The sequence below is a fragment of the Ovis aries genome, chromosome 4 (assembly GCF_016772045.2).
Source record: "Ovis aries strain OAR_USU_Benz2616 breed Rambouillet chromosome 4, ARS-UI_Ramb_v3.0, whole genome shotgun sequence".
NCBI lineage: Eukaryota > Metazoa > Chordata > Mammalia > Artiodactyla > Bovidae > Ovis > Ovis aries.
In genome coordinates, this window is record NC_056057.1 from 75945092 (window position 1) to 76233449 (window position 288358).

General features: G+C 38.8%; 6 protein-coding genes and 1 pseudogene across 26 annotated transcripts; 6 read left to right on the plus strand and 1 right to left on the minus strand.

The window, feature by feature from the left end:
- Positions 1–20466: 20466 nt before the first annotated feature.
- On the plus strand, positions 20467–33263 carry STEAP1 (STEAP family member 1). 3 transcript variants are annotated; one of them, XM_004007965.5, is made up of 5 exons: positions 20467–20594; positions 26235–26349; positions 28705–29217; positions 30000–30164; positions 32902–33263. In XM_004007965.5, exons 2-5 carry the CDS (start codon positions 26266–26268, stop codon positions 33157–33159), a joined length of 1020 nt encoding a protein of 339 aa, XP_004008014.1. In that variant the 5' UTR covers positions 20467–20594; positions 26235–26265; the 3' UTR covers positions 33160–33263. The 3 variants fall into 3 exon arrangements, with proteins under 3 accessions (XP_004008014.1, XP_027824481.1, XP_012032329.1); XM_027968680.3 differs by having other exon boundaries at positions 26261–26349; XM_012176939.4 differs by lacking the exon at positions 26235–26349.
- A 27486-nt stretch (positions 33264–60749) lies between these two features.
- Positions 60750–69537, plus strand: LOC132659653 (craniofacial development protein 2-like; annotated as a pseudogene).
- Positions 69538–70830: 1293 nt separating this feature from the next.
- Positions 70831–102754, plus strand: STEAP2 (STEAP2 metalloreductase). Of its 3 annotated transcripts, XM_060415055.1 has the most exons (7): positions 70831–71017; positions 86514–86616; positions 86962–87038; positions 89495–90022; positions 93132–93296; positions 95294–95441; positions 102286–102754. In XM_060415055.1, exons 2-7 carry the CDS (start codon positions 86547–86549, stop codon positions 102534–102536), a joined length of 1239 nt encoding a protein of 412 aa, XP_060271038.1. In that variant the 5' UTR covers positions 70831–71017; positions 86514–86546; the 3' UTR covers positions 102537–102754. The 3 variants fall into 3 exon arrangements, with proteins under 3 accessions (XP_060271038.1, XP_060271037.1, XP_004008015.1); XM_060415054.1 differs by having other exon boundaries at positions 86514–87038; XM_004007966.5 differs by lacking the exon at positions 102286–102754 and having other exon boundaries at positions 86514–87038; positions 95294–101936.
- A 5386-nt stretch (positions 102755–108140) lies between these two features.
- CFAP69 (cilia and flagella associated protein 69) lies at positions 108141–199344 on the plus strand. 13 transcript variants are annotated; one of them, XM_027968682.3, is made up of 23 exons: positions 108141–108508; positions 117606–117665; positions 119111–119176; positions 121728–121837; positions 124339–124415; positions 129958–130056; positions 133055–133204; positions 133306–133483; positions 135157–135280; positions 137682–137730; positions 137827–137948; positions 140617–140833; positions 143630–143794; positions 146859–146977; positions 148631–148749; positions 155521–155602; positions 159616–159808; positions 160832–160969; positions 161545–161621; positions 163086–163283; positions 164925–165011; positions 176044–176154; positions 176373–199344. In XM_027968682.3, the coding sequence occupies exons 1-22, from the start codon at positions 108389–108391 to the stop codon at positions 176122–176124; spliced, it is 2631 nt and encodes an 876-aa protein (XP_027824483.2). In that variant the 5' UTR covers positions 108141–108388; the 3' UTR covers positions 176125–176154; positions 176373–199344. The 13 variants fall into 13 exon arrangements, with proteins under 13 accessions (XP_027824483.2, XP_027824482.2, XP_004008017.3 ...); XM_027968681.3 differs by having other exon boundaries at positions 180913–199344; XM_004007968.6 differs by lacking the exons at positions 176044–176154; positions 176373–199344 and adding exons at positions 166485–166589; positions 167085–168031.
- On the minus strand, positions 175303–181261 carry FAM237B (family with sequence similarity 237 member B). Its single transcript, XM_042248687.2, is given in 3 exon segments — positions 175303–179275; positions 179277–179665; positions 180952–181261. Coding segments are annotated over 2 exon segments (480 nt in total). The 5' UTR covers positions 179663–179665; positions 180952–181261; the 3' UTR covers positions 175303–179181.
- A 1315-nt stretch (positions 199345–200659) lies between the features above and the next one.
- GTPBP10 (GTP binding protein 10) lies at positions 200660–232292 on the plus strand. 2 transcript variants are annotated; one of them, XM_042248688.2, is made up of 10 exons: positions 200660–201775; positions 203763–203956; positions 207713–207804; positions 208467–208611; positions 216260–216333; positions 219276–219328; positions 221780–221887; positions 222410–222487; positions 224508–224631; positions 227913–232292. In XM_042248688.2, exons 2-10 carry the CDS (start codon positions 203817–203819, stop codon positions 228173–228175), a joined length of 1077 nt encoding a protein of 358 aa, XP_042104622.1. In that variant the 5' UTR covers positions 200660–201775; positions 203763–203816; the 3' UTR covers positions 228176–232292. The 2 variants fall into 2 exon arrangements, with proteins under 2 accessions (XP_042104622.1, XP_004008018.1); XM_004007969.5 differs by having other exon boundaries at positions 200660–200758.
- Positions 232293–244440: 12148 nt separating this feature from the next.
- Positions 244441–260856, plus strand: HUS1 (HUS1 checkpoint clamp component). Of its 4 annotated transcripts, none has more exons than XM_027968683.3 (9): positions 244441–244641; positions 244951–245083; positions 245218–245345; positions 245452–245628; positions 247296–247403; positions 248406–248480; positions 252440–252539; positions 254311–254430; positions 256490–260856. In XM_027968683.3, exons 3-9 carry the CDS (start codon positions 245229–245231, stop codon positions 256570–256572), a joined length of 780 nt encoding a protein of 259 aa, XP_027824484.1. In that variant the 5' UTR covers positions 244441–244641; positions 244951–245083; positions 245218–245228; the 3' UTR covers positions 256573–260856. The 4 variants fall into 4 exon arrangements, with proteins under 4 accessions (XP_027824484.1, XP_042104623.1, XP_004008020.1 ...); XM_042248689.2 differs by having other exon boundaries at positions 245024–245083; XM_004007971.6 differs by lacking the exon at positions 244951–245083.
- The last annotated feature ends 27502 nt before the right edge of the window (positions 260857–288358 follow it).

Sequence of the window (288358 nt, forward strand, 5' to 3'; positions counted from 1 at the left end):
CTGACAACAACTAAAAATGTATTTTTAGAGTGTTTGTGCAATATCACCCATTGACCTGCAGAGGGAGGGATTCAGCTGATGTGTGGTAGACAATTATCCCCTTTTTTTCCTCATTACTCAAAAACTGCATTCAAGGTTAAAACTTTTATATGTATATATACGTAAAGCTGCTACTGCTTCTAAGTCGCTTCAGTCGTGTTTGACTCTGCAACCTCAGAGACGGCAGCCCACCAGGCTCCGCCGTCCCTGGAATTCTCCAGGCAAGAACACTGGAGTGGGTTGCCATTTCCTTCTCCAGTGCACGAAAGTGAAAAGTGAAAGTGAAGTCGCTCGGTCGTGTCCAACTCCTAGCGACCCCATGGACTGCAGCCTACCAGGCTCCTCCATCCGTGGGATTTTCCAGACAAGAGTACTGGAGTGGGTTGCCAGTGCCTTCTCCGATACATAAAGCTATCCTTCCCTAATTAGAAAGAACTGTTGTTAAATTAAGAATATAAAGGAAGCCATGTTCCACTGTCAGAAGGATGGTATTTTTAAAACAGGGAGAATACTTATTTTCATCAGTATTTTTGGAATCAGTTTCTTTAAAAGGGGCACAAAAGACTTTGTTTTTAAACTAACATAGCACTGTGGTCATAGATTTTTTTAAATTATAATTTAATACAAATTTCTTGAAAGAGAAAAATTAAATAAAAAGGGAATAAGGAAGTGGGGAGGGAAAAAGAAGGAAGGAAGAAACAAAGCATTCGATGTCATTGATTGAAAGGAACTTAGACTATGGTCAGAATTTAAAGCAAACTAAACCAATATTTCCAAAACACCTAAACTGCCCAGCCAAGAACTCATATTGTAAGATTAACTCTGTTTACTAGCATAGTAAAAGCTCTGAAAAGTCCTGCAATAAAGAATATTGTCTATATTGTCTTGAATTGTCTAGGATTTCCAAAACTTCTTTAATCATGAAAACTTATTTTCCTTGAAATATTTCTAAACACTTTGCTGAACTAGCTTTCTAAATAATATAATTTGGAGACTGCGACTCTTAGCTAATCACTGGGTACATCTGAAAACCTAGGGCCAAGTCTTTAAATATCTGAGATCCCAGAGATCTGTCATACTTTGGGCCCCACTGTCCATCTTCATATGTTGAAGCCTAGACAGACTCTATGCCATTGACTAATTATGTTAGATACTTGCACAGTTCTGTTTATGTGGTCCCTGTTCTATTAATCAAAATCCCAGTTATCCTCAAGACTCAGCTAAACTCTTTCTTAATCCACCTGAATAAAATTAATTTCATTGTGGAGGATCCTACAATACTGTGGAGTCTTGACTCTATTACAGATTTTATTTGACTCCTGAAATTTTTTGCATAATTAAATCATACACATACATATTAAACAAAATATAACTCTTATACTGCCTTGTATAATGATATATAATTTGCCTCTAAAACTGGGCTTAAAATCCTCTTGAATCTTTAAATCTTCCATTAAATTCTACAGAATGCTTTACAGAGAACAGAAACTCAAATATATTTCCCACTTGAATTAAATAATGACCCAGAATCAGAATCACAGATAATCTGAAGCTAGTTTAGAAAAGAGGAAATTGAGTTTGTTTCTAATATTCCCTCCATCCTCCATCTAGACCCATGCTTACTAGATTAAACTTCTTAAGACAAGAAGATAAAACAACATATTTTACCCTGACATTAAAATATCATGGAGAAAAATCCATCCATAGTTTAATGATTTCTGAGAACCAGCTCATATGCATTATATTAGCAGCTAATTTGGGCTTTTCAATAGGGGCAAAGATTGTAGTGCAGCTAACAAATGCATTCAAATAAATGTAAAAGTCAGTGTGCATAATTCAAGCCCAAACTCCACTGAGTGGGTCTTACTGGCTCGCATCATCAGGGGAATTTCCTTTCCACTTCGTTTACTTGCACTCGCACAGCTTTAGGGAAATGAATCTGCAGCTAATGCTTTACTTTACATCGAGCCATGGAGGGAATTCTACATTTCTCACTAATTTTCTTTATTGTCTTAGATTCTACTTCATGAAAAATATTTCTCAGTAAACTAAAGTTAAAACTTTGGTGAGATGGGATCTAACCAAAGAATTCTTAATCTCTATAGCCTTCCAACAGACAAAAATTCTGGGAGCTGGCACACTCTCCTAACTTCCTGAAGAACAGTTTTTTCTTATGATATTTATTGCTCTCTTTCTAATTTTACAAGCACTCTTGTACAAGAATGAAAAGTGTACATCGCACCTCACCCAATTGCACGTCACTTCATTGAGACTCGCAGACACTGCAGTTTTTACAAATTGAAGGTTCGTAGAAACCCTGAATTGAGCAAGTCCACCAGTGCCATTTTTTCCAACCACATTTGCTCACTTCATTCTCTGTGCCACATTTTGGTAATTTTCAAAACAATTCAGACTTGTTCACTGTTATTATTACTAACCTGTGATGAATGATCTTTGATGTCACTATTGCAAAAAAAAATGAATCATTGAGGGCTCATATGATAGTTAGCATTTTTTTAGCAATAAAGTATTTTTTAATGAATGTATGTCCATTGGTTTTTCTGACATAATGATATAGCACACTTAGACTACAGTGTGGTATAACTTTTACATGCACTGTGGAATCATAAATTTGTGTGACTTGCTTTATTGTGATACTCATTTTATTTCAGTGGTCTAAAAACTGAACCCACGATATCTCTGAAGTATGCCTATATATCCACACAAGTGTCTTTTTTTTCACAGGCTTATGGAAATTAATTTGAACAATATGTTTATTGTGAGTGACAGTTCATAATACGAATTATAAGTTCTTTATATGAATTAGTTCATTTAACCCTCACAGTACTCTCATGGGCAGGTACTAGTATGATCCCCATTACATAGACGAGAAAAATAAAGTACATAAGGTTGGTTACTGTGGTGTTGGAGAAGACTCTTGAGGGTCCCTTGGACTGCAAGGAGATCCAACCAGTCCATTCTGAAGGAGATCAACCCTGGGATTTCTTTGGAAGGAATGATGCTAAAGCCGAAGCTCCAGTACTTTGGACACCTCATACGAAGAGTTGACTCATTGGAAAAGACTCTGATGCTGGGAGGGATTGGGGGCAGCAGGAGAAGGGGACGACCGAGGATGAGATGGCTGGATGGCATCACTGACTCGATGGACGTGAGTCTGAATGAACTCCGGGAGATGGTGATGGACAGGGAGGCCTGGCGTGCTGCGATTCATGGGGTAGCAAAGAGTCAGACACGACTGAGTGACTGAACTGAACTGAACTGAACTGAGGAGCTTCCCAGGTGGCTCAGGGTCTGTCTTATTGGGCCCACTTTTAGCAAGAATCCTGCTCCATCCACTTAGAAGAGCAAGTCCACACAGTTGATTTCTGATTACTGTAATATCTGATCACATTCCTCAACTGCTCTCTTTAATATTTGATCACTCGGGCCTGCCTTCTGCAAGAATCCTGTCAAGTTGTTTTAGCCAAAATCCCCCCTTAGCGCCAATGTTTCCTCTTAGTAACTTTCCATCCACTAACTGTCCCCCCCACCCCCGCCACTACTCCCCTCTGCTACAAATTCCCACTTGTTCATGTTGTATTCAGAATTGAGCCAGTTTTGTACCAGGGTTTCTTTTCCCCTATCACAACTGTCCTGAATAAAATCCATTTTTATTACTTTAACTACCAACCAGCTCTGGGTTTTCTTTAACATAATACATCGGAAATTGCATGGAAAGGCGTTAACACACTTTTTATTGGATGTATATCTGTGCTATTAACCCATCAAAATGCATTCAACCATTCCCCCTAAAGATAGAAAATTACATCCAAGAAAATTATGAGAAGCAAAGTGCTGATGGGAAAAAACAAAATGGTGGGTGAAACACACGTATTTACTCCTGCTAAAGGCTTACTAAAATGAATTCACAAGAGATTTATTATAAATCACAAGCCCACAATGACAGGAAGACTGGAAGACTGCATAATAACAACAAAATTTGGAAGCTAGAAAGCAAATGGATGTTTTATAAATCATGTTTCAGATCTGATAAAAGAAAATCCTGTCAGTGCTGAAGAAAGCCAAAAACAAACCAGTTTACATTGTGCGTTTGCTTGTACTAAGTCATTTCAGTCGTGTCCAACTCTTTGTGACTCTGTGGACATAGCCTGCCAGGCTCCTCTGTCCATGGGATTCTCCAGGCAAGAATACTGGAGTTGGTTGCAGTGCCCTTCTCCAGGGGATCTTCCTGTCCTAGGGATCGACTCACATCTCTTACATCTCCTGCTTTGGCAGGTGAGTTCTTTACCACTAATGCCACCTGGGAAGCCCAATTTATACAGTACTATCCCCTAAAGAATCAAAATTGGTAAAAACACATATCACTGGAAGCAGAACCTAATGGAGGCTAAAGTCTATTGATTGAAAGTCTATTTAAGAAACAGGGGAGGTGACGTCAAGATGGCAACACAGATCATTTCCAACCTCAGTTCCCCTCACCAAGAAGACCAACAACCGATTATGTGTGGACTAGACACCATCATGAAGATCCAGAACCTGGGGGTGAGGTTGAAGAATCTCCCTGAGTGACAGAAGGGCCACACAAGCAGGGTAAGAGGCACAGCTTTACCTTGACTGCCAACCTCCCCCAGGTTGGCACAGCATCACCCCAAGAAGTCCGCTGGGTCTGTGGCCTCTCCAGTGGCAAGAGAGAGCACAGGTGGGTATCTAGCTGCCCCAGCATTATGGAACACTTCTCAGGAAGCCCACTTGGGTCTCGCCTCACAAGGATCATGGGGACAATCTACAGAGTTAGACCAGTGGGGACCAGATAGAGACAGAGAAGCAAAGGAGGGCTTACAGCAACCAGTGCTCAGATCTCAGAGCATTACATTCCTCCGTCAGCTGTCCCTGGGCAGAGACCCAGCCAGCAACTGTGCCCATTCGCAGAGCCCAACCATTTACCTTATTTGGCCAGGGAGCTAGGTTGGCAATTCTGCTTGACTTGGATCCCCAGCCAAGAGGCTACACCTATCATGAAGCCTGTTCTACAGCCCTGCTCAGGTAGGGAAGCAAATTTCCAGTCTCTCCCCAAGGGCTGAGCCTAGCTTCCAGTCCCAGCTGACCATGAAGCCTGGGTGATGGCCTGCACTGGCCTAGGCCGCCACGAAGCAGCCCATCCTGCAGTCCCACTCAGACAGGAAACCAAGCCAGCAGCTCTACCCAGTCGTTGGGCATAGCGTCTGGCCCCACAGAACCAGGGAGCCTGAACAGTGATACTGGGCAGCCCCAGAGCCCAGCCCACTACATCACCCAGCAGTGGAGCCCAGCCTACAGACTAACACAACTGCTGAGAGAGCCGGAGCTTCACCGGAAGGGAGCACAGCCATGACCCCACCCCAGTCACAGAGCATAACCTGTGGGCCCACTTGACCACAGCTTCCCTGGTGGCTCAGACGGTAAAGAGTCTGCCTGCAATGCAGGAGACCCAGGTTCAATCCCTGGGTTGGGATGGTCTCCTGGAGAAAGGAATGGCAACCTCTCCAGTATTCTTGCCTGGAGAATCTCATGGGCAGAGGAGCCTGGCAGGCTACAGTCCATGAGCTCTCAAAGAGTCGGACATGACTGAGCTACTGAACACACACCACTTGACCAGAAAGTCTAGACAGCAACACAGCCCAGCTGACCAGTCTCCAGCCTCATTCAATTACAGGAAACAGCTTTGGGTGAGCAAGGTGTCAAGTTTTACAGTGTTAAATCGTTATGATTTGAGAATTTTTTATAACTAATTATTCATTATTAGGATAAAGAGTAACTTACCTAGAACCTATTACTCTGAAGTGGAGAGTTTTATGACAAAAAAATAACCAAAGAATCCTAAAATATGTGAGATTGACATGGGGTTCAAGTAAACAAACATGAGAGTTTGGAAGGCTAGAAACACCTGTAATGCCAGGCAAAATACTTGATAAAACTGCTGTCTGTAATAACTTGAAGGACAGGCCACTGCCTATGAGTCTGTAGCTTTACAGAAGTGGCTGGAAAGTGTTCTATATTGTCTCCTATTGCTGGCCTTCAGCAACGTATTACATGGAAAAGATGAGCTCAGGCAAAAATTTGTCTGGTTTCCAAGCAATAACAGAAGGGAATAAACAAATGCAAATGCTTCACGAGGTTAGAAAATCTGTTTCTCTTTTCCCCAAATATGAAGAGAAAGTGAAAGTCACTCAGCCGTGTCTAACTCTTTGTGACCCCATGGACTATACAGTCCATGGAATTCTCCAGGCTAGAATACTGGAGTGGGAAGCCTTTCCCTTTGCCAGGGGATCTTCCCAACCCAGGGATCGAATCCAGGTCTCCTGCATTGCAGGCAGATTCTTTACCAGCTGAGCCACAAGTGAAGCCCAAATACGAAGAGAGAGGTGTTTAGACACCTTAAGCAACAAAATCCAATAAGACTTCTCAGCTAGGCAAAGCAACTCAGCCTTGCAACAGACATCAAAGCAAGGGTGCCACCTTCCCAGCCAAACCCTGACTTATGGCATCCACTCTTCAGTTGAGAGATACAAGAGTGAAGACAGGGAAAGCTTAAGAATTATATATAGGTGAAATCTATCTGCATGGTGACCAGCATATGGAACTTACCGAAAGTGAATAGACTGAAAACTGTCAGAAGTTCGGTGGAACTACCAAAGAAATCAGGAGGATGGTTTAAAGATGCCTCTTTTGGAAAAGTTTTAACACAACCCCTCAGGAAGGAAGGGACAGTGGAAGCTACACACACTCCCAGAAAAGGCATTCTCACCAAAGCCTGTGTCTGATGTGAATATAAAGAGTAATGGATGAGAAAGAACTCCCCAGAAGGAAAGCCAGGGGCTGTGCAGAACAGTGATCAAGGAAATTCCTCTCTGAAAGCAGAATCAGAGCCAAGGAAAGAATTTCTTCCACTCAGGTTAGAAAGCCTTAAGAACGCTTGTTTAACAGAATCTCAGAATCTGTGAACCAGTGAGTGCCAAGTCTCCTGTCCTTTTCTTTTCCCAGTAGAGTTTTCTTTGTGTTTATCCTGTGCCTGCTCCACCATCACTAAGTGGATAGGGAAAGATAACTTTCCTTCCCTGTTCATACGTCTACAGCTTAGAAGCTGTCACATCCAGCCCTCAGAAAGGGACTGCATACCACCCAGAAATCTCAAACTTGGAACTGGATGCAGCAATCAGATAGGCTGTCTGCCTTGGATGATGTGTTCTACACATGGGAGGAATATGAGACCGATCCTAAGTACGAACCAAACAAGCAATCATAAAAGTCTCTTGAATGTTCACAAAACCTTCCCAGGCACAAGCTAGATTACATTTTCCCAACTTGCCTTCCATTTAGGTGTGATGGTCTATAACAGAGTTTGACCAATAAAATATGAATGTAATGATATGTCCCAGCTCTAGGTCTGGCCCATTAAAATCCCCCAAGGTGACCCTCCCTCTCTTTCTCTCTGCATGCCAGATTCAGAGATCCCAATAAGAGGATTCCAAGACCCTCGGGAATAAGATCAGACAAACAACAAAAAGTCTAGGTCCTCACAGAACTATGAAAGGAAAACAAAGAAAACAGCCAGGCGGCGACCATTAGCAAAGAGTGGAGAAAATCTTCAGAACCAAAGGATGCCATTCATTCTGAGTTTATTCTACAACCCCCATGTTTCATTCAATAAATAAGCACTTTGTCATTGGAAGCCACAAGAAACATAATGTTTCAAAATAACATTATCATAGTTCTGATTGTTGTCTTCATCCATATTGATATGCATGTATGAGAATGGGAGGAAAGGGATAATTTTTATCTTTATGAGACAACCGCTTTTAAAATATTGAGAGTCCCTTGGACTGCAAGAAAATCCAACCAGTCCATCCTAAAGGAAATCAGTCCTGAATATTTATTGGAAGGACTGATGCTGAAGCTGAAACTCCAATACTTTGGCCACGTGATGTGAAGAACTGACTCATTTGAAAAGACCCTGATGCTGTGAAAGATTGAAGGCAGGAGGAGAAGGGGACGACAGAAGATGAGATGGTTGGATGACATCACCAACTCAATGCACATGAGTTTGAGAAAACTCCAGGGGTTGGCGATGGACCAGAAGGCCTGGCGTGCTACAGTTCATGGGGTTGAAAAGAGTCAGACACGACTGAGCAACTGAACTGAACTGAACTGAATATTTATTTGAATAGCAAAATGAACAAGCACATTAGCAGCATTAAAAATGAACCAAGAGACTGGTAGACTCTATGTCTGAGACTAAAGACCCCATGAACTGCAGCACGCCAGGCCTCCCTGTTCATCACCAACTCCCAGAGTTCACTCAAACTCACGTCCATCGAGTCAGTGATGCCATCCAGGCATCTCATCCTCTATTGTCCCCTTCTCCTCCTGCCCCCAGAGGAGGCATCAGAGTCTTTTGTCTCTCCAGCATCAGAGTCTTTTCCAATGAGTCCACTCTTCGCATGAGATGGCCAAAGTACTGGAGTTTCAGCTTTAGCATCATTCCTTCCAAAGAACACCCAGGGCTGATCTCCTGCAGAATGGACTGGTTGGATCTCCTTGCAATCCAAGGGACTCTCAAGAGTCTTCTCCAACACCACACTTCAAAAGCATCAATTCTTTGGCTCTCAGCCTTCTTCACAGTCCAACTCTCATATCCATACATGACCACAGGAAAAATCATAGTCTTGACTAGACGGACCTCTGTTGGCAAAGTAATGTCTGCTTCTGAATATGCTATCTAGGTTGGTCATAACTTTCCTTCCAAGGAGTAAGCATCTTTTAATTTCATGGCTGCAGTCACCATCTGCAGTGATTTTGGAGCCACAAAAAATAAAGTCTGACACTGTTTCCACTGATTCCCCATCTATTTCCCATGAAGTCATGGGACCAGATGCCATGATCTTCGTTTTCTGAATGTTGAGCTTTAAGCCAACTTTTCCACTCTCCACTTTCACTTTCATCAAGAGGCTTTTAGTTCCTCTTCACTTTCTGCCGTAAGGGTGGTGTCATCTGCATATCTGAGGTTATTGCTATTTCTCCTGGCAGTCTTGATTCCAGCTTGTGCTTCTTCCAGCCCAGCGTTTCTCATGATGTACTCTGCATATAAGTTAAATAAACAGGGTGACAATATACAGCCTTGATGTACTCCTTTTCCTATTTGGAACCAGTCTGTTGTTCCACATCCAGTTCTAACTGTTGCTTCCTGACCTGCATATAGATTTCTCAAGAGGCAGGTCATGTGGTCTGGTATTCCCATCTCTTTCAGAATTTTCACAGTTTCTTGTGATCCACACAGTCAAAGGCTTTGTCATAGTCAATAAAGCAGAAATAGATGTTTTTCTGGGCCCTCCCTCAATTCCGTATTGAACTTCAGCAACTCAAGGCTCTAAAGTGAGTCCATATAATACAGACAAGAACTATGTCAGTCTCATACTTGCAGATACCCTGATTAGCCTAAAGCAATGTGATTAGTGGCAAAACAACACCAGAATCAAAGTCAGGAGTCCTGGATTCCTGTCCTGGAGCTGCCACTAGCCAACACTGAATAAGTCCTACAGCTCACTTTTCTTTCCTGTAACATGGTTAAATTAGATAATCTCTAAGTCTCATGCCGGAAATTCTATGGCTTTCTGGCTGGTGGAAACCAGAACTGAAGAACTAACAGATTGCTCAGTCTCTGTTTGCAACTAAAAGAGCCCCCTCCTCTACCACTCAGTCCTGCAGCAAATCTTGTCTTCCTTCCTTTTCGTTGTCCTTTCTCTTCTTCTGCCAGGTCCCTGCCTTCATTCAACACTACCATCCATCATTCTCCAACAGTAAGAGTAACGTTCACTGTGCCAAGTACTTGACATTCCTTATCTCATTTAATCTTGACAACCGCCTCATGAGAGAGGTAAAACTATTTTCTCATTTTACAGATCATGAGCCTGAGACTTAGGAAGATGGTCTTTGCTTCCCTCTACCTATGGCTGTAATATTCCAGGGTGTATGATGGAACAATCATTAAACACACTGAATGGAGTCCTTGGCCATGGTGACGAGAGTTAAAGGACCAAATGAAGGATCTCACAATGTCTCGGCTCACAACTGCTGTTCAGGATTAAGCCAATCCCTTACGTAACGCCTGAGGTTAAAGTGGGGCTGTAAAAGTTGCTTTGGGAAGGGAGTGATCACTCAAGCTGCTTTACTCCAGTAACTTTCACAGATGTCAGCTGTGCTTTAGCTGCATCGGGAGTTTGGATGTGATATATCCACCATGAACAAGATCTTCACACTCATACTAATAACAACGGGTCAGGAACCAGAGACAAACATGTTGGTCACAGGGTCTTTCTTCCCCTTATACTTAACTCACTTATTTATCTATGCATATATTTTGCTGACAAAGATGCTGTGAAAGCTAAACTATGAGAAGCGTTAGATTGTGACTGTAAAGAGTGAAAAGGTTTGGGGGTCCTTGAGCAGATTATCCTTCCTAAGCCCCAATTTCCTCATGTGTAAAATTATAAAAGTACCTATGTTCAAGGGTTTTTTTAAGGATTGAATAAGATAACTTATACCACCTCACACTGGGTAGAATGGCTATTATCAAAAAATGAAAAATAAGTGTTGGTGAGGATGTGGAGAAAAGGGAGTCCCAGTAAACTGTTGGTGGAAATATAAATGGGTGGAACTACTATGGGAAAAAGTATGGAGGTTCCTCATAGGACATTTATAATAAAACTACCATATAATCCAGCAATTCCACTCCTAGGTGTTTATCTGAAGAAAATGAAAACACTAATTTGGAAAGATATATGCACCCCCATCTTCACTGTGGCATTGTTTACAACAGCAAAGATACAGAAACAGCCTATGTTGACTGATGGAAGAATGGATAAAGAAAATTTGAAATATGTGTGTGTGTGTGTGTGTGTGTGTGCATGTATATAAATGGAATATTACTCAGCCATTAAAAAGAATGAAACCTTGTCATTTGTGACCTGGATTACATCGAGGGCATTATGCTAAATGAAATCTGTCAGACCGACAAAGACAAACACTAAATGATCTTCTTTACATGTGGAATCTAGGGGGAAAAAAGCCCACAAAACAAAAAAAAACAAGCTAATAGAAACAGAAGTTAGGTTGGTGGTTGCCAGAGGTGGCTAGACAGGAAGTAACTGATATGAGTGAAGGGGGCTAAAAGGAAAAAAAAGAAACTTCCAGTTATGAAATACACAAGCCATGGGAATATAATGTATAACATGGTGACTATAGCTTAAAATATTGTTTTGTATATTTGAGGGCTTCTCTGGTAGCTCAGACCGTAAAGAATCTGCCTGCAATGCAGGAGACTTGGGTTCTATCCCTGGGTTGAGAATATTCCCTGGAGAAGGGAATGGCTACCCATTCTAGTATTCTTGTCTGGGAAATTCTATGGACAGAGGAGCCTGGAGAGCTACAGTCCATGGGGTCACAGAGAGTCAGACACGACTGAGGAACTTACACACTATTGTATTCGAAAGTTGCTAGAGAGTAGATTTTAAAAGTTCTTATCACAAGAAAAAAAAATTTCATAACCATACTTGGTGACAGATGTTAACTAGACTTGTGATCATTTTTCAATATATAAAAATATAAAATAATTATGCTGTATACCTGAAATTAATATAATGTTATATGACAATTATAGCTCAAGAAAGAAAAGACAATTCATGTGAAATGCTTGAAACTGTAAACAGTAAATTTTAGATACAAATGTAAATATAGATTAAAACAAATAGTATTATATAAGGATACAGGGACATATATATACACATAAGTAAATGCATATATGATAGAAGATAGAAAGATGAACACATACAAAAGTGAGTCTGTACATACAAAATCTTTCTTTCCAGTGAGTTTGAGAAAGTCCTTAAAACAGCAGCGCCAGAGGCGTCTGAGCAAGTTCATTTTTACTGCACAGGGCTCTGGTGCCACCTTGTGGCTAGACAGCATAGCAGCCCAACACTGACTCCAGCCTCAGAAGCTACGAAATCTGACCTTTCCAAAGCCTTCCCCCTTAAATACTGAAAAGATAAATAGCTTCCTTGATTGGAAGAACTCTATCCTGTTTCAGATGCAAACAGCGCATTAATCTCACTCTATCATCCACAAACCCACCTGCGTGTTTTTTATTGAATTACCCAAACTAAACTTACTCTTCCTGAGCAGCTCAAGTTACGCCCTGAAGAATTCTGCACCTGTCAATCAATCGAGAGAGAGGCGTGATACACAACTGACTAAAACAGGACCAGAAAAGAGCTGGATGGAGGTGTGTAGACGGAAATGAACGTTTTGGAGGGAAACTAACCAGAATGCAAAAGCAAGACTAAGGGCAGGCTACTCTAAGAGTTGGGTGGGAAAATTCGGTTCAACACATTTTCTTTGAGCTCCAGCTGCTCTAGGTCAGGCTCTCTGCTAAGGCCTAGAGATCTGAAGATGGCTACCACCTTCAGAAGCTCAGCGAGGAGATATCTTGAGGGAGTACTAAGGAAACACGCCCAACACACCATGTTAGAAATTCTCTGTTTAACCCAAACAAGCACTAAGTTGAGGGGAGGAAAACTACTAGCTTTATAAAGCTAATTCCAGGACATCAACATGTTGCTAGACCAAAGCAAAGTTTAATCCATATATGCCACTTCTTATTTTGGAAAGAAAACAAAATCTTTCCCTTTGTTTTCCCCAGAGGAAAATTGTTCCCTCTTCTGAGGCTAAGTTCAAAACATTCCTTCTTCCACTGTATCTCCTCTCACCAACTGAATCCCAAATCATTGGCCCACTGTTTCTATGAATTTTAAGCACCCCAGTCCTAATTTCATTACTCAGGATTTGGTTCTGAGTGACTTTGCATTTTTTTCTCCAGTGAACTAAATCATTTGTAGATCATGTCCCAATTTCTCCTAAATAAATACTGTAATCTTTGAAGGTACGAAACAGGCCCTCAATTTCTGCAGTTTCAAAGTCCCTGCCTCCAGCACTTCAGCTGGTCTTGACCTCCATCAGGCATAAGCTCACTTACTATCCTTCACCTCTGCCCACAAGGCTATGTACATGGAAACGCTCCTTCTTCATCCTCCTTCCAAGCCCTCAGAAGGAGGTGGCCCCGCTTCTTCTCAGAGAATCTTTCTACCGTTTTCATCATCTCCTTTCACTTTTCTCCAGCACCTCGCATCATTCTTTGGTGATAAATCCTTAGGTTACTTCCACATCTTGGCTACTGAACATCAGGGTGCATGTCTTTTCCAATCAGCGTGTTTGCTCTCTTCAGTAATATACACAGAGGTGGGGCTGCTGCATAATACAGTCGTTTCAATTTTTTGAGGCCCCTCCATACTGTTTTATACAGTGGCTGTACCGAATTTACATTTCGACAGTGTACTGGGGTGCCCTTTTCTATACATCCCTGCCAACATTTATCATTTGTTGTCCATGTGACGATAAGCATTCTGACAGGTGTGAGGTGACATCTCACTGTGCTTTTGATTTGCACTTACCTGATGATAAGTGATGTGGAGCATTTTTTCATGCACTCTACAGACTTTTTTATTTCCTATCTCATTTGACTTTTTTTATAACACTTGACACTGTGGACCACCTGCCCCTCCTTAAATTCTCCCCAGATACTCTTCATTCAGTACGTGTTTATCAGTTTTCCACTATATACTATGCTTTTACTTAGTTGAGGAGTCAAATAGAAAGAAGCGATCCCTGCCCTCAGCAGTTTCCAGTTTAGCAGGGAAAGCTGAATACACTGTAAGGAGAGAGCTCAGGGGAAGAAGTAGATGAGTGTCCTGGTCTTCCTACTGAACTTTTCCATGTTCTTCTTTCCCCACAACGAAGGTCTCTGCAGCTATGGATCACATACCCTATTCACATATACATCCCCAACACAGCACATGTATACTTCAGTTTCAGTTCAATTCAGTCACTCAGTCGTATCTAACTCTTTGCGACTCTGTGAACTGCAGCATGCCAGGCCTCCCGGTCCATCGCCAACTCCTGCAGTTTACTCAAACTCATGTCCATTGAGTCAGTGATGCCATCCAGCCATCTTATCCTCCGTCGTCCCCTTCTCCTCCTCAATCCTTCCCAGCATCAGGGTCTTTCCAAATGAGTCAGTTATCACATCAGGTGGACAAAGTATTGGAGTTTCAGCTTCAGCATCAGTCCTTCCAATGAATATTCAGGACTGATTTCTCTTAGGATGGACTTGTTGGATCTCCTTGCAGTCCAAGGGACTCTCAAGAGTCTTCTCCAACACCACACTTCAAAAGCATCAATTCTTCACCACTCAGCTTTCTTTATGGTCCAACTCTCACATCTATACGTGACTACTGGAAAAACCATAGCCTAGACTAAATGGACCTTTGTTGGCAAAGTAATGTCTCTGCTTTTGAATATGCTATCTAGGTTGGTCATAACTTTCCTTCCAAGGAGTAAGTGTCTTAATTTCATGGCTGCAGTCACCATTTGCGGTGATTTTGGAGCCCAGAAAAATAAAGTCTGTAACTATTTCCACTGTTTCTCCATCTATTTGCCATGAAGTGATGGGACCAGATGTCATGATCTTTGTTTTCTGAGTATTGAGCTTTAAGCAAACTTTTTCACTCTCCTCTTTCACTCTCATCAAGAGTTTCTTTAGTTCTTCTTCGCTTTCTTCCATAAGGGTGGTGTCATCTGCATATCTGAGGTTATTGATATTTCTCCCAGCAATCTTGATTCCAGCTCATGCTGCATCCAGCCCAGCGTTTCTCATGATGTACTCTGCATAGAAGTTAAATAAGCAAGGTGACAATATACAGCCTTGACGTACCCCTTTTCCTATTTGGAACCAGTCTGTAGTTCCACGTCCAGTTCTACTGTTGCTTCCTGACCTGCATATAGGTTTCTCAAGAGGCAGGTCAGGTGGTCTGTATTCCCATCTCTTTCAGAATTTTCACAGTTTCTTGTGATCCACACAGTCAAAGGCTTTGGCATAGTCAATAAAGCAGAAATAGATGTTTTTCTGGAACTCTCTTGCTTTTTTGATGATCCAGCGTATGTTGGCAATTTGATCTCTGGTTCCTCTGCCTTTTCGAAGTTCAGTTCAGTTCAGTTCAGTCACTCAGTCGTGTCCGACTCTGCAACACCATGAATCGCAGCACACTAGGCCTCCCTGTCCATCACCAACTCCTGGAGTTCACTCAGACTCGCGTCCATCGAGTCAGTGATGCCATCCAGCCATCTCATCCTCTGTCATCCCCTTCTCCTCCTGCCCCCAATCCCTCCCAGCATCAAAGTCTTTTCCAATGAGTCAACTCTTCGCGTGAGGTGGCCAAAGTATTGGAGTTTCAGCTTTAGCATCATTCCTTCCGAAGAAATCTCAGGGTTGATCTCCTGCAGAATGGACTGGTTGGATCTCCTTGCAGTCCAAGGGACTCTCAAGAGTCTTCTCCAACACCACACTTCAAAAGCATCAATTCTTCGCCACTCAGCTTTCTTTACGGTCCAACTCTCACATCCATACATGACCACTGGAAAAACCATAGCCTTGACTAAACGGACCTTAGTCGGCAAAGTAATGTCTCTGCTTTTGAATATGCTATCTAGGTTGGTCATAACTTTTCTTCCAAGGAGTAAGCGCCTTTTAATTTCATGGCTGCAGTCACCATCTGCAGTGATTTTGGAGCCCAAAAAAATAAAGTCTGACACTATTTCCACTGTTTCCCCATCTATTTCCCATGAAGTCATGGGACCGGATGCCATGATCTTTGTTTTCTGAATGTTGAGCTTTAAGCAAACTTTTTCACTCTCCTCTTTCACTTTCATCAAGAGGCTTTTTAGTTCCTCTTCACTTTCTGCCATAAGGGTGGTGTCATCTGCATATCTCAGGTTATTGATATTTCTCCCGGCAATCTTGATTCCAGCTTGTGTTTCTTCCAATCCAGCGTTTCTCATGCTGTACTCTGCATATAAGTTAAATAAGCAGGGTGACAATACACAGTCTTGACGTACTCCTTTTCCCATTTGGAACCAGTCTGTAGTTCTATGTCCAGTTCTAACTGTTGCTTCCTGACCTGCATATAGGTTTCTCAAGAGGCAGGTCATGTGGTCTGGTATTCCCATCTCTTTCAGAATTTTCCACAGTTTATTGTGATCCACACAGTCAAAGGCTTTGGCATAGTCAGTAGGATACAATAAATAAATAAATAAAGAGAGTAATGTTTTGGTGGGTTGCTTTGTTTTGTTTTTTGGCCACACATCTTGTGGGATTCTAGTTCCCCTATCAAGGATTGAACCCAAGCCCTCAGCAGTGAGCGCAAGGAGTCCTAACCACCAGACTGCCAGGGAAACACCCTCATCCCACAGACTTTTTTTTGTCATGAAACTGTGAGCATCATCAAGCACTATTTGGAGAGAAATGGATCTGTAATCCTTGGAAAAAACCACCTATTCTTAAAATCCCTCTCAAACAAATGTTTGACTGTTAACTGTGCTGGTGAATAAGCAATAAAAGGCTTGAGTTGGGGGTGGGGGGGATACATGGAAGTATTTTTAAAAAGCTCCAGTCCCAGGGGTGGATTCTTTCTGCCCCAAACCACTTTCACATACAAACATTGGAGACTACTGACCGCATACTTTGAGCATTATTCTATCAGTAGATTTTGAACTTGTATAGAGAATTTATCATATGAGACTAGTAGAATCAGAAAATTAGGCCAGTAGAGCTTTACCATGTCTGTGCTAAAACAATCATTCTGACAAAATAGTTCTCCATGAACATTAGGTAATTTTTGCATTGCTGCTAAGTCACTTCTGCTAAGTCGCTTCAGTCGTGTCCAACTCTGTGTGACCCCATAGACAGCAGCCCACCAGGTTCCCCAATCCCTCTAGGCAAGAACACTGGAGTGGGTTGCCATTTCCTTCTCCAATGCATGAAAGTGAAAAGTGAAAGTGAAATAATCGCTCAGTCGTGTCTGACTCTTAGAGACCCCATGAACTGCAGCTTACCAGGCTCCTCCATCCATGGGATTTTCCAGGCAAGAGTACTGGAGTGGGGTGCCACTGCCTTCTCAGTAAGTCACTTCAGTCGTGTCCAACTCTGTGAGACCCCATAGACAGCGGCCCATCAGTTGCCCCGTCCCTGGGATTCTCCAGGCCAAGAATACTGGAGTGGATTGCCGTTTCCTTAAAACAAAGCTGACCATTCTTACAGAGTAAGAGATAGACTTGGAAATACTGGTGATCATTATTTGAATTATTTTGCCCTTAGGAGTTAGTTTAATTTCCAAAGGAAAGAAACTAAATACAGTTCTTATCATCTACTTACAGTTTACCGCCTATTGATCACTGTGATTAACTTTAACAGCATGATCATTTTTATTTTATCTATCGTCACTGCACCCCATTTACTTCTTGAATGGCAGTTCCAAAGTAAAAGTACTTTTGGATTCTAAATTATTATATTCTCCCCCTGACATGTTACTGTGAAATCACTAATTTAATATTTGACCCTATATTCAATTGAAGAGGGCTTCCCTGGCAGCTCAGCTGGTTAAAAAAAAAAAAATCCGCCTGCAATGCAGGAGACACCAGCTGGATTCCTGGGTCGGGAAGTTCCCCTGCAGAAGGGATAGGCTACCCATTCCAGTATTCTTAGGCTTCCCTAGTGGCTCAGACAGTAAAGAATCTGCCTGCAATGAGCGAGAGCTGGATTTGATCCCTGGGTTGGGACAATCCCCTGGAGGATGGCATGGCAACCCACTCCAGTATTCCTACCTGGAGAATCCCCTTATCAAAGAGCCGTTTTGTTAATATGCTTTCTTGCTAGTCTGGAGAAGGAAATGGCAAACCACTCCAGTATTCTTGCCTGGAGAATCCCATGGACGGAGGAGCCTGGTGGGCTACTGCTCATGGGGTCGCAAAGAGTCAGACACAACTGAGTGACTAAGCACCTAAGCACCTTTCTTGCTAGAGTTTAAGCTTATTACAAAATATTCTGAATGATCCAAATTGGTTAGTAACTTACAGTTGAATTCCTATATTAAAATCCTCTAGTTCTTACAAGCCATACCAAAACTAACTGCTTTTCAACATTTGTATAGCATAGCATTGTTTTCCACAAGTCATAGTGATTTTTAAAAGCATGTGCTGACTCAGAGCATCTTCAGGTGCTTTGGCCTTGTATTTTTCAAAGAAAAAAAATCTTTTCCTTCATCTCATACCCAAGTCACAGAACATATGTCTGAAAAAATTGCAGAAACTTTGTCTGTAATATTAACTCCTAATAACTCAAAGTTCTTTAATACTGTTTTTTTTTAATCCAGAATAGTATTGCCTTTATAACTATACAAATCAATTAATAAACAACTTCACATTTTCAATCATTTTACTTTGAAATGTACTACATTTATTCAGTACATTTAAAAACTGAACAAAAGTTTTCCAGAAGTATGGAAATAAAATTTTTGGTATAATTGTAAAGCAAAAGTATTTGGGGCTTGATGGCAAATGTTTTAATTAAAAAGAAAAGGAAGTTTTAAGTGGACCTTGCTATAATTAGCCAATTTATACTAATATATTAACTTCCTTGCCGTCATCACATGCTATGACTATAAACTATGAAAAAGTGAATGCCCTTTTAAGTGAATCTTAAAAAATAAAAGCATATTGCTTTGTTTGACGATTTAAGACCTATCATTGTTTTTAAAATTCAACAATTCTTAGACATTTAGCAATTTGTCTTAATTTTTTGAAATCTGTGCTACAAACACATGTATAGTTTTTTCTAAAACTTTTAAAAACGATTATTTTCTAGTTTCGCTACAAATAAAGTGTAACATTCTATTTCTACCACAAGGCGTCAGTCCTTGGTAACAGTAACCTTCAGAGGGTTTTACCACCACCCAGTGGACAGTTAATGACTCCAGAAAATTACATAGTAAAATATGAACAGTCCTAGGCGCCCTAGGTACGAACGAGTAAAGGACAATCTAGGAAAATGTGGTTGAGGGTTTATTTTCCTTTACTTTTACTAATCAGATTAGTTCTGGGGATGTGGTACACCAAACCCTCAAATGTTGCAATTCAGGTCTGAGACACTCTATCCGGAAGAGGAGTAAATCCCGGGCTCACATTTGCTCTTTCTCCATACCGTCATATTTTAATTACAGCCTTAAACTTTTAAACAGTGACAGTAACTCTGCATTAGGCTCGGAGTGCTTGATTGTGTCAAGGGAAGGGAAGGTGGCTTGAATATCTGGGGTGGGGAAGGGAAGAAGTAAATGTGTGGTTTAAAGGTTTATTTAGCTAGGGGGCAGGGTTTGTGCGGTTTAGGGTACAAGATTTCAACAATTTAGAGGGCAAAAGAGACTCGGATTCAGATATGTCAATTGTATATTACAACCACTTCAAAACTTTGCTGTGAAGTTTAAGATAAGTTACCTAAGCTCTAAAGCAGTCCATCTCACAATGTGATTTGAGAGTGCTTACGCATTACTGGGAACTGGAGAATCTCATGCCCCATCCCACACCGACTAAAGAAGAAAAGAAACAGCTGAGGGGGAGGAAGGAGGAAGGGTGGGCGTGGACACAGATCGGTGTTTCAATAAGCCCTACAGGAGACGCATGACTTCCCAGCTGGCTCAATGGTAAAGAATCTGCCTGCCAATGCAGGAGACTCCAGAGACGTGGGTTTGATCCCTGGATAGGGAAGATCCTTGGAGAAAGAAATGGCACTCCAGCATTCTTACCTGGAAAATTCCACTAATAGAGGAGCCTAGCAGGTCCATGGGGTCGTGAAGTCACACACGACTGAGCGACTTCCCTTTCACTTTTCACTTTCATGCATTGGAGAAGGAAATGGCAACCCACTCCAGTGTTCTTGCCTGGAGAATCCCAGGGACGGGGAAGCCTGGTGGGCTGCCGTCTATGGGGTCACACAGAGTCGGACACGATTGAAGTGACTTAGCAGCAGCAGCAGCAGGCTACAGTCCATGGGGTCACAAAGAGTTGGACACGATTAAGCTACTGAACCTGTACGCGGGCGCGGGCGCATACAGCCGGGGGATTCATGATAGAGTTTGAGAACCACTGCTTTAAAGAACTGTATGAATGCTGAATAGTTAGGAGATTAAAAAAAGCCGAGGGAAGGGAGAGAGGGACGGAGAGAACGAAAGGAAAGGAAAGAAAATCGAGGCTCGAGAGGGCGCGGAGTCGACCTCAGGCAGAGGACCCGGCTCTCTGAAAGAAAATCGGAAGTGGTCGAATGGCTCGGTAGGGGAAAAACCTAAGGGGCTCTGGGACCTCCCAGGACTGTCCAGTCAAGCAGGAGCCTGGCGACGCCGGGCACCGGCAGGTGGCGCTGGACGGGCAATTGACAAGGAGGCGGGGTCTGCCCCGGGAGCATAGGCAAGCTCTCTGGAGGCACGGGCGCCGCGTGGGGCTGACTGGCACCTCCGGGCTGGCTCTGCTGCTGTAACTTACCGTCAGGTCACGCCGAGAAGCGGGTGAGTCCCTTGAATCGTTCTGGTTCGCCTTGCTCCCTGCCTCTGGGTGTCCCTGCGAGGCTGGGCGCCGGCTCCCAGCTTCGGGAGGGGTGTAGCGGGTTGCGTTCTGTCCCAGGACTCGGGCGGCGGCGCTTGCGGGCAAGCACAGCTCAATTTGCCCCTTGTGCGCCGCTTCGGGAGACGCTGCCTTCCAGCGAACTCTCCGCAGAGCACACAGCTCCATTGAGGCCGGTCCAGGGGCTGGCAGACAGGGACTCACAGAAGAACCTTCTCGCTGGGGACTCAAGGGATATGATGGGTTGTTAAGTTTGTGCTAAGGTCAGGCTCCAATGGCAAGTTTTCCAACTTGGCAAAAGCGTCACGAGTTTGTATAGCACTGATGAATGATTGGTACACAGCACTTAAAATCGTGCAACTTGTCTTCAGGGTTCCTGTAACAGAAAGCTTTTATTTTAAGTCCTGGGAACATTAGTCTGACTCTCAGAAACTGCGTTGGGGTTCAAATTCCCTCCAGTCAATCAAGGCTTTATATTTGTCAGAGGTCAAAACCACTGGAAGAAGTTTGTAGACATAAAATTTACCAACACTTCCAAATTGCCGACTCTGTTCTTTCTTTGTTTAAAAATTTTTTCTTCTTCATTTAATAAAAGTTCGCTCATTTAGCACAGAATGTTAAGCACATGCCTAATAACACGGCCCAGTGAAGAAAAATATCTCCTGTTCACATGGTTAAATGTGGTAGTTTGCAGTTGAAAGTATAGATAGAAGGTTTGGAAATGCAACGAAACTCACGATGTATCCCAGTCATTGAGTTTCTTCATATTCTAAATTGTTTGACATTAACATAAGTCAATCGGGCTGTGTCAATATTTAGCAGGAACATCAGGTCCTGGTACAGCCAAATGGAACAGTCACATCAGAAATAGGCTTTGGGTTTTAATGGGTCAAATTCTGGAGTTCCTAACATCTGAATACTGTGCTGTTTCCTGTTGTTTTTGTTGATGAAAAAATTTTATTGTAGAACTTAGATTATATATTTGGTTAATGTGTGAGGGAAACCAACATATTTTATTTGACTGATATTTTATTTTCTTGGCTTCAGGGCACAAAGTGGACTGTGGGCCACACAGTTAACAAGCTCCCTTGCTGCCTGGGGTTTTTCCTTTGCTCTTCCGCATGGTCTTCCTACCACACAGATGAATGGTTGGATACCTCCACAGGGCCACTCCGGCTCTTCACCCAGATTCTATACCCAGTGGCCCTCAATCAGCAAATTCTGCCAGCTTGCTAGATGCCCCAGGGCCAGGGCCAGAGGATGGGCTTCACCCTGCTCATGCCTCCTTCTGTCCATAAAACTCTGTCTTCCTTTCCGATACACTGCACTACCATGTAGTCAGTTCTTGAAATGTCTGCCTTGTCTCCTAAACTTTGAGGTTTTTGAAGGCAGAGTCTCCACCTCATTTAACTTTATATTCCCACTGCCTACCTTGTTCACAGTATGATTAACAACTTAATATTGAATAAGTATAGATTTGTATGTTACAATCTTTACCATCCTGAAACTTACAATTAAAACATCTCCTAAACATAGTGAATTATTTGTCTTTGATTACAATAGATAGAACTTGTATTCCTAGTCACATACAAACTCCCAAATTACCACAATAATAATGTTGGTTAGATCACCAAATGATTTGGAATAATGCTTCTTAAGGAAATAGACTATAAATTGCTCCAGAGCAGACATGAAATCTCTTTTCTCCTTTTCCTCCTTATTGTCGGTCATAGGTTTGCATTCATAGATGCTTGATGATTGGCATATGCTGCACTCGAAACTCTTTCAACTGCCAATGATACACACCCAATTCAAACTAACAAGCAAAATAGGTAATCTATTGGCTTGTGTAACCAAACAATTCAGAATCTGGTTTCAGAGACTCTAAATACTTGAATATGCCAGGACTCTTCTGTGTCTGTCCCCATTTGTTGCCTAGGCTCCTGTGTGTTGGCTTTCTTCTGTCCTGTTGAAGACACCTTCCTCCTTTCAGCATGCAGAAGAAGGCATGGAGGCTTGTATCATCCCAATATAACAAAATGTTAAAGACATCTTGTATTTATCTTCCACTTCTAAATATAAATATATCAGGGAAGGACTCTATTTGGCTCAAATAGAGATGTGTGCCATCCCCCAAATAATCAGTGTGATGAACAGAATAGAAGTGTCATTAGTCAAGACTGAGTCACATGCCCACATCTGTGGCCAAAAGAGGGCATTTCTTTGCATAGGAGATGTGTTTTAGATCATAAAAATAAGTGGGGGAAAAATGTGGGTAGACCAAAACAAATAATTGTAGCAGGAATATTGTGAAATTTTGAAACAAGCAACATGTGGAAAATGTTCTCAGAGCACTTCAACAAAGGCACATGTTGGCATTATGTAAAGATGGCTCCTCTTTATTCTTTGTGAAGCTCAAACCTCTAAAAGTTGGAAAATGGGGACCTCCCCAGTGGCCCAGTGGTTAAGACTCTGTGCTTCCAATGCAAGGGATGCAAGTTTGATCCCTGGTTGGGGAACTAAGGTCCCACATGCTGCCCAGCACAGCTAAAAAATAAAAACAAATATATATATTTTTTAAGTTGGAGAATGTTTTGATGTGTTTTAAACTACTGGAAACAATCTTCCACTTAATAAAGTATGACAAGTGGTCTAAAATCCCATGAACAGATGAGCCTAGAAGGCTGTAGTCCATGGGGTCACAAAAGAGTCAGCCACGACTTAGCAACTAAACAACAAAAACAAAATTCAGAAACACTTGGAATGTTTCTATCAGTCAAATGGTTGTATAGATAATCTGTTTTCTTATTGAATTTCATAGTGGACAAATTGGTGATGTATTCCTATGAAAATAAATTTAGAACTAATAAAACAGTGAATAATATTGTGACATCATATGTTTCCATTTCCTAAAAAATGTTACACCAAGCCCAGGTGAGGATCTGCGAAGTGTTAAAGAAAGTTCAGTTCAGTTCAGACCCCATGGGCTGCAGCACGCCAGGCCTCCCTGTCCATCACCAGCTCCTGGAGTTTACTCAGACTCATGTCCATTGAGTCGATGATACCATTCAACCATCTCATCCTCTGTCCTCCCCTTCTCCTCCTGCCTTCAGTCTTTCCCAGCATCAGGGTCTTTTCCAATGAGTCAACTCTTCACATGAGGTGACCAAAGTATTGGAGTTTCAGCCTCAGCATCAGTCCTTCCAATGAACACCCCTAAAGCATCAATTCCTCGGTGCTCAGCTTTCCTTATAGTCCAACTCTCACATCCATACATGACTACTGGAAAAACCATAGCCTTGGCTAGACAGACCTTTGTTGGCAAAGTAATGTCTCTGCTTTTTAATATGCTGTCTAGGTTGGTCATAATTTTCCTTCCAAGGAGGAAGAGTCTTTTAATTTCATGGCTGCAGTCACCATCTGCAGTGATTTTGGAGCCCCTCAAAATAAAGTCTGCCACTCTTTCCACTGTTTCCCCATCTATTTCCCATGAAGTGATGGGACCGGATGCCATGATCTTCGTTTTCTGAATGTTGAGCTTTAAGCTAACTTTTTCACTCTCCTCTTTCACTTTCATCAAGTTTCTTTAGTTCTTCTCCACTTTCTGCCATAAGGGTGGTGTCATCTTCATATCTGAGGTTACTGATATTTCTCCCAGCAATCTTGATTCCAGTTGGTGCTTCATCCAGCCTGGGCTTTCTCCTGATGTACTCTGCATAGAAGTTAAATAAGCAGGGTGACAATATACAGCCTTGACATACTCCTTTCCCGATTTGGAACCAGTCTGTAGTTCCACGTCCAGTTCTAACTGTTGCTTCCTGACCTGCATGCAGGTTTCTCAAGAGGCAGGTCAGGTGGTCTGGTATTCATTCCCATCTCTTTCAGAATACTCCAGAGTTTGCTGTGGTCCACACAGTCAAAGGCTTTGGCATAGTCAATAAAGCAGAAATAAATGCTTTTCTGGAACTCTCTTGCTTTTTCAATGATTCAGCAGATGTTGACAATTTGATCTCTGGTTCCTCTGCCTTTTTTACAACCAGCTTGAACATCTGGAAGTTCATAGTTCATGTATTGTTGAAGTCTGGCTTGGAGAATTTTGAGCATTACTTTACTAGCATGTGAGATGAGAGCAATTGTGCAGTTAGTTTGAGAGTTCTTTGGCATTGCTTTTGAGATTGGAATAAACACTGAGCTTTTCCAGTCCTGTGGCCACTGCTGAGTTTTCCAAATTTGCTGGCATATTGAGTGCAGCACTTTCACAGCATCATCTTTTATGATTTGAAATAGCCCAACTGGAATTCCATCACCTCCACTAGCTTGTTTATAGTGATGCTTCCTAAGGCCCACTTGACTTCACATTCCAGGATGTCTGGCTCTAGATTAGTGATCACACCATCGTGATTATCTGGGTCATGAAGCTCTTTTTTGTACAGTTCTTCTGTGTATTCTTGCCACTTCTTCTTAATATCTTCTGCTTCTGTTAGATCCATACCATTCCTGTCCTTTATTGAGCCCATCTTTGCATGAAATGTTCCCTTGGTATCTCTAATTTTCTTGAAGAGATCTCTAGTCTTTCCCATTCTATTATTTTCCTCTATTTCTTTGCACTGATCACTGAGGAAGGCTTTCTTATCTTTCCTTGCTATTCTTTGGAATTCTGCATTCAAATGGGTATGTCTTTCCTTTTCTCCTTCGCTTTTTGCTTCTCTTCTTTTCACAGCTGTTTGTAGCCTCCTCAGATAGCTGTTTTGCTGTTTTGCATTTCTTTTTCTTGGAGATGGTCTTGATCCCTGTCTCCTTACAGTGTCACAAACCTCCATCCATAATTCATTAGGTTCTTTTATCTGGTAGGAAGTGTGACAAAATAATTTCCTTGGGGCTAACCAGGAGAGTGGGCATGTCAGTGATTGACTACGTCTCAACAACCCCACTGGAAAAATACTAGAAATGCATGTCTTACCAACAAAACCACGTCTGTAACTCTGATGGGAAAATGGCACTCTGAATATACAACATTTCAGTCCTTCATGGTGCTATTAGGGTTCACCTTACTAGACTGTCTATTCTGTTTGTTTTCTGAAACTAAGAATACATATCCCCATAAAATCACTTCACTATTGTTTCAGATTCATGTCAACCCCAAAAGTCTATTAAAACACAGCTTCCTGAAGTTTAATCTTTTATCATCAAACTCTAACCACCACTGACAATATTGTTACTCTTGAAAAACTGCATTCCCAATTCTACTTATCTTTGAGGGGAGTTGACTTTCCTCCAGATGAACACCTGAAGTTAAAGTCTCCTAAAATAAAAGGCAATATCTGACTCTTTGAATTCCATATAGATACTTGGGTCATTCATTGCACTGATAGATGGACAAAGAAATACACTCACTATTGACCCAAGAGCTCTTGTTCAAATTTTTACAGATTATAATATGAGGTTAAATGAGTCACTCAGTCACTGTATTTTAAACTGTATTTTCTCACATTAGCCCTCAGATGAGTTAATTTTTCATATTTCCCTATCAAACATTAATATCATAAATAGCATAAAGATGAAGACAGTAATTTTTATTTTCATAGGTGGCTGAAGCCATTCTATTTTATAGAATTAATGGAGAGCAGACAAGACATCACAAACCAAGAAGAACTTTGGAAAATGAAGCCTAGGAGAAATCTAGAAGAAGATGATTATTTGGTAAAATAATAATTAAAATCTATAAATAATTCAAATGCTGTTCAGTATCTCCTAATGTTATAAAAAAGTGATTTTTACCCTTTGCTCTGATTCCTGGTACTGATATTGTGATGGGTAAAGGGCACTGTGGGCTATAAGAGAAGATGTACCTTGATGGTCATGAACTAAGCAAATAACCTTGAATAAGTTGCTGAAAATCCTGGGTCTTGGTTTATCTATAAAGTGAGAGAGTTGGACCAGATCATCTCCAAGGTCTTTGCAATTCTTTGTAACATTCTGTGGGTTTAAGGTTTTTGAACAAGTCATCAATGCCCATTAACACTAGTTTCACAAGTGTGCTTTTTCATAGGCACATGGCATCTTACCAAGAGATCATCAAGTTAATTGACGATTCACTATTTAACCAAATAAATTCAATTTTGGAATAAGAATTATCTGTCACACTTTTACCCCACATCAAGATTAAATGCTTTTTACTAACTTATCTGACTTAATGAGTGGTGGAAAATATTGGTTCCAAACTTTTTACCTTTCCAACTGATATCAATTACAGTTTTAACCAAAAGTATTTATTTCATCTTAGTTGTCTTAATAGAAAAAATTAAGTAGTATAAGTAGATCCTGTCTAAAATGTACATAAAATCATTTTCATTTTTCAAGTGAACTGTCTTGCTTGCTGTCCTATAATTCTTCACCCTTAACCAGAAAATTGATCTCAGTGGACTACTTTAACATGCAGAGATGGCAGAATCTATATCACATTCAGCTCCCTTCTAAATGGAGTAATTGGAAAAATTACTGGATGTAGCAGTGATTTATTACTGAAAGTAAAAGTCAAAAGGCAAGAGGTCATTTTTAAACACAAAAAATGATACAGAACTATGTGAATTAAAGTTACTCTGCAGAAAGTGAGGAAATAAGATAATCACTAATGTCATTTTGAGCATTAAAATGTTATAGGTCTGCATATAGAGCTATAAGAAATTAGAAATAACATATTGAGTGAGAAATTTATTCATAAAGTAACACAATATGAAACACTGAATATAAGTTCCTATTTTGTTTTGTTTTTAATTTGCTGTTATATCAGTCAGTTGTGGAAGTGACAAACTACTCAATGCAAATTTTTGAATCGTTGACTACCTCTAAATGCAACTGGGTAAAGAAATAACTTTCTCAGGAAATAGATCATCCTTGCGGGATTTAACTCCTTACATAGTCTTTGTACCATTTAACAATTTATCTGTTAGTATTTATAAAAATGAAATATTTTGTGAATATAAGTCTATGGGATGGGGGAGAGGGATAAATTGGGAGACTGGGCTTGACATATGTATACACTACCAAATATAAAACAGATAGCTAATAAAAACCTACTGTACACCGTAGAGAACTGTACTCAATACGCTGTAATGACCTAGCTGGGGAAAGAATCTAAAAGAGTGGATATATGTATATGTATAACTGTTCACTTTGCTGTACAGCAGAAACTAAACAGCATTGTAAATCAACTAGACTCCAATAATAACTAATTTTTTGAAAAGACTACATGATGCAAATTACATGTTCTTAGCTAATAGTAATGACTGTATTATTCCTGGTCCTTTGTACTTGAATGAATGAAAAATTCATTCTTCAGATCTTCACAGAGAGTTGTCCAAAAAAATTATAAAACAAATATGACTATGACAATTTATGTGTTATTATTTTTACCAAAGATTACTGGAATTTTTTTCTAGTTTTTCAGTTTTTGTTTCCCAGTTGCATTATTTCATTCTTTTATGCTTTCAAGATAGAAACACAGTGGTCTGAGATCTAGCAAACATATCTGAAGCATATATTTCTTCTGACTTAAAGAAAAATGAGTAACAGAAATTATGGAGAACCCCAACAAAGGAAATGGCAACCCACTCCAGTATTCTTGCCTGGAGAATCCTGTGGGTAGAGGAGCCTGGTGGGCTGCTGTCCATTGGGTCGCACAGAGTTGGACACAACTGAAGCAACTTAGCATGCATGCATGCATTGGAGAAGGAAATGGCAACCCACTCCAGTGTTCTTGCCTTGGAGAATCCCAGGGACAGAACAGCCTGGTGGGCTGCCGTCTATGGGGTCACACAGAGTCGGACATGACTGAAGCGACTTAGCAGCAGCAGCCGCAGCCAACAAAGATAGGATATCTAAGTGCACCTTTGATCATTGCCACATAGTGTATGCCATCTTCACTTAATCAGTATCCGAAAGTAGGGTTCTAAATGTCCTTTTTTACTGATAAGCACAATGAACAGTAAGTAATTAGTTTGAGAGACATGCATTGTTTTGTTCAATTTTAAGATGTTTATTTTCTTTCCTTTGTAGAATAAAGACTCAGAAGAGATCAGCATGCTGAAAAGACCTGTGCTTTTGCACTTGCACCAAACAACCCGTTTTGATGAATTTGATTGCCCCCCAGAGCTTCAGCAAAAACAGAAACTCTTTCCAAAGTGGCGCTTGCCAATTAAAATCGCCGCTATTGTATCATCTCTGACTTTTCTCTACACTCTTCTGAGGGAAATAATTCACCCTTTTGTGACTTCCCATCAACAGTATTTTTATAAAATTCCAATCCTGGTCATCAACAAAGTCTTGCCAATGGTTTCCATCACCCTCTTGGCACTGGTTTATTTGCCAGGTGTGATAGCAGCAGTTGTGCAGCTTCATAATGGAACTAAGTATAAGAAATTCCCACACTGGTTGGATAGATGGATGGTAACAAGAAAGCAGTTTGGTCTTCTCAGTTTCTTTTTTGCTGTACTACATGCAATTTACAGTTTATCCTATCCGATGAGGCGATCCTACAGATATAAGTTGCTGAACTGGGCATATCAACAGGTAGGATGACATGGCTGACCATTAAACTAAAAAGTCCAAGTCTCCTAACAAATCAACTCTTTCTTATTTTAATATCAGTACCCCAAACCTCTGTTGAAACCCTGTGTTGAGAAAGTAGTCTGTTCTAAAAAAAAATTTTTTTATAACTCTTTACTAGGCTTAGTCGTATAATTCTACATGAGGAATGTTTTTTAGGCTGAAAATAGTAAGCTAGAAGTTTAACAACATAAATAAGTGTTTTGTTCATGGACAGAGCCATATTTAAATCTTCTGCCACCCTCAGAAGGTTTATTTTTAATGGTAACTCAGAATTTTCTGCTTCTTTACCACACATGACAGTTCTAACCATTAGCTATTATATAAATTAATAAAACAGATTATATAAATGTTGCATTCAAAGAAGGAGGTTAATAGCGCCTATGTCATTTCTCTTAGAGAAATGCAAAAAATACCATCATAAATTGTGGAGGCCCCTAGTTATCAGGGGGCTTCTCTGGTGGCTCTGATGGTAAAGAATCCGCCTGCAATGCAGGAGACGTTGGTTCAGTTCCTGGGTTGGGAAGATCCCCTGAAGGAGGGCATGGCAACCCACTCCAATCCCCAGGGACAGAGGAGCCTGGTGGGCTACAGTCCTTGAGATCGAAAACAGTCGGACATGACTGAGCAACTAAGTGCAGCTGGTTATCAGGTCCTCCACAGTAGAAGGAGCATAGCAGGAGGGTCTTACATTGGAAACAAGTGTCATTTGCATATTTTTCCTTCCTCTTTTCATCCTCTGTTAGGTCCAGCAAAATAACGAAGATGCCTGGATTGAACATGATGTTTGGAGAATGGAAATTTATGTGTCACTGGGAATCGTGGCACTTGCAATACTAGCTCTGTTGGCTGTGACATCTATTCCATCTGTGAGTGATTCTCTGACGTGGAGAGAATTTCACTATATTCAGGTAAATTATATACGAAATAACTCTGACTCCTCAGCAAGGTAAATCTTTTTGTGCTTATAATGTCATCCAGTGTATAGACCTTAGTGTATAGGCTTCCCAGGCGGCACTAGTGGTAAAGAACCCGCCTGCCAATGACAAGGAGACATAAGAGACCGGGTTCAGTCTTGGTCGATCCCTGGGTTGGGAAGATCCCCTGGAGGAGGGCATGGCAATCCACTCCAGTATTCTTGCCTGGAGAATCCCATGGACAGAGGAGCCTAGCAGGCTACAGTCTATAGAGTAGCAAAGAGTCGGACATGACTGAAGTGACTTGGCATGCACGCATATAGACTTTAACCCATAAAAAATAACATGGTTTTCCAATCACGAAGATCTCACACTTGTTCCAATTAAAAAGTGTGCTCTTCTGTCATTTTCCCTCTTGCTTATACATACGGGAAATGTTTTTTAGACACATACAAAAGGCATTACTCAAAGAAAAATATTATTTCTAACATTTGAAACTCATTAGACCATTTGCTATCTGTTTAATAACAACAAATTTGATGTTTTAGAAATTCAATATTGTTTACTTAGTTCTCCAAAAATAGAAGAAAAAAAATTGTCTGTCTCTGACTTTATTCATGCCTTTTAAGTTACATGGCTTTGTGCTGTCCTCCTTGAACTATGGAGTTTTATCTACCAACTATGGGATTTTATCTATTCTAGTATCTTATTTTAAAGGCTTCTTTTTCCAAGTTAATTTTTTTGTAACTTACTCACTTGAAGTTTCTCAATATTCTTGGAATTCAAAATTATCTCAAGTTGACCGAGGTTAACTTGCTAGTGGTAGATTATACCCTAAAAAGAACAATGTGCCAGAATTCACAAGGGGATCCATGTCTGACAATATTCAAAAGGCTGAGCTTAATTCAGTCCTAAGCACTGCCAAGATGCTAAACCACAATGTTCTATCTTTTGTAAGTGGACATCTTTAGAAATCTCAGAAAGTCAGCTAATCCTCACTGTCCTTTCTACACATCCATGCATATACTCCAACAGACTCCTTAATCATCTGATTAAGCTGGAAAGAATGTCTCCCTCTGAATCATTCAAATGTGGTTTAGAGATGGTGCCATGTTTTCCAAGCATAATAATTGCTGATTTTGTGGGTTTAGCTTGATAGCCATTAAATAATAGCCTATAGTCTATTCCTCATTAAATAACTTCCTTCTTACACTGCTCTGCCTGTCACACATATGCTGTGCGTCACTTTACATATTTAATTACAAAGTCAAGCACTATGTCTTGACAACCCATCCCATTCCACTCAAGGTAGAATACCTAGCCCATACTGCTGCTGCTGCTAAGTCGGTTCAGTCGTGTCTGACTCTGTGCGACCCCATAGACAGCAGGCCACCAGGCTCCCCCGTCCCTGGGACTCTCCAGGCAAGAACCCTGGAGTGGGTCACCATTTCCTCCTCCAATGGATGAAAGTGAAAATTGAAAGTGAAGTTGCTCAGTCATGTCCGACTCTTAGGGACACCATGGACTGCAGCCTACCAGGCTCCTCCGTCCATGGGATTTTCCCAGGCAAGAGTACTGGAGTGAGGTGCCATTGCCTTCTCCAACCTAGCCCATAGCATGTACACAATACAAATTTAGTAAATTAATCTTCAACGAACTACATATATTTTTTAATTAATAACCTAGAAACTTTTCATTAGCAATCCAAGAACTGATTACTCTATGATTTACCTTGGACATTTACATCTAAAATCATAAACTTAGCTATTTGATTGTATTCACTGGGGCTTATTCACTGCTGAATAATTGTGAGTTGCATTCATTCTAGCAGTCTAGTGAATATTTCCCATAATGTGAATAGAAGTCAAAAGATATCTAGAAGAACTATTGTCAGAATGCCATAAAACTACATAGGTGAACAATTGTTTTTATAACTTTATCTAGATGGTGCCAAGTATCCCAGTGCAAGCTAAAATTTTTCTTCACGTCTATGTCTACATATCTCTGTTTTATTCAAACACTGAGATAATTGTTAGTGTTTTTCCACTCTATCAAAAATGTTTGATTTTTTAGACAAAGGCCAAGATCATTCACTTTAGTATGAATATACCAAAATCATAGTCCATAACTTTGTTGTTGTTGTTCAGTAGCCAAGTCGTGTCTGACTCTTCATGACCCCATGTACTGCAGCCTGCCAGGCTTCCCTGTCCCTCATCATCTCTTGGGGTTTGCTCAAACTGAATCACTTTAGTTGCCTTCACAACTGGTAAAGATCACTGGTATAAGTTGATTTTGCACTGATCTTCAGTCAACCTACCAATATTTATTGAGAACCTAAAATGTGCAAATCATTGTGTTGATTCTACAGGGATCCTGTGATGATAGGACAGAGTTTCTGAGTTTAGACGTCTCTTGTTAAGCAGAATTAAGGCAAATACACAGGGGATAGAGCATCATAAAATAAATATCATAAGAGAGAAAAACAAGGTATGGAGAAAGAGAGGACAGTGTTACTGATTATCTGAGACCAAAAGGAGAATAGTTGTGAATTTTCTCAAATAGCCTGGAGACAAAGGCATTACCCACATGTAGAAAGAGTGGAAAGAGACGAGTGGACAATAACAGATGAACGGAAGAATTTCTAACCAACATAGCAGCTCTAGATGATATAGGATGAAATAAACTTTTAATGAACCATCCTCACCAAGATAATTCTTTTTCTCTTTTGCAGAGCAAGCTAGGAATTGTTTCGCTTCTGCTGGGTACAATACATGCATTGATTTTTGCCTGGAATAAATGGGTAGATATAAAACAATTTGTATGGCATACACCTCCAACTTTCATGATAGCCGTTTTCCTTCCAATTGTTGTCCTGATATGCAAAGTCATACTACTCCTGCCCTGCTTGAGGAAGAAGATACTGAAGATTAGACATGGTTGGGAAGATGTCACCAAAATTAATAAAACTGAGATGTCTTCTCAGTTGTAGAAGTGCTGTTTATACACATTTTTATCAAATATTGATATATTTTATCATAAACACTTCAAATTTGTATTTGTTTAATAAAATGACCACTTGAGGATCTTAACATATCTCTTTGTTTATGGGTGATGTTTGAAATGTGTGTATTTTCTTTCAGATTTGATTAAGAGTGAGAAATTAATCTTTAGCACATTCCATATGTTCAGTAAAGCTGAGCATAACAAAATAATCACATCTGATTATCAGACTACATAACATTATAAATAATAAAAGGCCTTAAAATATCAGTCCCTGATACTCCTTAAAAGTTATCATAAGCCATGAAAAAAGATACTATCTGATGGCCAATAGGCACATGAAATGATGTTCAACATTGCTAATTATGAGAGATGCAAATCAAAATTACAATGAGGTACCACCTGACACCAGTCAGAATGGCTGTCGTTAAAACCTCTACAAATAACAAAAGCTGGGGAGGGTGTAGAGAAAAGGGAACCCTCCTCCTCTGTTGGTGGGAATGTAAGTTGGTGCAGCCACTGTGACAAATAATATGGAGGGTCCTCAGAAAACTAAAAATAGAATTACCATATTATGCACCAATCCCATTCCTGGACATATATCCAGATAAAACTATAACTCAAAAAGATACATGCACCACAGTATTAATTGCCACACTATTCACAATAGCCAAAACATGGAAACAACCTAAATATCCATTAGATGAATGGATAAGAAGATACAGTACTTACATACAATGGAATACTACTCAGCCATAAAAAAAGAAAAAAAGTGATACCATTTGCAGCAACATGGATACAACTAGAGATTATATATACTAAGTGAGGTAAGTCAGAAAGAGAAAGACAAGTATCATGATATCACTTGTATGTGGAATCTAAATTATGACAGAAATAAACCTATCTATGAAACAGACTCAGACATAGAGAACAGGCTGGTAATTGCCAAGTGGGAACGAGTAGAGGGAGGGATGAAGTGGGTGAGTGGGATTAAAAGATGCAAGTTTTTATATATAGAATGAATAAACAACAAGGTTCTACTCTATAGCACAGAACTATATTCAATATCCTATGATAAACCATAATGGAAAAGAATATTTTTAAAGAAGAATGTATACATTTGTATAACTGAATCATGTTGCTGTATAGCAGTAATTAACATTATAAATCAATATACCTATATATATAACTATATATAATTTTTTTAATTAAAAAAAATTTTTAAGTTATCTAAATCTACCACACAAGTATATCCAGTGTTTATGATTGCTGTTAAAGAGCCTTCTTTTCCTGTAACTGGATGTTATTCATATAACACCCATCTCAAAAAACACATGGATTATGAGTATACAAGTAAAGCAGCAGAATAAGCTCAGATACACACCCAGAAAAAATAAAACTCAGGCTTTCCAGGAAAAAAGGTAAGTTCAATTTTCTACATTTGAGTTAGGTAAAACTCAGTTTAACTTTAATACATTGGCCAAAGTGTTGTCAATTCGACTCCATATTAAAAACTATTTCTTTGAGTTGCTTTTCATTGCTTCTAGTATTACAGTCATACATAATGTCCTGCCAAAGAGGACCCTGCCTCTCTGCCTGACTGTTAAACTAAAGCGCCTTTGTTCAGCTCATAGAGAGATACTCTGACCCTGCCCACCTGTGAATCAGTTCAGTCAGTTCAGTTACTCAGCCATGTCCAACTCTGTGCAGTTCCATGGACTGAAGCACAACAGGCTACCCAGTACTTTACCATCTCCTGGAGCTTGCTCAAATTCATGTCCATCGAGTCAGTGATGCCATCCAACCATGTCATCCTCTGTCTTCCCCTTCTCCTCCTGCCTTCAGTCTTTCCCAGCATCAGTCTTTTCCAATGAGTCAGCTCCTTACATCAGGTGACCAAAGTATTGGAGTTTCAGCTTCAGCATCAGTCCTTCCAACGAGTATTCAGGACTGATTTCCTTTAGGATGGACTGGCTGGATCTCCTTGCAGTCCAAGGGACTCTCAAGAGTCTTCTCCAACACCACAGTTCAAAAGCATCAATTCTTTTGATGCTCAGTTGGTGCTCAGCTTTGTTTATGCTCCAACTCTCACATCTATCCATGACTACTGGAAAAACCATAGCTTTGACTAGATGGACCCTGGTCGGCAAAGTAATGTCTCTGCTTTTTAATATACTGTCTAGGTTAGGTTGATAAAAAAGTTAATAACTTTTCTTCCAAGGAGCAGGCATCTTTTAATTTCATGGCTTCTATCACCATCTGCATTGATTTTGGAGCCCCCAAAAATAAAGCCTCTCACTGTTTCCATTGTTTTCCCATCTATTTGCCATGAAGTGCCACCTGTGAATAGCTACAACAAAAGGAAGAGATTAACAAACCCCTTCCAAAGGCTGGACCTTCCAGGAGATATTTTGCAAGACTGAAGACCTTTTTGCTTTACTTCCCTGCCACATCTCCCTTTCTATTCGCTTTACTTCCCCAATGCCTCTCCCTCTCTATTCTGCCTTTGGACTTTAGTTCCTCATTGCTTCTCTCTCTCTAACTCTATAAAAGATGCTGACATCCAGATCCCAACAAGATGTTTACTTTGGGACCATCTTCTCAGTCAGCCAGCTTTCCAGGTAAAGTCATATTCCTTGCCTCAACACCTCATCTTTCAGATTCACTGGCCTATTGTGCAAGAGACTTCACACTTAGACTCTGTGAAGACCATGAACAACACTATACATCAACTATCACGGCTCACTAACTCAACTGACTATACTTCAGAGGTTTTTCATAACTGGCAAAATTAACTATAAACTTAGTCTTTTATACAAATAAATTATTTATTATGATTAAAGACAACAGAGCTAATGCTAATGGTGGTGGTGTTTAGTCGCTAAGTCATGTTCGACTCTTCTGCAACCCTGTTGTAGCCACGTGTTCTGGGAAACAAACTCACTCAGAAGGACAATGCAGATAGTGGAATGCAGTTCATTACATGGTGGGCCCAAGGCAGAGTCTCCTCATAGCCAAGGACCCAGACCAGTTTTTGTGAAAACATTATACACCCTAAGTGTACTTACTCAAATCCACCTCCCCATATTCCTTGAAACTAGTCTGGACAAGGTAAAAGAGAGATATGATCAAAGTTAACCCATGATTCATGTGCCATAAGCCTAGATAGTTAAACAGGGGACATTTAGCATTAGGCCTGTGGTCATATCCCAGTAAACATAATGGAATTTACGACTTTGTTCTGTTACAGAGATAATTAGCATATTCTTTTAGGTGACTTCCCTGGTGGCTCAGATGGTAAAGCGTCTGTCTACAATGCGAGAGACCCGGGTTCAGTCCCTGGAGAAGGACATGGCAATCCACTCTAGTACTGTTGCCTGGAAAATCCCATGGACAGAGGAGCCTGGTAGGCTACAGTCCATAGGGTCACAAAGAGTCGGACATGACTTCATGACTTCACTTTAACTCTCACTTTTAGGTGACAAAGTCCAAGTGCAAGTCCTGAGGCTCTTTTATCCGAGTGGTCTGGTTTTCCATTAGCATGCCATTTCTATAGACACCAGGCACAAAGTTCAGAGTCCATTGGGAAGGTCACCATGCTTGTAGCCTAATGTTCACAGCCTGGCCTAAGACGGAGTCCAGCTCTGTCTGTTTCCTCCTTCAACCCCATGGACTGTAGCCTGCCACATTCCTCTGTCCATGGGACTTCCCAGGCAAGAACGGAGTGAGAAGCCATTTCCTTCTCCAGGGGGATCCTCTTGACCCAGGGACTGAATACTTGTCTCATGCACTGTAGGTAGATTACCACTGAACCACCTGGGAAACAAATGCTAATGGTACGAATTAGGAAAAACAATCAGTACATTCATTGAGTGGAATTCGGTCTTTTTACCTTTTTGTTCTATTGTTATTGCTGTTCAGTTGCTAAATTGTGTCTGACTCTTTATGACCCCATGGACTGCAGCACGCCAGGCTTCTCTGTCCTTCACCATCTCCTGGAGCTTGCTCAAACTCGTGTCCACTGAGTCAGTGATGCCATCCAACCATCTCATCCTCTATATCCCCATTTTCCTCCTGCCCTCAATCTTTCCGAACATCAGGGTCTTTTCCAATGAGTCAGCTCTTCGCATCAGGCTGCCAAAATATGGGAGCTTCAGCTTCAGCATTAGTCCTTCCAAGGAATATTCAGGGTTGATTTCCTTAAGGACTGACTAGTTTGATCTCCTTGCTGTCCAAGGGACTCTCAAGAGTTCTCTAGCACCACAGTTTGAAAGCATCTATTCTTCAGTGTTCAGCCTTCTTTATGGTCCAACTCTCACATTCATACAGGACCACCTGGAAAACCATAGCTTCAACTGTACGGACGTTTGTCAGTAAAGTTATGTCTCTCCTTTTTAATATGCTGTCTAATTTTGTTCTGTTATAAAAGATGATTATTCATTATTACATGGGTGCTAAGGCACCTTCTGGAGTGTAAATTTGCATTTTAAATGTTATTGGGATTTAGACATAGATACATATTGCAGACAGTGTTGAGGGTGAACAACTGCAAATAGAGTAGACAATAGTGTCTTGAGAAATAATTTACCATAAGAGAAAAAGGAATCCAGGGCTCTAAGATTTCAAATCAGATGCGGCAAAGAGATGTAACTATAAGACCATTTAACTAAGCGTGACATGTTATGCCATAATCAACCAGCTCTGCTATGCAGGAGTCAAGTGCCTGCATTCCCAACTGCATTGCAAGATGGCAGAATGTTAGCATCTCCAGTTCTGAGAGGGAGAAATTGAGTTTCAGCCTTTCTGGCACTAAGATACCATAGAGGCTGCAGCTTGGGACAGGGTTTCAATCTGAAGTAGCATTTCATTGTAGGGACAACAGCTGAGTTCTGGCTTGGTTACTGGAGTCCTCTCTCTGTTAGCCATGGTAATAAGTGACCTCAGACTTATTCTGAAAGACAGAATCCCTGGTGAGAGGAGATAGGACGTCTACAAGGGCCTTCCAAGTAAAACACAAAAACCTCTAGATTCAATTTGTACTCAAGGGCTATTGAAAACTAGACCATTAACTCTACCTTTTCTGAATTTTTAACAACGTTTGTTAATATTGTTATAAGCAGAAGAAAACAATAAAAGTTGTCTTAAAAAGAATAAATAATTATATTCTAGTATAAGCTTAGATTTCCTGTTACTCAATGAAAATGTATAAAACATCTCCCATATACCAGGCCCAGTGCTAGACGGAGGATACGTGAAGATAGAAATGACCTACTTCCTACACACAAATTTTAGTACAGCAATGAATTCTAGATTTACTGGTATCACTAAAGAGGAAATGGCCAGCTCTATTTAAAAGGGCAAGTCAGGAAGTTGTGAGGTTGATCCAAAAATTAACTATTTGATCTGAGTATTAAACTATAAGTAGGAAGGAAATGGCAACCCACTCCAGTGTTCTTGCCTGGAGAATCCCAGGGCCGGGGAGCCTGGTGGGCTGCCGTCTATGGGGTCGCACAGAGTCGGACACGACTGAAGCAACTTAGCAGCAGCAGCAGCAGCAGGAGTCCTTCAGCTAGAATGGGGAGACAGGTAGCATAGTAAGCAGCACAGAGTTGTAAAATGATGCGGAAAAATATATTGGAAGGACTAACACTCAGGAATAGAGCAGGTGAAGGAAATACCAGAGTGGGTAGGGATCTGGACTTTGTCCTCCAAGGATTAGGGAGGTCAATGAAAATTTTTAAATGGGTACTTAACATGATCATAGTTTGTCATTTAGAAAGATTTATCTGTAGACTGTCCAGGAGATAGATTTGCTAAGGGTTGGGGGAGGAGCGGAAGTGGTGGTACAAAGGGTGAAGGCAAGTTAGAAGGCCGGAAAAATATCTAAGGAGACAACAGCAGTAGCCCAAGATAGAGGCCCTAAGTTTCAAACAGGTTGTTACAGAGGGAATGGATAAAAGAGAAGAGCTAATGAAACATGGTAGGAAGATGGAATTTCCAGGAGCTCATGACCAGTGGACCATGAGGAGTGAGGGAGGGGAAGGCATTTAAAATGGGACTTCTAGGATTCTATTTGCCTGGAAGACTTAGAGAATGATGCCATTAAACAGGGTAGGGAATTCTACAGGAGAAGCATATTTTTTTAACCAAACTGAAAACAGAGTAAGATTCTGTGCACTGTATGCTATTTACAAAACACAGTTGTTAACAAATTCCATGTGGTTTTTTTGTTTCATTATACACAAATATAATTATGAAAGACATACAGTTTGTGGCAGTGGGAAGGAAAAGTAAGGTATTTCCCTGCCTTTTGATAAGGTTTCGTTTTGTTTAGTTTTTAACACAGTCACACAGGGTCTCCCTGGAGCACAAAGAACACCTAGAAAACTGCTAGCCAGGAGCCTGGTGCCTTTCTTCCTCAGAGCTTCCTTTCCTGCTCAAAATGAAGGCTTCTGGGGTTTATTTGCTTGAAGTATTTGCTCTATAGGAATCTTATAATCTTCACTTTTTAAAAAAACTACTAAAATGATGCCTTTTTATTATTGTAATAATGAGTTGGATTTAATGATGTTTAAAGACAATAAAAAAGAAATTTATGATCATGATCTGATTTTCAGACTATAGACCACATGTTTAAGGAAGCCTGTAAGAAATTATGACCTATTAAACTTGGGAATGCTAAAATTGAACATTTGAAATAATAACAAAAATATGTAATTTTAATTGGTAACATTAATTCTAGAACCTTATTTTCCAAGAAAAGGAACAAGATGTAATAGCTGCTTTTCCTAAAACTGGTCTTCCAAGTAAAAATGTGTTAGAAATTTTCCAGTTTGGATTTAACATTAGGTTTTACCCAATTAATTAGACATCACCTTTTCTTCATGCCAGTTTCTCCAGATGTCTTCAAGAGGGCCTTTGAAGATGTAATAAATTATTCGATCTCTTATTTGTTGAAAATAATCCTATGCTTGAATAAATTAATAAATTACCGACTTGTGACTATTACACATGACCTGAAGCTAAAGTCCAATACCTTCTTCTCAGCTAATTCCATTACTTCAGCTGGTCAAGGGGTCCTCACATTTAGTGTCAGTGAGTATGTGACATTCCCAGAATTATTAATGGATGCCCATTTGAACTCTGCCCAGAACAAGTTGCCAGTTCGTGCAGCTATAAAATTATTGAACTGGAAGAGACTGATGAGATCACCTGAGCTCACTAATCCCTTGCCTGGAGGCATGACCCCACTGAAATAAGGCTCCCTCAGCAAAATATTTGTATTTCTCAACAACTGAAGAGAGAGAAAGAGGGAAAGAGCATAGGTGCCAAAATGGTAATGATGAGAAAGCTGGTGTTCTTAGAAAAAATGCCCCCTCCTGCCCATCGACTGAACCAGGGAGTGACTGACTAGACAAGCTCTTCTGAGAGTCTGAAAATCAGGAAACTAAGCTTGAGGCTGGTGATGACCTGGCTATAAGGACCAGCATGTACCCTGGCACGTGATATGGGAAATGATTTCAGACCGCCCTTGGAACTTGAAGTTGTACTATCACAAAAGATAAACATTAATGGGTTTACACAGTGGAGTTATACAGTGTAGGAGCAGGCTTAATTTTCATCTTTTAAATAGCAAAATTCCTAACAAAGGCCATGAGTAGAAAAGGGCAACCCACTCCAATATTCTTGCCTGGAAAATCCCATGGACAGAGGAGTATGGTGGGCCAAAGTCCCTGGGGCTGCAAAGAGTTGGATACAACTGAGTGACTAAGCACACACATACTCACACACATACCCACACACAGCCTGCTCATAAGCCCCTGTGACAACTTGGGCTCCATGGTACATAGTTTGAAAACTCTATCTCATTTATACAGATAAGGTAATGGATCTTTTTTTGTCAGGGACTGCTTATTTGCAAGGCACAAAAACCTTCTCAAAGTCTCTTAATTAAGGGGGGAAATACTGACAACAGAAGAGGAAAACTGATATAACTTACATGTCAATGTTAGCAACACTAACTTGTGAACCCCACCTTTATCAACAGTCACACTGCAGGTGATTTCCTTCACTCTATGGCCTTAAATGGGCTTTGTTAGTAGCTCAGCCAGTAAAGAACCCATCTGCAATGCAGGAGATCCCAGTTCAATTCCTGGACAAGGAAGATCCCCTGGAGAAGGGATCAGCTACCCACTCCAGTATTCCTGGGCTTCCCTGGAGACTCAGACAGTAAAGAATCCACCTGAAAAGCAGGAAACCTGGGTTCACTCCCTGGGTTGGGAAGATCCCCTGGAGAAGTGAACAGTTACCACTCCAGTAGTCTTGCCTAGAGAATTCTATGAACAGGGGATCCTGGCAGGCCCTAGCCCATGGGGTTGCAAAGAGTCGGACATGACTGAGTGACTTTCACTTTTAGGATATTACTCACAGGATAGCCTTAAATATAAAACATTAAAAGTTTGTTGATTAGTTCCAAATTAACATCCCTAGCCTTACGCCGTCTATGGGGTCCCACAGAGTCGGACACAACTGAAGTGACTTAGCAGCAGCAGCAGCAGCAGCCTCGACTTTTCAGCTGAGCTCCTTATATCTGTCTTTTTGACCACTTCACTTGAATGTCTAAGAAACATCTCAAACACGAAGTTCTAGCAATGGAATCTTAATTTCCTACCCAGCCCCACCCTGTTGCCCAAGACAGACATTTAGAAGTTATCTTTGATATGGTTCTTTACCTAACACTCCACATCAAATTTATTAGCAAATTCTACTTGTTCCGCCATCAGAATATATTCTCTATCTAAGTGTATCTCGTCACCAAAATCATCTTGGTTTAAGCCACTGTAGTCCTTCTCCTAGAATTCTTGAAACTTCCCAACTGGTCTTTCTGCTTCCGCTGTCATCTTCATCCTCTGCCGCGATCACCACTCCCAGAGGCTTTCCCACATAGCAACCAATGCGATGCTTCGTAATTGTAAATGTTAGCATGTCACCCCTCTGCACAAAAACCTCCAGTGTATTCCCATGAAACAAAGTAAAATGCAAACTCTGTATCATGGGCTACAAATCCCTAAAACAGGTGCACTATGCCCACTTTTCTAAAGTTAACTCCTGCCACTCTTTACCTTACTCAAATCACCCCAGTGACACTGGTTCCCTTGCTGTTTCTCAAACACAAACTCATTACTATCTTAGGGCCTTAATACTTACTATTTTTTTCTTCCGGAAATGCTCTACCTTTCTCGTGATTAGTTCTTTTACATCTTCACTTCTATATTCGGATGGCATCTCCTCCAAGTGATTTTCCCTAACCATCCTATCTAAAAGAGTTCTGTTCCTGTTCTGTTCTCTCCTTCCCCTTGGCTCTATTTAAGTAGTTCTTATTACTATGCAATACTATATCTTTTATAGGTATATTTGTGTTGGTTTGGTTGTCTAGTTTCCCCACTCATGAGAACACAGCCATTGTCTTATTTATGGCAATATTCTCAAAACCTAGAACAGAGCCTGGCACATAAGAGAAACTCAATAAAATACTTATTGAATGAATGAAAAAATGAATAGGGAACATAGTTGTATTATCAATAAATGGTTGAGATGGTGGTGTTTAGGAAACATAAGTTGTTTAGATGAATCTTTCTCAAAGTGTGGTTCACAGACCAGTAGTATCAGCATCACCTGGGAGCTTATTAAAAATGCAAATTCTGGGACAGCCTCGCCCCCACCCCAGACCTATTGAGTCAGAAACTGGAGGTGAGAAGAGCAATCTGTGTTTTATCAAGTCTTTCCAGAGATGTTGACGCATGATAAACTTGAGAACCACTGGTTTCGGGGATATGTCAAACTTGGCCCACAGCCTATTTTTTTGTAAGTCAAATTTCACTGAAACACAGCCACTTTCATTCATTTACATATCGTGTAGGCTGCTTTTGCACTATAACAGCAATGTTGAGTAGTTGCAAGAGTGAACTTATAGCCAAAAAAGCCTATAATATTTTGCTCTCAGGCCCTGTGCAGGAAAAACCTTGTGACCCTCTAGTTTAGATCAACACCATACACCATATATTTATGGCAGAGCAAACAGGTACATCTATCTCCTTCCCATCTAAATACCACTGATATTTTAAAGAAAAGATATGGTTAAAGAAGGATCCAAAACAGAGAGAAAAACAGGAAAGCATGGCATCAGCGGACTAGAAAATGTGAGGAATTTCCAGTACACAAAGAGTGTTTGGAAAAAAAAAAAAAAAGTGTTTGGGGGGAGGGGTATAAAGCAGATTTACAGAGAAATGAGAAACTACAACACAAGATCCAAATAGAAGCTATTGCAAAAGGAAGCAAAAGTTCCTAAGAAAAATCCTGTATGAGTTTTAGGCATTGAACTAATCAAACCAAATCAGTCCTGGAGAAATCATCAGATGAGTCATTAAAGGACCAGTCAGAAGATCTGGCCAGTGACCCTTTGAGGAAAGATCTGTGCAGTTGACTGCAGATTTCATTTATAAACAAAGCTAAAAGGCTTTGGGAAAGGCTCCTGGCTTCGGTGCTGGGGCCTGAGAAGCAGAGACTAGCCAAGACTTCCACAGTGACAGCAGAGGGTGGAAATAAAAGAGCATTCTGATTCTAGCATTTGCCACCAGGTAAACTGTCATGTTGCTGTTGTTTTAGTTGCTAAGTCATGTTCTACCCTTTGCAACCCCGCGGACTGTAGTCCATTAGGCTCTTCTGTCCATAGGATTTCCTAGGAGAGAATACGGGAATGGGTTGCCATTTCTTCTCTAAGGGATCTTCCCAGATCAGGGATTAAACCTGTGCCTCCTGCATTGGCAGGCAGATTCTTTACCACAAGCCACTAGGTCAGGTCTTGAAACTGGGAGTTCTGGAATCAGAGACTCCCAGCAAAGCTTCTGGGAATGGAGAAAGACAATGTACAAGGTAAGGATGGGAAGCCCACTTTTACTCAGTGGACAAGCTATTTACCCACTACTAAAGGTTAAATTGTATCCCTGAAAAACATAAACTGAAATCCTAATCCCTAGTACAGTCAAAACATGACCTTATTTGGAAATAGGTCATTGCAGGTTTAATTAGTTAAGATTAGGTTCTAATGAAGTAACCTGCTCAAGCATGCTGAATCGTATCCATCTCTTTGCAACACCATGGACTGTAGCCCACCAGGCTCCTCTGTGTATGGAATTTTCCAGGCAAGAATACTGGAGCAGGTTGCCATTTCTTCTCCAGGGGATCTTCCCGACCCATGGATCAAATTTGTGTCTCCTGCACCTCCTGCATTGGCAGGCTGATTATTTACCACGGCATCACCTGGGAAGCCCAATGAAATACGGTTGGCCCTTAACCCAGTATGATTTGTATGTTCTTATAAGAAGAGGAAAGAGACAAAGAGGGGAAAACACCACGTGAGGACAAGAGACACACAGACACAGACGGAAGATGACCGTGTGAAGACAAGGCAGAGCATGGATCTATGTTACCACAAGCCAAACAGTGCCTAAGGCTGTCAGAAGCTGGAAAAAGCAAAGAAGGATCTTCTCTTAGGGGCGTGGCATTCGGATCACCTCGCCAACACCTTCATTTTGAACTTTTAGCATCCAGAACTGTGAAAGAATAAATTTCTATTCTTAGTTTGGAGTACTTTGCAGCCTAGAAAAGTAGGCAGCCCTAGAAAACTAATACGCCAGCCCTCTGGGTGCACATCTCACTGTGTTCTTCCTTTATCAGCAAAAGAGAAACAAGCATTAGCAGACAAGTAAACAGGGATTCTCATCTGGTCAAGGAAACAGACAATAAGAACAGATAATCATTACCAAATACTTGAGGAAAATTAACATCACTGGAAAGCATCATTAATTCAAACAACAGAAATAAAACCTATAGAAAGTTAATGGGGACAACAAAATAAGACCTTAAAATAAGTATAACATCTATTTGGAGAGATTTGAGAAGATATTACAGTGATGAGCAAATACATGATTGCTATAAAAGAGAGAGACAATTGGAGTTCCTAGGAATTAAAACTATTACTGCCAAATTTTTTTAAAACTATGCTGCATAGCACAATATTGTATATTTATAACAATAGAAAAGCACGCATAGAAGACAACAAAATATCTTTGGGCATGCAAGAATATATGCAGATTCAAGATCTTATATTAACTATACTAAATGGAAATAGTGGTGGGGAAAATGGAAATGCAAATCAGGGATGAAGTTTAGAAAAATAAATGAGTGAAATAAGATTCTTACATGAACAAATGATAAAACTGTGCTATGAACTAAGGGATTATAATTAAGTCAACTTTTTACACTCAGGATTCAAAAAGGAAAAAAAATAAAGGAACTGAATATCAGAACATATATCATCAAAGACTAACTTTCAGAACTAAAAGACCAAACTGAGGACTCTTCCCAGAATGCAGTACAAAAGAAAAATTGAAAATGTCAAAGAAAATTTAAGATACATGGAAAAGAGATCTAGATGATTTCAAATACCTCTCATGTAAGTCCTCAGAAGCAGGAAATGGACATAGTAAAATGTGAAAATAAATATGAAAGGAAATTTCCTGAAGCTAGAGAAAAACACTAGACTTCAGATCCAAGGGCTTTTTAAGATGAATTAGAGAGTTGGAGAGCTCAGGAATCTATGCCTAATCAGTCTTGGTGAAATTTCAGGCTACCAAAAATAAGAGGAAAATCCCCAAACCTTCCATAAAGAAAAAACAGACTAGTTAGAAAAAAGTATCCAAGTTCCAAGCAATTGAAGAGAGAGTGGGTGGTTACGCACATTCCTAAAATTTGGCTCTAGAAAAAAGCTGGGCAGTAGATGGTGTTGCTAGAAGGGATATCATTAATAATGAGCTAAGGTTACAAAAATTATCACTTTTCTCACAAAACCTCATGTTCTGGCAGGAATGAGGCAATTATTGTGGTCCCTGCTGTCAATGAACTGGTGCCAAAATGTCAGTGCTCCATCAGCCAGCTTTTTATATGAAATCCATCTCTCATAAGAAGCAGAGTCTATAAGAATTCATTCTAATGTCTGCATATTCCTAATCTAAAATAGTTTCTGTAAATTCTAACTATGTAGCGTAATTTCATACCATAAATCCCCATGAGTCTCATTGTATAGCCAACTCTGAGGTCAGAGAGAGGAGACTGTTCGGAGTCACACACTGGCAAGCGGCAGAAGGTCTGAGGCCCAGGGCTCCGGACTTTGTAGCCACTGTGTCATGCCAAGAGTTTAGCACTGATCCTTCTACACTCTTGGGTCTGGTCTTCTTTGTGATGAAAGACGTGCATTTGTGCCACTGCAAGGGTTGGGAAAGAATCCAGAGAGTCAAGACAGAGAAAATATCTCTGTTGTCTGCAGAAACCCTCAGTCCTGGCTTAAGAAGCTCACTGTCCAAAGGCACTAAATCTGAGGTTGCCAAAGGGTATGAAGTGTGTAACAGAGCTGGGAAAACAGCCACTTGAAAACTTATATCCGGATCTCGTTCAATGATTGCTAATACTAAATACTTCCTTCTACTGGGACAGACACTATACAGTCTTATATGCCATTAGTTACCACCATGAATTCTTCGGTTTTCAGATCCCTGGGTTTTATTGCTAATTAAGCAGTATCTCTAGCTGTAATTCCTCTTCAAAAGCAACCCCAGAATAATCATTAAAATCCCATGGACTATTCAAGGTAGTGAGATGTTATTTCAAATTAAGAGACATCGTTTCTTCTGTTTTAAAAAATTATTTTTAATCTACCAAAAAGTAAATCTAATGTAAAATTCATTGAATATTGTTTTTAAAACTTGAAATTCAAATATAGATAGCCTATTAGTGCCTACATTTTAAGCACATTTAAATGCCATACCTACTAAAGTTTCCTAAATCTATATTGCTTAGGCTTTAACATAAAATGTTTTTAGCGATACAAAGCAAGTCAAGTCTTCCTAAATTTTCTTTTAGGTCCATTGTTTTCAAACAGACCAGTATTTTATACTCTTCTCATATCTGTATTAGTCAATCCAAAACCACATTTCCTTCTTCATAGTAATCCTTTGACAAAATCCATCTTTTTGTTATTTTCAAAGAGTAAGATGGAAACTGTGACTAATTCATAAGAAAAGGTTGGTGAAAACCAAAATTATTTTAGGTTTTCATTACATTTGTGCAATATCTCTAGTAGAGGGGTAATGGTTTTCCAGACAACTTTCTGGATGGAAAATATGAGTGGAAAAGACACCAAGCTTGCATATTTAAACAATTTCTCTTTTCCCCATAGCAACTAAATGCTTGATTTTCATAATTCAACATATAATTTTAAACTAGGGCAACCAGATTTGCAACATGAAAACTAAAATTTTATTACTAAATTACACTTGTATACTGTACAAGTCATACCTAAAGAAAGAGCAAAATATTTTAAAAACAATCTTATACAATGAAGGCTCAGGAATCTTCTTGAGGTGACTACAGGAAAAAAAAAAAGAACACTTTGCCTGTTGAGAGCTGAGCTAAATTTGTTCCATTAAAGCTGGTGAGATTTATTTCTCACTTCTAAGGGGATGAAGGAAGAAGAATGAACATTGTCTTTAAGAAAATTCAGAATACTGCCAAAATCCTGCCTCCCACATTGGCATTCTGCCTTTATCCTGAAAGATAATATCTTCTATATTATAATAGCTTATGGTAAGATGAACTGTCAACAAGAGGAGGGAGGCTGCAGGGAGGGACAGAGGGAAAGAACAACATCAAGAAGGGGAAAATTTTGAGGCCAGTTGATCCATGATTTGGGTCTTAATTTGTATTTGCTTATGCAAATAGAATTTAAAAGTCAACTAGTTCCTTTAGCCCAGCAGTGTGCTTAAAAATGGCCGACTGGGAATTTCCCTGCTTTCATGAAGTAAATGATGAGTGAAAATTGCATCAGCTTGGTCTTTCTGATGTTTCTAGATGGCGTAAGAAAACTTAATATGTTAAGTGTCTTTCCAGTGATGAAAAAACTCTTTTGTGTAGTTTTACAAAATCAATCAAATTATCAAATATTTTCTAAGAAAAACCCTATTTCTCATTAAAATATTCAAGGAATATTTCGCAAGGATGCAAGAAAAATAAATAATAAATCTTCAGGGTAGGCATCTACCAAATTGATCAAGCAGGGGAGATTTTCCAGACTTGAAAAAAACGAATGTACTGGATGAATCCAAGGTGAGAGGGTAAAGGGAAGCTGAGAATGAGGCAAGAATCTGATGAACCTGTTTTCTTCCCATTGTCCCACTTCCTTATTTGCTGCTTTTCACAAATCCTATTGAATATCAAGATTTGGCTTCTTATGAATAAGATGCTTAGTAGAAAAGCATATTAGCTTTTTCAAGCCCATAAATCCCTTTTAAATGTGCACAGAATTTTACAATTCGATGAAAATGTATTGAAAAACATAATTTATATAATGTGTCATTAAAAAAATGTTTAACTATTACTAAAGGAGTTCAGTGCTGTTGAATACAAACATTTTGGATTTGCTATTTATGTTTATGAGCTGAAAGGAATTTTAGGAATTGTCTAGTCTAATTTCCTCACTTTACATTTCTGTTTTATTTTCTGCAAGCAAAGTATTTTGTTTACTTTGGGATTACGTTAAAGAAAAGGGAAATTTTTTTCAGAAACAAGGAATAGGTGATAACTCTTTTTAAAAGAAAAGAAAATTAAGGAAAAGGGAGCTTTGACTGTATTGAGCAATATAGGAAAGATAGTTACAGGACATAAAATTATTTCTAATAGAAAGAAGACATATAGGTTTGTCAGTTTGCTAGAGTATCGTTTGGTTTCTTTGGGTTTTTTTTAGTGTTTTCTGAGATGGTCAGTTTTATACAGCATAGAATCAAGTTAAAGTGGAACCAAAATAATTTGCAAAGTAGAGAGATGGTTGTGACCAAAGCCCCCTGATTCTGGTTCTAGTCTGTCTAGTGAACTGGGTATGCTCCAACAGAGATTAAAATTCACCTGATGCAACAAGTGAGAAACAAGGAAAAAAAACTTTGAAGATCTCTAAGGTAGGAGAGATTATGGCTATTGCCTCTCTTTATGTTAAGTTTCCCTCTTTTTGAGTATGTGTTTGTATAACTGGTAGAAATCAAATCATCTACTTGGATGTGATTTTATATGCTATGTTATTATAATTAGCTCAGTCTCCAACATCCTCAACAAGGAATCATACAGTGACGGAGAACTCAGTGTTTTGTGAGACAGTCTATTTCTATCAGTACCAGCCATTGTTTCTAATACTACTGTCCAGAATCTTGACCTGAAAAGATATTCTTTATCTCCTCCTATCCTTCTCCCACAACAACAAATCCCCGTTCCGGACATTGCTACATCTGTAAATGATATAACCATTTGCTAAACTAAAAAACTTGGTGTTCCCTTTTATCTAAAAATCAAGTCTTGATACTAAGTCTAGATTTCACTTTGGAATCTGTAGCTTCTCTCCCTTCACAGTTTCATTATACCATCACTTCTGCTGTATACTCTTTCACCATATGACGTGAAGCGAAAGTCGCTCAGTCGTGTAGGACTCTTTGTGATCCCATGGACTATACAGTCCATGGAATTCTCCAGGCCAGAATACTGGAGTGGGGAGCCGTTCCCTTCTCCAGAGGATCTTCCTGACCCAGGGATCAAACCCAGGCCTCCCTCACTGCAGGTGGATTCTTTACCACATCTGAGCCACAAGGGAAGCCCAAGAATAAGAAGTGGGTAGCATATCCCTTCTCCAGAGGATCTTCCCAACTCAGGAATCGAACCCAGTTCTCCTGCAATTGAATTGCAGGTGGATTCTTTACCAACTAAGCTATCAGAGAAGCCCCATTCATCATTTAGACATAGACCAACTCTGATATAATATGGAAGAAGCTTATACAAGGACATGAGTATCAGAAGGACCATCTCGGTACTGAGGACCATCTTGGAAGCTGGCTACTATACAATATGACAGGAAAGATGCCCACTGACAATGTTAGGATCCTTAAAGAAGAGGGTACTTTTCCTGATAGGTCTAGCAGAAAGAGCTCTAGAGATAAAACTAATTTTCTTACTTTAGGGTGTGTGCCCATTCATGAGCCAATAATTATGACCAGAGGAATGGACTCTTTTAATTGAGCACATCAAGGTCATCTGCTCTTGGCAGAGGATGGAGTCATCTCCACCAGAAACACTGAATCAGAAGAAAGGGGATGCTGAAAAGAAAAATTATGTATGTCCTCTGTTCTACCTCATACTTGCACTGCTTTGTTAGTCTTCTAAATCTCTTCATATTACCTCACCTCTTTGCCTTCCTTTTCAAATGGTACATGGCTAACAATTAATCTCCTAAACCTCAACTTGGATCAAGCTTTCTCGGTTATCAAAATCTTCCCCAAATAGCTCCTCACCACTCATTTACATGGTAAATCTTTATTCCATAACCTGGCATTCACAGTCTTCCACAACCCAACTCCAAACTCCTTTCCTAGTCTAGTCTACAGTTTTGCACCTCTCTGAAAAACTGATCTTCTCTCTTCTCCGAAAATGGCTTTGACTCCGTGGCCTTGTTCACACTGTTCTTATTCTTTATCTCCAAGAATATTTTTACCTCTCTTCATCCATATTCAAAGTCCACCCGTTCTTCAAGTACAACTCTTTCAGTTTACCTTGATATAGCTTGCTGTGCTCATCCCAGCATGGAAGAACACCTCTCTTTCTCTTTCATGATATTTCTGTTGTATCATTCTTTGGCAAGTATGATATACTGCTTTGTTCAATCATGAATTCATATCTCAATAAATAACACATATTATTACCTATATCTATTTATCTAGACTTCAAACTTCTTAAAGGCAAAGATTATGGCTCTTTTCATCCAACGTAAGGCTTAAAGTAAAAAAGTGAAAGCTGCGCAGTTGTGTCTGACTCTTTGCAATCCCATGGACTGTGGCCCACCAGGCTCCTCTGTCCATGGAATTTTCCAGGCAAGAATAATGAAATGGGTGGCCATTCCCTTCTCCAGAGGATCTTCCCAATCCAGGGATCAAATGCATATCTCTTGCAGCTCCTGCATTGGTAGGTGGATTCTTTACCACTGAGCCACCTGGTAGGCTTGGCTTGCAAATTAATAAACATTTGTTTATTTGTTTATTGATCTTGACTCTGTCTTTAACCCAGTTTGAATGTCTTTATCCCAGTTTAGGAATTGAATGTCTTTAACCCAGTTAAATTCAAATTTCTGATCAATGTACACATTAAGGAAAAATGCTAAATTTCCACTGACTCTTTAATCACTGTACCATGACATTCACACTTTAAAAATTCCTTCCACATCCTAGGTTCAACAAATTCTACACCTGAAGAAAGACTGTTCAGTAATTAGAAAGGTACTCCCATTCTAAAAAGGTACGTACTTTCTACCACATATCTGTAAAAAAGATAAATGGTGACTTGGAAAAATTAATTGAATTACTGACAAAAATCTAGATGATTTTAGCCAAAAGTTAAACACTACTATTCCAAGCCATCTATCTGCAATGATTAGATTTACCATGCTTTTAAAGATTTACACTTTTAAAGGAGGCTGTTTGGACCAAAGCACAGTCAATGCAAATTGCTTCTAGGAAACTATTTTTGAAGGAATTTGGCTGTGTATGTCTTTGGCGAGAATTACTTGAAAGTTTTGGCCGGAGGTCTGTATTTTACTTTCCTGGTACAAATGTGTACTCACAGTATTCTGCCTGCAAGAATTCCTCACCAAAAGGAAACCCATACCACTTCATCACAAAAGTTTAAGAACTCTCTCAAGTAAGCTACTGTTGTGCCCTCTTAATGAAGACTCCACCATCATTATATCCTTACCAAGTATCTACTAAGAGATTGTTCTAGGTACTGTGGATAAACACTGTGCTAAGTGTTGGAGATATACAAACTCCAAAGGTTACTCTAGACAGATTCCAAATACAAAACAGTATGCAAGCTCTACATTGGTAGGAGGGTAATGTATTAAACATGGAGAAGAGTGAGTTTTGTGTGGGCTGGGAGAAATTAAGAAAGGTCTCATAAGGAAAAGGGATCTAACCATCGGATCACTTAGTAGAGGTAGGTAAGTTAGTAGACTTCACCAGGAAATAGGACTGAAAATGACATAATCTAGACAAATAGGATGTGAAAAGAGTTTACCCATGGATATAGCAGGTTAAAGCAGGTAGGCAATTTGGAAATACACAAGAGAAGAGTTTGGTAGTCTATGTTTTGTCCTACAGACAATGGAGATTATTGAAAGAGCGCCAAATAGTTTTAATATAAAATGAGAAATAAATCACTAAAATAATTCTTAAAGTAAATAAGACAGACAATTAAAAACAAAATCTTTTTTAACAGAAATCACAGATAGCTTAGAAAGGAATTAATAAAGCTTTATGAGCTTTATGAGAAGGAAAAGGCTACCCACCCCAGTATTCTGGCCTGGAGAATTCCATGAACTGTATAGTCCATGGTGTCGCAAAGAGTCAGACACGGCTCAGCGACTTTCACTCACTATAAATAGGAAGTATAGAATTTAAACATTACAGTGGTTAAATCATACATAACTAAAATAATTCAGCACTTTGATTCATATTTAGTGCTTTTTCCTGTTTACAAAACAATCTATACTCATAGGATTCCTTAGAACAAGATAACTGAAAACTTGGTAAAAAGGAAAATTATAAGTAAAAATTTTAAAGCTATTGTGATATATAAGGGAGATCAAAAATTTTGCTCCAAAATTCAAGTACATAATTTTTGTGAAAACTTTACTTAAAATCTATTCACAGACACGTTTGACATGATTATATCATGCTTTTAATTATTTTTTAGCACTTAAGATGTAACAGCTTAGAAGAGTTTTGCTGATAGGTGTTGGCATATCAACAGCTTCAGAAAGTTAAAGCTCAGCCTTCCCTGGTGGCACAGTGGATAAGAATTTGCCTGCCAATGACAGGGACATGGGTTCAATTCCTGGTCTGGAAAAATCCCACATGCTGCGGAGCAGCTAAGCCCGTGAGCCACAACTGCCGAGTCCACTAGCCAAGCTTACTGAAGCCTGCACTCTAGAGCCTGTGCTCTGCAAAAAGAGAGGCCACGGTAATGAGAAGGCCATGCACTGCAAGGAAGAGTAGCCCCCACTCACCACAACTGGAGAAAACCCATGCAAAAGCAACAGAGACCCAGTGCTGCCAAAAATAAATACATAAAGAAATAATTTTGTTTAAGTTAATGCTCATGTGGAGAGTAGCGACCAAAAAACAATTATTCACACTCACCAGTTAGAATAATTCCTTTAAGTACAGAAACAAACAGCTACTTGTATCAGAAATTAATTGTAATTATAACAAAGTAATTTACATTCCTAATGACCTTCCGTCATGAACAAAACATTAAATTACATAGCATTTAATCTGTTTAAGGTCTTGAGAGATTGCTATCAAGAATAATTTTGCTTCCATAGGGATCAGACTTATGGTTGCCAAGGAGTAGGGGGAGGGAGAGGGATGGACTGGGAGTCTGAGGTGGGTAAATGCAAACTATTACGCTTAGACCAGATAAACAACAAGGTCCTACTAAATAGCACAGGGAACTATATCCAATCTCCTGGAATAAACCGTAATGGAAAAGAACATCAACAAAGAATATACTTATGTGTATTACTGAGTCACTTTGCTGTACAGCAGAGACTGGTAAAACATTGTAAATTAATTATACTTCAATAAAGAAATTTTTAAAAGAATAATTTTCTTTAAAATTTTTGGACTTAATAGGGAGATTTTGAATTATTTAAATCCACACTTATTCAAAAGAAATTATAAACTTTGATATAAATTAGCTTGGGAAAGTTGTCTATTAAAATAGCAGCTTCAAAACTAGAAAAATATGAAAATTAAATAAATAACATAAAATAAAGTTGCAGTTATATTCAAAGTCAACACTATCGTAATTATGACTTGTATATATATTATACATGTACTGGGATACAAGGACACAGGCACAGCAGTCACTATTTTAACAAGCTTTTAGTACTATTTCTCAATCAGAATGCCACCACACTTAAGAAGAGTGCTTATTATTGAACCAAAATATCTTTTGAGCAAAAAGTTAAAGCATGAGTTGGAAGGTTATATGTACAAAATAATTAAGGGATATTATAAAATTATATTATAAAATTATATTATAAAATTCCTCTTAATGTTTCATTTCAGCTAGAAATCCAGGTTAGCAAAAGTCAAATGGAAAAACAAGGATTTGAAAAGTTCAGTTCAAGATGAGAAATGTTAACTGAAATGTTTGTTTTGTGGCTCTGGAAATTTACTGATTTTCCCTGCCTAGATTCTTCCATTCTCACTTGTTCTTCATCCTGGTATTTAACCTTTCCCAGTGTAGTCTATCTGCTGTTAAGGAAGATACCCTCTTCCCCAGCTGTAGGTATGGATTCTGGATCAAACCATATCTGAAGTTCTCCTTTTCCATTTGAAAGCCAATGTATTTCTAATATTGCTTTGTCATTTTGAATTGATTTGTATTACACTATAAGTATGTTTTAAATTATATTTTATTTATACATAATTCATACGAAATACATGTGCATAGTTAAAATAATTTTAAGGAAATGTACACTCCCATAGCAGACATCAGCTTAAGAATAAAATCTTAGTGTATCAGAGGTCCCCTTCCTTATTATAGCTGACTCCCCACCTGAATCCTCAGAGGTAGGCAGTATGCTAAATTTTTGGTCTATCATTGTCTTGCTTTCCTTTATCATTTAGCTCCTATGTATTCCTATTTAAAGCTATTTTCAAAATAGTGTTAAGATAAACTTTTCACTTTCATTCTCTCACAAGGGAATGGTGGTATTTTTCAGTCCCTCCATGGTTCCTTTTGAGTATGATAAATGTTAATATTAGTGTAAACGGATGATTTTTTTACTCTTTTGGCTCACATTCTTATATGTGTCTTATTTAATAAATCTATCCATATTCAAAGGTTACAAAGATATTTCCCATGTTTTCATCTTTAAAGATATTTTCCTATATTTTCCAGTTTTCCTTTCACGGTAAGTCTTTCATTTTTCCTAGATATGATTTTTGTGGAAGGAAGTAGAATTTCATTGTTTTCATAACACAATGTTTTATAAATTAATATAAACAATAGCACTTCTTTCATACTGACATACAAGCTCTGGCACATATCAAATTTTTCCTCTGTGCCTGGGTCAGTTTCAGTGTTCTTTATTCTATTCCCTTAGTCTGTTTGTCTAACCCCGTGTTAAACAATTTTCATGGCTTTATATTAGCCTTGATATCTAGAAGGGTAAATCATCTTATATTGTTTTTCTTCTCTGAGAATTTCATGACTTCTTGACCTTTTGCTATTCCATGATAATTTTAGAACTAATGTGTCTAGTTCCATGAAAAATCCTGATGGTACAACCATTAGAATAATACTGAGGAAATAGATGTATTGGGGGAGAATCACAATTTTACCATACTGAGTTCTTCTACACAAGATTATGAAAGATCTTTATGCTCATTTGAATATTTTTTTAATTCCTTTTCCAATACACCTTAAGTTTTTCTCCAAAAAGAGATTGCTTATCTTTCATTAACTCTAGTAGCAGGCACTTGGTGCTTTGGGTCACTGTAAAAAATGGCATCTTTCCCAATTGCATTAGGAAATGCATTATTGACTGTTTGTTGCAGTGCATAGAAATACAATTGACTTTTATATGTTGATGTTTTTATCTAGCAATCTTGCTAACCTCTGTTTAAATCCTGTACTTTATCTGTAGATTCTCAGGTTTTCTATGTAAAATTATAGTTGGCCCTTGAACTACAGGGATTTGAATGAAGTGCATAGGTACACTTACATGTGGATTTTTTAGAAAGTAAATACATGCTATAACACTGAATGATTCACAGTTAGTTAAACCTATAGATGAGGAACCATGGATACATAAAGCCTACTGTAAATATATACTTGGATGCTCACTGTGGTGAAGTGGAACCCCTGCTGTTAACCCCCTTAACCCCTGCTGTTGTTCAAGGGTCAACTGTATTTCATCCAAGAATAAAGATAATTTGTTTCCTCCTTTTTAATCATTTTGCCTTTTATTTCTTCTTCTTTCCTCATTACACAAGCCAGGGCTACAGGTACAGTATTGAACAGTGATGGTGATAGAGGACATCTTTGTCCTGTTCATCATTTAAGGATATGCTTTCAACACTATGTTAGGAAGTACTGCACATTTTTGGACAGGCTCAATGGCAGATTAAAAAAGTTTCCTTTTAACCCTCCTACCCTATTAGTGGAAATGTAAATTGGTGCAACCACTATGAAAAGCAGTATAGAGCTTCCTTAAAAACACTAAAAATAGAGCTACCATATAATCCAACAATCCCACTCTTGAGTATATACTTGGAAGAGAGAGAATGTTAATCCAAAATGATATGTGCACTCCAGTGTTCACAGCAGAACTGCTGACAATTGCCAAGACATGGAAGTAACATAAGCATCCATTAACAGATTAGTGGATAAAGAAGATGTTGTATGTATGTGTGTGTGTGTGTGTATACATATACATACATGTAATGGAATGTTACTCAGCTATAAAAAATAAAATAGTGCCTTTCAGAAACATGGATGGGTCTGGAGACTGTCGTAATAAGTGAGGTAAGTCAGACAGAGAAATACAAATATGGTATGATATCACTTACCCGTGGAATCTAAAAAATAATACAAATGAATCTGTTTATAAAACAGAAACAGATTCACAGACATAGGAAAGAAACTTATGGTTTCTAAAGGGGAAAGAGGTATATACATTAGGAATATGGGATTAACAGATACACACATTATATATAAAATATAGGAGCAACAAGAAATAACTGTACAACACAAGGAACAATATTCAATATCTTGCAATAACATATAATGGAAAATAATCAGAAAAAAACTATATATATAACTGTCTCACTTTGCTGTACAACTACAACTAACACAATATTGTAAATCAACTACATTTCAGTTTGAAAAGTTTCCTTCTATTCTGTTTGCTAAGAATTTTTTATGAATAGAGAGTTATGCAGAATGCCTTTTCTGCATCTACTGAGATAATCATGATTTTGATGTATTATCTTTTTTAAAAATTTGCTATTAAGCAAATCAGATTGTTCATTTAAAAACATTTTTTATTTAATTAAAAAATAAAATTGTACCATATTTTAGTAACTTTGGTTTCAAGGTTATGCTAACCTCATAAAACAAGCGGGGGGACAGTCTTTCTCAATTTGTTTTCTGGAAGAGTTTGTGCTATATTGGATTGGTCTGTTCTTTAAATGTTTAGATAACTGACCAGGAAAGCTTCCTGTGCCTGATTTTACTTGTTTTTTACTTTTTACTTCATAAAAAGAGTTTAATTAAAGATTCAATTTCTCAAAAATGTATTAAAATCTCTTACTGCGGTGGCAGACTTTAAAAAATTTCCTTGTGATTCTGTCATACTATGTTTCGAGGCTATATTATTAGAGGCATACAAATTTAGAATTATTTTACCTTCTTAGTGAACTGAATATTTTACCATTAAGTAGTAGCTCTCCTTAAAGTCATTTTATCTGATAATAATATATTTAGATCATGTTTCTTTTACTTGACATTTGACGGGTACCCCTTTCGAATCCTTAATTTTTAGTTTTTCTGTGTTCTTGCATTGTACACCTGACTTGAATAAATAGCATAAATGTTCATTTCAATCCAGTCTAAAACTTTTGCCTTTTGATTGGAAAGTTTATTCCATTCATAGTTGTGATTAGTGATATATTTAGACTTATTTCTATCTTATTATGTGCTTTCTATCTGTCCCATTTTGTATGCCTTTCCCTCTTCTCTCAAATTTTCATTTTCCCTCATCCTCACTCACAGCAGACAAATGTTCCCTGTATCACTGAGAAAAGAGAAGCAGAAGAGAACTTCCCCAAGCTCACCCAGAATATCTAGCCACTTCACTGCATCCAGACCCCTCTGTAGTGTCTTTTCTTCCATTGAGGATAAACTATTCATCCTCCCAACAAAGGCCAGCCCCACCATTGTGCACTGAATCCCATCCCCTCTTACCTTCTCAGCTGCTCCAGCAATTCTTCACTCTCTGTTATGCATCATCTATCTTCTGCCCTCCTTGGGATTGTCCCTATAAGAACATACATACAATCTTTTCTATCTTAAACTGTTCCTGGCTCTGGAACCTGTTTTTCCCTCCAGTCATCACTCCAGTTCTCTTCTATATTTTACAGAAAAAGTCTTAGGAAAAGTTGTCTATACTTGGATTGCTCTGTTCTTTGACTTGTCTCCAATTTCTGTTCTCCCCTTCTCTGAACGAACTGCCATGAGGTAAGATATCAATGATCTTCACATTTTACATCTTGTTCTTATTTCTCATCTTACTTGATCACATAAAAGCACCTGACACTCCCTTGAGTACTCCCCTTTCCTTGAAATACTCCTTTCATTCAGCTTCCAGGGCACTCAACAGTTCCACTTTTTCTCTTACCTCCTTAAGAGATGTATCTCTTAATGGTATCTTAATTTCTTTTGTCCTTTACTTTTCATCACTCTCATCACCATATGTTGGAATGTTCTACAACTCAATCCTTGGAATTCTTTTCTTTTTTAACTACCTATACTTCATTGGTGAATTTGTGATTTAAATATTTTAGACTCCAGGGCATGCTTCATGGCAGTGGGGATCTGCTTTGTCTGTGGCTGTGTCTCCAAGCCCCTTCAGTTCAGATCAGTTCAGTCACTCAGTCGTATCCGACTCCTTGCGACCCCATGAATCGCAGCACGCCAGGCCTCCCTGTCCATCACCAACTCCCAGAGTTCACTCAGACTTGTGTCCATCAAGTCAGTGACGCCATCCAGCCATCTCACCCTCTGTCGTCCCCTTCTCCTCCTGCCCACAATCCCTCCCAGCATCAAAGTCTTCTCCAATGAGTCAACTCTTCGCATGAGGTGGCCAGTGTACTGGAGTGTCAGCTTTAGCATCATTCCTTCCAAAGAAATCTCAGGGTTGATCTCCTTCAGAATGGACTGGTTGGATCTCCTTGCAGTCCAAGGGACTCTCAAGAGTCTTCTCCAACACCACACTTCAAAAGCATCAATTCTTCAGCGCTCAGCCTTCTTCACGTCCAACACTCACATCCATACAATGACTACTGGAAAAACCATAACCTTGACTAGACGGACCTTAGTCAGCAAAGTAATGTCTCTGCTTTTGAATATGCTATCTAGGTTGGTCACAACTTTTTTTCCAAGGAGTAAGCGTCTTTTAATTTCATGGCTGCAGTCACCATCTGCAGTGATTTTGGAGCCCCCAAAAAATAAAGTCTGACACTGTTTCCACTGTTTCCCCATCTATTTCCCATGAAGTGATGGGACCGGATGCCATGATCTTTGTTTTCTGAATGTTGAGCTCTAAGCCCACTTTTTCAATCTCCTCTTTCACTTTCATCAAGAAGCTCCTTAGTTTCTCTTCACTTTCTGCCATAAGGGTGGTGTCATCTGCATTTCTGAGGTTATTGATATTTCTCCCAGCAAACTTGATTCCAGCTTGTGTTTCTTCCAGCCCAGTGTTTCTCATGATGTACTCTGCATATAAGTTAAATAAGCAGGGTGACAATACACAGCCTTGATGTACTCCTTTTCCTATCTGGAACCAGTCTGTTGTTCCATGTCCAGTTCTAACTGTTGCTTCCTGACTTGCATACAGATTTCTCAAGAGGCAGGTCAGATGGTATGGTAAGAGAGACACAAAAAGAATATTCAATAAATATTTGTAGAATAAATTAATAGTTTGAAAAACATAAAAATTAAAGTTATTAGTCACTGTTTTAAATTAAATAGAAAGTGGCTCAGTCATCTGACTGAGTCATCTGACTCTTTGCAGCCGACCCCATGGACTACAGCCCACCAGACTCCTCTGTCCATGGGATTCTCTGGGCAAGAATACTGGAGTGTGTTGCCATTTTCTTCCCCAGGGGATCTTTCTGACCCAGGGATAGAACCTGGGTCGCCTGCATTGCAGGCATGTTCTTTACCATCTGAGCCACCAGGGAAGCTCTCAAAAATGAATCTTCTTAATAACGTATTTCTGGAAAAGATGGCTCAAAACATTAAGCTGCTCATAAAATGGGTAAATTGACAGGAGTAAAATAATCTAGGAAATAATAAGGCCCAGTATATATGTATATTGAATATTGGAAAACTGGGGACTCTTTTTCAAACTGTTCATGGGGTTCTAAAGGCAAGAATACTGAAGTTGTTTGCCATTCCCTTCTCCAGTGGACCACATTGTGTCAGTATGACCCCATGAACAGTGTGAAAAGGCAAAATGATAGGATACTGAAAGAGGAACTCCCCAGGTCAGTAGGTGCCCAATATGCTACTGGAGATCAGTGGAGAAATAACTCCAGAAAGAATAAAGGGATGGAGTAAAAGCAAAAACAATATCCAGCTGTGGATGTGACTGGTGATAGAAGCAAGGTCCGATGCTGTAAAGAGCAGTATTGCATAGGAACCTGGAATGTCAGGTCCATGAATCAAGGCAAATTGGAAGTGGTCAAACAGGAGATGGCAAGAGTGAACATCAACATTCTAGGAATCAGCAAACTAAAATGGACTGGAATGGGTGAATTTAACTCAGATGACCATTATATCTACTACTGCGGGCAGGAATCCCTTAGAAGAAATGGAGTAGCCATCATGGTGAACAAAAGAGTCAGAAATGCAGTACTTGGATGCAGTCTCAAAAATGACAGAATGATCTCTGTTCGTTTCCAAGGCAAACCATTCAATATCACAGTAATCCAAGTCTATGCCCCAATCAGTAATGCAGAAGAAGCTGAAGTTGAACGGTTCTATGAAGACCTACAACACCTTTTAGAACTAATACTCCAAAAAGATGTCCTTTTCATTATAGGGGACTGGAATGCAAAAGTAGGAAGTCAAGAAACACCTGAGTAACAGGCAAATTTGGCCTTGGAATACAGAATGAAGCAGGGCAAAGACTAATAGAGTTTTGCCAAGAAAATGCACTGGTCATAGCAAACACCCTCTTCCAACAACACAAGAGAAGACTCTACACATGGACATCACCAAACGGTCAACACCAAAATCAGATTGATTATATTCTTTGCAGCCAAAGATGGAGAAGCTCTATACAGTCAACAAAAACAAGACCAGGAGCTGACTGTGGCTCAGATCATGAACTCCTTATTGCCAAATTCAGACTTAAATTGAAGAAAGTGGGGAAAACCACTAGACCAATCAGGTATGACCTAAATCAAATCCCTTATGATTATACAGTGGAAGTGAGAAATAGATTTAAGGGATTAGATCTGATAGATAGAGTGCCTGAAGAACTATGGACAGAGGTTCGTGACATTGCACAGGAGACAGGGATCAAGACCATATCCCATGGAAAAGAAATACAAAAAAGCAAAATGGCTGTCTGAGGAGGCCTTACAAATAGCTGTGAAAAGAAGAAAAGCAAAAAGCTAAGGAGAAAAGGAAAGATATAAGCATCTGAATGCAGAGTTCCAAAGAATAACAAGAAGAGATAAGAAAGCCTTCCTCAGCAATCAATGCAAAGAAATAGAGGAAAACAACAGAATGGGAAAGACTAGAGATCTCTTCAAGCAAATTAGAGACACCAAGGGAACATTTCATGCAAAAATGGGTTTGATAAAGGACAGAAATGGTATGCACCTAACAGAAGTAGAAGATATTAAGAAGAGGTGACAAGAATACACAGAAGAACTATACAAAAGATCTTCATGACCAAGATAATTACGATGGTGTGATCACTCACGTAGAGCCAGATATCCTGGAATGTGAAGTCAAGTGGGCCTTAGAAAGCATCACTACAAAGAAAGCTAGTGGAGGTGATGGAATTCCAGTTGAGCTATTTCAAATCCTGAAAGATGATGCTGTGAAAGTGCTGCACTCAATATGCCAGCAAATTTGGAAAACTCAGCGGTGGTCAAAGGACTGGAAAAGGTCAGTTTTCATTCCAATCCCAAAGAAGGCAATGCCAAAGAATGCTCAAACTACCGCACAATTGCACTCATCTCACATGCTAGTAAAGTAATGCTCAAAATTCTCCAAGCCAGGCCTCAGCAATACATGAACTGTGAACTTCCAGAAGTTCAAGCTGGTTTTAGAATAGCAGAGGGACCAGAGATCAAATTGCCAACATCCACTGGAACATGGAAAAATCAAGAGAGTTCCAGAAAAACATCTATTTCTGCTTTATTGACTATGCCAAAGCCTTTGACTGTGTGGATCACAAGAAACTGTGGAAAATTCTGAAAGAAATGGGAATACCAGACCACCTGACCTGCCTCTTGAGAAACCTGTACGCAGGTCAGGAAGCAACAGTTAGAACTAGACATGGAACAACAGACTGGTTCCAAATAGGAAAAGAAGTACATCAATGCTGTATATTGTCATCCTGCTTATTTAACTTATATGCAGAGTACATCATGAGAAACGCTGGGCTGGAAGAAACACAAGCTGGAATCAAGTTTGCCGAGAGAAATATCAATCACCTCAGATATGCAGATGACACCACCCTTATGGCAGAAAGTGAAGAGGAACTAAGGAGCTTCTTGATGAAAGTGAGAGGAGAGTGAAAAAGTTGGCCTAAATCTCAACATTCAGAATATGAAGATCATGGCATCTGGTCCCATCACTTCATGGGAGATAGATGGGGAAACAGTGGAAACAGTGTCAGACTTTATTTTGGGGGGCTCCAAAATCACTGCCAGTGGTGATTGCAGCCATGAAATTAAAAGACGCTTACTCCTTGGAAGTAAAGTTATGACTAACCTAGACAGCATATTGAAAAGCAGAGACATTACTTTGCCAACAAAGGTCCATTTAGTCAAGGCTATGATTTTTCCAGTGGTTATGTATGGATGTGAGAGTTGGACTGTGAAGAAAGCTGAGCGCCGAAAAATTGATGCTTTTGAACTATGGTGTTGGAGAAGACTCTTGAGAGTCCCTTGGACTGCAAGGAGATCCAATCAGTCCATTCTGAAGGAGATCAACCCTGGGATTTCTTTGGAGGGAATGATGCTGAAGCTGAAACTCCAGTACTTTGGCCACCTCATGCGATGATTTGACTCATTGGAAAAACCTCTGATGCTGGGAGGGATTGTGGGCAGGAGGAGAAGGGGACGACCGAGGATGAGATGGCTGGATGGCATCACTGACTCGATGGACGCGTGTCTGAGTGAACTCTGGGAGTTGGTGATGGACAGGGAGGCCTGGCATGCCTGAATTCATGGGGTCGCAAGGAGTCGGATACGACTGAGCGACTGAACTGAACTGAACTGACTGGGGACTCCTTTATTAAATAATTGCTTAATAAAAATAAGAGAAATGTTGTCCTGGGCATTTTTAAGCCAATGACCTACTTTTTCCTTTTTGTCTTAACAAAGTATATTACAAATTTTAGAAAGGGCCTTTAAATAGTAATACCTTTGGTGAGCTGCTTAGAGAACAATACTTGATTGTTCAAATTTAATGAAAAGGAAAAGAGAGAGATTATAGAAAGCACATTTATGGTATCTTTCTCAGAGTCTCTGTTTATTAAACAGTTTTATTTCTTCTTTATTAAAATGTCCATCAATTCTTTTGTTCATTTACTGGAGCCTAAACCTCTAATTCTATCCTGAATTTGTGTGAGCTGTTTTAAATAATTTGACAACAATTTTATAAATTTACAGGAAACATTTCCCATCAACTTATATTTTTAAAAAACATAGAACTTCAAATTTTAACACTTTGACCTAAATAGTATTTATTTTGGAGTAATGTATGAAATTAAGTATTATAAAACACTTTGTTATTTGTCAACACTATCAATTCTAAAAAACATTTGTAGTAAAATAAATGGAAACCTCTTTTTTAGGGATAGTTGGATTTAGTTATAAAATTTCAACATCTTAAAGGACATTTCAGTTTTACTTAAATGTGTTTTAAGATAAATAACCTAAATTAAATATAATGTTAAAACAATAAAACAGATTTAAATGGGCTCCTGTTTAACATCTTTCTCACTCCTAATCTTCTCTGATCATTTTATAGTAATAAGGGTCAAACATGTATGTTTATAGAAACAGTAGTTATGTTTTGTTTCTTAAAGCTAGTTTCTTTCATGGGTATTAATAACAGGATTTGCAAAGTTGATGATGAATCAATTATTTCCAGAAAATGATTCTTAAACTGGGCATCAAAAAGATGATGAAATGACATGAAACCATGTCTTTGTGATTATTTTTCTTAATGAATGAAACAAAGAGGAAATTGTCTACTGAAAAAAAATTATATGGCTATACTTTTCTAAAAAGGAGTTCATATGAGAGGGATATAAAGTAGATATAATTGATCAAAAGAGAAATGAGCATTTTTTTGGCCCTTAAACAAGCTTATCTATCATAGCATAACAAATTGCTGCCAAATCGACAGCTTCAAAAAGTTTATTATCTGGCAGTTTTGTAAATTCAGTTATTTTGGCTTGGTGACTCTCATTCTGGTGTCATGCTTCTGCTCAGATAGTAGATGAGGCTGGAGTTATATGAAGACTTGCCCCGGACATCCAAGATGGCTTCTTCATTTCACACTTCAACTGGATAGGCCCTTCAGCCATCTCTCTCTTCCATGGCCTCTCTATGAGGCCAGGTTGGGTTTCCTCACAGCATAGTGGTCTAAAGTAAATTTTAAGTGGGTACTTGTTTCCCCTATAACATGAGCTCTGAGACCAAGGCAGAAGCTACAAGGCTTTTTGTGACTCAGTCTTAGATGTCACCAATCATCACCACTACTGCACTCATTTGTAAAATGCGCCAGCCCAGATTCACTGTGGAGGATACTGCACAAGGGTGGTAATTGCTATAACTTGTTCTTCTGACTAAATGCTCTTCCTCTACTTTGGAGAATTTAACTGTGTATTCAGACTAATAGCAGAGAATGAGAAAAGGGCAGAACAAACACCTGAAAGTGTTAGTTGCTCAGTCATGTCCTGCTCTTTGTGACTCCATGGACTGTACCCTGCAAGGCTACTCTGTCCAAGGGATTCTCCAGGCAAGAATACTAGAGTGGGTTGCCATTTCCTCCTCCAGGGCATCTTCCCAAGCCAGGGATCGAAGCTGGGTCTCCTGAATTGCAAGCGGATTACCCACTAAGCCACCAGAGAATCTCCCAACTGAATGATAACACAGGAAAGTTTGGCCCCTTGAAGGGCACATTTCTTTATTAAGTGCCAGATGTAATAACAACTTATCACACTATAACAGTGGGCATACTGAAAATGTTATAGAATTTTAGACCTTGAAGGGATTTGAAAGTCAATCTTTTTTTTTTCTGTTTCGTTTCTTGGCTACATTGCATGGCTTGCAGGACCTTAATTCTCTAACCAGGGACTGAACCTGTGCCATGGCAGTGAATGCACCAAGTCCTAACCACTGCACAACCAGGGAATTCCCAAAAGCAGATCTCTATTTCAAAGACATTCCAACTAAGGCCAAGAGTGGTTGAACAACTTGCTAAAGGTTTATATAAATCATTGAAGACATTCTAACTCTTAGTTTACAAATTTCCATGCAACATGCCTCCTCCTTTTATCCACGAGTATTTGAACTAAAAGGCTTCCCTGGTGTCTCAGACGATAAAGAATCCACCTGCAATGTGGGAGATCTGGGTTCGATCCCTGGGTTGGGAAGATCCCCTGGAGGAGGGCATGGCAACCCACTCAAGTATTTTTGCCTGGAGAATCCCCATGGACAGAAGAGCCTGGTGGGCTACAATTCATGGGATCGCAAAGAGTTGGACATGACTGAGCGAATAAGCACATTTGACCTAAAACTTTACTAACAAGACAACTGGTCCTAAGTATGATTTTCCTTATTAATTTTTAAGAGCTCAGAGAGTAACACCTGTGATGCATTAAAAAGTATATATAGAGAAAATAAGCCCAAGTTTATTCTAGGCTAATGATTCTCAAATTTGAGTAAAGTATGAACCCCTTTAAAAAAAAAAAGAAGAGAGAAAAACTCTCAATGGCCACATTATTGACTTAAATTTCTTTTTTTAAAAAACTACATGATTACAGTTTTGTATCATACTTCAATTATATATTTGTATTATAGTTCAAATACAAAACTTTGTGTAAAATTCTTAGGATTAGAACATGTACATAACTATGAAACCAAAACAAATGTGCAAGTTTGTTAAATAATATCTAACACATATACTAGTTAGTGGATAATAGCCACTTTATATGTAGCAACTCATTTAATACCCACAATAACTCTATAAGGTTGGAGACTCATTTGATAGATGAGAAATCAAGATACATCTGGTCAGTGGGGACCTGGGTTTCACAATTAATTGAGTATGAAAAATATTGTTGTACAGAAATTAAATTGCTGCTTGTAAATTGAGTGTGGTACTGACTGTACTTCTGTAGACCTTCTGGGTTTAACATACTTAAAATGAGCACTTGAAAAGATACAGGTACCCCAATGTTCATAGCAATATTATTTACAATTGCTAAGACATGGAAGCAACTTAAGTGTTCATCAATAGATGAATGGATAAAGAAGAAATGGCATATATACTGTAGGTACACACGCAGAGAGAGAAATACTACTCAGCCATAAAAAAGAATGAAATTTTGCCATTCACAACAACATGATGGACTTGGAGGGCATTATGCTAAGTAAAATAAGTCAAAGAAAGAAAGACAAATACTGTATGATATCACCTATATGCGGAATTTAAAACATATAAGAAACTAGTGAGTATAACAAAAAAGAAGCAGAGTCATGGATATAGAGAACAGACTAGTGATCACCAGTGGGGAGAGGGGCAACATGGGGGTAGGGCTTAAGAGGTACAAAGTATTAGGTATAAAATAAGCTACAGGGATATATTGTGCAACACAGGGAACATAGCCAATATTTTATAATAACTATAAATGGAATATAACCTTTAAAAATTGTGAATCACTATATTATATACCTATAACTTATGTAAGATAAATTTTTAATTAAAATGTGTTGGAGAGTGACTAATTTCTCCCATCCCTTTTTTCTCTTCTGTCAGCTGTTAACTACACCTTGAAAAAGCACAAATTAATGTTATTTGGTATTCACTTGAAGCAAATGTCTTCTTAGAAACTAAGTCCACAGATACATTAGAATCATTTGTCCATTTTATAAATCATTTGTCCATTTTATAATTGGATCATTTTATAATTGGTATTTGTCTTTTTATTGTTCAGCTCTAAGATCTCTCATTAGACTTTGACAGGGTGATATTGCTAGGCACCAATGCCATGATAAATGCAAAAAAACATGCCTTCAGAAATTGCATACTTGTACTCGGTTACAAAGTGGTCATCTATGAGATCCAGAATCAAATCTACTTTTACTGAAATTTTGTAGATTATAATTAAAAATACACATTTTAAATGTTTAATAAAATACTGATATCAGAAATATTCCTTCCACTTACTATAGCAAAGAGCAAATTTTTCAGAGAGGTTAAAGCAGTGTTAGTTGCAATAGCAAAAGAATAAAAAAATGTATTTTCCTAAAGCTCAGGGTAAAGAAAACAATTCTATACTAATATTATGGACTATAGCAATTAAAAATTATAAGCATCTGGACTATATTGATGTATGCAAAGTCATTCATGAAACAATGTTAGCCACAAAATATGTCTTAAATAGACATACACTCATACATTCTAATAGATTTATAAATGTGTCTACATCATTTTGTCTTCAGACAAAATCTATGAAACATATTTTTATAAATCTACCAAAATTTATTAATGTACTTATAAATGTATATAATTTTGTCTTCAATCTATTTCAAATGTATTATATATAAATTTATTAAAGTACATGAATATTCATTGACAAAAAATGTAAGGTAATGTTAACAGAATTTTTTGTTTATTGGTTTCAGAGAGTAGTGTTTCACAAAAATGGTTCTATTTCATTAATATTCAGTCCTCAAAAAAGTTTGGGAATTTGTTGGGGAGAAGTAAAGGAAATGTCTTTTAGGTAGAAATTCTTGGAGCCTTTAACCCACTAATTTGCATTGTGAATCTCTAAATAAAGACGTTCATCATATTATTTATCTGTTATTATCTGTTATTTTCATCATGATTTACGTTTATTTTACTTGTGTAAACAAATTTGTGTAAATCTCATTTGTACTTGTTCACTAATTTATTGTCCCCAAACTATCAATTCTAACAGGACAGGTAAGTATGTCTGTTCTTCACCATTTCTCAAGTGCCTTAGCCAGGGCACACAGCAGGAGCTCAATAAACACTTTTGTAGTGAATGTATTACTTGGAAGAGCATTTTGAGGGACTAGAGCTTGAAGTTACATACTTTGGAAATGACCACTCTAAAGTTATTCAATTGTATAATAACTTCAAAGAAAATACTGTGTGAACATCTCTAAGCCATTAGAAATCCATTTAATAACTTATTGCTGTACTTCAGTGGAATCTATTACTACTTCATGGAACTAAAGGGATTTCTCACAGAGCATGTCATGACCTGGAAAAATCTTGCGAAATCATTTTTATACTCTGCAACTCCAAATGACAACTGTAGTAAAAATGACAGTAACCATGGAAGAAGTTGAAAGGAATCATGTTTGCATCAACACCAACAATTCTGGGGAACACATCTGGTGGCATGAGATTTTCCATTGAGAACGTCTTATTTTAATAGTTCAAGTAGACATGTCTTCTGGAAATTGCAAATTACTGACTCACTGGTTCTCTTTTAGGGTAAGCGATTTCACATATAACTTGATCTTTTTCAATAGTTCAAATCCATGTTAAGACAGCTATTAAAAATATTTAAAATATATGTCTTACCTACCTGTTTGATAATAATTTATAGTTTAGGATACTTAAAAATCCTTTGTGTTAATAACCCTTGTGGAAGTTATATAATGCTATTGTATATTTTAAGAACATGGGAAAGCTAAACACTTCATCAACTATTGTTTCATGAATTTCGTCTACCTGCCCTATAGACGTGTTAAAAATACTAATTTCATTATTTCAGAGTAGTGTTGAAGCAAAATAATAAAAACTGATATAAAATTTAATTATTTTTTCCCAGTTACCAACGTGGGAAGAATTTTACCAGATGCCAGTGCCACCACATCATGACACATCATTAACGGGTAGCTCATGCCTAAACTTTTGAACTTAATATTTGGTTGTGGGGGAGGGGCACATGTCAAGTCAAACAAAGAATGTATTTCCAAAGCAGCATTTGCAAAGGTTAATCTCGGTATAGACTGCAAAGGGGAAAGTGCAGTGTCCAGTAATCGATCCAAGACCTGCTTCAAGAGTTTTCCCCCCCTGGTTAATAAAACACCGGAAGAGATTATTTTTTAAACTTAAATTTGCTGAAATGGGGATTTACTGATGTATGAAAACGAATTCCCCAAATTTGAGAATCTTCAGTAAATCGATTTGACATTTGAAAATAAAGATCTCTTGCTTCTGCCTGCATCTTCGGCGCAAAAGATGAAGGATACCTGGCTATTTGGCAATCTGCGGGGTTGGCGGGGGCGGGGGGGGGGGTGGGGGTGGGGGTATTTACATAATCCTTAAACCAAATGTGGCCTTACAGCTCAGGAATCCTCTGAACACTCAAGGCCATTGTGGCCTAGGCAGTTAAGTGGCTTTCCCAGGAACCCAGGTATCCTATCTCACCTGCAGTTCCCCGCCCCCCCACTCCCTACCTAACCCTCTTTTTCTCCTACACCAAGCTCAAGCACCACCAGCTAGAGTGAAGGTCAAAGCTAACAAACTGCTATGTGGTCCGCCAGCTCTGAGGGTTCTCTCCTATCCCAGGGAGTTGTTAAATGTTGTTTATGAAAGGGCATTTGTGAACATTTTATTCCAAGGACAGAGGCAAGCCAAAAGATGATTTGGGTGGGTAGAGGTGAGGGAAAGAACACGTACAGGATAAAAAGCGCAGTTTCTTGGAGACTTGTCAGGAACTGAGAGTGGCGAGAGCGGGGGTGTAATTAAAAGCTGAGTCTAGACTGGAAAAGGCGCTGTACAGCACACAAGCAATGGAGGAGAAAAGTGGGTTCAACTGTTCTAAACCGCTTCAAAATGAATCCTGGCGGAGCCCTGCAGGGAGGCTCAGGCCACGGGTGGAGGGATACTCAGCGGCTCCCAGGAGGTGCAGGGGATGCGGGAAGCGCCAAGCTGGCACCGTACAACCAGCACTCTCCGCCGCTTTGCTTGCACTTCTTGATGGTCCACATACTCCCGGGCTGTCCCCATATCTTCCCCTCACCCTCTCCGAGCTCTCCGACTCCTCCCCCACCGCCTCAGCTCTCCCACCTAGCCCGCTAGAGGTCCCCGGTCCCGCTCCGCGCTCTGCCCGCTCCCAGCGCGCAGCCCCTAGTGGCGGGTCTTGCGAGGCCGGCCTCCGCGCGCCTCCCTCCCTCCATCTCCCTCCCTCCTCGCCGTGCTCCCCAGCCCTGCGCGATCCAGCTTGGGGAGGCGGGGAAGCTGCCCGAGCGCGACCGCAGCGGCAGCCACCCTGCAAGCCGCCAGCCGGAGGCACGGTCCCTAGGCCCTGGAGCCCGGGGAGGCCCCCGGGGAATCGGCACTGCTGGAGAGAGCTGCGAGGCCCGCCCCTGCCCGGCGCGGAGGGCGCGGAGGTGAGTCTGTTGGGGAGAGCGCCAGGCGCGGTGGCAGCTGCAGAGTTGGGGGTCAAGATGCGGTCGGTGCCAAGCGCTGCATGCCTCTTTCCCAGGATTCTGCGGCGTCCGCTCTGAGCTTCTGGGGTTCCTGATCGCCTGGTACCTTGAGGCAGGGAGTAGGGAGGGAGTCTGTTCCATGGATTCCGACCCCTACTTCCCCGAGCTCCCAGAAAGTCCTGGGGTTGGTTGGGCCCAGGGGAAGGGAGGCCAGGAGAGACACTGTCCCAGGTAGGATGTGGCCCAAGGGAACGAAGGGAAAGGACGTACAGGTTACCTTAACCTGCCTGATACTCTTCTATCCACTTTAGGTTCAGGCAGCGTATTTCACTGAAGATCCGGCAGCGCTGCTTTGCGAACGTGTATATCTTTCTAGTAGTCATTTTGTTTATCACCCAATGAGGTGACGGTGGTGTGTTTAGGCCATTATGTGTTAGAAAGTAATTGGCCTCTTCTTTGAGTGTCCTAAATTATCTAAGCCCTGTATTCAGCCACAGCCAAAACTTGTTGAAAATTATGGCCTAAAAATCTTGCTCTTAAAATAGAGCAGAGAGATAAAGGGAATTTTTGTCGAGAGATTTCCAATTATTATCTTCCTTACTGCCTTAGAGAAGGATTGGTGTCAGTTTTTGCTCCTCAGGCAGTGTATTTTTTAGATGGAAAAACTTGTTCCAGGTCATGGTTAATTATCACTCATCACCTTGAAAGTGGGAGAAGTAGAATTTCAACTCCTGCCCCACCCCCACCCTCTTGACTCTGATTGGATTCTAGTCCTGCTAACAACCCCCGCGCTGGGAGCCTTTTTAGTTCTCTGCAAACCACATCCCCGCCACACCCACACACTTTTTTCACCTATATTATTTCTTCATCGTGTTGATCTCCATTTATTTTTTCTTTCTCTAAGTCTCTTTATTTTTTAGTCTGCAGCTGTCTCTGTTTCTCTTCAGAAGAAAAATACCCATCCTAGAGATTTTGCAGGATATTTAGAAACATAATTTGAAAGGCTACAGTTTCTTTGTCTTAGCTAGTCAGACTTGGGAGGGGGGCAGTGTGAGGGGGTAGGGGGTGGAGAGGTGTTGAGGGAGTGAGACAATATTAGTAATGATGAATTGAGCAAATTGTGCAGAAAGGAAATGAAAGGCTATATATCCAGGTCACTTTTTATTATCTAGTGACATGGAAAACAGACTTATAGTGAGTGAGCAAAATTATATTTCAATACTGCAGTTTCAGTGAAGAACATATTCAGGGCATCAGGGAGATGCATTTATTCTGTGTTCAGCCAGGAACCATGACATTGACTTAACTATGACATTGATTTATCACCCCTTTTGGGCCTGTGGGCTTGCTGTCTTCATCAGCAAAATGAGGAATCTTTATTATATCTCTTTTGTCCATGACATTTTTGGATGCATTTGACAAAGGAAGAATATTTATCTTATTCTTACGTACTATGTGTCAGAAACTGTGGAGGGAGTGATGGACAAGACAAACATGGTTCTACCCTCAGGGAGCTGATTTTCCAGTCAGGAAAATAGTAATGAGGGAGTTGGTGATGGACAGGGAGGCCTGGCGTGCTGCAATTCATGGGTTCGCAAAGAGTCAGACACGACTGAGCGACTGAACTGAACTGAAAGAATAATTACATAAGAAAGGAAAATTAACAGGGGCTCAAAACAAAACAAACGGAGTGAATCATTTTACTGAAGAGACATGATAGCCTGTTCACAGGATAAGAAAGTGATTGGTCCTTTCTACGTCAAGAAAAGGATTCTGTGACTGGAACATAGGGAGGAACAGTCATACAGGATGATATTGAAGAGTTATACTGGGGCTAGCTAGTCCATTCAGAGCCTTCAGGTCAGGTTCATGTAGGTCAGAAAGGTGTGTGAGTGAGGGCTGAGTTGTGTCCAACTCTTTGTGGCCCCATGGACTATAGCTGGCCAGGCTCCTCTGTCCGTGGAATTTTCCAGGCAAGAATAGTGGAGTGGATTGCCATTTTCTTCCCCCGGGATCTTCCTGACCCAGGCATTGAACCCATGTCTCCTGAATTGGCAGGCAGATTCTTTACCACTACCACCGCCACCTGGGAAACCTGTAGCTCAGAAAGGTGACTGTAGTTCAAAATGAAACACGAGGCCATTGATTTTTAAGGAGGTGAAAGATATCATCTGATCTGCATTTTAAGACAATCTTAGCTGCTACCTGGAGAATGGTTTGGAAAGAAGCGAAGAAAGAAGTAGAGAGACCCACTAGAAAATGTCTGCAGAGTTCAGGTGAAAGATGAGAGAGACTTGGATTAAGCTGGTGTCATTGGAGAGAGATTTTTAAGAAATATTTTGGAAAACAGAAGTTGGTGTTGGGTTTTTACGTTAAGGGTGAGGGAAAGCAAGGACTTGAAGTTCACTTCTAGATTTCTGGCTTGACCAAATGATGGGTATGTGTGCTTAGTTGCTCAGTTTTGTCTGACTCTTTGCAACCCCATGGACTGTAACCTGCCAGGCTCCTCTGTCTATGGGATTTTCCAGGCAAAAATACTAGAGTGGGTAGCCATTCCCTTCTCTAGGGGATTTTCCTGACCCAGGGATCGAACCCACGTATCCTGCTTTGCAGGAGGATTCTTTACCACCTCAGCTACCAGGGAAGCCCAAATGGTGGGTAATGATATCATTTACTGAGAGGAGAAAATTTGGATGAATGTGAATAGATCTGAGTAGAAAAAGCTGTTTCATTTTGAACCTGTTAAGTTAGAGATGTCTCTGAGGAGATCATAACAAAAGCTGCTTGGAAGGAGAAAAGGGATGGTGTCCAGGCCAGAAATGGACAGATGTCCTTTGATAGGTGAGATTGATAATGGTGAATTTAAGGTGAGCTGAGTTTTCAGATTTTTCTGTAGCAGCTTTCACCAACTTGAATACAGATAACAGTGAAAATGGATAGCTGGGTTCTTCCACAACTAGAGATTTTCCAAGTGGATGTGATGGAAAGGAACTATAACAGAATACCACTGCCTGGATAGCTTAAACCACAGACATTTATTTCTCACAGTTCTGGAGGCTGGCGATTCCCAGATCAAGACACTGGAAGATTCAGTCTGGTAGGGGCCCACTTCCTGGTTCATAGACTTCTCTCTGTGACCTCATGGTGGATGGGAAAAGAGAGCTCTCTGGGCTCTATTTTATCCAGTTGATAAGGGTTCCACCCTTGTGACCTAATCCCCTCCCAAAGGCTGTGCATACTAACACCCTCCCATTGGGAGTTAGGATTTCAACATATAGTTTGGTTAGGGTAATAAACATTTAGTGTGTAACAAGAGTCCATCTTTTTAAGTGAGTAATGATAAATACACACTGTGAAATCTAGGATAGATAAAGAAACCAGTAGAGTGAGAATATAGTAAACAGATCAGATTTCTCCTGCTATCTGGAATTATCAGTGTGAGTATTTAACTAAATTATTGGAAAGACCAAGACATAGTGCTTGGAGATATCTGAGGTGAGGTGGAGGCAAAGATTCGTTGCCTTAGATGAAGGAAATGAGGCCCTGAGACTGAATGGTTCATCCATTTGAATGATGAAGTGGTCGGCAAACAACTGCTGGGGCAGAGAGGAAGACTGTGTTAGAATTGGGGGCCAAAGTCACTAGTAATGATGAATAAGCCAGAAATCAGTAGATGATAGCAGTGAGCATAGGAAGAGGATGTTTAACTTTGCCATGAGCTTCAAAGGAGCTTGGGGTTTGCAGGACAGAAGAAGAAAGGTTCAGTAAAGCCTGCAAAGTAAAAAATACACCAACCTCATTGCCTAGCCCCAGAGAATTACTTTTTCTTGGTAACACATCCAAATCAGCAGGCTTTGAAAGTCGTTAAGATCTCTGAGAACAACAGTCCTTTCAGAGTTATTATCATCCAACAATTAATGTTCTAGATGTTTGTGAAACAAATGTGGTTCTGTTTTATAAAATTAATATAGCACAATAGCTGCCATTCAGCCAGAGGAATGTCAAGGAAACGTCACAAAATTGAAAATCTTAGGAGGTGATGTATCTGAGTGTAATAGAATTCTCTTAGCTTGATGATATACTTCAGGTGGAAGCAGTGACAAATTTCTTCTTCTTGGGCTCTAAAATCACTGGATGGTGACTGCAGCCAGAAATTAGAAGACAGTTGCTTCTTGGAAGGAAAGCTATGACAAACCTAGACAGTGTATTGAAAAGCAAAGATATCATCTTGCCAACAAAGGTCTGTATAGTCAAGGATATTGTTTTTCCAGTACTCATGCATTGATGTGAGAGTTGGACCATAAAGAAGGCTGAGCACCGAAGATTTGATGCTCTTTAGCTGTGGTGCTGGAGAAGACTCTTGAGAGTCCCTTGGATAGCAAGGAGATCAAACCAGTCAATCCTAAAGGAAATCAACCCTGAATACTCACTGTAATGACTGATGCTGAAGCTCCAATACTTTGGCTACCTGATGTGAGCAACTGACTCCCTGGAAAAGAGCCTGATGCTGGGAAAGACTGAAGGCAGAAGGAGAAGAGGACGACAGAGGATGAGATGGTTGGATGGCATCACCGATTCAATGGACATGAACTTGAGCAACCTCTAGAAGGTGGTGAGGGGCAGGGAAGCCTGGTGTGCTGCAGTCCATGGGATTGCAAAGAGTTGGACAAGACTTGGCAACTAAACAACAACAACAACATACTTCAGGGATTAAATGCATACATCAAGTCAAAGGTCCACTCAGGAAAACTGTGACCTTGAAATTTCAAGGAACCTGGGTACTACTTAAATCATACTGTTAAATAAAGCTCACAAATTTGAAGTGTCATACTGTTAAATATAAACTAGCAATTCCCATTATTATATAGCTATAAGTCTTAGAAACTAAGAGTTTTGCCAAGAGAATGCACTAGTCATAGCAAACACCCTCTTCCAACAACACAAGAGAAGACTCTACACATGGACATCACCAAATGGTCAACACCAAAATCAGATTGATTATATTCTTTGCATCCAAAGATGAAGAAGCTCTATACAGTTAGCAAAAACAAGACTGGGAGCTGACCGTGGTTCAGATCATGAACTCCTTATTGCCAAATTCAGACTTAAATTGAAGAAAGTGGGGAAAACCACTAGACCATTCAGGGATGACCTAAATCAAATCCCTTATGAGTATACAGTGGAAGTGAGAAATAGATTTAAGGGACTAGATCTAATAGATAGAGTGCCTGATGAACTATGGATGGAGGTTCATGACTTTGTACAGGAGACAGGGATCAAGACCATCCTCAAGGAAAAGAAATACAAAAAAGCAAAATGGCTGTCTGAGGAGGCCTTACAAATAGCTGTGAAAAGAAGAGAAGCAAAAAGCAAAGGAGAAAAGGAAAGATATAAGCATCTGAATGCAGAGTTCCAAAGAATAGCAAGGAGAGATAAGAAAGCCTACCTCAGTGATCAGTGCAAAGAAATAGAGGAAAACAACAGAATAGGAAAGACTAGAAATCTCTTCAAGAAAATTAGAGACACCAAGGGAACATTTCATGCAAAGATGGGCTCGATGAAGGACAGAAATGGTATGGACCTAACAGAAGCAGAAGATATTAAGAAGAGGTGGCAAGAATACACAGAAGAACTGTATAAAAAAGATGTTCACAACCCAGATAATCACGATGGTGTGATCACTCATGTAGTGCCAGACATCCTGGAATGTGAAGGCAAGTGGGCCTTAGAAAGCATCACTGTGAACAAAGCTAGTAGTTCGTGGAGGTGATGGAATTCCAGTTGAGCTATTTCATATCCTGAAAGATGATGCTGTGAAAGTGCTGCACTCAGTATGCCAGCAAATTTGGAAAACTCAGCAGTGGCCACAGGACTGGAAAAGGTCAGTTTTCATTCCAATCCCAAAGAAAGGCAATGCCAAAGAATGCTCAAACTACCGCACAATTGCACTCATCTTGCATGCTAGTAAAGTAATGCTCAAAATTCTCCAAGCCAGGCTTCAGCAATATGTGAACGGTGAACTTCCAGATGTTCAAGCTGATTTTAGAAAAGGCAGAGGAACCAGAGACCAAATTGCCAACATCCGCTGGATCATGGAAAAAGCAAGAGAGTTCCAGAAAAACATCTATTTCTGCTTTATTGACTATGCGAAAGCCTTTGACTGTGTGGATCACAAGAAACTGTGGAAAATTCTGAAAGAGATGGGAATACAGACCACCTGACCTGCCTCTTGAGAAATCTGTATGCAGGTCAGGAAGCAACAGTTAGAACTGGACATGGAACAAGAGACTGGTTCCAAATAGGAAAAGGAGTACGTCAAGGCTGTGTATTGTCACCCTGCTTATTTAATTTATATCCAGAGTACATCATGAGAAATGCTGGGCTGGAAGAAGCACAAGCTGGAATCAAGATTGCTAGGAGAAATATCAATAACCTCAGATATGCAGGTGACACCACCCTTATGGCAGAAAGTGAAGAGGAACTAAAAAGCCTCTTGATGAAAGTGAAAGAGGAGAGTGAAAAAGTTGGCTTAGAGCTCAACATTCAAAAAACGAAGATCATGGCATCTGGTCCCATCATTTCATGGGAAATAGATGGGAAACAGTGGAAAAAGTGTCAGACTTTATTTTTGAGGGCTCCAAAATCACTGCCAATGGTGATTGCAGCCATGAAATTAAAAGACGCTTACTCCTTGGAAGTAAAGTTATGAGTAACCTAGATAGCATATTCAAAAGTAGAGACATGACTTGCCAGCAAAGGTCTGTCTAGTCAAGGCTATGGTTATCCAGTGGTTATGTATGGATGTGAGAGTTGGACTGTGAAGATAGCTGAGCGCCGAAGAATTGATGCATTTGAACTATGGTGTTGGAGAAGACTCTTGAGAGTCCCTTGGACTGCAAGGAGATCCAACCAGTCCATTCTAAAGGAGATCAACCCTGGGTGTTGATCTAAAGCTGAAACTCCAATACTTTGGCCACCTCATGTGAAGAGTTGACTCATTGGAAAAGACTCTGATGTGGGGAGAGATTGGGGGCAGGAGGAGAAGGGGACAACAGAGGATGATATGGCTGGATGGCATCATTGATTCGATGGACGTGAGTTTGAGTGAACTCTGGGAGTTGGTGATGGACAGGGAGGCCTGGTGTGCTGCAATTCATGGGGTCGTAAAGAGTCAGACATGACTAAGTGACTGAACTGAACTGAACTGAGTCTTAGAAACTAAAGAATTTTAGATCGAAAAGGACTGCACAGAGTCAAGTACAACTTTTTTAACAAAGGAAACTGAAATTCATAATAACAAGATGATTTCAGAAGCCTAGGCGTATTCTTTCTCCTTGATACCACATAAACAAAACTTTCTATAAATGCCATAGTTTTCTCATTTATTTAGTCTGTATCACCTGTTAAGATCACAAGAAAAGGTAGAGAAACTCTAGGGCCATTCTAGTCCAAGTCTGGGCCATGAAACTCTAGGGCTATGTGTATCACCTGGGGGCTTGGGAGAAAGGCAGGCTCTCAAGCCTCCTCCAGACCTAGAGAATCAGAATGTGGATTGTAGCAAGATCCTCAAGTGATCCTACCCACATTAAAGCTTGATAGTCGGTCCACCTGGAAACCCTTGTCTGCTCAGGTCAATGGAACCTATGATGCCTGAAGAATTGCGGAGAGAAGCCCCTAGTCAGACAGAAGGGACACTCTTACTGGAACACTCTGAAATTTGAATGTTATGAAATAACAGGAACAAAGTATGCTGTGCGGTGGGATGACACATTTTAAGGAATGGCACTGTCCTTTCCAAAAAATGAAGAGAGGAAATTGCAAAATAGTGAGTGGACCTTCTGAGACAGCTCAGAGCCTGCAAGGGAAAGGGCTGCATTCTCCAGTTTCCAGCATCCAGGGGCTGCTGTTAGTCTCTTGCTAGGATTATTTTTCATTATTACAAAAAAACAATGTGAAAAGAAATGTAACTGAGCATCAAAAAGCCATATCTGTTATCTCCAAATTCCCAAATGAGTATGTGGTTGAATCCTGCCTTTTTTGGTATAGTTGTTGTCAATCTTCGCTGCGAATTAAAGCACCTAAGGATATCATCTAAAATCCTGATGAAAAAAATCTCTTAAAAAATTCAGGCTGAACCTTAGACTAATTAAATAAAAATCTGGGGTTCAGGGGTGGTGGTGACTGGGTATCACTATGTGATAAAGCTCCTCAGGTCACTGGAGGGTGAAGCTGGAGTTGAGAACCACAGCTTTAGAAGGTTTTTCTCCATTGTGGAAAGAGGCAGCTCTGAGACTGAGATTTTGCCTCTCCACTTAAGCCAAGTAATAGATGCCTCTATTATACCCATAGTACCGAGCAGAATCAGCAAAAGACAGGCCACAATCTGCTGTGTGAAAGCCAGTGGGATGTTTAGGAAGAAGGATTGCAGGAAGAAGGATTTTTTTTTTTTAAAGAAGCATATACTAGTTTAAAAAACAAAAAAGAGGCATATGCTCTCAGCAAGTTTTTATCAAAATTTGAGTAATAACAGTTATCGCTGGTGGGAATGTTCTAAAACTGGATTGTTGTGATGGTTACATAACTGTAAATATACTGAAAATTATTAATTTATACATTTTAAATGGATAGATTTCATGATATGTAAATTACACCTCCATAAAGCTTTTTTTAGTTGCTATATATGCTTCAATATTTATAATTTCATCGTATTGTTTAGAAGACCAAGAAGCTAGTACTTGTTTGGTGTCACTGAAGTGTTAATACCTAGCTGAATGCCTGGTGGGTCAGGCTCAATAAGACACTGGATGGGGGAATGGTTGGGGGTGGATGGTATCCTTATGACCTTTGGCTGTGGACAGATTTCTAAATTGATTCCAAAATAAATAAATTGATGTCAGTCATCAGAGATCCCTACAGTTGACAGCACCCAGTGGACACTGGTGCCTTTTCTAATCTGTTTATGGTATGGCATTGAAAGGGGAAACGGGTTTGTGTAGAGGCTAGAGTGCTAGACCTTTCATAGAAGATTATTTATTTGTAAGTTGCTACAACACAGGAAAACTTGTATTTGCTAGCCAGTAAAGATAGGTGTGAACTCCGGGAGTTGGTGATGGACAGGCAGGCCCGGCGTGCTGCAATTCATGGGGTCGCAAAGAGTCGGACATGACTGAGCAATTGAACTGAACTGAAAGATAGGTGTGGGCTTCTCTGGTGGCTCAGTCAGTAAGGAATCTGCCTGTAATTCAGGAGACCCAGGTTCAATCTCTGAGTGGAAAGATCCCCTGGAGAAGGAAATGGCAACCCACTCCACTATTCTTGCCTGGAAAATCCCATGAATAGAGGAGCTTGGCAGGCTACAGCCCATGGGGTCACAAGAGTTGAAAACGACTTAGTGACAAAACCACCACCACCGAACATAGGTGTCCTTATCTCAAAGTATAATCTGCAACACGTTATAAAATGGGGATATTATATCAGCCATGATATAACCTGCTATTCCCAGCTTCATTTGGGAATATGACATACCCCCTTGTCATTCAGTTTGCATTGCTATGAGAGTCCAGGTATGCACAAGACCCCTGACTGTGCTTGATGTAACAGGCTTCCTTATAAGGTGGATGGAAGGATGTGTATAGCATCTTCTGTGGCCTAAACATAGAGGAAAAGTGGGTGAGTGGGGAGGTCTTAGAAGGATGTTGTTACTTTAATTTATCGAAGATCCTAAAATATTTTTATCAACTGGAGTGGTCAGGCAATATATTTTAAAAATTGAATTTCTAGACTAACCTAAATTTAACCAGAAAGCTTTTTTGCTTAAAATCTTCTTGCCATGAATTAGATTGCTTTCTTTCCCTAGTAATTTCAACATAATAAACATATAAAGTTTTGTTTTGGTGATTTAGGACCTAAAAATATCATAAAATTATACCCATATAAAGGTATATATTGAATATATACTGAGCCTAGGAAATATTTTGGGAGTTACTTGTAATTTTGCATATCTCATTAAAATTCAGGTTATTTGAAAAGTCTGGAAGGCTTTTATAATGCTATTATATTTCTTTTCTGAAAATTCTTCAGTTGGTTCTAGAAAATATGAACACAAAAAGACACTCAGATCCAAGTATGAAATATTAATGAATCATTTGTAATTACCATAGTTTATAAACAGAATTTCAAAGAATAAATCTGCATAGTTTTAATAAAATTACTGTTTCATAATTTGAGAGAATGATTTTTAAATGAGGATGCATATAAATTATCCAAGAGTTTCAGCTGAAAGAATTTAATAATCTGACTTAAGTGGATTTAAATATTCAAATGGTGAACAGTGGTTGGACTGCATTACATTAGGGCAGTTATTCTCAAACTTTAATGTGCATCAGAACCACCTGAGGACTTTTTATAACAGATTGCTGGGCTCCACCCCCAGGGTTTCTGATTTAGGAGGTCTGGGATAGTGCCTAAAAATTCACATTTCTAACCAGTTCCCAGTACTGCTGATACTGCTGGTTCAGGGACCATACTTGGACAACTGCTGTGTTAAGAAATCACATTCTGATTTTTCAAGCAGAATTGTAGCTTTGCTTCTGGGCTTGTCTAAAGGACTTACAAATTTCTTCCAAAAAATGAAAGTCTAAAAAAAGAAAGACCCCACCTCTTCCCTCAAAGAAATTCTTTATTGTTTTAAACAGGTGAAAATGAAAGTGAAAATCGCTCAGTCGTGTCCCACTCTTTGCGACCCCATGGACTACAGTCCATGGAATTCTCCAGGCCAGAATACTGGAGTGGGTAACCTTTCCCTTCTCCAGGTGATCTTCCCAACCCAGGGATCAAAGCCAGGTCTCCCACATTGCAGGTGGATTCTTTACCAGCTGAACCACAAGGGAAGCCCATAAACAGTTGGGTTTTATGTTTATTTAAATACTGAGAGACTGTAGAGGTTATCTTTTTGCAACCCAAAGATCATGATAGTAAAATCTCTAGTTTTGTAAAATTAGATGGGGATATTTGATATATCATCTGAGGATTAAGCAGACATCTCCAGCAGCCGAGAACTTGTCCAGTAAAATAAAAAGGAGGGGAGAGGATCTATATAGGACTGCCAACTCAAACAACTTCTATCACTATCCTTTTATAAAAAACAGACATTTTGATCCCTCAAGTTAGTTCAGATATACTTTCAGAGGAAAAGACAATTTGGCAAATTGAATAATTTTATGAAAAACTCCCTACTGTATCCATATACTTTTTAATTGCTGTTGACCAGTGATAGCTTCATATTTGGGAGCCAGTGCCCTAGTACTTTGAAAGTAAGGTCACAGAAAGCCAAATTTCATTTTGGGTCCTTGATGTTTTAAGCTAGAATGAACCTGTAGTGTACCTCCCTTGAAACATTCTGTGTAATTTTGAGATTATTTTGCAAGTACAATTCATATATATAGAATGATTTGAGGTAAGGAGACACCATATGATACTTTTCTCTCCCTGATTTTCTAGAATAACTATGCTCTGATCATACTATCTAATTCTTAATTATATGCTGATATGAATTTTTTTTTCTTTCTCTTGCTTTTTAATTCAAGTATATCTTGTCTTTTCTTAAATGGAATGTAAACTTAAGTGTAAGCGCTGTGCTTCTCTTCTTTATATCTTCTGTGCAAAGTTCACAGTGGCCTGAATAAATTCATGCTGGACCATGGAAAACCAGATCTCCCTTTAGATTATAGTTGCATCACTCCTTATCAGTGGAAATGTACAATGTAAGGTATTTATGACTCTTACTTTGTAAATAGGTAAACCTTTTTCAGCTGTTGACATTATTCACTTCTTATAACCCCATTAAAAAATATTTATTTATTTCGCTGCACAGGATCTTAGTTGTGGCATGTGGGATCTAGTTCCCTGACCAGGGATCGAACGCAGGGCCCCTACATTGGAAGCTGAGTCTGAGCCACTGGACCAAGGAAAGTCCCTTATAACCCCATTTTTTATGAACATCACAATTGTAAACTTCAGCTCAGCTGTTAACTAAGTGATCCAAAATGATGGCTTACAGAATTGAAAGGAGATTCATGAGATTTTTACTCCAGTGTCTCAGCACCCATAGTTTGTGGAGAGGAGGTGCTTTTTAGGTCTGTGTACAGGTGAGTTCCACAGGACCCACACATATTTCTTGGCTCTTTTTTCCTCCCCTCTAGAAGCAGGATATACCTTCACAGTATTTGCAGTGCCCCCACAGAAAATGGGTTGCTACCTGGGGGTTCTCCAAGAATTACCCAGCAATCAATCATGGTTTTTTTTTCATAGTATTAATAAAGTTATGTCTTTGGCTGGTTTTGATCTAAAATTTGGATTTACTGATGATTGATTAATAGCTATAAATCCAAACTATATAGCTTTGTCATTGTTGTTCAGTTAGTTCTAAGTCATGTCCAACTCTTTGCAACCCCATGGACTACAGCACACCAGGTCTCCCTGTCCCTTACTATCTCCCAGAGTTTGCCCATTTTATAGCTTTGGGTTTACCTAAAACTATCTGAGCTATGATTCATACTTTATTTAGAGTTAGTATTTCTTTTGGAGAATAAAACTAATGGGTGACTTTTGGTGATCTTGATAGTTTTAAGATATCCCATACAATGTTTGCACTGCAGTGTTAGAATTAGCAGAGGTCAAAAGACTTATATGTGAAGCTGAGTTGTGTTAACTACAAAGTGCACTGTCTTTGATAAATTGCCAAAGTTCTCTAAGCCTCTGTTTCCCCATCTTCAAGATGGGCATACTATGTACTTCACAGCCACCTGAGAATTAAATAAGGTAATATATGTGAAAATATTGCAAAGTACGAAATAGTATGTGCCATCATCATATGCTTTCAGCAGTATACAAATAATCCATCTCTCAAATCCATTAAAAGTTGTTTTTTTTTTCCTCGTGAATGCTTTTACATTACTTAAAACCTTGATGAGAAGAGTCTCATTTATTAGACCAACTTCTATTTATAGGCACAGTCATACTATTAAAGGGTTCAGTTAAAACTTGCCATTAGAAATACAATATGAATAAGGCCCAGACATGTTAGGACAGAGTCATCTATTAATATGTATAAGATACATGGTATTATGAGGTACCCAGAGATGACATTATTAGGCCCTAATGTATTTTTACTTGTTCACATTCTGATTTACAGAAGGGATTTGAACTTACTTTGTAAAATAAGCAGATCAGCGATACTGTTTTTATTTTTGCTTTCATTTGAAAAGGTCTTAATCATCATGATTCTTGGATTTAAAGATCTTGCAATTCTTACATTTTGGGGGATGCTACAATCTCTACTCAGAAGAACTTGAGACTGGGATATAGGAAACTTGGTTTCCTGTGTGAGAATCTAGTAACTCTCGTTATCCTTAGATAATATATATGACTAGGGGTAAGTCAGTCAGTTCACCTTGAATTGTTTAATGAAATGAGCATTGATTTAATTACTTCTGGTTTCTTTAACTGCTCCTGATTCTCTAAATACCAGGAATATCTCTCGGAGGATGCTGACAGTTTTGTACCACCTTAGTGCCTCTGACACCCGCTTCACCCCCACTTTTCAGGGTGTGTGGGATCACCCCAAGGGAAAGCAAATAATTATTACCCCTTATAACTTGAAAAGTGTGAAATGAAACATGTAATAGACTAAAAAAGAGTGAGTTTTCCCCTTTCCCAGGACCCAAGTTAGACACTGAGATGACTAGGAGCAATGACATGGAGCAATTACTAGGAGTAATGCTAAGGAGCAATGACATGGCTGAAGAAGGAGAATATACTAATATGAACACCACCATCTCTCTTCCACCTTGCCACTACCCCCATATCTTTCTTTAATTCCTTACAGGCACCCAAATGATACATACCTTGCTAGATTGCCTGGGTTCTAATCCTGGTTTCTCTAGTTCCTCTTTTGTGACCTTGTACAAGTTATTTTCTGCATGTATCAGTTTTTTCGTCTGCAAAATTGGCATGACAGTATTAGTACCTATCTCATAGGGTAGTTGTGAGGATGCAGTCAGTTAATCTGTAAAGCACAGAGCTGGCACACAGTGTAGGCTATATGAGTATCAGGTAGTATTATTATCTTTCTAAAGATTAATTCACTGATATATTTGGAGTCATTGAACATGTTCTATTTCTAGGATAAAAAGTTGAATTTTCCTGGCTTCAGTAATTTCAAATTCCAGTTACTAAAAACCAGAAAAACATGTTTTTTAAAAACATTCCACCTGTTCCTGTAAAATCCATTAAGTTCTCTGAAGAGATCCACATCTGCTGTTACTATAAAAGAAATTGAACATTGCAGATAAAATGGAAGAGTGTTTTTCATTCAGACCTAACAGTGACACTGATTCATGGCCATCTCAATAGTATTCTTGATTTTTTTCTTTATTTATTTTTTTTGAATAGTATTCTTGAGCAAGTTACTACAAATATGAACTTTGCAGGTGTTAGTCACTAAGAAAAGAATTTGACAGATTTTTTCCAGAAAAAAATAACTTCATTATATTCAAGGCAACCGATGCAAAAAAAGGGAAGAAAAAGATTTCATAAGTATTGTGTAATTTAAGACCATAAACACCTTACTAACCCCCTTTATACGGGAAAACTTTCTCGATGATAAGTTAATGAGACATAAGGTGGATGATAGAAGTCTATAGTGTTTAATTAATTCTTTATTATATTTTGATGGCTACTTTTCTGAAAATGGTAAACCCCAGATTTCATTTTTTTTAGTAGCTGATTTAGCTTACTCTTATTTAATAATAAAGCTCTTACTAGCTACTTACTAGCTACTGAGGTAGTCCCAAATGACTCTAGACAGTTTGGGATTATAAATGGTTCTTTGGGTTTTACTATTGTTTGTCTGTCTTCTCTTGTCTCATGAGCTATGATGAATCGTCACAGTCCTTCTTTACCTCTAGTGGTATTTCTGACTTTGCTGCCTCTGGTCTGCTGAGAAACTGAATTTTCACACTGGTTGCAGCTGTATTTTTTTTAAAGTTCTCCCTTGCTGAAAACTTCACTGTCTTTCCTTTTGTGTGCTCTAGAGCCTTGCTGTTCAAAGAGGGGCCCCACAGACCAGCAACATTGGCATCACCTTATTAGAAATGCAGAATCTTGGGCCTCACTCCAGACTTACTGAATCAGAATCTGCGTTTTAACAAGATTCTCAGATGATTCAAATGCACATTAAAATTGGAGAAGCTCCAATTTAGCACATCAACTTTGTGACAGTTCATTTTTCTATTTCAAGATCCATTTCTGGCTTACAAATTGTGTCTTGTGGTGTTTGATGTTATATAGCTTGCCAGATTGTTTTACCTCTAGAAACAGGGATGTTGTTATAACATCTAAAAGTGTGTTCATGTTTGGTAATAAGTAATTGATGAGTGCTTTATTTTCTCTCCCCTAGGATATCCCTGGTGATCTTGGAAGAGTCCATATCATGGAATCGATCTCCATGATGGGAAGCCCCAAGAGTCTTAGTGAAACTTTTTTGCCTAATGGGATAAATGGTATCAAAGATGCAAGGAAGGTCACTGTGGGTGTAATCGGAAGTGGGGATTTTGCCAAATCCCTGACCATTCGACTTATTAGATGTGGCTATCATGTGGTAATAGGAAGCAGAAATCCTAAATTTGCTTCTGAATTTTTTCCTCATGTAGTAGATGTCACTCACCACGAAGATGCTCTAATAAAAACAAATATAATATTTGTTGCTATACATAGAGAACATTATACCTCCCTGTGGGACCTGAGACATCTGCTTGTGGGTAAAATCCTGATTGATGTGAGCAATAATATGAGGGTAAACCAATACCCAGAATCCAATGCAGAATATTTGGCTTCATTATTCCCAGACTCCTTGGTTGTGAAAGGATTTAATGTTATCTCAGCTTGGGCACTTCAGTTAGGACCTAAGGATGCCAGCCGGCAGGTATGTATTTTTACATTTGATTCTTATTTAGCTGGTATTTTATACTTAAATAGGTAGACAAATATATACCTAAAAAATGAATTCTGATGCTCTCCCATGATTATCATTTTGAAAACTATGTATGAGCTCCTGAAGATTCGTGTCCTGACCTTATAAGGACATATTTCTATCCTCAAAATGATGTAAAAATCTGAGAAAATAACTTGAACTTTCTTATCATAATCAGCTAATTGAAGAAAAAGACAAGATTCGTAGATGAATAATGGGCCATCTCCTTACTTCCTCAAAAATTAAAACAATCTCAAACATGTCTCTTTTCTTTGCCTCTCTTCCTCCCACCCTTTCTTCCTTCCTCCTCCTTTCTTTGCAAACAAAAAGACGTAAACAGTGTTTGCCTATTTGGTAAACAGTGTTCCATTTCTGCTTTTATAAGTAAACACATAGAGTAGTGCACCTTAAAAATCTTTCAAAAGTGTAGTTATGCATTATATTGGAGCAAGATGATAAAATACTTTTATCATTTTTGCCCATAAAGACAGTTGATTAGATGTCTTAGAAAATAAATTCAAGTATTTACAGCACTGTGTGCTGCCTGTCATGCTTCCCTGGTGGCTCAGCAGTAAAGAATCTGCCGGAAATGCAGGAGACACCAAAGACATGGTTTCAATCCCTGGGTGGGGAAGATCCCCTGGAGGACGGCATGGCAACCCACTCCAGTATTCTTGTGTGGAGAATCCCCATGGACAGAGGAGCCTGGCGGGCTATAGTCCCTGGGGCCGCAAAGAGTCAGACATGACTGAGTAACTGAAGCTCAGCACAGCACAGCATGCTGCATGAGAGAGTCATGATTAACTACTCATTTTCAGGTGTTTAATTTGGTGTTTAGTAATTCAGATGTTTAGTAAAAGAATATGTACTTTCCTAGAGACTGTTCTGAAGCCTTTTTTTCTTTTGCATATCCACCACGGTTTAGCGATAGATCAAATCAAGTAAATGAGAGATAGACCTGAATGTAATCCTTTGCCCGAATTAGTGATAATTTTAATATTCAACAAAATAAATTATGGAACAAGAGATTGTTCAATGTGAAATACAGAAAGAGTTTCATGTGTATCTTGTGCCTTTACATATGTTTGATTTATTCTTTTAGGTAAATTAGAAAGTTTTATAATTTTTAGTGTTTTTCCCTAATGAACTAAATAAAAAACTTTAATTGACCATTGTCACACCTGTAATAAACTGAGAATGCCTTTCCTTATTTCTTTCATATATATTTCTCTACCTTCACTGTTCCATTGTAGAAGTTCTAACAGTATAGACTTTTTCATTTACATGGCTAATGTTAGATAAAATTAATAATCCTAAGAAGTCTACATTATTTCCATTATATAACTAGGTTTAGCAGGCAAGAATTTCAGTGTGGTCTGTTCCAGAGCATGTGTATAAACATCTTCAGGTATATATTTAGGAATTTGTTTTCCCTGAACATCACTCAGAGATTTTATAGCAAACTTTTTCTAACACTAATCCAGGTTCTAACACTACTCCAGCATGAACTTGATGTTCAACAAATATTTGTTGACTTCTCAACCGTATTACAATATATAAGAGTATTTGGTAGCTTGAAAGCCCACCCCCACCCCTACTGATCTCAATCACATCAAACGGCAGTTACTTTTACTATTTAAATTAACTAAGCCTAATAATGCCATTTTTTCCCCACCAAATATATTATCCTCATTTAAAGATGAAAGAATTTCATAATTCTGACCAATGAAGTAATATACCTGAGATTATCCATGGTGTTGGTGAATTGGTTTCTAAGCCAGAAGGTAAACTTTATAAATAGTATAGCATCATGACATAATTTAGAAGTTTTCATTGCAAATTCAACCATCTCATGCTCATTCACCATACTCATCTTTTCCCTTACTGAATAGCCATAAAGTGTATTGCTTGCAATCACTCTGGCAGAAGCACTGCAGTCCTAGAACGAAGCCGTCCACCAAAGCCTGGAGAACCAGCCCAAGCCCATCTGCAGGAGTGTGGGAGCTGGATGGGGGAGGGGCACGGCCAGCAGCTTGAATTCCACCTAGACTACTGAAGAGAAGACCTTACTTACTTTATCTGTTCAGAAGCACGTGGTTTAGAAATTTTTCTTCCTGCTTCCCTTCCCCTGAGGACTTGGTCCCAGGTTCATGCTAGATTTTTCTGCATTTTCATTTCATGTCATCGAAGCTAGCAAGGACTTTGTTGTTTTTTTACAATACTATTTTAACCTATAAATAAACAGATTAATAAATTAACAAATGCTTTATCACGTTAGTTTTTTGTATCACTCAAGGTCATCATATGTGATGCTCCATGGATTAAATGGATTAAATGGATTAAATGTGATTATTACCATTTTTATAAGCAACCATGGTAATGATGAGTCTTCTGGTTTTTTCCCACAGGTTTATATATGCAGCAATAATATTCAAGCTCGACAACAGGTTATTGAACTTGCCCGTCAATTGAATTTCATTCCCGTTGACTTGGGATCATTATCATCAGCCAGGGAGATTGAAAATTTACCCCTGCGACTATTTACTCTCTGGAGAGGGCCAGTGGTGGTAGCCATAAGCCTGGCCACATTTTTCTTTCTTTATTCTTTTGTCAGAGATGTGATTCATCCCTATGCTAGAAACCAGCAGAGTGACTTTTACAAGATTCCTATTGAGATTGTGAATAAGACCTTGCCCATAGTTGCCATTACTTTGCTGTCCCTGGTCTACCTGGCAGGTCTTCTGGCAGCTGCTTATCAGCTTTACTATGGCACCAAGTATAGGAGATTTCCACCATGGTTGGAGACCTGGTTACAGTGTAGAAAACAGCTTGGATTATTAAGCTTTTTCTTCGCTTCAGTCCATGTTGCCTACAGCCTCTGCTTACCAATGAGAAGATCGGAGAGATACTTGTTTCTCAACATGGCTTATCAGCAGGTATGGAGCAAGTTTGATATTTATCTGATGCTAGTAAAATACTTGATTAGTATAATTTATAAAAACTAAGATTTAATATAGTGTAAAACTTTACATACTTTTAGCTCAGTTGGTAAATCATCTGCCTGCAATGCAGGAGACCTGGGTTCAGTTCCTGGGTCAGGAAGATCCCCTGGAGAAGGAAATGGCAACCCACTCCAGTATTCTTGCCTGGAGAATCCCGTGGATAAAGGAGCCTGACAGGCTACAGTCCATGGGATCGCAAGAGTTGGACACGACTTGGCGACTAAACCACCAAACCATCACCACCACCAAAACTTTACATACTTTGTAATAGAAATGTTGGTATATTTAGGGAGGGGAAAGAATTATTCTTTAAACAAGGTTTTTGCATAGAATTATATGGCTAATTCAGAATAATTTATAGTTAAAGCTTCTGTCATCCCTTTCTCTGAAGAATAAAAGCAGAGAAGTGAAGAGAAGAGTTGGGTTTTATTTTCCTTTTTTGTTACAACTGCAGTGATTACTTTCAGCATCAGTTAATTCTTTTATAATTGGCCATGTTCCGTGAAATAATAAGGCAGCCTTTAGTAAACACATACAATAAAATTAAGCCTAGTGAAAATATGAAAAAGAATAGCAAGTCAGGATTGCTGGGTTTTGTTATCAACAAGCAAGAAAGGTACTGGTTCCTCAGGTGAAGCTTCTCTGGCACTTAACTTGTAAAGAAAATCTCAGAGAGAGCCTCGTAGAATTGGCTTGATGATGGCATAGACTCTGATTTTCCTCAACAATTTCCATTCAGTAAATATCAGGGATTTCACTGAAGCTCTTTGATGTAGCATTTTTCAGTGAAAGATGAGCACAATATACCAAACACACGTGTAAGAGCTTTTGCATTTTATAAGGAAACAAAGCATTATGGTCCAAGTGTGTAGCATCCAGCAATTATACTTGTTTCAACAATAAAACCTAAAATAACTTGAAAAAAAATTACTAGATTGATGTTCTTTAAGCCATTTTCTCTAAAAACCACTTCACTTAAATGAATGGTAGGCTTTGGTATCTACTCCACCAGCTTCCTCACCTCCTTCAAGTCTTCAGTTTGTTGACAAAAATAATAAATGATCAATAATCAGATTAGAAGAGAATTTTATCCACACCAAGCTGAAGTCGATAACCTGGGAAACAACCTCTCAGTAACTCTGAGGGGACTGCTCTGAAGAGGCAGGGAAGGAGCCAGAATGTATATGAACTTTTTAGCTAGGAAATAAGTGTGGTCAAACTTACATCCTTGATAAAGGATTACTGCTAATCACAAAAAACAGATATTTCAAGTTAATAATTTCAGTGTTTTTCTATGTATTGGAAGATGCAGGAATCTGGGGTCATTGAAATTCTCCCAGAGGTATGCATCTTAACTATCTAGGGGCCAATATTTCATAGCCCAGAAAGCCTCATCCGTCTGTTTTCCTCCTGAATTCTCCTCATGGCCCATTGTGAACTGGGGCCCAAAGGGCCCATTAAACCCTTTATAAAACTTGATGGTGGGCAGCATTCTTGTTTTTAATGGTATAGCTGATGTACAATGTATATTTGTACATAAGACAGGCTGTTCTTAGTTAATAAAGTTCAAACCAAATCATGTATGAGCCAGAACGACTTTCCCATACCTCAGAATGTGAAAATTTTTCCCATCAAGTCCTTATCTCCTCAGCGAGGCTCTCATTGGACACTGTTTTACATTCTGCCACCTGCTTCTGACTCAACCCTGGCACTCCCAGCCTCTCCTCCTTCCCCTGCTGTACCTTCTCTTTGTTCAATAGTATTTTCCACCTTCTAACACACTTTGTGTTCCTTATTTAGTGTTCTCTGACTTCTCTCATCAGAATGTAAGTTCACAAGAGGAGGAGTCTTTGTCCATTTTGCTTACTGATATATGCATAATGCCTGGAACTGTGTCTGACACATTGTAGACGCTCAAAAAACATACTCATGGAATGAAGGGGTGAATTGGGAGGACAGGTATTAATAGAGAGCTACAGGTTGTAGGCTCCAGGTTTACTGGGTTATGCTGCTATTCTGTATTGTCGTATAGACGCCCAATGAGATAGTAAGAACCTTTTCTCCACAGAGGAGCTCTGTGGCTTCTTTCAGAATGTCGGTATTGATTACTTCAGTGAACTAGTGGCTAAGAAATAGCTTTTCTCTCTTTTTGTTAAACTTCAGGTATGGTTACCTCAACTAAACTTCAGTTTGGTTACCTGGAAGTGGACAAAAAGTAAAGCTGGTATTAAGTTAGAACCTGTTTTCCTTGAATAGATCAAATCTTCAACCCAAGGAATCCAAACCTTGATTTATACTCTTAATTATACTGTTTGCATGTAAACAGACAATTCTAAAAGTAGTTCCTATCCAGAATCTGACATATTCAGAGTTAAAGTATGGCTTGATTATATGTGCATTATCAATGTAAGGGGAAGACATTTGAAAAAGTACTGCATGAGGCAACTAGACATTTGAAAAGTATATTAATGAGGTCATTCAAGTAGATAAATATTTGTGCTCCGTAAGGCTTTATCCTCAGGGCAATTTCAACTTACTGGGGAAAAGAAGGTAAGAAGAAGTAAATCAATATATAAATATTCTGTGAGAAACGAAGGAACAAAATTTAGAAATCCCCTGCTTGGATTCTAAATTGAACTAAGGCCAGAATATTCAACCAAGTTGTAACCAACTTCTAAAAGTACCGGAAAACTGCCACTACTTCTTTAGTCTCCCTCTGGAACCAACCACTCAGTATCTCAGTGTTGGGACTCCAGAGTCCATGTCAGCACAATGTATTACAAATGTGTCAACTACCCTTATCACATATGGGTGAGGAAGGAGAGGACCTTAGTTCTCTTTCTGTTTAACTCTCTCTTCTCTTTCCCACACACCTGGAACAAATACCATCCAGTAATAGGTTCTCCATAACAGTTCATTAAATTGAATTAGTGCAACTTAAATATGTCTGTATATGACACATTCTTAGGCCAAGAGTGAACTCTGTGCTGAATCAGTTAATGTTCTACCAAACAAAGGAAATTCACATTTGCTTTCTTGTTAGGTTCATGCAAATATTGAAAACTCTTGGAACGAGGAAGAAGTCTGGAGAATTGAAATGTATATTTCCTTTGGCATAATGAGCCTTGGCTTACTTTCCCTCCTGGCAGTCACCTCTATCCCTTCAGTGAGCAATGCTTTAAACTGGAGGGAATTCAGTTTCATTCAGGTACATGGTGTTTGTTTGGTGAGGGGATGGGTGGTACAGAATTTTAACTACAATTAAGTACAATTAAATTTTAAATATGTTCCTTATGAAAGAATGCCTCTGGGACTGCTGTTTATGCAAGTAGCTCGTGGAATATATGCTGCTAGAGGCCACGTTAGGACCATTCTGGTTTAGTTAGTAAAAGACCAGTACAGGACTTTACTGGAAGGTTTTGATAGCACTGCCTACTATGTTATAGATACAGGTTATTTTAAAAAGGAATAGAAAGTAGGAGGTGAGTCAGCTTAAATCAAATTTAATACCAAAGTCAATGTATTATTGGCCAGCTGAACGGAGACTTATTTTATATTCTGAGTCATCTTAATCTGTCTAGAAAAGTTTCATTAGTTGTAATTCAAGTGGAGAGAAGCTCAGTCTGAATATTTTAAAGGAAATGTGTATATACACACAAACACAAGCGGTAACAAAACTAGGTTAATGGATTATGACAAGCAACCAGCCTTATGAATCTTGTTAGTATATGTATTTAGTACATCAGTTGTATACATATGTGTATGAGGGATTTCAAAATAACATTTGTTATATGATAAGTTAAACATTCACTTTCTCTAGTAATAGCTCTTTAATGAATTTGCGTATTTTTAAAATACATAATTCAAATTTAGACCCTTCCTAAATTATCATAACAACCATTTGGTTGTTTCCAAATGGTTTATAGCACAACATGCAGATGAGTGGCATCTGGTGGTACACTAACTTTTGGTTGTTTTGGGGTTTTGTTTTTTGCCTATTTGCTTGTGTGTGTGTGTGTGTGTTTTTTTTTTAAGTGGTCTAAAAACCTCATTCAGAATAAAGGGCCTATCCCTCATCTAAATTAATTTTTCCTTTTTGAGGGAAATAAAATGTGAATATTTTCCCAACTGCTAGTTTAATCCCACCTGAAAAGAAATAGAAGGCACTCTGATAAAAGGTGCTAGACAGGTGCAAAGTATCATGATAAGTTTAGAGGAGTAATTGCAAGCAGAACAATTTTCTGCTAGAGATTTAATCCTTCTCCAGCGAAGTTAGACTTTACATTACTATGCTGATAGACTGCTACATTTTGTGTGACTTAAACCACTTCTCAACAAGCAGTTAAATATAATAAAGAGAACTCAAAATGCTGAACTGCTCGATTTTTAAACTGTCAACTTTTTAACAAAATACTCTTATAATCTCATTCAATATGGTCAGTAAAACCATTTGAAATTCTTTTTATGTTACACATTAATACTATAAGATTTTTCATATTTATGTTCAACTATATGTGTGTATACCTATGAGAATGCTCTTTAGCATTTAATTATATGCATGTGTATATATGTATACATATATTACATATGTAATATATGTACTATATTATATATAGTATAGATACACACTCACATACATTTTTAAAAACATACACAACTGGTAGAAATGTGGAGAACCTTTAAAAGAAGTTTTCCAATTTTTATCAGTATCCTTAAGGAAAAGCCAGATGTTTTGACCAGTAATCCCACTATTAGAAATCAGTTCTAAGGAACTAAACCAAAATATAAAAGAGGGTTTAACATTATATAATAGTTGAAGAAGGTAAAAAAAAACAGTAAATGATCAACAAAAAGGAATGGTTAGGTAAATTATAGCACATCCATTCAGTAGAATACCTTTTAAATTAAACTCATGTTTTCATGTTTAATGACATGAGGAAAAGCTCTAGATGTGATAAATAATCAGAATATTAGAATATATGTAATTTGGCCTTATTTGTGTAAAACAGTGTGCACATAAATGTGTAAGAAATATATGAAAATGTTAAAATTGTTTAAGTCAGTAGATAACAAAGAGTAATGCAATAATTTAAGATAAAGTTGTGTTTTCAAAATATAAACATAGTATATCTGGATGGATTAATTTATGAGTTTGAATAATTTTGCTTCTTGTTCTCTTTCTCTTTCTTCTTCCCCTGTCCCAAGTCTACCCTTGGATATGTTGCTCTGCTCATAAGTACTTTCCATGTTTTGATTTATGGATGGAAACGAGCTTTTGAAGAAGAGTACTACAGGTTTTATACACCACCAAACTTTGTTCTTGCTCTTGTTTTGCCCTCAATTGTAATTCTGGGTAAGATTGTTTTACTCCTTCCATGTATAAGCCAAAAGCTAAAGCGAATTAAAAAGGGCTGGGAAAAGAGCCAATTTCTAGAAGAAGGTATTGGAGGAGCAGTTCCTCATCTCTCACCAGAGAGGGTTACAGTAATGTGATGATAAATGGTGCTCCCCGCTGCTATATGAAGTTCTCCTCATGCCATTATTTTTATAACTTCTTTTATCTTCACTTGCAAGTGCACTGTCAAACTGCTGTGGGCTGAAACCTGTTCAATGGGATCTCAACTGAATTAATGGTAGAATTTTCTTCCAATTTGTTTTCCCTAATGTCACATTTTTGCCAATATGAATTTTTGTAGTCAATTTATGTTGAAACATAGGTATGTTTTGTTTTGTATAATTGTAATGCTATTGTTATTTTAATAAACTTTATTCCATAATCAGGCAGAAATATTTGTAGTTAATAGTACAGATACAACATAATGTTAAAAAAAAAAACTGTGCAAACCAGCAGAACTTCAAGTTTTAATATAATGTGATGGATATTTTTTCCTGGAGCTTAAGTAAGATTCTAATTATTATTCAGCTTAAGAAATAAAACTGCATAACATACATTATTTTTAAGAAGGGACACCTTAGGTTAGCATCTAGGTAAGAGTATATGTTAACATCCCTATATTTCTTTCAAAGATAGGGTTTGAACCAATGTGATCTGTGAACAAACACAAAGAGACAAACTGAACTTGAAATTTTATTTAAAACGCATTGTAGACATGAAATATATACTGATAATGTATACCTCATGAAAAGTTTTATTCTTTATCTTGTTGTGGAACAGTTTTATTTGCATATTAATATACTGACCAGGGAGAAGACAGTTTAATATATGGCCTCCAAAACTGACTTTTCTAATATAATACCAATCCTGGGAATCTTATAATTATTTCTAGTTAGAGGGAAAGCGTTAAGTTTACATACAAGTAGTTATCAGCTGGTTTTTGCTGTTGTACCTTAGCCAGTCATATTCTGAATGATATAGGATTTTACTGACATTCATTAAGGGATTATAACATGCCAGGCACTGTTCTAAGCACTTTACTTATATTTTCCCATACAGTACTTACAACAACCCCTTGACAGAGGTGGTTATTATCCTCATTTTACATATAAGGATACTGGATGGAGGATAGAAAAGTTCAGTAATTTGCTCAAGGTCATTCCAGAGCTAGTATTCAAGTCCAGGCAGTCATATTTCAGAGGCCACGGTTTTAGCCTCTAGGCTGTATGGCCCCTGCCCCATTCCCATGCATTCCAATCTAGATGCTTCCTCTTTGGTATAAAGGCACTGACATTCTTTACAGTGTGTCGTGTGTGTCAAAAGATATGTGAAGGTATAATTGTAAATTAATCCTTGGCTTGGGGATATAATTCACACTTACCCTAGGAAAGAATCTTGCCTGGGACAGGACCCTAGAGATCAGTGGCAGTCCATACACCTCTTTATGCAGTAAAGGACTCCAGTAGAGATAGGACTGTAGTAGTAGTTAACAGCAGAGGTCCTACAGAGTCTTAAAAAGTCCCTGTAGATTTGGTCATCTCTTTTCTCTCTTCTTAAGACGTCCTCCTGCCTACTCAGCCATTCATTAGGGAGCAGTTTGCAACTATGAAGGATATTTAGATGAGTGGGTTAATTATGAATCTACTCTAGAGATATGCTGCTGCTGCTGCTAAGTCGCTTCAGTCATGTCCAACTCTGTGCGACCCCATAGACGGCAGCCCACCAGGCTCCCCCATCCCTGGGATTCTCCAGGCAAGAAGTCATGAGTGGGTTACCATTTCCTTCTCTAATGCATGAAAGTGAAAAGTGAAAGTGAAGTCGCTGAGTCCTGTCCGACTCTTAGCGACCCCATGGACTGCAGCCTACCAGGCTCCTCTGTCCATGGGATTTTCTAGGCAAGAGTACTGGAGTGGGATGCCATTGCCTTCTCCTACTCTAACGACATAGAATCATACAAATTATTCATGAAATTTTTCAGTACTGACATTACACATTAAAATTGTATTTTGTTCATCCTTTGGTTAGAAAGTGCTACATTTCCCCCCCAGTTGCTCCTTCTTTATTAAAAGAGAAAGTTGCAAACAAGATACAATGATATGTATTCCTCTTCCTGAAATTTTAACATTTTAAAACTTACCCAGTAAGGTTCTACTGAAACCAGCTGCCAAAAAGAAAAGGACTTTTACTCAGTAGAAGCTACCTTTCCCACCAATGGCTCGCTCCCTACCACCATATCATGTCAGTTTGGTCAACTACTCATGATTCTCTGATGTTCTCTCCTTGGTGAATTTTAGTAACTTGTACTTTTTAATTGAGCTTTTCATTTTAATTGTAGCCTTTCTGTCTTGATAATCATTTACTTGTTAGTTCTCAGCAGGAATTCAGTTGGGTGATAACTTCAAGGTAACACCTATAAACTATGTAGTAGACTTGTGACATTAACTACATATTTGTAATAATTTCTTGTCCCTTCAGTTTCACTCCATTTAAGCCCATGCTTTTACCAGTTAATATGAAAATACAACAAAATAGTTTTAAAACTTAGCTTACTATTGAAGTATATTTATATTGTTACATGTATATATGAATTAGCTAATAAGATAAAATTATCACTATTACAGATAAATGGGGCCTTTGAAAATATGAAAAAGTGAAGTTTATGAAGTGTATGTGAGATGTAACAGTTGTTTGAAATGGTAATATCTTCTTTTGAGTACTATAAAGCTGACATAATTTTGAAGTTTTAGAATAAATATAATATGTGCGTGCTCAGTCACTAAGCCATGTCCGACTCTGCGACTCCATGGACTGTAGCCTAACAGGCTCCTCTGTTCATGAGATTTCCCAGGCAAGAATACTGGAGTGGGTTACCATTTCCTTCTCTAGGGGATCTTTCCAACCCGTGGATCCCAATATTGCCAGGTAGATTCTCTACCACTGATCCACCAGGGAAGCCCAAGTGTAATATGTTCATTATAATTCTAAATGTTTAAAAGCTTTTCTAAAAATGGAAAAATACTGACTTTTAATTGCGTTACTTAAATAACTTTTAACTGCTTTATTTTACTACTTCCTACCTGATTACTTTTCTTAATCATCATTTCTCATAATCATTCTTTAGAAATCATTACTCTGACCTCAGAAGTATGACTGAATTTTGCTCTTGCTAGATGTGAGAAAGTAGTTTTGTTTTTCCTAAACTATATTTTGAGAAGTGTCCCTGAGAAAATTATAAGAGCATAAAATATATCTAGTTCTGAAAATGAAAGTCGCTCAGTCGTTTCTCTTTGCGACCCCATGGACTGTGGAGTCCATGGATTTCTCCAGACCAGAACACGGGAGTGGGTAGCTTTCCCTTCTCCAGGGGATCTTTCCTACCCAGGTATCGAACCCAGGTCTCCCACATTGCAGGCAGATTCTTTACCAGGTGAGCCACATGGGAAGCCCTAGTTTTAATCCTATGCAAAATAATTAATTTTTTTCCTAAGAAGGAGTTAATTATTGGACTGAATCATGCTACCTAGCTTTTATGTGCAGATTTCATATGTCTCCTCTATTAAAGATATTTAAAATCATGTTTGAATAGGAATATATTCATGTTAGCATATATTTTTCAAAGCATATATGAAAATTAGCCTAGATTGTCTACAGGTAGAGATGTTTATTTAAATTTTGAAGTATTTTAAAGTATGAATAAATTATATTTATAGGTATTTATCAGAGATAATTATTTTGTGCTACATATGGGATTGGTTAATGAGCTCCAATGTTAAACTACCTGATTAATTTCTTATAAATTAGCATAATTTTGAGTTGATTAAGGGATTTTACTTTCAAAATTAATTTGCTAATAATAGCCTAACATATATTCATCCTTACAGTGAAATTATGAAAATTATTTGTGTAAAAGGGCTTTTGAGAATATATCATATCCAATTTTTTTATTGTTTATCTCTTATTAATGTGATAGAATCTTAATTATTTTTAATTGCCTTTTTTAATACAAATTTATTTAATTGGAGGCTAATTACTTTACAATATTGTATTGGTTTTGCCATACATTAACATGAATCTGCCACGGGTGTACATTGCCATTAAACTATTTCATAAAAAATTCTGTACATAGAGGTTCCCCCTGCCAAGAGGCTTTATTTATGAAATTTAAAATTTCTTATGTGATGTTTTAAACAAAGTGCCATCAGTGTAATTCATAAATATTTCTTTAGGAATACTATGAACACTGAACCTGTGTCAGTCTATAAAATCTCTGTTTTGAAATAAGTATTTAAACAGCCTAAAATGTTGCATTGAAATTATTTTGTAAGTTCATGACTTAAAGTAGTGTAACACATAGTATAATAACCTGAGCCTGGTGTTAAGATTTATATTTGTGATGTGTTGTCATGAAAATGAGCTGCTCCACCCTCAGTTGTTCATAAGCCACTAAAGCAAATTCTGATACATATTCATTATATGTAATTGCTCTAAATGAAACTGTAATAATTTTAGTGGAAACAATTTGTTCATACTTTTGAACAGTGAATTTTATAGGAACAAATAGGTTCTTCAATTTTGTTTTAAGCAAACTTCTAAAGTGCTAATATTCAGAGATTCTGTCACTATGTTACCAAAAAACATTTAGTTTAGCTGAATGCATGTACACACCATAGTCCCCCCTACCATGGTTTCATTTTCTGTGATTTCAGTTACTCAAAATCAACTTAGGTTTGAAAATATTAGATGGAAAATCCTGAAAATAAACAGTTCATAACTTTTAAATTGTGTGCCATTCTGAATAGCATGGTGAGATCTTGAGTGTTCCCAAGATCAGCTGGGAACAGCTGATGTTCCCACTCCAGCTGCCCTAGGACATGAATCAGCCCTCTGTTCAGTATGTCCTTCCCTTAGTTACTTGGTAGCTGTCTTGGTTATCAGATTGGCTGTTGTGGTATTGTAGTGCATGTAATTCTTATTTTACTTAATAATGGGCTCCGAGTACAAGGGTAGTGACGCTAGGAATCCAGATATGTCAAAGGGAGGTTGTAAAGTGTCCCCTCTAAGTGAAACGGTAAAAGTTTTTGACTTAATAAGGAAAGAAAAAAAATTGTATCCTGAGGTTGCTAGGATATATGGTAAGAATAAATCTCCTATCTATGAAATTATGAAGAAGGAAAAAGAAATTCATGCTAGGTTTACATTGCACTTCATACTACGAAAGTTATACAGTGTGTGACAAGTGCTTAGTTAAGATGGAAAAGACATTATATACAATAAGAGATTTTGAGAGAGACAGACTACATTCACATAAGTTTTGCTACAGTACTTTGTTATAATCTATTTTATTATTTGTATTTTGTTGTAATCTCTTACTGTGCCTAATTTATAAATTAAACTCTGTCACAGGTATGTGTGTATGGGGGGAAAAAACATAGTATATATAGAGTTTGGTAGCATCAGTGGCTTCAGGCATCCACTGGGGGTCTTGAAACCTCTCCTGTGGATAAGGGGAGGACTACTGAACAGATTTTTTTTTTAACTTTCCAAATCATTGGATTAACATCATGCAGTCATCTAAAATTAGGGTGGACTATTTGGATTCTCCCAATGGCTAGATGGGCTAATATAAATACCCAAAGCAGGTGTTTTTTTAAAATGATTTCCGCCAACTCCAAGGGTGATTCTCTTATTTTCTTTAAAGGTCTTTCATAGTTTTGCAGATACTGAGTCTGAAGGGGGACTGGAAATTGTCTCCCTGTGTCTAGTTACCCTACTTTAAAAGCTGCTGCCCATCACATTCCTCAACAGCCCTTGCAGTCAAGTCTTCATTTGTGACTGAGTGTGGACCAGTGAGAAGTAGAGGTGCAAATAAGTGAATTCTTAAAAGTCTCTTCAAAGAAAAGCAGCATGTGTTCCTTTATCTTATTCCTCTGTCTTGCTGCCAGAACTGTCATATAATAGGAACTCTTGCAAATATCCAAGAAGACCAAGGCCAAACCCTAAGGAGGACATGTTAGAAATTAAAAAGGTCTTGACTGCTTCACTACTTTGACTGCCTTTTCCTGTATTTAAGCCATTGTAAATTTGGGTTTCTTTTATATGAAATCAAAATTAATCCATCCTGGCCTTCAGTTCTTTATTACAATACCATATAACACTATTTGAATAAACTAGATTGCAATAATTCTTATGTTTAAAAGTTTTTATAGCATAGTATGCAGTTCACATTAGAACTGATTTTCCATTGTTAATTATACTCATTTTCCTGCCTTTATCTTTCATTGAGTATTTTGTATCTGCTTAGAAAATACTGTCTTCTTTATAACTGTGTAATAGATATTTGATAAAACTCCATAATCTCCAAAATACTGTTATCAAATTATATGCCATGTTTTTATATCATTCTCATAGATTTGCCTTATAAACATCTAAATAAAAACGTACTATTTAATGTGATTTAATTTCTTTTTTGAAATGTTATATACAAGTGGAGTTGTCTTTCTTACTGAATAATCATTCCAGTATTTGATGGAAGCCATCTATACTTTGCTGGCTGTTTCTTTTTAGAAGCATTCAGAAAGCATTCATGTAATTGTTTTGGGTTTGGGGGAAGTTTTGTTTGCTTTTATCAGAGCAGACATTTAGAAAAACATCCATCTAATGAGATGGTATTCTTAAAAGTATTTCACTTCACTAGCATTTATTAAGTATCTTTAAACTAGGACAGAACACAGTATTCAAGCTATATTCTGTAAGTTCCTGATAGCAGAACTCTGTCTTACTGCTATATTCCTTTGTTGTTCAGTCGCTCAGGCGTGTCCTACTCTTTGTGATCCCATGGACTGCAGCACATCAAGCTTCCTGTCCTTCACCATCTCCTGGAGCTTGCTCAAACTCATGTCCATCGAGTCAGTGATGTCATCCAACCATCTCATCCTTTGGCATCCCCTGCCTTCAGTCTTTCCCAGCATCAGGGTCTTTTTTAATGACCCTGATGGCCAAAGTACTGGAGCTTCAGCTTCAGCATCAGTCCTTCCAATGAATATTCAGGGTTGATTTCCTTAAGGATTGACTGGTTTGATCTCCTTGCAGTCCAAGTGACTCTCAAGAGTCTTCTCAGTTTGAAAGCATCAATTCTTGGCGCTCAGCCTTCTTTATGGTCCAACTCTCACATCCATACATGACTACTGGAAAAACCATAGCTTTGACTATATGGACCTCTGTTGGCAACTGTATTTCTAGTGTCTAGTAATATATGGTCCTACAGAAACCAATGAGATAGTATGACTTGCCTCATTTTTACAGAAAATTACGTTATTTATCAGCTGATTTCTGCGTAGCCATGCCTGCATCCTCCTGCCCACACCCTCCCCATCACCATCTCAGCTTCCTACTTTGCCTCCTGGCCAGTGGTTAGAGCTGCCCTACGGGCCCAGAGAGGAGTCATTGCTATTGCTGCCACTGCCACCATCAGCCCCACCACACTGCTGTACTGATATTCGTGCCTGTGCACAGAATCTGTGAAGGCTCTGGCTCCCCCTGCAGCTGCCTGGAAATGTGTGGGTATTAATATCCTGAGAGTAGGGTCCAGATAAAATACAGGACACTCAATCAAATTTGAATTGCAAAGAAACAAATAAGTGTAATTCTGTTACAAATACTGCATGGGTTTTCACCTTTAAATCTGGCAACTCTACTTCAAGGGTGAACTTTGATCAGAGTTGAAGAATAAGAGGGTGCTAGTAAGTAAGTTCTCCCTTCATTTCCCCAGATGGACCGTTCCAAAGTTTAATAATTCACAAGGCCTCCATGAAAATATCCTAAAAGCCTGAGCACTTATAACTCCATTGTTTCAAAGCTATGGCAGCTCAGTAACACCTATATTTGTACATCCTCCTCCACTGCCATCTTTTCCTCCCTTCTGCTTAGCAGAAACAGTGCCCGCCCCCAACCAACTGGCAGAAGGGGAATGTTTCTTGTTTGTGGAAGACTCTAGGGAACCTAGGCTAGCACAGTAATTTGGGTAGTAGATTCTTCAAATGGAAAATTATGAAATGATGATTTTCACAAAGTCAGACATAGGGCTGTGCAGACTCAAAATCCAGGTTGGCTGAGAACCTTGAGTGGATACATCTCCCAGGGATGGATTCACATTGATAAATGTACAGTGATAGTTTGTTAAGTCAGAAATATCTGAGAAATACCTGGACTTCCCTGGTGGCTCAGGTGGTAAAGATTCTGCCTGCCATGCAAGAGACGTGGGTTTGATCCCTGGGTTGGGAAGATCCCCTGGAGAAGGGAATCTACACACTCCAGTATTCTTGTCTGGAGAATTCCATAGACAGAGGAGCCGTTGAGAAATATCAATGTCCTAAAGGCAAAGAAGCTGGTATTGCCTCAACTAAGCACATTCTACTCTTAAATCTGTTCTTTACAAGAATTCTAATTATAGTCCAAAGGATGTCAGGATCAATTACAGGCTAAATTATGTCCCCCTAAAATTCACATTGAAGTCCTAACCCCTGGTACCTCAGAATGACTACATTTGGAGAAAGGGTCTTTAAAGAAGTAGTTAAGGTAAAATGAGGTCATAGTGGTGGGCCCTAATGCAACATGATTGGTGTCCTTATAAGAACAGTAAGAAGAGTAGATAAAGATACAGAGGGAAGACCACGTGATGACAAAGGGAGAAGCCAAGGAGAAAGGCCTCAGAATGAAACCAATCTTGGACACCTTGATCTTGGACTTCTAGCTTCCAGACTGTGAGGAAATAAAATTTCTGTTGCGTAAGCCACTCAGTTTGTGGTATTGGTTCCCACAGCCTTCAAAGACTAAAACATGGTTCATAGAATCAGAACAGGTCAAGTTAGTTACAGAACTTGGGTAATTAATGTCACTAGAATAAGCTTGTCTGATTAGTCCTACTCCACAATAAAGACAGTTCTCTCCTGGGGTTACAATAACCTCCCACCATGTAAACACAATAAATGGCTTTTAGTTCTAAAAGTTCAAGAACATTTTCAGTTCATGGAACTATGAACTGAAACTACGTCATGGAGCTGAAGCTTTGATCAGATAAAAGTCACTCTATAAGTTAATATCATTTATTTCATTGCTCCACTAAACATGAATAGCTCTTGTAGCTTCCTATTTAAAAATCACTTGCAATTTGGATTATTAGTACAATTCATTAGAATGGTTGACAACCAAACAATGGTTGACTTTGTTTTTATGTTCCATGTACTTATTACTTAGTATCAAATTTAATGATTCTGTTAGAAGGAGGTAATTACTTTTCTTTTTTATGCTTTGTTTCTACAACACTCAACTTGAAAGATTTTTTAAAACACTACAATAGATTAAATCTCAGCTTTTATGTATTTTTTCTGTTACATAATTCCCCTACAGGGGACTATAATCACACTTCCCATGTGCTATAAAATTTTTCTGTTTAAAATAAATTACTTTCAGAAAGAAATAATACTTGTGTGAACATTTAGAACATTTGGCACTAGGTTATTGACTACCAGATTCATATATAATCTAAAATGTTAATTAGAAAAATTCTTAATTCATGCTATTGAATAATTACAATTTTATTAAATATTGTTAATTAGGGTGCAAACAAGTATCAATAAAAAATCAGAAGAATATTTATTTCCTAATCCATTTAAGTTAAAAATATATTTAGCTTTCAATGTTACTTTTAAAAATGGTGCATAGTTCAATAAATTATTAAAATTTGTAGTTAATCTTTAAGTCTACAGCAGCTTTTAAGAAATTGTAATTTGTAATTCAACAGAAATGTTAAATTCTGCTAGAATTGTTACCAGATTGAAGTATTTTTATTCCCTATGTATGTCATCTCTTATACATTTCTCTACTATTAATTTATCTTTTTGTGAAATAATTTACCATTTCAGTAGTTAGCCATTTAACCCTACATCCTTCTGGGTTCTGCTGTCATAAAAATGTCTTTTGTGTTCTTAACAGTTTTTAGAAAGCGATACTAAAGAAGGATCAATGGGACTTCCCTGGCAGCCCAGTGGTTAACACTCTGTGCTTCCAGTGCAGCGGTTAAGGATGCTGGGGGTGGTTAGGGTACAGTGTGGGGTTAGGGACATCGACCCTGACTTGGATGAAAACCCAGGGGTAACATTACAGTTAACCCTCTGTATCCAAGGTTCCGTATCCATGGATTAAATCCACCAGGTTGTGTGGGACTGTACTCTGTATTTATTGAAAAAAATCTGCATGTGAGTGGAACCCGCAGTTCAAACCTGTGTTTTTCAAGGGTCAACTGTACATGCAAACCCTTGAACCCTACCCGACTTACTAAAGCAGACCCTGGATATGGGACTCAGAAGTCTTTTAATTAGCTCTCTGGATGATTCTCATGCACATTAAGTTTTGAGAAATACTTCTCTAGACACTATGCTGAGGGCTTGGGGTATAAAAACCTGGGTAAGTAACTCCTTGTTTTAAAAAATCTCAGTCTAGCAGGGAGTCTGCTGAGCCAGTAAATACCATTAAATGTGTGGAGAGTACAAGAACAGAATGACAGACAAAGCAGCACCTAAAATAGCAGAGCATATAGAGAAGGTTTCCTAGAAAAGGTCACATGAGCTGAGTTTCATAAGGAGTTAGACCCTGGAGGACAGTCACAGGTACAAAAGATGCAAAGGTAATGTAGGAGGAAGTTTGGCACCTGTGTAAAAGTGAAGTAATTCAGTCAATACGGCTTGAGCGTGGGGTGACTGAGGATTCTATTCTGGTTGCTTCTCACCTGTAAAAAGATAAAAATCATTAAAGCAAAAAAAAAATTACAGTTAGATCTATTAACTTCCCAGTAATAGACTCACTAATGGAGAAAAGTCAAAAGTTTTTAAGTGCTAGAAAGGGGGAGTTCGTGGGATTTGTGCTAATTAAGGATGGGAAACTGATACTCTGGATATGGGACAGAATGAATATATAGGTTAGTACACAACTGGTTAAAATAAAACAAAAATCCTATTGTTCATTTGTTAGAAAAATGTCTTCAGTTAAGTCCAGTTAGAAGAGTTTGATTTCCCAGGGCCATTGAGGTTTATGGACTCTTATCACCTTCAGTCTATTGTGCTAAATCACAAAAGTCAGTTGACATCTCCTAGGTAAGCTCTACTTTAAGCGGAAAATTTTCCTTGGCAATCCTTTCTCTTCATCCTTCCTCATCTTGAGATGCCAAAATGAGCACACAGAGGATCGCAAGTCATTGGATTATCAGCTTTCCATCCACCATTTTAGGCTTTGGTGCCATTCTCACAGGATTCCACTCTGTTTATCCAAGTGGTTTCAGTCTCCTCTTGATGTAGTATACTTACACAGTAATTAAGGTTACGTCAACAATACAAGTGACACACCCTTTGCACTTTCTTGGGTTAATAGCAACCTTAGACCTACTGAACCACCTCTGGGTGTAAGGCCTGAGAGGAGCTCTAAAGGCACCAATGAGTAGCTGTAAAGATTAAAAGAAATAATAATGCTGAAAATGGAGCTAGGGAGTTTCAAGAAAGGGTGAGTGGTCAACAGTGTAAAATATTATAGACAAGTATACACCAAGATGCTGCTGCTACTGCTGCTGCTAAGTCGCTTCAGTCGTGTCCGACTCTGTGCGACCCCATAGACGGCAGCCCACCAGGCTCCACCGTCCCTGGGATTCTCCAGGCAAGAACACTAGAGTGGGTTGCCATTTTCTTCTCCAATGCATGAAAGTGAAAAGTGAAAGTGAAGTGGTCAGTCATGTCTGACTCTTAGCGACCCCATGGACTGCAGCTTACCAGGCTCCTCCATCCATGGGATTTTCCAGGCAAGAGTACTGGAGTGGGGTGCCATTGCCTTCTCTGACACCCAGTTGAAGACGTGAAAATGTACACAGTCTTTGACCGCACGTGGTGGTAACCTCAGTAAGGGCAGTTTCCAAGGACTGGGGTTAAACAGAATTGAGGAAACAGGGACTGGAAGCGTGCAGTACTCTTTCAAAGAAACTTGGTTTCTTTGGCTGTGACTCACATCAAGTGCTGCCAAGCCCAATCTAGGTTTTCCATTTCGATTTGTAGAGCCAGAAATGTCATATAGATCATCTTGCTTATTATGTGCCAAGCACCACTTTACAAAACCATCATCTCATTCAGTCCTCTCACAGCAATCCTATTGATGAGAAAAGTGAAAAAGTTATGAGAAGAGTGGAGTTTCCAGGGGTTAACTTGCTCTAAATTCAACGATTTGACTCGAAAGCCTTCCAGCATTGTGTACAATGCTTTGGTGCTCACTAAAGTACAGAAGAGGTAAAAGGCTGGGGAATGTAGGTAATACTGGTCTCTTCTTAGGGATGAGATAAACTGATCAGCTTCCAATATTAGCATTCTATCATTCATCATTCCTGCATCCCACATCCACCACCGGCCCATTCTTGTTTTAAGAAGGCCCAGAGCAAACACAAAGATTGAGTCACACAAGCCGCCAAGGTAACACTCCACCGTTACCTACCGAGGTGTTCGCCCCTCTTCCCTCTGGAACCCATGCAAATCTAGCCACGAGTTTAGGATGTAGATAAGGGTTTGGGGTAGTTTGGATCCTCCGGCTTCCGTAGGAGCCCTTTTGTCAGCCTCTGGCTCCTCCCCTAGCAACGCTTTAGCTTGTTAGCAACCTGCCAGCCTGAAAGCTGCAAGGTGTGCGGGTGGGCTTCAGGGGCGGGATGCGAGTGGCGTCGCGGCAGCCGAGGCCACGGCCGGACCCCCGGGACCTTTCGCTACTCTAGCCGCTCTTAGGCGGCTTTCACTTTTTGGTAGCGGAGCCTCTTTCTGTCTCGCGGCTGGGCACAGTGTAGGAAGGAAGGAGACGCACCCATCCCTCCCTCCGCAGCCACGGCCATGTTCACAGCGGAGGCCGCGGAGAAGGCCGAGGCCCGGGAGCCCAGCAGCAGGATCAAGTTCAGCAGCCCTCGCCAAATCCCGATAGTCGGAGTGGTGACGGAGGATGAGGAAGTGCAGGTATGGCCAGGTGTCTGGCTTTGGAGGGTGTCAAGGAAGGGGGTTGAAATCTGGGGGCGGGGACGAAGCCTGGGGGCAGCGAGAGCGGAAGTGGGGGCCCGAGTGGAAACCAGGGCAGCCCACGGGACGGAGGCTCCAAGCGCAAAGCTGATCCTTCGGAGGTTCCAAGCGCAAAGCTGCGCTGCCTGAGAGGGGAGTTGGTTGTCGTCAATCAACCTGTCTGGGGACTTGTGTCTCGAGGTCCTCCTGGGTCCTCCCTGAGCGTCCTAGTAAATTGAGTAGCCGAGGTTTGGAGACTTGGCTTCGAAAAATGTGAGGCGACGAAAGGCCTGAGAGGGAGGGAAACATTCTTAGCGAAAATTTGATATGCATTGGGCTTTTATATGTAGAACCCTGTTATCGTGTGCTGTTCCTGATACAGGGGTAATCCTCATGTGTTTGAATTTGCTGCTACCAAAACCTGCATCTGGAGGGAGGAAAATACTATTAAAACTAGAAATTAAACAACATTTTTATATAAAATTGGAATCTGGTTTGGGAGGACGTTGGAGAGAATTGGAATCGAATAGAATTGATTTTATTGTGCTTGTATATTTTGGTTTTTGGTTACTTTTTGTCATACAAAACTAATTCTAATTTCTGTTGAGAAATTTCACTTCAGAACCCTGTGGATCTGTAGCAGGGGTGTTTAGAAACTCCAAGTTGTTTGTTTCATACTAGGGTTCCATTGCTCCTCCCCAGAGAGCCATGATCAAGCCGTATATTAATGTGAATTCTACAGAGGAATCCTGCACTACCTCCTCACACTGATGGTGTGGGGCCACCCTGGGAATTCCTGTTGAGGCCTCAGAAGGCTCAGGCTGCGTCAGGAAACCTGTCCCCTGCGTCCACATCCTGGAGCCTTGGAGAGTTCCTTAGGAGCGGTTGGTTGACTGGGGACCTCTCCTGTGGTGGGAATAGGGTTGCACCCTCTGAAGATGGACAGACATTTAACTCATGGAGCAGCAACACTTTTGCATGAAGAGGAGCAGGTGTTGAGCGAATTTACTAATCGATTTTGTGGAAGTAGTGCCCTCCAGGCAGGGAGAAGAATTTTGAGGAGCAACAGATGTCCCTTCACTCCCAAAGCTGCAAGGGGGCTCAACCCTACCACTGTTCTCCCTGAGAAGTAGGTGTATTTGGCATCTGATGGCTCTCATTCCTCCTTTACTTGGTATTACAAAAGGGGGTGGGGTGCAAAGTTATAGGAGGCAGGCAACCGTGGGTTAAGAAGGAGAAAACGGGGGAAATACTTTTAACAGACTATTTGCCAATATAGTCCACAACATATCAAGTAATGCAGAACAAGCATACCTGTGTATATGTGGGTATATTTTCTCCCTTCCCTTTCCCTTTCTTTTTTTCGCTTTTCTTTCATTACTATCTCTTCTTACAGAGCCTAGGATTCTTCTCCAGGTAGAAATTGGTTTGTATTGATTAAAGTTCCTACCCTGTTAATAACTGCTTCAGAAAGGCAGTTTAGCTGGGTACTGTAGATTTTCTCAAGCATAATCCCCAGTGTGGAGCCTGGGACTCTTAACAGCCTCCCTCAAATGATTTTTGGCCTCGAAACCTCTGAACTGGATGCATGTGAGGTCTTTGCCATCCTCAGTGTGTCAGGTCTACCTCTCTGTCCTGTTTACAAGGTTTCCTAATGCATAACCTGTACTTTATCTCTACCATGCAGTCTGCTTAGTGCTACCTCTGTGAGGGCAGAACCCTTCTCTCTTGTTTTTTCTGTAGTGTCCCCTATTATCTCCCAGTAGCAACCAGCACAACACCTGGTACACAGGAGGGGATATTAACGATGTGTGGACTGAGTGCCCTCTGCCTGTTTTTGGAATTTAAATCTTACCCTACCTTCAGGTCCTACCTCTCTACCATAAAGTATCCCCAACAGGAAGCACTTCCCATTCATTTTCACACTTACAGACCTTCTCATAAATGGGTATAGTCCCCAGCCTGAATCACACAGTTTCTTACCTAATGATCTCTTGTTTTATATTTGTTATTATTTCATTTGTCTTGTTTTGTCTCTCCCATTAGCATATGGGCTTCTTAAGTGTAGGACATATATCTTAATACTTCCACGTCCTTCCCCCCTCAACTCTAAACTCAGAGTATATATTTAATTCTTCTTAAGTAGCTTACAAAATCTTCTGTATTCCAGCCACACTGGCTCCCTGGCTTCTCCTCAACCATGCCAGGTATACCCTGCCTAAGGGTCTTTGCAATTGCTGTGTCCACTGCCTGGAAGTTTTCCCCTTGATATCCATGGCTTGTTAGCTTTCCTCCTTCATGCCTGTAGTGAAATGTTACCCACTCTCCTCTTTTGCCGACAATTGCCTGAGCATCTTAGCACTGTTTACTCCCATTTCTCCAGAGCATTATTACCTTGCAGTACACTATATAGCTTATTGTCTCCCCCAAACCATATCACTTCCTTATTGAAGCAGAGATTTTGTGTGTTTTATTCGATACTATCTTTTGAGCTTAGAACGATATCTAACACAGCAGTTCAGTTCAGTTCAGTCGCTCAGTCGTGTGACTCTTTGCCACCCCATGAATCACAGCATACCAGGCCTCCCTGTCCATCACCAACTCCCAGAGTTCACCCAAACCCATGTCCATCAAGTCAGTGATGCCATCCAGCCATCTCATCCTCTGTCATCCCCTTCTCCTCCTGCCCCCAATCCTTTCCAGCATCAGGGTCTTTTCCAATGAGTCAACTCTTCACATGAGGGGCCAAAATACTGGAGTTTCAGCTTCAGCATCAGTCCCTCCAGCGAACACCCAGGACTGGTGTCCTTTAGGATGGACTGGTTGGATCTCCTTGCAGTCCAAGGGACTCTCAAGAGTCTTCTCCAACACCATAGTTCAAATGCATCAATTCTTCAGCGCTCAGCTTTCTTCACAGTCCAACTCTCACATCCATACATGACCGCTGGAAAAACCATAACCTTGACTAGATGGACCTTTGTTGGCAAAGTAATATCTCTGCTTTTGAATATGCTATCTAAGTTGGTCATAACTTTCCTTCCAAGGAGTAAGTGTCTTTTAATTTCATGGCTGCAATCACCATCTGCAGTGATTTTGGAGCCCCCCAAAATAAAGTCTGACGCTGTTTCTCCTGTTTCCCCATCTATTTGCCATGAAGTGATGGGACCAGATGCCATGATCTTCGTTTTCTGAATGCTGAGCTTTAAGCCAACTTTTTCACTCTCCTCTTTCACTTTCATCAAGAGGCTTTTAGTTCCTCTTCACTTTCTGCCATAAGGGTGGTGTCATCTGCATATCTGAGGTTATTGATATTTCTCCCGGCAGTCTTGATTCCAGCTTGTGCTTCTTCCAGCCCAGCGTTTCTCATGATGTACTCTGCGTATAAGTTAAATAAGCAGGGTGACAATATACAGCCTTGACATACTCCTTTTCCTATTTGGAACCAGTCTCTTGTTCCATGTCCAGTTCTAACTGTTGCTTCCTGACCTGCATACAGGTTTCTCAAGAGGCAGGTCAGGTGGTCTGGTATTCCCATCTCTTTCAGAATTTTCCACAGTTTCTTGTGATCCACACAGTCAAAGGCTTTGGCATAGTCAATAAAGCAGAAATAGATGTTTTTCTGGAACTCTCTTGCTTTTTCCATGATCTAGCAGATGGCAATTTGATCTCTGGTTCCTCTGCCTTTTCTAAAACCAGCTTGAACATCTGGAATTTCATGGTTCATGTGCTGCTAAAGCCTGGCTTACAGAATTTTGAGCATTACTAGCTGGTGAGATGAGTGCAATTGTGCAGTAGTTTGAGCATTCTTTGGCATTGCCTTTCTTTGGAATTGGAATGAACACTGGGCTTTTCCAGTCCGGTGGCCGCTGCTGAGTTTTCCAAATTTGCTGGCATACTGAGTGCAGCACTTTCACAGCATCATCTTCCAGGATTTGAAATAGCTCCACTGGAATTCCATCACCTCCACTAGCTTTGTTCATAGTGATGGTTTCTAAGGCCCACTTGACTTCACATTCCAGGATGTCTGGCTCTAGGTGAGCGACCATACCATCGTGATTCTCTGGGTCGTGAAGCTCTGTTTTGTACAGTTCTTCTGTGTATTCTTGCCACCTCTTCTTAATATCTTCACAGCAGAGGCACACAATAATATTTGCAGGTTAAATACATTATTGTAAACAGTTGACTTGAGTGGGTGTCATGGCTGAGCTTCCTTGTCCAAATTTGTTTTCCTTCTGAGAGCCTCTGAGAACTTACACAATTTGTTGGTTGATGTCATATCCTGGCACTATCTATAATTCTGCCATGTACTATGTACTTAAAGTGGCCTATCCTTGTTGTGGAGTAATTGCTAGAAGTAATCTCTGGGTCAACTGAGGTGTCAGGCAGAGAACTAAGGTGCAAAGAACTAGTGTTTCTGCTAGCCCATACAGTCACTATGTGACCTTAATAAGTTAGATCTCAGTTTCAACAACAGGGATAATGATTCTACCTTCATATTGTAGATTTGAGATATGTTAATTAAAATAATAAAGTACCACACACATAAATGGACCATAATAAATGTTAGTTCTTTCCCTATAACTAGGTATCAAATAAGCAGGATTTTTTCCCCTTTGAAATGTTCACTGGTAAAGTGGGAAAATAAGTTCATCCTATGACTTGAAGTTTGTGGAGGTATAATTTTCTTCAAAGCAGTTAATTCAATGAGCTTTTGATCTTAAAAGATTTTGTTAAATGTTTTTATAATTTCTCCATAAAATCTTATGATGATAATAACAACAGTTATTTTTATATTTACATTTGTAAATTGTCTCTTGCTGCTACATTCTGCTTGTGTGATCTTGTTTACCTAATCTCTCCCAATTATTACTTTAAGCCTGTGATTTAGAAATCTCTGCCCCAAATTTAACTCATCTCCAGCCTCAACACAAGCCTCTTCCTCCAGCATCCCTGTTTCAACAAATGGTGCTACCACTTATGTCATTCCTCAAGCCAGTCAGTCATCCTTACCTTTTCCTTCTCTTTCTTGCCAAATCAAATCACTTATTAGGACCTGCTGATTCTGCCTCCTTGATGCTTTTCATTCCACTCATTGTTGTGTATCCTGGCGGCCACTGTTTAGTCAATGCCTGAAGTCATAGACTAGTCTCCCACTTCCAGTCTAGATCTTTCCTGTACTCAGCAGACAGAATTATCTCTTTATTGTTACATTCCTCTGGTTAAAACCTGTGGAAATCAACAAAGATCACCCTAATGAGAATGAACACCGACTGTTTATGCAGAGTTTGCTGTAGAAAGAGAGTCAGCCAGCATTACTTATATTTGGCAGAGACTCCAAGGGAAGCTTCACTGTGAATAAAAGGGAGGCTTCTGCTTTGCTCTTGTTGACTGAATGATTGGTTTGGGAAGCATACTTGGCTGTTTCTGGTTGGCCCTGAGTGGCAGATGGGGTCAAAAAATAGGGAATGTGATCATCATTGACCAAATACTGACTTTTCTGAGCCAACAGCTGCAGAGGTTGTGGTTTGACTTCCTAGGTTGCCTGCTGCAGAGGTTGGAGGACAGAGTTCTGTTACCAAGTAAAATCTGGCCATTGCCTGTTTTAATATCCAGTCTCTCAAACCATTCAATATCTTCTGATGAGCCTTATCATAGTATGTACAAGGCCACCTGTAAAATGGTGTTAATAGTATCTACCTCACAGAATTCATTTAGTAAATATTTAAAGAGCTTACAACTGTACCATCATTGTTATTATCACTGATTAGTATTCATGATTTGACCTCTGCTTACCTTATCAGCAGCATCTGTAGCTTCTATCCCTTGCACTATCCTCTCCTACTGTATGACTCACCAATCCTCTAAATGCCATGTTTTTCTTGTCTCCAGGCCTTAACACATGCTACTCCCTTTGCTCCATCTCTCAAACCTTCCATTTATCTCACAAATCCTATTCAATCTCACTCTGCCTGCGGATTGCTTCTTGCATAAGCTGTCCCAGATTCCTATCCCTCCTCCCCATGCCATTCTGTCCCTCTCTGTATAGTTCTGGAACACACCTCTCGACATTCATGAACCATTTTGTAGCATGTTATCTATATTACCTATATCTCATGCCAGATTGATAGATGCTTGAAGTCAGGGCAAATGTATTCCCCACACCTACCATTTCTGAAATGTAGAAGCTACTTATAAATATTTATAAGAGGAAGAAAAGGCTAAGGGAAGGAGGGAGAAATCTTAAAAATATAACATTTGCCATGCAAATAAAATACCAAGTAACATGGAGTGATAATATAAAATAAATTTAAGATAATATAAGTTAAATCTGTGCCTTAATCTTTACCACTCTTCTTTCTTATAAAAGTTATATCTGGCCATTTAGGGGGAAAAATTCTGATAATAATACAGATTTTAAAAAGAAAATTCTGCACTGACATTTCATTTCAATATCTTTTCCAACCCACAAAACCAATATTGCAGAAAATCAGAAAATAAAAAATCACTGTACATTTTTATTTCTCTGAGAACACAGGGAGAAAAAAGAACAACTGAGGTGGTGGCAGATGGCACTATTAAAACTCCAAATCTTAAAAGGCAAAATTCTATTTATCAAAAAATTGTTAACAGTAAATTTAATAATTTAAGCAACTTAATAGTAAGATGTAACACTGTTAATGATAATCATAATACCTAGGATAAATAACTATATAGTAAATCTTTTTTGATAATATTTAAAATGAAAATCATATTGAGTAAACTCAGGGACTTATTCTGCAGACAAAGTTAGAACACTTAACTGAAAATTGTATTTGAATGACATTTCTTAAGATTAGAACATATTAATTTGTAATTGTGAAAGGAAAGGAAATTCTAGAACTAGGAGGCAATGAAACAATGACTATGTAGAAATATGGAAATGTATGTATTATAGACTTAAAAATCAGAATATAAAATGGTATTAACAGTAAGTGAAATTATGTTAAGTATTTATATGTGGAAACAAAAACAAAATAAAATATAAGTAAATATATAAAACAGAAAATAGTAAATAAAAATAATAAGATGTATTTTGATGATAAGAATGGAGGCGATTGTGTCTCAAAGGACCTGTGAGGGTTAACCAAGGAGACAGATAGGATCATAACAACAATGAAAACAGAGGAGGGGGAAGGGCATTAGTGGAGTCATTGAATGATTTAGACGTGTTGTGTTCAGATTTGAGTTTTATTGTTCTGACCAGAGGGTAGAGGACAGTGTTGAAGGGTGCAAGACTAGAGGTAGGGAGAGCAAATAGCAGGAAAGCTTCATAATTGAGTGAGAAATAAGAACTGAATAAATCATTAAGCTGGAGTGGGCCAACTACCATAAAACTCTTAGAGGAAAACATAGGCAGAACACTGTTTGACATTCATCACAACAAGATCTTTTTCGATCCACCACCTAAAGTAATGAAAATAAAAATAAACAAGTGGGACCTAATTAAACTTAAAAGCTTTTGCACAACAAAAGAAGCCATAAACAAAACAAAAAGACAACCCTTAGAATGGGAGAAAATATTTGCAAACAAAGCAACTGACAAGGAATTAATCTCCAAAATATACAAACAGCTCATGCAACTCAATATCAAAAAACAACACAATCAAAACATGGGTGGAAGATCTATATAGACATTTCTCAAAGGTGAAGGTGAAGCTGCTCAGTCGTGTCCAACTCTTTGCGACCCCGTGGACTGTAACCTACTAGGCTTCTCCGTCCGTGGGATTCTCCAGGCAAGAATACTGGAGTGGATTGCCATTTCCTTCTCCAGGGGATCTTCCCGACCCAGGGATCGAACGCAGGTCTCCGGTATTGGAGGCAGACGCTTTAACCTCTGAGCCACCAGGGAAGCCCCAAAGATGGCCAAAAAAAAAAAAAAAAACAAAAACAAAAAAAACACATGCAAAGATGCTCAACATCAGTAATTATTAGAGAAATGCAAATCAAAAACTACAATGAGGTATCATCTCACACCGTCAGAATGCTGCTGCTGCTGCTGCTCAGTCACTTCAGTCGTGTCTGACTCTGTGCAATCCCATAGACGGCAGCCCACCAGGCTCCCCCATCCCTGGGATTCTCCAGGCAAGAACACTGGAGTGGGTTGCCATTTCATCAAAAAATCAATAAACAATAAATGCTGGAGAAAAGAGAAACCCTCTTACACTATTGGTGGGAATGTCAATTGGTACAGCCACTATGGAGAACAGTATGGAGGTTTCCTAAAAAACTAAAAATAGAGCTACCATATAAGCCAGAAATCCTATTCCTAGGGATATATCCCAAGAAACCCATAATTTGAAAGGATGCAGCACCCTGATGTTTATGGCAGCACTCTTTACAACAGCCAGGACACGGAAGCAATCTAAATGTCCATTGACAGATGAATGGATAAAGAAAATCTGGTGCATATATACAATGGAATATTACTCAGCCATAAAAGGAACAAAGCAATGCCATCATTGTAAAGCAACTCTATTCCAATAAAAATTGTTTTTTAAATGATGGAGTGGGCTCCAAAATCTTTAAGATGTAAAATCTGTAGAACTTGGCAGTTCCTGTTTTCTAATCTGGGTGATGTAAGACTGCTGGGAGAAGGGATACCTAGTTCAGGAAAGTGGTCTCCTACCTGTAGTTTAGAAGCTAGTCTTAGGTATATCTGCATAGGCAAACTCAGTGTTTACGATGTGTATCCATGAGATGCATAATATGTATAAAATCATTTTATTTCTTAAGGCATGGAAGTGCTGTTATTCCAGATGCTCTCTTGGGCCTTTTGGAACTATTGAAATTTAAAGACATTGAGACTGTAAGATAATACCAAAATTCAAGAGGGCTTTTTTTTTTAACTCCAAAATTTATTTACTCCTATAAGTCTCAGCTGCTTTTCATTCTCCCCACACTCTCTTTTTGTCATAAGGTATTTTTAAGTTGCTAAGACATACTACCATATAAAAATAATGTGTTTGATGTGATTTCTTGATTCTTATGATATAGAATACTGTGAATTGTATGTTTTTAGGGTGCCTTCAAGTCTATGGACCTAAATCGTGTCATCAAACTCTTCGAAGAGACTGGTAAAGTAAGCTTTGGGAGAAAATTTCTCCATTTCACTTAGAAACTGTGATTTCCTGAAAGGTAATATGTACTCCCCTAAATATAAGTCCCATTTCTCCTTTCATTGACAACATTTCAAACAGTATGTGTCTTCTGTTTAAATTTAGTATGAATATATTTAACCTGGTAGGTACATATATATGAATATAATACATACATATATTATATAGGTGAATATAAACAGAAATCATAAGAGTAGATTTGACTCATCTAGCCTTTGTTCATGCTTATTACCAAGTAGGATGTGGGCGCAAGGGTAGGAAACATGTATCATGATATAGTACTTAAAAATTTTCTGATATGAAATTAGGATATGTAGATACTCATACACAGTCATAAGTGATTTATTTTCAGAGAACTCTTATACAGAATGCAATGGAAATAAAGATACAAAACTCAAAACTGAGTTTACGCTTTGGCAGAAAGGATAATAAATGCATATGCATACATGTTTATAGGACACTCTGCTGATGTTACTCAAGAATTGACTGAATGCCTTAAAAGTCAGTATACACTAGAAAATTACTACAGGATGAAGATTGCACGCTTTCAGTATATGGGAAGTGAGCTGACCATGGTATCAAAACAGTCCTGTGATTAACAGGTGCAAAAATTTAGTCATTGTCTTAACATTTTTTAGTTTCTAGTTTTACATAGAAAGAAGAAAAAACACAATAAAAATAATGCCTTTTATAAGGATAATTTCTTTTGTTGGCTCTGATTGTTGTGAAAGTTATTTTTAATTGTGATCTACAGTTTTTAAAAAAGGAAACCAACTACATAGAGCTCCTAATAGCTTGTTAATTAAGGGTAGCCAAAATATGTGTGTGCGTGTATGTGTGTGTGTGTGTGTGTGTGTGTGTGTGTGTGTATGTTTTGTTTAAATTGACTGAAGATGTTTAGTTTGAGCCATTATATTGGGCATATTTTAGGTTAAAAATACAACTTCTGGACTCAGATGGTCAAATCTGACTTCATAAATCACTGGTTATTAGCTGTATGATTTGGAATAATTAGTGTTTCAGCTGAGATTCCTGTTCTGAAAAAGAAGGATAATAAAAATACCCTCCTGATAAGGTTATTTTGAATATTAATGAAATGATATCTATATATATTGCCTAAATGGTATTTGGCATAGAAAAATGCTCAACATACCTCAAGTCTTATTAATATTTCTGGAAACCGTTACTGCTTTTATATTAATCTAGTTTTGATTTGCAATTTCCTATTCGAATATATAGTTTATTTTTAACCTTCACTATTTTAGGAAGCATTTTATAATGCTTACATTATAATAAAGTAATTCAAGAATTACTTGATAATGTGTCTACTTTCTTCTTACATTAAGGGAAACTTTTAAAAATCTCAACAGAATAACACAAAACAGCTAAAATAGATAATTTGTTTCAGGATGATTTGGAAGAAAGACAACTTAAATCTGTCAAGAAATTGGTGCAGTGTTATCAAAATGGATTTGTATCCTTTACTTATATGTGTATGTTTGTTTCCTTTATCCTAAAATGGGAGAATTATTAGGAAACGTGTTAGTTTCCCATTGCTTCTATAACAAATTACCACAGACTCAGTGCCTTAAAACCACATGAAATTTTTGTTTTATAGTCTGGAAGTCTCACTGGGCTCAAGGGGAGGTGTTGGCAGGGCTGGCTCCTTCTGAAGCTCTAGGGGAGACACCATTCCTTGCCTTTGCCAGCTTCTAGAAGCAGCCAGCCTTCCTTGGCTTCCTGGGCCCTTCCCAAGAGGTAGCCAAGGACCACCCCCTCACCTCTACTTTTGCCATCACTCCTCCTTCTTTGACCCTCTCCTGCCTCTCCTTTCCTTATAAGGACACTGTGATTGTATTTAGCCTACCTGGATAATTGTGGATAACTTTCCCATCTCAAGGCTTTTAATCACATCAGAAAATTCCCTTTGCCATATAGTAAGAAAGGTAACATTCACAAGTTCTAGGGGTTAGGATGTAGTTATCATTGTTGCTGCTGCTGCTGCTGCTAAGTCACTTCAGTCATGTCCGACTCTGTGCGACCCCATAGACGGCAGCCCACCAGGCTCCACCGTCCCTGGGATTCTCCAGGCAAGAACACTAGACTGGGTTTCCATTTCCTTCTCCAATGCAGGAAAGTGGAAAGTGGAAGTGAAGACGGTCAGTCGTGTTCGACTCTTAGCAACCCCATGGACTGCAGCTTACCAGGCTCCTCCGTCCATAGGATTTTCCAGGCAAGAGTACTGGAGTGGGTTGCCATTGCCTTCTCTGAGATATCATTGAACAGGCCATTATTCTGTTTACCACAGAAAATATCTAACATTTTATGTCTTTTACAAAATTATATTTTTACCAGAGAATATAAAGCAGAAGAAACAGTATAATGCAATATTAACTGTGTAGTGTCAGTTTCTATAGACTCAGAGAGATAGTGGATGTAGTTAGGAGGGCCAAGTCAAAGTCTTTTTTCTACCAGTTTACTTGAGTATTTGCACTGTTGATAAACTTTTTAATTTTTTCACCCTTATGAAATAGGGATAATAGCTCCTCATTAGATCACAAGGAAGACTAGATAACACACCAGCATTGCTTGATAATCTTCAAAACATTCTATAAACATGTTATTCCCAATGAATATACCCCCATGATTAGAATATGTAGAGAATAGTGTGTTTCAAAACTATGTGTGATTAAGAACCAGTTTGCTGCCGGGGGGTTGTTTTCTTTTTTAACCTTTGCATATACATGCTATTGTAAAATGCAATAGAATTGTTACAGGAAACTCACTTTCTATAGTTATTTTTCCATAGACTGATAACATATTGTTCCAGAACTGGCATGGTCCACAACCACAATTACAGTAGTATTTATCTAAAAAAACTTTAACAGTTGTCCAACCAGGTTTAAAGAAAATACCAGCCTCTAATTTAGCTTGTTTAATATATCATAACATCTTAAGCCTCCCATTTAGAAAAATGTGCCTTATAATTTTATCTAACTCTTCTCACCTTATTTTAGCCTTGTTTTATATGGATTTGTTTGGTCAGTCAGTTACTGAGGGCTTGTGGATATCAAGCATTGTTTACTGGTAACCAAGAAAGTCTACTAGCAAATGATTTCTTTTCCTGTCTTAACCTGATAACTCAACACCTCCATTGTTTTTTCTTCTTCAGGCCAGAGAGTTGGTGGCAAATGGCTCTGTTTCTGAATGTCTTCAGTAGTCTGACTTTAGACTTTATAAAACATAAAGCAAAGATAGGTTAGAGAGGTATCTTAGTCATTTCCCCAGGAAGTTAATGGAAGTTTGTATTTCTAATACATCTAGCTCTCCTGTCTTTTACAGAGAAGCTCCTAGAAAGAGACTAGAAGTGATCAGATTCAGTGAAGAAGTGCAAGTCACATTACCATGTCCCCTTAACTATTAAAAAAAAAAGTGAAATTTGTTTAGGTACCAATTGGGTTTTTTTAATAGATATAATAAAAGTTGCTTTTACCTGAAGATCTAGAGAGGGTACATTTTGCTTTCATAAACTAGTCTTAAATAAAATTTCAACCAATATAAACCTTAAAAACAAGAAAAGGCAACTGAGTAATATTAATAAATTATGCAGGAAAGTAAGGCAGGTTTGGTTTGCTTATTCCTGAGCAATGTATATTTTGTATTTGGGTGGAGATGAAGGATATAATTGAGCCATTAAGTTTTTTTTTTCAAAGTGTTATTACTCATTGCCAATAATAAGTTATTGCTCAGTTGAGTATCTGATGTAGTAGTTGGTAATCAGATTCTAAAGATGTGGTGAGAAGAGAAAAAATATTTTGAATAAGAGGTTACTGAGACAAAAGTTAAATAATATTCCTTAAAAATGGTTCTGTTTTTCTCTTTACACTTCAAAATTACTGTAATTAAAATAGGGTCAACCATGTTTAACGAAATAGATGGAATTCTATAGATTTTCTTGATAGAAATACTGTAAAGAATATATTAATAAAAATCTTAATTTTATTTCTTAACTAAAAATATTAAAGCCCTTAAGGGATTTAGCACAGATATTTAAAATTCTGAATCTGTGTGCAGAAAAAATTAAAACACAGCCCCATTTTATAGAACCTGCATATAATATCATAAAATTATGTGGGTAAGTTTTTAAACTTTATTTTATATTAGCACGCATGCAGTATTTTATGTTTTATCTTATAAAGACATTATGCTTTATAGTGTAGCAAAGCAATATAGAACTCAGGAAGCTTCACTTGATCACTTGATTCCAGCAGCTGATATCTCAAAGGTAGTCCATTTTACTGTAATCTGAGATTTCTGGCCACAAGAACTTAAACTGCAAGTATATTAAAATGTTTTCTCATAATAAGTTATCCCAAGTGAATGAAAAATGTGAGATATAAATAAGAAGTTATAGTATTTTTAGAGAATCCTTAAGAAAATGTATGGATAATACTAATTTCTGTCTAGTTTTTTTCTATCTCTTTAAAATATTTGACTCTCAAAGATATGAGAGTCAAAATGTTTTATTTGATCTTCCAAATTTGAATAAAGAAGGATTTATCACCAAATTATTTGGGAGATTATTTTTCAAAATGTAAATTAGAGATCAGAATTATAAAATTTATGTCTTCCATTCTCTGTACTATTGTTTCAGCAACCATTTGGGGGAACAGCCATATAATTGCTAATCAAGATGTGTATTAAAATACATATTCCCCATTTTCAATATAATACAGTAGAGGAAATTTCTTTAAAAAGAGATAAACTTTTTGACAGTTGAATCTTCTAAACCTTTCTACCAATTTAACTTTAAAAAGTGAGTTTCTTTTAATTATAAATAATAGTATTTATACATAGTAAGTATATCTCTCACTTTTAGATTTAGTAGCAATATTTGCAATTTTGTTACTAAGTTCATTTAAGTTTTTTGATATCTGAACAAATGATTGAAAATAATTTATTGACTGTCCTTTCCATGCCTTTTTAATAGAGACCATGTAAAATAAAGAAATAAATGATTGCTCTGATGCTCTCAAGGAACTGTAATATACTAATTGGAAATTATTTTTATATTGATGTGAGATAATATTATGTAAAATAGTTTCAGATTTTGAGGCCATGCAATCTTAGAATACCGTGTTCACATTACTTTCAGTATCAGTGTTCCTAGAGTACTCTACCAAGAATTGGTTCTCTAGGAAAGCTGTAACTGAATGTTTCATTGCATAATATGAGAAATCTTTAGAAATGCACTCTTTACTTACCTTCATAGTTCATAATTGTCCACATTCTTTTTTTAAAATTTCCTAATTTCTCCTTTTATCATGCACTTTTCCATACCATACCCTCACTTGATTTCCTTTTAAGGTCATTTTGGGGATATAAAAACATTGAAAATTTAAAAAGTAAAATCAAGCCCTTCTATTTTGGCCTCAAGTAATTCATTTTCTCAGTGCATCAGAAGCATAATGCTTACTTTTTTCATAACCTTTTTGGTGGGAAACTCTTCTGATGCTTTATCCTTTAGGTTGCTTTCTTTGGTAATAAAAGGAAAAAATATGACAAGAAGAATTCATTTTAGAGTTTTTCACTTTAGAGATTCAACAATGAGCTGGGTGTCAAGTAATAAATTACTTCAAGTGAAAAATTCTAGAAATGACACCTAGAAATACTAGAAATGAACCTTGATGACATTTATAAATTTTTCTTTTTCATAGCTTAACATTGAAATATCTTTTAATTCTGATTGGCCTATATATATATATATATATCCATATGTGATAGTTCCCAGTGTTGTTTTTCAATCACTTGGTTAATTTTTCTTGAAAAATATGATTTAAAAGTACTATATATAAGACATATTAAATATCTTTAAATAACATATAATAATTTCAAATTTTGAACCCCTGAAGGGCTGAAATAGTAGATATTTTTTATTTAGGAACTGACTTTTATTTCTTCTCTGACAGACTAATGACGTAGGTTCAAGTGCCCTATCTTTTCTGATTTGTGAATAAATAAATTATTTTCAAATAACTTTGGTTATATTAGTTGTGAAATAGGATTCTAATATAATTAATATTTGTTAAATTGAATTCTTTAGTGTCTCAAAAAGTATATATGTTATTTTGTGGATGGTAACTAATCCAATTAATAAGGAAAAAGTCACTAACCCTTAAGAACAAATAGACCATTGAGATATTAACTGGAGTTGCAAATTTTCAGGAAAAAAATCCCCTAAACAGCCTTTAAGCTATAGGTAAAACTAGACCTGTAATTTGTATCAGCTTTTCTAGTGTACTCCTAATTTTGATAGTATTATCTTACCCTCAGAGAGGAAAGAGAATTCATAAGTTTTGTATTTATGTAGTATTGCAAGATGGCTATCTAAACTCTTGCCTTTTATGTCCATCTCTCTTCATTTTTATAAACCAATTTTATTTTGTTTTATTTTATTTTGGTCAGCTGGTTAGAAAAACAATTTTTTTTTTGGTAGTTAATTCTCCAGTAATAAAGAAACAGGATATTTATCCTCATTTTAATCTTTAGAAGAGAAATTTTCCTCTATTTTGCAAATGATGCTTCAGTGAAGGACTTCATTAAACATAACTCATATATTCTTCATTCTTATTGAAGCTTGCCATTTTTGAAAAAGAAAGCATCAGATGAAATAACATATGCTGAAGATACTGCTAATTCAGTTGGACTTTTGGGTGAGTTAAGATGATTGGACCATTGACAAGAAGGAAATATCTCTTTCACTATGTTTCACTAAGAATACTTCTTCTCTTTTCTTATTTTCTGGTTGGAGATTAATCATAGTGTGCTTGGTGATATTTTTTGTATTATCTTCCACTCAGGTGTTTCATGATACCAACAAGATTTTTTGTTCCTTCATTATAAGGACTGGAAGATATTTCTTTGTGCTTATATGTCTTGATGTTATGTATTTAGTTCGTTGAAATGTTTAACATTTTTTTGTGTGTAAATCAGAAGTACATGTTCCTCTCAGTAATCACACAAATGTTTTCATCTTTGAGCTCTAATAACCGCTTGAATCTAAATGATTGCAGGAATTGATTGCGGGCCCAATTATTTATTAAATAATTTTAAATCTTAAAATGCTGGAATATTGGGAACTTTAATATAATATACATAAAGATGCCTGTGTTTTGTACACAAAAATATAAAAAAATCACAAGCAGGTGTTTATATTTGGCTTATACCTCAATTTTCTAGAGAAAGAAAATAATAGAAATGAGATCAAACACTTCAGTTCAGTCGCTCAGTCGTGTCCGACTCTTTACAACCCCATGAATTGCAGCACGCCAGGCCTCCCTGTCCATCACCATCTCCCAGAGCTCACTCAGACTCATGTCCATCGAGTCAGTGATGCCATCCAGCCATCTCATCCTCTGTCGTCCCCTTCTCCTCCTGCCCACAATCCCTCCCAGCATCAGAGTCTTTTCCAATGAGTCAGCTCTTCACATGAGGTGGCCAAAATACTGGAGCTTCAGCTTTAGTATCATTCCTTCCAGAGAAATCCCAGGACTGATTTCCTTTAGAATGGGCTGGTTGGATCTCCTTGCAGTCCAAGGGACTCTCAAGAGTCTTCTCCAACACCACACTTCAAAAGCATCAATTCTTTGGTGCTCAGCCTTCTTCACAGTCCAACTCTCACATCCATACATGACCACAGGAAAAACCATAGCCTTGACTAGACGGACCTTTGTTGACAAAGTAATGTCTCTGCTTTTGAATATGCTATCTAGGTTGGTCATAACTTTTCTTCCAAGGAGTAAGCGTCTTTTAATTTTATGGCTGCAGTCACCATCTGCAGTGATTTTGGAGCCCTCCAAAATAAAGTCTGACGCTGTTTCTCCTGTTTCCCCATCTATTTCCCATGAAGTGATGGGACCAGATGCCATGATCTTCATTTTCTGAATGTTGAGCTTTAAGCCAACTTTTTCACTCTCCTCTTTCACTTTCATCAAGAGGCTTTTTAGTTCCTCTTCACTTTCTGCCATAAGGGTGGTGTCACCTGCATATCTGAGGTTATTGATATTTCTCCCGGCAATCTTGATTCCAGCTTGTGCTTCTTCCAGCCCAGCGTTTCTCATGATGTACTCTGCACATAAGTTAAATAAGCAGGGTGACAATATACAACCTTGATGCACTCCTTTTCCTATCTGGAACCAGTCTGTTGTTCCATCTCCAGTTCTAACTGTTGCTTCCTGACCTGCATACAGATTTCTCAAGAGGCAGGTCAGGTGGTCTGTATTCCCATCTCTTTTAGAATTTTCCACAGTTTCTTGTGATCCACACAGTCAAAGGCTTTGTCATAGTCAATAAAGCAGAAATAGATGTTTTTCTGGAACTCTCTTGCTTTTTCCATGATCCAGTGGGTGTTGGCAATTTGGTCTCTGATTCCTCTGCCTTTTCTTTAACCAGCTTGAACATCTGGAAGTTCATGGTTCACGTATTGCTGAAGCCTGGCTTGGAGAATTTTGAGCATTACTTTACTAGCATGTGAGATGAGTGCAATTGTGCAGTAGTTTGAGCATTCTTTGGTATTGCCTTTCTTTGGGATTGGAATGAACACTGACCTTTTCCAGTCCTGTGGCCACTGCTGAGTTTTCCAAATTTGCTGGCATACTGAGTGCAGGACTTTCACAGCATCATCCTTCAGGATTTGAAATAGCTCCACTGGAATTCCATCACCTCCACTAGCTTTGTTCGTAGTGATTCTTTCTAAGGCCCACTTGACTTCACATTCCAGGATGTCTGGCTCTACGTGAGTGATCACACCATCATGATTATCTTTGTCATGTAGATCTTTTTTGTACAGTTCTTCTGTGTGTTCCTGCCATCTCTTCTTAATATCTCTGCTTCTGTTAGGTCCATACCATTTCTGTCCTTTATTGAGCCCATCTTTGCATGAAATGTTCCCTTGGCATCTCTAATTTTCTTGAAGAGATCTCTAGTCTTTCCCATTCTGTTGTTTTCCTCTATTTCTTTGCATTGATTGCTGAGGAAGGCTTTCTTATCTCTTCTTGCTATTCTTTGGAACTCTTCGTTCAGATGCTTATATCTTTCCTTTTCTCCTTTGCTTCTTGCTTCTGTTCTTTTTACAGCTATTTGTAAGGCCTCCCCAGACAGCCATTTTGCTTTTTTGCATTTCTTTTCCATGGGGATGGTCTTGATCCCTGTCTCCTATACAATGTCACGAACCTCTGTCCATAGTTCATCAGGCACTCTGTCTATCAGATCTAGTCCCTTAAATCTATTTCTCACTTCTACTGTATAAGGGATTTGATTTAGGTCATACCTGAATGGTCTTGTGGTTTTCCCTACTTTCTTCAATTTCAGTCTGAATTTATCAAACACTATGGCTCCTTGAATCAGCCCCTGAGACATGACATCATGTTCCCAAAACAAATCCTAAATTAAATTTATACTTATTAATTTAGTTTTTGTTTGTATAGTAGAAATAAAAGAAATACAAATTAAAAATAATTATTTCCTGAAATTTATGTTCCTAACATCATATTCCATATTGAAAGATGACAGAAACTAGTATAGTAAAATACTAGTATCATTTAAAAATTTTAACACAGACACTACACTTTTATGTCTAAATAAAGTTTCATAGTCTTCATCTGTAGGTACTTCAGGAGAAATTATTGTGGCCTACAGTGGGTGAAGAAGGAATTTAGAATAGACATGGGGAGTTAGATAAGATGACCTTTAGGAACAGGCAGGTTGGAAACTAATGGGAAACTAATTTACCAGTGAGAAGCGAACCAACCTGGAAGAGGATATGATAGTATTAACAGCTTTAAATGTGTAGATTTGGTTGATAACATTAAAAAATTCTCTGTTGCCCTTATTACTTTTAAGTATGCATTTGTATAATACATAGCCCTTTCTCACTGTGTCAGTCTGCTGTTTGTTGAATCCCTGCCCGCAGAGCATGTTATTGCCTCATTTGAGGGCAATATGAACTCTTAGCTAAAAAATGAACTCCTTTCACTGATTACTTACAGTAAGTACTGCTGTTCTGTCCTTTATTAATTGCTGGAAACATGAGTTGAAACTAAAATAATTGTAATACAAAGCTTTGAAAAAAGGATATTCATTTTTACTAATAATTTCCAGTTTCTACTTGTGCTATTTATAAAAATGAATTATATTACTTTTTGTCCTAAATAGTAGATATTTTTTCCACTTAACAGCAGGATTCTGGAAACATGAAGGAAAAAGTTGGTACTCTGCCCTGAGATTGTAAAACAGGAAACCATGAAAGATGATCTGAACTTACAGGAACTAAAATGATAGTGAAACAGACAAGAAACCTTAGCATTTCCCATAAACTTGGTTTGGCTAGTTTTGTTGGAAAAGTTTAGTTGTTCCTGTTGCCTAATTTGTTTCAAAACTTAGTGAGTTTTCAACCACAAAGGAGAGTCCAAAAAAATTAAGAGTAGCCTGTCTTTCCCCTTGCCCCGCTCCACCCTCCCCACCCAGTGTTAGTTTTTGCAGATAGATTCTCCTAAAGTTAGGCTGTCTCCTTCATGCTCCCTCCTCCTGTCCACTTGCTTACGCACTCACTGACTACCCTCAGAGATAAACATTATGCAAGACCTAATGCAAAACACAAATCTTCAAGGGAGATCTAATTATCTCTTTCCCTCAGAGAATCCAAGCAGATCTTTTTCCGTCCTGAAGCTGATTCTCCTGACTGCAGTTGTTCTGCAGGTGCCCAGAAGGCATGGATCATTTTCAGAATCCCACTGGTCATTTTCAGATTCTCTTAGGGATCATACTTGGAGGACTTCGCCAGAGCAAATGCAATCCAGTTTGAAGTATAGGCTGAAGCCAATTCAGAAGTTGTTTAAATATGACTGAAAAGGAACCTTCCCTATCCTCCATCCCCGCCACAATAACTCGAACATAAAATTATTATCAGCAGGCGAAAGACTGCCTAGAAACACTATCTTCCAGTCTGTCAATAAACTGAGGGGGCAGAGCTCAGCTGGAACTTTTCTAAGCAAAGGATATATTATTAGAGGCAATAGATTACTGACTAGGGAGGAAAACTCTCAGCCGTTTTCTCAGGCTAACTCATTTAATTCTCACATCAATCTTTAAAGTAGTAACTATTTCTATACCAATTTATGGATGAGAAAACTGAGACACAACTTTATACAGGTAGTAGGATGGCAGAAAGTGAAGAGGAACTAAAAACCTCTTGATGAAAGAGGAGAGTGAAAAAGTTGGCTTAAAGCTCAATATTCAGAAAACAAAGATCATGGCATCTGGTCCCATCACTTCATGGGAAATAGATGGGGAAACAGTGGAAACAGTATCAGACTTTATTTTTGGGGGCTCCCAAATCACTGCAGATGGTGACTGCAGCCATGAAATTAAAAGACTCTTGCTCTTTGGAAGGAAAGTTATGACCAACTTAGATAGCATATTCAAAAGCAGAGATATTACTTTGCCGACCTAGGTCCGTCTAGTCAAGGCTATGGTTTTTCCAGTGGTCATATATGGATGTGAGAGTTGGACTGTGAAGAAAGCTGAGCACTGAAGAATTGATGCTTTTGAAGTGTGGTGTTGGAGAAGACTCTTGAGAGTCCCTTGGACTGCAAGGAGATCCAACCAGTCCATCCTAAAGGAGATCAGTCCTGGGTGTTCATTGGAAGGACTGATGCTGAGGCTGAAACTCCAATACTTTGGCCACCTCATGCGAAGAGTTGACTCACTGGAAAAGACTCTGATGCTGGGAGGGATTGGGGCAGGAGGAGAAGGGGACGACAGAGGATGAGATGGCTGGATGGCATCACCGACTCGATGGACGTGAGTCTGAGTGAGCTCTGGGAGATGGTGATGGACAGGGAGGCCTGGGGGGCTGCAATTCATGGGGTCGCAAAGAGTTGGACACCACTGAGCGACTGAACTGAACTGAACTGAACTGAACTGAAGTGGTCAAGCAGCATTTAATCTTAGGCAATCTTGTTCTAGGTGCTAATTACCATTCCTTTCTTCTTGGGAAGGAAAGGCTGAGTTGATTCTTGTCCAAGGATAGATAGGGTGTTTTGTGTGTGTATGTGTGTATGTATTTAAAATTACATGATCCAGTTTGAATCTCTGCTGATGATATTTTAATAATCATGTTACTAATACTTTATCCTTAAAACTGTAGATAAACATATGTCATTGTTATTAAACAGCATTCATTCATCTTTCTGACAGGTGACTTAATGAAAATACAAAATTCTGAATTGAGGATTCAAATTTGTAAGTGTATTATTGACTTTTATCATGCAGAACCACCAAAAAAGCATATTCCAGGTAAAGTTTTCAATACTGTTTCAGTAATAACTTGTGTCTTTATAAAACAGAACATTCTCATATCTCTTTGAACTTGTAAAAACAGAGTGGGGATCATAAATGCAACACATCAAAAACAGGCTTTTTTAGCAGTCTCAAGCTCTTCAGTCATTTTAAACAGAAAAATTATGTTTTTGTCAACTTTAGATATTCTGATGTTAAATATTTATAATAAAATTTTTAAGGCTAAACCCAAACTAGTTTAATTATAATCATTACTGTTAATGTAATTTAATACTGTTGATAATATTATTCTTTTCTAACGTTTATAATGTTAGATCCCCAAAGCTAATAACGTTTTCCACCACTTCTGGAAAAAGAATTCTGCATGTTACAGCTAAGGAATCTTAATATATAATGGTATAATGAGTCACACTGAAATGGGTAGTATCAAGATAGGGGACACTTGCTATATGGAGGATATAATGTTACTTTAGGATATATTTCCTACCTTCATAGTTTCCATAATTTATAATCAATTTAGGAAAGGAGAAAGATATAAAATACATTTTAAAGTTCTCTGTTCCTTAAGATAGGTGAAAATAAGACACTGGTAGAAAAAAAATATTACTTAGAATAGGGGAAAATGGGAAGACATCTGAAGTGAAGAAATGAGTAGAGAGATTATTAACTGTCATATTTGAGCTATCAATGAGATAAACAGGAGAAAGTGTTTGATAGATAGTAGACACTGAATACTAACAGAAATACAGGTTTGGAATTCACCCAAATAGAAATGAAAATTGAAACCATCTAGATGCTTGAGTTTTTCCAGGAGATAAAACATGTCAATGGGAAAGGACTAAGAATAACAGCATGGAGAGGGTCCATACTGAGATCCAGGGGGAAAAAACGATCCAAAGAAATTGGCAATGACAGAAGGTTCAAAGTGGAGGATGAAAAGCAAAAGATCGTCATGTCTTGTATGCCAGTGAATAAAATATTTGATGAAGGAAGTAGTCCTAATGTCAATTACTGTAGAGGCTTCTGTAATTAAAGAGTCAAATTACCAATTGATGTGATATCTGGAAAACTCTAGTACATCTTTGGTGGAACTATTGCCATAAATAGGACAGATACAAGACCAAAGAATGAAAGGACTGTGAGAATAGAGACAGTGAGTGCCGACTTATGTATTAAGATCAGATGGAGAAGAAAAAGAAGGAAGATAGAGAACAACTCAACTGGTAGCAAAATCAAAAAAGATATTTGGTTTTTTTTCATAATTTTTAGGATAGGGGGAAACTTCATTTTCCCCTATAGGCAGAGGAACAAGAAGCTAGTATATGGAAAATGAGAGGAAGAAATTCCCAAAACATGAGAGGATGGAATTAAGAGTACAAGCATAAGGTTAACCTAGGCAATATATCCACTGTCTTTTTAAGATAGAAAAAAAAAGGGGGGGGGGGAACAAATGATGTATAAGATAAGACAGAGGAGTTACAATGCAGAGAAGTGAGGCTGATCTTAATTTAACCAGGCTCTGAATATTGGAAACCTTAGGCAGTGCTCTCAGTAGCTGTGTCGCACAGTTGGTTTCAGGTGATGGCATGGCTGGATATCTGGGACCACAGCTGAAAAGTCATCGGTAGGGCAATTGTATGAGACATATCCCTGGGGATAGGAATCAGGTTCATGAGCCTTAATATTACAATATCCTTCTATATAAATGTAAACTAAATATATAAAGATACTGTAAGCACAAAGTACAGGCATGCAACCAGGCTATTATGCAAAAAAAACCATGATTTGGGAAAATATTTTATAGAATGAGAAAAGGCTTACAATAAAATGTTTAGTGGCTACAATTGAATATAAAATTCTACATATAGTGTATTGTTAATATTATATGATATATTAAGATATCAATACTCTAAGAAATATACCAGAATGTTAAGGTTGTTATCTCTGAATGACGAAATTATGCAATGTTTGGTTTCCTCTTTATACTTACTTTTTATACACCTAAAGTGAATAGCTAGGGTATACCAGAGAACCCATCACAGCAAAGGACAGGGCCATGTCCAGGGCTAAAGATCAAATGCATAAAGATGAAATAACAGACATCTCAGAACCATGGCAAAGAATCTAGTTGGTCTCAAAAGTCAAGAAATCAGGGAGGTAGGTAGTATATCACTACAAGGGAAAATAGCTGTATCTCAAGGAAGCAGGTACCCTCTGCTGTGTATTTAATCTCTCTTGAGTTGAGAGATTGTTGGGCAACTACCTGTGCAGCTGTATCACAGGAGAGGTGGTGGTGTTGCTCATGGGAGCTATTATCGCCAAGAATCATGCTTCCTTAAAATACCATTATATTTCACTAGCATTTATCAGAATAGCATTATATATTCATTGCCAAATTACATCACCAAATTGCATAATTGTGGTCCCTTGAAAGCACTAAAGTCGTGAATTGACTTGAATATGAATACATTTAGTATTTGTAATCATGCCATTTTCATTTATGGAAAAGTGTATCTAGAGACAAGAAATAATGTTCATTTTAGCATTTAAGATATGTCTCCAAAACTGTGGTCCTATTTCAAATTCTACACTAGGGATCGGCAAACTGTGGATCCTGAGCCAAAACCAGCCCTCTGTAAATAAACTTTTACTGGAACACAGCCATGCCCACTTATTTTTATACAGTTTATACCTGCTTTCGTGCTATGGTAGCAGTGTTGAATATTTGAGAGAGAAACCTTATAGGCTACATAAACCTAAGATACTTGTTACCTGGCCTATTATAGAGTAAGTCTGCCTACCCTGTGCTATACCATTTTAAAATGCCATATCAGTTCAGTTGCTCAGTCGTGTCCAACCCTTTGCCATATACTTTTAAAAAAAATTTTTTGTTGTTGTTGTTGCTGTTTAGTGATAAATTACTCATTCCTTTGTTTAATGTAGATGATTTCTATGTGAAATAATTGCACATATTTATTCACTAATTGGTTGTTAGGTTACCAGCAGGCTAGTTCCTCATATAAGATTAAAATGGCTGAAGTTGGAGGACTGGCAAAAACAATGATCCAGTCGTTGAAGCTGCTTGAAAATCAACTTGTTGAGAAACTTTGGGTACTTAAAGCTCTGCAGCATCTCTCAACTTCTGGTTTGTATATTATGTACATAACTGAACACTTCATTCTCAACTATTTTTGTTTTTATCTAACAATGTCGAGTCTATAAAACAATTTTAGAATTTATTTTCAGAAGTTAATTGTACTTTAATGGTGAAAGCACAAGCAGCCAGTGGAATCTGTGCTCACCTCAACGACCCAGATCCCTCTGGACAACTTTTATTTCGTTCATCTGAAATACTTTGGAACTTACTGGAAAAATCTTCAAAGGAAGAAGTCATACAACAGCTTAGTAACTTGAAATGTTTGCTGTAAGTATATGGGGTTAGACAGGAATGTTTTTAGCCTTAAAATGATAGCTGGTGACATAACTAAACTCTTTGTTTAAATTTGTGTTCAATTAGGTTTTTGATTCATGTGATAGCTATGTTTCAGGACTTTTTTTTTGGTACCACGGTATAAATGTATTTGCATGATAACAAGTCTTTTCTTTCTATGTGGGAGACATTTAAAGTAGCTTGTTAACAAAAGTAAATTGTGTCCTTGAGTATATAATAAAGTAAAATTATATATTTAAAAGGACTATCTCATATGTTCATTTAGTAAACCTATTTTTGAGTATTTACTCTCTTCCAAATATTGCATAAGCATTAGCAATAACATGAGTGAGACTTTAAGTTACTTATTCATTTATTTATCAAGTAATTACTGTCTGCTCTGTGCCAGGTTCAGTACTAGGCTGTGGAAGTACAACTGGAAACAGTATAGAGATGGTCTCTATACTGCCGTGGCGTTCATGGCACTTTATGTTAAGAGAGACAGACAAGTAAATTGGCAACTAAAAGAGAGCATACGAAACGTTATGAAAGAGAATTATTGCAAGGTCCTTCATGTTCTCCAGAAGAGGGTAGATCAGCACATTTTTGTTTGCAAATGACTGAACCCCCCAACTCAACTGATTCAAACCAAATAGGAAATTTATGAGCTCATGTAACTACAGAGTCAAGGATAAAACTGATTTCATATGCAGCTGTATTCAAGGCTCAGCAAATATCAGGACTTGAGCCCTCTTCTCTCTTCTCTGTTTTCCACTGTGTTGGCTTAAGTCACAAGATCCATATGGTTAGACCTAAGAAGTCTAGTATCACATCATCACAACCCCAAACCAAGCAGAAGAGAAGACTTCCTATTCCAAAAGCTCAAAGAAAAATTTTCTGAGTTCCTGCTAACCTGATGCTGACCATATGCCCATTCCAGAGTGAATTACTAGTGACAGAAAGAAGAAATGTTCTAACTAGCTTCCCTTTAGTTAAAGGCAGCATCACAAGACCAAAAGTGGGGAAAGAGTGACTGCCTAAATAAAAATAAGGATACTGTTATCATGAGAAGAGCAAGCAGGTCCTAGAAGATAGAGTGGCAAATGCCCGTTGTACAGGGAACCTAACCCATACTTGGAGAGTTAATGAACACTTCACAACAAACCCTAATCTGGTATCTGAATGCTAAATGTGAGTTAGCAACACAAGAGTTTTGCATGTAGAGAGCATCCTAGATAGAGGAAGAGAAGTGAAAGCAGAATTTAGTAAAACTGAAAAATTTAAAGAAATTCCATATAGTGAGAGAGAAAATACAGGGTAGAATAGTGAAAGATGAAGCTAACAATGTTAGCAGGGATCATAGCATGGAAGGCCTGATAACCTGTGCTAAAGAGGTAGGACTTTATCCTGAGAACAAAGGAAAAAAGCCTTTAAGTAATTTTAGAAAGAAGAATGATGTAACTGAATCTTTATTTTAGAAAAGTCACTTTGACCACCATGTATAGACTCGATTGAGAGATTCTTATTTGCTCCCTCAGTGAATTACAGGTAGATTTGGAAAGAGAAAAGATTAGAAATATTTTGAAATGAATGGAAAAGGGAGATTTTGGTGGGAAATACTTATTTCCATAGAAATATGGCTTTAAAGATATGATTTTATTTTTTAGGGCTTTGAAGGAAGTATTTAAAAATCTGTTTATAAGAGGCGTTAGTCATTATGATCGTCAGCTTAGAAATGACATATTAGTGATCACAACAATTATATCTCAAAATCCTGGGGCACCAATGATTGTAAGTATAAATCAAATTGCATTTTAATTTTAATTGTGGAAGCAGTGGGTGTAGGGAGGAGGAAGGAGTCCTAAACGGTGTAACATTTATGTGAAAGTGAAAGTGATTTAGTCATGTCCCACTCTTTGAGTGACCCCATGGACTGTCCATGAAATTCTCTAGGCCAGAATACTGGAGTGGGTGGCCTTTCCCTTCTCCAGGGGATCTTCCCAACATTTATGTACTTGATTATAAATACCAGGTTATATCATTATGGTCACCAGTATACTTGCACTCTGCCAATTCTTCTTTGCATCCCTTTGGACAGCTGAGATCTTCCTCATGTACTATATAATTTACTCACGTATTTACTACTCATGATGTTTTTCATCTCTTCCTGATGATATGAGTTTCTAACTGTTACCATCTCTTTCACCCAAAGAACTTCCTTCACCATTCCTTGTGATGCAGATCTGCTGACTGCTAGCAACAAATTTTCTTAGTTTCTTGTATCTTAGAATAGCTTTAATTAACTTTAATTCTTGACATCTGTGTTCACAAAATATGGACTTCTAGATGCAATTTTTCTTCTATTTCAGCACTTTAAAGATATCATTCCACTGTCTTCTGGCCTCCATTGTTTTCTATAAGAAGCAGTCATTATTTCAAATTGCTGTTCTCTGTAAAATGCATCACTTTGTCCTCTGTTTTCAAGATTTTCACTCTTTTTGGTTTTCAGCAGTTTTACTATAATGTGCCAAGATGTGATTTTTCTCAGTATTTGCCCTGGTTGAGATTCATAAATCTTCCTGAATATGTTATTGTTGTTCAGTAGCTTGCTCATGTCTGACTCTGCAACCCCATGGACTGCAGCACGCCAGGCTTCCCTGTCCTTCACCATCTCCTGGAGTTTGCCCAAACTCATGTCCATTGAGTTGGTGATGCCATCCAACTTCTTATGCTCTGTCATCCCCTGCTCCTCCTGCCTTCAATCTTTCCCAGCGTCAGAGTCTTTTCCAATGAGATGGCTCTTGGCATCAGGTGGCCAAAGTATTGGAGCTTCAGCTTCAGCATCAGTCCTTCCAATGAATATTCAGGGTTGATTTCCTTTAAATTTACTTATTAACTTTGATTTAAATTTCCTGAGTATGTAAATATAAGGAAAAACCTGTCATTCAGTGGCTCAGGTGCTAAAGAATCTGCCTGCCATGCAGAAGACCCAGGTTCAATCTCTGGGTTGGGAAGATCCCCTGGAGAAGAGAATGGCTACCCATTCTAGTATTCTTGCCTGGAGAATTCCATGAACAGAGGAGCCTGGAGGATTACAGTCCATGGGTCTCAAAGAGTCTACCCGACTGAGCAGGTAACACTTTCACTTTCACTTGGAGAATTTGAGACCACAATTCTTTAAATATTTTTCCAACCCCATTCTCTCTCTCCCGTCCTTCTGAAACTGACTATACTTATGTTTAATTTCTTTGATATTATCCCACAGGTTGCCTGTGATTGCCTCTGTCTTCTGGTTCTTCAAACCACTAAGATTACAGGTTTACCCTGAATTTTAGCATCTCTTTAAGGTGCAAGGGCCTGGCCTCAGTCTAAAAGTCATTTTTTCGTTCATTACCTACATAGCTTCCTAGTCAAGGCTGCAATATGTAGGTGGACCTATGTTTTGTGGAAGCCCATGGTCAGTCAATAAATTCTCATTAGCATCCTTGCAAACTTGGGTGAATTCCATGAATGTGAATCAACAGATATAACATCTTCACATTTTAAAGAAAACAGGTAGATCTTAAAGTAGTAGGAATATATAGTTGCAAGCTCAAAAGCCCAAAGTTTGTCTTATAAATTCTTCCTAATGTACAAAGTCCACCTAGAATATCTCTGTCAGGAATGAGTTCCCTCATGCTGAAATGTTTGCAGTTCTCGTCATTCTTCAGGGCTTATTGGGTTAAATAGGAATTGTTTGTTTTCTCTTGACCAAGACTTTCATATATGAGAGTGGTTGATGTCAGGATGGGGAGCTCGGGGGTATTAAGAAGAAAAGCTGTTGAAAATAACTATTTTCTTTCCTTCTTTTCTCAACTGAAGCTATGGAATTACCTAAGTAACTTGTAGTAATACATTAGTAGGTTCCTAACAAATTTTAAACAGCATCTTACAAAATATTCATAGAATAATGTAAAATATTTCTTAGGACCTACAAAGTTAAGTTTAATATTAAATAAATTACAGGCTTATCTGGCTATATGCTTTTATTTTCTTGCTTTCATCCCTTCCTACTATTAGTGCTTTATGAATTCAAATCAATGACAAGGAGAATGTGACAAATATACTTAAATATTAAGTAAATATGGGAATCTGCAACCTAATTTACATATAATTAATTCATCCATCTGTTTCTTTTGTGTATTTTTATTAGGAGTCTGGCTTTACCAGGGATTTGATATTATTTGCAACATTTAATGAAGGTAAAAACCATAAAACTTTCAAGTTATAATTATCTTAATATGTCTTACACATCATTTCAGCTTTTATTTTCCTTTTCCTTTTTTTCTCCCTCACAGTTAAAAGTCAAAATCCTTTGGTAAAAGGTCTTAAGCTTTCTAATTCCTATGAAGATTTTGAGTTGAAGAAATTGCTGTTTAATATAATTGTGATCTTATGTAAAGATTTATCTACTATACAGGTAAAAAGTAATCAAAACAAAAATTAAAATTGTCTCACTGTGTAGTGTAATTTTTTAAAAGTCACAGCTGCAAATCTTTCATCAGCCCATATGTTTACCATACTACTACTACTACTAAGTCACTTCAGTCCGACTCTGTGTAACCCCATAGATGGCAGCCCACCAGGCTCCCCGCCCCTGGGATTCTCCAGGCAAGAATACTGGACTGGGTTGCCATTTCCTTCTCCAATCCATGAAAGTGAAAAGTGAAAGTGAAGTCACTCAGTCATGTCCGACTCTTCGCGACCCCATGGACTGCAGCCTGCCAGGCTCCTCCATCCATGGGATTTTCCAGGCAAGAGTACTGGAGTGGGGTGCATTGCCTAAGTAACAAACTCTTATTCACTGGAATTTCACCTTTTCAAAATTTTTCATATCTATTAATGAATAGTGATTTTACCTAAAATAAAATCAAACAAATCAAGGAAAAGCAGGAGAACCTGGGAGATTTATTTATATATTTAGAGCTGCTAAAAAGAGAACATAATATGGAAGGCAATCCATATAGGCCCACCCAGCCTAATAGTCTCTCTGACCATAGTAATAAGGGATGATTTAATGCTAGAAGAAATTGCTCATCTCTGTGATGCCCATTTCAAGCCCTATGACCCTGCTTTTTCTCCACACAAATCTAACCTCTTTGTATACACAGACGCACATACACACATATATACATACACTCGGCCTTCCCTGGTGGCTAACACAGTAAAGAATCCACCTGCAGTGCAGGAGACCTGGGTTCAATCCTTGGGTCGGGAAGATCCCCTGGAAAAGAGAATGGCTACCCATTCCAGAATTCTGGCCTGGAGAATTCCATGGACAGAGGACCCTAGCGGGCTGCAGTCCATGGGGATATACAAAGAGTTGAAATATGAGTGACTAACTCATATATATATATATATATATATAAAAGCCATGAATTATCTTAATACTTTATATCCTAAATAAAGCATGATGTAATTTGAAGAACACTGGAAATGAATTTCAGCCTATATTATCACCTACTTGCTATATGACCTTGGCAAAGTCACCTGAACTTTCTGAGGCTCAATTCCTCCTTCTCTTGTGAGACTAAGATAAAGGCTTTGTAAAAGGTAGTAGAAAAAAAAATAACTACTTACTAACAATTCCATCTGTTTAGTTAATAGTACATTAGTTGAAATTTCATTTTAGTCTTAAAACTCAAGTTCCAGGGGGGCATTCAGTCTATTAACATCATTAGTAATAATATAAAAGTGGTATAGTATGGTGATTAAGGCTTTAGTCAGGTAAACTCGTTTCTTTGCTTTCTAGTAATGTGATCTTGAATAAGTATTTTAGCTTATCTCAATTCTAGTTATCTCAATTGCAAAATAGAAAACATACCTATCTCATGAAATTATTATGAGGATTAAAAGAGCTATGAAAAATTTTTGGTAATGACACTTTGAGGAATAGACCAAAAAATGCTCAGGAAAAAGCCTGTCTTTACAGTTATAACTTTATTATTCATATCAAAAACATGTACTCTGTAGAACCTAAATGTATTTTCTGAAGTGCCATATAGAAAATCAATAGAATGTGTTTTATTATTACAATGGAGTATCATATAACTATTAAAATGACAGATACAGAGTCAAATGGCACAAAGACTATGGTAAGTTACTTAAAGCACAGATGTAAGCAATGGAATCAATCAATTTTTTTGTGTCATATGTTTGTGTTTGTGGCTCAGTAGTGGTAGTGATAATGAATATGTGTACTATTACTTACAGTTCACAGAGTATTTCAAAAAAATTATTCACTTAATATAGCAATGCTAGAACTAATAGTTATTTTTGCTTTCTCAGTTCTAAATCTTGTGCCCTTTCCATGTGGAATAATATAAATTTCAGAAAAATTCATAGATGCTGTTGTGAAAATGTCTTTGTAGAATAATGCCAGATGAAAAGAAAATTGAATAGAATATAGCACATGGTGTGTTACTATCTTTTGAGCCATAAATATGTATCAGTTGGAATCAACTATAATATTAACTTGATTGTCATATTATCATAGCATTGCACTTTTTATTTTTATTGAAATCATGGATTCAATACAAACTAGATAGAGTATTTGTAAAAGTTCTGTTAGCTATGCTTAAAAATTAGCCATAGTCATGATCATAACTTCAGACAAAATTGATTTCTTGAAGTGTATAATTTCTTAAAGTATACAACTCAAATATACAATTGAGTTTCTAAAAGGTTTCTTTTTTAGAAAAGCAAGGAAGGCAGAAATAACCACCAGCTTATTTGCCCCAAATTTTTGACTCTTGTGGTTTTATGATAAGCAGGAGCTATGTTATAGCAGTTCTACAGTTATAGATACTGCATATATAAGTAATATAGGTTTTAAAATGACTACTTATTATGTATGATTGTCAGCCATAGAGTGCATAGCCCAGAAAGGGGGATCATAGTGAACGGTTGTTATTATTGAGTTTGGGTTTTGGTTTTTTAGTTTTTGGTACTTAACATAGCTTGGAATCTTTAGGAAGGAAATATTTTGAAATCATCATCAATAATACATCAAATTGGAAATCTTTTATTAAATTTCCTTAAATTGTTTTAATTATGTCTCTAACATAGTACTTTTGCCTTTCTCGTAGCTATTAATTGATGGCAAAGTTATTTTGGCTTTGTTTACCTATGTTAAAAGGCCTGAGAAACACAAAATACTTGAATGGTCTGCAGCACAGTATGAAGAACTACAGCTGCACGCAATTGCCACTTTGTCATCAGTGGCTCCTTTTTTAATAGATGAGTACATGTTCTATAATGGAAATGCTCAAGTCCTTGAATTTCTAGCATGGTGTGATAATGAAGGTAAGTGGGCTTTCAGATTCCTGTCAAAATTCCAATTTACACATTTCAACTGAATAAAAGTGAAAATGAAGTTGCTCAGTCATGTCCAGCTCTTTGCGACCCTATGGACTGTAGCCCGCCAGGCTCCTCTGTCCATGGAATTTTCCAGGCAAGAATACTGGAATGGGTTGCCATTTCCTTCTCCAGAGAATTTTCCCAATCTAGGGATAGAATTTGGGTCTCCTGCGTTGCGGGCAGACTCTTTACCATCTGAGCCACCAGGGAATCCTTCAACTGAATGGTGGTATACAAAAAGAAATACAATTAAAAGGAGAACTAAAAATGTTGATCTGACCTTCGGTGATTTTAATATATTTAAATTCTGTTTAAAAAAAAAAAAGTCTGAGATTTCATTTAGAGTCAGATGTTAGTAAATGTTAGCTATACCTGATGCATACCTTTCAGTAAAAGAAATCATTCATTTAAACTGATTTAAATTTTTTGTATTATTAGACCTATCCAATAATTATACTGTCCTATAATATTGTAATTAGTCATTCAACAAATATTTATTGAATGCCTACTAGTTACCATATTTTATCTGCTAAAGAAACATTTATGTTCAAAATAATAAAATCCTACCTTCATGGAGCTTCAAATCTAGATCTCTAGCCACATATTGCCTGCTAAATTAACAAGAGCCATAATTTATATGACTGTTTCATCTCAATTCTCATAATTCTTAGAAGGGAAATAAATATATTCTTTTAAAAAATTTATAAGGAAGATATTGCTTTCTTTTCTGTTAGTAACTTTGCTTTGAAAATAATTTTACATGGTGCATTTTTATTAGATCAGGACTAGCACTCATTTATCAATGAGGGAGAGAAAACTATGGCTTATTTTTATTCTCTAGCTTTTAATATGATGAGTTATTAAATTTAGTCATGTTAAATTCAGTTCAGTTCAGTCACTCAGTCGTGTCCAATTCTTTGTGATCCCATGAACCACAGCACACCAGGCCTCCCTGTCCATCACCAACTCCCAGAGTTTACCCAAACTCATGTGCATTGAGTCGGTGATGCCATCCAACCATCTCATCCTCTGTCTTCCCCTTCTCCTGCCCTCAATCTTTCCTGCACATTAAATAAGACAATTCTCCTGCATCTGCTTTATATCATTTATATTTATAGAAATCTATAAGACCAAAAAAAAAAAAAAGCAAAAGGTAATGCTGCTTAACCAAAGGAAGCCTGATGGCTAACAGTTATTGAGTATCTACTGTGAGGTAGGCCTCAACCCTTTCAACAATATTAAATCATTTAGGCCTCAAAACAAATCTAGGAGTTATAGGTTCTGTTATTAGTCCTGTAGCTCAGTAGATAGAACTCAGTCAGAGGAGTTCAATAACTTGTCGCTTTCAAATATAAGTAGCAGAGCCAGGATTTAATACAAGGAGTCTAGTTCCAGAACGCACATTTTTAAACCTATACACATTACTGCGAATAGTATTTTGAACTATTTTTTTAGCACCAAACAAAAAGATACCTCTAAAAGAAACTTTCTAAGAATGCATATTATATCCAAGAAAGAGGACTTGTCTTGTTACTTATCAAGACTGACCTTAAAGCTATAGTAATTAAAATTATATTGTACTAGACTTGGAATAGACCAGTGAAATGGAATATATGGGAGGTGGGAATTATCAGAGATGATATTGCCAATCAATGAGAAAAAAATAGTGCTTGGGCAGTTGGCCCTCTGTGAAAAAAATAAAGATTAGATCTTTTCAACTTGTTTTAAAAAGCTAATTGCAAAATGAACTAAAACCCTAAATGTGAAACACTGTAAAAATCTTAGAAGAAAACATGGGAAGGTATCTCTATGATAACAGGGTGAAAAAAGATTTTTTTAAAAAACAGAAGAGCTTAAACTATTTATAAGAATATAAAAGATTATTAAATGTATCAATTACTGTAAAACAGAAATATCTGTGCGACAGAATGACAGAATCTGAATAAGATAACAATTTACAAATTGAGAGAAGATATTTATTCACCCCTCTGACTGATAAACAATTGGAATTCAGGCTCATAAAGAACTCTTAAATATCAAAAAGAAAATAACTCCGTAGAGTAGACAAAGAATAAGGTTTGCCAAGAAAATTCTTCAAAAATTTTGGAGAAAATCTCAAATTAAAAAAAAAAAATTTAAAAGACACTCAACCCCAGTGCACTACAGAGGAAATGTAATTGCTCTGCAAATTAAGATAACAGTGAACTACTATTTCACACTTAATAGATCAAGGAAAAAAATCTATTTCTTATACATTGTATTCATATAACCACTTTGGGAAACAGTCTGGCAAGGTGAGTAGAACTCCATGTGGGTGTATCCTACAGGATTCTGGTGTCACAGGCAAAACATTTCTTTGTGGGAACAAGAGGACATGAACTAGAATGTTCATCCTAGCAGTTTGTACTAGTGAACAGATAAAATGTTATTTATAATGTGGATGTGGAAAACAGTTAAAACTGAGTGATCTAGATCTACTTGTAACCATGTGAATAATTTTTAAAACATAATGTTGAGTTAATAAAAAAACAAATGACAAAAGATACATGCAATAATGATACATTTGAGTAAAATTTAAAAACACATACAGGAAATAGAGGAGAGGAATCGAAATCACATTTACTTCCCTAAAAAGGAAAACCCTGAAGTATGACAAAATTTTACCATCTCTTTAAACTTATATAGACAGAAATAATGTATAAATTTCTTGATGTAAACTAAACTATTAATATTTTCCTACAGATTCCTTCTTTAGTCATGGTAACAGTTTTCATGGTGCGGGTGGCCGTGGCAATAAGTTTGCCCAGATGCGTTACAGTTTAAGACTCTTGAGAGCCATGGTCTACCTTGAGAATGATACTATAAACAAGGATCTGTGTGAAAAGGGAGCAATTCAGCAACTAATAGGTAAAAGATAACACGTTTCTGTCCTGATGAAAGTAGGATTTTTATAAATTAGAAATTTTGTTTGAAATGTTTTTCTATACATTTATTTTGTCCAATAGCTGACAAACTCCTGAATATTTCTTGATTTTTGTTTCATACTATTGGTATAAATTAGTTTGTCTTTACTGAAACATCATGATTACTTATCCTTTAAACATGTGTTTATTTAATTCGGATATGGTTTCATTTAGGATTATCTTTATCCTTTTTTTAATGGACTATTGTTATGTTTCATTCTTTTAGTAGTAAGATCACCACTTTTTGGCCAGACCTTTTGGAGTCATTTTAAAAGAGGAAAACATTACATTTTCCAGTGCATTTGACATACCAGAACACTGGTACACTGGTGTATTCAGAAATTTACATAGGCTTTCTGGTGTGAAATATCAGGATATCCTTAATTTTTAACTTAGATTTGACAATGCTAAGTCACTTTATCCCCAACATTCATACATGTGAGCTCAAAATTGAGCTCAAAATTGAGTTCTCAAAAAATTGAGAACCCCTAAAGTTAAAACTTTATGCCTTTTATTATTAAAAAATAATAAATAGTTCTCTGGCCCTAACCTTTCCTGACTTTGAGAAGTAAGAGTTATATTAGTCATACTCAGGTTCAGTGACTACCACATGGGTAAGTGACATAATTTGCTGGATGTCAGTTAATTATAAATGCTTACTCAAAAACTTTCTTGTCTGTTAAGACAGGTGCCCACTCTTCCATCAGTAGTGAAAGTCACTTAGTCATGTCCTACTCTTTGTGACCCCATGAACTATAGAGTCCATGAAATTCTCCAGGCCAGAACACTGGAGTGGGTAGCTGTTCCCTTCTCTAGGGGATCTTCCCAACCTAGGAATTGAACCCAGGTCTCCTGCATTGCAGACAGATTCTTTACCAGCTGAGCCACCAGGGAAGCCTGAATTGGGGTGGTACCCTCTAATATTATTATAAATAAACAAAGTGAGGATATTGAAAAAAGGGGCTAGGCAAAAACATTCACGTTATTGATGAGTTTACTTAGGATAACCAAACCTGAAAGTAGATTTTATCTCTTCTGTGCACGTTTCATTATGCAGAACTCAATGTTAGGGCCCCAGCCTAACAGGATGAATACAGTTTTCCATATATCCAGGAAGAAGTCTTAATCTTACCTGGGTGGCAAATGGGGAAGGAGAAGCAAATAGCAAAGGTTTTTTTCTTCTTAGGACCTTATCCCTTTAACTTGAAAGAAGCTGATCTTTATTATGTGAGTTCCTAGTGGTAAGGATCTTCTCTTACTGAGTCTAACAGAGGGCTCCATAGTAGTAATAAGCTCAACACATAGTAATTGCATTGTAAACACAAATGTTTATACACCTGTTGTTTAGGCACTGATGTCATAAATATGTATAGAGCAGAACTCCCAGGACCTTGCCTTAATGGAAACAAAAGGAAAGATATATGTCATAGAAAGATAGTATGAGTTACCCTGCACCATCAGTAAAGCACCTAGTGAGTAATACAGAGAGTAAATGGCAGAAGGTAGTTTTCAAGGCTGGGCAATTCTTAACAGGAAACTTTATGAGTTAGGGTGTGAAGGTAAGGCTGTTTCAAGAGGAAAAAAGAGAAAGAAATGGCCTTTCACACAAGGAGACAGCATGAGCAAAGACATGAAGCCAAAATATACATGATGGTTGTTGAGAGAGAGTTTAAGTGGAGTCAAAGTTTTATGAAGATAAATAATTTGAGATAAAGTTAAGTGTTTAGTCAGATGCCAAGCTAGAAAGAGTTTTGAATGGCAGATAATAATAGAGTTTGAACTTCATCCACTTTAAGCACGGGGAGCTATCAGTAGTTTGGATTAGGGAAGTTATATATACAATGCTATTTTAGAAAGAGGAAATATGAAAGAATTATATCAAATGATTTAAAACAGGACACGGGGAGGGTAAATGTAGGGAGTTAAAGGATAAATATTAAGAAAATAATTCAGCATTAACATAACATTTATTACAGATAACAGGGAAAGTGACATACCCGTACACAGATAGGAAGAAGAGGAGTTAATCTAGCAAAGAGAAGCAGACCTGAGGCAAGCCAAGCTGGATTCCTAGAAGGTGTCCTAATAAGAGAACATAGGCCTTCTGTCCATGGCATACCTTTGCCCTGGCCTCCAGCACACTCAACTAGCCTTCCTAGACTCTGATCCTTTACCTGTAATTCACCATAACAGGACCAAGAACTGTCCCTTCAGGGGCAACTATGGAAATAGGCTATAGTTTCCATGGCCCTTTTACTTTGAAACATAGCTCCACACCTTGCTGTTAATGCTAATTCCCTTTGATTCACTTTAAGTGAAGAAAAGTGACTTTTGTTCCTTATATAAAGTTTAAAGGAGAAGTCCTTTTCTGAAGCAAAATGTTCTTGTGAATGACATTCCATCAGTGTAAGTGACTATTTTCAAGTCTTTTAAAATTTTGATTGGAAGCAAGGGAGAACTTTTAAAGGACATAGGAATATTGCTACCTAAGTTGTCAAAGATGCCTTTGGGTAGACATAATTAGACAACACAGAAAGAAATAACAGAAATAGAAAACATACTTAGGGCACTCGTCCACCTTTACTTAAAGTTGACCCTGTTAATCATAAGGATAAGAGATGAGGCAAGATAAGATCAGTATTTTGGTCATATTTTTGCAAAGGCATGTGTCTTTGCCTCATGAAATTGCATATTTTTAAACAGTTTTGTTTTCTTGATGAAGTGTCAGGTTGTGAAAGGCTGCTTTTAATGATATTCAATTAATTATGTACTAGAAATTATATATATATATATATATATATATATATATATATCAGAATACTGATTGTATTGAGAGCTCAAAGAATCCATTTATCATCTGTCTACAGCTTCTAGGAAACCATGCAATGAAAATAACCCTTTTAAAAAGAGTTCTAGTTGAAATTTTGTAAGAATTTCAGAACAGTAATTGATCAAAATAAAAATGCAGTGTTCAGTAACTTTACATTCTTTAACTTTCTTCAAATCAGGAATCTTTAAAAATACAATAAGCAAGTATAATGATAAGGAAGAGGCCATTCTTCTGGAAATTCAGTCTGATATTTTACTTATATTGTCTGGTCTTTGTGAACATCATATTCCTGGAAAGGTATGTATGCCTGTGAATCAAAGTTTTGTTCAGATCTTTCAATCACATAACATTAGGAACTATTTCTTAGTAAATGTCCATAAATGTTGGTGTTTTTTAATCTTAAGAAGATTTAATATTCTTTTTATAATTAGAGTATAGTTACATACAGTATATAGATCTTAAGTATATCATTCGATTTGACAAACATCATGCATTTAACCAGTATCCTAATTAATATATAAAATTTTTTCTGTCTATAATTCTTTCATGCTGCTTAGCAGCCATGCCCCTACTTGCATCTAGGCAACCCACTGTTCTGGTTTCTGTCTTCATAAATTAGTTTTGCCTGTTCTTCAACTTTATATGAATAGAATCACATAATTATCTACCCTATCAGTTCTGGTTTTTGTCACCCAGCACCATGTTTCTGAAACATATCTATGTTGTTGCATATATCAATAATTCATTCCTTTTTATTGCTGAATAGTATTTCATTGTATACCAAAATTTGTTTCTCTATCGCTTGGTGATAAGCACTTGGGCTGATTCCATTTGGGACTACTATGTTTAAAGCTTTAATTAAGGTTGCTGCACTAGTCTTTTTGTGGGAAAAAAATGCTTTCATTTCTCTTTGGTAAATACCTGGGAATGCAACTGATGAATCATAAGCTAGGTGTTATGTTTTGAAGTAACTGGCAAATAGTTCTCCAAAGTGGCTGTACCATTATAAATGCCATTTTGTGTTTGAATTGGATTCATACCTAAAACTAAAAGTTAAAAAAGAGTTTAATTCCTTTTGATCTTTTTAATGCCTTAGAAAACTCTGAGTCTCAGAGATTAATAACTTATATAATAATACAGATTTGGAAAAGTAAAAATTAAAAATTATGAAGGCTTCAGTACAGTGATTTGAGGGAGAAGCCAAAAGAACAGTAAATACATACTTAGCTCCACGCTTTTGTGAAACTTCTTATATTCTATCATCTTGTGTCTATGTTCTTCTAGAAAATACTCATAGTCTTGCTTACTGGGACCCAGAATAGAATAATAGGACTATAAGAAAGATACTTAGTATGGGACAAATATTAACTGGTAATAACTTTATATAAATTATTAAAAGTTTTAACTGCTATTGATTATTTCTCTCTTGGAAACATTAGAAAGTCTTCCGTAATAGAATTTTAACCCCTTAAATTAGTTGTTGCTATCTGGGACTTATCTGACATTATGTTAGACTACATTCACTACAGTGTGAAAAAAAAAAAAAGCCATGGGACAAGTCTTATGGTTTTTTTTTTTTAAAGAAAGAGAAAGAGGAAAAATATAAATGGGGATTAAGTTGGCATATTGATTGGTATCCTCTCTTAAAAAATGACCAACTTTACAATAATTTGTCTTAAGTTCCTGAGAAAAGTGAGTAAAAATTAAAAAAAAACTGTATTACTGTACTATTTTCCTTGCTGAGATAATCCCATGGACAGAGGACTCTTGTGGGCTACAGTCCATAGGGTCACAAAGAGTTCATGACTGAGAAACTGAGCATGCCCATACACACTGTTTTCTTAACAATGTTGTATTTTCCTAGTTGAAAAGTTTTATGGGATAAGATGAAATGGGAAAGGAAATGAGTATTTGTTTATTTCAAGAAATAACTGTAAATAAATCTCTTAGGAAATTTTTGGAACTGGAGGAGTGGATATAATTCTTCATGTAATGAAAACAGACCCCAAGAAGTTACAGAGTGGATTAGGCTATAATGTACTTCTTTATAGTACACTAGACAGCATTTGGTGAGTATGGCTGTACCCACAGTAAAAGAAAATTACCTCTCTAGCTATGCATCCATTTTGTTCCCTCAAAACTGCAGAAGAAAGACAAGCCTTTTTCTTTTCAATAGTCCAAAAATAATACTTACAAGTATACCTTGGAAAGTAGTCTTATCCATCACTCACATATAAAAACCATTCTTGTATCTAAACTTAGATCCTTATATTTGTGATTTGAATGCTTTCCATTTTGGTCTGGCCTGGGAAAACACAAGCATCTACTGTTCCTCATATAGTATTCTTCATATCCTTTTGAAGGATATGAAGACTCTTGAATTCCTCATTCATCTTATCTTAAAGAGTTGAAAACCAATCATTAGGTATCTCCTAGTCAATATTATTTCCCAAAAAGTTTAGCATTCCAAAGGGCAAATAATAAATAAACTGCTTTCTTAACATCAATTTATGAAATTTTGTCTTGGGGGAAATTACTTGAGTTTCATATATCATTAACACTTATACATTTCTTTTGTTCTGTTTGGGTGGAATTCATGAGAGCCACACCACACACATTTGTTTAAGAAAAAAAAAAACCCTCATGACTAGAGTGTATGTAGAATATTCTACCAATAACAGCAGAAAACACACTTTTTAAATCACTGTAATATTGTGATTTATAATTTTAAAATTTATATTTGGTCCATTTCTAGTACAGAACTCCCCAAACTCTTGTAATTTCTTAATAAGAGCAATGGGAACATCTTTTATTACAATATTTGGTCTTTTATTTTTAGTTCCTATAATACTTTCAGAGTAATAAAGATGAAAGTAGTATCTTTCTTTATCCATAATAAGCCCCTTTCAACTACATCTGAATTTATAGTACTAAGGTGATTTTTGGAAAGCCCCTAGGTAACCACAGGATGGGAGCCTGGTTGCCAGGGAAGTAACTATATAGTTACTTAAAGGTTGTAACTTTCAGCTCCACCCTCAACCTCCAAGGAGGGAAGAGAGACTGAAAATTGAGTTTAATCACCAATGGCCACTGATATTTCATCAGTTATACCTACGTAATGAAGCCTCCATAAAAATCCTAAACAATGAGATTGAGGAACTTCCACATCAGTGAACACGTGGAGTTGCTGAGAGGGGCATGGAAGCTCCAGGCCCCTTCCCTATATACTTTGTCTTGTTCATCTCTTCCATCAGGCTGTCCCCAAGTTATATTATTTTACAGTAAACTGGTAATCTAGTAAGTAAGCTATTTTCCTGACTTCTGTGAGCTACCCTACATCTGATTGGTCAGAAGCACAGGTGACAACCTGGACTAAAATCTAACTTTGGGAGGAGGAAAGCACCATAATCTTGTGGGACTGAGCTTTTAACCTGTGAGACTGGATGCTAACTCTAGGTAGTAGTTTCAGAATTGAATTGAACTGGAGGATAAACCAGTTGATGTCCACTGTGAATTGAATAATTGTTTGGTATAGAAAAAACCTACACATTTGGTGGCCATAAGTGAAGTATTTAGAGTAGTTTTGAGAAGAGACACAGAGATTTTTGTTTGTTTGTTTTACAAGCACATGTGGCACATTCTCTAGGGTAAGTCATGTACAAGGTCACAAAACAAGCCTAGACAAATTTAAGAAAATGGAAATCATTCTTTTCTGACTAGAACTGAGTTCAACTAGCAATCAATAACAAAAGGAAACCAGAAAAGTCCACAAAAGCATAGAAATCAAACAACACACTTTAGTATAACCATTGGGTTGGAGACAAAAACAAAAAGGAAACTAGAAGATTTCTCAAGGCAAACTAAAGTGAAAACACAACATACTTAAACTATTAATAGAAATATACAATCTACCAAGACTGAATCAAGAAGAAATAGAAAGCCTGCACAGATCAGTAACAATAAAGAGATTGACTCCATAATCAAAAACCTCCCAACCAAAAAAGTCCAGGTCTGGAGAGCTTCACATGTGATTTTTATCAAAAATTTAAGTAATACTAGTCCCTTTTTTGGCTTCCCTGGTGGCTCAGAGGTTAAAGCATCTGTCTACAATGCGGGAGACCCGGGTTCAATCCCTGGGTCGGGAAGATCCCCTGGAGAAGGAAATGGTAACCCACTCCAGTATTCTTGCCTGGAGAATCCCATGGATGGAGAAGACTGGTAGGCTACAGTCCACGGGGTCGCAAAGAGTTGGACACGACTGAGCAACTTCACCTCACCTCAGTCCCTTTTAAAGTCTTCGAACAGATAGGAGAATAGAGAACCCTTCGAAACTCATTTTATGAGGCCAGCATCAACATAATATCAAAACCAGATAAAGACATCATTAAAAAAAAGAGAGAACCGGGAGATCCCTGGCAGTCCAGGGGTTAGGACTCGGTGCTCTCACTGTCTTGAACCTGGGTTCAGTCCCTGGTGGTAGAACTAATATCCTGCAAGTCAAGCAGCGTGGCCAAAGAAAGAACTACAAACCAATATCCCTGATGAGCATGGAAGCAAAGATGCTCTGGAAAATATTGGACTGAATCCAACAGCACATTAAAAGGATTATACACCATGACCAAGTGGGACTTATCCCTGGAAAACAAGAATAGTTCAATATATCCATATTAGTCAATGTGATACACCACATTAATGGAATGAAGGACAAAAATCACACAATTATCTCAATGTATGCAGAAAAAGCATTTGACAAAATTCAACACCCTTTGATGATTAAAAGCTCTCAGTAAATTAGGTAGGGAAGGAATCTACCTCAACACAATAAAAGCTCTATGAAACGGCCACAAGTAATATCACACTGAATGGTGAAAAGCCAAAAACTTTTTCTCTAAGATCTGTACAAGGCAAGGATGCCCACTCTTACCACTTTTACTCAACATAGTACCATAAGTTCTACTCAGAGCAGTTAGGCAAGAAAAAGAAAAAAAACATCCAAATCAGAAAAAAAGGGTAAAGTTTGCATCTGTTTGCAGATTGCTGCTGCTGCTAAGTCGTTTCAGTTGTGTCCGACTCTGTGCGACCCCAAAGACGGCAGCCCAACAGGCTCCCCCATCCCTGGGATTCTCCAGACAAGAGCAGATTACATGATCTTAATATGTAGAAAACACTAAAGACTCCACCAAAAGACTGTTAGCACTAATAAATGAATTCATTAAAGTTGCAGGATACAAAATTAACATACAAGACAATTGCATTTCTATATACTAGTAATGAACTATACAATAAAGAGGAAATTAGAAACAATCACATTTATAATTTCTAAAAATAAAGTTCTTAGAAATCAACATAAACAAGAGGTGAAAGACATAGTGGTACAATCACCATGGCAAACGATATGGAGGTTCCTCAAAAAATGAAAAATAGAACTACCATATGATCCAATAATCTCCCCTCTGGGAATATATCCAAAAGAATTGAAATCAGTATCTTGAAAAGATAGCTGCATCCTGGGTTCTATGCTGCATTGTTCACTGTGAATAATTATTCACTATTCACAATAGTAAAGATACAGAAACTACACTGATGTTCATCAGATTAATGAAGAAAATGTGTTATGTACATACAGTGAAATATTACTCAGCTTTAAAAAAGGAAATCCTACCATTTGCAACAATATAGGATACATTATGCTAGTGAAATGTCATTCAGAGAAGGATATCTCTTATACATAATTTCTCTTAAACACAGCATCTAATATAGTCAAAAGTATAAAAGTAGATAATAGTATGTAGTATGATGGAGTATGTAGAATGATGGAGCGAGGGAGGCATGATGTGTCGTTCAATGGATATAAAGTTACAGTCATACAAGATTAGTAAGTTCCAGAGATGAGATCTGCAGTATAACACATTGCTCATACTGCTTTAGAATAGAGTGGCTACAGTTAAGGTAAGATGTTGTGTACTTAAACATTTGTTAAGTGAGTAGATGTCATATGTTCAGTGGTCTTATTCCCCACCCCACCCCCTGAAAAAAACACCACCAACAAAAACACACAAAAGGATATAAGGAAACTTTAATAGGTGATGAGTGTTTTTATTACCTGGATTGTTATGATAGCAACACAAGTATTTGCATATGTCCAAACTCACCAAATTATATACAGAAACTATATACAGATTAAAAATTCCAATTATACTGCAATAAACATGGGGGTAGTAGGAAAACTCTGATGAATATTACTTTCCAAAGGATAAAGTAACTAGATTTATCTCCTGGAAATTCTCTCATTTTATACAGAGCTGGAATACTCAACTCTCTTCCAGATAAACATGGGCAATGGGGCTAATCAACTATCTAGTTTCTTTTTTACTACAGAGAAGGATATAGTGATAACATGATAACCTGATCTTTAGTTTCAACAGCAAAGTCTTATTGACCAAGGTGCTGTATTAAGCATAGTAAAAAGTTCAGACATGAGTATTGAGTACCATCCTTGCTATATACCAATATATTGGGATTCAGTGGTTACTGCAGAAAATGACTTGATGTTTTATCCCTTTTTATTTGATATCTCATAATTATACTAAGATGAAGATAAACGACTTTATCTGTGTCTTTTACTAGAGCACAAATACCTTTGTATACCTTCAAATACCTTTGTATAATAGATTAGTAATAAATAAGTTGGACATGAGTTTTAGCAAACTCTGGGAGATAGTAAAGGACAGGGAAGCCTGGTGTGCTGCAGTTGATGGGGTCACAAAGAGCTGGACACAACTTAGTGACTGAACAGCAATAACAACAAAGTTCGGTGTTTAATTGGTAATACCAGGCATCAGATCTTTTTCCCTTTCTTAGAAACTTAAATAAGAGAAGTTCTCATCTATTCCTTTGCATCAGGAAAGGACTTTAAATATTATCAAACACTTAGTTCTATTGAGGTATCATATTTCTCCTTCATTCTGTTTATATGATACATCACATTGTATTTCTTGAATAAGCCTGAAATGGTTATGGTGTATTATGTCTTTATTTTTTATGTTGCTGGATTCAATTAGCAAATATTTTTAGATTTGGGGAAGAGAATACCATGTTAATGTAAGTTTAATATTTCTTTTTTATTGATATTCCCTGAATAGTTTTGGAATCTAGTTTATTTTGACCTCAGAAAACAAGTTTGGAAGTATTCCTTCATTTTATTTTCTCTAGAAAGAGTTTGCATAAGATTGTTTTTATATCTTTCTTAAGTCATTTGTGGAATTCACCAATTAAGTTGTCTATGCCTAGAGTTTTCTTTGTAGAAAGATGCTAAAGTATAGGTTTCATTTCTTTAATATGTATATATCTGTTAAGATTTTCTATTCATGCATAGGTTCTGATGTCTTTTTATAGGGATTTAGTTATTTTGTCTAAATTTTTGTTATTTCCTGCTATGTGAGCATTTATAATCTCCTCTTAGTATTTTTAATGTCTGTAGGATATAAAGTGATACTTTCTTTTCCTTTCTTGGTATTAGTCATTTCTGCCTTCTCTCTTTTTTCTTGATGGGTTTCATCAAGGTTTTCGACATCAATATTATTAGTCTTTTTAAAGAATCAATTGTTGCATCATTGTTTCTATGCTATTTTGTTTTTCTATTTAATTAATTTTGTGGAATTTTTTTCATTCAGTTTTATCTCTTCTATTTCTTGAGATAGATGCTAGGATCATAGATTTTTCAACAGTTCTTCTGCTCTAATATATCCATCTAAGGCTGTAAATTCTCCTGTGAAGTCAACAAGGCTCCATATGCTCTTATCATTAAATTCAAACTGTTTTCCAGTTTTCATTGTGATTTTCTTTTCAATCTTTAGGAAATTTAGAAATATATTATTTAATTTCTGAACAGAGAAGGATGTTCTATTTTTTTCTCTTATTATTACAATAATGCTATCAATTAAGGAGGCAAAAGACAGGCCATGATAGGCATGAGAGAGTTACTACCTCAAAAGTGGGAACAAAGTAAGTGTGACTCATACCCATAGGTGGTAAAACTTGAAAGCCCATGAGTGAAAGAGGCCAAGCTGATGGCCTTTATGTACCAATCCTCACATCCGCCACCACACACAACCACATCACAAGACAGCCAGCAGAAACAGGTCTCTCTCTTTTTTTTCCCCAAGAGGGAGCCATGTTAAATAATTATCATATTATTATTGAATCATAGATAAATAAATAAATACCACATTAAATAGAAAAGAGATTTCGATTAACCCCAGCAGGCTTGCCATTCCTGGGAAGACTAGAGGGAGATTGGGCTCAATTTACCACCACCACCAGCAGCGGCTTGTTCAGCCCATGTCTGTTGCAACCCAGGAAAATAGTGAAAGGAGCCCTGGCAACAACTTCAGTCCCTCACTCAATGAGGCACTTCACAGCAGGCACTTCAGCAAATAATCTCATGCCAAGATAAGATGTAATTAGAAGCAATTTTAAAAAGCAAGTATTTCAGGTATGCCAGCACTGTAAAAGACAGTAATGAATAAAGCTTGAAGAAATAGTTCATAGAGCAACCAGAGAAGACCTTAGGAATAATTAACATTGGGAAAGCAAAGGAGAACATTGCATCTACAGAAAATAGGCAGTAATGAAAAACAATTGGGATTAGTTTTTAAATAGTTGAAATTAAACTACACTGGCAAAGTCTCTTCAAAGTTCAGTTTTTAAGCAAAGAAATAAACTGATTTGAGAGAATGAAGAAAAACATTCTTTGAAAAGATATTTTTGATAGAAATAAAATCACAAATTGAATTTACCAGTAAAGCCTTGTTAAGTTATTACCTTCCTTTTTATTTAAGGTGCTGCATTTTGGGATGTTACCCCTCAGAGGATTACTTTCTTGAAAAAGAAGGCATATTTCTCCTTTTGGATTTATTAGCAGTAAGTACAATAACTGTTTAACAAAAATTAAATATGTCTTTATTAGGTCTTTACAAACTGAGTATCACAGAACACTACTCTGTGATTAAATGTGCCTCCAAATAGAGTTTAAATGTTTGTTTTAAACAAAAATCCCTCTTGGAGTTCCATAATGTGCATTGGTGTAATAAAGAGTCTGAAAGTTCCTCCAGTGAAGAAATTGGTTTACTTAGATGAATGTTCCCAAACACATGACAGCAAGGAATTTGTTTTATGTGGATTTTCCCCCACAAAATTAAAGAAACAGCTAGACTACTTCAAAGTCAATAATCATTTACTAATAACTTCTAGCTTGACAAACAAGGAAAAATCAACATTTAAAAAAAAAAAAAACCTGTATGATTTGTAGGTAATGTGAAGACTAGTGTGTCATAGAATGATCCAGAAAGGCTGAGAATGACAGACTCTCATTTATCCTTACAGTATTCCCCTCCTAGCCTCAATAAGTGGGTCCATAGTTAATATAAAGAAAAAGTATACTTTTGTTTCAGTAAAACTCTGAGAGATATTCTCATGCAGAGTTCTAGGTATGTCACTGCCTGTGATTGCCACCATTCTTGATATTATTAACAGAATAACAAACCTTTAACTTAGCAAAGATACTAAAGTTATTTGTGTCCTTTCATCTCTGTGAAAGAAAATTAGTTGACACTAAAGATGATAGCAAGCTCATTAGATATAAAACACTACAAACAAAAAATAAGTAATAATTTTAATAATAAAAATAACCCACCTTGAATGAGTCATAAGCAGAAACCCTTTGAAAGTTCTGAAAATTGAGCATAATACAGAGGATGTATGCATAGCTCTACTTAGGCAGTCCTAAATGACATTTATCTCACCATGTTCCTCTGACTAGAGTATGTCTAGAAGCACATGGTCAGTGCCAAGGAATTCTCAAAGCTACAAAATTAATTTGGCATATCTTCCTGAAATGTAGCTTCTACTTAATATTTGGAAGTGAGGAATGATATTGTGTGTGTGTGTGTATGTGTGTGTGTGTGTGTATAGTAATTAAATTTTATTTTAACAATATATAGAAGACTTAAAAGACATTTCTTACTTATATTCATTCTCCTTCACCATTAGGGTTTCTGGATGGAAAGATATGAAGACTGGTAGGAGAAGCCTTATAGTACAGTGACTGTGAGCACAGACTGGAATCAGTCTGATTGAGGCCTCCAGGAGTTGTTAGCTGTGTAACTTTGACAAATTATTTAACATCTCTGTTACCAATTTCTTCATCTATAAATAGAGATAACAGTATTATCTACCTCATGCACTGTTGCTAGGATTGTATGAGTAGTTATGTGCATGTGTGTATACATTTACATGCAGTGGTTTGAATAATTCCTGACACATTTTTGCTGTGTCTTCTTGAATGCAATTATTAGATTGTACTTAATGTAGATTAAACCAACCAAGCTAATTATAAATTACAAATAATTTTAATGAAGTTTCTATATAAACTTCAACCATTGACATTTGCCTCCCTCCTAATAGTGAAGTATGTCATAGTAGTTTTAGTTGTTAAGTCATATCTGACTCTTGTGACTCCATGGACCAGGCTCCTCTGTCCATGGGATTTCCCAGGCAAGAATACTGGTGTGGGTTGCTATTTTCTTCTCCAGGGAATCTTCTCAATCTAGGGATCGAACCCATGTCTCCTATATTTCAGGTGGATTCTTTACCACTGAGCCACCAGGGGTTCCCAAAGTGAAGTAGAGGAATAAAAAACTAACTTGATTGAGGATTGTGATTAATACAATCTGTTAAAATATTTATTTGGTGTGAAATAATAATTGCTCATAAACGTTAAATATTACTGAGAGTTTACTATGTGACAGTGTGTGTGTATGTTAGTCACTCCATCGTGTCTGACTCTTTGCGACCCTATGGGCTGTAGCCCTCCAGTCTCCTCTGTCCATGGGATTCTCCAGGCAAGAATAATGGAGTGGGTTACCATGCCCTCCTCCAGGGGATCTTCCCAACCCAGTGATTGAACCCGTGTCTCCTGTAGCTCCTGGGAAACCCCATATAAGATAATAACTCTCTAAGTTGCTGGGAGAAATATCAATAACCTCAGATATGCAGATGACACCACCGTTATGGCAGAAAGTGAAGAGGAACTAAAAAGCGTCTTGATGAAAGTAAAAGAGGAGAGCGAAAAAGTTGGCTTAAAGCTCAACATTCAGAAAACGAAGATCATGGCATCCGGTCCCATCACTTCATGGGAAATAGATGGGGAAACAGTAGAAACAGTGTCAGACTTTATTTTGGGGGGCTCCAAAATCACTGCAGATGGTGACTGCAGCCATGAAATTAAAAGACGCTAACTCCTTGGAAGGAAAGTTACGACCAACCTAGATAGTATATTCAAAAGCAGAGACATTACTTGCCGACTAAGGTCCGTCTAGTCAAGGCTGTGGTTTTTCCTGTGGTCATGTATGGATGTGAGAGTTGGACTGTGAAGAAAGCTGAGCGCGGAAGAATTGATGCGTTTCAACTGTGGTGTTGGAGAAGACTCTTGAGAGTCCCTTGGACTGCAAGGAGATCCAACCAGTCCGTTCTGAAGGAGATCAGCCCTGGGATTTCTTAGGAAGGAATGATGCTAAAGCTGAAGCTCCAGTACTTTGGCCACCTCATGCGAAGAGTTGACTCATTGGAAAAGACTCTGATGCTGGGAGAGATTGGGTGCAGGAGAAGGGGACGACCGACGATGATATGGCTGGATGGCATCACGGACTTGATGGACGTGAGCCTGAGTGAACTCCGGGAGATGGTGATGGACAGGGAGGCCTGGTGTGCTGCGATTCATGGGGTCGCAAACAGTCAGACACGACTTAGTGACTGAACTGAACTGAACTGAAAGCAGGTAATATTATCCATAATTTAATTAAACAGGAAACTGATAATATATGTAATTCAGACAACAGGTTACATGCTTCTTTTGCCATATTCTATTAGCAGTATACTGTAAGAGTTTCTCAACCAAAAATATTTCACACAGAAGCCATGATTGTATGGACACCTCTGCTCTATTTGGACTTCTCTATACCTAAATTTTAGTTTGCTGAAAACTATTTGTAGAAAAACAGGAAATATGCTTAATAAGATAATTTTTCTTAACTGCTGATATACTCTTTTATGGTTGCTGAGTTTCAGACTACAAGATTATACTTCATTTTGATTTATTTTCACATGTGACTGCCACTTGGAGTTACTATCAGTTAGTCTCTTAATATGGAGAAGGCAGTGGCACCCCACTCCAGTACTCTTGCCTGGAAAATCCCATGGACGGAGGAGCCTGGTAGGCTGCAGTCCATGGGGTCGCAAAGAGTCGGACACGACTGAGCGACTTCACTTTCACTTTTCACTTTCATGCATTGGAGAAGGACATGGCAACCCACTCCAGTGTTCTTGCCTGGAGAATCCCAGGGACGGGGGAGCCTGGTGGGCTGCCGCCTATGGGGGTGCACAGGGTCAGACACGACTTAGCAGCAGCAGCAGCAGTCTCTTAATAATAATGAGGTTACAGCGAGGATGAGTCTTAACAAACTTTAATAAACCAGGTAAATTAAAAAGATCTATAATTACAGTCTTATGTATAGCACAAATGACCTTGCTCCACTTAATTTCAATATTTCTTTTTCATATTGAACTAAATCAATGACATTTTTGTTCAGGATGTGTTTATGACTACATCAAAATTATATTCAATCTTTTTATTTCTATTTTTTAAAAGTCCTTATTGTTTGAAAATGAACTCATTACGATGGTATCTATTTTAACAGGAGATGGTCACAAATCATACTTAGAGTCTTGATTTTATAAGGCAATCATTTAGGAAAAAACCTACTGATTACCGCAAATATTTCTCTTTTAAAAGACAATAATTCTTAAAATATTTATTTTTTTATTTAAAAAATATTTATTTATTGAAACATTTTTCTTCCTCTGTTTCCTTGCAAAAGTTGAACCAAAAAAAATTCTGCAATCTAATACTTGGAATAATGGTTGAATTTTGTGATAATCCCAAAACTGCGGCTCATGTCAATGCTTGGCGAGGGAAGAAGGACCAGACAGCTGCTAGTCTTTTAATTAAATTGTGGAGAAAGGAAGAAAAAGAACTAGGAGTAAAACGTGATAAATATGGGAAGATTGTTGGTAAGTGTATTTGTAATTGTTTGTAGAAATAATTAGATCTGTATTTCTAAGAAGAGACATTAGGAAAGTATGGGGACTTCTACCTCTTTGTTTAAAGTTCTTTTCACAGGGGTCTGCAGATTAAAAGAAAACTAAGTAAATTAGTAGGTTCATGTTTTTATAGAATATTTTCAGGAAATATTTGATTATATTCTTTAACTTGGAAAAAAAACTTAACAGGACTTACTGAAGCATTTTATTTGGGTTATCTGTTTTTATAAGTATATTCAATAATATTTCATTTACCAATAAAATCTGAGATATAAGTAGAGTGCTTAAGAACAATTTTTATAGTATTTTGTACATTTCTGTTGATTCTCATTTATAGTTTACTTTTTATGTAAAGGAGGAAACTTTTCTAAATAAAAATAAATCAATGGTCATAAATTTAAGTGACTAGACTCTAAATTAATGAAGTTTATAGTATCAGAATTTATATTTCATTTATCTATTCTATAGTGCTATATTACATTTTCTATACTTCTTATGATTCTTATTATAATTTTATGTGTTAGTATGGTTTATTTTTAAGTGAAAATACTTCCCCTTTAACTCCTGGTGATTTCTCTCTTCAATCCATTTTTATTATTTCTAACTTCTAACCCATAACATCATAAAATAGTTTTTATATTTATAGGATAACATACAGGAACCAAAAGCAAATAGGAGATTAAATCATTGTTAAACTGACATGTTCACTTTCTGGATCTCAAAATTAGAAAAGTTTTTTATGTGAAAGTTTCATGTTTAAAAAAGTAATTTTGTGAAATTTTTATACTTTACATAAATAGTAAAAAATTAAATTTTTCCAACAGAATGGGGAAAAATTGCTGATTACTTATGTTTTTAAAAGAGTAATCATGTATCAGGCAGTACTATATTCTGTTAGTATATTTTATGACGTCTAGACTAAAATCTTAAAATTGTTAATTTACTACAATTTTTATCTGTCCTTTCTATATTTTTATGATATCCAATGATTAGATACAAAGAAACCTCTATTTACTAGTTTTCAAGAGGAGCAAAAAATCATACCACTGCCTGCTAACTGCCCAACTATTGCAGTTATGGATGTTGCTGAGAATATCAGAGCAAAAATTTATGCTGTGTTGGGCAAACTGGGTAAGAAGTTACTTGTCAAATTCTAAAGAGCCTCTCTTTCTTTACTGAGTATTGTGAATTGATTTCACTTTGGAGTCCATTTTTCAAACATGATGAATAAAAGTCCCTTTATATAGACAAATGCATGTTCCATTGTTATCACAATGCAACCAGCTGCCCCCTTGAGCTCTGGATTTGGGGGAAGGCATCAGTATTTTTTAAGCTCCCCAGGCAATTCCAGAGTACAGTCAGGATTAAAGACAGTTAGTTTAGATGATTAGACTTAAATACTAGAATTCTGAATCACCTGAGGACTTAACTTCGCTTCTTATTAAGAAAAAAGTCCTCACTCTTCAGACTGTAAAAGTACAGTATCATGGTCTGACCACAGCACAGAAAATGTTCCTCTTTGAATGACTACATAAGGATGACCTGGCAGAGGTTTGTTACAGGAGGAAGCCAGAAGCTCACAGAAGTAACATTTTCATAAATCAGGATGAAATCAAAAGGAATAATTTGCATTTTTATGATAAATATATGCCTTTTAGAATTATTTGCTCAGTTAAAGTAATTCTCTCTTTATAAACTTTGTTTAGATTTTGAAAATTTACCTGGCTTATCTGCTGAAGATTTTGTCACTCTATGTATCATACATAGATATCTTGATTTTAAAGTGAGTACCTTCTTAGACTTGTTATTAAAATCTAGTATGCAGGCCATCAGTTGGGAAAGATCTATTCATATTTGTGAGCAATAATCCACATACTATGTAGTTTTCATTTTTCATCTGATACTATTCAAGGAGCATACAGTTAATTTATTGGGTATTTCCATGGGATAAGATTTCATCCAACTTTTAGTTTATAGAGGAAGATAGACATTACTGATATAGAGGCCTAACAGAATCTTTAAAATATAATTTCTTCTCTTTAAAAGGATATTTAGAGCTAGAATTGGGACTTCCCTGGTGGTCCAGTGGTTAAGAATCCACCTGCCAATGCAAGGGACACGGTTCGATCCCTGGTCTGGGAAGATCCCGCATGCCACAGGGCATCTAAGCCCGGTGCCACAACTACTGAGCTTGTGCTCTAGAGTGAGCCTGTGCTTTGCAACAGGAGAAGCCACTGCAATGAGAAGCCTGTGCACGGCAATGAAGAGTAGCCCTGGCTCTCAGCAACTAGGAAAAGCCCACACGCGGCAACGAAGACTAAGTGCAGTCAAAAGTTTCAAAAATAATTTTTTTTTAAAGAGAGCTAGAATTGAATGAATTATTACTTGTTAAAATAAATTATTAATACTTATTAAAGTATTGTTTTATCATTACATTATTCAGTGGTCAAATATCAATTAATAGTCCTGGGTTGTTTACTTTGCTGGTTATATACTTTTTGGTAAATAAATGCCTTTGAACTTTTAGGAAAGCCTTTTCAAGTAAACATTCTCTTCTAATATTAGTACTATGTATTGAATGCTGTAAATGAATAAATCTCTATCTAAAAAGGGAAAACAAGGCTTAATTTTACCTGTATCCTGGATGCATTTTTTTCCTCTAAATTTAAACATACTCAAATGCAGTAATTTCCATATATCCCAGTATATGAGGTGGAGCTACAGCATGATGAAATCAACATATTAAGAGTTTTAGGTCAAGTATTACCTTAGCTAGAAGATGAGGGACAAGGCCCTATTTCTCATATGACTAGGTACCAGGATTCCAGAAATCTCCATCTTCACTGTTCTACAAATTCATCTTGACCCAGCCTTCAAACAGGGCTTTAGGAAGCAAAGCATCAGTACTTTAGAAGGATGAGAGTAAAGCAACAATTTGTGCAGCTGTGAAAACAGAGTGACTGTAAAGGAGAGGGCAGTGATGATGGCAATGAACTACACTTAGATAGTAGAGCCTTCTCTGTGAATACTTATCACTGAAAAACATTAGGTAAGTGATTCCTGAATACTCAAATGTAACTGTTGCCCCAAATCATTCCAAGAGCCACTTATTCCCAAAGAGTAAGTTAGGAAAAGCTGGTTCAGTAAGTGTTAACTTTGGAATGATCACTCAAATACATTTTAGGTTACCTAAAAGTATATCATTTATTTTTGGTTAATTTAACTTTTTAAAACTTTGCTATAACAGATTGGAGAAATATGGAATGAAATATATGAAGAAATAAAATTAGAAAAGCTAAGACCAGTCACCACAGACAAAAAAATTTTAGAATCTATTACAGCAGCATCAGAAAATATTGGAAAGATGGTTGTTTCTCTGCAGAGTGAGATGATTGAAAGCCAAGCACGCCAAGATGTGCAAAATGAACAAAAAGTATATACAAAAGTAAGCCAAAATAATTTCCGTGTGTAAACTAGTTGAAATTATCCCTAAGGTATATTTGCCTTACTTGTGAATGCTTCAGCACTTAGAGTCATTTTGTGATTTTCTTTTATAGTTACTGTGTCTTTGTACAGACTGAAAGAGAACATGGAGTGAATAGCTTGAAATTTAATTACTGTACTCAATGCTGGTCTATGACATTATAATTTTATTTCTAAAGGCTTACATTTCCATTTTTGAAATGTCACAGTTTCAAAAATTGTGGTCTATTTAAGTGCACACATTTAGAAAATTCTGACAAACATTATCTCTGTGACTGTAAGTTTAATCTCAATGAGAAAGTCGGCCCTTGTCCCTCACTCTGTGACAGGCCCTTACTAGTATGCCAACCACAGGCACATCTCCTCACCTCAGTGCCAAATCACATGCTGTGAGCACTCTGTACATGTGCTCTCTGACTTTAGCTAGTCAGAAAAAGCCTGTTGGGAAAATATGAGCCATTTTTCCCCAAAGCTTTACACAGGTGAGAAACAACACACCTGAAGTTTTTGAGCAAATAGGTTAAGTGACTAAGAGAACCTGTCCACCGATGCAGAGCTGATATAGACTCCCCATTGCTGCTTGGTGATCCTTTATGACTAAAGTTAAATATTTAGAACTCTTTAAGGTGATTTCCAAAGTGTTTTGCTATTGCCTGCTGGTTTCGCTTATATTGTTAAATGTTTATATCTTCAGTCTAGTGGAACTTAGCATCCACTTATAAATTCTGCTCCATCTTAGATACCTCCCTTCTTAAAAGTTTTATTTGTTGGAGAGTTTTTATTGCAAGGATACCGCCATTTAAGCCATTCCTTTGATCTTTAGTGCCCTGATGGAAGTTCTGCTTCTCATTAGTTATATTGAGTGGTAGTATTCTGCTGTGTGGACTAGCTATTGCTGATTTGCTGATTATCGTTGATTTGTTATCATGGCTCTGACCCCCACTTATTTTTTTAGCAGTTGTTTAATTAAATACTCTTCAGTTCGTAATTTAAGCTTAATAATATACTATATACCAACCAAGGGCATGTGTTTTCTGATTATATATTTAGTGGAGAGTCTGTTGAGAACCACAGTCTTTGTAGTTTGTCAGTAGTATTTCCCAGACTGTAACTCCACAACAAACTCAGCACTCTCACAAAATTGCTTATCTTGCTGAAGTCATAAATTAGAAGAAGCTCCACCAATATAATCATGCCTAAACTATTATCAGTGGCAGCAGAAATCTCTTTACTTTCTCCTGTGGATTTGCTGTTGGGTCATTTATGTAACTTGCTCTGGATTATACTCTGTTTTTGCAAGTGATACTTATTTAAAACAGTCTTGCTGAGAATGATTATTGTTATTCTCATATTTTATATTTTTATAACAGTTTTTCATTACATTTCATGGGAGGCAGTTCAAACCTTGGCCACATAGTGAGGAAAGGATTTTGTTTGTTTGTTTTAAGACTTCTGTTATTTAAGTTGTTACACTCTAATCTTTTTGCTAGTTGGCCTTAAAATTTATGTTGGCAAAAACTAGCTCTTTCTTCAAAATAGAGGTATTCAAGCCCTTTGGCATCCTTTCATAGAAATGAACTCTTAATTATCTTTCTCATTTCAGATACAAGCCACACACAAACAAAGAGAATTGGCTAATAAATCATGGGGAAATTTCTTGGCCAGAACATCAAATGCTAAAACTTTAAAGGTAGGATTTTTTTAAAATATTATAATAACCACAAAAACCAGCCAACTCTGACATAATTTTTCAGGGAAATATTCATTCACCTTTTTCTGTTGATCTTTCTGTGGGATACCAACACTGTTGATCCTCATTTGCAGTTTAAGATGATAACTGAAACTAAGCATTTTTCATAGTTTCAGAAGATACCACTCTGAGTTTCATTCGGCTTAGCAGGGTGAAACAAGGATGGTGTTCCTGGTTTGCATAAAAGAGAGTTAGTCACGAATAAGCAGGAGTGTGCCCCTGCTTTCCATTCTGAGCCTTCTTATTCACTGATTCTTTCTGTAAGAAGCAGAGTGAAGGACACAAAAAACAACTGTCCATATTGCCCTCTTGATCAAAGATGTTTTCCCTGTGACCACCACAAGAAACATTATATTAAAGCTTAAATAGGAATTTGAGAAAATGTGATAACCTGCTTCAGCAATAAGCTTGAAAGTAAACTAAAAAGTTTATAATGCTAATTGTTCACTTGAAATATGTAAGAACACCATGAAGTGAAGTCACTCAGTCATGTCCGACTCTTTGCGACCCCATGGACTGTAGCCCACTAGGCTCCTCCATCCATGGGATTCTCCAGGCAAGAATACTGGAGTGGGTTGCCATTTCCTTCTCCAGGGGATCTTCCTGACCCAGGGATCAAACCCTGGTCTCTCACATTGCAGGCAGACGCTTTAACCTCTGAGCCACCAGAGGAATCCCAAAATCTCATTACTTTTTTCCATTTGTGCTTGGGATACACTTTTACATAATGTGATAATTTTTCCTCTAAATATGAAATCATTAAATGATATATTAGCCCACAAAAATAGTGGAACCATATTAAGATAGCAAAACCAAAATTAACAACAAGCTTATTCAAGATACCATGTCTCCCCCTTCTCATGAAAAGTTCTTCCCAATGTTATTTACAAAATAGCCCCATAACTACCTGTACTTTTAAGGAAGAGTTTATAAAACTCTTCCACACAGATTAGTTGTTCCCTAAGATTTCACCTGTTCTAGTGCCTCAACTATTGAATTTGAAGGTAACCTCAGCAAATTGTATAGTTTGCATTATTCTGAATTCTTAAAACATTTAAGTGTACTGGATTAGTATTTGTACAAAATAATTTGAAAACATTCATCATCTGTTGTAAATTTAGTAGTTTATTCAACCATTTGCAAAAAATTGAGCCTGATTTCCTTGGGAACTACTTTATCCCTTGGTCATATATTGCCAGTATCTTTGGAAATCTCAGTAACATTTTTAGTTGTTTCCTGCAGTGTGCAAAGGATATAACTTGCTAATAACTATTTTCTTAGCCTAAATGAATAAATGCTGGATATAGTGCTAATAGATTATATATGCAAATATATTTTGTATACTTCTTTGTAAGTACCATAGTTAATGCTTTAATAACAATTTTATTTTCTTTTTAATTCAAAAATCTTCAGAAAGCAAAAAGACTTCAAGAGAAAGCTATAGAATCCTCTAGATATGGTGAAAGACCACCAAATGCAATATTTCACAGGACAGATATTAAAGGCCTTAATGCAACAGTAAGATTTTTTTTTCTCCATAACTTTTCTTAATAGATAATGAATTTAGTTCCCAAAGAATGTTATTTCCATGAGGTTTTGTCTCATACTTTTTCTTTTTGCTGTTAAAATGTCAAGTAGTTAAGGCATATTTATCCCTGCCCTTACCTGGTGCTGGTTTAGACCAGACCTAGCCCTCCAGGATTCCCAAGAAACTGCTGTAAACACTAATCAAAGTAGGTCTCTACATCTCATTGACAGGGAGTGCGTAGTGCCTCCTTTGCTTGGTAAATAGATCCATGCCATATTCCAGTGTTCTTGGTGGCCCCTTCTGGAAATAATTTGGCCCTGAATCCAAAGGGCCCAAAGCCCTGATTTTTCCATTATTACACACTGCCTCCTAGTTACTATATACATTTTGTGTCTTTTCCAAAGTTAGCTAAAGGATGAATAGATTTTCCTCTTAGTGAAAATTTTTATAAATGGACTCTTAAATGTTTAATTTTGCTTTTATAGGTGCCCTCTGGTGGGGTAGTAACAGTGGAAAGCACTCCTGCCCGATTAGTGGGAGGACCTCTGGCTGATACAGATATTGCTCTTAAGAAACTGCCTATTCGAGGAGGAGCCTTACAGAAGGTGAAAGCAGTAAAAACTGTGGATGAGCCAAAGAAGAGTGATCCCACATAAAATACTCTAAAGGATTTTTGAAATAAATTCCACTTATAATTTTTAGCTAAATATCTTTATATATAAATTTAAAGCAAACATTTTAGAATAAATATTTTAGTAAAATACTATTAAAAATAAAAGTAAGGACATATAATGTATTTTTATTGAAAATATCAACATATACTGTGAGAAGAGTTGTCATCAATTTCTTTCTAAAGATTATAGTCTTCTTAACTGAAAATTGTAAAACATATTGTATCAGTTAAGACTCTTTCAACTGCTGTGAACAGCTCCAACTGGTCTGAGCCAAAAAGCAAAACAAAACAAAACAAAAAAACACAACAAAAATCAAATATAAAACTAATTAAAACTACAGGCATTGTTGGATCCAAGAACCAAAACTCTTATGAGTAGGATCTTCTCTTTTCCTAGAAACTCCTGAATTGTATTCTCCCAGGTTGATATCCAGTAGGAAAGAGTGCATGCCTACCTCTCAACAGTCTCTGCAACTGTCTCTGTATCTTGGGACATCTGATTGGCTGCATGCCCACTCCTGAACCACTCATCATGACCTTAGCCAGATCTGAGAACTGCTTACACGCAGAGCCTGAAGGAGGCCAGTCCCATCTAAAGCATATGGGTGGAGTGGGAATCAGGATAAGTACATAAGTTATTATAAATATATATAAATATGGACAGTAAAAATTTTGCAGCAAATATGTTGGTCAAAGTAAAAGTTCTTCTATAAAAACCAAATGTTAGTCATAAGCTAAACAATAAAAATTAAACATAAAGATGGTTTTTTAAAAATTTTATTTATACTTAATTGGAGGAAAATTGCTTTACAATGTTGTGTTTTTGTTGTTCAGTCACTCAGTCATGTCCAACTCTTTGTGACCCCATGGGCTGCAGCACACCAGGCTTCCCTGTGCTTCACTATCTCACAGAGTTTGCTCTAACTCATGTCCATTGAGTCAGTGGTGCCAACCAACCATCTCATCCTCTGTCACCCTCTTCTCTTGCCCTCAATCATTCTCAGCATCAGGGTCTTTTTCAGTGAGTCAGAGTTCACATCAGGTGGCCAAACTATTGGAGCTTCAGCTTCAGCATCAGTCCTTCCAATGAATATTCAGGGCTGATTTCTTTTAGGATTGACTGGTTTGAACTCTGTGCTGTCCAAGAGATTCTCAAGAGTCATCTCCAGCACAGTTTGAAAGCAGAGTTCTTTGGTGCTCAGCCTTCTTTATGGTCCAACTCTCAGATATGTACATGACTACTGGAAAAACCATAGATTTGACTATATGGACCTTTGTCCTCAAAGTGATGTCTCTGCTTTTCAATATGCTGTCTAGATCTATTATAGATTTTCTTCTAAGGAACAAGGGTCTTTTAATTTCATAGCTGCAGTCATTGTCCATAGTGATTCTGGAGCCCAAGAGATAATAGTCTGTCACTGTTTCCATTTGTTCCCCATCTATTTGCCATGAAGTAATGGGACCAAATGCCATGATCTTTGTTTTTTGAATATTGACTTTTAAGGCAGCTTTTTCCACTCTCCTGTCTCACCTTCATCAAGAGGCTCTTTAGTTTCTCTTTGCTTTCTGCCATTAGGGTGGTATCATCTGCATATCTGAGGTTATTGATATTTCTCCCAGCAATCTTGATCTTGATAATCATCCAGCCCAGCATTTCACGTGATGTACTCTGCATAGAAATTAAGCAGGGTGACAATATACACCTTTCTCATACTCCTTTCCCAGTTTTGAACCAGTCTGTTGTTCCATGTCCAGTTCTGACTATTGCTTCTTGACCTGCATGTATTGGTTTCTGCCATATATCAACATGAATCAGTCATAGGTATACACATGTCCCCTCCCTCTTTAAGATCCCTCCCACCTCCCACCCCATCCCACCCCTCTAAATTGTCACAGAGCACCAGGTTGAGTTCCCTGTGCTATACAGCAATTTCCCATTAGCTATCTATTTTAACTCTTAATATATAAATAAATCCCAATGATACTTCTCTTTAATGGGGATGGAAAGTGGGTGTGGAGGGAAACTCTTTTGGTGGTGGAGGTACCTTGTCACATAGAGGTAGATCCCTTAATATTGGATGTAGAGCAATAAGTGTCTGTGTCCCTGTGTGTCATGCGTTTCCAAAGCCAAGAACCCCATCAACCCCCTTCTTCACTCAGGAAGCTGCAAAGCTGAGTTCATGTCCAGGGCTGGGAGAGACAAGACTCTGTTTCCTCAGAAAGGAATTTGAGTCTAGTCTTTAGGCCCATAGGGTGCACATAGCAGTGTAAATGTATAACCACCAGCTCTTCAAGAGGAAAAAGCTCTTATATATAGTGTTTGCCAGTTTGCATGATATAAATATTCCCAGGATGACCAATTTCAAGCTACCAACATGGTGCTGCTGAATGCAGAGTTGGGAAGACATGCATAGGATCCACTTGCATTATCAAATAAAAGAGGGTTCGAACACCCCACTGGGACCACCCTCTCCTACTTTCTCCTCCCTCTTCCCCTTACACTTCCTCCTCCAACTCACATTCCTCCAGGAATTTTTCTTTATTCCCTCTGTGAGGATAGTAGCATTTGAATAAGTAGCATCAGAAGAAATGACAGCTATTGATGTTGCTCTAATTAGAATGAGTCGCCAGTGACCTCTCACCCTGGCCTGGCTGCATCAGCTTATCAGTGAGCTTTGTCTTCTTTTGAATCCCTTTCTCTACTACCATCATCCCCAAGAGGACAGCAGAAGGCATAATCTGTTCCTCTTCTTCACAGGCAGTCCTAAGCACAAAGGTTCCATGTAAAGGGGAGTTGGGGCTTCCCGAGTGGTGCTAGTGGTAAAGAACCTGTCTCCCAATACAAGAGACTTAAGAGATGTGGGTTCAATCCCAGGTCAGGCAGATCCTCTGGGGACAAGCAAGGCAACCCACTTCAGTATCCTTGTGTGGAAAATTCCATGAACAGAGGAGTCTGGCGGGCTACAGTCCATAGAGTCGAAAAGAGTTGGACACGACTGAAGCAACTTAGCATGCACGCACACATGCAAAGGGGAATTACTGAGACACAAGAATGGATGTGGACAGGAACATGCAACAATGAGATGGCCCATACAAAAAGTACCAGATACACTTTGGGTACATCTGAGATACATACAGAACAGAGATGAAGTGTCCGTGACTAAGAGAAAGGAATGTTTACCCCATTTTGTAGACTGTAAGTTCCTTCCTCAGACTCCAAGCTCCCTAAAGACAAGACAGAGACCATATCTCATTCATTGTGGTAACCCACATCTTAGTTAATTACTAAATAAGTGTGATGGTAGCCCCAGCTCCTGGCAGCCTTTCCCTCAACTTACACAAATACAGCAAAGTCCTGAACTCAAAGGGAAGGTTCAACCAACAAAACACTATACAGGGAATGCTAAACACAGACACGTTATGGTAGTTCAAACGCGTTCACTTCATAAGAGTGGTAGACTTTCTCTAAAATCAGGCACAAGTACTATTACATTAATATGACCAGAGAGTAGAAATAGAATTGATAATACTTGGGTGAATAGCATTTTTTGTATATAGTACAACTTGGTATCTCCAGATTTATTAGGACTGACTGTAATCAAAACAATCTGTGCCTTCTGTAGAATTTCTCCCTGTTGTTATAAATCTCACCCATCAGAAAGAGGAAAGGTAAAATAGGGCAGGTTATTACCTAGCATCCATTTAACAGAGGAAGAAATGTATGTGGATGAAGGGTAGTAAGGTTGCTTAATATAGACACTTGTACTTGGTAGACAGACAATACCCAAGACCCCATATTATAGTTCTAGGCATGCAGCAGTGAGCCAGCAAATCAGTCCCTCTGTCTGACATTGTTGCTAATTCTAACAAGTCTCCATCTCCCCTCACATCTGTGCTCCCACTACATCACTCCTGAGCCCATCCAGCCTGGCTGAAAGGTGGACAGTATATTTCCTTCCATGAGTCAACTGAGACAAAATTTTAGCTCCCAAATTTTTGCTAATAAACTAAATGAAAAAATAGTCGAGAAAATAAAAATGGACTTGAGTGAGCCCAGATGAAAGTGGCTTCAACACTGAAGCCAATCCTCCCACATGAGGGAGGAGTTCATTACCTGATTAGATCCTTTCAGCCAGTGCTTGTTCATATTGGATGAAAACCAGTGAATAATTAGGTGAACAACTATTGTTCTTCTGTTCCTCAGTCTGCCTTCTGGAACACAGGGTACATTTCATATCACAGGGAAAAACTATGATGTTCACCCTAAGTCTTTGGGGGTAAAATATCCAGTTTATTTAATCATTCCAGACTGAATCTGGCCAGCTCTTTCTGAAGTGCTGAAATTTATTAATATTCCTCTATACTGAGACCAACAGAACCAAACAAAAATTTACAGGTTTAACATAGATACATAGAGGGTATAATAAAACTAGTCCCTCTCATTACTTTGTCAACAAAGGTCCGTCTAGTCAAGGCTGTAGTTTTTCCAGTAGTCATGTATGGATGTGAAAGTTGGACTATAAAGAAAACTGAGCGCTGAAGAATTGATGCTTTTGAACTGTGGTGTTGGAGAAGACTCTTTGAGAGTCCCTTGGACTGCAAGGAGATCCAACCAGTCTGTCCTAAAGGAGATCAGTCCTGGGTGTTCATTGGTAGGACTGACGTTGAAGCTGAAACTCCAATACTTTGGCTACCTGATGCGAAGAGCTGACTCATTTGAAAAGCCCCTGATGCTGAGAAAGATTGAGGGCAGGAGGAAAAGGGGACGACAGAGGATGAGATGGTTGGATGAGATCACCGACTCAATGGACATGGGTTTGGGTGGACTCTGGGAGTTGGTGATGGACAGAGAAGCCTGGTGTGCGACGGTTTATGGGGTTGCAAAGAGTCAGACACGACTGAGCGACTGAACTGAAATCATTTTTACTCACCTACAGCCAACACAGCCTAAGCTTACATTAGTCATTGGCAGCCATGTTTCATGACCACTTATATTTAATTTACGTAGATAGCTCCTTTTCAAGGAAATGTAACGTAACTTCCCATTCCCTGAAGTGTGGGTTATGCTTAATGCCTTGCTTTCAAAGAATACAACATAGAAAAAGAAGGGAAGGTAACTTTACAGCTAAGAAATCTGGTTAATACTACCTTGCATACTAAGTCACTTCAGTCGTGTCTGACTGTTTGTGACCCCATGGACTGTGTAGCCTGCCAGGCTCCTCTCCCTATGGGATTCTCCAGGCAAGAATACTGAAGTGGGTTGCCATGCCCTCCTCCAGGGGATCTTCCAACCCAGGGATCGAAGCAGCATCTCTTATGCCTCCTGCACTGGCAGAAAGGTTCTTTACTACTAGTGCCACGTGGGAAGCCCAAATACTACCTTAGCCAAGGTTAAACACCATCCATGGGGTTTGTTATGTTGACAGCTTGTACCCTTGATATATACACATGGACAACACCAGAGGGTCAACACCGAAATCAGATTGATTATATTCTTTGCAGCCAAAGATGGAGAAGCTCTATACAGTCAAAAAAACAACACCGGAAGCTGACTGTGGCTCAGATCATGAACTCCTTATTGCCAATTCAGACTTAAACTGAACAAAGTAGGGAAAACCACTAGACCAATCAGGTATGACCTAAATCAAATCCCTTATGATTATACAGTGGAAGTGAGAAATAGATTTAAGGGTCTAGATTTGATAGATAGAGTGCCTGATGAACTATGGAATGAGGTTCGTGACATTGTACGGAAGACAGGGATCAAGACCATCCCCCTGGAAAAGAAATGAAAAAAAGCAAAATGGCTGTCTGGGGAGGCCTTACAAATAGCTGTGAAAAGAAGAGAAGCAAAAAGCCAAGGAGAAAAAGAAAGATATAAGCATCTGAATGCAGAGTTCCAGAGAATAGCAAGAAGAGATAAGAAAGCCTTCTTCAGCGATCAATGCAAAGAAATAGAGGAAAACAACAGAATGGGAAAGACCAGAGATCTCTTCAAGAAAATTAGAGATACCAAGGGAACATTTCATGCAAAGATGGACTCAATGAAGGATAGAAATGGTCTGGACCTAACAGAAGCAGAAGATATTAAGAAGAGGTGGCAAGAATACACGGAAGAACTGTACAAAAAAGATCTTCACGACCCAGATAATCATGATGATGTGATCACTAATCTAGAGCCAGACATCTTGGAATGTGAAGTCAAGTGGGCCTTAGAAAGCATCACTATGAACAAAGCTAGTGGAGGTGATGGAATTCCAGTTGAGCTGTTTCAAATCCTGAGAGATGATGCTGTGAAAGTGCTGCACTCAATATGCCAGCAAGTTTGGAAAACTCAGCAGTGGCCACAGGACTGGAAAAGGTCAGTTTTCATTCCAATTCCAAAGAAAAGCAATGCCAAAGAATGCTCAAACTACTGCACAATTGCACTCATCTCACACGCTAGTAAAGTAATGCTCAAAATTCTCCAAGCCAGGCTTCAGCAATACGTGAACCGTGAACTTCCTGATGTTCAAGCTGGTTTTAGAAAAGGCAGAGGAACCAGAGATCAAATTGCCAACATCCACTGGATCATAGAAAAAGCAAGAGATTTCCAGAAAAACATCTATTTCTGCTTTACTGACTATGCCAAAGCCTTTGACTGTGTGGATCACAATAAACTGTGGAAAATTCTGAAAGAGGTGGGAATACCAGACCACCTGACCTGCCTCTTGAGAAACCCATATGCAGGTCGGGAAGCAACAGTTAGAGCTGGACATGGAACAACAGACTGGTTCCAAATAGGAAAAGGAGTACGTCAAGGCTGTATATTGTCACCCTGCTTATTTAACTTATATGCAGAGTACCTCATGAGAAATGCTGGACTGGAAGAAGCACAAGCTGGAATCAAGACTGCCGGGAGAAATATCAATAACCTCAGATATGCAGATGACACCACCCTTATGGCAGAAAGTGAAGAGGAACTAAAAAGCGTCTTGATGAAAGTGAAAGAGGAGAGTGAAAAAGTTGGCTTAAAGCTCAACATTCAGAAAACAAAGATCATGGCATCTGGTCCCATCACTTCATGGGAAATAGATGGGGAAACAGTGGAAACAGTGTCAGACTTTATTTTGGGGGGCTCCAAAATCACTGCAGATGGTGACTGCAGCCATGAAATTAAAAGATGCTTACTCCTTGGAAGAAAAGTTATGACCAACCTAGATAGTATATTCAAAAGCAGAGACATTACTTTGCCGACTAAGGTCCGTCTAGCCAAGGCTATGGTTTTTCCAGTGGTCATGTATGGATGTGAGAGTTGGACTGTGAAGAAGGCTGAGCACCGAAGAATTGATGCGTTTCAACTGTGGTTTTGGAGAAGACTCTTTGGGGTCCCTTGGACTGCAAGGAGATCCAACCAGTCCATTCTGAAGGAGATCAGCCCTGGGATTTCTTTGGAAGGAATGATGCTAAAGCTGAAGCTCTAGTACTTTGGCCACCTCATGTGAAGAGTTGACTCATTGGAAAAGACTCTGATGCTGGGAGAGATTGGGTGCAGGAGGAGAAGGGACGACAGAGGATGAGATGGCTGGATGGCATCACGGATTCGATGGACGTGGGTCTGGGTGAACTCCGGGAGATGGTGATGGACAGGGAGGCCTGGCGTGCTGCGATTCACAGGGTCGCAAAGAGTCGGACACTACTGAGCGACTGAACTGAACCCTTGATATAACTGTATAAGGCACTGTTGAAGACAGTGCTTTATCTCTGTAGTTTTCATCCCCCAAAACCTATAACCCCCATCAAAACCAGAGAGAAACATCAGGCAAACCCAAATTGAGGGACATCCTGCAATATACCTGGCCATATCTGAAATTGTCAAGGTCATCAAAAACATCATCTTAGAGTCTAAGGAGACATGACAACTCAATGTAAATGGTGTCCTGGGTGGGATAGGGTTGAGTGGGGAATAATTCATAGTTTTCTTTTCCCTTATTCCGAATCATCAGACTGGAACAGCAAGAGGACATAAAGGGGGAAAACTAGTGGAATTCAAATAAATTATGAAGTTTAATTTAGAATGTATCATTACTGGTTCATTAGTTATGACAAACATACCAGACTAATGTAAAATGTTAACAATGTGGAAAAACGAGTGAGGCATATATAAGAACTCTCTGCACTAGCTTGCAACTTTTCAGCCAATTTGAAACTATTCTAAAATAAAAAGCTTATTTAAAGTAAAAAAAAAAAAAATTCTATAGGAAGAGCAGAGGAATTTTAAGCATGCTACTGCTGCTGCTAAGTCTCTTCAGTCGTGTCCGACTCTGTGTGATCCCATAGATGGCAGCCCACCAGGCTCCCCCATTCCTGGGATTCTCCAGACAAGAACACTGGAGTGGGTTGCCATTTCCTTCTCCAGTGCATGAAAGTGAAAAGTGAAAGAGAAGCCGCTCAGTCGTGTCCGACTCTTCGAGACCCCATGGACTGCAGCCTACCAGGCTCCTCCGTCCATGGGATTTTCCAGTACTGGAGTGGGGTGCCATTGCCTTCTCCGAATTTTAAGCATAGGCAGTCAGTAAATTAACCATTGTATCACCTCATGAAGAAATATTTTGGGAGCAATATTAGATGGCTTTATTTGTTTTGTTTTTCTGCACTTTGAAACATGTGGGATCTTGGTTTCCCCTCCAGGAATCAAACCCATGTCTCTTGCAGTGGAAGCGAGAAGTCCCAACCACTTGACTTCCAGTGAATTCCCAATATATGTTTTGCTATCTTTTTTCCTTCCTTAGCTTTCAGCACTCTGGAAAATAACTGGTTCTGAATTAAGCTATAAGAGTTCAGCATATACACAAAGCTGTGAAACTGATTGAGTCTTTACCATAACATCACTGCAAGAATGGGTGAGTTTGGGGTTTGTTTTTTTTTCCTTTGGGTCATCGTCTTGTCTGACTAGTCTGATGATTTGGAATATGGAAAAAGAGAACTATGACTTGTTCCCCACTCAACCCTATTCTGGCTACTATTTCTCTTTGGTTAAAAAAAAAAAAGCTTATATTTTGACATCATAAAAGTATTTTGAATTAGTTATATTATTTCCTGCTGCATCTTTGTCCCACAGCAGTGACAATTCTGGAAGCAAGGATTGTGTCTGGATTGCTCAGCAGTGTACCTCCAAGCTCAATGAATTTGTGTTGAATGAATGATGAAAAAAGAATGCAATTTTATATATACAAATGACATGATTTTTGCCCAAAACTGGGGGGATTTAACAGAGCATTATATCTAAGTATCATCAAAGAGACTTAAGATGAACAGCTCTAAAACCAGAATGCTCAGTGTATTTTTAACATCTTTAATAATCCAAGGTAGCTTGTAAATTTAACTAGGAGAACTATGAAACCATTTTCAGTTAATTTATTTTAGAAGGTTAGAAATTAATTTTATTAATATTAAAAAGCTCATCATTGCTGCAATAAAATTTTTATGACAACAAGGATTGCTGATAACTGGTTGAGTAATTTTTTAGGCTAAAATGACATGATCTTGCTTTATGGCATTCAACTGCTGAAGTTCCAAAAGACAGCTGTTTTCTAAGGAAAATCATGACCCCATGCCTCTACAAAAGGAAATGAATTAATCAGCTTCATGGGTATTTGGTCATTTTTATAAGAGAACATATGGTCTACCCTCCAACTAGTTGATTTTCTGAGCTTAGGGATCTATCTGTAATTGGCAAGATAAAATATTCTCAATCTAGAATTTTATAATATTAAACTTAAAACCTCATATTATCTGTAACCAGTTATTATACAAAACTTATTTATATGAAATGCTACTTGTAAAAAAAAATACCTGAAAGTTATGCAGTCCATTCATTCCTTAATACTGGAGTTTCTTGACCTAGGACTCATGGGACCCCTGAAATTATGTACAAAGTATGAGTGTATATATATAAAACGCCTAGTAAAGGGTCTATAATTTCATCAGAATTTCAAAGTGGTCCACAACTCAAAGACTGTCAGGCCCCCTCCTTTAATTCAAAATTTATTCTTGGATCAAATTAAACCATCAGACAATTCATATTATTTTTGATGCTTTTGAAATTGTTTGTATTTAATTGTGTTTGGGTGTGCTGGCATCAGGTTACATTGAAGGCTATCTGTCACTGTTGGGATACTTGAAAACACAATGCTGTAACCCATGGCAGCCATTATAAAAAACCTATGGGACAGATTTCTATTGATCCTCAGACCTAGGAAAAGCTAGGCTCCCAAACATATTGCTTGGTCCCCACTGTGAATCTTGAAACCACTCATGAGTCCCAATTCACATTGGAAATTCAGACTAAATTTATGGCTACCCTTTATCAAAGGTATAGAACTTTATGATATGCATTTAAAAGCATTGATCTAAATCTTTAACTGCATATTATTTGTTTCCTCATATTATTTGTCTCATCATCCCAACCTCTTCATCTAATTCATGTTATTCTATTGTTTGGCATATGTCTTTAAATTCCATATCCTTTTTTACAATAAAATGTGTTATATAAAAGGAAATATAAAAACAATTTTTGTATTCTAAAGACAAAAATTCTATCCAATTACATTTCACGAAAGGGCTTCCCTGTTAGCTCAGTTGGTAAAGAATCCACCTGCCACACATGAAACCTCAGTTTGATTCCTGGGTTGGGAAGATCTTTTAGAGAAGGGATAGGCCACCCACTCCAGCATTCCTGGGCTTCCCTTGTGGCTCAGCTGGTAAAGAATCTGCCTGCAATTGCAGGAGACCTGGGTTTGATCCCTGGGTTGGCTGAGAAAATCCCCTGGAGAAGGGAAGGTTACCCACTCCAGTATTCTGGTCTGCAGAATTCCATGAACTATAAAGTCCATAGTGTCACAGAGTTAGACATGACTGAGTGACTTTCACTTCCTTTTTGCACTTTACTAAAATGAAGTTTCTTACTACTTTTCTGTTTCTTATTCCTTTTTTTAAAATGAGGAAAATAAAAATGAGAACATAAAATTAAATTTTAGTCCTTAATGGATAAAAAATAATATATAAGATAGCTTGGTGATGAGACACATATATCAGAAGCCACAGAGTACACTACATCAATATTAAATATTACTTTTTAGGATAATATTGGCATTAGTTTTGGCACAGTTTTAAGGTCAATATTATACATAACACCAGATAAAACTGGTTGTTATTTTACCCCATTGATCACTGTATTAAAATATATATATTTTATTTGCATTTTAAGTGGTATTTTCTTTTTTAAAAAAAAGATGCTTTACAAAGATGCCTTCTAAATAAAAAATTACTGACAAGTTATCCAAAAATGTAGAAATGATGATTCAATAGGCATAAAACAATTACACATCAACAAAAATAAAACCTTCATCAATATTAAAGAACTGGAAATAATAATTTTGATAAATGCTGTAGGAAATATTTGAGCTCATAAATACTGACACAGGGTAAATTTTCAGGTTGGTGTCATCCTGCTTGAGGTATTTTCTGTGTTCTCTTAAATGTAAAACTCACGTTTTATAAAATCCAGTCCTGTAAAGTCAGAGAGGAAAAATTGTTAACACTTATTTTAATATGATTCTTAATTTTCCCTCCCTTTAAGCAACCCTACTGAAAATATTAATTTCAAAAGTTTAAACACATGTTGATGTTTAAAAAATTTTTTAACAAATGTAATATGAATAATTACAGGGCTAAATGACTTTGTTATGAACTATTCATGGGGAAAAATAAAATGATAAGTTATTTAATGATTACCAAAATATATTATATTCTAAGATCATTTAGAATCAAGTATTTGCACATCAGAGCTCCCATGGTTTGTAAACAATATAAAATCAGCAAAAATGAAAATCAAAGCTGATCAAATTAGGAAAAATATGGCAAATTTGCTAGCTTATTAGATAAACTTTAAAAACCAGAAAGATTAAATGTTGAATTTTTAAGAAAACCAAACTGCTATTATCTAAGTACACATTTAAATTCTCTTATCTTCTGTAGAAAATTATACCTGGAAGACATCAACTGTCTTCTGCCCATTCCATGAGATCTTGAAAGCAAGCAGTCTACATACATGTCCCAGAAATCCTGAGCTATGCTTAAGAAGACATTATAATGTCTAGGCCACTGGGATTTTTGCAGGAACAACATGAAATTCCAGAAAGCATCCACATTGTGCTCTATCTTGAGTTCCTTGAGCTCTATCAATGTCAAAGAGCAAGTATTCCAGCACTGGGGATCAATGTCTTCCATGATCCCTGGGTTGTTGCTGGCAAGTACACCCTTTTGAAATTCAAAGTCAGCATGAATCAGATGGATCAGCAACATGCAACCCAAAGGCAGGTAGAACCATCTTCTTGTGGCAAAATCCATATTCTGTACAGAAAAAAAAAAGGAATATGTTTTTAGCTTAAAAAGAAAATTATTCAATTACTTTATGATCTGTTTAAACCTAAAAATTATAAATACTTATATATTTGGTTTTCATCAAATCAAAATTGCTACTATGTATTTGTTGGTTTTCCTTTACGTTGCTAACTTTTAGACCTCCCCTCAAAAGGATATCAGAGTAACAACTTTACCAACATTCTGATAAAGTCTTCAGGAGTCACTGAAATCCAACATATGTTTATGAAGTTGTGATGAGATTCATTTCATCAAAGATCTTTGGAACATGTGCTCCAACCTTTTCCTTTTACAGGCTAGAAAATTTCTCTTGATATGGTTCAGCAAGTTCTTAGGTCTTCTGTCTCCCTATCCAAGACTCTTACCACCATACATTTCAATCAAGAGGATCAAAACGCAGCCCATTTTATGTGTAACCATGAGAAAAAGAGTGTGTGGTTGTGTTTCGCTGGCATTTTCCAATCTATCAAGTGTTGAATGCTCAAGCACCATTTTAGGTTTCAAAGTTTACTTTGAACTTTACTGATGAACTTTGAATATTCATTTAAAAAATAGGTGTTATGAACTGGTATCTAGTGGATCTCTGCCTTTTCTCGAGCTGTTCAGGAGTATGAAGACAATAAAGATGATAGAAGCTAATATGACATGGTGCAGCACAAATGACATTCAAGAAATGTCATTCAAGAAATTCAAGAAAAATCCTGATATTTTCTTATGATTCTGTACACAAGTTTCTCTAAAAGCTGACTGCTCAGTAAATAGGCCTGAAGCGTATAGATGAAGTCAAGATCTAAATTCGCTTTGAATAGCCATACAGTTAACCATTCCAGGCTGGCACTGGAAATGTCCCTGACACAACCTTTACAACCAGGAGTGGAGTGTCCAGGACAGATCCAGGAGATGGGACTCACATTCTTCCGATACAGGGAAGAATGTATACAGCACCCCGCCTCCCCGCCAAAGGAAATAAAGTTAGGTGACAGACAAATCGAAGGAAACAAATTTAAATGTAGGTTATTCAGGTCGTTTCACACTGTGGAAAATTGTGCAGATTTCCCAAACAGAGCTAACACGATTTCCCCCAAATTGTGTAGATTTCCCAAATAGAGCTGACAGTAGCCAGTTTATGACACAAAAGGACTGAGTGAGACCAGAGAATTTTCTTCCCCGAGAATTTCAGGTTATACTTTCCCAACCAGTGCTCTCCTCCCGGGTAGGGTCACCTGCACGCAGAGGGAGCCGGCGGGGAATGGTACCTCTCGTCGGCGGCAGAGACTGACGTCTTGGTGTGATGTCCTGCGTTCGTTTGCTGCGCTCCCTCAGGTACGAGGGTGGCTCCTGCTTGGGGGGGACAAGAGGTCTCAGAGGGGACTCCCACCCCCTGCAGGCAGGTGACAGGCGAAAGCGGTGCTCTGCGACCTGCCGCGAGCTCTCACCGGGCACCCTGAACTCGCCCTGCGGAACCCTCTAGGCGGCACCGTGCTGCGGAGCCAAGCGGCTCAGGCTCCCTGAGAGCCGCGCTGTGGGACCTGCTGCGGCCGCTGGGGGCTCGGGAGTCAGCCCTGCAGACCGAATCAAGCGCCTTTTCTAGAGAACGAGAGCCGGCAGAGAGTGGGTGGCTGCTCTTAAGGCCCCGCCCTCACCTTGCTCACTTCCGCAGCTCTGAGACCCAGAAACAAGAACAATGTGAAAAAAAGTAGTAAAGTCACAAGACCATCTCACTAAACTATGATAGGTGAAAAATCCTAAACAAAATATTATCAAACCAAATTCAGGAGGATCTAATACACATCCGCATCAAGCTGGGCTTATCCTAATTAATGAAAGATCAACAGATGAAAATCAATTAGTGGATTCACCATATAAACAAATTGAAGAGAGAAACCATTTGATAAAATTCAACACCCATTCAAGATTAAAAGAAAAAACAAACAAAAAATATTCTTAGTAAACTTAGAAGGGAATTTCCTTAATCTCTTAAATGATTACAGCTGCCAACAAATGTGTTAGGTATATTCTTTTCTACTGTCAAATAATGCATGTTAAAACTTCTAGAACAGTGACAAAATTATATATTTCAAATACATAAAGACAAAGCTTAGTAACTAGTCACATTGATATAAGACAGAAAGAAAAGATACCTAATGTTTTCGGTATGCCTGCTTTTGGGGGGGTGACAGTCACAATATGAAAAACAGGAAGATTAGTGGGGAGGTTAAACTTGATCCAGGATATGTTGCATTAGAATTGATTCTGGATCTTCTGGAGTATCTAAAATTTAGCTAGAAATAAAATTAAGTTGAGAGATCTCTGTTTTGATAGAAAATTATTGCTTCCATAAAAGTATACACTGATAAAAGAAAGTTAAGATGAAGATAGACTATGCCCAAACTTAGGGGTCCATGAACTTCAAATGGAATCAGTGAAGGAGGAAGAGATAGAACAATCATTCCATACAAGCTCCAGGGTGGTATGATGTTACAGAACCAAAGGGAGGATGCTATGGCGTGAATGTTTGTGCCCCTCCAAAATTTATGTTGAAATTCTAAATCCCAGAGGTGATGGTATTAGGATATGGAGGCCCATGGGAAGTGTTTATGGGACTAGTGCCTTATAAAAGGGGCTACCCTGGTGGCTCAAATGGTAAAGAATCCGCCTGCAAGGCAAGAGACCCAGGTTTGATCCCTGGGTGGGGAAGATCCCCTGGAGAAGGAAATGGCAACCCATTCCAGTATTCTTGCCTGGAGAATTCCATGGACAGAGGAGCCTGGCAGGCTATAGTCCACAGGGTCACAAAGAGTTAGACATGACTGAGTGACAAACACTGCCTTATAAAAGAGGCTCCAGAGGAAACCTGGCCCCTTCTATCTGGTGAGGACACAGCCAGAAGAAGGCAACCCAGAAAGGAGCCTTCGCTAAAACCCAACCATGCTGGCACCCTGATCTTGGACTTCTAGCCATCAGAACTGTGAAAAATAAATTTTTGTTGTTTATAAACTAGCTGGTTTGTGGTATTTTTTTTATGTTATCCTGAATGGACTAAGACAGAGGATATAGCTGAAGAATCAGAACACTGGTATAGATCTCTACTGGGAGAAATGGTCTAGAAAATAATATTTTTCATGTGGCAAAAAGGAGTGATGAAACTCAAAAGTGCACAATTTATTTAAACATAGCCATGAATGGCACCCCACTCCAAAACTCTTGCCTGGAAAATCCCATGGATGGAGGAGCCTGGTAGGCTGCAGTCCATGGGGTCGCTAATAGTCGAATATGACTGAGCGACTTCACTTAAACTTTTCACTTTCATGCATTGGAGAAGGAAATGGCAACCCACTCCAGTGTTCTTGCCTGGAGAATCCCAGGGACGGGGGAGCCTGATGAGCTGCCGTCTATGGGGTCGCACAGAGTTGGACACGACTGAATTGACTTAGCAGCAGCAGCATGATAAATTCATGTAGAAGCTTAGATTTAACAACTTGGACTGTAGCCCACCAGGCTCCTCTGTCCATGGGATTTTCCAGGCAATAGTACTGGAGTGGATTGCCATTTCCTTCTCCAGGGGATCTTCCCAACCCAGGGATCAAACCCAGGTCTCCAGCATTGTAGACAGACACTTTACCGTCTGAGCCACCAGGGAAGTATCTATTTATAAAGTCAAGTTAACTAATCCATCCAATTATAGTTTTGCTTAAAACAAACCCTGAATAATATGCAACTTTCCATGCCAGGTATCATTTTTACCAACATACTTCACCAGCAGCAACATATTCATCACCATCTTATCATGATCCTCTTATTCCCAGTATATTCTCGTTGTCCCCAGACTTCATCATTCAAGTTATATCCTATCTCTCCCTTTCTCTCTGTTATGTTAGGCCCTGATCTCACTTTAAAGTCCCCTCCATTTAACTCAGCCTTCCTTCTGCAATTAAGCGTCTGTTTTCACTACAATATTTGGCATCTATTTGTACTTGGCATCTATGACTACATATACTATCTTTTCCCCCCATGAGAACATGTAATCTTTCCTACTATCTTTAGGAAATATTAAATAATATCTAAATACTAAAAATACTATCTCTATTTCATGTTCTTCTGGTGACTGGTATATGATGCAATCAGCACTCAAATAATTTTTTGCTGATGTCTCCTTCATATCCATGATATTCACTCCACTTAGGGAGTTTTGTCAGCTTTCCACAAGGCAAACCCAAGTCTTTCAGAACTCTAGTATTGCCTGTGAAAATTTCCTGGGTTAGTCAGGCCAGTAGCCTATTCATTTGCCCCCATGCTTCCTACCTTATGATTACTTATCTGACACTTTTGTTTACCCTATTTCTTCTTTATATAGCTTTTATCTCCAGGAAATACTGCCATAATCACACTCCCACAGAATTCAGAAGAGCACTACACACACAGCAAGGACATGTTGACTAATGCTGAATACCCACACAAAGAGTAATTTTTCAATTCACTGACTTTCTGACTCATTATAATGAAAGACATTAATTAAAAAAATCTACCAATGTAATGGCCTCTAGTAAACCTTAATAACAATGTATTTATCAAAATGTGATTCAGTGACCTTAGGGAGAAAGAGGGCAGGAAATGAAGTTGAAACAAATAAGTACCCTGCAGAGAAAACAAGCACTAGCTGACTGCTGACAAATTGACGGGAAAATATGCAATTTTTTTCAAGAACATAGGAGAAAAAGATGAACAAAATACTGACTCTGAGACAGGAGAAAAAGAAAGAGTTGAAGAGAGAAGTTGAAAAAAAGATCATATAATCTTAACCCTTGGCAAAAAAGACCACTAACAAATATTTTGTCATCATTTACTAAGTACAAGAAATAAAAAGTTTGACTTAGGTTTCTTTATCTTTATCATTGGTTTATCTAACATAGCATATGCATAAACATGTATTCCAGCATCCTTATTTTAACTCTTTGCATTAATTTTTAGTGGTTGTTTTAAGGATCACAATATATATCCTTAACTTTTCACAGCCTACTTAGGGTTAATGTTGAATCAATTCATGTTAAATACAGAAATATTTTCAAGACAGGAGTTCATTCACTCACCCTTGCCTGTTTTTGCCTTGCCTGTCAAATGTATAACATCTACATACATTAAAACTCCATGATAGATACATGCAGTTTTAGTATCTACAGTCGTCAATGCTTTCATTCCCACCCCCAACAAGAGGATCTGAATTTGCATCTCTTTTTATTTCTCTTTAGCCTGTAGTACTTCCTTTAGTGGGGCTTCCCTAGTGGCTCAGATGGTAAAGAATCCACCTGCAATGTAAGAGAGTTGGGTTTGATCCCTGGGTTGGGAAGATTCCCTGGAGAAGGGCATGGCAACCCACTCCAGTATTCTTGCCTGGAGAATCCCATAGACAGAGGAGCTTAGCAGGCTACAGTCCATAGGGTCTCACGGAGTCGGACACGACTGAAGAGATATAGCATGCACGCATGTACTTCTTTATTATTTCTTATAGTGCATGCCCACTGTCAATATATTCTTTTAGTTTTCTTTTTCTGAAAATATATTTTATTTCACCTTCATTCTTAGAAGGTAATTTTCACTGGATATAGAATTCTGATTTGTTGTAGTCTTGTTATCCCTTCCCCTCCAGCACTTTAAAGATGCTCCACTGTGTTCTGGCAGTCAGTAATTCAAATTTAAATACAGCTTTCAAAATGTTTTCCCCTCAAATTTGATAATAATGTGCCTAGGTGTGCACAGTGCAATTCTGATGCTTGCTGGGGCAATCTGAGCACGGATTGGAAAAGAATTTCCAGACACAGTGTGTTTTAGTTGCTCGGTCATGGCCAACTGTGACCCTATGGACCCTATGGAGCCCACCAGGCTCCTCAGCCCATGGAATTCTCCAGGCAAGAATACTGGAAAGAGTTGCCCTGCCCTTCTCCAGGGGGATCTTCCTGGCCCAAGATGGAACCTGGGTCTCCTAAATTACAGGCAGATTCTTTACTGTCTGAGTCACCAAGGAAGCTCCAAGACACAGAGTACTGCAGAAAAGAGTGAGTTTATTAAGAACAAAGAATAGAAATAAAGTGGGTACTGCAAATGCAGCAGGCCAACTTCCTGACAGACCAGGGAGAGTCGAGCGTTTTTGAGAGTTAATAGCCAATTTTTATAGCCTCAAGACAAAGAAAATTCCTGTTGGAAGGTTGGTGTTAGGTGACTGGTTGGAATGCTGTAAGCTGTCTACTGTAGTGGATATCTTTGTCTAATTGAGAGTCAGGAATTTTGTTAATGATGATCAACGGGGCTTTTGGCAATGGTTACAAAGGGGCTCAGTCAGCTTTAGAGGTAAGCTTAGTTCTGGGTTTCCCTTCTGTGACCTTGGGGCAATGCCTCGAACCTGTAGTCTGGGGGGGCAGGACTCAACAATGCTAACTACCTAGAATTAGGCCACATTTGGCAGGCTTCCCCGGTGGCTCAGAGGGTAAAGCACCTGCCTGCAATGTGGGAGACCTGGGTTCAATCCCTGGGTCGGGAAGTTCCCCTGGAGAAGGAAATGGCAACGCACTCCAGTATTCTTGCCTGGAGAATCCCATGGATGGAAGAGCCTGGTGGGCTACAGTCCATGGGGTCGCAAAGAGTCGGACATGACTGAGCGAGCTCACTTCACTTCACTTCACTTGGCAAGTTAGGAGCATAATCCTACCCTCACATCAGAAGCCAGATGCAAATTCCAGAGTTTTCAGGTCACCCATGCTTCTGATCAACTGACTACCAATACAGAGGTTTCCAGCACTCCCCAAAGTATTATAGTTAACTAAGATGATTCACAGAACTTGTACTTGCATGTTCAGTTGCTCAATCATGTCGACTCTTTGCAACTCCATGGACTGTAGCCTGCCAGGGTCCTCTGTCCATGGGATTATTTTTTATTGATTTGACTGTCCCAGGTCATGCAGCATGAGGGACTCTCCATTGTGGCATGTGGGCTCTTTAGTGGCAGGATATGAACTCTTAGCTGAGGCATGTTGGATCTAATTCCCTGACTACGGATGGAACCCCTATAATTATAATTTTATCATAAAGTATATAAATCAGGACCAGCCAAGTGGAAAGACCCATAGAGTGAGGTCTGGGGGTCCAACACACAGAGCTTTTGTGTCCTCACAATGCCCGACCTTCTAGGCACATTACTGTATAATTACCTAGTCAGGCTCACCTCAGTGACTAGAGTTTTTACTGGAGTTTCATTACATAGAGTTGATTGACTGAATCAGTTTTGAATATTTTGACTGAATCATTGGCCATGTGCTTGAACTCAATCTCCAGCCAATCCTGCCCTCTTCAGAGGCTGGGCTTATAACACCTAACTCAAAGCCCCAACCCTGTAATTCCATGCTTGATGTTTCTCATGTGGCTAGCCCCCATTTTGAGTCATCCTATTAGCATAAATTCAGGTGTGGGCCCAGAGGCCCACCGTGAATAACAAAGACTTTCCTATCACTCCAAGAAATTACAAAGATTTAGAGGTTGTCTCCTAGAGAGTAGGGACAAAAAATTATACAACAGTGTGGTTTTCTTTGTTGTTATCTCATTTGAGATTTGTTAAGCTCTTGAATGTGTAAATTTATATCTTCCACCAAATTTGGAAAATATTCAGCCACATTTTCCTTAGATATTATTTCTGCCCATTATTCCTTTCTCTCATCTCCTTCTGGGGTTCTAATTACACATATCTTAGAGCTTTCAGTTTAGTTCCTGAGGCTCATTCATTTTTACTTCATTATTTTTTTTTCCCTGTGTTCCTCAGGTTAGACAATTTCTATTAATTTAATTTTTTTCTTTTTTCTTTTCTGGCTGGCATCTAGGATTTTAGTTCCCTGACCAGGGATTGAACCCATGCCCTCTGTGGTGGAAGGCTAGAGTTCTAACCACTGGACTACCAGGGAATTCCCAATAATTTCTATTACTATATCTTCAGCTTTGCTGATTTTTTCATCACCTTCATTCTGTTAAGTACATCTGGTAAATTTTTATTTCAGATATTACAGTTTTTAGTTCTGGAATTTACATTTCTTTTGTTATAGTTTCTATTTCTATGTTAGATTTTCTATATTTCATTTATAATGCACATATTTTCTTTTATGTCCTTGAATATGCTTTACAGTAATTGCTTTAAATCATTGTCTGTTGGTTTCAGCATATAGGGCATCTATGGGTTGATCTTTGTTGATTGTCTTTTATCTCAAAAATGAGTCACAATTTCTATGTTTCTTGGTTTATTAAGTAATTTTAGGTTGTATCCTTAACATATTATTATCCTAGCAACTTGATATATATCCTTAACATATATTTTCCAAACAGATTGGAATCTGTAATACTCTCACAAAGAGTTAGTTTTTTTGGCATGTTTGTTTGATTTAGTATGCAATTGATGGATTGGGCTATATTTCGGAAGGCTGATTGCTTAAAGTTTGTCCTATTTAGGCGTGATTCACGCATTGGCAAAAGAGTCATTATAAAGATTGAAGGATTCCTTTCTCTGGATCCCTCCTACTTTGGATTTTCCCCTTACTTTCAAGCAACTACAGTTATGCCAAACTCAGTCCTCTACTCTTCAAGCCACAAAACCTAGTGTTTTGTAGCAGAATTTTAACTAAAATGCAGGGAACAGACTGAGTTTTGTCCTTAGTCTGGAAACAGTGAAAACAAGGGATCTGAGTACAGCCCTTCTTACAAACTGTCAACTGCGCTCTAGAATCTACTTACTTTTGGTCATTCTCCAATGCCTCACTTAGAGTTTACCCATGTCATATGCAGAAGGATCACCTAACAAGAGCAACTCGTGTTAGAATTCCTCCATCACCCTCATTTTGTAGGTTAAAAAGATCTATAAAAGGAATTTCTTAGAATTGAGGCTCACTAGCATGAGAGTTGAGTTGAGTTGTGGTAGTAAGACAGATGTTACTGGGCAATTTCCTTAAATTTAATAAATACCACTAGTTTGAATTCATTGGCATGACAGTCAGTGTTGATTAAAATTCTATTATTTCTATAAGCATATGTTATAAAAACTCAGTATAATTGTGACATCAACTAATTTCTTAATTTTTAATAAAACAAAACCATCATGCACTTTACTCAACAAGTATCTAATGAGCATTCACTTCTTGCCAGATGCTGAGCTAGGTTTGGAGCTGTAGTGGAAAACAAGTAGACAAAGCCCTAGAGGTAGGAGACAGATAGTAAACAAGTAAACATATATAAAGAAAAGGGACCATTTTATACAGTGGCAAGTGTTATGAAAATTACAGAAGATAACTGAGTGGTGGCTATAATCTTAGACATGGTGGTCTGGAAGACGTTTCTGAAGAGATGACATTTCAGCTGAGACTAAAATGACATGAAAGAGTTGGCTAAGGGGACTTCCCTGGAGGTCTAGTGATTAAGACTTCACTTGCCAATGCAGGGGGTGCAGGTTTAATCCCTGTTTGGGGAGATCCCTCATGATTTGCAGCCAAAAAACCAAAAACGTAAAACAGAAACAATTTGTAAAAAATTCAATAAAGACCTTAAAAATGGTCCACATTTTTAAAAAAATCTTTATAAAAGAGAAAGAAAGAGTTGGCCAAGAATATAAGAGCTGGCTATGTCAGAACATGTCAGGCAAAGGGAATAGCTAGCAGAAAAGTCTTAAATTCAGTATATGGGCAGTGTGTTATGTCAAGAGAATGTCATGAAAAAATTGTCAGGGACCAAGTCATGTGAGGCCTTATAGCTTTGCATTTCACTCTAATTGCAATGAGGAGATATCAGGGAATTTTAAGCTAGAAAAGAAAATTATCTGATTTACATTTTCAAAGGATCCAACAGGTTACTCTGTGAAGCATGAACCAAAGGGGTCAAGGGTAGAAACAGGCAACTCAACTGGGAAGCTTTTACTACAGTCCAGGCAAAGGATAAAGGTAAGAGTGAAGATGGTGAGAGGATATTGGAATTGGGAAATATATAGGGGGTTTGGCCAACTGGATCAACTGGATTCCTGATGGAACTGGTAGGAAGTGGGGGTTCATAAACTCCCTGTGCTTATATGGATGAATTTTGCAGGAGCCTTGAATGCCCTTAAATGGAATGAAATTTTGTGTGTATATATTCACAAGGACTTTGGGTTGGCAGCATACACAAGTTTCATCAAAATCTTAAGTGAATTTGAAGTTGTCTCTGGAAAACAAAGTCAGGTGCTTCCTAACACTTTACCCTCTGGATTTTCTTTTTCTTTCCTTTTCTGTTTATGATTATGTAAAAGCAGAGAAGAGAGTAGAGACTGAATTGTTATCAAAGAATTAACATCTTGAGAGTCAGCTCTCTTTTTAATTTTACTTAATTGAGTATATAAGTACATATATACAAGGTAGACAAAAGTCTCAAAGAACTCAACTTTCTGTTTCCAACAACTTAACCACTCCATAATGTGTGAAATTCTCAGACATTATGACTAGTATTAGCATAGTGATTTTCATAAACTTGGACTACAGTTGTTAGTAAAATGATAGTTATTTGGGGATGATACATCCCACTTCTTTTATTCTTTTTTCCCTTTTGATGTGTACAAGAAATAATAATAATATAGCTCTGACTTAGTGGTAATTCCTACATGCCTATATAAATTAAATGAGTCAAGATCACTCAATTTTATATCCTATCTAATTCTGCTACAGACTTTAATATATAGCCTTATAGCAATGTTTTACAAGTAATCTTTGTTTGCTTTCTTGTCTCAACACTTGAATATCTTCAGTTCAGTTCAGTTCAGTTTAGTTCAGTCACTCAGTCATGTCCAACTCTTTGCGACCCCATGAATCGCAGCATGCCAGGCCTCCCTGTCCATCACCATCTCCTGGAGTTCACTCAGATTCACGTTCATCGAGGCAGTGATGCCATCCAGCCATCTCATCCTCAGTCGTCCCCTTCTCCTCCTGCCCCCAATCCCTCTCAGCATCAGAGTCTTTTCCAATGAGTCAACTCTTCGCATGAGGCGGCCAAAGTACTGGAGTTTCAGCTTTAGCATTATTCCTTCCAAAGAAATCCCAGGGCTGATCTCCTTCAGAATGGACTGGTTGGATCTCCTTGCAGTCCAAGGGACTCTCAAGAGTCTTCTCCAACACCACACTTCAAAAGCATCAATTCTTCGGTGCTCAGCCTTCTTCACAGTCCAACTCTCACATCCATACATGACCACTGGAAAAACCATAGCCTTGACTAGATGAACCTTAGTTGGCAAAGTAATGTCTCTGCTTTTGAATATGCTATCTAGGTTGGTCATAACTTTCCTTCCAAGGAGTAAGCGTCTTTTAATTTCATGGCTGCAGTCAGGAAGTAATATAAAATTGATGTAAATATTATTGATTTTTCTACTCTGTGAACTGTAATTTCTACACATCATAGATCTTATTGTCTTTCAACAAAAAAGAGTGCTTATTAGCTAATAAGACACCATTTTCCTTTGATTAAAAGGAAGAAAGTACCTTCCATCTATGAGAGAATTTTCTGTCAGAAATATTACATGGCAAGATGGGTAACATTAACAAGATGACATTTCATGTGAAAGATGATTTCCTTAATGAAGAGATGTAATCATTCCTAACTGTTGGAGAGGCAATTTACAAAGTAGGCAAAGAGAAGTCCAAATTTGAAATGAATGGCACACAGGAGAGTTTTCACAGTCCAAGATCAGCCCTCCAAGATTTACTTGAAGGATTATTATTTCTTTTACCTACCAGAAAGGGAAAAAAAGAATAAAAGAGGTGGGAAATGTCATCCCCAAATAAGTATCAGTTATTATAATAGAAATGTTGTAAAGAGAAAAATTCATATTAATTCCTTCTCCAGTTCCCCGTAACTAAATTATTAATTAACCAGGAAGAGAAATGACAAGTTTGAAACCACACACAGATGCAAGAAAGAACAGAAAATAATGTGTTAACATCTTAGTCAAATTCAATTCCAGCTCCAAGTCTCTTATTTTTCAAAAAGGGAATATCTTAGGGTATTGAATGACAAGTTACAGCTGAGATATCAAGAGGACAGAGATACTTCATACCTAAGTCAGGTGCCAGATCAAAATTCAGATTTTTAAAGGAAAGGATCACAAAATTCTTGGATCTCCAGGTCCTCTATCCCGGATACATAGGGATTAGGCTATGCCTGTTCCCTCACGCTCATTTGGATGTGCCTCCAGAAAGCCTACTGAAAGGAGCCTCTGAGAAACCTACTAAGAAAACTTATGTCTTACTTCTGCAGTGATGAGGCAAAATGACTGCAGAGAAATCAAGGAGTCAAGAGATTGACTCAAAAACTGCTTTGATGGTAATGGGGGAGAGGTTCTGCTGTTTGGGGATTGGCCAGCACTCTCAAATGTGACCAGGTAAAGTCTACATGAGGGTTTCCCATGGCATGGAGATGGGTAGTATATGAGGCAAAGCTCATCTTGGATTCAGTACAATAGGCTACAGAAAAGGATCAAGGGGCTCAATTCACAAGGATAGGATCTATGTGGACCCCCAATTTCTGGAGGGAGGAAGGGCAGAGAGAGTCTAAATCTACCATTCAAATAGAGATCTATCCATTAGGAAATCAGAGGTGAGAGGCCCCAATGATGGGACTCTTCCAAGTACCTACAAAACTATCCATGAAAGGGTCAGCTCTAAATATTTCTCAATCCCAGGACCTCAAATCTAGCCCACCAAACAAAGTTTGAGTAAGGATTTTCCTACCTTCTTACCATATTTTTCTTCCTCCCTTTCATGCTCCAACCAAATCTGGAAAGGTCTGAAGCCAAGGTTAGCAAGCAGGGAACTAAATTCAGTAATAGCTGAGAGAGAGGAAAAGATGTTACCATAAGTTAAACGCAGTTTCAATTACTATACAGGAAAGTGTGTTAGTCACTTAGTCATGTCTGACTCTTTGTGACCCCATGGACCATAGCCTGCCAGGCTCCTCTGTCCATAGGATTCTCGAGGCAAGAATACTGGAGTGGGTTGCTATTTCCTCCTCCAGGGGATCTTCCCCACCCAGGGATCAGACCCCAGTTTCCTGCATCACAGACAGATTCTTTACCGTCTAAGCTATCAAATCCAGACAAGTGTTTTAGGCCTTAAAATGTTTTTAGGAATGCTGATTATCTAAGAAAGAATAGAAATCTTAGAACTCTAACTCAGTGGTGGGAGAAAGCTTCCACCATTGAAAAAATTTAGATAATGGGAAGCAATATATATATATTACATATATATATAATATATATGCTTTATTAGGCCTTATGCCTAGGGCTTGTTCAATGTATAAGTAACTATATCATTCATATAACTTTATACCAACTCCATCATATAATGCTCCCTAGAATAAAGAACTTACTCTTTATTCTCTCTAGAAACAGCCTTAACTTCTTTGTTCAACTACTGCCATGTCCTTCTAACTCATCAGAAACTGTTTCAGCATTCTGTAAGTCAAGGGTAGGAGGCGTGATGTTTAGCATTAACTACAAAACACTGCCAGTTTCCCCTGGCCTAGTTTTGTTACATACTAGGGTTTGAGCTTTATCTTTCTCACTAAGAAGTATGTAAAAGCATTACATAGTATAAAAGGTTCTATGGATTATGTTACCTTTTGATATCTTCATTTTTTCTCCTTTATTAGCATTCAGTTTGGTCAACAAAAATGGGGCATATATAATATACTTAATATCCTTTCTAATGTATATTTCCAATCAAATAAAATATGGTTTGAGAAAAGGACTTAGTGTTTTCATGAAACAGTAGGAACAAAAATAAAGTTCTAGTCGGTTGAAGAGTGAATGGGAGATAAAGAAATAGATATAAGAAATTAATACCAAAATATCTGGGAACTCTGTAGTAATCAAATGAAAGACTTAGTGTTCTTGCAAGAACTAGATTGAATGAATAAATGAACTGAAAGGCCAAATGGAATTATTACAGATTTAATTTTTTATAACTTGTGTCTATGACTCTTAAGAAAGATTGAAAACATTATATATATTTTATATTCTATAAAGCTCTTGAACAAAATGAGTGCTCAATAAACTTCATTTCTGCTTACACAACCATGTTCTCCAATAAGCTATATGTTCTGCACCATCTCAGAGTACATTCTCTGTCACAAGCCCAAGTAGGCTACACAATGAGTGCAATGTATACAAATGCTGTTCCATTCCAAAGTTGTAGCTTACCATGTACAGAGTGATAGTCTAACACACATGCCTAGGACAATGATTTACAAACTCTTACATCTTTTTAAACAACAATTTGCAATCAAAACTTTAATCCTAAGGATTCTCACCAAACAAGTGACAGCATAAAAAAAAAATCTTGCACAATAAATCAAAGTTCAGCACTACAATGTACATTTCAAATAGCAGGACACTGTTATTTTGAGTAGTCTCAAATTTCCAAATAAACAATGTTACAAAGAATTACTATTCAAATTATTTAAGAATTCTATTTCTTAGTAAGTGGTTACTGTTTTATGAAATATCAATAACAAAGAAATAGTTTACGTAAATGAGAACTCTGAGTATACTACCAACTTTCCTGCTGCATGAGTACTTTTGTTTTGGACAAGCATTAAGCATCATTATCAAAGGCCTTTCTGATAATGCCACTGCCATTCTTATACCTGTAGATGATTAAAAGAAAGTATAAAAAAAGAAAGCAACCAATGACTCAGACTACAGCAGAAGCCCTTTAAAACACTTTTTTCCTCCAGTACAAATGGTTGACAATGGGGATCTTAAAAACATGATTCAACTATTTCTTAGGATTTCTCTATATTTCCAAGAAAATAAACTTTCAATGATACTCTTCAAATTAAAAACCCAAGGATTGAACCCAGGTCTCCCACATTGTAGGCAGATTCTTTACCAGCTGAGCCACAGGGAAGCCCCAAATTAAAAACAGGATGCATTAAAAGCAAAGAAAAATTCTGTTCAATAGAAATAAGTTTTTTCCACTCACTATGGATTCAGGTATCTCACACTAAAATTTGCTTTCTCTCATTAATACAACTACTATGCTTAATTATTCTTGCTTAGTTATTCCAGTAGCCATGGCAATGTTGTAGCACATAGCTGAGCGCATGGGACAAATTAGGAACTTGGTAATAGTTATATGTAATTAAAAACTACTATATTAAATTAAATTGTTATATGTAATTTAAAATTGTCATATGAAATTAAAAGACGCTTGCTCCTTGGAAGAAAAGCTATGACAAACCTAGACAGTGTATTAAAAAGCAGAGACATCACTTTGCTGACAAAGGTACGTACAGTCAAACCTATAGTTTTTCCAGTTGTCATGTATGGATGTGAGAGTTGGACCATAAAGAAAGCTGAACACCGAAGAATTGATGCTTTTGAACTGTGGTGTTGGAAAAGACTCTTGAGAGTCCCTTGGACTTCCAGGAGATCAAACCAGTCCATCCTAAAGGAGATCAGTCCTGAAACTTCATTGGAAGGACTGATGCTGTAGATGTAGTATCTACAACTGATGCTGCAGATGTTGTATCTACTACATGTAGATAGCTACATAGTTGGAGATGGCAACATATTCCCATTTAAAAAGTCTTTTCAAGATCACAGTGTCAATAAGATATAGAGATGGAATGACCAAGAAAGAAATTTTATAAATGTTCCCATCTGAAACATGCACACAACAGTCATGCTGAGCTCATGAGGGGATCTTTAATTCAGTGATATGATCAAATCTGTATGTTTAAGAGGAAAAAAAAAAAACTTCTCTGGAGATCATACAGATAAAGGACTACAGTGAACAAGACCTTCATGTTATATTATTTTCTTTGGGTATGAAAGCTCGTGAAACATGCTGACTTGAGTTATAGAATCAAGAAAATAATTAAGGTTAGACTGAATCTTATAGAAACAATGTTGACTGCTACCTTCTCTTATACAAAGGATACCAAGAAGCCTCCACTGCTTTCACATATATCTCCCATGGAAGGCTCTCTCACACTAAAGTTTAAGGGCTTTTTGTTTATTTCACAATTAGAGATAAAAACTAAAAGTAAATGCCCAGAGAACAATACACTGACTTGAAAATCACATCAGCTTGTAAAATGCAGGCATCAAAGCCATGCCTGAGGTCCAGTTTTGATAGGTACTGTGATAGGAAAGCAGAAGGGTTCTTAGTACCTGTAGTAAGAAGAGGTGATTAAAAGAAAGGAAGTCGAGGAATGCAGGAAATGGGGATTAAGAACTAAAAACAAGCAATTATTTCAACATTTTGTCCTTGTAGTGGCTCTGGAAGAGGAACTGTGGAGAAGAAGCATTTTGTTAATAAGGCAAAAGCCTTTGATGTGTGGCTGACAACAAACTGTGGAAAATTCTTATAGAGACAGGAATACCAGACCACCTTACCTGTCTCCTATATCCTGATAAACCTGTATGCGGGTCAAGAAGGAACAGAACGTTACATGGAACAACTGACTGACTCAAAATTGGAAAAAGAAAAATTGGGAAAGGAGTACCACAGGGCTGTACATTGTCACCCTATTTATTTAACCTCTATGCAGAGTACATCATGCAAAATGCTATGGATGAATCCCATCCATGAATCCCAAACTGGTATTAAGATTGCCAGGAGAAATATCAACAACATCAGATATGCAGATGATACCACTCTAATGGCAGAAAATGAAGAACTAAAGAGCCTTTTAATGAAGGTGAAAGAGGAGAGTGGAAAAGCTGGCTTAAAACTCAGTGTTCAAAAAACCAAGATCATGGCATCCAGTCTCATCATTTCATGGCAAATATAAGGGGAAAAAGTAGAAGCAGTGTCAGATTTTACTTTCTTGGGGTCCAAAAAACTGCAGACAGTGACTGCAGCCATGAAATTAGAAGACTGCTCCTTGGAAGGAAAGTTATGACAAACTTAGACAGATAAAAAGCAAAGACATCACTTTGTCAACAAAGGTCTGTATAGTCAAAGCTATGGTTTTTCTAATAGTCATCTATGGTTGTGAGAGTTGGACCATAAAGAAAGAAGGCTGAGCGCCGCTGGAAAAGACTCTTCAGAGTCCCTTGGACACTGAAGAGATCAAACCAGTCAATCCTAAAGGAAATCAACCCTGAATATTCATTGGAAGAACTGATGCTGCAGCTGAAGCTAAAGCTCCAATACAGCTTTGGCCACCTGCTACAAAGAGCTGACTCACTGGAAAAGACCCTGATGCTGGGAAAGATTGAAAATAAAAGAAGGGGACCACAGAGGATGAGATGGTTGGATAGTATCACTGTCTCATGATTTTGAGCACACTCTGGGAGATAGTGAAGGACAGGGAAGCCTGGTGTGCTACAGTCCACGGGGTCACAAAGAGGCTGACATGACTGAATAACAACAGCAACAAACCCAATTTAATCATTACATCTTGCTAACCTATACTATTCATACCAAAAATTATAAATGAAAGTATCAGAAAGTTAATATTACAGAAAATGCTGGGGTAAATTACCTCTTGAGTGACTATATTAACAGAGAGAAGTGACAAAGATTATAAAATAGCATTATAAAATACTAGACTGCTTGATTAATTTGCTCATTTTATGCTTAAAGTAATACACCACACTTGCATGTGTGCTCAGAGCCTGACTCTTTTCAATCTCATGGACTGTAGCCTGCCAGACTCCTCTGTCCATGGGATTTCCCAGGCAAAAATACTGGCGTAGACTGCCATTTCCAGGGATCAAAGCTGTATCCTGTGTCTCCTGGATTGGCAAGAGGATTCTTTACCACCCTAGTGCCACTTAAGTGTTTACAAAATACAACGTGGTGTTCAGGATTGGATCCTGGAACAGGAAAAGGTTATCAATGAAAAGCTAGTGGTATCAAATAAAGTGTATAATTTGGTAATACTATAATAGTATTGTACCAAAATTTAAAAACCTCTTAATGAAAGTGAAAGAGGAGAGTGAAAAAATTGGCTTAAAGCTCAACATTCAGAAAACTAAGATCATGGCATCCGGTCCCATCACTCCATGGGAAATAGAAGGGGAAACAGTGGAAACAGTGTCAGACTTTTTTTTTGGGGGGGGGGCCCTCCAAAATCACTGCAGATGGTGACTGCAGCCATGAAATTAAAAGACGCTAACTCCTTGGAAGGAAAGTTATGACCAACCTAGATAGCATATTCAAAAGCAGAGACATTACTTTGCCCACAAAGGTCCGTCTAGTCAAGGTTATGGTTTTTCCAGTGGTCATGTATGGATGTGAGAGTTGGACTGTGAAGAAAGCTGAGTGCCAAAGAATTGATGCTTTTGAAGTGTGGTGTTGGAGAAGACTCTTGAGAGTCCCTTGGACTGCAAGGAGATCCAACCAGCCCATTCTGAAGATCAGTCCTGGGTGTTCATTGGAAGGAATGATGCTGAAGCTGAAACTCCAGTACTTTGGTCACCTCATGCGAAGAGTTGACTCATTGGAAAAGACTCTGATGCTGGGAAGGATTGGGGGCAGGAGGAGAAGGGGACGGCAGAGGATGAGATGGCTGGATGGCACCACTGACTCGATGGACGTGAGTCTGAGTGAACTCTAGGAGTTGGTGATGGACAGGGGAGCCTGGCATGCTGCAATTTATGGGGTCACAAAGATTTGGACATGACTGAGCGACTGAACTGAACCGAACTGAAAATTAGTTTCCTAGTTTTGACAAATGGTTATACAAGATGTTAACTTTAAATCAAGCTGAGTAAACGGTACACAGGAACTCTTTGGGCTATCTTTGTAACTTTCTTGTAAATTTAAGTTATTCTAAAGCAAAATACTTATTAATTTATTAGAAGTCTAGTTTATAACATAAAAAAAGTCAAATTGTACCTTATGCCAATTGGTCATTTGAGAAGATCATGCTTATTACACAAAATTCTCTAGCAGTTAAATTTAAAGGAAATCAGTCCTGAACACTCATTGGAAGGACTGATGCTGAAAGCTGAAACTCCAATACTTTGGCCATCTGATGGGAAGAACCGACTCATTGGAAAAGACCCTGATGCTGGGAAAGATTGAAGGCGCGAAGGGAAGAGGACGACAGAGGATGAGATGGTTGGATGGCATCACTGACCCAATGGACGGGAGTTTGAGTAGGCTCTGGGAGTTGGTGATAAGAGAGGGAAGCCTGGTGTGCTGCAGCCCATGGAGTTGCAGAGTCGGAGGTGACTGAGCAACTGAACTGAAACTTTTAATCTCCTGAGCAACCATGGGGAAGGCATTGTATCCACTCAATGGCAGAAGTGAGAATACTTCCAGCTAGTAATGACTTCTGCATCAGGTCTGGATAACACCCTGGGTTCATTTCAGCAGCACATTTCAAGGGAGCAATTTACATTTCATGTTTTTTCCACTATCTAGTAACCAGAGCTGTAATAAGTATTTCAGGCTCTGGTGGTGTTTTGTTCAAGAAAAATATTATGTTTTCTCGTTTGATTATAGTACCTAATGTTCCCCAGTATTTCCAGATGTTTTTATATCAATTTCTCATTTATTTTTATTTGCTGTTATCATGTTCCCATGTAAATGTTATGACAAAGAAAACAATCTGGGCTTGTGTTCACTAGGAAATAAACCTTAGAAAATAAACAGATTGGGCTCAACATAATTCTGACATTATAAGACCTAGTAAGGATAATAATCAAAAAGGACACAAACGTTATTGAGTAATCATCCAAGTAGTAACAACCTAGTTTCCTTTATTTTTTGGCTGTCCTGCTGGGCTTGTGGGATCTTATTTCCCCCTACCGGGATTGAACCCGGGTCTTCTGTAGTCAAAGCGTGCCGTTCCTCACCAGTGGACCCAGGGAATTCTCAGCCTAACATCCTGATTAATTAAATGACAATTATAGTTTTATTGATGGGGGAGTAGAGAGCGGTTCAGTAGTAGGAAAAGAATCAACACAGAGAGGGATAGTTTCTACATCGTGTCGTAAATTAGGGGTAGAAATGGGAGGATTGTCTTAAATTCAGAAAGATGATAAGGATGGGAGAATAATCCAGAGCCGCCCAGCAGGACTGTGTATGTCCATTCTCCGCGTGAGGGCAGAAGAGGGGGTGGCTGGGCGGACTGCGACCCCGCCGCTATGCGGGTCCTGCCCTGCCTGAGGCGCGCTTCAGACGAGTTGGATAATGATGACCCATAATATCTATTGGACCCCTAGAAGCTTGGAGGAGGAAATGGCAACCCACTCTAGTATTCTTGCCTGGAGAATTCCATGGACAGAGGAGACTGGCGGGCTACAGTCCATGGAGTCGAAAAGAGTCTGACAAGACTGAAGCACAGAACATACCTAGAAGCTACTAACAGTTGCAAGATTCCTTCCCCACAGAACGCAATGAAATTCTTATATAACTCAGATCCTGACTGTCGGGTCCCAAATCGTAAAATAGCTCCTGGAAGCTTTTGCTAGACATTACTCAGCTGGTCAGTGAATTAAAGTTTTTTGTCTGTTTGTTTTCCCCAGCTGAGTCTGAGTTTTTCACGCGTTAGTTTTTACCGTCCGTGGGAGTTTTTTTTCCCCCACTCTGCTTCGCCAAGAGTGAAGAGACTGAGGTAACTTGCGGTTTCCAAAGCATAAGAACTCCTCCAAGGCAGCCCAGGTTCTAGTGCCATCCTATTCAAAATATTCCTGAGACAACCACTTCGCACCCGACTGTCCCCTGTCACACTGCCTCTCGACCTTTCCTCAGCGTTTTATTCAGCCTGCCGCCAAGCGCCACTTTCCACCTCCGCACAGGGTAAGGGGGGGTGGGGGTGGGGACGGGGCACTGCATTGCGCATGCGCATGTTTTTCCGAGCGCGCCCCCCCGCGCGCATTACGGTATGAATGGCTGTCAGGCACGAGGGGGGCGGGGGGAAAGCGTGCGAACACAAAATAGCTGCGTTGGTCGGCGGTGACGTAAAAAGGCAGCGCCGTACTTATGTGAGTACAGCTTCCGCTGGAGGGAATACTCGCCCTTCGCAGGCATGGTGCGCTGCAGTTGCGTGTTGTTCAGAAAGGTCCGTGACTAGTACCCCCTCAGCCTGATGTGCGAGGCCAGGTGCCTCTAACCCCACCTGAGGGTGCAGGTTTTTCGCTTTCCTCCTTCCCCACGTGTTTCTTCCTGGGGGCCTCTTTCTTGCTTTTTTCCTTAGTCCTTTTCGCCTCTGGAGAACTCGGGTTTGGCCTGTAATAAGAAAGGCGTGATCACCGATCTTTGTTAGGAAGGTTGTTTGGAACAGGGTTTGAGATTTTTCAGGGGATAGTGTGCACGTGAGATGGAGGGCTGGGATACTTTCTTGCCATTTAGGCATGCGATATGGTATAGGTGGAGTGTAGGTTTGACGTTTGACTCAAATACATATTTTCCTTCTTATAAGTAGTAATATCCATAATTTGTTTTTACATATTTTTTCTTTGAATGCATTGTTATTAATAACTTTCTAAAGACGATTTTTATCGGTAAACGAAAATAGGTAACTGACTTGCCGTCTTGCGAGAAGTGCAGTGTGGGTTTCAGAATCGTTTTTGTAAACAGTTCGCAGTTGCTTTCAGATTTAAAAACCACTATAAGATCCTTACTAGCAATGTTTTTTGAAACCTACTGGCAACATAGTTTGATCATTATTACTAAGGACGAGATTGGGATATTCCTTTTAAGTTTGGGTTCTAAATCTTTGATAAATCTAGAGCAGTAAAAAATGTCACATATTGTAAGGAACTTTAAAAACAAGTTTTATTTTTGTCGGAGGAAAGGCGTGGTCAGTGAAGTTTTACTTTTTTCAGCTATTTTCCAGAAAATAGGTGGTCAGAAGGAGACTTGTGAAGCATAGTAATTGGGCATATAAGGTAACTAACTAATCCTTAAGCAAAAAAAAAAAAAAAAAGGATGACTACATTTTTTGCTGGTTATATTATTAAAGGCTACTTGTGTAACTACTGCCATAGCAGGCACTGCCAGTCCATGTTTTGCAAGGGAAATCTGCCTCTTCATTTACCTGTGATGCATTTCTGATCTAGTCCTACTGAACCAAAGAGTAAGTTCTTAAGCTCTCAGAGAAAAATGTTCTGGCTCGCTCTTAAGTTGTTTTTATATATTCCTTCCATCCTTACTCTACTGTTTCATGACTATATTTCCATACTCAAATGAAAACCTGTTCTTTGAAACTTTGCTGTGTAACTTTCACTGCGATCTCAAGTCTAGACTGAGATTTACCAGTATCACCAAAGGAGCTTTTGATAAATGTGCTGGTTTACCCTAGTCTCATCCCCTTCTCCAAAGTATATCAGAATGGTCAGTGAAGTGTATGTATTTTTGAAAAAAGTCCCCAGATGTTTTTGATACTTAAAACTATATACTAAATGACTAAAAGATGGGACAATTATGAATTTAAGAAGTTACTCTGTAAGGAATTTTGATAGTCCAGGTGGCTAAGACACAGGATCTGACCAGTAGGAAGTTCTTGATTTAGTGAGGGAAACAGAAGTAAACCCTAGATGCAGTGGAGGATTTCTAGAGGCCTAATGGCAACCTACTCCAGTATTCTTGCCTAGTGAATCCCATGGAGAGAGGAACCTGGTGGGCTGTATGACTGCACAGTGTGTATATATATATATGTGTATAATAATAGATATATAATTAAAATTAGTGCCCGACTAAGCCAGTGGTAAATATTAAGTTGAGAAATTAAGAAATACATCAGAAAATAGGACATTTGGATGGGTTTATGATAGAAAAGAAAAAATGACATTGTAAATAGATGAAACAGCATGAGCAGAATGTCATGGAGAAGTGACAGTACATTTTGTAGTATAAAGAAAAGAGGAGGCTATAGGAGGGGTTGAGTGAATGGAAATGAAACTGGAACGGTAGGTTAAGAGCTTTGACTGTAGCACGGAGAACTTTAGACTTCATTTTGTAAACAGAAAAGCATGAATGATTTCTGAGTAAGGGAGAAATATGTTTAGAGATCAGATCAATTTTCAGAAAAGTAGCTCTGGCCGTGAGACAGAATATGTGTTGAGGAAGGAATGACTGGATGCTGAAAGACCAGTTAGGAGCTAATGTGAATGGTCAAGATACTAGAGCATGTAGTTGTTCCATAAAGGAAAAATAGTAGAGCTTCAGGGAGACAGGTGTAAAGATTCCCATATGTAGCCTCAATGAGTAGAGAAGCTTTAGTTTTATTATTTGAGAAAACATTGGAGGAACAGAATTTACCTAGGGAAAAGTTTGATTTTCAGTCACATGAAAGGTGACTGTTATCCTTTCAATACCTAAGATATATATTTGAGGGATTTCAAGTATAAGATACAGATCTTGTTTCAGTTGCTTTAGACTATTAAGCTTACATCTGGTGGAGATGTCCAACTCATTGGAATAGAGAATATCTCACCTGGGTGATAGTTACTGAGAAAGTACAGGGGAGAAGGTATTGAAAAGTGGGCCAATGTCAGACCTTCTGGTTAGGGAGGACAACAATTGATAATGGAAAACATAGAGTTAATATGGGAAAGTGAGATCAGACAGGAGGTAGACTAAGCAAAAACAGTAAATGTGGCATACAGAAAAACCTTTTATATTTTTAGGAGTTTTAGTGGCATCAAAGAACTAGAAAGGAGTTCAAACTTGGTAAGCATTTATGGTATCAGTTCAGTTCAGTTCAGTCACATCCAACCTGTTGCAATGCTGTGGACTGCAGCACGCCAGGCCTCACTGTCCATCATCAACTCCTGGAATTTATTCAGACTCATGTCCATCGAGTTGGTGATGCGATCCAACTGTCTCATACTCTGTCGTCCCCGTCTCCCGCCTTCAGTCTTCTCAGCATAAGGGTCTTTTCAAATGAGTCAGTTCTTCACATTAGATGACCAAAGTATTGGAGCTTCAGCTTCAGCAGCAGTCCTTCCAGTGAATATTCAGGACTGATTTCCTTTAGGATGGACTGGTTGGATCTCCTTGTAGTCCAAGAGACTCTCAAGAGTTTAGTATACAAATGTTCTTTTTTTCTCTTTCTTTATTAGTATGGAAACTTCATTGATAACCTGAGACTCTTCACCAAGGGAGGAAGTGGTGGAATGGGCTACCCTCGTTTAGGTGGAGAAGGTGGAAAAGGTGGTGACGTCTGGGTTGTAGCCCATAACAAAATGACTTTAAAACAACTTAAGGATAAATATCCTCAGAAACGTTTTGTGGCTGGAGAAGGAGCAAACAGTCGGTAAGTATTTACTGAATGACATTGATTTTATGAAATTAATTCTTCCCAGAAGAAGAAAAAGTTAAAGATTTATTTGGAATTTAAGTAAATAATAGCCTGAAATTGTAACTGAGCAAAAATCTACAATTTTTGTCTCTGGTTAAGATAAACTAGACACCCTCAGTCGTGTACGACTCTTTGTGACCCCATGGACTGTAGCCTACCAGGCTTCTCCATCCATGGGATTTTCCAGGCAAGGATACTGGAGTGGGTTGCCATTTCCTTCTCCAGGGGATCTTCCTGACCCAGGAATCGAACCCAGGTCTCCTGCATTGCAGACAGACGCTTTACCCTCTGAGCCACCAGGGAAGCCCAGTTAAGATAAAAGATAAGTATTAAGGTGGTTCTGAAATTTTTAAACTTTTGTCCTTTTCTTCCAACGTTTATATTCTTTCACGCTTCCGTTATAGAAACAGAAATGATCCTAATCTCCACTGTTTTCTTCTGAGATTATCTTTGAAAATCTTTTTAGTAAACTCTCTAGAATGTTAACTGGCTACTCCACCTGACTGCAATGCTTAAGATTTTAGAGACTGTTCGCTGCTATGTCTCTTGAATGTTTTCCTTTTGTCTCTGTTTTGATTTTCTCTCTGTGAAAGCAAGATCTTGCCTTTGTTTTTTGTTATTGTCTGTTATTTTCTGTGGGACATATTATGTTGGCCTTAAAAATATGAGGATATTTTCTTTCATTGTAAAGAAAATGAAGAAAAAAATTCTTAAACCTTCCATCAAAATGCAGACTATGCATTTTTCCTCAGGCCTGTATAATTCTGTTGTTGTTCTTTAGAAAGTGTTTGTACAAAGTTTGGGCTTTCTGTTCCTTTTTTGTTTTCCCTTCCCAAGCAAGTGTTTGGGTATATGTATATATTTTTTTTTAAATAATTTTATTTATTTTTTTGTGGCTATGCTGGGCCTTGGTTGCTGCTTGGGCTTTTCTCTAGTTGCAGTGAGTGGGGGCTACTGTCTACTTGAGGTGCACGGGCTTCTCATTGCAGTTGCTTGCCTTGTTGCAGAGCATGGGCTCTGGAACACGTGGACTCGGTAGTCGTGGTTCCCAGGCTCTAGAGCACAGGTTAGGTAGTTGTGGAGCCTGGGCTCAGTTGCTCCGTGGCATGGGGAATCTTCCTGGACTGAGGATTGGACCCATGTCTCCTACATTGGCAGGCAGGTTCTTTACCAGGGAAGCCCCTGTTTGGGTACATTTATTTATCACAATTGTAGACGATGGAATGTGGCACTTGCTTGGGGGATGGGTATAAGCAAAGGATAAGAGCCCATACACAAGCTAAACAGCTGCGACACAGAGTGAGGAACTTCCCGCCGCAACCACAACAGCAAATATTCCTGCCACAAATATCCAGCAGTCATCTACTGCTGGAAAGAAATCCTTGGAGAAACCACTTAAATTTGAGCACTTTTATCCTATGAATAGTCTTTATAGGGCAAATTTTGAGGTCCCTATATTAGAATTTAGTAATCAGTTTAAAGATCAGAGTGTTGTTTTGCTATTTTGATGTTACAGGTGGGAAATAACCTGCAGTTTACATCCTAAAGTAAAATTTTTCACCATTTTATAATTTCTTTTGAAAAGTAAGGTTGCTATAATTCCAAACTTACTCTGTTTAGATCAGTGGTGAGCTAAAGATGGTGTATAACATTAAGTATTAAGAACGATTTTAAAAGGACATTTACTGTGCTTGTGTGTTGCAATTTTTAGAATGTAAAGGCTTAAATCTGAAAGATTAGTAAGAGCCAACTGGGTGAAGGGGAGGAAGAAGCATTACACGAAAGCTAACAACATGAACAATGTGAAAAACCTAAGAGATAGAAGATAAATACCAATAAAAGACACTAAAAGAAGGCCAGTGTGGCTGGTATGCAGAAAACACAGAATGTAGTGGAAGATGAGACTAGCAAGATTCAGAGCTTTATCATTTCTAAAATCCTGTGGTATTCTCCAGATTGTCTCCTGTCTTCAGTCTCAGTCACCACCTCCAATCCATTTTTTATCCAATTATCTCTCCAGTGCTTTTTCTATAGCATCAAATTTATTAATGTGACTCGCCTATTTAAAATCCTTCAGTGTCCCCCATCACTCTAAGATAATATTCAAACTCTTTAACATAGCATATCAGGCTCTTTGTGATCTGGCCTACAGTGTCTTCCACCCCACTTCTACTATGCTTATGCTCAAAATAACCTATTTCACCAAATACCTAGTTCCCTTCTAATTGTGTGTGCGTGTGTATTTTTTTTTTCTTTCACTTTCCTGCCTTGATTATCTGGCAAAAATCTTCCTCCCCTTCCAAGTCTTGGTTCAAGCACCACCACTTCCAAAATGTTGGTAACTGAGTAAGATTTTAATTGCGGATATCTAATAATGTCTACTGAAAGACTGCTTTTGTTCATCATGAAATCTAATCTCATCTTTCTTTAATATATTTCAAATTCATTCATTTTTGTCAATCCAATTTGTGTCAGTAACTATACTAGATGTCTAGGATAAAATGATTATCTAAACTGTTGTGTTCCCTGCTGCCTTAGAACCTAACAGTAGTCTAGTATGAGAGCAAACATTTATCAAATAAATGAACAATAGAAAATTATCACTGTGACAAGTGTTACGATTGAGAGCCTGCACATGAATATGGGTATGGCAATTCGGATCTAATCAGGGAAATTAGGAATAAATAGATTTTTTTAAAAGGTCAGGTACTTATAATTCTTCTAACCAGAAATAACCATTATCAACCTTTTCATGACTTTTCTAAGACTTTTCTGTGTCTTTATGCAAATGTAATTAACTCTGTATATAATATTTGGGGATATAAAAACAGGACAAAATTTAATAACCTTCTCTTTTAACTCCTTTTCCCATCCCAGAAAATTGTTAAGAATGCCTGAATAGTCTGATCGTATTGGAAATAACATAAATTACTTTGTCATTCACCTATTTAATTATTGATTTTTTTGTACTGTTACTATCACAATGCAATACATGTCTTTGTGCATATAATAGTTTACATGGTTGTTCACTTTTTTAGAATAAATTCCTAGAAGTGGAATTACTAGTTAGAAGTTTGTACCACTTTATCCTCTCTTTAGCAGTTTAAGAATAGCCACATGAGCCTCCTGTAATTAAAGTACTCTCATTTGAGGGGAATGTTTAAAAAATACCTTGTTATTCAGTGGATTTCTCGTGTTTATTTGTGTTGTTGCAATGATCTCTTTCTTTCAAATATACAATATTTTAGTTTATTATCAATTAAAATGACTTTTGGTACTTAGCTTGGTAACTTAGTGGCTCAGACAGTAAGAGCGTCTGTCTGCAATGCAGGAGACCCGGATTCAATCACTGGGCTGGGAAAATCCCCTGGAGAAGGAAATGGCAGCCCACTCCAGTATTCTTGCCTGGAAAATCCCATGGACTGAGGAGCTTGGTAGGCTACCGTCCATGGGGTCAAAAAGAGTCAGACACGACTGAACCACTTCACTTTCACTTTTGGTAACTTAAATCATCACTTAATATTTTCATTGAGATATAGCAGCCTAAAATGCAAATAAACATTTTATTTTTTCTTCATTATTTGACCACTGAACATCTATGCTAGAAGAACTGGTTGCTAATCTTCTTTGTATACCATTAAATTTGCTTGAAGCATGAACCATTTATCTGGCAGGTTTTCTTTATGTTAATTTAACTTTATTTTTTTGTAGAGTTAGTGCACTGAAAGGCTCCAAAGGAAAAGACTGTGAAATTCCTGTACCTGTGGGTGTTTCAGTAACTGATGAAAATGGTAAAATTATAGGTGAGTGTACTATAGCTTCTTATATTGTGGATGATGATGCTGTGCTCTGCTTAGTTGTGTCCAGCTCTTTGCAGCCCCATAGACTGTAGCCTGCCAGGCTCCTCTGTCCATGGAATTTCCCAGGTAAAATACTGGAGTGGGTTACCATTTCATTCTCCAGGGGATCTTCCCCACCCAGGGATCTAACCCAAGTCTCTTACATCTCTTGCACTGGCAAGCTGATCCTTTATCATTGCACCATCTGGGAAACCCATAAAATTGTGAGAAATGTGCACATTCTCAAGAATTGAGAGCTGTAAGGAATAGCATCTCTCGAGTTTCAGGATTTTTTTTCTAAAACCTTAAGTATTTTAGTTGCTAGTTTGTAAAACAGCTTTTAAAATCATTATATAAAAGTTGTTCAGAATTAGCCACTAGGTTTAAAATCATTTTAAAGACAAGAATATTTAGTTGGTTTTGAAAAAAATAGCTAGATTTTTTCCATCCACAGGCAAAGATGTTTTTCCGGGGTCAGACTTCTAATAGAAACTTGATTCTGTTATTAAGTGCCTTAGATTTGTAAGTTAGACTTTCCTGGCTTCTGTTTCTGAAAGAAGAGTGCCATTAGTGATTCGCTACATTTATTAGCCTTTGTGTTAAATATCTTCATCTCTCTTTTTAAGGAGAACTCAACAAAGAGAAAGACAGAATTTTGGTAGCTGAAGGAGGTCTTGGTGGTAAATTACTTACAAATTTCTTACCATTGAAAGGCCAGAAGCGAGTAATTCACCTTGATCTAAAACTTATAGCTGATATTGGCCTGGTGGGGTAAGTATCATTCGTATTTTTATTTTTATACTTTACGAGAGATAGTTTATGAATAGGAAATAAATATAAATGGTAATGTGGGGGCTGCATTATTTCTTATTTGTGGAATTTGTGTGTTGTGTGTGTACTTTAAGAATATGCTGCTAAATGTAGTAGTTTTCATGTTGCCAACATAGAGAGTTTCATAGTTACTCTTCATTTGTTAAGTTCAGTTCTGTTGAGTTGCTCAGTTGTGTCCGACTCTTTGCCACCCCATGGACTGCAGCACACCAGGCCTCCTTGTCCATCACCAACTCCTGGAGTTTACTCATACTCACATCCATTGAGTTGGTGATGCCATCCAACCACCTCATCCTCTATCGTCCCCTTCTCCTCCCGCCTTCAATCTTTCCCAGCATCGGGGTCTTTTCAAATGAGTCAGTTCTTCGCATCAGGTGGCCAAAGTATTGGAGTTTCAGTTTCAGCATCAGTCCTTCCAGTGAACATTGAGGACTGATTTCCTTGAGGGTGGACTGGTCCCTGCTGTCCAAGGGATTCTCAAGAGTCTTCTCCAACACCACAGTTCAAAAGCATCAATTCTTCGGCGCTCAGCTCTCCTTATAGTCCAACTCTCACATCCATACATGACTACTGGAAAAACCATAGCCTTGACTAGATGGACCTTTGTTGGCAAAATAATGTCTCTGCTTTTTAATATGCTATCTAGGTTGGTCATAACTTTCAAGAAGTAAGCGTCTTTTAATTTCATGGCTGCAAGCACCATCTGCAGTGATTTTGGAGCCCCCCAAAATAAAGTCTGTCACTGTTTCCCCATCTATTTGCCATGAAGTGATGGGACCAGTTGCTATGATCTTAGTTTTCTGAATCTTGAGCCTTAAGCCAACTTTTTCACTCTCCTCTTTCACTTTCATCAAGAGGCTCTTTAGTTCTTCTTCACTTTCTGCCATAAGGGTGGTGTCATCTGCATATCTGAGGTTATTGATATTGCTCCCGGCAATCTTGATTCCAGCTCATGCTGCGTCCAGCCCAGCGTTTCTCATGATGTACTCTGCATATAAGTTAAATAAGCCGGTGACAATATGCAGCCTTGATGTACTCCTTTTCCTATTTGGAACCAGTCTGTTGTTCCATGTGCAGTTCTAATTGTTACTTCCTGACCTGCATACAGATTTCTCAAGAGGCAGGTCAGGTGATCTGGTATTCCCATCTCTTTCAGAATTTTCCAGTTTCCTGTGATCCACAGAGTCAAAGGCTTTGGCATAGTCAATAAATCAGAAATAGATGGTTTTTTTGGAACTCTCTTGCTTTTTCCATGATCCAGCGGATATTGGCAATTTGATCTCCAGTTCCTCTGCCCTTTCTAAAACCAGCTTGAACATCTGGAAGTTCACAGTTCACTGAAGTATTGCTGAAGCCTGTCTTGGAGAATTTTGACCATTACTAGCATGTGAGATGAGTGCAATTGTGTGGTAGTTTGAGCATTCTTTGGCATTGCCTTTCTTTGGGATTGGAATGAAAACTGACCTTTTCCAGTCCTGTGGCCACTGCTGCATTTTCCAAATTTGCTGGCATATTGAGTGCAGCACTTTCACAGTATCATCTTTTAGGATTTGAAATAGCTCAACTGGAATTCCATCACCTCCACTAGCTTTCTTTATAGTGACGCTTCCTAAGGCCCACTTGACTTCACATTCCAGGATGTCTGGCTCTAGGTGAGTGATCGCACCATCGTGATTATCTGGGTCATGAAGATCGTTTTTGTATAGTTCCTCTGTATTCTTGCCACCTCTTTTTAATATCTTCTGCTTCTTTTAGGTCCATACCATTTCTGTCCTTTATTGTGGGCATCTTTGCATGAAATGCTCCCTTGGTATCTTTTTGAAGAGATCTCTAGTCTTTTCCATTCTATTGTTTTGCTCTGTTTCTTTGCACTGATCACTGAGGAGGGCTTTCTTATCTCTCCTTGCTGTTCTTTGGAACTCTACGTTCAAATGGGTATATCTTTACTTTTCTCCTGTGCTTTTCACTTCTCTTCTTTTCACAGCTATTTGTAAGGCCTCCTCAGACAACCATTTTACCTTTTTTGCATTTCTTTTCCAGGGGGATGGTCTTGATCCCTGTCTCATGTATAAGTTCATCAGGCACTCTGTCAGATCTAGTCCCTTAAATCTGTTTCTCACTTCCACTGTTAATCATAAGGGATCTGATTTAGTTCATACCTGAATGGTCTAGTGGTTTCCCCTACTTCTTCAATTTAAGTCTGAATTTGGCAATAAGGAGTTCATGATCTGAGCCATAGTCAGCTCCTGGTTTTGTTTTTGCTGACTGTAGAGCTTCTCCACATTTGACTGCAAAGAATATAATCAGTCTGATTTCAGTATTGACCATCTGGTGATTTCCATGTATTTGTGTTGTTGGAAGAGGGTGTTTGCTATGACCAGTGTGTTCTCTTGGGAAAACTCTATCAACTTTGCCCAGCTTCATTCTGTACTCCAAGGCCAAATTTGCCTGTTACTCCAGGTGTTTCCTTGGCTTCCTACATTTGCATTCCAGTCCCTTATAATGAAAAGGACATCTTTTTTGGATGTTGGCTCTAGAAGGTCTTGCAGGTCTTCATAGAACCATTCAGCTTCTTCAGTATTACTGGTTGGGGCATAGACTTGGATTACTGTGATATCGAATGGTTTGCTTTGGAAATGAATAGAGATCATTCTGTTGTTTTTGAGATTGCATCCAGGTACTGCAGTCCAGACTCTTGTTTACTATGATGGCTACTCCATTTCTTTGAAGGGATTCTTGCCCACAGTGGTAAATATAATGGTCATCTGAGTTAAATTCACCCATTCCAGTCCATTTTAGTTTGCTGATTCCTAAAATGTCGACGTTCACTCTTGCCATCTCCTGTGTGACCACTTCCAATTAACCTTGATTCATGGAACTAATATTCCAGGTTCCTATGCAGTATTTCTCTTTACAACATCAGACCTTGCTTCCACCACCAGTCACATCCACAACTGGTTGTTGTTTTTGCTTTGGCTCCATCTCTTCATTCTTTCTGGAGTTATTTCTCCACTAATCTCCAGTAAAGTCGTTCAATCATGTTTGACTCTTTGCCACCCCATGGACTGTAGTCTGCCAGGCTCCTCAGTCGATGGAATTTTCCAGGCAAGAGTACTGAAGTTGGTTGCCATTTCCTTCTCCAGGGGATCTTCCCGAACCAGGGATTGAACCTGGGTGTCCTGCATGGCAGGCAGATGGTTTACCAAGCCCCTGAGGGGCTTCCCAGGTGATGCTAGTGGTAAAGAACCTGCCTCCCAGTGCAGGAGACCAAAGAGACATGGGTTTGATCCCTGGGTTGGGAAGATCCCCTGGAGAAGGAAATGGCAACCCACTCCAGTATTCTTGCCTGGAGAATCCCATGGACAGAGGAGCCTGGCAGGCTGTAGTGCAAGGGGTCACAAAGAGTCAGACACGACTGAAGTGACTTAGCACTAGCACTAATTTCCAGTAGCATGTTGGGCACCTACCGACCTGGGTAGTTCATCTTTCAGTGTCCTATATTTTTGCAGAAAAATCAATCAAATGTAGTAGTATAAGAAGATAAAAGAATGTTACCGGATATTAGTAATAAAATTAGAAAGCCAAACAAACCACATCTTAAATAGTATATAGAAAGAAAGAAAGAGTAGGGGGAAAATAACTAAGATACTCTTACATGTTTTAATAGAGGTATTGAAGTAGCATCAATCAGATGGCTAAAGACTGGTACAGATTAGCTTTACACACTGTTGAGCACCATGTTGGATCTTGTAATGACCATTCCCCTGTCCTTCACTCTCTGTTTAGGAACTGTCCATTCTCAGTACTGCAGACCTTACAGTGTTGTTCTCTTTCACCAGCCTCCACCTTCATCAAACAGTGCTATTTAGCTGTAGGGTTTGCAGTGCTGCCACCAACTGGAGGGAGATAGATAGCAGGGTAGAAGGTAGATAAAGGAAGGGAAATGCTCATCTTTGCGTGTCTCCTCTCCCTCTGTCTTCCCCTCCCAAGCTCCACTGCAGCACTCCGCAACAGTCAGATGGAAGGCCTAAGGAAAAGGGAGCAGAAACTGCTGCTCTGCTCCAACTGCCACTTCCATTAGTTTCTGCCTTCCCATAGTTTCTCACCTCTTTTCATCTTCCTCTTCTCACATCGCACTGCTGCTTTATCACGCTCTTCACTCTGAACTCCTCACCTCTTTCCATGCCTTTCTAAATCTTACCAGCAGGGGCTTAGAGTTCACAGAGGCCTCATACCTGCCTCATACCTGCTGAAGCTGTAACAGAGAAAGATGAGATCTTGGCATTAAAGCTTGCTATTCACATTTAATTTTTTCGATACAACATAGTTATGAGGGTAATGGGTCCTAGGTTCTGTAATACTATTGGGATGGGCAAAAAGTTTGTTTGGGTTTTTCCATAAGATGTTATGTTGTGAAAGAACTTTTTGGCCACCCCAATATATATTTTTAGAACTTTATGGACTGGATAGGATTTTGTGGATAAGACTGAGAATCCAGCCATTCACTTTCTCATTTTCTGGAAAAATATGTTTCAGTTTCCATAGAGATACCCTTATAGCCTAATAAGAACATACCAAGGTTGAGTAGTGAATATAAGTGGGGTGGTGATGGGAGACTCAAGTGAGACTGTGTTAGAATCTCAAATCTTCTGAAGGCCAGCTAGATGGTCTTGAATACAATATCTCTAAACCTTTGTTTTCTCTTTAATAGAGGATGGCAATAGTCCTGCCTTAAAAATGTTATTGCTGAGAAAGATTGCATATGCAGCATAACAGATGTCTTGGATTTATGAATGCTCAATGAGTGAATGGTAGCTGCTGTCATTATCATCATCATATATTGTCAACTTATTAGAGACCACATATAGTGAAATAACTAAGCTTTTCAGAAATGGACTTCATAGTAGTTAATATCAAGCATCATGATTCTAGAGCACAATGTTTAACATGTATGCTAGTGCTTTTAATTAGGTAACTATTCTTAAAAAGTTACCTAATGTGAATACCAGTATAAGCAGATACCCCTTAATCTTTAAGCCAGCTTCAGGAATGAACTAGCCTTGAAAGCAAGTTATCATGTAACTAGTATACTTGTACTGCTATGGTTAAATCTGATCTTTGCATGGGTTGGACTTCAGCCTGTAAAATCTTCTTTAGGTAACTTTCACGAAAAATCTGCTATTGGTTCTTCAATCATTAGCTTCCTTTTTCTTCTTATATTTTGATCTCTTTGGAAATAGTTGCATTTTTCTGTGCTTAATAGTGTTATGAAAATTTGAGGATATTAGAAATAAGCAAGTCCAGCTAGTGATAGTAATGGCAAAAATGATTGCAATTGCTTTTCAGAAAGTTACAAGAACCTGGGTGTAATAGAATATAAGAAAATACTGTTGCCAGGGGAAATTAGTCAAGCAATCTCATGTAATTTTATTCCAAATTTATTCTAGAAATATTTTAATAAGGAAAATTGTTTAAAGAACTTCATTAACAGCTTAAATTTTTAATAGAATTTCAAGTTAATATTCATAAAATATTACACTATTATTCCAAATGAAAATTTTGCAGTTTTGAGAAAGAGAGCCTGTACTAAGAGAAATTTAAGAGATACATGATCATGATTTGAATGAAAACTGTGAAGACAGGGATAACATTTTTCCTGTTGATTGCTGTATTTCTCATGCCTAGTATATTGCCTGACCGAAGTCAATGCTCAGTATTTGTTGGATGATTTTTTAAACTGAAATACACTTGACATATAACATAAGTTTCAGGTGTACAGTATAATGATTTGGTATTTGTATATGTTGATCACCACCGTGGTAAGTCTAGTTAGCATCTGTGACCATGTGTAGTTAACAAAGTTTTTTTCTTGTGATGAGAATTGCGCCACACAGCTTGCAGGATCATAACTCCCCAACCAGGGGCTGAACCCGAGCCCTTGGCATTGAAAAGCACAGAGTTCTAACCTGTTAGACCCGTGGTTAACCAGGGAATTCCCTACAATTGGATGCTTTACTTTTTCACCCCCTTTATCCATCTTACACCCTCCTCCCCCTACACACATTTCTCTGTATGCTTTCATCTGTCAATGGACACCTTAGATTGCATTCACATCTTGGTTATTGTAAATAGTGCTGCAGTGAACATAGGGGTGCATATATCTTTTCAAGTTAGTGTTTTGGGAATTTTTTTTTGATAAATATCCAGAAGTGAAGTTGCTGGATCATGTGGTAGTTCTATTTTTAAATTTTTAAGGAACCTCCATACTGTTTTTCATAGTGACTGTACAATTTACATTCCCATTGGTTGAATTAATTTAATGAAAATATCTGAATGATTTTAGGAAATTAACCTTTTAAGTGGCTCCCATTCTTAGTACTTTCTTTCATCCATTGGGGGCTTTTCTTGAGGGATATTTAGCTATAAAATAAAAACCTTTAAAATAGCCAGATATTTTAATGTAATATTTCCTTATTTAGAAATTTACCTCAAGGAATAAAGGTATATGTAAAGGTTCAAGGATATTCACATCAGTGTTTAAATTCTTTCTAAAAAAAATTTTTTGACAAGAAATTAGTGCTCATTTAGTGCAGAAAGAAAGTTAGTACAAAAAAAAACCAAATTAGTGCAGAAAGAAAAAAAGAGTTGTCTGTTAGTTGCACCACTTAATGTTAAGGTGACAATGTTGCTGTATGTCTTTCTAGCTGTATGCACATTTTTTGCAATGTTATTTATAACAGTAAAAAAATTTGAGACCACCTAAATGCCTAATAATAAGAAATTAGGTAAGTAAATTACAGCGTACCCTTGAAATGCATTCACCTTATATAATTTAGTTTAAAAAGAGGGCAAACCAACTATAAGTAGCCTTTTAGTGACAAAAGGAATCAAAGCTGAATCTAATCAGATATCTTCCAATTTGTAGAAATATGTTAAAGGGTATCATGTGTGTCAGCAGAAAAGATAGACTGGAAAAGAAACTACAGGATAAATGACCAGTTTCTTTAAAAATAAAATTGCAAAGGGGAGACAAGTTTGAAAGGGAGCCTGTACTAAGAGAAATTTAAAAGATATCAACTAGTTGTAATACCCAGATTTTATTTAGGTTTTTATTTAAATAAACCAGCTTTTAAAAAGTTATTAAGAGTGTATTAATATTTGTTGAAGCTAGATGATAGCTAAATCAGGTTCATTACTTTGCTAGTGAAATGTCCATATGAAATGGTTTTTTTTTTAAATCCACAAAATAATATAAGAAATATTTTGTCAATGTTGGCTAGAGAGAGTGAGTTGCAGGTATTTTTATTAATTTCTTTTTGTTTTTCTAGAAGTTTCTTTTGTTGTTCTACATTTTTTTAACATTACTTGATTGTCAGTAGTGAAACATCTTCAGTGTTCACCGTAAATTTACCTTTTTATAAGTATATTTTGTTCCTCAAGTTTTTTAAGATTATAAATTTATATTCTGCTTCTAATTCCAGCACTATTCAAGAAGTCTGTTTTATGAAATGTTAGGAATTCAGAGATATGTATTAAAAATGCTGTTATTTGTTGTGATATGTTAATATGAATTTATTTTCTTTTTCAGATTCCCAAATGCTGGAAAATCTTCTTTGCTAAGTAAGATTTCTCATGCGAAACCTGCAATTGCAGATTATGCATGTAAGTACAATTTTTTTAGTGTGTGGAGGTATATTTTAAAGACTAATTTTTCTTTCAGTATGAATAAAATATAACTGGGATAGACTTGGTTTGAAAATTCCTGGCAGACAGAATATATGGATTTCCCATTAATCTTTGAAACCTCTATAGCTCTCAGCAAAGTTCCTAGTGCTTAGATACTTTGTCGCATTTATTTCTCTGTTGCATAATCATCTGTTTGGTTTAGTTATTATTTTATGAGTCCCTACCCTTTATCAAACACTGTGATAAATGCTAGGAAGGCAGAGATCAGTTCTTTTATTCATTAAGCAAGTATTTATTTCCAGGAACTACAGTAAGTTCTGGAGTTATAAAGATTGGTAAACAGAAGTGAATACAGTTACTAATGAATGTAAGAGGGTATAATACAGTTTTTTCAAAGAGTGTAGGTGACTGCTTTAGATTTCTTTGTGGAAGTGTGATGGTGGGGCTGAGATATGAACAGTAAATATGAGTTAACTGGTGACAGACAATGGAGATCAGAGTCTTTTTAGTCAAAGGAAATGGTGTGTACACAAAGGCTTCATGGTGGCAGGGCGTAGATTTGTTTGTCTAAAGAACATGTTATAAGGGGATGAAGGAATCAAGCTGAGGCTAGAGGTGCAGGTGGAGATCTACGATATAGGCCATATAGGCTGTATTTGATCTTTATAGCTTTAGAAGAGGTTATAGCTTTTTAACAAAGGATAAAAATGACTAATTTGCTTTTCAGAAATATTTCTTTGCATATAATGTACAAAGTGGATTAATGTGGGACATAAGTAGATCTGGAAAGAACTTAGTAGAACTAGCTATTGCAATAGCAGATAAGGCATAATGGAAGCTTAGACTAAAAGAAGTGAATGAATGGGCTTCCTGGGTGACTCAGTTGTAAAGAATTTGCCTGCAATGCACAGGCCTCAGGAGAAGCAGGTTTGATCCCTGTGTCAGGAAGATCTCTTGGAGGCGGGCATGGCAACCCATTCCAGTGTTCTTGCTTAGAGAGTCCCACAGACAGGAGTCTGGTGGACTATAGTCCATAGCATCACAGAGAGTTGGACATGACTAAAGTGACTTAGCAAGCAAGTGAATGAATAGAATAGGATCTCTACCTTCAATAAACAAAATGGCACAGAATGACATTAACATGGGACGTGAAAGTGAAAGTCGCTCAGTCGAGTCCGATTCTTTGCGACCTGATGGACTATACAGTCCATGGAATTTTCCAGGCCAGAATACTGGAGTGGGTATCCTTTCCCTTCTACAAGGGATCTTCCTAACCCAGGGATCGAACCCAGCGCTCCCACTTCACAGGAGGATTCTGTACAGCTGAGCCACAAGGGAAGCCCAAGAATACTGGAGTGAGTAGTCTATCCCTTCTCCAGTGGATCTTCCCAACCCAGGAATCAAACCAGGGTCTCCTGCATTGCAGACAGATTCTTTTAACAATTGAGCTATCAGGAAGACTATTGAAAATAAAATCATGGAAAATAAAATCAAAATTCTAGGGCTAGACTCTGATAAAGTAGAGTTAATTTTGTACTAACTGCTATAAATCTCTTGGCCAGTATTTATTGTTAGAAAATAGAGGATCTTTGAGAAGGAAAGAAGAAAAGCAGAAAGTCATAGAAGGAGGCTACTGTTGGATTGATGAAGTTTGAGGATAACTGGACATGGAACAACAGACTGGTTCCAAATAGGAAAAGGAGTACGTCAAGGCTATATATTGTCACCCTGCTTATTTAATGCAGAGTACATCATGAGAAACGCTGGGCTGGAAGAAGCTCAAGCTGGAATCAAGATTACTGGGAGAAATATCAATAACCACAGATATGCAGATGACACCACCCTTATAGCAGAAAGTAAAGAGGAACTAAAAAGCCTCTTGATTGAAAGTGAAAGAGGAGAGTGAAAAAGTTGGCTTAAAGTGCAACATTCAGAAAACTAAGATCATGGCATCTGGTCCCATCACTTCTTGGGAAATAGATGGGGAAACAGTGTCAAACTTTATTTTTCTGGGCTCCAAAATCACTGCAGATGGTGACTGCAGCCATGAAATTAAAAGACGCTTACTCCTTGGAAGGAAAGTTATGACCAACCTAGATAGCATATTCAAAAGCAGAGACATTACTTTGCCCACAAAGGTCCATCTAGTCAAGGCTATGGTTTTTCCAGCGGTCATGTATGGATGTGAGAGTTGGACTGTGAAGAAAGCTGAGTGCTGAAGAATTGATGCTTTTGAAGTGTGGTGTTGGAGAAGACTCTTGAGAGTCCCTTGGACTGCGAGGAGATCCAACCAGTCCATCCTAAAGGAGATCAGTCCTGGGTGTTCATTGGAAGGACTGATGCTAAAGCTGAAACTCCAATACTTTGGCCACCTCATGCGAAGAGTTGACTCATTGGAAAAGACTCTGATGCTGGGAGGGATTGGGGGCAGAAGAAGGGGAGGATGTCGAGGATGAGATGGTTGGATGGCATCACCGACTTGATGACATGAGTTTGAATGAACTCCAGGAGTTGGTGATGGACAGGGAGGCCTGACGTGCTGTGATTCATGGGGTCGTAAAGAGTCAGACACGACTGAGCGACTGAACTGAACTGAATGAGAAAGGACTAATAGATTTCACATGTAGCCCAAATGATAGAAACCTAAATTCTGCCCCCTGCCCTCAACACCTTTGCCACGCTCTTTAAGTTTGAGAGGGACTTTGAGGCCCACTAATTCCTGTGCTCTTGCAGATTATAAAAATCTATATTTGTCCTTTTCCAAAATAATTATACCTTTAATTTCAACTAATGAGAACCTAATCTAAATTAGGTTGTTCACAGAAAGGAAATATTATTTATTTTGTACATAACACTAGGATAGTTTTGAGAGTACAATGCTTTATTCTCACCTTAATTTACTTTTTTTTAATTTATAGTTACAACAATAAAGCCTGAACTTGGAAAAATTATGTATAGTGATTTCAAACAGGTGGGTATTTTTTCTTTAACCTTTATTCTTTTAAAAATATTTATTTATTTGTTTGGCTGCTCTGGCATCCTTAGTTGCAGAATATGGGTTTAGTTCCCCTGACCAAGGATTGAACCTGGGCCGCTTGCATTGGGAGTGCAGAGCCTTAATCAGTGGACCACCAGAGAAGTCCTGTAGGTGGCTATTTTTAAAATAAGACTCCTGGTTAGAAATGAAAGTACTTGCTTTATTGCTTAGATTTTATAACATTTGACAGTTTCTGTGGTATTGGAAAAAGTAGCAGAATCTTTTTTGGTAATTGAAATCATGATCAAATCAATTCTGCTGAGCACTATCAGAGTAAAATATTATATAAGAATAATTCTTCCAAAGTTTGGATACAGTTTGTAATTATAACATTGATTGTATCTTAGTCTCCTTGATGTGTTCTCATTGCAATTCCATATTTTATTGCCATACTTGATTATTGATTTTCATTTCCTAAAAACATATTCTAAAGTTGATGACTGTAATTTTATCCCACTTTACTGTTTAAAAAAACTTTTTTTAATTGAATGGGATTTTGGTCTTAGCTAGCTATTAAAATTTATTTTTCCTTGATAAGGAAGAACTATAGGGACTTCTTTGGTGGTCCAGTGGTTAAGACTTTGCCTTCCAGTGCAGAGGGTGCCGGTTCAATCCCTGGTCACAGAGCTAATATCCCACATGCCTCATGGCCAAGAAACTAAACATAAAACAGAAGCAATGTTGTAACAAACTCAATAAAGACTTTAAAATGGTCCACGTTAAAAAAAAATTTTTTTAAAGGAGGAACCAAAGTATTTTTTTGCATAATTAGAATAAAAACAAAATAAAAATAATAAAAATTTAAAAATACGTAATGTATGATCAGCAGTTGCATTCCTTAGTGTTTACCCAGATTAGTTGAAAACTTAGGTCCACTCAAAAGCCCACACACAGATGTTTATAGCTGCTTTGTTCATAATTGCCAAAACTTGGAGGCATCCAAGATGTCCTTCAGTAGATGAATGGATAAATAAGCTGTGTACATATTGAAAATGGAATGTCACTCAGCACTAAAAGTAAATAAGCAGAGGAACCTCCAGTGCTTATTACTAAGTGAAAGAAGCCAGTCTGTAAAAGCTACATCCTGTATGACTTCAACTATATGATGTTCTGGGAAAAAGGCAAAACTGTGGAAATAGAGAAGATCAGTAGTTACCAAGGATTAGGAGGAAAGAAAGGTTGAATAGGCAGCATACAGAGGACTTTTAAGGGCAGTGAAACTATTCTGTATATTGTAATGGTACATACATGTCATAAATTTGTCAAAACCCATAGAATGTATAAAACCTCGATGACGAACCCTAATGTAAAATACGGACTTGAAGTGATGATGTATCAGTGTAGTTTCATATAATCCAGTAACATAATTCAAAAGATATCAAAGATGTATATTCATTAATAGTAGTGGTATAACAGTAAAAAAATTTTTTTAAGCTTTAACAATTACATAGAATATTAAATAATAAGTAAAATTATAAGTGCAGGATAATATGAATTTAGAAAACATTATTGGTAATTTTTAAGGGAAATCAATAAAAAGACCTCTGAAGAAAATTTCAGAACATGAGACCTCTATATGCACTTTGATTTGTCACATAGCTACAACTTTCTTTAAAACTGAAAATTTTAACCACACAAGCAGTGTATGTAGAGCAGTGTTTTTTATCCCTTATTGTACATCAGAATCATCTGACTAGCTTAAGAACAACAATGATAAATCAAGCTTGGGCCCCAGTGATTTGAAATCAAATCCCTGGGGATAGGGCTTGAGGATCTATAGTTTATAGCAATTCCTTAGATGATTATGATATGCGGTGAGGTTTGAAAACCACAAGTGTTGAATAATGGTTAATGACTCTAATAATGGTTAATAGTCCTAAATAGAGTATAGGGACACTGTTTTCCTTTACTTTTTAAAAATGGTTAAATCCTGGTAGAATATGAACAGTAAAGGAACAGTGGTACCAAACAACCATTTACGTATAGAATAAAACACTTTACAGTGCTTACATCCTAAGTCAGTGTCTGCTGAATTAACATCCTTGTTTACTTTTAAGAATTTAAAAACTTGAACTTCTTTGAAAAGTTCATATTGAACAATATAATTTATGGAATTCTAAAGAGAATTTATATTAATAAATGTTAAGCTAAGCCCTAGAATTCTTAGATTGTTAAAGTAAAAATGGGACTTTAATTTCTGATAGCAAAGGGTTTTTATTCTTAATACATTTATTTTGTTATCAAAGTATCTTGGGTTTATTAGAGATGCAGTAATTCACTGGTAATCACAAAATAGAAACTTTATAATTGAAATATGAAAATTGTTGGATGTAATTAGATTTGTGTTTTCTTTTTTTATTATTAAACCATTTAATTTTGTATTAGATATCAGTAGCTGATCTTCCTGGTTTAATAGAAGGAGCACATATGAACAAAGGAATGGGCCACAAATTCCTCAAGCATATAGAAAGAACTAAACAACTGCTTTTTGTTGTAAGTCATATGCCTATCAATGTAATGCTTAAAAGAATGTGAGAATCAATGAATTTAGTCTTCCTAGATATTTTTGTAATAACATTTAAAGATAAAGTAGCATATATTAATCCACTAAATCTGTTTAGATAGGAGTCAAATTTATTTATAATATGGGACTGGAAATGGAAATGGCAACATTTACTGTATCAGATGAAAGTTTGGCCATATTTGTCAGGTTTATTAATTCCTTAGGGTTTTCTGTGTACTACTAAATTACACAGCATTACTTTCCTATTTCATGAGATTATCTTTATTAGTATAAGTTGTTTTATCTGTACTAGTTCCTCATTAATGATTGTGATATTATAAGAAAATTACAGTGATCTTAAAATATCAATTTCTCTCATTTCAAATTGCTAAATTACCAAAAGAGTATAGATTGAGAAATTATTTATAGCTTGAATGAGTGAAACTTTTCAAAACAGAATTGTATAGCTGTCATTCTTACTAAAGGCAATCTTTTATCCTTTTTTTTTTCAGGTTGATATTTCTGGATTTCAGCTTTCTTCCCAAACTCATTATAGAACTGCTTTTGAAACCATAATACTGCTTTCAAAAGTAGGTTTTTCTATCTGGTCTAGTATGCAGGGACATAGGACTGTATGAAATAACATATGACAATTAGAATAAATATATCTTCTACCTCTACTTTCTAAAACTTTGATGTCAGTTAAAGAATTATCTAAACTTGCTGTCTCCAGTTCCTTAGTATTCATCCACTTCTCAAACTGTTGTAATCAATAAAACCTTCCTGGATTCCAAATCCCTATTATATAAATTCTTAGACTGACTCTTGCTTAACTTAATTCCTACTTCTTAGACTATTTCCCAGTCTACTTTTTAGGCACTCTGATACCCAGATTGTTTGGTTGTACTTTAGATTAGCTCCCTATTAGATATCTTTGATTGGATGTCGCATTAACTTCTCAAATTTAATATGTGTAGAACTGAACTTGGGCTTCCCTGGTCGCTTAATGGTAAAGAATTCACCTGCAAGGCAGGAGACCCAGGTTTGATCCCTGGGTTGGGAAGATCCCCTGGAGGAGGCCATGGTTACCCACTCCAGTATTCTTGTCTGGAGAATCCCATGGGCAGAGGAGCCTGGTTGGGCAACTGTCTGTGGAGTCTCAAAGATTCGGACATGACTAACATGGCTGAGCATACACACAGAACTGAACTTCTTTCTTTTCTTCTTTATTTTAAATTCAGAACCTTATTGAATATGTAAGCCAGAAACCTGGGTGATAGTGATTCTGACTTTCTCATCACCTATATCAAGCCCTGTCAGTTTTATGCCCTAAATTTCTCTGAAATGCAGCTATTTGTTTTCACCTGCACTGTTCTAATCGTCAGCCTCTCTTACTACCTGGTCTCCCTGCTTCTAGTCTCACTTCTTTTCAGGCCATGTTTTATAGGCAGCTAGAGTGATCTTTGTTAAAGAAACAAGCAGATGTTTGTTCCCTGCTCTGATGGTCCCCCATAGCCATGGGTTAGATTGAAGTCTAACCTGAACATGGTATATGAGGCAAAGCTGGGTTCCTACCAAGCATTTATCTCTGTTGTTCCTGCACCCTCTCCCACTTCCCCAAGCAACACCCTGTACATTCTCTGTCCAGCCATATGATTTCTCTGTAACACTACATGATGTCTTTTACCTTAATGACTTTTATATCCTATTTGCTAGCTACGTTTTTGCCTTTTATTGATAATGCTGTGAACATTTGTGTACAGGTTTTTGTGTGGGTATGTTTTCCTTTCTCGGGTATATATACATATCTCTAGGGGTGAAATTACTGGATAATAAGGTAAATCTAATATTTTGAGGAACTGCCAAACTATTCTCCAAAGTGACTGCAGCACTGAATTACTTTACAATCTTACTAGCAATGTATGAAGGTTCCAGTTTTTCCACATTAATGTCAACATTCATTATTACCTTTTTTACTTTGACTTTCCTGGTAGGAATGAAGTAGTGTTTCATTGTGGTTATGATTTGCATTTCTCTCATGACTAATGGTGTTGAGCATCTTTTTATGTGCTTATTAGCCATTTCTATGTGTTTGGAGAAATGTCTATTCAGATTGGTTGCCCATTTAAACTGGGCTATCTTTTAATTGTTGAGCTATAAAAGTTTTTTTTATAATTTAGATTCAGGTCCCTTATTGGTTATATGATTTGCAAATATTTTCTCCTATTCTTTCAGTTGCCTTTTGAAGTATGGAATTTAAAACTGATGGAGTGCCCTGTGTCTATTCTTTCTTTTATTCCTACTTTTAGTGTCAGATATAAGAAGCCACTACCTAATCCATGGTCACAAAGATTTACTTCTAAGCATACTTACTTTTTCCAAGAATAATACAGGCATAGGATTAATTGTTCTTAGTTCTGAATTTTATCTATGTGCTTAATAGAAGTCCAAATATTTGTATTTGTCTCTAGGCACAAAATCACTGATATCAGAGCTGCGAATGGGCCCTAGAATACCCAGGCCTATAAAGTATAGAAAGACATTACCAAATAGGTCATTTATGTAGGTATTTTAATACAGTTATTTGGTTTTTTCTCTTTTGATTTAAAGGAGTTAGAGTTGTACAAAGAGGAACTTCACACAAAACCTGCACTCCTAGCAGTGAATAAAATGGACTTACCAGATGCACAGGATAAACTCCATGTACTGATGAACCAACTCCAGAATCCTAAAGGTAAACCCGTTCTTCATTGAGTGACACTTTAATGAATATCTATTTCTGCTTTATTGACTATGCCAAAGCCTTTGACTGTGTGGATCACAAGAAACTGTAGACAATTCTGAAAGAGATGGGAATACCAGACCACCTGACCTGCCTCTTGAGAAACCTGCATGCAGGTCAGGAAGCAACAGTTAGAACTGGACATGGAACAACAGACTGGTTCCAAATAGGAAAAGGAGTACGTCAAGACTATATATTGTCACCCTGCTTATTTAACTTATATGCAGAGTACATCATGAGAAACGCTGGGCTGGAAGAAGCACAAGCTGGAATCAAGATTGCCGGGAGAAATATCAATAACCTCAGATACGCAGATGACACCACCCTTATGGTAGAAAGTGAAGAAGAACTAAAGAGCCTCTTGATGAAAGTGAAAGAAGGGAATGAAAAAGTTGGCTTAAAGCTCAACATTCAGAAAATGAAGATCATGGCATCCGGTCCCATCACTTCATGGCAAATAGGTGGGGAAACAGTGTCAGACTTTATTTTGGGGGGCTCCAAAATCACTGCAGATGGTAATTGCAGCCATGATATTAAAAGACGCTTACTCCTTGGAAGGAAAGTTATGAGCAACCTAGATAGCATATTCAAAAGCAGAGACATTACTTTGCCAACAAAGGTCCATCTAGTCAAGGCTATGGTTTTTCCAGTGGTCATGTATGGATGTGAGAGTTGGACTATAAAGAAAGCTGAGTGCTGAAGAATTGATGCTTTTGAAGTGTGGTGTTGGAGAAGACTCTTGAGAGTCCCTTGGACTGCAAGGGGATGCAACCAGTCCATCCAAAAGGAGATCAGTCCTGGGTGTTCATTGGAAGGACTGATGTTGAAGCTGGAAGTCCAATACTTTGTCCACCTGATGCAAAGAGCTGACTCACTGGAAAAGACCCTGATGCTGGGAAAGATTGAGGGCAGGAGGAGAGAGGGACGACAGAGGATGAGATGGTTTGATGGCATCACCTACTCAATGGACATGAGTTTGGCCAAACTCTGGGAGTTGGTGATGGACAGTGAGGCCTGGCATGCTGCGGTTCACAAGGTCACAAAGAGTTGGACACAACTGAGCAACTGAACTGAACTGAACTAATGAATACCTACTATTTGCAGAGACTTTAGGTGTACTGTAATCAGTGGGGAAAAAACTGAAACCTGTTCCTCTTAAAAAAAACAAGTGTGTTTGAAGAAAGAACGCATACCATATGAAACTTCTAAATGTGATATGGACAATCTGTTATAGGACATAGACGGGAAGAAAGATTTAATTTGAGCTGAAAAGTTCAGGCATCATCAAGAAGTAAAACTGGGCTCTTAAAGAGTTAATGGGATTTGGATCAGAAGAGGAAAAAGTCAGCATATATTTATGAAGTCTTTTCACTTTTAACTTATTTCACAAGTTTTAGAACTTCATTCCCCTAGTACATTATGAATTTAAAAACTGAACTAGTAGTTCTAAAGAGATATGTATCTTTGCAGTGCCAGGTCTATAGATCTCTGGAGAGTATCAATCTTCTAAAAAGAACTTGAGTTGTATGTGTGGCACAGAATAAAAGATGCTGTTACTTCTAAAGTATTTGTGTGAAATTGGTCCCTAAATGGACCACTTTGTATAAAGGAATTTAAAGGGATTCTTCATAGTTTTGAATACTGACGTTTGAAGAACAAACTCTACTGTGTAGAGATGATGCTTTCATTTTTCTGAGTCTAGTAGAGGACCTTTTGCACAAATGAGAAAAGTAGGATGGAAGGTAAGTGGTTAACATGTTTTTTAAATAGACTTAACCTGTTTTTGTCCTTGAGATAAAAATTGAGGAAAATAAATTATAATATACTAGTACTATCAGACAGCACCAGAAAATTCTCTTTTCTTGCAAAAATCCTTATATATATATATTGGGCCTGCCCTTGAGTTAATAAGTTACTTTGAGGGTATAAATGTTCCTCAAAATATTTATAAATAATAAAGTCTTTATTCCTTAATGTCATTTGTTTTATGAGGTCATTAGATCTGTTCACTGGTTGATCTTGCAGAAAAGGGAATTTTCAGAAGAAGTACCACAAGAGGAGGGAAACTCAGGAGTTTGTGGCTATTTTGGCCTATCATAAAAACAATATAGTCATCTCAGTGATAACTTCCAAATTAGCCTCTCTTTTCCTTGAGGGTAAATGAATCCCAGAAACCAAGCTTTGTATTGATTTGGTTAATCTCTTCTAGCCAGCCTTTCCAGGTGATATCAGTGTTGATCCATCCCATCAGTATGCCATCCTCCCTTCTGTTGCCTTGGGAGCAGAGAAGAAGCAAAAGTTATCTAACGGTTGTCAGTCCCAGTGGGGTGAAATATTGGATTCATCTAAAATGATCTCTCCTGATCTCTCCTTGAACTGTTTTCAATTTTAGTACGGCTCCTAGTACCAGTGATGATAAGTCTCTAAATTTGGATAGTTAAAGGTCACCTGTGTGCTGAAGCCAACTAGAATATCCCAAGTCACAAATGAGTTTATTTTTATAGAAAAGTTCTCTCAGATAGTCTGTGTTGCCTTACTTTATTGAACGCCCCAAAACAAAACTTGCTGCTTCTGTAAGTAAATCATCTTGTGGGATTTATCTTTTGATTGGAGCATTGTGTGCTCAGTCATGTCCAGTTCTTTGTAACCCCATGGACCATAATCCACCAGACTCCTCTGTCCATAGAATTTTTCCACGCAAGAATACTAGAGTAGGTTGCCGTTTCCTACTTCAGGGTATCTTCCTAACTCAGGGATTGAATCCCTGTCTCCTGTCTCTCCTGCATTGGCAGGCAAATTTATTTTACCATTGCACCATTACCTGGGAACTTATACTTCATTCAGTTTAAAATATAGTCATGTAACAAATATTTACACAACTGAGGAACTTCACTTTCACTTTTCACTTTCATACATTGGAGAAGGAAATGGCAACCCACTCCAGTGTTCTTGCCTGGAGAATCCCAGGGACGGGGGAGCCTGGTGGGCTGCTGTCTATGGGGGTTGCACAGAGTCGGACACGACTGCAGTGTCTTAGCAACAACTATTTACTGAGCACCATTCATGTGCCAAGAACCTTACCATTGTCATTAGTAGAAACCAAAGGTGCTAAGAGCTTATTAGAGAAGGAAAAAAAGAAAAACTAAGTTTTTGGTTTACAAATGAAACCTCTAGCATAGTTTTGACTTATTTTCAAAGACAATGAAAATCAGCTTATATCTGTGTTGTTTCAGAATTTTTGCATTTATTTGAAAAAAACATGATTCCAGAGAAGACTGTGGAATTCCAGCACATCATCCCCATCTCTGCAGTTACTGGAGAAGGAATTGATGAACTAAAGAGCTGTATAAGGAAATCTATGGATGAACACGCCAACCAGGAAAATGATGCATATCATAAGCAGCAGTTGCTTAACCTACATATTTCCAATACAATATCTTATAGTGAGCCACCATCAAAGAATGCTGTTTCTAGTCCTAGAATGGATATAACTTAAATGTATTAAAGGTGATACCGAAATTGTGTTCATTTGAAAGCTCTTTGACTAACACTTTTTAGAATGTTGGTTGTTACTAAACTGGTGTATATACATCATTCAAGAACCATATTTTTAAAGATGTTTTGTAGTTAACAGATTAACAGATGTTTTATTAACAGATTAAAAAAACAGGGTTAAAAATGACAGTTTATAATATTATGGCCATCAATCTGTAATAACATCCTATAGTATTCTATATGTATGTATCTAGTGAGATAATTGTTAAAATTATAAAAAAGGATTCCTTATGAGCAACTAGGTTTTATTTGTTTTTGAGTTTGTCATTACCTGGTTCCCCTAAATTAGTAATAGTTCTCTTTTTTTTAAAAAACCTCAAACTCCTGAATTTGAACATATTCACAAATAAAGATTACTGATAATCAGCAGATTCAGTTCAGTCGCTCAGTCATGTCCAACTCTTTGCAACCTGTGAACCACAGCACGCCAGGCTTCCCTGTCCATCACCAACTCCAGGAATCCACCCAAACCCATGTCCATTGAGTCAGTGATGCCATCCAACCATCTCATCCTCTGTCATCCCCTTCTCCTCCTGCCCTCAATCTTTCCCAGCATCAGGGTCTTTTCAGATGAGTCAGCTCTTCGCATCAGGTGGCCAAAGTATTGGACTTTCAGCTTCAACATCAGTCCTTCCAGTGAACAATCAGGACTGATCTCCTTTAGGATGGACTGGTTGGATCTCCTTGCGGTACAAGAGACTCTCAAGAGTCTTCTCCAACACCATAGTTCAAACGCATCAATTGTTCGGCGCTCAGCTTTCTTCACGGTCCAATTCTCACATCCATACATGACCACTGAAAAAACCATAGCCTTGACTAGACGGACCTTTGCTGCAAAGTAATGTCTCTGCTGTTTAATATGCTATCTAGGTTGGTCATAACTTTTTTCCTTCCAAAGAGTAAGTGTCTTTTAATATCATGGCTGCAATCACCATCTGCAGTGATTTTGGAGCCCAGAAAAATAAAGTCAGCCACTGTTTCCACTGTTTCCCCATCTATTTGCCATGAAGTGATGGGACCGGATGCCATGATCTTCGTTTTCTGAATGTTGAGCTTTAAGCCAGCTTTTTCACTCCTCTCACTTTCATCAAGGGGCTCTGTAGTTCTTCACTTTCTGCCATAAGCGTGGTATCATCTGCATATCTGAGGTTATTGATACTTCTCCCAGCAAGCTTGATTCCAGCTTGTGCTTCATCCAGCCCAGCATTTCTCATGATGTACTCTGCATATAAGTTAAATAAGCTGGGTGACAATATACAGCCTTGACATACTCCTTTTCCTATTTGGAATCAGTCTGTTGTTCCATGTCTAGTTCTAACTGTTGGCTTCCTGACCTACATACAGGTATCTCAAGAGGCAAGTCAGGTGGCCTGGTATTCCCATCTCTTACAGAATTTTCCACAGTTTCTTGTGATCCACACAGTCAAAGGCTTTGGCATAGTCAATAGAGCAGAAATACATGTTTTTCTGGAGCTTTCTTGCTTTTTCGATGATCCAGTGGATGTTGGCAATTTGATCTCTGGTTCCTCTGCCTTTTCTAAAACCAGCTTGAACATCAGGAAGTTCACGGTTCACGTATTGCTGAAGCCTGGCTTGGAGAATTTTGAGCATTACTTTACTAGCGTGTGAGATGAGTGCAATTGTGTGATAGTTTGAGCATTCTTTGGCATTGCCTTTCTTTGAGATTGGAATGAAACCTGACCTTTTCCAGTCCTGTGGCCACTGCTGCGTTTTCCAAATTTGCTGGCATATTGAGTGCAGCACTTTCACAGCATCGTCTTTCAGGATTGAAATAGCTCAACTGGGATTCCATCACCTCCACTAGTTTTGTTCGTAGTGATGCTTCCTAAGGCCCACTTGACTTCACATTCCAGGATGTCTGGCTCTAGGTGAGTGATCACACCATCGTGATTATCTGGGTCATGAAGATCTTTTTTGTATAGTTCTTTATATTCTTGCCACCTCTTCTTAATATGTTCTGCCTGTTAGGTCCCTACCATTTCTGTCCTTTATTAAGCCCATCTTTGCATGAAATGTTCCCTTGTTATCTCTAATTTTCTTGAAGAGATCTCTAGTGTTTCCCATTCTATTGTTTTCCTCTATTTCTTTGCATTGATCCCTGAGGAAGGCTTTCTTATCTCTCCTTGCTATTCTTTTGAATTCTGCATTCAAATGGGTATATCTCTCCTTTTCTCCTTTGCTTTTCACTTCTCTTCTTTTCACAGCTATTTTGCTTTTTTGCATTTCTTTTTCTTAGATCTTTGCAGTTTTAGCTTTTGGAATTTTCTGTTTCTTAAGTATGAATATTATTTTCCTGCTTTGGGTCACACTAATGTATATCTCATTTTCTGTCTGTTTCAGTACTTCCATATTTTAGTAAGGAGAATAAGTAGGAAGTACGGTATTAAGCAGTATTATCAGTCATCAGTATATTCTCAGGAGATTATAATTTCTAAGTTTCTTCTTGACTTTTAAAAATACTTAAAAATAGATATTTTCTTGTATTTTACTATAAAATATACATATTATAAAAAATAACATTTACACAGTACAAAATCATATATAGTAAAAAAGAAAAGTTCCTATCTTTTTGCATCAGGCTTTCCAGTTCTCAGAGAAAACCGCATGTTCCTACAGGATTTTTTAACGCATGTATCTTTTTGCCTGAATGAGTTCATTATTTAAACTTTTCCAAAGTTTTTTTGTTTGTTTTTACAAAATAATAGCAAGTTAAAGAGCTCCTAAAAACTATTCTTCAGTGCTACTATTAAATTGTTAGGAATTGTTTTGGAATTTAAGGCTAGGTGAAGCCTTGAAAAGTAAAAGTGTTAGTTGCACAGTTTTGTCCAACTCTTTGTGACTCCATGGACTATAGCCCACCAGACTCCTCTGTCCGTGGGGTTTTCCAGGCAAAAATACAGGAGTGGGTTACCATGCCCTCCTCCAGGAGATCTTTCTGACCCATAGGTTGAATCTGGGTCTCCTGCATTGCAGGCAGATTCTTTACCGTCTGAGCCACCAGGGAAACCTTCAGTTCAGTTCAGTTCAGTTGCTCAGTCATGTCCAACTCTTTGCGACCCTATGGACTGCAGCACCCAGCCCTGTCCATCACCAACTCCTGGAACTTACTCAAACTCATGTCCATTGAGTCGGTGATGCCATCCAAACATCTCATCCTCTGTCATCCCCTTCTCCTTCCGCCTTCAGTCTTTTCCAGCATCAGGGTCTTTTCAAATGAGAAAATGGGAAGCCTTAACAAGTATTAAATAAAAATGTCCATATCATCCTACTTAAATTTCTTCTGATATGACAGTGTGACTTCTTACAAGTGTTATTTCACTTTTATTTGTTCTGTTTTCTGTTCTCCACGCCTGCCTCCCATCCCAGTCCCCAGATCACTGGCTTTTCTTGTATTTGTTATCATGAATGGTATTTATTTTCTCCCTTGTGTCAGGCACTGCATGTGCAGTGTTGAGGAGAATAGACAGGACCTGCTGCCCTCAAGGATCTCACATTCAACAGCAGAAGCAGCTGGAGATTAGAGCACTTTACAGAAAAGTAAGAGTGAGGAAAGCATTTGGAATTTGAACATCTCTACTGATCGTAGTATCCAGGTTTCATACTGGGTATGTTTTACATTTATGACTTGAGTCTCATTTTTCTCTTTTTCTATTATTTTTCTACTTTCTCTACTTCTATTATTTCCTAAGTATAAACAAGTAGCAGTGTGTGAGGACAGTTTTGTTGGGTGAATTTCTGACACCATAATTTTGCTTTTTGCTGTAACAAAGGGTAGGAAATGTATGTTGAGGACTAAGAGGAACTGTAGCTTATTATGTCTGTATTACCTAGGTTACTACTCTACGACTGAAACATTTTATGTAACTCACTAAAATGTTCCATTATTTTTATTTTCTTACCAAAAGTGTACCCTCTATGCCTTTTTTTGATGGTTGATTTTTGCTCTAAGTTAAAGAAGAAAATATGAATTCCTTTTTCATTTTGTAAAAAGTAAGTTTAAACACTTATTTATTTTGAAATAAATATTTTAACTGCCATTTATTTTGTCCTTAAGCAAGACTTTTTCATTTTCATCTTTCAAAATAAACACTTTTTGGATCCTTGATTGCTATAGTACTGAACGGCCAGGGTATCAAAACACTATGTATAATAAATTTTTACCAAGTCCCAGTAGTTCACGCAGAGCTTGCTACATCAGATATATTTACCATCATGAATCACAAATTTATACTACCAGGCACTGTCAAGTATTAAGTATACTATACTGTGAGGTTGGAAAGATTTTACTTATGGGAAGAAAAAATTCAGAAACTTACTATGTTGTTCTTTTTATAATATGTATCCACAATATTCTTGTCATAGCAAAATGACCTTTATGTTAAATTACTGTTTTCTTTTAAGTAATAAACATTTATTATTCGGGGGAGTGGGTAATCTGCTTTCATAATGGGAAAAATTTGGTCGGGGTATTTTATTTCAGGTTTTATCCAGTTTTCTTATAAAGTTATGTTTTCTTTTAGCTCATTGTTAGTTTGTTTTGTGAGGACAGAGTCAGAGATTCTTTGGAGAAAGTTAATGAAAGCTACACATTAATTTTTCTTGCTAAAAATATACACAGACACATGGAGTATTTCCCAGTTTCTAGAGGTTTACGAAGTTCTGATAAGATTTCAGTTAATAAAGGTAAGTTCCATCTAGAAATTTGTAATACAGTTTGTAATGTACCTTTGGGGCTTCCATGATGGCTCAGTGGTAAAGAATCCTCTTGTAGTGCAGGAGACGTGGGTTGGATCCCTGGGTCAGGAAGATCCTCTGAGGAGAAAATGGCAACCCACTCCACTAATCCCAGAAAATCCCTTGGACAGAGGAGCCTGGCGGAATATAGGCCATAGGGTCATAAAAGAGTTGAATGTGACTGAGTGACTAAGCGACAACAATATACCATTAAGGTACATTAAAAATAATGTTTCAAAGCAACAGCATATAAGTATACTTACAAGCTATGGCTTTAAAAACAAAATGAAAATGAGCAATAATATAAACAGTAAAACTTATACAAAAGACACTTACATTTTAAAAATATGTCAGCATTTTTTTGAAAACCAAATTGTTAAGTTGGATAGTAAGTACATGAGTGTTTTGTTTTGGCTTTTTAACTTTTTATGAGTCTAAAGTATTTTATAATTAAACATAGCTTGCCTTGCAAAAGTTTATACCTTGGGAATTAAGATACAAACATTGTTGATAAATGTTTGCAGACAACATGCTACAGTCTTTACTGCAGAGTTGAATAATGAAAACTATCTATTTTTTTTTTCTTAAAGAGCTATTTCAGAGAAGCATTTGGTTTGTTTTCTGTTTTGTGACTGGAAATGGTAAAAGAGGGAACATAGCAGAGGAATCTCTAGTTTTGAATGGGTGTCACAAGCCAGCTGAAGGAAAAGCCAAATCAAATAAGTGGTAGGAATGAGAAAAGGAGAAAAAAGAGAAAAATAAGTAGTTGGAAAGTTGCAGTATTTTCTTGTAGAGTAAAAGGTGGGCTCAGTGCCTCAGCTAGATGAAAAGCCAGTGGCACTTTCAACTACCTTTTCAGACCATAACTAACGACTAATTTTCAGTTCAGTTCAGTTCAGTCGCTCAGTCGTGTCTAACTCTGCGACCCCATGAATTGCAGCACGCCAGGCCTCCCTGTCCATTACCAACTCCCGGAGTTCACTCAAACTCATGTCCGTCGAGTCGGTGATGCCATCAAGCCATCTCATCCTCTGTCATCCCCTTCTCCTCCTGCCCCCAATCCGTCCCAGCATCAGAGTCTTTTCCAATGAGTCAACTCTTCGCATAAGGTGGCCAAAGTATTGGAGTTTCAGATTTAGCATCAGGCCTTCCAATGAATACCCAGGACTGATCTCCATTAGAATGGACTGGTTGGATCTCCTTGCAGTACAAGGGACTCTCAAGAGTCTTCTCCAACACCACAGTTCAAAAGCATCAATTCTTTGGCACTCAGCCTTCTTCACAGTCCAACTCTCACATCCATACACGACCCCTGGAAAAACCATAGCCTTGACTAGACGGACCTTTGTTAGCAAAGTAATGTCTCTGATTTTGAATATGCTATCTAGGTTGGTCATAACTTCCCTTCCAAGAAGTAAGCGTCTTTTAATTTCATGGCTGCAGTCACCATCTGCAGTGATTTTGGAGCCCAGAAAAATAAAGTCAGCCACTGTTTCCCCATCTATTTGCCATGACGTGACGGGACCAGATGCCATGATCTTAGTTTTCTGAATGTTGAGCTTTAAGCAAACTTTTTCACTCCCCTCTTTCACTTTCATCAAGAGGCTCTTTAGTTCTTCTTCACTTTCTGCCATAAGGGTGGTGTCATCTGCATATCTGAGGTTATTGATATTTCTCCCTGCAATCTTGATTCCAGCTTGTGCTTCTTCCAGCCGAATGTTTCTCATGATGTACTCTGCATGGAAGTTAAATAAGCAGGGTGACAATATACAGCCTTGATATACTCCTTTTCCTATTTGGAACCAGTCTGTTGTTCCATGTCCAGTTCTATCCTGACCTGCATGCAGGTTTCTCTAGAGGTGGGTCAGGTGGTCTGGTATTCCCATCTCTTTCAGAATTTTCCACAGTTTATTGTGATCCACACAGTCAAAGGCTTTGGCATAGTCAATAGAGCAGAAATATATGTTTTTCTGGAACTTTCTTCCTTTTTCCATGATCCAGCGGATGTTGGCAATTTGATCTCTGGTTCCTCTGTGTTTTCTAAAACCAGCTTGAATATCTGGAAGTTGACGGTTCACGTATTACTGAAGCCTGGCTTGGAGAATTTTGAGCATTGCTTTACTAGCGTGTAAGATGAGTGCAATTGTGCGGTAGTTTGAGCATTCTTTGGCATTGCCTTTCTTTGGGATTGGAATGAAACCTGACCTTTTCCAGTCCTGTGGCCACTGCTGAGTTTTCCAAATTTGCTGGCATATTGAGTGCCCCGCTAATTTTAGGCAGTTCTAATTTTAAAAGTTTTGTTTCTTGTTATATGATAGCAGCTTAATTAATAATTGTTGGGTACTTTGAAGACTTCAGAGGAAATAACGTCCTTTGTGTGTATTATTAATGTGTTCATAATAGAAATCAAATCCTTTGGGGTACCCAGATACCAAGCTATGTGAAATAAAAGTATCATCTGAAACATGTCCTTTCCTTTGAAATACTTGGAATTTGAAGAACAGGGTATGCAATTTATAAATAATTCTGGAGCAAAATATGGCAAGGCAGTTTTTTCCTATTTATTTTGAAAACTGAGTGCATTGAAAGTTGAAAGCAAAGGACAAGAGCTTCCTTTGTTCATGACATATTTCAATATTTTTTTTTCTGAAATTTTCAGTATCTTCTGACCAGTGCCTTCATTTTCTTATTTGTTATCAAATATGGTTATTGGTTTTGTTTCTGTATAAAAGGCTTTAGGAAGGCTATGGTATAATTTTCTTAAGAAAAAAGATACTATTATAAAGCTAAAACATACTTTCAGTTTTATTTGTATATGGTTTGCTACAAATTGGGAAGATGGAAAATATTTTGTCAGGAGCAGACATTCAGTAAAAGCTTAGGGCTGTGGATGGATTTGAAACACAATTATATGACAGAGTAAATAAAGGCCTCTGAATATATAAAAGTCCCTGGTCTACCAAGTTCTAATGGGGGGAAATAAGAGTACTGTGTAATAATGGAACCTCAGTTTTAAAAATAAATCTTTCTGTGAACTGATACTACTGACAGGGTCAAGAGAAATTGTAAGAACAATATTGAGCACACATTGCCTTTCCTATAAAAACATGACCGAGAAAACTCACATGCTTTGTTGTTGTTCAGTCGCTCAGTTGTGTCTGACTGTGACCCCGTGGACTCCAGCCAGACTTCCCTGTCCTTACCTCCTCCTTACCTTCCCTACCTAACCTCACCTCCTTACCTTCCCTACCTCCTGGAATTTGCTCAGACTCGTGTCCATTAAGTCAGTGATGCCATCCAGCCATCTCATTCTGTGTCGCTCCCTTCTCCTCCTGCCTTCAGTCTTTCCCAGCATCAGGGTCTTTTCCAGTGAGTTGGCTCTTGACATCAGGTGGCCAAAGTATTGGAGCTTCAGCATCAGTCCTTCCAATGAATATTCAGGATTGATTTCCTTTAGAATTGACTGGTTTGATTTCCTTACTGTCCAAGATATTCTCAAGAGTCTTCTCTAGCACCACAGTTAGAAAGCATCAGTTCTTTGGTGCTCAGCCTTCTTTATGATCCAACTCTCATATCCATACATGACTACTGGAAAATCCATAGCTTTGACTATACAGACCTTTGTCAGCAAAGTAATGTCTCTGCTTTTTAATACTCTGTCTAGGTTTGTCATGGCTTTTCTTCCAAGGAGCAAGTGTCTTTTAATTCCGTGGCTGCAGTCACTGTCTGCAGTGAATTTGGAGCCCAAGAAAATAAAATCTGTCACCATTTCTCCTTTTTCCCCATCTATTTGCCATGAAGTAATGGGACCCGTTAATGTCATAATTCCAAATTTGTAACACATTCATCAAATGTTTAACATACAGGTTTCTCTTTAAAAACTGGGTTAAAAATATGCATGGTGAAAGACAGATTTAAAACACCTGAAAGCAATCCCATGAAAAAGCCTTCAATTAATTATTGTACTTTAAGCCAGTTGTGTTGTACACATCCCCTACCCTCCTGGCTCCCTCTCCTCTTCACTAGTAACTTTATTAAAGATCAGTAACAAGTGTTGTCATCCTATGTGATAGTAGACTACACTTTCCTAACAGGTTTTTTTTTTTTTTTAAGTGTTAATCACTTGGTCATGTCTGACTCTTTCCGACCCCATGGACTCTATGTAGCTTGCCAGCCTCCTCTGAACTGTATGCAGCTTGCCAGCCTCCTCTGTCCATGGACTTTTCCAGGCAAGTGTACTGGAGTGGGAAGCCAATCTCCTCTCTAGGGAATCGTCCCAATCCAGGGATTGAACCTGGGTCTCCTTCAGTGCAGGCAGATTCTTCACCATCTGAGCCACCAGGGAAGCAAGGCTTTATTGGGCCTTAATGAACAGTTATCTTTTAATATAAATTTTTATTTATTTTTGGCTATGCTGGGTCTTCATTGCTGTGTGGGGTTTTCTCTAGTTGTGGCGAGTGGGGGCTACTCTCTAGTTGCAGTGCATGGGCTTCGCATTGCAGTGGCTTCTCTTGTTGTGGCACACAGGCTTAGTTGCTCCATGGCATGTGAAATCCCCGATTAGGGATTGAACCCATGTCTTCTGCATTGACAGGTGGATTCTTTACCACTGAGCAACCAGAGAAGTCCTCCCCTAACAGTTTTTAAATATGGCATTTCACTGTGTGATTTATCCAAAACCTTCCTCCCTTATTTTCTTGTATTACTTTGCTAAAGGTACCATAACAAAGCATCACAAACTGGGACTTAAAGAACAGAAATTTAGTCTCACAGTTCTAGAAGCTAGAAGTTGGAGATCAAGGTGCCAACAGGATTGATGCCTTCAGAAAGCTGTGAGAGAGGATAGGTTCCATGCCACTCATCTAGCTGGTAGTGGTTAGCTGGCAGCCTTTGGCACTCCTTGGCCTGTAGAAGCATCACCCCAATTTCTGTCTTCATCTTTGCATTGCATTCTGTGTGTGAGGTTGCCTCCAGATTTTCCCTTTTCCTAGCAAAACCAGCCATATGGATTAAGGCTAATACTAATGAGCTCTTTTTAACTTGATTACTTGAGTAAAGACTTTACCTCCAAGTAACATTACATCCTGATGTATGCTGGGGAGTTAGGACCTCAGCAGATGAATTTTTGAGGGACATATTCAACCCACGTTTCCCTACTTCTCTTTCTGCACTTTTCAATAAGTATAAATGTACTTTACAAGTATAAATGTACTTCCCAACTATATTTGCCAACTTCCCAATTATAGATAATGTCATTGTTTGACAGTCTCCTCTGAAAACTAGTATATGGTTTTTCTCATTAATCTAAATTTGCTGAATTTAGTCATAGACTTGGAGAAATACTATGGTGAGATATGACTGATGCATGGAAAAGGAACAGTATGTGCTAATTATAACTAGCTTATAACTGGAGATTGAACTATGCTGTTTAGGGAAGATACAAATATTCAGAGAAGGGGCAAGTTAGGTAGGATTTGAGTGGACCAAGAGGATAGTATGAGGACATTCCAAGTTCAGGAATAGCTTTATTGAGCATTTAGAGTTAAGGAAACGGCAAGCCACTCCAGTATCCTTGCCTGGAAAATCCCCATGGACAGAGAAGCCTGGTCGGGCTACAGTCAATGGGGTTGCAAAGAGTCGGACATGACTGAGCAAATTCACTTTCACTTTCAAGATTTTAGAGGCAGAAATCCAAAAATTGGAGATTGTCTTGATTCTGGAGAATTGACTAGTGACAGCTACCTTTTGGGAAGATCTACCACTTAAGTTCCTCTTGACTTTAGGCAAATTATTTAACTTTTCTGCATCTCAGTTTCTTTGTTGCTGGAAGGGACCCCCTTCCTGCAACAAATGTACATTGCATTAGAACACTCAGTACATTCTCCTTTTCCATTCTTCCCCAAGTCCTATTCCTCTGAGGCTGGAAACTACAAGTTTAAGATGGTAGCTGAGTGGGGTTTAAGGTTTGATTCCTCCCAAGGATCCATGCATCTTGGAAGGAAATTTCTAAAAATCATGAAGGTACTCTAATGTCCTTCCTCATGATTCCTACTCAGAAACACTGAGTAAGAATCCAGAGCTCCAGGGAAGTCTTCTTTCCTAATTTCCAGACCTATATAATCTGTTGGGCCTTTGCCAACATGGTACCTGAAGGTTATTCTTACAAGTATAATTCTTTAATATTTTTTACACAGTTTCTTTTTGAATAAGAAAATAATCAATCACTTTTCAAAAGCAACTTTATCCTCAAGATAGAGATGTTTGCCTAACTGGTAAATGACACGTTACTTAGGTATATATATTATTGTAACTAGGTGGAGCTTTCATTTGTAAGCTGAGTATATGTAAGTTTTTGTTAAAATGTGCCTTAACTGCCTAATACTTCAAAAGAAAATGATTCTTTGGAGGAAAGGCAAGGTTAATGCTTATGGTATCTGATCCAAGTTCATGATAGGGACTGCACTCTTTGATTAATAACACACTGATACATAGACATGGCATCCAGTCCCATCACTTCATGGCAAATAGATGGTGAAACAGTGGAAACAGTGTCAGACTTTATTTTGGGGGGCTCCAAAATCACTGCAGATGGTGACTGCAGCCATGAAATTAAAAGACGCTTACTCCTTGGAAGAAAAGTTATGACCAACCTAGACAGCATATTCAAAAGCAGAGACATTACTTTGCCGACTAAGGTCTGTCTAGTCAAGGCTATGGTTTTTCCTGTGGTCACATATGGATGTGAGAGTTGGACTGTGAAGAAGGCTGAGCACTGAAGAATTGATGCTTTTGAACTGTGGTGTTAGAGAAGACTCTTGAGAGTCCCTTGGACTGCAAGGAGATCCAACCAATCCATTCTGAAGGAGATCAGCCCTGGGATTTCTTTGGCAGGAATGATGCTAAAGCTGAAACTCCAGTACTTTGGCCACCTTATGCGAAGAGTTGACTCATTGGAAAAGACTCTGATGCTGGGAGGGGTTGGGGGCAGGAGGAGAAGTGGATGACCCAGGATGAGATGGCTGGATGGCATCACTGACTCGATGGACGTGAGTCTGAGTGAACTCCAGGAGATGGTGATGGACAGGGAGGCCTGGTGTGCTGCGATTCATGGGGTCGCAAAGAGTCGGACCCAATTGAGCGACTGAACTGAACTGAACTGATACATAGACTACTGCCTGAAAGCCATAAACATGGTGATGATCTCTTAAAGAAAAAGGTAGGAGTTATGTCTGAACATTCAGTTTCTGAAGTCTGTGCTGTTCGAATCACAAAATCTCTTCCTTTTTCATTTTATTTTTGATATGGGACTTAGCTGACTAATGTGTGGCCACCTTTAGGTCTCAAATCTAATGCTATAAATATGTATAAATATACAAAACAATGTGTAAATACAAAGCCCAAATACATGGCTACAGTGGCTGCTCTGGAACATTTTTGCTCATTTTCAAAGGTTGAGAACTTAACCTACAGGTTTTCAGGGCAATTAGAATTTCTATATGAGGGTGAGACCCTGCTTGTGAATTGTCATCTTTGGTTATTTTCAGAATACATTTAGCGTGTATGACCAGAGTGGCATGTTTCCGAAAGAATATAAATTAAAAACTGGTTGACATTCACAAACAGTAATATTTTGTGAATATATTTTGGACCCTTAAATATAAAATAACTAAAAATACAGCAATGTTGTTACATGTGGTTATATGCTAACTCTATTTGAAACAGATAAGTATGGTATACATTAAAAAAAAAAAAAAAAGAATACTCAGTAGAACACAGGCTTCTAGAGAGCTCTAGTGACCTCATTCCTGCCTTCAAATTGTTTGGAAGAATGTAGGGATGTAGTGTCTATCAATATTGAAGTTATTGAATTATTAATTTTTTAAACTTATTTAAGGAAACTGCAAGAAAACACAATTCCTATTATCTTTCAGGAAAAGATCATTGCAGCTTAATTTTATATTTGTTGGGTCAGAATTTCCTATATTATTTGGGCCCTTACCTGTGTAGAATGTATAATCATTTATCTTGCTGCTGGTGCTGCTAAGTCACTTCAGTCATGTCCGACTCTGTGTGACCCCATAGACGGCAGCCCACCGGGCTCCCCCATCCCTGGGATTCTCCAGGCAAGAACACTGGAGTGAGTTGGCATTTCCTTCTCCAATGCATGAAAGTGAAGTCGCTCAGTCGTGTCTGACTCGTAGTGGCCCCATGGACTGCAGCCTACCAGGCTCCTCCATCCATGGGATTTTCTAGGCAAGAGTACTGGAGTGGCTTGCCATTGCCTTCTCCGATCATATATCTTAGGAAGTTTAAAATAAAAATCTTTGTTTCAGGGGATTAATATTGCCAAAGAGCTTTAATTTTTTCCCTCTTGAACAAAACTCAGTCATCCATGCTTAGACAATTTTCCCCACAACATCCAACACCACTGATGCTGCCTAAAAAATCTTTTTAATGGGCAAAAAATTAAGTATGTTGAACCATCAGTATATTATAAAATATTGTTTACAGAGTTTGTGAGTCTGTGTGCTAAGTTGCTTCAGTCGTGTCCCATTCTTTGCAATCCTGTGGACTCTAGCCCACCAGTCTCCTCTGTGCATGGGATTCTCCAGGCAAGAACACTGGAGTGGGTTGCCGTTCCCTCTTCCAGGAGATCTTCCCCATCCAGAGATCCAACCTGCACCTGTCACAGGTGCCTATTACAAAGTTTACTTAGTTCAGTTCAGTTCAGTCGCTCAGTCATGTCCGACTCTGCGACCCCATGAATCGCAGCACACCAGGCCTCCCTGTCCATCACCAACTCCCGGAGTTCACTCAGATTCACATCCATCAAGTCAGTGATGCCATCCAGCCATCTCATCCTCTGTCATCCCCTTCTCCTCCTGCCCCCAATCCCTCCCAACATAAGAGTCTTTTCCAATGAGTCAACTCTTCGCATAAGGTGGCCAAAGTACTGGAGTTTCAGCTTTAGCATCATTCCTTCCAAAGAAATCCCAGGGTTGATCTCCTTGCAGTTCTAGGAACTCTGAAGAGTCTTCTCCAACACCACAGTTCAAAAGCATCTCAATTCTTCGGCTCTCAGCCTTCTTCACGGTCCAACTCTCACATCCACACAAGACTACTGGAAAAACCATAGCCTTGACTAGACAGACCTTAGTCGGCAAAGTAATGTCTCTGCTTTTGAATATGCTGTCTAGGTTGGTCATAACTTTTCTTCCAAGGAGTAAGCGTCTTTTAATTTCATGGCTGCAGTCACCATCTGCAGTGATTTTGGAGCCCCCCAAAATAAAGTCTGACACTGTTTCCACTGTTTCACCATCTATTTGCCATGAAGTGATGGGACCGGATGCCATGATCTTAGTTTTCTGAATGTTGAGCTTTAAGCCAACTTTTTCAGTCTCCACTTTCACTTTTATCAAGAGGCTTTTAGTTCCTCTTCACTTTCTGCCATAAGGGTGGTATCATCTGCATATCTGAGGTTATTGATTAATCATAATTCATGACTTCCACGGGCTTCCCTGGTGACTCAGTAGGTGGAGAATCCACCTGCAATGCAGACAGACCTGGGTTCTATCCCTGGGTTTGGAAGATCCCCTGGAGTAGGGCATGGCAACCCACTCCAGTATTCTTGCCTGGCAGGCCCTTGGCGTCACAGTCATACACGACTGAGCTACTAAGCACATAGCACATCCACAGCAACAACCTCATTTAATGATTTATCTATTTTTAAATTAACCTATGAAGTAAAAAAAAAAAAAAGCATGATTTTTTAGTAAAAAATTTAAATGTGACATTAATTACATTTGGTTTGGGAAATACTTGTAACAATGTAGACTGGAGCCTACCTTCATGTCATAGTCTTAAAATAGGCAGAGCTGCTTGCAGTTTTTCTATTTTGTGCTTTTAAAAATAATCTGTTTTTATTTTTCATATCTTGAGTCTATATATCAAGGTAAAAACAAGGTTGTAGGTTTCTATTTGCAAAGCACATAAAAAATAAAACATTCTTAATATGGACTATCTTGTTTCTGAAAAATCAGTTTGGAGACAATTATTCTGTTTCTCGTTTTGTTTTAGAAAATTCTGCTACATCATTTGTATCATTTATGCTAGGAGACTTTAACAGGCTCTGGTGAAGTTCGTCTTGAATAAAAACTGCAGAATTACTATCAGTGTTGTCAACTACAAATTGGCACTTACCAACAGCATTGCCAAGGACTGAACAACAAAGGCGTTTGCCATCTGCCTCTACGGAGATTGAACCCCATGCTGCTAAAGCTGTTGACCTTCAACAACCTCTGAGGGAGTTTAGGGTGGAGTGAGGCACTCTTGTGTTCCAAGGAGTCTGGTGGGACAGGTCTTTAAATAGCTGGATGTTTTTAGGAACAGATTTTACGGTCTCAATCCTTGTAGCTCCTCGTATCTAGAGATATCAGATCCTCGTGACGAACAAAAAACCTTTTGTAAAATGAGTGTTTCATGGTATTGAACTCCCCCTTCACCAAAACCTTATATATTGACTCTCTGCCACTGCCGCTTTGGAGTAGTCTCTCAGAACTATCTGAGATGGGAGAGCTATCTGCAGCCTCCAGGGCTGCAGTCCTCATTTTGCCCCAAATAAAATTCACAACTCTCAAGTTTTACATCTTTTTTTAGTCAACAGTGTTGTTTACAACATCCAGTGTTTAGCACTGTTTGTTAAAACAAATTTCAAAGCATAATCCAACGTGGTGCTACAGTGCTGAGGTACCAGTGTGAATGTCTGAGCCATGAAAGGTTCTAAAGCTCCCCTACCACAGAGCGGTGTGTATTTAAGGAATAGCTTAACACTTTATAAATAAGAGACTTGTCAGGGGAGTGTTATCTCCTCGGTTCCGTCTTGTCACAACAAAAATTTGCAGCGACGGACGTTAAAGCGTGCCACAGCTCTCAGACTGTGTTATAGCTCTCAGCTAGACCATGTTATAGCTCTTGGACAGATCAGTGTTACAGCTCAGTTTTATTTAGAAAATAAAAGGAAATATATCCTCAAGGCATGAGGGCATGACGACCCAAAAGACGCTAAGAGAAGAAAGAGCAAGCACGCGCGCTTGGGAGACCCCCGGCCCTTTGGCTCCTCTGTTTATAGGTATTTTCCTTCCCCTGGGAACTTCCCTATTTAAATTGGGCTAGCCAGGAGTGCTGTTTTTTCTACCTGAAGTCCTCACTCTGGTCCTTGAACCTTCCTTTGTTCTATTTTCGCGGGCTTTTCCCTTCCTTGTTTTTTAGCCACCGCCATTCTGGACTCCTTTTTCCTATTCTAACTACCTAGCAAGACTGATTTTATTTCCTATGTTCTAAAACAGAATTGGAAATAAGTTAACACAAAGCTCAACCTGTAAAAACTCAGAGGCACTTCCGGTACCAGAATCGCGTCACTTCCGGCAGAGTTCCCGTCATCCCGAGTGCGCCAGCGGAAAAGCCCGCCTACTCTCCGCAGGCGCGTCTCAGGCCCAAGTGGGCTGAACCCAGTACTGCGGTGGCGTTTCCCGCGGGCTAGTTAAGGCGGGACTCTCACGAGTCCGGTGCGGACGGGCTCCTGGCGCTTGCCATGTCCAGCCATGAAGTTTCGGGCCAAGATCGTGGATACCGCCTGTCTAAACCACTTCACGCGTGAGTAGGGGCCGCGTCAACCCTGGGGTCGGGGAGGACTGCAGAGGGCAAGGCGGGAGGCTTGCACGGAGCGGTGCGTGCGGCCGGTCCCCGCGAAGAGGCTGGCGCGCTGCACAGGCTGGCCAGCAGCAGCTTGACGCGGGCGCAGGTGCTGAAGGTTGTTTATGAGCTTTGATTCCTTTCGCGTGGCTTTTCTTAACTCGGCCAGTGGCTTCATGGACCACTTTATCTGGCGCAGGCCGCCCTTCACAGCCAGGCTCCGTGGTCCCCCTGCCCCAGCCGTGTCTGTCCTTGCCTTGATCCCTGCAGCACTCGGCGGCCCCGAGTGGACGTGAAAGGGAAGAAAGCGGCCAGTAGGCGCCAGTTAACCTCCGAGTCTCAGTTTCCTTATTCCAGGTTGTTGGGAGGCCAGCTTGACCCCAGCGGCAATAAAAGCCTCCCGGTAGGTAGGAGTGGAAACGTTGACTTTCCCGCTGGGAAGCTCACTGTGCGCAACTGGTAATTCTGCGCTAAATTGGTGTTTTGGATACCTAACGTACCTCTCAGTCAACTCTTTACTGAAACCTTTTGCTATAGGCGTTAGTAACATGATAGCCAAGCTTGCCAAAACCTGCACTCTGCGCATCAGCCCGGATAAGTTGAACTTCGTCCTCTCTGACAAAGTGGCCAATGGAGGGGTGAGCATGTGGTGTGAGCTGGAACAGGTGAGTGGAGGCTCCTGAGAGGCCTGCAGCCCACCCCTCTTCCCCCACCCTCGCCGAATTCCAATGGAAAGCGCGCAAATGTCCCTCCTCCTTTTCTTTCCCTTAGGAGAACTTCTTCAGCGAATTTCAAATGGAAGGTGTCTCCGCAGAAAACAATGAGATTTATTTAGAGCTCACATCGGAAAATTTATCTCGAGCCTTGAAAACTGCCCAGAATGCCAGAGCTTTGAAAGTTAAGCTGACTAATAAACACTTTCCCTGCCTTACAGTTTCTATAGAGCTGGTGAGTAGGAAGCTACCATTTCTGAAACTTCCCAGGAATTAGTAGTTATATAAGCCTTGGCTTTCTACTGGAGAAGCTAATTGGTTTTATTAAAAGGAGAGATTGGTACATCACTATTTTTTCATTGGAGTTGGGTCCTCCTCGTATTTAAATAGCATTGTGATCTCAAAATCAGCGAGGATGCTGGTCTTCCTATGAAATAACACTTCTGCATCTTTCTTCTCAGATCTGCATATCCCAGCATGTCCATTTCTTTTAGTGGTATTGTCGTCTAGTCTAAAAACCATTTTTGCCTTTGAAGTGTTTGTGTGTCCCTCCCTTATTCCCTCACTTCTGCTGCTAACACCTTTAAATGACCTTTAGTTTTCAAGGAATACATTTATCTTCCACCCTACTCCCAGCTGAATTTAATGCACTGGTCTCTTCAGAACACATGTACTCCACAGGGTCTCACTGCTTACAGAATGAGGTTGACATTTCTCATGTGCTGTCCAAAGCCTTTCAAGTGTCGCTCAACCCACTGTAGAGCCACTTATCTGCCCTGAGTGGGTGCCCAGGTGTGTCCCATTCGTTCCCAACTCCCAGGCTTTGGTGAGGTTGGGTCATCTCCTTGGACTCTGTGTTCTTCTCACTTGTTGAAGCCTTTTCTTCCTCTAGTGCCCAGCACCAATGCTGCCTCCTTCCCTTATCCTGGTAACCTCTCCTTTGTCTGTTCTGTGTACTTTATTTTTTCCGTGAGTATTATATTCAGTTTTATGCTCTTTATGGAGGAGGATTTCTCAACTGTATTTTTTAATTAAACTATAGTGGTTTTACAGTGTTGCACTGTTAATTTATGCCTTACAGCAAAGTGATTGAGTTATACATATATAAGTATTCTTATTTAAGTATTCTTTTCTATCCCGGTTTATCTCAGGATATTGAATATAGTTCCCTGTGCTATGCAGTAGGACCTTGTTGTTTATTCACTCTATATGTAATGGTTTCCATCTGCTAATCTCAAACCCCTAGCATCTTAAGGCGATTTCTGGCGGCCTCCTCCAGTCCTCTCTTTAGGTCTGATTTCTGAAGCTTGAGCATCAGCTCACAGCTTCTGCCTACACGGTTGGACGTGTGTCTGAGGCTGGGAGTGTGGGGAAAGTGGCATCACCAGTCTGTGCAGGGCTGTCTTCATTCTGCCTTCTGTAAACTGCTTAACTGCACTCTCCTCCAAGGCTCCACAGCTCACCCTCTGTCCCTGCTGGTCTCCCTGCCTTCCTGTGAGGGGACAGTCAGGGTATGGGAACCTTTATTCCTTCATAGCTCTTTCTCCCTGGGGTGCAGGCCCCGTCCTGATTCCTTTCTGGTTTTTTTTGTTGTTACATGAAGATTTTCTTGTCCTTTCTGAAGCCTGAGTTCTTCTGCCATGTTTCAGTAGATGTTCTGTGAGAATCATTCCATGTCTAGATATGTTTTTGATGTGTTTGTGGGAGGAGTGAGCTCCATGTCCTACTCCTCCACCGTCCCAATCACTCTCTTCTTTAACTTCCTTTTTCTAAGCTCTGTTAATACTTGTTGAATGGACGTTGGTGACTGAATTGAGAACACTTAGGTTTGGTATCAACATTTTTTGTCTTTCAGTTCTTTATTTTTTAAGTAGTGATGTGTTTTAATTCTTCTCTTGGCAGTTATCCGTGTCAAGCAGTAGTCGTGTTGTAACACATGACATCCCTGTGAAAGTTATTCCTAGAAAACTATGGAAGGACTTACAAGAGCCGACGGTCCCAGATGCTGACGTGAGTGATGCCCGGCGTCACCACATCTTAAATGGTGTGATATGGATTCTCTGATTTTAAAGTCTTGCTGTAGGTTTTATTTGAAAGTTGTATAGTACCTGAAAAGAGAATCATATTTTAAAGATAGACCAGGAACAAAAAATTGGAATGTTTTCATTTAGTCGTTTGCATCAATCATCTTAAAGTAGTGTCATATATAAGGCCACACTCTTTATAGTTCGGAGAGAGAAAGTCTTGCCCTGTAATGGCGCTTAAGTAAAACTGAAGTAGCATTTTGGATGACTTTCGCATCTGTCAGGAGTAATGGCCCTAGGCACCAAATTTGGGTTTCACAGAACGTGGCTTTTTTTCTTTGTCTTGTTAGGAGTGTGTCCAAGGTGTGTGTAATAGCCAGAAGGAGAGGCTGCTTTAGTTCTCCTGTCAGGAATCCCAGAGCCACTGGAAAGAAAGATGATGACAAAGGGTCCTTTGCCTCTTGTTCATAATTTATTGAAGAAGAGACCATGAAATAGCATATGGAATATTTACTTGGCTTTTAGTAGATGTCTCCGCTGGGACTTTTTCCCAGCATTGTACCCAGCACTGTTGTAACCCAGTCTGGGCACTGGTACAGAGTCTGGCCCCCGGTGTTTTTACACAGAGTAGGAGCCTGCCCCCAAGTCTGGATGTGAACCCCTTGGAGGATGGCCTCCACTGGCGCTGATTCTTACTCCCCTTGGGTGTGTAGGGGGGCTTCTCAGCAGCAGGGCCACAGACCTGGAACGAGAGAATGGCCACATGGACATGGATGCTGAGGTCACCAAATTCAGGTGTGAGTTAGTGAAACTGTAGAGTTATTTTTCTTTTTTATATTTTTAAGAAAGAACTTTATTCATGCAATTTAAAAATAAGATTGCAGAGCTATTAAGAGTATACACATTCCAAACAGAGGTAATGAGCACTTGTCAGTACTTGACTGTGTTAATATTTTAATACTGCTGATCTTTCTCACTTGCTTTGTAGGTTAGTATTTATTTACCAGTCCTGAAGACAATGAAGAGCGTTGTGGAAAAGATGAAAAACATCAGCAATCACCTTGTAAGTTCTTTCTTCTCTGAAAAGAGCTCCCAAGTGTGTAGTTCTGGCTGCGTGTCCTTGGAGGAGCCTTGTCTGGTGCGGACTTGATACCCTCTATACATCATGTGGTGTCTGCATGGGGTGTCCCTCACCTCCCAGCTCTGGGGGCTTGGCTTGTTGTTGATAGCCTATGGTTTTACAGGTGAAACCTGCTCTGGATCTTCTCAATTCTCCTCTCTGATATTTGGCCTAGTCTCTCCTATTTATGATATTTGTAGTATATTAACAATACATTCAATGGTTCTAACTTTCTTTCCATATGTTTTGGACAGCATATTATGTATTTTATCTGATAGTGTACATATTTCTTAATGCTGGCAGTGAGTAGAATGTCCTGTCTACTTGCCAAATGTCTCTATGAGTCCAAGACAAGGATCCCCCAGGACACATTCCTCTTCCTGGAAGCAGCTCTTAGGCCAGGTAGAGGGGCATGTTTGCTTCCCTGTTTACTTTTGTGACGTTTACGCTCAGTGTCAGTGAAACACTGAATGTGACAGTGACAGTGATGGGAAGTTGTAAACAATTGTCCTTCACTCCTGGGGTTCTCCTGAATTCTTCAGTCACCCCCGAAACTCATTTGATTATGTCCCTAGGTGTTTTAGACACGACTGTCCACCTGATGAAACTTTTGCTCTTTAGCGTCTGCAGACTGGTTACCTGCCACACGGCTGCCCCCTGCCTGCAGAACTGCTCTGGACCCTTGTCCATCCCCACAGCACTGCCTTTCTCCAGGCCTGTCTCTACCATTTCACGCTTGGCTGTTTCTTTCCCATCGTCCCCTGGAAAGTACTTAGCCCTTCTCACTGTTCATGGAAATTCCAGACTCTCCCACTGCCGTGGATGTAAGGCCCTCCTCTGCCAAGCTGCTCTGATCACTGCTATGTGATAAGTGGTCTGCTAACATCTGGGAACCACTCCTGAACTGGCCGCTTCCTGAAAAGGGAAACTGTCTTAACTATCTCTGCATGATAGCCACTCACTGTGGGGTTGCCACTCAGCGGGCAGATAATAGCTGTTAGCACACAGACCTGGAATGAAATTTAGCTTCAGGAGATCTTTGGCATTATCAAAGTTTTCTGGAGCCTAGAAAATGTTTATGGACTGTTTTATTTCTGCAGCTGTGCTCACTTGAGAGTAGTTTCCTCTCACGACTTACTCTGTAGATTTCACTTTAATTTACAATGACTTCCCATGAAGCAGTGTGTGCCATGCAAACATGAGTGTTCTTCTGTGCTTGTCCTGGTGTTGATCCAGTTGTCAGGCTGGAGGCTTCTTTTGGGGATATCCTGGAACCTTGAGAGGCCCAGGAGAGAAAAGGCAGGACAGTTAATTCAAGGATCCGGTTATTTGTTCTTTGTGTCCAGTGGAAATGAGTCATCAAAGTGGCTTAGATTAAATCATCAGAAATTTAAAAAAAAAAAAAAAAGGTGTTTTTCTCTTCCCTGGAGTGTTTAGAAACAAGGATTTTGTGCAGTGGCTACTGCACTGTGAAATACTAAATGGAAAGTGATCAAGCATATGGAAAATTGGAGTAGCCAGGCATAACAATATTAACTTGAGTAACCAAAATTCTGTGTCTGAAGATGACAGGCGAGAGAATCAAGGAAAATGAGTAGGACTCAACGTATTGAAAACATCTCCTCCAGTCAGAGGCCCCGCAGCCCTTGTTGAGGCACCTTCCTTCCTTCCTTTAGTTAGAGACGTGGCCAGTGGTGGTGGGTCGTGCGTGTGACTTGGGTAAGAGCAGAAGAAGCAGGCATTGACTGCCAAGAGTCTCCATCAGGTTTTAAGCATTGGGATCCCCTTCAGGCAGAATGCAGGTTCTAGTCCAGGAAGTCTGCAGTGGGGTCTGGGGCTGATTTCTGACGAGCACGCGGCGATGCTGTTTCTGTGGTGCTGCTCCATGTTTAGAGCAGTGCTGTGTTACACCTTTCATGTTGTCTCGGCTTCACAGAAGCAGGCTTGGGCAGGAGGCATCACGATACGCTGGCAGAGCTGAGTCCTTGAGCCACCCCCAACCCCCACTAAGTGGTGCACCCTGGTGGAACGTGTTATCCAGCATAACAGTCACAGGGGCTCTGTTACTATTTATCAGTGGAGATAATTTATGTTAGATTCCCAGTGCGTTTCATCACTATCCCATGAATGGTCGGTAGTTATCATTAGGGAAACCTCTGAAAGAAGTCAGATCTCATCCACGTCCTTAAGAGCAGAGTATGTTGATGTAGATAATACTTTAGATAACACTCACAAAATAAACACGGTGAGCAGTGTTTGGAGGGTCATTGGTGGATTCCTTCAGTAAATTTTGTTGGAGTGCTGCCCTGCACCAGGCACTGTGCTTGGAGAGATGGATCTAGCATTTGATTACTCAGATTTTAGGAATTTGAAGAAAGCATAAAAAGGTGTTTTAAGTCGGAGTGAATCTAGGACATTGCAAGCTGCTTTCCTGAATAAATCTTTATAAAACTTGTTTTTCAAAAGCATTGAACATTTATAGGTAGATACTAATTGTGTGCTTCTTTGAAACAGATGGATCTGTGTTATGTGTTAGCCTTACAGAGTCCCTGTACACTGTATATTCACAAGTCCAAATATGCACAAGGATTGTTTTACATATTTTTTTAAGGCAGGTGTTTTTTCCGGATAATAGAGTGGGCTTAGAAACATCACGTATTTCTGGGAAGTGAAAGGATAAGGTTGATGAATTCTTCCCATTCAGAGGTACGCATACTAGATGATGAAACAAGGATGTTTGGAGACTGTTTCTTATGTAAAGTCAAATCCTTAGTAAGTTGAAAGCATCTTTTTTGTTTTGTTGCTCAAATGAGAAATAGAGTTTACTAGTTTTAAGGAGCAAGAATGAAAAATACTAAGTGGTACTCCTAAGTAAATCTGAGATTTAGCTGTGGCCAAGCCCTGTGGAACAGGGTGTCCTCCACTTAGCCTGGGTCTTCTTCCCTCTTGCTGTACCTCTGCAGTGGCTCCCTAGTGAAACGACCACCTTTATCTGCAGTGGCTCGGTGGCAGTACTGTTGGTTAAACAAAATGTTGACTTGCACACTGCTGCGTGGGCTTTCCAAAGACCTGCCAGACTTTAGAGGTGGCCAGATATTGATGTCAAAAGGCAAAATGTAGTGTGCTTTGGGCAAATGGCCAAAATCTTAAGCCATATCATGGTACCTGTTTCTTTCTCTGAACTTCATTTCTAGATTTTGTGTAGTTTAGAGACCCTGTTGGTTGGTGCAGGGCAGAGCGTAAAATGAAAGGGCCCCTCTGATCCTGAGGGAAGTCATGAGCACTGTTGGAGTGGGGAGGGGCCACAGCGATCAGTCACCAAGCCCAGTTGCCCTCTGTCTGAGTGCAAAAAACACGGCAGCCACAGGGCGCCACAGCTTGGTGGAGTCCAGATACCTGATGGCATCTCTGGGTCTTTCTGAATTTGGAAATCTCACTTCCCAATGTCTGAGATTATTCTTTATATAAATGGTTATATTCTCTTAATATTCTGAAGCCTTTTGGTTATGTTGAGTTGTAATAGATAGTTTGGTCCATTTGTAGAAATAAGGCAGTTAGTGAGCTTATTGGTTCGCATTCTCTTCTGGTTCTCCTTGCTCTGTTTTACAGGAGTTGCACAATGTCTGCATTGTCAGAGCTGCTGGCAAGGCCTCCCCAGCCTCACCTGTTTTCAGAGCTTCCTACTGCACTCTGCACGCCGAGGGGCTGCTCTCTGGAGATTTCTTAAGTCCCTGTGCTCAGGCCTTGTCTTCTCTCCATTGCTGATGCCATGTGGGGTTTGGTGCTGTCTGAAGTGTCCTGGGATTTGTGGGATTACTTTGTCACCTGGTTTTTTGGAAGCTGATGTCCACTTTTTTTTTCCCTTTTGCTTTTCTTAAGACTGTAAAATACTCAATTTGCAGATTATTGAAGCAAACCTAAATGGAGAATTGAACTTGAAAATAGAAACTGAGCTAGTGTGTGTTACAACTCACTTTAAAGATCTTGGAAATCCTCCATTAGGTAAGTTTCCTGGTGGGTTATATTTTGCATGTGATAAATTGTTCAGATGACAAACCATACTGAGGGCTCCAGATGGAAGAGAATTGAACTTTGGGTAACTGTGTTTCAAGCTCAGGAAGGGAACACATAATGGGGTTGGGTCACTTGTTACTGCACTGTGGTGGGAAGGTGAACCTCCTGGACGTGAGAAGCTGGAGTGTAGGCCTGAGGGCTTCCTTGTTCCTCATCTGCAAAACCTAGGCTTGGGCTCAACAGCGTCCAAGAGCCCTTCTAGCTCTTCACTTGCTATGCCTTCTACCAAAAACTTATACCAAGTTTCTCACCTGGGTGGAGTCAGAAATGTAGATGATACTTTTTATTTTCTCCTGCGTTTTTTTTGTGTGTATTAAAAAAGTAATTTTTTAAAAAAATTATTCAAGTATAGTTGACTTACAGTGTTGTGTTGGTTTCAGGTTTATGGCACAGTGATTCAGTTATACATATATATGTATCCTTTTTCAGATTTTTTCCTATATCAGTTGTTATAGACTCTTGAGTATAGTTCCCTGTTTTGTATAATAGGTCCTCATTGTTTATTTAATATATATAGTGTTTTATATATATAGTGTTTTATACACACACACACACACACACACACACACACACACATACACATTGATCCTAAACTTCTAATTTATCCTTTCCCTGAACCTGTCCTCTTCAATAACCATAAGTTTGTTTTCTAAATCTGTGAGTCTGTTTCTGTTTTATAAATAAGCTCATTTGTATCATTGTTTTAGATTCCACATACAAGGATATCATATGGTATTTGTCTTTCTCTGACTTTCTTTGATGATCTCTAGGTCCATCCATGTTACTACAGATGACACTATTTCATTTTTTTCATGGCTGAATAACGCACCACATCTTTATCCACTCCTCTGTTGTTAGACATTTAGGTTGCTCCCATGTCTTGGCTGTCGTAAGCAGTGCTGGAATGGACATTGGGTTGGTTGAGTAGATTGGCTCAGGGATTACAGTCGTCTGCTGCAGAGCTCACAGTGGTGGGCAGGCTGTGGGAGGGAGGTCCAACAGGGAACAATGCAGAGGCCCTGGGAAGGTACTCACTCTGTGAAAACCATTTAGTCACCCGTGTGTCTGAAGTAGGTCTAATAAGACGCCTTCCACTTTTAGAATTAAAATTACTTACTACCAGTTTGTTTATTAGAGATACATTGTAACTTAGCATTGCAAGAGAATTTTACTTGATAGTGAAGGGCATGCCTTGGAGCAAAGTGAAATCCATGTTAATAAAGCTTTGACAGTAGTTATATGAAGTGACTTGTTTCTGTGTTGCTCATTTTGTTTATTTTTGTAAATTACAAAGAGGGTCTTTGATACCTTCCCAGAATTGAAAGGACATTTTCTTTCCTTTCATTCCATTTTATAATGAGAGGGATTGATTTAGCTGTATATGGTCTTGTTTTGGGGATGGTTTTTTGGCCCTACCGCAGGCCATTTGGGATCTTAGTTCCCTGACTGTCAACAGTGAAAGCATTGAGTCCTAACCACGGGACTGCCAGGGAATTCCCATAGGACAGTATTTTAAAGACTCAAACTTAGTAAATGCTTGCTAGGTGAGTGATCACATTTATGTTATGCAGTGTTTCTGTAGGTTCTCAAGTCAGTGGTCAAGTAAACCATTTATTTATGTAAACAGTCATCGTGCAGTCTCTTGCTTCCCTGTTTCACTGGAAGATAATTATGTCTTAAAATGTTCCTGTCGTTTTAGCTTCCGAAAATGCTTCTCAAGATAGAAACTCGGAACAAATGGCTGAAGTACACATAGACATTAGGAAGCTCCTACAGTTCCTTGCTGGACAACAAGTAAATCCTACAAAGGCCACTTGCAGTAAGTTTGCATTTTGATTTGTGTTTCCTATTTCAAGCACTGTAATCAGCTGTAGTCTTACACATTGTGTAGTCTCATAAATGCAGAGACAGCTCGGTCACTGGTGGACTCCAGTTTCCTGCGTAGTCCCTGGCAGATGGGTCTGGACTGCCTCACCTGGTGTCATATACGAGTTTGCATCCACAGAGAAGCTGCGATTGGGCAGAGGCCCCTGGCCCCATCTTGCTGTGTTACTCTAACCTTATGTGTACAGGGTCTCTGTCTCCACTGGGCTTAGATTTAAGTTTCCATCTCAAAGCATTTCTTTCTTTCCTGTGTCAGCCTGACCTGTTCCAGTTGTCCTGTGCCTTGTCATCTGTGCTGCCTACTGACTTTTAATAGTGGCCTTTAATGGCGCTTTTGATTCCAGTTGGCCTTGTCTTTCTCGTTTTCACATGTTTTTTCACCCTTCAGTCCTTGATTACAGATGAGGAAAGACTCACTTGCTGAGAATTTTTCAAGGTTATGTCTGTTTCCTTGCTTTTGAGGTCACAGTAATTGAAAGAAAACTGTGGCCTTGGTTGGAGGTGACACCTCTTTATTTGTGAATTCCCGGTCTGAGCACTCAGCCACCAGTGAACAGAGCTGAGTAGGGTGACCCAGGAATACAGGATACCTGATAATTGTCAGATAGTCAGCTCTGTAGAGAGCGAGTAGGAGATTCCTGAAGGTTCTCCAGTGAAGGAGGAGAGACCACTGAAGGGAGTGGCATTAGTGCATGAGGACTGCACTGGTGGTGAGGGCACAGAAGGAGGAGTGCAGAAATCCACGACAGGGAAGCAGTGAGAGCTGCCGAGTCATGGGGCAGGGGCCAGGGGCTGCCTGCACTGCGTCTGAAGAAGGTACAGTATGGCTGCCCCTAAGGCTGAGAACGGGGATGCACTGCTTCAGCACGAGGTCCTCCCAGGTTAAGACGGTGCTTCTCAAACTGTCTGCATGCACAGGGCTCCTTGGGGACCTGGCCAAGTGCAAATGGCTCTTCAGAGCTCTGGCTTGGGCCATCGAGTCTGGGTGATGCCCCACTGTGGGTCCTTGGAAGCCACTCCTCCTGTCTGCATAGGGGAAGTGTAGGGAGTGGGGGTTGTGGCCCTAGCTGCCAGTGCAGGGAGGGGGACCAGAAGATTATGACAGTCAGAATCGAGTTTGTTTCTTTTCTTACCCCCACCTTTTCTGCCAGTGGTTCTGGCTTTGTGGCAGCATCCTCCAGGCTTGCTCATTTCCCACCTCTGGGCGGGAGTGGGAGTGCTTCCCCCGGCCTCCTCAGTCTCCAGTGCCACCAGTGTGTCCAGCACCTCTCCTGATGCGTGTCCTTCCGCTGGTCCCTTGTGTCACTCCTCGTCTTGCCATTCTCTTGGGATTGGTCTCGGCAGCCTGCCATGTGCTCTTTGTCTGCCTTTCTTCTGCCACCTGGCTTGATCTGGCTTCAGCCAGCTTTCCTTGGGTATGGCGTGCCCCACTGCCCCTGTAACTTCTGCCCTCAGTGATAGGCCCTGGCAGCTGGGATGCTTTGATGCTGTGGCAACACCTCTTCCTCTTGGTTGGCTTCTGTTTGGGGTCTTAGCCCCAGTGCGTCATTGCTCATCCTAGGCTGCATGATGGCTGCCCTTGCAAACTGCCTCCTGCTCTCTAGTAAGACCCTATGTGCAATTAAAATAAATAAATTTATATTTTAAAAAAATGAAAAAAGACCCTATGGGCTTGCCTCTTCTCAGCACATGCTGGGGACTCGCTGGTGAGAAGCTGCTTTTTCCCGGAAGGATGTTGACTTGGGTACATGTGGTTTCTGAGAAGTTTGCCCTGTGGCTTTTGCCCCAGAGACCTCGGCCTCTTCCTTGGTGGAAAATGAGCTGGCCTGAGCCAGGCCCCTTGTTTGGCATCAGTTGGGATGGTGGAGACTGGTCACCTTGGGAGGACCTGGGTGCTCCAGGAGAGGCTTGGGGGAGAAGCTGCTGCAGTGCTTAGGGGTGAGAGTGTATGTGCAGAATGGGTCTCTACAGTAAAGCACGTCCTTTCTCCTTAGATATTGTGAAGAACAAGATTGTTCACTTTGACCTGCTCCATGAAGACGTTTCCCTGCAATATTTCATCCCAGCGTTGTCATAGCCTTGCCTTGTGGGCTCGGGAGCTCAGAGACCTTGGTTGGACCCACAGCAGTGGAATCCTATTTTTTTTTTTTTTTTTTTTACTTTTTTTCCTTCTATAATATTTTCAATAGAAATTGAATTAATGAGTTAATGAAATGCAGTTGGATAAACATTTCTTCATATTACTTCTTTGTTCTGTCTGCTTTGTTTTGCTTTGAAGATGTTGAAAGAAAAGTTAAAATTTATTTATTCAGACTTTAAACTTTTCTAATTGAAGTCATGAAAATGTTCCTGTAGTTTAAATTGGTGTAGTAATCAAACTTGGCAAAAAAGTAATGTTTGCCAAGCCTAGCACTTTTCCTCAAGGCATTGTTTCCAGCTCAGCATATTGTTGTGGGAACAGACTTGAAGCAATTAGGTTTCTGTGTACTTGAAGCCCAAGAAGGCGAGGTTGGCCCTCTTGCCACCTCCATCCTGTAGAGGGTCCCGGGGGGTCTGGGTACAGCACGTATGGTCTCATCGTGATGCCCATGAAGATTTTAGTCGGCTCTTCTGTTGCCATCAGGAGCATGCATGGGCAGGGCCTGGCCAGGTCAGAGCAGCACAGACATTCTGAGGCTTCACAGTGTGGCTTCTGTATTTGGCAGAGTAGGTTCAGCAGTTGGCCCTGGGCCACACAGCTAGTGGCAGGGATAATATCTGAACACAGGAATTCTGGTTTCCCTTTCCCTCACTTCTGCTACAAGAGCAGAATAAAGAATTATATGTTTCAGAGTTAAGTCACCAACCATTTGAGGAATCTGGAAAGAACATCTTAGTTTTAAATCTGATGTGGTAAAGTAGGTTTACATGCAGTTTTTAAAACGTCAGAAAGCCAGATATAATCTCCCTCAGCTTGTATAGGGTTTGTTTAAGTAAACTTGAATAGTTTTAAGGAGGTGTGGGTATGGCCAAAGGGGTCTTCCTTGGAGCTGAGAAACAGGGTCTCTTTCTGATTCTCAGACCGACGTGCTGCTTCATGTTTACCTTGGCCTCTGCCTCCCACAGAGCTATTGACCGAGGACAGCCCATCTTCCTACACTGGAGGAGCTAGCAGACATGGTGATTTAGGGAAACATGGTCCTGCTTTTCACCCAGGGCAGATTTCACTAAGTCAGGAAATAGTGGCTTAGTCTGTTTAAAGGAAAGAGTATAGTTTGAGAAATTAACTTAAACAGCTTTCTGGATGTTGGAGACACACTTTGGCTGACTGGGTGTGTGGAGAGCTGTCCTGGATAGTTGTGCTCAGGCCCATGTTGCTTTGGGAAACGTGTCTGGAGCTAAGTTTGGGGGCCATCCTGTGCTGGGTCAGGGATGTCTAAGAATCCAGGCGCCTTGTCATCCTCTGTACAGGGACCGCTTGTCCACTGTGATCCCCAGGGCCTGGTGGAGGCAGTCTGGAATGTGACTCTGACTTAGTCCTAGGCTGGCATTCTGGCTGTGTCCCAGGAGCCAGATTTTTCTGCAGTGCATTTTCCATGATAGCGGTAGCCTTTTTCAGAACACAGGCTTCTATCTTGCATATATGTGTTTTCGGGGCCTGCAGAGCTTCCCCTTGGCAGTACCCTGGGAGGTCACATATATTGTGGATTGGTCTGCAGAGCATACTGCATGGAGAGGGAGTGCAATTTGTACAGCATGAATGATGATCACACATCTGCCGCACATGTACAGTTAACATTACAGCAAGTGTTGCTGTAACACTGCTTAAGGAAGCCGCAGTTACATTGCTCCCAATCCTCCACTATAGATTTTCCACAACACGTTATCATGCTTGCATTAAAAGCATAGGTGTTCTCCTTTTATAGGCAATGCCTCAGTTTATATACAGTATGTTGAAAATGTAGAATGGAACAATAGATTACTGAAGGAATCTATCAACACAGGGAATTTGTACAAAATGCAGGTGGTTCTTCTTATGCACAAGCATCTCACGTCAACATTGAAACATGTACCCAGATTCCACCCAACCTGCTGGCATGTTTGATAGTTAATGTCTGCCATGTTCACCCACAAAGGTCAGGTCTTTTGAAGTGCAAGTGGAGTGATAGGAGCAATAAAACTGGCCATCTTCTGGTACATTCCTAGTTACTGTGAAGGTCGAACTGAAATCTGTGTGTGGTCTAACGACCTTTGCATACACTTGCACGACCCTTCACCCTTTGGTATTCTATAATCACTCATGGAAGTCGGATCTCTTACGTTAAATATGAGGACACAAGAGAGAAGGTACTTTATATGAAGACCTAAATATGTTGTTTCCATTATACTAACCATTTGTATCAGGTACTATACACACTGAGTTATATTATTGTACACACTATACATTGAGTTGGAAAATTGACCATGTGCTCTCAGATTTTCCCTGTGTGATGACTATATCCTGTGACTAGTCTTGGGGACTAACTTGACATCTGCTTTAGGGAACAGTGGCTCCCTGTCCTCCTTGTCCCCATCCACATGCAGATCTGTCTGCCACTGTCTGAGAAGCCACCTATGTTCAAACCTCTTGGAATCCTTGAGGGATTTGATTTCATAGGTAAGGTCATCCAACTTCTTAATACCTTGGAGACCCCCTTAACTTGTGTCCATTGTGACCATGGAAAGAGGAGTCTCATCCAGGTAGCCAAGGTAATAACTGTCCATCTGCGGGGCCTCTTGTTCATCCTGAGTTGTCATCGGCAGATGTCTGCACCAAAAGACTCTTTGGCTGCAGTGGATAATGTGCCCCTGGCTCCCAAAACACAGGCTATAGGAGAAACAGCCTGGTACCTGAGGGCTCTTGCCTCTGCGCAGCTCCTCCCTGGCTGTCACCATCTCTGAAGAGATGTGGCACCGTGAGGGTCAGCCTTGAGAACACTCAACTGGAGCCAGCACTGAGTGCCCAGGATTCAAGCAGCATGCAGGCTGCCCCCAGGGTGACCTGGCCATCTACCAGCCTTGGAGCCCTGCTCAGGGACATCTGCCAATGAGAAGGATCCCAGAGTAGCCACGTCTATACCATCTGCTGTGGCTCCTTCCTACCAAGGAGAGAGTGACAGAGAAAAAGAGGTCCCTGGGTGAGTCTCCCAATAGGATTAGGTAACAGTTGCAGGGTCTGGATGTGAACTCAGCCAGGGGTGAGGTATGAGAGCGAGAGGGCTCTGTCCATAAATGCTCCCATGGAACTGAGGGCTTACTGGGTCAGTATTTAGAGTAGGATTAATGTTTCCCCAGTTCTGTAAAACCCTTCAGAGTTCACCATCTGATGCTCTTTTAATTACCTGATTTTATTTTCCTTGCCCCAGCGGGTGAGAAGAGACGCTGCTCCTGACCTTGGGAGAGTTCCAGGCAGTATTCCCTCTAGTCCTTTTCTGCAGTTCTTTCCTAGGCTGTGGTAGGTTCATGCAAGTGCTGATTCCCTCTCAGCTGAAGACACAAGGGGCTTGTCTCTTGGTGCCCAATGTGAGAGAACAGATATTTCAGATGTTTTTAAACACTTTTGTACATAGTTCCACCCTTGGGTTGGGAAGATCCCCTGGAGAAGGGATTGGCTACCCACTCCAGTTTTCTTGCCTGGAGAATTCCGTGGACAGAGTACCCTGGGTGGGCTATAGTCCATGGGGGTGTTGCAAAGAGTTGGATATGACTGAAGCAACTTAGCATGCAGCACTTATGCTGGAAGAAGGGAGTGGTGGTCTTCCAGTTCCTGGAAGTGTAACAGTTTACGGGGTCACAATGAATCGATTACAGCTAAGCGACTAACACTTTCTACCAATTAAACTGAATGTTATCAGAGATGAACTTCCAAGGCAGGACATTTACTCCTTGCTTTCTGCCTGCTGTTCATATTCCTCCTCATCCTAACTGGGCCTGCTCATCCCCAATGGACTTAACACATTGGCTAATTTTCTTTACTCTGTGATAGTGTGAGAGTTAGACACGCTTTCAGTTCCACATTAGGGTTTTCACAGAGCATAGAAGGATAATTGACCCATTGTAATCCAATGATGTTTCCCTTTCCCCTTTGCTCTCTGCAGTCCTGGGGTTTCACGGTAAGTGCCCACAGTTCTGCTCTCTCAGATGAACTCCTCTTGACCTTTTGAATGTTAGTTCCATTCTTGTTATTTGTACCCTGTATAACGCGATGTACCATGTTTTCCCTCTACTCACCATTTAATTGTGCATCCACCCATGGCTTTTATTTGTGTGCTTCTCGATCTTCCATCTTCTATCTGAGCCTATTTTTGTTTTACTGAAAAATAAACTATTTCCTACAGTGCCAGCAACTGACAATGGACTCTTTTTTTTCATAAGATTTCTTACATTAAAGTGCTTTTCTTAGCATGGACCACTGTTTAAGGCCCAATTATATATGCATAGCACTATGGACTTGCACTAATTCCCCCTCAGAATCCAGAGGCCTCAGTTCCTTCGGGATGAGAAGTCTGACTTCACTGCATATCTTCACCCACTTGCAGAGGATCAGACTTTTCTCTCAGAAATGGGGTGATGGGATGAAGCTGTATGTCTGTGACTTAGGGTTGTTCCCTCTTCCCAGGTATCTGGACTGAGGACCATATTTTTCAGTGGCTTGAGGGAGAGGTGGTCTCCTTAGAGAAGCCAAGTACAAAATCCCAATTTCATAACAATATTCCCCGTGGTATCTGTTCTTTCACTCAGGGAAGGGGCTAGAGGGTTCAGTGTGCCTGAACTCGGGCACACTCGGTATAGCCCAACCTATACTGAGTCCTGCAACCAGTCCTGTTTCTTGGACAACCAAGAAGCAAGTGCTGTCACAGCTATACAGTGTCAAGGCCAGGAATGCAGGCATGTACAACGGTGCCTAAGACACTGCAGTCCTAATGGATGACACAAACCTTACAGGGAGGGATAGGTGGGCTGAGTGTAGCAATCAGGGTCCCCTAGGAGATCTCAGCCTCTACAGAGGGAGATCAGTGCTACCAAACACAGGGGTGATCACAGGAGCAGGCATAGATGGACATTCAAGGCTGTTCCCTGTCAGGGCCTGGGGCTTCCTCTCCTTATGAAAGTATCCCCAGCCCATTTCTGCCTCATGATTATGCTTAACTCAAAAACCTCTGAACTAGAAGGATGTGCTACCGTAGGAGGAAACCACTCTTCCATGCACAGAAGGCAGAGAGTCCCTTACTTCTGAACTGAAGTGAAAGTGAAAAATAAAAGTCGCTCAACTCTTTGTGACCCCATGGATTATACAGTCCATGGAATTCTCCAGGACAAAATACTGGAGTGGGTAGCCTTTCCCTTCTCCAGGGGATCTTCCCAACCCAGGGATCAAACCCAGGTTTCCCACATTGCAGGCAGATTAGTTACCAGCTGAGCCACAAGGGAAGCCCAAGAATACTGGAGTGGGTAGCCTATCTCTTCTCCGGTGGATCTTCCCCACCCAGGAATTGAACTGGGGTCTCCTGCATTGCAGGTGGATTCTTTATCAACTGAGCTATCAGGGAAGCCCTACTTCTGAAGTAAGTCTGAATCCATAGAAGAGGATCTGTGGGCATCAACCAAGCTGGACAGCTCAGAGCATGAGCCAGCCAGCAAGCAGCACCTCACAGCACATGGTGGATATCAGCCTGCACAGGCACCACATACCCATAGCAGAAAAAAGACCCTCATGGTGGTGGCTCTTGTCTTGATGCCACACCCATAGCACCAATAGCAGTTGACACCAAAGCAATGCAGAGAGACCTCCACCCCCACCCAAGCTCCACTGAGAAGTTGAGTCTGATGATGTCCATACACAAAGCAAGGGGCTCTGAGAAGCTGAGCACCTCTGGTGTTGAGGTGTCTGTTGAAAGCAAGGCAGGCCTCTCAAGAACATCAGAAATGATACACCATATTAACAAATTGAATAATAAAGACCGTATAATCATCCAATAGATATAGCAAAGTTTTTGACAAAATTCAAAACCCATTTATGATAAAACTTTCAGAAAGTGGAGATAGAATTTACCTCACCATAATAATAAAGGCCATATATAGCAAACCCACAGCAAACATCATTTGTACTAGTAAAAAACTGAAAGAATTTCCTTTAAGATCAGGAGCAAGCCAAAGATGTCTACTCTCAATACCTTTATTCAGTATAGTTTTGGAAGTCCTAGCTATGGCAGTGAGACAAGAAAAAGGAATCCAAATTAGAAAAGAAGAAGTGCAAGTGTCAGTGTTTGCAGATGGCATGATACATACACAGATATATACATGCTAAAGATATTACCAGAAAGCCACTGGAGCTCATTAATTTTGGTAAAATTGTAGGATACAAAGGTAATACACATAAGTCTTTTGTATTCCTATACATTAGCAACAAAAGATCAAAAATTGAAATCAAGGAAAATCCCATTTACCATTGCAACAAAAAGAATAAAATACCTAGGAATAAGCTTACCTAAGGAGGCAAAAGATCTGTGCTCAGAAAACTAAGATGCTGATTATAGAAATTAAAGATGACAAACAGATGGAGAGATAATACCATGTTCTTGCATTAAAAGAATCAATATTGCAAACATGACTATACTACCCAACACAATCTACAGTTTCAAAGCAATCCCTATCAAATTACCAGTGGCATTTTTCACAGTTGTTTATTCACTGGCTGTGTTAGAACAAAAATTTTGCAGTTTGTATGGAAATGCAAAAGACCCCAAATAGTCAAAGCAATCTTGAGAAAGAAAAACAAGACTGGAAGAACCAGACTCTCTGACATCAAACTATATTACAAAGCAACAGTCATCAAGACAGTATGGTCCTGACACAAAAAGAGAAATATAGGTCAATGGAATGTGATAGAAAGCTCAGAAATAAACCCACATGCCTGTGGTCAATTAATCTGACAGCAGCGGGAAGACAATGGAGAAAAGATAGTCTCTTCAAAAAATGGTACTGGGAAAACTGAACAGCTACATGTGAAAGAATGAAAGTATTCCCTAACATGATACAGCAAAACAAACTCAAAATGAATTAAAAAACCTAAATGTAAGGCTGGAAAGATTCTTAGAAGAAAGAATTCACTGTAAAATTCTTAGAAGAAAACATAGGCAGAACACTGACACAAATGACAGCAGTCTCTTTTTTGACCCACCTTCTGACTCTTTGTGACCCCAGGGACTGTGGCACCCCAGCCAGCCCTCCCTGTCTCTCACCATCTCCCAAAATTTGCTCAAGTTTATGTCATTGCATCAGAGATCGCCGGGGTCCAGCCCCTGCAGGATGAATGTTGAAGATAAGAAAATAGAGGAGAGAAAGAGGCTGATATTCCTTGGTTTACATAGAAAGCCAATAAAACTCCAAGACAAGAAGTTTGTCCTGTTCATGGAGGCCACAGGTGCCCTCCTGGTCTCCTGAAGGAGTGAAGACTCAGAACGTCTTCCCGTTCAGGTCTTAGAAACCCTGGCAGATAAGTGAACACAGGGAGCCTCTATGCTCCAAGGGATCAGCCTGAAAAAGAGAGGGAGGGGGAAAGAGAGAATGATACGGGGAGACCAAGCTGCTTTGGTGAGCAAGGCCCCTTTACTTTATTTTCAACTTCACTTTTATACCTCAACTTGTACATAGAGGGAAATGAAAGATGCAAGGTCGTACAGAGTCAGCCAAAACATTCCAGCAGTTTTGCCCTTATCGAAACCAGGATTTTTTCTGTAAACCTTTCCCACAAATGATATTGTGTACATTATCTTCTGGCCTTGGAAGCCTGTGAACATTTTATGACCCCCTTTTGATAAAGGCTGCTCAACCAGAAAACTTATTTTCCCTCAAAGTGTTTTTTCTTTATATTTCTAATCTAGGTCAGCCTCAGAAAATATCAAACAGAGTTACATTCACATGAAGCAAAGGTGCAGCAAATTACAAGAAAGAACCAATTAGCTCAAAAGTCTGATGTGGTTAAATTCAAGGCTACAATTGTTTTTATTACATTCCAACTATGTTAACTAATGCACTCCCAGGTGCACAGTGGATAAGAGATACGGGAACTTAGCAACAAGCATTGACCCTATAATAAAATCCTACACCAGCACTACTCTAATAACTTTTAACTCTTTGAAAGGCTCTATGTTTTAGGCTTCGCTTCCCGTGCCTCTTACAGTTGGGAGGCTGTGAAAAATCATATGCATAGTTGTAAAAGTCTGGGGAAACCTGCCAAGCAAGCTAGAATGCTAACAGAGGGGGTTTGAATTGAAATATTCCTCTCATGTCCAGGAGACTTATTAGCTATAGCCCTAAGTTGATTTTCTCCAGAGAAAGGTGGTCAGGGATAGCCCCCTGTTAATGTCAGAGGAGTTGGTGAAAGTCATGAAATAGTAAAACAGACAGATTCTGGTTTTGGGGTAGATGCTCAAGAAAGCCTAGGGAGCCCCTCGAGTCCTGAAGCCTTGCTTAACAGTTCTCTTCCACATGACCCTGTCATGGGTGGAATCTCCTGTGGTGGCTCCCAACAAGAGATGCCATCCAGCCATTTCATCCTCTGACCCTTCTTTTGCCCTCAATCTTTCCCAACATCTGGGACTTTTCCAATGAATTGGCTGTTCTCACCAGATGACCAAAATATCCTAGAGCAATGGAAATAAAAACAAAAATACATGGGATCTAATTAAAATCATTTGTACTTCAAAGGAAACCATAAACAAATAAAAAGACAACCCTCAGAATGGAAAAAATATATTTGTGAATGGAGCAACTGACAAGGGAATAATCTCCAAAATATACAGACAGCTCAAGTAGCTCAGTATCAAAAAACAACCAAATAAAAAAATGGTCAGAAGATCTAAATAGACGTTTCTCCAAAGAAGACATACAGATGGCCAAAAACACATGAAAAGAGGCTCAACATCACTAATGAGAATTGCAAATCAAAACTACAATGAGGTATCACCTCACACAAGTCAGAATGGCCATTGTCAAAAAATCTACAAACAGTAAATGCTGGAGAGGTGTGGAGAGAAGGGAACTCTCCTGTACTGTTGGTGGCAATGTAAATTAGTATATCCACTATGGAGAACAGTGTGGAGGCTCCTTAAAAGACTAAAAATAGAGCTACCATAATGACCCAGCAATCCCACTCCTAGGTATATACCCAGAGAAAATCATAATTCAAAGATAGATACAGCCCAGTATTTGTTGCAGTACTATTTACAATAACCATCACATGGGAGCAACCTAAATGTTCATCAACAGAGAAAGGGACAGAGTCTTAGAAAAGTTCAATCTTTCAAGACTGAACCAGGAAGAAATGGAAATTATGAACAACACACTTACAAGCACTAAAATTGAAGCCGTGATCAAAAATCTCCCAAAAAACAAAAGCCCAGGACCAGATGGCTTCACAAGAGAATTCTGTCAAACATTTAGTGAAGAGCTAAAGCATATCCTTCTAAAACTCTTCCAAAAAAATTGCAGAGGAACACTTCCAAACTCATTCAACGAGGCCACCATCACCCTGAAGCCAAAACCAGACAAAGATAACACAGGAAAGGAAAACTGCAGGCCAATATCACTGATGAACATAGATGAAAAAATCCTCAACAAAATTTTAGTAAACAAAATTCAACAACACATTAAAAGGCTCATACACCATGATCAAGTTGGGTTTATTCCAGGGATGTAAGGATTCTTCAATATATGCAAGTCAATCACTGTGATACACCATATTAACAAATTGAAAGATTAAAAACCATATGATCTCAAGAGATGCAGAAAAAACCTTAGACAAAATTCAGCACCCATTTATAATTAAAACTCTTCAAAAAAAATGGGCATAGAAGGAGCCTACCTCAACATAGTAAAGGCCATGTGTGATAAGCCTACAGCAAACATTCTTAATGGTGAAAAACTGAAACATTCCCCCTAAGATCAGGAACAAGACAAGGGTGTCCACTTTCATCACTACTATTCAACATAGTTCTGGAAGTCCTAGCAACAGCAATCAGAAAAAAGAAAATAAACGGAATCCAGATTGGAAAAGAAGAAGTAAAGCTCTCACTGTTTGCAGGTGACATGATACTGTATATAGAAAACCCTAAAGATACTATAGAAAATTACTAGAGCTAATCAGTGAATTTAGCAAAGTTGCAGGATACAAAATCAGCACAGAGAAATCACTTGCATTTCTATATCCTAACAATGAAACATCAGAAAGAGAAGTTAAGGAATCAATCCCATTCACCATTGCAACAAAAAGAATAAAATATCTAGAAATAAACTTACCTAAGGAGACTGGTTCCAAATAGGAAAAGGAATACGTCAAGGCTGTATATTGTCACCCTGCTTATTTAACTTATATGCAGAGTACATCATGAGAAACATTGGGCTGGAAGAAGCACAAGCTGGAATCAAGATTGCAGGGAGAAATATCAATAACTTCAGATATGCAGATGACACCACCCTTATGGCAGAAAGTGAAGAGGAACTAAAAAGCCTCTTGATGAAAGTGAAAGTGGAGAGTGAAAAAGTTGGCTTAAATCTCAACATTCAGAAAACAAAGATCATGGCATCTGGTCCCATCACTTCATGGGAAATAGATGGGGAAACAGTGGAAACAGTGTCAGACTTTATATTTGGGGGCTCCAAAATCACTGCAGATGGTGACTGCAGCTATGAAATTAGAAGACGCTTACTCCTTGGAAGAAAAGTTATGACCAACCTAGATAGCATATTCAAAAGCAGAGACATTACTTTGTCAAGAAAGTTCCGTCTAATCAAGGCTATGGTTTTTCCAGTGGTCATATATGAATGGATGTGAGAGTTGGACTGTGAAGAAAGCTGAACACCGAAGAATTGATGCTTTTGAACCGTGGTGTTGGAGAAGACTCTTGAGAGTCCCTTGGACTGCAAGGAGACCCAACCAGTCCATTCTGAAGGAGATCAGTCCTGGGTGTTCATTGGGAGGACTGATGCTAAAGCTGAAACTCCAATACTTTGGCCCCCTCATGTGAAGAGTTGACTCATTGGAAAAGACTCTGATGCTGGGAGGGATTGAGGGCAGGAGGAGAAGGGGACGACAGAGGATGAGATGGCTGGATGGCATCACCGACTCAATGGACATGAGTTTGGGTGAATTCTGGGAGATGGTGATGGACAGGGAGGCCTGGCGTGCTGCAGTTCATGGGGTTGCAAGAGTCGGACACAACTGAGCGACTGAACTGACCGACTGATTGAAGGAGACAAAAGAACTGTACACAGAGTATTATAAGACTGTAAAAGAAATCAAAGATGACATAAACAGATGAGAGATATTCCATGCTTCTGAGTAAGAAGAATCAATATTGTGAGAATGACTATACTACCAAACAGTCTACAGATTCAGTGTGCTCCCTGTCAAATTACTAATGGCATTTTTCACAGAACTAGAACAAAAAAATTCACAATATGGAAACACAAAAGGCTCCGAATAGTCAAACCAGTCTTGAGAAAGAAGAATGGAGCTGGAGGAATCAACTTTCCTGACTTCAGACTATACTACAAAGCTACAGTCATCAAGACAGTATGGTACTGGCACAAAAACAGAAATATAGACCAATGGAACAAGATAGAAAGCCCAGAAATAAACCCATGCACCTATGGGTACCTAATTTTTGACAAAGGAGGCAAGAATATACAATGGCACAAAGATAGCCTCTTCATTCATTGGTGCTGGGAAAACTGGACAGCTACATGTAAAAGAATGAAATTAGAACACTTCCTAACACCATAAACAAAGATAAACTCAAAATGGATTAAAGACCTAAATGTAATACCAGAAACTATAAACCTCTTCAGTTCAGTTCAGTTGCTCAGTCGTGTCCGACTCTTTGTGACCCCATGGACTGCGCGGCACGCCAGGCTTCCCTGTCCATCACCAACTCCTGTAGCTTGCTCAAACTCATGTCCATCGAGTCGCTGATGCCATCCAATCATCTCATCTTGTGTCATCCCTGTCTTCTCCTGCCTTCAGTCTTTCCCAGCATCACAAAACTCTTAGAGGAAAACATAGGCAGAACAGCTGATGATACAAATCAAAGCAAGATCCTCTATGACCCACCTCCTAGAGTAATGGAAATAAAAACAAAAGTAAATAAGTGGGACCTGATTAAACTCATACGCTTTTGCACAGCAAAGGAAACTATAAGCAAGGTGAAAAGAGAAACCTTAGAATGAGAGAAAAGAATAGCAAATGAAACAACTAACAAAGGATTAATTTCCAAAATATACAAGCGGCTCATACAACTCAATACCAGAAAAACAAACAATCCAATCAAAAAGTGGGGAAAAGACCTGAACAGACATTTCTCCAAAGAAGACATACAGATGGCTAACAAGCACATGAAAAGATGCTCAACATTGCTCATTAGAGAAATACAAATCAAAACTACAATGAGATATCACCTCACACTGGTAAAAATGCCCATCATCAAAAAGTCTACAAACAAATGCTGGAGAGGGTGTGGAGAAAAGGAAACGCTCTTGTACTGTTGATGGGAATATCAGTTGATACAGCCACTATGGAAGACAGTATGGAGATTCCTTTAAAAATTAGGAATAAAACCACCATACAACCCAGCAATCCCACTCCTAGGCAAATACCCTGAGGAAACCAAAATTTTAAAAGGCACGTGTATCCCATTGTTAACTGCAGCACTATTTACAATAGCTAAAGCATGGAAGCAACTATCAATTGTAGTCCATCGATAGATGAATGGATAAAGAAGTTGTGGTACAGATACACAATGGAATATTACTCACCCATATAAAAGGAATGCACTTGAGTCAGTTCTGATGAGGTGGATGAACCTAAAGCCTATTAGACAGAGTGAAGTAAGTCAGAAAGAGAAAGATAAATATTGTATACTAACACATATATACAGAATCTAGAAAAATGGTACTGAGGAATTTCTTTACAGGGCAGCAATGGAGAAACAGACATAGAGAATAAACTTATGGACATGGGGAGAGGGGAGGAGTGGGTGAGATGTATGGAGAGAGTAACATGGAAACTTACATTACCATGTGTAAAATAGATAGCCAATGGGAATTTTCTGTACGTCTCAGGAAATTCAAACAGGGGCTCTGTATCATCAACCTAGTGGGGTGGGATTGGGAGGGAGAGAGGTTCAAAAGGGAGAGGATATATGTATACCTATGGCTGATTCATGTTGAGGTTTGACAGAAAAACAACAAAATTCTGTAAAGCAATTATCCTTCAATTAATAAATTTTAAAAAGATGTACATAGATACAGTGGAATGGGGCTTCCCTCATAGCTCAGTCAGTAAAGAATCTGCCTGCAATGCAGGAGATCCAGGTTCAATTCCTGGGTGGGAAAGATGCCCTGGAAAAGGAAATGGCAAACTCACTCCAGTATTCTTGCCTGGAGAATCCTATGGACAGAGAAGCCTGGCAGGTTGCAATCCATGGGGTCGCAAGAGTCGGACACAACTTAGCAACTAAACCACCACCACCACGATGGAATATTACACAGTCATAAAAAGAGCAAAACAATGCTATTTGCAGCAACATGGGTGGACCTAGAGATTGTCATACTGAGTGAAGTCAAACTCAGAGAAGACGATATCACTTTTATATGGAACCTAAAAAAGGGTACAGATGAACTTACTTACAAAACAGAAGTAGAGTCATATATGTAAAAAACAAATTTATTGTTACCAGGGCATAAGAGGGGGAAGAATAAATTAGGAGATTGGGATGGACATATACACACTACTATGTAAAAAATAGGTAACTAATAAGAACCTACTGTACAGGGAACTCTACCCAATACTCTGTAATGGACTATATGGGAATATAATCTTTAAAAAGACTAGATATATATGTATGTATGTATAACTGATTCACTTTGCTCTACACCTAAAACTAACACAGCACTGTAAGTCAACTATGCTCCAATAAAATTTAAAAAAGAGAGAAGCAACCAGTCATTATGTATCTCCTGATGGAGAAGACTTGTCACCCAAGAAGTAACCTACCCCAAACCATCTGGTCTTACTCTGATCCAGATTTTGTGCCAGCTTTCAGTTTACAGTGAGAGTACACGCAATAGGTTCCCACGGGAAAAAAATCTACAGCACGAAGAACCCATTTTCTCAACAAATAAATTGCAAAGAAACCTCATAGAGATGTAGATGCTACCTATGAGGGTAAGAGACATGAGAAAAAAATAGTTAACATAATTTACGTATTAACAAAAAATCATATGATCATCTCAATAGATTTTAAAAAATTATTTAACAAAATTCAACATTTATTCATGGGGAAAAAAACCCCCAAAAACCAACTCTCAGCAAACTAGTAATAGAAGTGAGTTTCCCTAAAGTATTGGGTATTTATGAAAACTCCACACCTAACCTCACAGTTAATGTGAGACAGAGTGCTTTTTAAAATCAGAAACCAGGCAAGGAGCTCCTCTTTCACCACTCCTACTAAATTAAACATATTGGCAGTCCCAGTCCGTGCAATAGGCAAGAAAGAGAAATTAAAAGCCTAGATATTTGAAAGGAGAAGATGTACAATCCATTGGCAGATGATGTTACCTAGTGCAAGTTTAGTGTGGTCGACAGACAGTGAGGCCAAACAAACCAAAACGTGGGAGTTTAGAACAGAGAAAGGTTTATGGCTGCGCTCAGTAAGAACAGTTGGCTAAAGCCCCTCAAACCCAGAACTCCTTGAAGGATACGATTGAAGTATTTTTAAAGGCCAGGTGAGGGCGGGGACTTTTTGCAAGGTTGAGGCCTGAGAAAACTCTTTTCACATAATGAAATATGGAGAAGACTGTGAGATTGACTTGGAGCATAGTTTTCCCCACTGTTAACAGGGAGGCCTGCATTTGCAGTCCTTGGTTGTGTCCATAGCACCTTGTTTTAATAAATAGGGACACAATAGTATTTCAAGGCACTTTTTAAAAGTTTGGGAGCTAAGATGCTGCACCAAAATAGGATACTGCAGTTTATATTTGCTGAAGATACCTAAATTCATCAATGAAAGGAATTTGTTGCAATCCACAATCAATGGCATCCTATTTCCAACAGTTGTAATATCCTCTCCAGTTCTCCACCATTTCCCTATAGTGTTCATTTATTTCTTACTACCTTTAGAAGTCATAAACATGGAAGAACTGAAAAATAGAAAGCAGAAAATTTTCCATAATATTACCATCCAAGGCAACTACATTTTATTGTGTCTTATATCTTCTCCATGTTTTGAAGTTTCTGAAATTGGGATGCAAGATATAATCAATGTGCACATTTAATTTGCTATTCCTTTTTCTTGAAAGTTGTTAAATCAGTGCTCAAACTTTATTTTCACCTGCCAAAAATATTCATTTTAAAGTTATTTCAAATAATTTGGCTTTGAGTTCTGAAGTGCATGATACAAATTCATATTGATTCTTATTATGGTTTCAGTAGCAGGAAATAAAATGATGTGTTCCAAGTTTTACTTTTTCTGGAGAATATTTGAAACCACTTTCCTGCAACTTTTCTAAGAATACATTGCCTTTGACTAATTAATTTGTGTTTTTTAGTCTCTTAAAAGCAACGTAGTTTTTTAAAAAAATGTATTTTATTTATTTATTTTTGGTTGCTCTGTGTCTTCTTTGCCGTATGGGCCTTCTCTAGTTACAGCGAGTGGGGGCTTTTCTTCGTTATGGTGTACCGGCTTCTCATTTCAGTGGCTTCTTGTTGTGGAGCACAGGCTGTAGGCGTAAGGGCTTCGGCTGTTGCACCACGCAGGCTCAGTAGTTGTGGTTCACGGGCCTTCGAGTGTGTGGGCTTCAGTAGTTGTGACCCATGGACTTAGTTGCTCCACAGCATGTGGAATCTTCCAGACCAGGGATCAGACCCATGTTCCCTGCATAGGCAGGCGGATTCTTATCTACTGTACCACCATGAAAATCTTGACTAATTTAACTTGAAGTAAATTATTTTTAGGAGGGGTTGGTGGCTGGCAAACCTATTTAATATTTTCTATTATTTAAAAAGGGGAGCTTCCCAGGTGACTTCTTGGGTAAAGAATCTTCCTGCCAGTGCAGGAGCCACAGGAGACACAGGCTCAATCCCTAAATCGGGAAGATCCCCTGGAGAAGGAAATGACAACGCACTCCAATATTCTTGCTGGGATAATCCCATGGACAGAGGAGCTTGGCGGGCTGCAGTCCATGGGGTCGCAGAGTCAAACACTACTGAAATGACTAAGGACTTGGATTATATAAGGATATATTATGTTTATCTTCCACAGGAGAGAGAGCAATTGATGCCTACCCAGATAATGGAGAGTGAAGGTAGATTTAGGTCCCACTGGAAATTAGGACCTGGGTGTCTCAGTTCATAAGTTTGAACTCTTAACTCAGTAATACAGATTTTTTACTGGCAAATATTCTAACGGTGAAATTAAGTGGTATTCTCTGTCTCTCTATTTGCAAAAACAGTGATTATTTCCATTCATGACCTGCTTTTCAGCTCTCCTACCTATGCAGGCTCACGGTTTGTGCCGGCAGGTGGCGCTGTATACAAAACAAAGTGACCACAGGGACAATTCTCTCTCAACATGGAACTCAACCGTGAGAAATTTCTGGCTTTACTAGCTTATTTTTTACCTCACATTTCATAAGTCAGCATTACTTGCCATGTCTCTTATATGAATTTTTGTCTCTTGATACTCAAATAAGAAATATTGAAACTGAGATAATATTTGTGTAATGTCTCATGTGCAGAGCAGTTGCTGTCCTTGGATTAACAGCTCAGAGGCTGGCCCTGTTGGTTTGCATATATCAGTGTTTCCTACAAAAATGAAAAAGGCACTGTCTCTGGACACTCTGTGCCCCAAACAGGGATATCTATGAGTCCTGGTTTGTAACAGGATATTCCATTGTCAGCTGACATACACACAACTCCTTACCAAAGCTTGGCATTTGCTAGCATCCCACAGAGAAGAGCTAAAGCACAGTAGGGAAATAAATTAAGTCGCACTCAGGAGCTGGGTTTCTAGCTCTCTTTTGGTCACCAGGTAACTTTAGGCAAGACCTCTGACTCTGGACCTACAACTAGTCTTATCTATAGCATGAGGCAGTTGGCCTGCTTCATTTCTTGTGTCTTAACAAAGAATTATTGTATTACTAGATTCTATCATATTTGAGTTTTATTTAAAGTCTTCCTGAACTGAATAAAGTTTTAATGGAATTCCAAGTAAAACAAAAATCACCAGATAAACCACTGATATACAAAATAGCCGCTCTATCCACATGCAGTAAGAGGAAAATAACCGATTTTTATCTTTTGCATTGTTTAGCTAGCTTTAGGAGGGCTGTCCTATATAATTGCTCCCGTTAATACAGAGTGGGAACTTTCTTGGGTTTTTTATTCACTTCTTGCTCTCTGAGTGCCTCAAAAAGAAGGCATGAGATGTGTACTGTCTGGATGTGGGGTGTTTATGTCTGAGTGACATTCATGTCTTTATTTTTCTTTAATGTCATCCCAACAGGGAACAAGTGTGATAATATTTCCCCCAAATTGTGCAAACCTAACATGGCTCTAAAGATCTGTATCTCTCTACTTTTTAATGCAGAATATGAAGTATATAATCTATAAATGTACAGTTGGTCAGTCAAACACTCTTCACCACCTCCACTCCACCCCCTGCCTCTGTCTCCTCCTCAAGGGCCTCACTTTCTTGACCCCACCCACTAATACTCCTACAGGTCCCCAGCTTGTCCTGCATTTGACATGGTTTGGCCAAGGTTCCAATCAGTATAGAGAAGTGATACCCAGTGAAGTGTCTGCGGAGATTAGACTCTGAAAATGTATAAACAAATGTAAGGTCAAGGCCAGGAGTAGACAGGACACAGCCCTGCTGTAAGGAAAAGGAAATAGAACCAGTGAGATAAGTTAGCTCACCAGACTTTTATTTCCACACTATAGATGTTCTCCAAAATATTTATAGTACATGGCCCGTGCATGTAGCTTTATTACCTTGTCTGAGCAAGCTAACAATGATTGATTTGGACAGTTTGAAATGATTTCCTTGCTCCTCTAAATCAGTTCCTTGTTGGAAAGTGAAATAGATACCTAACAAGCAAAATACATTAATGAAAAGAAAACATACTAACATTTGTTGGCTCCTTACTATGTGCCAGTACAGCTCTTGGTCTGTACCTTCTCATCTAATGTTCACAGCCATCCTGGGAAGCAAGGGTTTGCTGTTCTGATATTTTTGTCTGGGGAAAGTTTAAGTGCCAGACCCAGGAGGCAGTAATACAGAGAAAGGATGGCATCACTACCTGTGGTCCCAGCCTCCCGCTTCCACTCCTCTGTCGGTGCTCAGTCTGTACCAGCCAGCCTGGCCTCCACACTGTTCCTTAAACTCCCAGGCACACAGCTGTCCAGGCCGTTTCCTTCCCTTCTCCTCTGCCGGGAATACCCTTGCACAGCTGTTCATGTGACTGACCCTTCATTGCCCTTAGAGCTTTGCTGAAACGCCACCTCATACTGAAGTGTCCCATGCCCACCCCCACTTCCTGCCTATCTTGCTTAGTTTTCCCTCCTTAACCTTTACCACTAGCACAATATCTGTTTTGCTGATTTATTTTATCTGTTATTGTTTCCCTGTGCCCAGAAGAGTGCCCGGCACATAGTTGTTGTACAATAATGTTTGTGGCATGAATGAGTGAGCACATGAACAAGTGCTTTCTCCATGGTTCTGCCTCCTCGCCTGCTGCTCGGGAGCAAAACACATTCTAGGGTTTTGCACATCCCACTGCAGGTAACTTTGGTTTCATTCCTGCAGAGTACAGGTATCCCCTGCCATCCTGAACGCAGATTGTCCTTATGAAAACTATAAGCTGAAATGGTGTAAAGTGAAGAAGGGGTTACTTTAGGACAGATCTTGCTAAGAGATGCACAAAATAAATGGAGATAAAGCATAGATGCTCACAGACACAGTTCAAAGTATGGCAGCTTGATGCTGAGCATGGTGCCAGGAAGCAGCTCAGAGGTCCCCTTTCCCTGCTTGGAGTAGGTGCTGCCCCCACAATGGCTGCTACGTAGCAAGTCTGAATGCTGTGTTTGCTTTTCTCTTTTTTTTTGTAGAAATAAAACTTCTCTTCGAATTTCTTTTGGTTAACAAACACAGGTACTAATGTAGGTCTTTATTTTTAATTGGAGGATAATTGCTTTACAATGTTACATTGGTTTCTGCCATACCACAAAGAGAATCAGTTATAACCATATATATAGATCCACTCCCTCTTGAATCTCCCTCCCACCCTAGGTCTTTCTTCAAAGAGATGTGGGATTTAAGCAAATTTTTGAAAACCAGGGGATGCCCATAACTTTATGTTAGAAAAATAATTCTTTGTTTCTGATCTCACTCTAAGAAGTGTTGGACCTCCTCTGGTGGCCTGAAAAGCCTGGATAGGTGGGACTGGAGCCTGACTACGATGTTGGAAGGCCCCTACCAGGAAGGCCCCTGCATAGCCAGCATGCTGGGTACTCAAGCAGGCATCCATCTGCTCTTCACATTGGGAGTGACACAATGGGGTGAAATAGCCACAAACATCTGACATGCAATACCGCCCAGGTTCTTGATTAAGCAGTAGGTTGTAAGGCCAACAGCAGTCCACTGTGGGTATACGTACATGGCACCAGAGCAACCCATTCTTTTCTCTGCTCCACATGCTTCTGCCCCATCGCCTTCCACCTCCTTTAGCTGCACAAGCTTCTCCAAGCCCCTTGTTTGCCAGGCCACAGCTGGATACAGGGGCTTGACTTCTCGTAGGCAATGGGGATTGAAGACTGGTTCACTAAGCAAAGTATTGTGATACAGGAACTCAGGGACACCTCTGGAGGGAGGAGGAGCAGACAGCTAAGATGAACCATCAAGAAGCTGCCAGGCAAGGCTTGTCCTGTCTTCTGAAGCAAGGTTATCAGTGAATGTGCATTTTGAGTCATAACTACATTTTTTGCTAACTTTTTATATCCTACCTCTTTAAAAACATTAAATCCTTTGCCCTGCATTCCTCAAACAATGCGTTTCTAATTCTACATTTGTTGTATTCTGTGCAATTACATGAGATGACATTGGAGAAACTTTACAAAAGGATAAAAAGAGATCATTCTGATTTGGTACAAAGACTAAGGAGGTAGCTGCTATCTTTCTTAGAATGCTGGCTAAACCTTTAGAATGTTTTCACAAAGAAAATAAAGTTCTGACCTCTGATTTGGTACCTGAAGCGATCCAGAGCCCATTCATGGCTGATTATGGTGCTCCAGGTTTAAATGTGTCCAGGCATCTTCATTTTTTTTCTTCTCCCAGCCCAGTGCTCGTGGAGGAATGAGCTAGCTCATAGGCAATCTGGTCATTAAACAGCTAAAAGTTCCTCCTGATAGTCTATGTTAGGTAAGATGCTCCCTTTCTTTTTTTTTTTTTTCCCCTTTCTTTTTATTTCTAAAAATACATTAGGTTTAAAAGTCTAGGAAATATTTTGACAGGAAAACCTAAGTTTATTTTAATCATCTCTGAAAGTCTGGCTGGTGGTTTGAAAATGTCAACCCCCAGTGTTTGTTGAGTGTGAGCATCTACCCTCATTTCCTTTTCTGCCAACTCTTTCCCGGACTCTTTTCCTATCCTGACATTCTGCTGCAATGTCACTTAGTCCACTCTTGGCCTTTTGGAAACCTGACATTCTATGCAAAACCAGGATATTTCTATCTAAAATATCTAACAATTTTGCTGCTGTTTAGTCACTCAGTCATGTCCAGTTCTTTGCAACCCCATGGACTGCAGCACGCCAGGCTTCATTGTTGTTCACTATCTCCCAGAGTTTGCTCAGATTCATGTCCATTGAGTCTATGATGCCATCCAATCATCTCATCCTCTATCGTCCCCTTCTGTTCCTGCTGTCAATCTTTCCCAGCATCAGGGTCTTTTCTTTGCATCAGATGGCCAAAGTATTGGAACTTCAACTTCAGCATCAGTCCTTGCAATGAATAATCAGGATTGATTTCCTTTAGGATTGACTGGTTTGATCTCCTTGCAGTCCAAGGGACTCTAAAGAGTCTCCTCCAGCATCTCAGTTCAAAAACATCAATTCTTTGACACTCAGCCTTCTTTATAGTTCAACTCTCGAATTCGTACATGACTACTGGAAAAGCCATAGCTTTGACGAGACAGACCTCTTTGTTGGCAAAGTGATGTCTCTGCTTTTTAATATGCTGTCTAGGTTTGTCATAGCTTTAGCTTTTCTTCCAAGGAGCAAGTGTCTTTTAATATCATAGCTGCAGTCACCATCCGCAGTAATTTTGGAGCCCAAGAAAATAAAGTCTGCCATTGTTTCTATTTTTTCCCCATCAATTTGCCATGAAGTGATGGGACTGGATGCCATGATCTTAGTTTTTTGAATGTTGAGTTTTAAACCAGCTTTTCACTCTCTTCTTTCATCTTCATCAAGAGGCTGTTTAGATGGGGGAGCAGAGGGCCCTGTGTCAGAACGTGGATGTGCCCATGTGCAGCCAGGCTTGGAAAGCCCCAGATGCAAGGGAGATTCTGACATGTGCATCTAATTCTTCTTTTTTTTAATTAATTTTTTTATTGAAGGATAATTGCTTTACAGAATTTTGTTGTTTTCTGTCAAACCTCAACATGAGTCAGGTAAACATGTATCCCCTCCCTTTTGAACCTCCCTCCCATCTCCCTCCCCTTCCCACCCCTCTAGGTTGATACAGAGCCCCTGTTTGAATTTCCTGAGCCATACAGCAAATTCCTGTTGGCTATCTATTTTACATATGGTAATGTAAGTTTCCATGTTACTTTCTCCATACATCTTATCCTCTCCTCCCCTCTCCTGATGTCCATAAGTCCATTCTCTCTGTCTGTTTCTCCACTGCTGTAAATAAATTCTTCAGTACCATTTTTCTCAATTCTGTATACATGTGTTAGAATGCTATATTTATTTTTCTCTTTCTGACTCATATCACTCTGTATAATAGGTTCTAGGTTCATTCACCTCATCAGAACTGACTCAAATGCATCCCTTTCCATGGCTGAGTGATATTCCATTGTGTATATGTACCACAACTTCTTTATCCATCGTATGGATGGACATCTAGGTTGCTTCCATGTTCTAGCTATTGTAAATAGTGCTGCAGTGAACAATGGGATACACGTGCCTTTTTAAAGTTTGGTTTCCTCAGGGTATATGCCTAGGAGTGGGATTGCTGGGTGATATGGTGGTTTTATTCCTAGTTGTTTTTTTTTTTTTTTTTTTTAAGGAATCTCCATAGTGTCTTCCATAGTGGTTATATCAGCTGACATTCCGATCAACAGTGCAAGAGCATTCCCTTTTCTCCACACCCTCTCCAGCATTTCTTTGTAGACTTTTTGATGATGGGTATTTTGACTGGTGTGAGGTGATATCTCATTGTACTTTTAATTTTCATTTCTCTAATAATGAGCAATGTTAAGCATCCTTTCATGTGTTTGTTAGCCATCGGTATGTCTTCTTTGGAGAAATTTCTGTTTAGGTCTTTTCCCCACTTTTTGATTGGATTGTTTGTTTTCTGGTATTGAGTTGTATGAGCTGCTTGTATATTTTGGAAATTAATCTTTTATTAGTTGTTTCATTTGCTATTATCTTTTCTCATTCTGAGGTTTGTCTTTTCACCTTGCTTATAGTTTCCTTTGCTGTGCACCAGCTTTTAAGTTTAATGAGGTTTGACTTGTTTATTTTTGTTTTTATTTCCATTACTCTAGGAGGTGGGTCATAGAAGATCTTGCTTTGATTTATGCCATCGAGTGGTCTGCCTATGTTTTCCTCAAAGAGTTTTATAGCTTCTGGTCTTACATTTAGGTCTTTAATCCATTTTGAGTTTATCTTTGTTTATGGTGTTAGGAAGTGTTCTAATTTCTTTTTTTTACATGTAGCTGTCCAGTTTTCCCAGCACCATTTATTGAAGAGGCTATCTTTGCACCATTGTATATTCTGCCTCCTTTGTCAAAAATAAGGTGCCCATAGGTGCATGGGTTTATTTCTGGGCTTTCTATCTTGTTCCATTGGTCTATATTTCTGTTTTTGTGCCAGTACCATACTGTCTTGATGACTGTAGCTTTGTAGTATAATCTGAAGTCAGGAAAGTTGATTCCTCCAGCTCCATTCTTCTTTCTCAAGACTGGTTTGGCTATTTGTGAAGTGTGAAATTTTTTGTTCTAGTTCTGTGAAAAATGCCATTGATAATTTGATAGGGATCACATTGAATCTGTAGATTGAATTTGGTAGTATAGTCATTTTCACAATATTCATTCTTCCTACTCAGGAACATGGAATACCTCTCATCTGTTTGTGTCATCTTTGATTTCTTTCATTAGTGTCTTATAATTTTCTGTGTACGGTTCTTTTGTCTCCTTAGGTAAGTTTATTCTTAGATATTAATTCTTTTTGTTGCAATGGTGAATGGGATTTATTCCTTAATTTCTTTTTCTGATTTTTCATTGTTAGTATATAGAAATGCAAGTGATTTCTTTGTGTTGATTCTGTATTCTACAACTTTGCTAAATTCACTGATTAGCTCTAGTAATTTTCTATAATATCTTTAGGGTTTTCTCTGTACAATATCATGTCATCTGCAAACAGTGAGAGCTTTACTTCTTCTTTTCCAATCTGGATTCCCTTTATTTCTTTTTCTTCTCTGATTGCTGTAGCTAGGACTTCCAGAACTATGTTGAATAATAGTGATGAAAGTGGACACCCTTGTCTTGTTCTTGATCTTAGAGGGAATGTTTCGGTTTTTCACCATTGAGAATGTTTGCTGTAGGCTTGTCACACATGACCTTTACTATGTTGAGGTAGGCTCCTTCTATGCCCATTTTTTTGAAGTTTTAATTATAAATGGGTGCTGAATTTTGTCAGAGGTTTTTCCTGCATCTCTTGAGATTATCATATGGTTTTTATCTTTCAATTTGTTAATATGGTGTATCACAGTGATTGACTTGCATGTACTGAAGAATCTTTACATCCCTGGAATAAACCCAACTCGATCATGGTGTATGACCTTTTTCATGTGTTATTGAATTCTGTTTGCTAAAATTTTGTTGAGGATTTTTGCATCTATGTTCATCAGTGATACTGGCCTGTAGTTGTGATACTGGCCTTTTCTGTGTTGTCTTTGTCTGGTTTTGGCTTCAGGGTGATGGTGGCCTCATCAAATGAGTTTGGAAGTGTTCCTTCCTCTGCAATTTTTTGAGAGTTTTAGAAAGACATGCATTAGCTCTTCTCTAAATGTTTGACAGAATTCTCCTATGAAGCCATCTGGTCCTGGGCTTTTGTTTTTTGGGAGAGTTTTGATCACAGCTTCAATTTCAGTGCTTGTAGTTGTGTTGTTCATAATTTCCATTTCTTCCTGGTTCAGGCTTGGAAGATTGAACTTTTCTAAGAATCTGTCCATTTCTTTCAGGTTCATAAAAGTCTCCTTTAATCCTTTGTATTTCTGCATTGTCTGTTGTAACCTCTCCTTTTTCATTTCTAATTTTGTTGATTCTTCTCTTTTTTTTCTTGATGAGGCTGACTAAAGGTTTATCAATTTTGTTTATCTTCTCAGAGAAACAGCTTTCAGTTTTATTAATCTTTACTATTATTTCTTATATTTCTTTTTCATTTATTTCTGCTCAGATCTTTATGATTATTTTCTTTCTACTAATTTTGGGGGGGGTTTGTTCTTCCTTTTCCAGTTGGTTTAGGTGTAAAGTTAGGTTGTCTATTCAATGTTTTTCTTGTTTCTTGAAGTAGTATTATATTGCTATAAACTTCCCTCTTAGAACTACTTTTGCTGTATCCCATAGGTTTTGAGTTGTCATGTTTTCATTGTCATTTGTTTCTAAAAAGTTTTTTATTTTCCTTTTTATTTCTTCAGTAACCTATTGGTTATTTAGAAAAATGTTTTTTAATCTCCATGTGTGTATGTTTCTTAGTTTTTTTCTTATAATTGATATCTAGTCTCATAGCATTATAGTCGGAGAAGATGCTTGATCTGATTTCAATTTTCTTAAATTTACTGAGTTTTGATTTGTGACCCAAGATGTGGTCTATCCTGGAGAATGTTCCATGTGTACTTGAGAAGAAGGTGTATTCTTCTGCATTTGGATGGAATGTCCTGAAGATATCAATAAGATCTATCTAATCTAATGTATCATTCAAGACTTGTATTTCCTTACTAATTTTCTGTTTTGATGATCTGTCCATTGGTGTGAGTGGGGTGTTAAAGTCTTATACTATTATTGTGTTACTGTCAGCTTCTCCTTTTATGTCTGTTAGTGTTTGCCTTATGTATTGAGGAGCTCCTATGTTGGGTGCATAAATCTTTACAATTGTTATGTCTTCCTCTTGGATTGATCCCTTGATCATTATGTAGTGTCCTTCCTTATCTCTTGTAATCTTCTTTGTGTTAAGGTCTATTTTTTCTGATATGAGGATTGCTACTCCAGCTTTCTTTTGCTTCCCATTTCCATGGAATATATTTTCCCACCCTCTCACTTTCAGTCTATAGGTGTCTTGAGGTCTAAAGTGGGTTTCTTGTAGACAGCATATATATGGGTCTTGTTTTTGTATCCAATCAGCCAGTCTGTGCCTTTTGGTTGAAGCACTTAATCCATTTACATTTAAGGTAATTATTGATATATATGTTCCTATTTCCATTTTCTTAATTGTTTGAGGTTGATTTTCTAGCTTTTTTCTTCTCTTGTATTTCTTGACTATATAAGTCCCTTTAATATTTTTTGCAAAGCTAGTTTGATGGTACTGAATTCTCTTAACTTTTGCTTGTCTGAAAAGTTTTTAATTTCTCCATCAATTTTGAATGAGATCTTTGCCAGGTACAGTAATCTTGGTTGTAGATTTTCCCTTTTAGTACTTTCACTATATCCTGCCATTCACTTTCAGCCTGCAGAGTTTCTGCTGAAAGATCAGCTGTTAAGCATATGGAGTTTCCCTTGTATGTTACTTGTTGCTTCTCCCTTGCTGCTTTTAATATTCTTTCTTTGTGTTTATTCTTTGTTAGTTTGATTAGTATGTGTCTTGGTGTGTTTCTCCTTAGGTTTATCCTGTATGGGACTCTTCATGCCTCTTGGACTTGATTGACTATTTCCTTTTCCATGTTAGGTTAATTTTCAACTATAATCTCTTCAAAAATTTTCTCATACCCTTTCTTTTTCTCTTTTTCTTCTTCTGCTGCTGCTAAGTCACTTCAGTCGTGTCTGACTCTGTGTGACCCCATATACGGCAGCCCACCAGGCTCCCCTCATCCCTGGGATTCTCCAGGCAAGAACACTGGAGTGGGTTGCCATTTCCTTCTCCAATGCATGAAAGTGAAAAGTAAAAGGGAAGTCGCTCAGTCGTGTCTGACTCTTCGTGACCCCATGAACTGCAGCTCACCAGGCTCCTCCACCCATGGGATTTTCCAGGCAAGAGTACTGGGGTGGGGTGCCATCGCCTTCTCCGCTTTTTCTTCTGGGACCCTACAGTACGAATGTTGGTGCATTTGATATTGTCCCAGAGGTCTCTGAGACTACCCTCCGTTCTTCTCATTCTTTTTACTTTATTCTGCTCTTCAGAAGTTATTTCCACCATTTTATCTTCCAGCTCACTGATTCATTCTTCTGTTTCAGATATTCTGCTCTTGATTCCTTCTAGAGTATTTTCAATTTCAGTAATTGTATTGTTTGTCTCTGTATGTTTATCTTTAATTCTTCTAGTCTTTGTTAATTGATTCTTGCATTTTCACCATTTTGTTTTCAAGGTTTTTGATCATCTTTACTATCATTATTCTGAATTCTTTTTCAGGTATTATTTCCTCTTCATTTATTTGGACTTCTGTGTTTCTAGTTTGTTCCTTCATTTGTGTCATATTTCTATGCCTTTTCATTACTTTTTTAAAAAGCTTATTGTGTTTGAGGTCTCCTCTTCCCAGGCTTCAAAGCTGAATTCTTTCTTCCTTTTGGTTTCTGCCCTCCTAAGGTTGGTCCAGTGGTTTGTGTAAGTTTGTGTATAGGGTGAGATTTGTGCTGAGTTTTTGTTTGTTTGTTTTTCTTCTAAGGGCAAGTCTGAGTGAGGTGGTAATCCTGTCTGCCGATGATTGGGTTTTTACTTTTGTTTTATTTGTTGTTTAGATGAGGCGTCCTGCACAGGGTGCTACTGGTGGTTGGGTCTTGTATTCAGGTGGTTTCCTTTGTGCGAGTTCTCACTATTTGATCCTCTACAGGGTTAGTTCTCTGGAAGTCTAGTGTCTTAGAGTCAGTGCTCCCACTCCAAAGGCTCAGGGCTTGATCTCTGGTCAGGAATGAAGATTCCACAAGTGGTTTGTTATGGCATTAAGTGGAATTAAAACAAATATCCAAAAATAAGAAATCAAAGGTGAACCTCAGACAAATGGCAGTTACAAAATCAGGCAAATAAGAACTAAAATAATGGAATATACACATATACATATACACCCATGAGCAAAGTCAAAACAGTCCAACAAAAATAAAGTACAGTGGATTGACCTGGTGAACAAAGGAAATAAAAAATTATATTTACCAATTAAGAACAAAATTAACTAAAGGGAAAACTGGAAAACAAAACTAAAGCAAGGTGTCAGGTGGGGAATAAAGCAATGAAAACAAAACTAACAAATATATTGAGAGGAAAGGAAGGAAAGAAAAGAAAGAAAGAATAGATATATAAAGTTAAATAGAGGTAGATGAAGATTTATGTACATTAAAGATTAACTGCCAGGGGAAGAGAACAGTAGAAAAAGCAAACAAAGGAATAAGTGTAGAAAAATAATAGGTTTAAAAAATTAAAAATTAGAGTTAAAAAAAAGAGAAAAGAAAAAAAAAAAAGAAAACTTCACAGAACTGCAAAAGCCCAACATAGAGGCAGAGGTTTATAGCAACAATAAAAAATGCAATGGAAGGGAAAAAAAGCTCAAAAGCTTAATTAGATTTCATAGTGCCAATAAAATTGACACTACAACAGAGTGGGGGTAAAGGGGAAAAAAAAATCTGAAAGAATCTACAGAACAAGTCAAAACTTAATAATAGATGTTTTTCTTGAGTCACTGCTGTCAGAGTCCTTTCCCTCACTGGGAGTCACAATCCACCTCACCTCCCTAGGATGCCCTCCAACACTGTGCTGATCTCTGAACCTGCTGTGGGGGCAGCTCAGGTTCTAATCTGGTCCTACTCCTGTGTGTTCTTGCCTTCAGTGTCCACAGCTATCAGAACTAGTGTGTTTTCTTTTGTGGGCACTCTCAATGACCTTTTATATATTCCATAGAGTCTGCCTAGTTGATCTTGTGGATTTAATCTGCAGCTGTACAGCTGGTGGGAAGATTTTGGGTGTTCCTCCTTAGCCACACTGCCCCTGGGTTTCAATTGTGGTTTTATTTCCACCTCTGCATATGGGTCGTCTACTGGGGTTTGCTCCTGTGTCTGCCCTGGAGGACTTGGGTTTACCCCTGTGAGGGTCAGGTGTGGAAGTGGTGCAGCTGCTTGAGTCACAGGGGTTCTGGCAGCACCAGATACTCAGGGGAGTTGGAGGCTAGGGAAGCAGGAAATATAGTGCTTCAGAAACGTATGGCAACCAGTATTGGCCAATATGCTCCAGTATTCTTGCCTGGAGAACCCCTATCTCTGACAGAGAAGCCTGGCAGGCCACAGTGTACAGGGCTGCAAAGAGCTGGACACTACAGAAGCCACCCTGAGCACGTAGACACAAGACTCTTTTTGCCTGTGGCAGCTCTGCCCCAGTGAGAGTTGAACGTGAAGGTGGTGCGGCTGCTTGGCTTGCGGGGACCCAGGAAGCACCAAGTGTGCAGGGACACAGACTGCTTCCACCGCAGGAATTATGGCCCTTTCAGAGTCTTTTTTTGAGTCTCTTGTAGATGGCAACCGAAAGGCCTCTTTGGCCAGTCTTTTTCCATACCTCCGCCCGTTCAGGCACTTAGAGGGCTCCATTGCCTAGGGTCCTTCTCTGTTGTTTGGTGCATCAGGCACATAAAGGGGCCCCCCTGGCTGGGGTCCTACTCTGTAGGTCGGTGCATCAGTCACTTAAAGGAGCACCCTGGGTGGGATCCTACTATGTAGTTCAGTGCGTCAGGCGTTCGATGGGCCAGCCTCTCTATTGTTCAGCTACTGATGCTGGTGTGTGGGGAGAGAGAGGCTATGGTGATGGCTCCACCCGCTACAGGTGACTCAGCAGTGTTGCCTTGCTCCCATGGCTGCCCAGCTTTCCTCCACGAGCATTTCCCATCACAGTCTCCTCCCTCACATCCCCTTGATCCGTTTCTCAGCAGTCAATAGCAGCCCTCGCCTTGGGATTGTTCCACAATCCCTAAACTCCAGCTCCCAGGTGCTGCATCTTCCAGGGGACCTGCATGCCTGTCCTGGGTATGTATGGCTGCAGCAAGGACTGTCTGATTCTCATTCCATTTAGGTTTCCACAGATCACCTGTTTCACTCTCAGCCTTAAATGTTTCTCCTCTGACTCAGACAGTTGTCTCGATGTGGGGATCAGACCCCTGCTTCAGTTCCCCCACCCTCTGAGGGCAGGTCCAGTCCTACTAACACTCCTGTTTTTCCCCCAGTTCCTTCCTACTACCAAGTTTTTTGTGGTTCTATAAATTCTTTTCTGCTGGTCACATACTCCTGTCTACTCTCAGCTGGTGTTCTGCATGCACTTCTGTGTCTGAAGATGTATTCCTGATGTGTCTGTGGAGAGAGATGCACTCCACATCCACCTACTCTTCCACTATCTTGTTCTCTCCCTAATTCTTTTTAATTAGTGGTTTTTCCTCACCTTCCCAGCCCATTTTCAGCGCTTGTTGAGGACTTTCTCTATATGTACTTTAAAGATGAAGGCCCTGAAACCATCTCTGTGATGGACCCAGAGATCCAAAGAGGGACCTCCAGTGGCCCCAGGGGCTCCCAGATGCAGAGCTCAGCCTCGGCAGCACGAGGTCAGTGTGATTCAGAGGGTCAGTTTTGTCCATGCTTGTCCACTCGAGCATGGCTGCCTGAATGCAGCAGGTCTGTCTGGAGAGCAGCTTCCCAGGGCCAGAATAAGGTGAAATGACATGAAATGACAGTCACTCCCCCAGGGCCATGTGGTTAGGCCATGACGAAAATAGAATGCAAACTCAGACCTGCCATCTCTAAGTGTATGAGAAAGCACAAGCCAGAAGTTCCGTCCAGATAGCTAGAAGGTCTGGAAATTAACAGAACCTAAAGGACACTTGTTCTGTACCAATCAGGGTGTTCGCACAGCCACCTTTTGTCCTCAAGCACCTCTATGAAGTAGGGCTAACCCCACCTATCATCCATTGAACAGATGAAGAACAGAGGCTCAAGCATGAATTACCACCCACAGTGCAGTCTCAGACTGCAGTTGGCCAGCTTGGCCTGTCCAACCTGGCTCACTGTCCCTGTCACCACCTCCGTGGTATTATGCTCGATTGTCCAAGACTGACAGGGAGCTCTGTGGCAGTTACAGTAATGCCTGCCTCTGAGTAACCCTAATAACAAAAAGCAAATGATTTAATTATTACTAAGTACAGATGGAGAGAGGGTTGCTTCTTTCTAACACTGGAGTCCCTTGCCAAAAACAAAAACGAATATTTAGAGTCCTTGTATCTGGAGATGGGGTATCTCCTTCTGAGTTGTACCCGTGGCCTCCTTTCTCTAAGATTCCCTCTGTATGGGGTCCGGGCAAGCAGAGAGGGACTGAACTGTTGGAGGGGTGGGAAGACACAGAAGGGCCATGTGTTCAGCTTTGTGAGCCCAGGAGTTGCATCCAGTGCATGTGTGTGGGGCCTGGGGCCTGGGGCTGGATGCTTCTAGGGCCTCTGCGACTTGCACCACTTTGTAGCATTTCCATGCCCATAGCACATGCCGCCCTCACCAACCCCTGAGCCAGTGGTTGTATAGACCAGGGCTTTGTCCATGTCCTTTGACCTCTTCAACTATCCAACCCAGCTCTTCTCAAGTGTGTCCCTGAGTGCTGAGATGCTCCCCGCCGGGGGCCTCACCACAGTGGAGGCAGTCGCTATCTTCTGTGACTCAGTTCCTGCTTCCAGAGATGAGTCCACTGGACACTTGGGCCTCTCATGGAACACAGGGGCTTCACCTGAGGCTAGGCTCCCTCCCCCAGACAGGCTTCGTTCCTACCTGCTGCTGGGTCCTACCTCAGGCTTCCATAATGAAATGCCATGATCTGGGGGACTTAAGCTGCAAACACTGATTTCCCACAGCTCTGGAGGTCTGAGATCATGGTGCTCGTGAGAGCTCCCATCTTGGCTTACAGATGGCCACCTTCTTGTGTCCTCACATGGTGGAGACAGGGGTCTTTAGTGTCTCTTCCTTTTAAAAGAACACTAATGGCATCACTTGAACCTCACCCTTATGAACTCGTTTGATCTTGGTAACTTCCTGAGAGGGCCTGTCTCCAGAAACAGCCACCCTGGGGGCTATATGAGTTGAGGGGGTGGAGGTACACACCTTTAACACAGTGAGTCTGTATTTCAGTTTTCTGCTATGATGATCTAAGACCAGCTGACACTACACGTCAAGCGTGTTTTGCCTTGGAAGTGAAGAGGGAAAATGCGGTGAGGTTTCAGGCTCTGTTGTTGTTGTTCAGTCACTAAGTTCTGTCTGATTCTTTGCGATCCCATGGACTGCAGCATGCCAGGCCTCCCTGTCCCTTACCATCTGCCAGTTTGCTCAAGTTCATGTCCTTTGAATCAG

What these genes read in the sequence shown, in the direction of transcription:
- STEAP1 (XM_004007965.5), top strand. Translation starts at nt 26,266, where the DNA reads ATGGAGAGCAGACAAGACATCACAAACCAAGAAGAACTTTGGAAAATG. An exon ending in TAGAAGAAGATGATTATTTG is followed by an intron (nt 26,350 to 28,704) that starts GTAAAATAATAA and finishes TTTCCTTTGTAG; the next exon opens with AATAAAGACTCAGAAGAGAT. An exon ending in GAGAATTTCACTATATTCAG is followed by an intron (nt 30,165 to 32,901) that starts GTAAATTATATA and finishes TCTCTTTTGCAG; the next exon opens with AGCAAGCTAGGAATTGTTTC.
- HUS1 (XM_004007971.6), top strand. Translation starts at nt 244,590, where the DNA reads ATGAAGTTTCGGGCCAAGATCGTGGATACCGCCTGTCTAAACCACTTC. An exon ending in CTGTCTAAACCACTTCACGC is followed by an intron (nt 244,642 to 245,217) that starts GTGAGTAGGGGC and finishes CTTTTGCTATAG; the next exon opens with GCGTTAGTAACATGATAGCC. An exon ending in TCCTACAAAGGCCACTTGCA is followed by an intron (nt 254,431 to 256,489) that starts GTAAGTTTGCAT and finishes CTTTCTCCTTAG; the next exon opens with ATATTGTGAAGAACAAGATT.
- GTPBP10 (XM_004007969.5), top strand. Translation starts at nt 200,726, where the DNA reads ATGGTGCGCTGCAGTTGCGTGTTGTTCAGAAAG. An exon ending in CTAAACAACTGCTTTTTGTT is followed by an intron (nt 221,888 to 222,409) that starts GTAAGTCATATG and finishes TTTTTTTTTCAG; the next exon opens with GTTGATATTTCTGGATTTCA. An exon ending in CCAACTCCAGAATCCTAAAG is followed by an intron (nt 224,632 to 227,912) that starts GTAAACCCGTTC and finishes GTGTTGTTTCAG; the next exon opens with AATTTTTGCATTTATTTGAA.
- CFAP69 (XM_004007968.6), top strand. Translation starts at nt 108,389, where the DNA reads ATGTTCACAGCGGAGGCCGCGGAGAAGGCCGAGGCCCGGGAGCCCAGC. An exon ending in TAAATATGGGAAGATTGTTG is followed by an intron (nt 159,809 to 160,831) that starts GTAAGTGTATTT and finishes TCCAATGATTAG; the next exon opens with ATACAAAGAAACCTCTATTT. An exon ending in CAAATGCTAAAACTTTAAAG is followed by an intron (nt 165,012 to 166,484) that starts GTAGGATTTTTT and finishes AAAAATCTTCAG; the next exon opens with AAAGCAAAAAGACTTCAAGA.
- STEAP2 (XM_060415054.1), top strand. Translation starts at nt 86,547, where the DNA reads ATGGAATCGATCTCCATGATGGGAAGCCCCAAGAGTCTTAGTGAAACT. An exon ending in CTAAGGATGCCAGCCGGCAG is followed by an intron (nt 87,039 to 89,494) that starts GTATGTATTTTT and finishes TTTTTCCCACAG; the next exon opens with GTTTATATATGCAGCAATAA. An exon ending in GCCCTCAATTGTAATTCTGG is followed by an intron (nt 95,442 to 102,285) that starts GTAAGATTGTTT and finishes TTTGTTGTTCAG; the next exon opens with TCGCTCAGGCGTGTCCTACT.